This window comes from Pararge aegeria, chromosome 8 (assembly GCF_905163445.1).
Source record: "Pararge aegeria chromosome 8, ilParAegt1.1, whole genome shotgun sequence".
Classification (NCBI taxonomy): Eukaryota; Metazoa; Arthropoda; class Insecta; order Lepidoptera; family Nymphalidae; genus Pararge; species Pararge aegeria.
This window is the reverse complement of record NC_053187.1, coordinates 18,291,196-18,563,268: the sequence shown is the minus strand read 5'-3', so window position 1 is coordinate 18,563,268 and position 272,073 is coordinate 18,291,196. Positions and strand designations below refer to the sequence as shown.

General features: G+C 35.4%; 7 protein-coding genes across 11 annotated transcripts; 1 reads left to right on the top strand and 6 right to left on the bottom strand.

The window, feature by feature from the left end:
* Nucleotides 1–5,264: 5,264 nt before the first annotated feature.
* LOC120626041 lies at nucleotides 5,265–18,422 on the bottom strand. Its single transcript, XM_039893322.1, has 5 exons — nucleotides 18,306–18,422; nucleotides 12,395–12,447; nucleotides 7,507–7,918; nucleotides 6,689–6,773; nucleotides 5,265–5,452 (listed from the first exon to the last, which is right to left on the bottom strand). Exons 1-5 carry the CDS (start codon nucleotides 18,420–18,422, stop codon nucleotides 5,265–5,267), a joined length of 855 nt encoding a protein of 284 aa, XP_039749256.1.
* A 32,075-nt stretch (nucleotides 18,423–50,497) lies between these two features.
* On the bottom strand, nucleotides 50,498–51,418 carry LOC120625811. Its single transcript, XM_039893033.1, has one exon. It carries the CDS (start codon nucleotides 51,413–51,415, stop codon nucleotides 50,498–50,500), a length of 918 nt encoding a protein of 305 aa, XP_039748967.1. The 5' UTR covers nucleotides 51,416–51,418.
* Nucleotides 51,419–56,514: 5,096 nt separating this feature from the next.
* On the bottom strand, nucleotides 56,515–86,666 carry LOC120625532 (elongation of very long chain fatty acids protein 7-like). Of its 2 annotated transcripts, none has more exons than XM_039892577.1 (7): nucleotides 86,528–86,666; nucleotides 66,430–66,498; nucleotides 65,776–65,963; nucleotides 64,630–64,707; nucleotides 63,996–64,085; nucleotides 60,325–60,534; nucleotides 56,515–58,954 (listed from the first exon to the last, which is right to left on the bottom strand). In XM_039892577.1, exons 2-7 carry the CDS (start codon nucleotides 66,482–66,484, stop codon nucleotides 58,535–58,537), a joined length of 1,041 nt encoding a protein of 346 aa, XP_039748511.1. In that variant the 5' UTR covers nucleotides 66,485–66,498; nucleotides 86,528–86,666; the 3' UTR covers nucleotides 56,515–58,534. The 2 variants fall into 2 exon arrangements, with proteins under 2 accessions (XP_039748511.1, XP_039748512.1); XM_039892578.1 differs by having other exon boundaries at nucleotides 86,599–86,637.
* A 6,751-nt stretch (nucleotides 86,667–93,417) lies between these two features.
* On the bottom strand, nucleotides 93,418–110,698 carry LOC120625534 (elongation of very long chain fatty acids protein 7-like). The gene is made up of 6 exons (XM_039892580.1): nucleotides 110,518–110,698; nucleotides 109,169–109,359; nucleotides 108,111–108,254; nucleotides 101,457–101,562; nucleotides 99,599–99,735; nucleotides 93,418–93,729 (listed from the first exon to the last, which is right to left on the bottom strand). Exons 1-6 carry the CDS (start codon nucleotides 110,576–110,578, stop codon nucleotides 93,418–93,420), a joined length of 951 nt encoding a protein of 316 aa, XP_039748514.1. The 5' UTR covers nucleotides 110,579–110,698.
* An 8,626-nt stretch (nucleotides 110,699–119,324) lies between these two features.
* LOC120625533 (elongation of very long chain fatty acids protein 7-like) lies at nucleotides 119,325–131,091 on the bottom strand. Its single transcript, XM_039892579.1, has 6 exons — nucleotides 130,955–131,091; nucleotides 124,282–124,472; nucleotides 123,672–123,752; nucleotides 121,846–122,008; nucleotides 120,559–120,695; nucleotides 119,325–119,839 (listed from the first exon to the last, which is right to left on the bottom strand). The coding sequence occupies exons 1-6, from the start codon at nucleotides 131,013–131,015 to the stop codon at nucleotides 119,492–119,494; spliced, it is 981 nt and encodes a 326-aa protein (XP_039748513.1). The 5' UTR covers nucleotides 131,016–131,091; the 3' UTR covers nucleotides 119,325–119,491.
* Nucleotides 131,092–136,711: 5,620 nt separating this feature from the next.
* Nucleotides 136,712–158,010, top strand: LOC120625531 (nose resistant to fluoxetine protein 6-like). Of its 4 annotated transcripts, XM_039892572.1 has the most exons (13): nucleotides 136,712–136,931; nucleotides 138,640–138,779; nucleotides 146,533–146,893; nucleotides 149,281–149,392; nucleotides 151,077–151,161; nucleotides 151,910–152,076; nucleotides 152,663–152,741; nucleotides 153,180–153,283; nucleotides 153,608–153,781; nucleotides 154,126–154,273; nucleotides 155,113–155,299; nucleotides 155,909–156,051; nucleotides 157,393–158,010. In XM_039892572.1, the coding sequence occupies exons 1-13, from the start codon at nucleotides 136,859–136,861 to the stop codon at nucleotides 157,606–157,608; spliced, it is 1,989 nt and encodes a 662-aa protein (XP_039748506.1). In that variant the 5' UTR covers nucleotides 136,712–136,858; the 3' UTR covers nucleotides 157,609–158,010. The 4 variants fall into 4 exon arrangements, with proteins under 4 accessions (XP_039748506.1, XP_039748507.1, XP_039748510.1 ...); XM_039892573.1 differs by lacking the exons at nucleotides 136,712–136,931; nucleotides 138,640–138,779 and adding an exon at nucleotides 138,848–138,954; XM_039892576.1 differs by lacking the exons at nucleotides 136,712–136,931; nucleotides 138,640–138,779; nucleotides 146,533–146,893 and adding an exon at nucleotides 143,465–143,491.
* Nucleotides 158,011–158,062: 52 nt separating this feature from the next.
* LOC120625535 (elongation of very long chain fatty acids protein AAEL008004-like) lies at nucleotides 158,063–220,631 on the bottom strand. The gene is made up of 7 exons (XM_039892581.1): nucleotides 220,426–220,631; nucleotides 175,934–175,999; nucleotides 166,215–166,405; nucleotides 162,850–162,930; nucleotides 162,025–162,187; nucleotides 160,795–160,931; nucleotides 158,063–159,545 (listed from the first exon to the last, which is right to left on the bottom strand). The coding sequence occupies exons 1-7, from the start codon at nucleotides 220,430–220,432 to the stop codon at nucleotides 159,264–159,266; spliced, it is 927 nt and encodes a 308-aa protein (XP_039748515.1). The 5' UTR covers nucleotides 220,433–220,631; the 3' UTR covers nucleotides 158,063–159,263.
* Nucleotides 220,632–272,073: the final 51,442 nt, after the last annotated feature.

The following is a 272,073-nucleotide window of genomic DNA, read 5'->3' as shown; positions in this document are numbered from 1 at the left end:
AGTTACCACGCTACCGACAAAGACGTCCCGCTAAGCGATTTAGTTATCCCTACAGGTTAGCCCGCTACCAACTTAGATTGCATCATTACTTCCCACCAGGTGAGATTGCAGTCAATGGCTTACTTGTAGTGGAATAAAAAAAAACACACAAACATATAATTCTTGCAACGGGGGTTAAAAACAAATGTAAGGAATATATTATTTTATCCTCTATGACCATCCTCAACATCCGTGTAGTGAAGACAGAACAGAATACGGTTGTCACTACCCCTCCACTTCCTATCTTAACTACTCGTAAAACCCAAAACTGTTGGAACATTTTGGGCTTTCCGAGTACTTTAGATTAAAATATGTAATTATTTACATTTTGATTAGACTATAGTTATTACCTGTCTTATGTATAATAAATAAATAAATAAATAGAGCATGTTAGGGATTTTTTTTATGACTTTACTTTTCTATGTATTATTTATTATTGGGTGTAAATTATTGCTATATCTGACCAGGTTGCTTCTTTAATAGATTTAAATGACAATGTGAGATGGTGATAACAAAAAAAAACAACCGGCTAATTTTGTTTTGGGCTTCTTCTAAAACCAGGGCCCGTTTGGCACCTTCGTAGCGTTAGTTTTAAGTTGACAAATTTAGTTATCGCTATCAACTCACTTTTATGTCATATTTTACACGTAATGTACGCATCAAAAGTGCCATCTATGTGCCTATTTAAATAAATAAATATATGACTTTGACTTAACATAGAAGTAACTTAATTAATGTAATTGGTTTTCTATACAGAAGTTCTTTGTACTAGTACAGACGAAAAATACTAAGTAGAGGCTAGGTCGACGTGATACTTATATTCGCAGAGTTTAGTTTTAATAAAAGACTATCATTGCAAGTGCTCATACGGCACGATACAGAGGGTACTCCCTGGCGCCAACATTACGGGTTTACCCCGACCGGTTTGATAAGCGCATTAAAAATCTATTGGGAACGGATATCATCTCATAACATATAAATTAAAAATGTAAAAAAACCCCGACTATCAATAAAGTGTTGTAAAGTTGAACAAACAAGTTGCTGCACTTTATACCCATGTTGAGTGGTGAAAAATGTAATTCTCATTTTCTGGTGTCGGCCATTTTGGACCGATTTTCATCAAACATAGCTAAGAACTCCCGACTGATTCACCTTTCAAGCAAAACAAAATCAAAATCGGTTCATCCGTTCGGACGGCAGATCCGACACGAAGAGATTAGGCGCAGGATTGACATCTTCATGTGCTCTGCGAGGCACGGGGTTAATTCTATTTATTAACTTGATCCTGAGATCGTAACTAGGACCTCGTAATCTACAGTCGGACATCCTAACAGAGGCACACTCTAAAAAAAAATTTGTTATTCCTAACAAGATAGTGATTGTTGTGATCAAGCATCTTGATTCCATACGAGCCTAACAAGAACATAGATACATCAAATAAGATGATAATGATTGTTTATCATAATTCAATGGACTGGGCAACTGTATTGCTCCTATTATTATTACTTAACTAAGGCATATTCTTAACTGATTCAATTTACGTACTTGTTTAAGCTAAATAATTAAAAATGATTTAATCATACAAAGAAGTAAATAATAATAGAACAACAACGTATTTATTTGTTAGAATCAATGAACATACCTACATTGTTAGCTCAATCTATAATGAACTTGCTGCTATAACTAATCAGCTTTTGTTGTTATGTTTATTATCATAATTGTTATAATTTATATAACGTCAACTAAGAGAAAATCTCTCTTAGTTGGCTTTCTTTTTTTAGAGTGCAGTTAGAGATTTTATATGGAGTATAGAAGAACCTCACCGTCGTCCTAAATTCAACCGTTGGACGTCTCCGGACGTAGGTCTATTGTAAGGATTTCCACACAGCTCGATGCCACTCGTGTCCATCGACTCCCTGCATTTGATATCGAGGCCAGCTAGTGAGGGCTCTACCAACACTGCGCTTACCAGTGCAGGGTCACCACTTCAGCATCTTGAGACCCTAGCACCCATCAGTCCTCCGGTATTACTTGCTGAAGCCATCATCTTAGCTCCGCAACTTATTCAGCTATCAGGTGACTCTAGTTAGTCTGCGTATGTCCAAGTTTCTGATGGCATCTGAGTGATGGCTTTTTTATTAAGGATGAAACGAAGTACTGATAGTGCATCAGCTAAAATTTATGTTCGTAGTAAAAAGTTGAATCATGGAAACTACAAAACTGTTTTCCTGTAAGGTGATTAATTGTATGGCATTTCTAGCAACCGTGTGTCATTGACAGCGAAATAAAAAACTTCAAAGTTTGGAGGGAATCATCACGACGGGGTTTCCTACAGGATATATTTCGGAGTGTGTGCTCAAGAACTATTTGATCTAGTTCCTCATCTTCTCCACCCATTTTATTTAATCCCTACTAATGCTATAAATGCGATAGTGTGTTTGTTTATTTGTTTGTTTGTCTTTCACGCCCTTACCAATTAACTTGATTTGCGGCATAGAGTCAGTTAAAACAACGGAGAGTAACATAGGCTATTTTTTACTCTAGGAAAACAGACCATATATATATCATAATAAACTCTAGTGAAGAATGCGAGCAACGGCTTATTGTATATAAAATATATATTTTTTACTGGATATACTTCGGTGATTGTGCTCAGGAACGTCACAACCTTGTTCCTCCTTTCCCGTTCAACCACAGAACAGCGAGAAACCGTGAGCGGTAGCATCCTGATGTGGTTGATATTCCATTAACACGCATGAAACGTTTTTATTCACGTTTCTGATACGTACCGCCAGGAAGTGAATCGCCCTCCCGGAAACAAAGCAAGAGTGAATAGGCTTTTTCTAGGCAAGCGTGCTCCAATCTAGACCTCATCATTGCTTTCGGGCATGATTGCTGTCAAGCGGCCTATCAGTAATAAAAAAAACCTACGAATGTCAGAGCAGATTGCTTATAGTTTTGTCTTACATTTTAGTTAGATTCGAATAAAAATTCGAAGCATACTACTGAGTACAATATAATGAGTGGTTAGGCGATACAAATAATCATTTTAATAAAAATATGTACCACATCCAAGCCAACAAAGATATTCTATTCTATACATATAACGGTTGATATATTTGATATTCCCGCTTGCTCCTGGTCGTGCCACCAACTTTTTCTACCAGTCGTTCCTCATCGTACCAATGAGTCCGAATGATGCCCTACTTCACTTCGCTTTGGATATAACTCTTTAATACTATACTTTATAAATACTCGTGGTAGTGTTCTTTGTTGGTAAATTTATTGTAGTAGTTACACAAATCTCATTAGTTATACAGATGATATACTGCTGCCGGATCCCTCGGTGTGTGCGCTGTTGTGTGTGTGCGAAACCTATGCTGAAAGCACGGGCGTAGGTGCAATATAAAGAAAACCACGCTTATGGTATTTGCAGAAGGCATTTATTCCCCTAGTTATGTGCCCCCTGTCAGATTGTACGGTACAGAGCACTTAACAGGGTATTCAAGTTCATTCACCTGGTGCACATTGTAACAGAGGAACTAAAAGATGAGTGTGACATTTATAGGGAGCGTAGGGGTATAGCTCGCAGATTTACTCACTGTACAAAAGAGACAAAAGAGGTGAAGGTTACGTTGTTCCTTTTGTCAGTCCTTCTATACTCTTTGGGTTAATTAAATAAAATAAATATACTACTACAATATTTTAATGAATAATGTACATAAATACTTATAATATACAGATAAACACCCAGACATCACACAAACATGTTCGAGTTGTGGGAATCGAACCCACGGCCATGGACTCATAAAGCAGGGTCGCTGCCCACTGCTCCAGTCGTCCTTCAGTATTATACTGTAATAAAGGTCTCTGAATGCTCTTCGAGTCCAATATAATAATATCTTTAAGATATTACTGGTATTGGTCTGGTATTGCCGAGAACCGAGTTGATGACATCTTCGCAATTTTTAGGAAAAATCGGTATTTTTCGTCCCTAGTGTATTTAAAGCACACTGGATGTCGGCTGTAGTAAATAGTGACATTAATTATATTAACTAACATAGATGTTAAGTTTACTGTGAATAACTTACACTACGTAGTCTGAAATGAATGCAATACAATACTACTATAAAATTACTCGTATTTTTAACCGACTTATCGATTAAATACATATTGTTCAAATAATTTTGTTAGCTTTAAAAGAGTCATTATTTGCGAAATAACAGACAGACAGTTCGTTTTCTTAACGAATTTAGTCGTTTAAGCAGCAATATAATTTTAAAACATTATAATACTTACAAACACCTTACTATTATAATCACGTAACTAGATTGCCATATAATCACGGTTGGTATATGTCGCCCAGATCTGTATCTGTATCTGGCTCTACGCAATGTTATGTGGACGTACATACCTGTATTTAAGATACAGATGTGCTAGATAAACTTAAAATAAAAAAGACACGACTTTAAATATCGTGTAAATTATATAAAAGGCCCTTTTATTTGATTTATATGCTATTTTTATTTGTTATTATATTTGTTTGTATGCTACTTGTGAGAATTGCAAGAGTAAAATAATTGTAAGAGTTGTGAAAAAACATGCACATCGCCATTTTGTGGTGGCGGCCATCTTTGACAGATTTTTATAAAACAGCTATGGACACTGTTGTGTGTATGGCACTGTTCATACACACACCCAAATACACACACACACCCAAATACACACACACAGATACGTCAAACTTCTTACAAACCGTCGTTTTTGAGTCGGGGGTTAAAAAATTTGGCACAAAGATAAGTCATTTGTATTATAGGATCCTTTTTTCGCGGAAAAGATAAAAGTATCTTATATATGTGTCGAATTTCACTAAATAAGGGCTTAACTGAATATATGCAATAAACAAACGAACATACATTCATTTAAAATATTAATATGGTTAGGTTAGGGATTAAAAACTACCCCCATGTCCAGGGTAAGGTAGGTATCTTTGTACTTTATTCCATAAACATGAGTTCAACGGCCTAGCCGAATTAAGGCATCAACTAAAAAAACGAATAACGTCACTTTCGTTATAGTTTAGGTATACTTGGATAGTCTTGATAGTTGGTTGAAAGATGACTGATGGCTCTGGAGCTGACAATGAAGCCAGCATTCATAGTTCGTATTAAAAAGTATTAATATAATTAAACTAGTTATTCACTCTTTTTATTGTTAAATACATTTCAGTATGATTTTCCATTTATTTTGTGCGACTTTTGCTGATGGGCATTGTAGTTAATGCCGAGGTATGTGGGGTCATATCCGGCTATGGCTGTGCTGATCGGATTTGCGATGGCAACACCAGAACTGACCACAGCTGTCGCCATCGGACGGGACGCTGCCAAACCATTCTCTCCAACTACTGCTAGACCTGGAAAACAGTATACTTGTTGTGAACAATTTAAATATAAACCAGCATTTGCCGACTTCTTTTTTTCATTTTTATAGTTTGACAACCGTCCTGGCGCAACGATGAGCTCTGTGAATTTAAGTAGGAGAATCCTGGCTGGAGCAATTTCTGAATTTTCTCAGGTTTGGTCTGGTCTTTGGAGGAGGCTTTAGCAGTGGCTAGTTACCACCCTACCGACAAAGACGTGCCGGTAAGCGATTTAGTGTTCCGGTGTGCTGTCGCGTAGAAGCCGAGGGGTATAGCTACCATACTCCCTAACAGGTTATCCCGTTACCATCTTAGACTGCATCATCACGTACCACCATGTGAGTCAAGGGCTAACATGTAGTCGAATAAAAGAAAAAAAAAATAATTGACGGACCAAGCAGATAGCCCACCTGATGGTAAGTGGGCAACCATTGCTTATAAACAGAGCTTCAGAGACACTTCGCAGGGCATGACAGGAGCACTTTCTGCATCGCAACAATGCCGCTTAGCGGTAGAAATTAGCATGGTGGTACTTCCCCGGATGGGTTCTGTCACAAAAAGCTCTAGTACTACTAAAATCCCTAGCGCAGTAAGAGCTATTTTTATAACTAGGGTACAGGGCAATTTGGGCATTTACATTTCCTGGACTTTCTCTGGTCTTAAATCTTCGGCCGTGGACGTTACCCTACCGACAAAGGCTCGGTATAATAACGTTTAGAAACCTATTTAGAGTTTGGGTTTATTTCAACCGCCATACTCCTAAAATGTTAGCCCGCTACTATTTTTGAATATCACTATCAGATGAGATTAGTCACGGGTTTACTTGCAGTCATATCGACCCTTTATCGGCCCACTTCAGGGCACGGGTCTCCTCCCACAATGAGAAGGGGTTAAGGCCGTAGTCCACCACGCTGGCCCAGTGCGGATTGGTGGACTCCACACACCTTTGAGAACATTATGTAGAACCCTCAGGCATGCAGGTTTCCTCACGATGAATTCCTTAATGACAAGGTAGAATGGAAGCAGTCAGCCTCGCTCTCATCTCCCGCCAGATAGAAAAATGATTGTAAATGTTGATGTTGGAAAAGAGCAACTACTGAGTTTCTTCTCAGTAGAATCTGCCTTCCAAACCGGTGGTACAGACACTACAAACGGACAGACTTGACGTTTCAAAAGTTCATATTAGGCCTTGAATTTTGGTATTTAAAATACTTGATCCTTTCTACTAACCGACAGGATTGGCTTCAGCGATGAGACTGTGGTCATATGTTTCGCCAGAATCTGAAGAGTCAATGCTGATGCCTTCTTCGCCCACCTTTAATATAATAAATTAATCATTTTATAGTGGCCAATAGTAAATTATGGAGTGCACAATGATAAGGTTTAAAACTGCTTTTTTAGTGTCAATGATAATTTTACGCGAGCTTTGTAGCATTTTTTTTGAGAACAGCAAAGAAGTCTTCGTTCGCATCGTTTGCATCGTTTGCACCGCTTTTTATACCTTCTCGACTTTAAACAATACTTTAAAACTCATACAATACTTTAAACTATCGAGTTTACGTATTCTCATATTGTGTTGTGATATTAGTATAGTAGTATATAGTAGTATTTTAAATTATGAAAATAACGCTTAATTTGCTATACTCCGAGAACCGCAGGAGAATCTGTATGATGTAATTTATAATTTCTTCAATCCGTATACTCCACACCAAACAGATCCTCGGCAATGTACCCTCGACGCACGATTTGCTCCGAAACCGGAGCTTTCTCAGGGGATGTTGACTTTACAATGAATAATTGTTAAGCGCTTTAACGCGGATTGAAGAAATTATAAATAACACCATACAGAATCTCCTACTGTTCGCGGAGTATAGCAAATTAAGCTTAAATTTCATAATATATTATGGATTTCCGCAAAGTAACGCCTGCTTCTATCCAATTGTAGTATTTTAGTCCAATAGTGTAAATTATAAAATATTATTATTATAGACTTATTAAGTTCTAGACATAATAAGTGCATTTGTTACAGAAAATATAAACATACTTACGTCTTCTTCGTCGCTCCCACCATATTGTCTTAAAAGCGTAGCGTTTCTTTTAAATAATACATCAACGTCTTCACCAATTTCATCTATCAACTTAATTGTATTAGAAGCAGCTTCACCAAGTGAAAACAGTTGATTTTTGAATCTTAGCCTTTCCTGATTTCCTAACGTGCCAGTTTTTCTTCCTAAATTTTGTATTTTTAATAGATTGCTAGATAGTGATCTCAGATTCTGTAAATTAGCTGCTAGCACTTTAGAAAGTAGGTTTTCATCGGTATTTTTCAAAATGTTTTCGCTACTTATACTTTCTTCTGCTACGACTTTTTCGCTGAGAACAGCTCCTTTTGTATCTTTCTTAACTTCTAAATATTGTCCTTTTGCTCCACCGTAGAAGGGTATGTATTGAATCGCAGCGCTATTAAATTATAATGAATCATATTTAGTAATCGATCACTTTGCGCCTTATTGAAATTGTATTACAATAACATTGTTTTCAGTTATTGCTATTGTAAGTTTGCCTGAAATTTGCACTTAAGTCACGTACCACCATAATTGCCAAAGCTCGTTAATTCTACGTTCCATCATAGTTTCCAAAGCTCATTCAATCTAAATCATTAAACTGGGAGTCGAACCCGAAATATATAATTGCCAGGCGAACATTATCACCCATGATCACCATCATGCGAACAATATTTTAATCTTAATATTTTTAATATCATACTTTGTGAATAAAATGTTAAAGGAAAAATGGAATTTATCGAATGTATTGTATTGAAAAAAATTAAACAGCGTAATATTTTGGGTAAATAATATAATTTAGCAAATAACTTACATTATTGCAACAATTTAATCGATAACTACAAAACTATACTTTCTCGAATATTCGAAAAACACTTTCAAGTTTTGTCGAAAATGTTTTTTGAATTAAGCACTTCGTTTTCTAAAGTTTTTACAATTTTTTACACTGTAAGAATATTCTATACAAATAAATAATATTAGTTGGGGTCATATTCGTATACATTAAGTTCTGATTCTGCATGGGCTACACCACCCGCACCAACAACAGCAGTTGCTTTAGGGCTATGAATTACAGAGACAATTTCACCACGACGTATTACCACTCGTGATATAGGATTTGAGATAGCAATGCCTTTATCTCCACTGAGAGAAAAAGCCCTTGGATTTATATGAATCACGTAGGTTGGATCTTCATTAAGTTTCCTTACAAATTTCTCCCCATCATAGTTATAAACATCGGTATTTATTTCTCGGCCATTCTCACGAACATTCTTCTTCACGGACTCCAGGAATCTATTAGTCAAAAATAACTAAATGTTAGTAATGCTAAGCAATTTATAAGTAAAAGGGTAAGGATCATGTTTCTTCGGTGGGTGCTTCGGTAGGGTGGTAATAAATAACAGGACCGGTTGCTACTAGCTTCCCTTCTCTTATTGGTTCTGATGCTCGTCTATTATCGTCTAACTTAATTGCACGAGATACAAAGTCATTAAAATTATGATGTTCCGATAGAGCAACAACGCGTGCGTGAGGACCAGCAATAGCCAAACCACCTGGCTTAGTATAAGCTAGTCCACCTGGACCAACAATGGCTGTACCTCCTCTACCAGCCGTCGCAACGCCTCCTGGACCAGCAATAGCTACTCCTCCTTTACGAACTCTCAGTTTATTTATAAAGAAACCAGGACTGGGTGCTACTGGTTTTCTATCTCCGAACCAAGAAAAGTCACTACTGAAAGGGAAACGTAGAGATCCCTCGTAATCACTTTTTAAATCGTCGCTCTCATCAATATTTAACGGTTTTTTTGTTGTTTTACGTGTAATAGGTTTAGTCGTGTAAATCTTCCTGGCATTTTTACTCCCAGCTTCTTGTTCAGATGCACCATTAAGAGAAGTTGGCTTTCGAAGAGCACGTGACTCTCGAGAATTTTTATCAGAACGAACATCTTCGTTGCCTCGGTGATTATCAGATTTTACTGCATCATCATTTTGTTTCATCAGTTTTTTAATTATCTCAATATATTCATCATCTGAAGATTTTTGTTTTCTACTGCAAACGTCAGCGGTTTGTCCATATTCAATAAAATTGTCCCATCCACCCCCCTGAGTAAATGCAACAAAAGGATTTTTTATTAATACAGGAAATAGTTGACTGAATGGTCTAAATTGAAAGAGACTTTCCACAGAAAACGAAGGAAATGAAGGTAAACCAGGGAATATTGGTTGTTGTTCTTGCCTTGTTTGATATGGTTCATTCGAAACTACCGATTTTAAATTACTTGGTACGGTTGACTTTAGATTGTTATATGCGTATTTAGAACGTATTTCATTGGTATCGGGGGCTACAACAACTGGGTAATCTAATGCGTATGGATAATAATATGGCACAGGGATAGGAATCGTATTTGGATAACCCATGTTAGGCATTAGTCTGAAAGCTCTCGAATATGGATTTCTGTCATCGTTGTCTAAGTCACTGCTCTTTGGTTGATTTTTTGTTTTTGAATGCGGATGAAATTTCTCTGAAGCTATGATCTGCTTAATCTTTTCAAGTGTTTCCTCGTCTATTCCATTGAATTTTTCATTGTATTGTGTATTCAAATTTAGTTGTGGGCGACGCGGTTTATTCAAAATACTATTAATTTTTTTAATTTTCTCTACGATTTCTTTGGTACTGTCTTCTTGTTCGTTTATATCAGTATCTGCCTGATAGTAAATAGATCCATCTACTTGGTCTGCGATTGCTTTTGGCTCTTTACTAGAGATTTCTTCGGGAAGCACCGTCGACCTGAAATGAGATTCATTTAGTTTAAAGAGATATATTTAATTTCTATTTAGATTTCCTCAAGCAAAGCAGATTATTATTATAGCGTGTGTGATAAGCGGTGACTTCATTACAAAATACAGTGAACAGCATACCTGAACCTTTGCCCCGGCCCGGGTGAGTTTAAAGTAATTTCACTCTTGATTAGGTAATTATTATGTTAGTTATGTGCGCACATGTTTTCTTTTAAAAAATAAATATTCATATTTCTGTACAAATAATTACACATTTATTTTAATTTATACTTAAATAAATAAAATAGGCATGAAAAAACTATGCTACATTTAATTACATATGAAGTCAAAAAGTGCATTGAATTTATTATTAAATTAGTTGAACTTAATATAAAATTGTGTTATTTATTTTATTAAAAATAATTTTAATTAATATGTACATTTGGTCACCATTTTCACGATAATATTAAAAATTCTGTCGAAAAGACCCGAGATTTTTTTGTGTTTAAGATATTTGTAAATAATATATCTTTAATTTGAGCAATATTTCAAGTCTTTAGTTATCAATTTTATCTGTCTTTTTATATTGTCTGCCTTAAAGCTCTGTCCGTCCATTAATGTTAGATACATACATGCCTTTCATATTGGTTCTACATTAAGCTGTGATGATGAAAGATGATGAAAGTTTCTTTATTATTTTAGACATTTTGGTCAATGACTTATATTTTCAAGCTTTTTAAATAAATAATAGAAAAAAGGAACAATAGTATACAATAATACTTTATGGAAAAATATGTTTAAAAGGGACTCATTGTGGATTGTAATCAACAGAGGCGTACATACGGTGTCGACCAGGGTAGGCATTGAGCACGCACATTTTATCATCTTCATCATGATTGTAACCGATAGATGTCAGTGGCGTGCATAGAGGGTATGCACAGGGTATGCAAATGATACAAAATGAAGAATATTGCCAGTCGTGTAGCATGTATAATTCTTAGATGGGAATAATTTAATCAAAAAGGTAATGAAATATCAAAATCAAAATTCAAAAAATAAAATAATAATTCATTTATTTCAAATAGGCCTAATATAAGCACTTTGGAAAGTAAAGTCAGTCCGTTTGTAGTGACTCTAACACCGATTCGGAAGGCAGATTCTACAGAAGAAGCCGGCAAGAACCTCAGCAGTTACTGTTTTCCAACAAATATCAAATGTTTTGTATAATAAATTATTATCTGACCATACAGCATTAACATGCAACTATTAATTTCAAGTTTAATGGAAAGAATAACCGATAAAGATTAAACAAAATCTCATACCTTCTGTGGGCTGTTAAAATTATCATCCTGAATAAGACAAAGCTGAGTTATAAACATATTTGACATTATCATTATGTGTGAATGTTTAAGATGACAAGGATCGTATGCAAGTGAGCTTTTTGCCCGATTTCTCTAATGAATGTTTGTATTATCATATTTTTCAATTTCCGTATGGACATAGGGTTATTAAAAAAACCGAGTTTATACTTTTTTCATCGGGAAAGTTTCAGTTTAAGTGCCCTAAACTCTATGATCGTGCCGGACCTATGTGCCGGACGTCGTCGTGAAATGTTTTTCTAGGAATCACCTAAATCACTATGCCTCCTATTACGGAGGTTCCTAGGTTTAGTGAAAACGGGCATTAGTGACATATTTAACCAATAGATAAGGTAGGACTGTAATAACTACTTTTTAAATTACGAACACCTGTATGAACTATTATGCTTGCAACAGTCAAACGGCTTATAAATGATTAATTGAACCATTGATTGTGCTTTGAACTTGATTGATTTACAAGTTAAAATTGGAAAAATTACATGTGTTTCCAATTTCAACTTGGTACCCTTTGTGAATGAATGAATGAATGAATACACTATTATTGTACACCAAACAAAACAGGAGTTACAGAGATATAAAAATTAAGCAACAGAGTACGATTTGTGTTGTTGTTTTTTCATATATATCTGTCTGTTTCATGCCTTCCCTGGTAAAACATCCCATGCACGATACTGCTTCCCTTATGTAATAAAATAAAAACATTATTTGTAGCTTACTCTGTATTTGACGGTCGACATGAGATCTCTATCAAGCAGCTCGATAGCAGCACCTGGAATCGAAAGGTATTGCGAATAAGTATTATTGAATACAAGCGGTGATAGCCAACAGGTAAGAGCTGCTGCCTCTCATTTGGGTAAACCAGTTCGATTACCCGACCTCTAACTTTTCGGAAAATTTCAATATGCTTTTACTTTACTGAAGCGGTGATAGCCCAGTAGGTAGGACTTCGGCTTCACTTTCGGTGGGCCGAGTTCGAAGCCATTGAACATAAAAGATTTTACAAAGTAGCATATTTTTAACAAACTCCACGCAGAAGATAAGATCGATCGATTGCTCAGTTACTGAAAGAAGCACAATCCAACAGCCTAACATACTTTCGCTTTTATGATTACAACAACAATTTAATCGGGTCACGAGTATTTAAATAGCAACCTTACGCTTAAGCTTCTCCTATTTACCTCCTTTGGCAGGTGGTGACGTTAATTTTATCCCTTGTCAGGGGAAATAATTAGGGCGTATAATTTTTGTCTCCTATCGTGCATGAAAACAAATGGTTTCCACTTCAATTCAACTCGTATTAATATTAACGTGAGCATTCCGAGCTACTTTAGGAGCCGATAGCCCGAAGTCAGTTCGCCATCGAACAAAAAAGATTTTACAAAGTAGCATATTTTTAACAAACTCCACGCAGAAGATAAGATCGATCGATTGCTCAGTTACTGAAAGAAGGACGATCCAATCGCCTAACATACTTTCGCTTATGATATACCTACGACTTACAATAACAGAAAGGATTTCGATTTGACCGGGTCACGAGTATTTAAATAGCGCCAAAAAGTCAATACTTACACTGCTCTCACTTTGTAATAGGTGTGGTTATATTTTACAGTATATCGTGTACATACGAGTGAGTGAGTGCATAATGATATTAACAAAATTCTTTTTTCCTTTCTAAATTTCTGATTGTTTGGATGTATGTTATTCTTTCACGTCTCAATTCCTGAACTAAATTGGCTCAAATTTGAAATGATTTACAAGCCAGATTACAAGCTCGTGTCGCAGAAAACTCGTAAGAAGAACGCCTGCAAGAACTATAGCTAAATCAACAACTTGCGAATTTGCAACGAGCTAAGTCAAGATTCTGAATTAATTTAAGCTAGGTATTTTTTTATTTTATTTATTTATATTCTTATTCTAACAATATCATTACAGAATGCTTAAACCGAATGGGATAGTGTAGCTTTTTTTTAAAAATAATGTAAATATTATAATATTTAATTACCTATTCCTGTAACAAATAACCCACATTGCGATCCTTGTGAATTCACTCAGAGTGCAACAATACAAATCACATTGCTCTGATATGACATTGAGGATGCGGAGGGCGCGCGTCATTGGTGCCTCTTTTCATAAATTTGTCCGCCCAATCGGTACTTCCAGCAGTGACAGCCGTCGCCTCCGCCCCACATACCCCCTCGTATATTTTAAACGGTGATAGCCTAGTGAGTAAAGCTTCGCCTTTCCTTTTGTGGAGACTGAGTTCGAGCGCTACCACACCACTGACGGTTTGGAGTTATGTGCGTTTTTAATTCAAGCAATTAAAATATCACTTGCCTGAATCGGTGAAGGAAAACATCGTGAGGAAACGTGTGAAGTCTACCAATCCGCACTTGGAATGGTAGAATACGGCCTATACTCTTCTTACTCTGACAGGAGACTTGTGCCCAGTAGTGGGCCGGTAATGTAAATAAATCTATCATCATGGTCGATGACGATGATGATTTATTTTAACCAATCACCGTCTGAGCAATAGGCCCAGATGAAGAGACATGGGGTTGAGTCGGCTAGAGTAAGAGCTCTTCTTTTTCGGAAGGACACTTACCGAGCACTACCTGACGGGTTGCTACGGCTTCATCGGGAGAGAGGGGCGAGCCGAAAGCTCGCCATGAGCGAGAAATGGCGGGCGTCGAGTCGAGGCGAGGGTGTCTCCTTGGAGGACTCGGACCTCGCCTTGGTTCGACGTTTTTCGGACTTGGTGGACTTTTGAACTAATAGTGGTTCAGGCCGAACACCCCTACCTTACCCCTACTCCTACTTACCCTATGACCGTGGTAAGGGTCTACGTTCGAATGAAGTCAGAAATCAGGGCCCTCGTGTCCGCTGGCGAAGACGCTGTGTATACTGTAGAGGGAGCTCTTGACTCATCAAGGGGAGGGGGGATTATTTTCTCCCTGGCCGAGTTCTATATGCGTTGTACAAGGGAGGCACCGGTGTGGTTTTCAGAAATCCTGCAGCCTCCCAAATATGTGCCGGATGGCCGCCAGGTTTTAGCGGGTAAAAATCCCACTTAACCCGATTTCCACCCCGTAAATAGGTATATTTTATCCAAAAAATAAGAAGCACCAAAATAAAACAAACAATTATTTTTCAGTCGTATCAAATCGCATATTGTTTGCTTTGTTATTGGATATCGGTGATTCTACGATAATAACAAATCAATCAAAGAATTATAATTTTTTCCTTGTACTGAACGAAATAAGTAATTTATATTTTATTCTTTCGTTCTCAATGGATAAAAAATCTTTGAGCAGTCGTTGCAGCTACATAGGTAGTATAAATAATCAATGTTATGCGGTTGTTTTGTTGCGGTTAAAAAATAAAGAAATCAACATTTTTTCGATAAATATTCCAATTTTCAATAAATAAATCCCATTATTGACAACAATATGCAATTATGTAAATTTTATGACCATGCATAATGTGGTAGCGCCAAAAGCGAAATAATTCTTTTGTTATTTTCCTGTTTATAAATCAACTTAATACATAGCTACCGACTTACTTAAGGGCTATCGGAAGGTCAACTTATAAGAAGAGTTAAAAGAAGAAATTTCAAGGCCAGGCGGTTTTTTTTTTTTGAAATTAGAATAGAATAGAATAGAATAGAATTTGTTTATTTATCAGAACAACACAAACAGACTTACATACGGAGTAACTTAAACATTTAGGTAGTACTTATTTAATAATAGCTTAAGTCTAAGATTTGTGTCGTGCCAATAAAAAGGTTCTGACTCAGCTTAATGTTCCGGATACTAATGTACCCACAACGCTGGTGTTCTGTCAGTACCTATTTAGTTGAGGGAAGTCCGGTTATGAAATCACGTATAAAAAAAATAAAAAAATATATAAACTTGATAAAAGAAAGTAAACTTCATTATGGAAAGGAGATGAAAATTCATTTTTGTTTAAGTAGTAATGGAAAAGTATGTTAGTCAGATAATAATTTTTAGTTTTTTTTTTTTTAGTAGTTACTATTGTAAGATAGTGCCACATTAGATTTTTGAATGTTCAGTAGATAAAAGCGATATAATTTCTTAAAGCAAAACTTTGATTTGGCATTTCTAAAAGGCGGTGGGATGTCGTTCCAGCATTTGGTGGCAAGATATTTAAAACTGCCACGAAATGCTGCAGACCTGTGGCGTGGCATCGATAGTGGTGGCGCTGTAGTTCTTTTACCGTAGCTAGGGTCGCGCCAAACTAATTTCCTATACAGGTATGGTGGTTCTTTTGTTTTAACAACACCAAAAAGAAGAGTGCCTACTAGCAGATTATATCTATTTTTCATGTTTAGTAGGTCATGATCATTTAAAAAATGACTGATGTGAGATCTGGGCGGAATAGTAAAGCAAAATCGGGCGCAAGCATTTTGTATGCGCTGAATTAATCGCCACGATTTACCTAAAAGACATGGACCATAAACAGTAAAACAATAATTTAGTTTCGAAAGTACCAGCGTGTCACAAAGTTTCATTCGAAGATTGATGTTAATGTAAGGTCTAATCCTGTACAGTACTTTTAGTCTATAAAAACAGTTTCGTACTAGATCTACTACATGTTTTTCGAAACGTAAGTTTTCATCCATTCGAAGTCCTAGATTACGAGCATCACTTACATGTTCAAGGCATATTCCATTGATATTCAACTTTGGCTGGTAAGTTAAAATTTTACTAACTTGCTTTTTAGATCCTATTACCATAAATTTAGACTTAATAGGGTTCAGAATAAGAGCATTATGTTGACACCACAGTGAAATTTTATCAAGGACTTTATTCAATTGCCCGACTGCGTTATTAACGTCTTGGTGATTAACAGGAACATAAATTTGAAGGTCATCAGCGTATGAATGATATTGACAGTTTTCCATACAGTTAATTACATCGGCAGAGTACAAAATAAATAACAGAGGACCCAAAATTGACCCCTGAGGAACACCTCTACTAACAGGCTTTAGAGTTGAAACTAGGTCTTTTCCATCGGTTTTTCGTATAACAACTTGTTGCATTCTATTCTGAAGGTAACTAGCAAACCATTGCACAGTTGCTGAAGAAAACCCGTAGTAAGAAAGTTTAGCAAGCATTAGCTTAATATTAATAGAGTCAAACGCACGAGAAAAGTCTAGCAGAACAAGGATACTACCCTGGCCTGCATCTTGGGATGTGAGTAAATCATCTATGACGTCTGATAAAGCGGAAGATGTGCTACGATTTTTCCTGAACCCTGATTGAAAATATGGTAATAAATTATTTTTTTCACAATACTTTATGACTTGGTTGTAAATAACTTTTTCAAGAATCTTAGAAAGATATGGAAGAATACTTATTGGCCTTAAATCCTTGATTTCAGATGGGTTATTATTCTTGGGTAAAGGTAAGATTAAGGCTGTTCTCCAGCATGAAGGAAATTTCGTAGATAATATTGATTTATTAACTATAGCTGTGATGACGTTAAGAGTAGTCGGTAGTGTAAGAATAATCATATCCAAGTTTACTTCGTCTATTCCTCGTGCGTTAGATTTAATTCCTAGTATAATTTTTGCTACTTCATAATCATGTACAGTCTCCAGTTCAAAACTACTAACCGCGGAGAGAGTCTCGAAATAGTCTAAAACAGACGGTTCAATATCATTATCACCAGGTATATTTAAAAAATGGTCATTTATTACATCGGGATTATCAAAATGTTCTGGTAGGTCACTAGTGTTTTTAAAGCTTGGTAGGACATGTTTCTTGAGATTTTTCCAAAGATAAATCGAATTATGTAAATGTGCATTTATATTATAATCATAATAAGCTTTTTTTTCACTATTAGCACTGAACTCAGAAAGATATTTTAAATTTTTATAGTTGGTTTTATTTTCATAGTTTTTTAATTTTTTATATTTTGCATGTGCCTTATCACGCAATTTCATCATAAGACGAACATTACTAGTTATCCAAGGACTATATTTATCTTTAGCAATTAATGTTAATTCAGGGGCATGCTTATTATAGAGGTTAAGAATTTTTTCATTAAATAACTCCACCATACTATCAATGCATTGCTCGTTAATAATAGCACTCCAGTTTACGTTCTCAAGGTCTTTATTAAAATCTATAATATTAATGTTTTTAATTTGTCGATAGGTTATTCGTTTGGATGGAATTTTGGGTTTCTTTATTTTTACTTCTGCTAAAATCATTGCGTGGCCGCCAAGTTCAGGATTATGATTAACGCTAAGATTAATAATTGGAATATTTGAACATATTACATCTATGAGTGTACGGCTGTGTGATGTGAAGTGAGTTGGTTCAGCAACGTAGTTATTAAAATTACAGCAGGTTAAAAAATTTTTTAATTTTTGAAAACTGTTGCTGGAACTATTGAGCAGATTAATATTAAAATCACCAAGCAAAACAATCTCATCAAATTTGGAAAAGAATAAAACGGAGTCTGTTAGGGCATCAAAAAATTTGTCTATGTCGAGCCAAGGTGGTCTGTAAGCAGTGCCTATTAAAATATTATGTAAATTTATACTAAGTGATATCCACATCTGTTCAACTTCTGCCAGCCCCGAGGGGTGTGCACACTTACGGACTCTAAATCCTCGTTTAACATAGAATCCCACACCCCCACCACGGGAGCGGACTTCAGTTGGACGTGGCAGATGAATGAGTTTGTAGCCTTGTATATTGGGTGCACGAGCCTCATCGCCTGCTTTAAGCCAAGTTTCGTTTATAGCCAAGATATCAGGTGAATGAGATTGCAATGTGACAGCAAACTCATCATGCTTAGTAGTTAGCGACCCTGCATTGAATAAACCTAATTTTAAGAAATTAGACTTTTTGCCTTTTATTTTTAAGTATGACTTAAATAAGAAATAGGAACTACTAATTGAAAAAGATGACTAATAATTGAAATGAGAAAAAAAAAAAAAAATAAAAAAATAAATAAGCGAATAGAGATTCGGATTGCACGAACACTTTTTTTTGGCACGCAACGCAATAACAAAACGAAGTGTATGTACAGATAATTAAAAAAAAAAAAATAAATAAATTACAATACATCTATCCTGACGCATACCGACTATACAAATTCGATTAAAGTATTCTATATAAGTGCACAAAAATGAGACTATATATTCAATAACAAAAATAGTACATATATATTTACTCAGTTTATGAATTTCAGTAATTGTTTTATTCATACATGGTTTATAGGACAAATTATAAATATGAAATGCACTGTAAAAGTTAAGAAAATAAAAAAAATAGGTAAAGTTAATCTTCACTGTGTGTAACACTAGAACCAGTAAACAGATTTTCCACCTCAGCTTCTGTTTGCAATAAGTGTACTTCACTGGACTCCGAGCGTCGGGCATAAATTCTACCTTCTTTAGTCCAAACATATCTCCATTTCGAAGACCGAGCTGCATCGCGCGCCTTGATGAAGATTTGTCTGTTAACCTTGGTGAGTCTTTCATTGATAAAAAAACGTTTGGGCTCATGCAACGGCAAGCCCAAGTCACCGGTAGTTGAGCCACGTCGAATACGCGCGTTCTTGAGAAGCTCATTGCGAGTTGATCGACGCGTAAGTCTAACGACGATTGGCCTTGAGCGAAAGGAGTATGTGGCATTCGATGAGTCAACAGCACCTCGCTTCGGACCCATGCGGGCAGTACTAGCTATGTCTTGTTCTTCAATTTTTACTCCAATTTTAGCTGCCACTGTAGTTATGACATGGATTAACGATTCATTTTCAAATTCCGGTATTCCCGTTATTTGCACGTCGTTGGCCAAGTTGGCTTGCTCCTTGACATTCAGCTCGGTCTGAAGACTATTAATGGACTTCTGTAAACTTAGATTCACGGATTCCAAGTGATTGAATTTGTTTTTATAACTTGTTACCTCTTTTTTGAGATCACAAATTTGAGCGGATAGGAAGTCTGTTGTTGCAGAGAACTCAGACTTTAACTTTTCAAGGGTACTGCTTAACTCGTAACGGATGTCTTTAGCTAAAGAAGCTTTCATAGTCTCAAGCTTCGTGTCCAAAAGAACAGCAAATTCATGATAGGAAATAGCCCCCGGTGAGTTCGTGTCACTTTTTTTCGCATGAGACTCACCAACAGTCAGACAAGATCCGTCAAGTCCGCTGGACAAATCAAAAGTTGTTTCCGACGTAGCAAGCTGATGCCGGACAGGTGTGTCACTACCTTTACGTCTGGATGTGACATTTTCACAGGACGGACAACGCCATGATTTTTTGATGTTCAAAAAATGGTCTACAAAGTAGGCCGAGGTCATGTTTAAACATTTATAATGATAAGTCCCATTACAAGTAATGCATTTTATCATTTCGCCTTTGTTTAACTCGTAAGTACAGGCAAGGCACTTCATTGTTACACTTAGCGATAACTGACAGCTCACTACCGCGCACACAAATAATACTATAGCTAATTTATCACACTAAAATATCGCCACCACTCGCGATTCTTTATGATTTTATTGTTTATTTATCAGGTAAACACGATTTCATTACTTTTATGTACAGAAAATAACTATTTAATATGAAAATGATTAATATTTAACGTGCTTTTGTAAATACGTATTATTGACAGTAGTTTACGAACTACCCTCCTTAAATTAGCAAGAACTCTTTCCAGTCAAACTATAGTTTTATGCGATCCGGTGTTGAATAGAACCAGGCGTTATTTTCGGAATTCTGTTTAAGTATATAATGAACATTAAGCTAAATATTCTATAATTCGCGACAGCTAGGGAAATCTGCACCAGGTAGAGGGGATGAAAGTGTTTGACGATTTTACACCATAGCTCCGACAAATTATAACCGATTTAAATAATTATTTTTGTACTATGGAGGTTGTAATATGTGTTTAATTTTGCCCAAACTTTGTGTATATCTGATGAAAGTGGTAGGAAATAGAGGACAGAAATCCAGCGGACAGAAGCACACCCCTCATTTAAGACTTAGCAATACTGAATGCTTTAAATTATTTAGCACTACAACTAAATTGAATGCCACATCGAAAAACAAAATCAAACGCAGACGAAGTCGCGGGCAACAGCTAGTAGCTAATAAATTAATTGACTCTGAAATGGTGATAACAAAAAAATACTTAGACCAGGGCTCGTTTTGAACCACCCTAGCTTTTGTTATAAATTAACGAATTTGGTGGTAATGCTTCGCAATAATGGGGACATCTATGTATGAATAAGTGCCTGTGATAGGTTATTGCAGTTGATGGTTTACCCTTGCCTTGAAATCAAGTGCTTAAATTAAAAACGCCAAATTCCGGAAATTTAGTGTGCCGAAGATTAAATCGATGTTCTGAAAAGGAAGTTGATGCCTTACCTATAAGCCTATCACCGCTTCTTATAAAATTTAATTTATCAAAATCAGTCCTACGGATATTTAAGAGTTATAAATTAAATAAATAAATAAATATATGACAACAATACAAATAGCGCAATCTAGCCCCAAAGTAAGCGTAGCTTGTGTTATGGGTACTGAGACAACTAATGAATATTTACAAATCATATACATAAATACTTATAATATACAGATAAACACTCAGCACTGAAATATTGTTTACTACACAAACATTTTCCAGTTTTCGGAATCGAACCTAAAGCCTTTTACTCACAAAACAGGGTCACTGACCACTGTGCCAATCGGATCTTATGGTATATTTAAGTTAAATTTCCTCACGGGTAAAATCGCGGCCATAAACCAGTTTATAACATCTAGCTAAAGAATAACTGTTGTTATGCCATATTGTAGAGGGGCCAATACTGTATAGCTAAGCTGAGTGGATTAGGTATAGTGACATGTTAATTTTTACATTTCACAGTTTTTTTGTTCGTCTAGTTTCTGATATGTGACATTGATAAAAAACAGCTATTATAAAAGCAATAAAACCATATAGGAATAATGGAACAGTCACTTATAAAATTTAGTACAATAAATTATGAAAGGAATCCATTTAACTATTTTAATTTTATATGTCAAGGATTGAGGTAAGTATACCTACGAGAACAAAATAAAAACAGTTCAAGTACCATATTATTAGGAAGCTCACAAACAGTAAAAATTGTCAGCTCATTCAATCAGGATTTATTTTAAATAGAATACTGAAAAGCAGAGTTTCTAGCTGAAATGGCAATGAACAAAATTTTCTACTCTAAATTCTTGAAAAAAAAAACTATAATAAACTGATAACATAACCACGTAAAAGTACAGCTTAAAAATAAAATTTTAGTTGGAAATAATTGGCAGATAGGCCTTCGGATGATAAGTTCAAAACCATCGCCTGTAAACAGGGTAACATTTCGCAGGGCATGCGAGTAACACGTCCAGCAACGTGCTACCTTGTGTCAATCAACCTACACGGCAACCAAGCCCTTCAGTCACAATGCTGCTTAGCGGCAGAAATCCCTATTCCTACTAATATTATAAACGTCAATGTAAGTTTGTTTGTAACCCTTTCACGCAAAAACTACTTAACCGATCCTCATAAAACTTTGTACACATATTCTTGGAAGTGTTAGAAGTAATATAGGATACTTTTTATCTCGACATTAAGTTCGGTTCCTTTGGGAGAGGGGACGAAAGTGTTAGACGATTTAACACCATAACTCCGACAAATTATAACCGATTTATTTTAATAATTATTTTTGTACTATAGAGGTGTATATAATATGTGTTTAATTTTTCCCCAACTTTGTGTAGATCTGATGAATGTGGTTGGCGATAGAGGAAAGAACTCCTCAGCGGCAGCAGCAAACCCCTCATTTAAGGCTTAGCGATACTGAATACTTAAATTGAATGCCTCATCAAAAAACAAAATCAAACGCAGACGAAGTCGCGGGCAACAGCTAGTAATAAATAAATTAATAAATAACTATAAATCATTATCATCATCATATTAACTCATTATCGGCCCACTTCAGGACACGAGTCTTCTCACACAAAGAGAAGGATTTAAGGCCGTAGTCCACGAAAGTGAAGTGAAGTCGAAGTCCTATTCACTCGGGTCGGCGAGGTCAGGGATTTTTGATTGGCTGATTGGTAGTTTCTGCAAATGTTTCTCTTGACGATGTAAAGATAGTAACGTAAAACATGCTAAATATCTCGATTTAAATAACTCGTGGGGTCTGCTGTGTGCAGAACCGATAATTCGTTAGTACGGCAAATAATTAATTTAAAGTGTAAGTTTGCACATTTAAGGTCCTATTGTCAAAAACTACATACTTCTTTAATGAATTTTGAGAGAGATGTAACATTTGTTGCCGGACCAAGGCCGTTGGTTCGATTCCCATTACTGGAAAATGTAGTGTGTGACGAGCATGAATAGTTCCTGGGTGTTTATATGTATATTCTAAGTATTTATGTACATAATTCATAAAAATATTCATTAGGCATCTTAGCACCCATAACACAAGCTACGCTTACTTTAAGGCTAGATGGCGATGTGTGTTTTGTCGTGGTATATTTATTTATTTATTTTATTTATTAATCGCAGATTTCGCCAAGGCTACACTGTGAAATTGCCTGTTTTTTTAACAAATTATAATCCCAAAAAAATGATTAAAAAAGATTATTTATGCATGTATGTGTCAAAAACATGGTAATGTGTGCAATGTTTCTTTAATTGATTTCATGTTTGTTTTATGCATAAACTCCTTCTTCATATAAAACATCAGTGTAGGAAATTTCATACTACTCCGTCCACTTAATTTTCGTAATAAGGGTTTCAAAGATTTTTCCTCACGTATTCATATGTAGAAGATATACTTATTTTTTATAATTTGCGTATGTAAGCGCCCTTAGATAGTTTTAATTCCGAAATGGCAGTAGTCAATCAAGCTGAACAAGGATGTTTAAATGCTAGCTAGCACCAACTATTTAGCTCGAGGCACTTCTAGGAAGAAATTATGGGCGCTGAGCTTCTAGTATCTGATTTGGACATTATTGTCTTAGTCTAATGCGGCGGGACAGACTGGTTAGTTGGCATGGCGACGTACTTTTTGTGTAAAGTTAGTTTTCCTTAAGCATCATTATAATACCGCGTGTGGTGTGGTGACGGCAAATCAGAATACAGTTGTCACCATACCTCCTCTGCCCGTCGGTGTTGTACGAGGCGACTTAGGGAATATATCGGAGAATGGACAGCAGCGTCCTCTGGTCTACATCCAACCACTACCCGTCTACTTATAATGGTGATTATGGGAAAACCCTCCCTTTGAGAGAGTCCTTAAGGCCAGTATTGGACTGTCATAGGTTATTGATGCCTATTACTATTACTACAGGGCACTGGTCTACTCTCTAGACTGAGAAGGGTTTATGCCGTAGTTCATCACCACGCTGGCCAAGTGCAGATTGGTAGAGTTTATAAACCTTTATTATTTTATATATTAAGATAAGTGCAACTGCGGAGTTTCTTGCCTGCTTCTTCTCGGTAGAATCTGCCTTCCTAACCGGTGGTAGAGTCACTACAGACAGACATACTTGACGTTTCAAAAGTGCTTATATTAGGCCTACTTGAAATAAATGAATTTTGAATTTGAATTTATTACCTAGTATGAAATTTTATAATTTTTATAGTGTTTTTCTTTTTGCCTACGCTTGGAGGAAATATCAATATTAAAAATTTCAATATCAAAGTACACTTTGAAACAAGAGATTTTAAATTGATTTCATTGTCATATGGACCTTTGAAAAGTACACAAAACTAAAATGTTTCTACTAGATGGCGCTACAGTCGCTATAAGACTAATATTAAATGTATATTTTTAGCATGCTGTTATTAGTGTGAATATGGTTGTATTATTGCTTCCTCCCGCCTTTCAAGTGTCTCACTGGCTCCGTTCGAAAAGAGAACCTGGAAGAGATCAGGTCGCTTTTTGCTATTTAATTAGGTATATTTATTTTCTCTTGTACTTTTATTCCGTGTTTATGCAATCAAGTTATTTAAATAAATAAAAGCTGGTTTCCTCACGAATTTTTCCTTACCCATTGAAGGTAAGAGGTGCGTACTAGGGATTGAACTAGATCGCAAAAAGCCACCAAAGTGATTCCCACACATTGCCATTTTACAGGTACAGTTTCGACGAAGCCGAGCAATGTTATGAATAATCTATGGTTCAAAAACCTTCCAAGCTTTATATTATACAAGTAAATGAACTAGTTCTATCACCACTGTCGTTGGTGCAATAAAAAGCAAGTTTTATTGCGGACTGGCAAGTTGTAAAGTAATTTCCCTGATTACTCGATATTATATTGATTAATGGGAAATAATTTGCCAAGTGTGTGTGACTCGCGAGGTTACGGTTCCGCATATTATAATGACCCTAGACTAAAAGATCATCAACTATTATACAACAAATAAAGACCATCAGAAAGCGGGATTTGGTGAATTTATTTGGGAATTGGTGTCCGGGAAGTTGGGCTGGAAGAGTTTAACCTATGCCCCTTAAGATTCTTAATTTTAGTTAAAACTAGAATAGGTACTATTTTTATTGTTGCCATGTTGGTTGGTAAGTTTTTTGAAAGAGACATAAAAATAAGTATTACATTTTGTATAGTCTTTAAGCTTTGAATACCTTTCATTCTAAGAAGAAAAAAAACTTTATTGCTAGCAAAACATAAAATAATACAGATACCACAAAATAACAAGAATAAGAAGTAATTAAAAATTTAGGCATTAAAAGGCGGTTTTATAGCTGCAGACAATCTCTTAGAAAGTAACGTCTGGAAATTTTCCCAATAGGGAAATCATAAATTCTACGCAGACCAAGTTGCGGGCATCCGCTTATATACATTTATAATCATTAAAATGAAATATCGTTAATGTTATTTAAATGAAAATATCTTTTGCTTAGCACACGTAATACGTACGTATTTAAAATTAAATTCATGTAGTTTTTATAAGTGGTGCAATATTTTATTTTGAGTTTAACTGCAGTACCCTAAACATATATATTTTTTTTTCTTGAATTTTTTATAGATATGTCTTTTATTTTTTATTGGTATTCATATTTCTTAATAAATGTCATATTTCTTATTTAATAATCACCGTTAATAATAGAATGATATTATATTAAGAGTAAGATTTTAAAATTGATCTTTTAACTTAATATATCTTATTGTCGTATTTATGCATTATTCGTTATTTATTGATTACAGATTATTATAATTAGACAATGAAAAAAACGTTTATCGTTCTCTTTTAAATACAAAATATCAATTAAAATATTCTTTAATCCATATATTACTTTTGCATACATAATAATACATAATAATAGAGTCTAAAAAAATGGCTGTGATATAAAAGCTACAGAAGGACCAGAATATGACAAAAAGGATACTTGGTTTATTTAAACTGTGAAGGAAAGCATCGTTGGGAAACCTGCATGCCTGAGAGTTCTCTTTTATGCTTTCAAAGGCGTTGAGTCCACCAATCGGAACTGGTCTAGTGTGGTGGTAATTACGGCCTTAACCTTCTTATTATGGGACACCCGTGCAGTGGGCTGGTAATTTGTTGATATGAGTGATCATCCCTACTAATAGGTATTATAAAAGTCAATGTAAGTTTATTTGTTACGCTTTCACGCAAAAACTACTAAACCGATCCTCATGAAACTTTGTACACATATTCTCGGAAATGTTAGAAGTAATATAGGATACTTTTTATCCCGACGTTAAGCCAGGTTCCTTTGGGAAAGTGATTGACGATTTTATACCATAACTCCGACGAATTATAACCGATTTAAATAATTATTTTTGTACTATAGAGTTTATAATATGAAACACAAAGTTTGGGCAAAATAAGACTATTTTGCCCAAACTTTGTGTAGATCTGCTAAATTTGGTGGGAGATAGAGGACAGAACTCCTCAGCGGACAGCAGCAAACACCTCATTTAAGGCTTAGCGATATTGAATACTTTAATTTTTTTTAGAACACACATCAAGAAACAAAATCAAACGCAGACGAAGTCGTGGGCAACAGCTAGTTTGTTTATAAATCAGTTACTAGAGCTCTAAGACGCCGATGCGCCGATAGGAGTGTTTTTCTTCGTTAAATATTGTTAATAACATTTAATTTGGGAGTTGTCAAAACTTAACCTGTTTAGAAAATTCGTCTAGTTAAAGTTTGTAATTAGTAAGGTAATTCAATTTGTCAGAGATGTTAATAACAACAATTTTGATAAGATTTCCATAAGAGCTTCTAAATTGACGACCTTGGCCCAAAGTATATTTTGTTAAGAAACATGTTTTAGAATATTTTTAAAATAATTTCTATAGTATTACGATGCCCTGACGGAGCTTCATGTTCATATACCTATCTACCGACATACATTATTGTGTGCTATATATGTACTTATACATGAAAGCAATAAATAAAAACGGGAAAAAGCCAAAGGACTATCAATCCACTCTACTTCAAAATACATTCAAAATTAACATCCCACTTCTGAGAATAGGGCTCCTGCGTTTTAGAGCATATACCTACTCCGCGCATGTGGGTATCGTAAGTACAAGTTGACTAGGTACATGCACTTCCTTTTTCAACAATTCCAATGAATGCAAACACGGCAGAGCTGCTGTATTTAGCTGAGGAGTTCCTAGATGAAATCAGTGGTAAACCCAACGAACACACATACATACATACATCATGAATTTTATTAGTTCGTAAAGCCACCCTTCAAATCCATCATTAGTCAGAGAACATATAAACTTACGTCCTTTTAATAAACTATAAAAAATTGTACTAACTAATCGGAGCCACGATCCACTATGCTAAGCTATGTTTGATTAATCCAATCAAATCAACCGTTTGAGAATAGCTATTTAATACGATTACCGAGTAAAAGTATATCAGTCATTGCCCATTAATTAACATCAAAATAATTATAAGTTGTATCGCATTATACAGACTCGTGTTGATTTACACTAATCCGCAGTGAAGAGTTGAAGAGTGTCAAAAGGATAAAACGAAGACAACCAAAATAAAGATTTTGGATTAGATTTTATTCTATCATTTATTGATTTTAATTTTTTTTTAATTCAACAATGCTTACAAAAACAAAAAACACTATTACAAATATATAAGAAAAAAAAAATACACCCTCCGCTTGGCGGGGCTTTTGAATGCTTTTGAATTAGATTAATTATTAGTTATGGCCGTATGTTGACAAGTAAAAAACAATCATTCCACAGTCTATTAAGAAAACTTTTACGATCGATACCATTATCATCTTGCCACTGTAGCCTGTAGGGTACTGCGTCACTGGTCTCCTCTCAGAATACGAATATTGGTAAACTTCACACACCTTTGAGAACGTTATGGAGAACTCTTAGGCGTGCAGGTTTCCTCATAATTTGTTTTCTTCACCGTTAAAGCAAGTGATATTTAAACTGCTTAAATGAAACACCTTTAACCCCGTAAAGTAAGAGGTGCTTGCCGGGGATCGAACTCGGTAGGGAGGCAGAAGGTCTAACCACTATGCTATCACTGATTCATGCTTAGTATAGCACACTAGTATCGTAATGTACCATTAAAACATACTTTATACAAAATAAAATATTATGAAACGTACGTATATTATGAGTACGAGTCCCATTTGCATAATATTTTCATATCCCGTTTTTTCTTATATGTTTTCATAATATTTTCTTTTTGTATAAAGTATGTTTTAATGGTACATTATGATACTGGTGTTCTATAGTAGGCATGGCACTAGGCAACAGTTATGAGAAAATATTTTAATATTGCAAAAGGTCACTTAAGATCTAACCAAAACTTTTAACTGTACATAGCAAGTAGTAAGCTAAATGTTTGATGTGGTGCGTGATTAATATCTCTGCGGTACCGTTCTCTCAGCGCAAGAAAAAGAAGAGACAATGGTATAAATGAGTAACTAATTGCTTTCAACAATTTTATGTCTCGGATGCATCGTGTTGGCAATTAAAAAAATACATACGGTTATTTTAATACGATGTGAAGTTACTGGTTTAATATGTTTTAATGAAAGTAATTCGTGAATCGTTTGTGAGGTATGTTATTTTTTTTATTTTAAAGTCACTAGGACACATTTTTATAATGGGTTTTTTGCCATATAGCAATTATTATTGAGAATATTAAATAAATGGTCATATTTTGTTCGTATTTTGTCTGGATGGAGGCTTTCGTCGTGGCTAGTTACCACCCTACCGAAAAATATGTGAAGCTAAGCGATTTAACGTTCCGTTAAGATGTCATTTAAGGTTCCGTTAAGATGCTTTGTAGAAACGGATTAGGGGTATGGGTTTGAAATAAAAGCTTAACCCTGAAATTTAGCACAGAGATAAATTATTGTCTTGCATAGCATATAGGATCCTTTACCTACTGGAATAATGTACGGTTTTCGTGTGATAGATGGGTTTTTAATTTTCACAGAGCTATATAAATCATAATAAGCCTACTTCTAATAATTTGGTTGATTACATAGGTAGAGCAACACAATTTCTCGGAGTGAGCAGAGGCCCCCAACTGTGTTTGTTAACACTGTCTACCAAGAATATTTAAAACCTAAATTAAATATTCAAATTTCTGTTTCTACATTTTTAGTTCTTTAATGAATTAATAAAGATGAAAGATATTGAGGGTCAGAAACAGTTACAAAGAGTTCAGGGGTCTGAAGATGGCATACCTAGGAATAAACATCAAAACTACCAAGCGAATGAAGTCGCGGGCAGCAACTTGTACCTGATTCGTTATCTTCAAATGACAGAATTAATTAGGGAAAATTATCCGCAGTGAAGAGTTGGAAGAGTGTCAAAATGATAAAACGAAGACAACCAAAATAAAGATTTTGGATTAGATTTTATTCTATCACTTATTGATTTTCATTTTATTTTTAATTCTTAACAATGCTTACAAAAACAAACAACACTAATGAAAATTTATAAGAAAAAAAAAAAACACCCTCCGCTTGCGGGGCTTTTAAATGCTTTTGGATTAGATTGATTATTAGTTATGGCCGTATGTTGAATTAAAAAGAGCTTTTATAATTCCTGTTTGAATAAATATAATATATCAGTCAGTCACCTAGACCTTGAAATTGTATAATCTATAATATACAACACCATAAAAACGCTTTTATCTTTTTTGTCTCCGCTGGTTTTGTCTCCGTATGTCCACCTCGTTGGTTGTCGACCAACGCTGGAAACCAGTGCGGGGCTGCCATTACAGCACCTTGTGACCCTAACGTCATCCCTTTCTCCGAGCTATGTGTCCATTACCACATCAGCTTAAATAAATAAATAAACCAATAATTACGAGTACTTATTTATAATATTGTCGAAGGCACTGAAATCCCTATATAGGGGACCTATCCCTATCCCTACTAATATTATAAATGTCAATGTAAGTTTGTTTGTTACGCTTTCATGCAAAAACGACTTAACCGATCCTCATGAAACTATGTACACATATTCTTGGAAGTGTTAGAAGTAATATAGGATACTTCTTATCCCGACATTAAGCTCAGTTCCTTTGAAAGAGGGTATGAAAGTGTTTGACGATTTTACACAATAACTCCGACAAATTTATGTAGATCTGATGAATGTTGTTGGAGATAGAGGACGGAAATCTTCGGCGGACAGCAGCAAACCCCTAAATTTTTTTAGAACTACTACTAAATTGAATAGCAAATCAAAAAACAAAATCAACCGCAGACGAAGTCGCGGGCAACAGCTAGTTATAAATAAATAAATATACTACGACAATACGCACATCGCTATCTAGCCACAAAATAAGCATAGCTTGTGTTATGGGTACTAAGATAGCTGATTAATATTTTTTTATGAATATAATGCAAATAAATACTTATAATATAGGTACAGATAAACACCTAGACACTGAAAAACTTCATGTTCATCACCCAAACGATTTCCAGTTGTGGGAATCGAACACACGGCCTTGGACTCAGAAAGCAGGGTCGCTGCCAACTGCGCCAATTGGCTGTGAATTTTCTAAGCTAATGAGACGATAAAAAAGATATTTCCGCATCAGAAAACGTTCTTTACGTATTTTTTGTCTCCAATCCTTGACATATAGAAATAAGTGTTCTTTGATATAATTATTAGGGTCTGCTGTATTTAAAGTAAATTACCTAAGATCAAAATGGGATACTACTTCATTTAAGTAGGTAATGTAGGTATTTCAATCATTATCTTATATCTTCTTATATTAGCTTAAGTAACTATTGGCAGTTCATTTTGGTTAGCTTGTAAGTGAATAAGTATTTAAAATTAGTAGTAGAGCTTTTTGTTATAGATATCAAAATTCAAAAATTCAAATTCAAAATTCATTTATTTCAAGTAGGCCTAATATAAGCACTTTTGAAACGTCAAGTCTGTCTGTGTGTAGTGACTCTACCACCGGTTCGGAAGGCAGATTCTACCGAGAAGAAGCCGGCAAGAAATTCAGCAGTTGCTCTTTTCCAATATCAACAATTTACATTTGACATTTTAAAATTCATTTTTCTATCTTGTGAGAGATGAAAGCGGAGCCGGACGCTTCCAAGCAACCTTGTCATTAAGAAATTCATCAATTGTATAATAACTTCTCTGTAATAAATGTGTTTTAACACATTCTTTAAACTTATGCATTGGTAGGTCCAAAATTACCTTAGGATTCATATATATTATCGTCCGGGGAAGTACTATTACAGAGCTTATTTCTGCCGCTATACAGCATTGTAGCAATGCTGTATTCCAGTGTGAAGAGCATGGTTGCCGGTGTAATTAAGTCCAAGTCAAGTCAAATATTTCTTTATTCAAATAGTCACATAGATAGCACTTTTGATGCGTTGATTATATACAAAATGTGTACATAGCAGTAAGTAGTGATGACGATAACTACAAACGTAAACTTAAAACTAAAGCTACGAGGGTTCCAATCGCGCCCTGGCCTAAGAAGAAGCCCACAACAAACTTAGCCGGGTGTTCTTTTTGTTATCACCATCTCACATTGTCATTAGAAAATATTTAAGAAGCAGCCTGGTTTGAGCAATTGTTTACACCCAAGCTTTTTTATCGTTTACGTAATCCTTTATACTATAATAGGACTTTTCTATAAGCTTTCGCTTAAAACAAACTTTGAACTTCTTTAGTGACATCACCAAGATATCAACCGGTAATTTATTGTAAAATTGTATACAATTTCCTTTAAATGAATTGCTTATTTTGTGAAGTGTAGTGTACTGCACTGCAAGTTTATTTTTGCTTCTAACGTTCAAATTATTGCAGTCACATTTTCTTTTAAATTTTGATACATTTTTGTAATCATACATTACATTTTCAAATATGTATGGGCTAAATAGTGTCATTATTTTAACATCTTTAAATTTATCTCTCAATGACTCTCTCGGACCCATTTTAATTACTGGCAGTCTTAACACCTACGCCTCAAGTTGATGGGCACAGGATGGCATGTTATTAAGGTGAAGTGTTACTCTGTTCATAGGCAATGGTTTTCTACTTCACCATCAGGTGTTTCATCTGCTTGGTCCGTCATTTATTACTGTAAAATAAAGTAGAAGTAGTAGGTAGGAAACTACACTAGTTCCCTTTATTCTTAACCTTAACCAAATATACCCTGCGGCTTCGTCCGCGGGCAAAAATTTCGGGACGCAGCGTACTGCTACATAGTCTACACCTATAGTCATACATGAGATTTTCGACAAATATTTTTTTTCTTTCGTAAAATATACATATATATATATATTTTTTTTTTTTATTAAATATTATCCTATATTATTTCTGATACCTCTAAGAATTCGTGTACAATGTTTCATGATGATCGGTTAAGTAGTTTTCGCGCGTAACAAACAAACTTACATTCACATTTATAATATTAGGAACGATGTTGTGGTTGTGGTTTATTTTCTCAAAATAAATTAAAATTTCACTTAATGAGAATATTTACGACTTATTTTATGTAGGTAATATTAAAACCTGAAACAACGGCACGTACAAAACAATCAGAAATGATATAAAAAACTTGAGGGTAAATTTATAAATACTTCATACTGTCATACATCGCCAGGACCGCACTCAGATTTTGTCAATTACACAAGTTAGCTCTTGGCTGCAATCTCTCTTGGTGGTAAGTGATTATGAGGTAGGCCGGCTAAGGATACGTTAGGTATATGGATGTTTCCCTAATTGGTTTCTACGCGTAATCTTCCACATCATCCTTCCACAAGTGTCGCCCAGCACTGCGCGACGGAGATTATAAAAAGAAACTATGTGTATAAACTTAATTATCAATTAATTTGTTTTACACTAATACATTGCATTTTTATTTAAAAAAAAATACTTTCTAAATGTATTGGCCACTTATAGGTAAGCAATCCATTTGCAAAATCGTAACTAATAATAAAAACTAAAGTGAATCAGTGAAAAGTATACAATGAAAAGTTATAGAAAATAATACCTACTAAACTAAATGACATACCAAGGTAAGAACTCCTTATCCCGCAATTTAAAGAAAGAAAGAAATAAAATATCTTTATTACTAAAACAAGCTACACGTTATCATCATATAAACCCGTTATCGGCCCACTACGAGGCACGGGTCTCCTCCCACAATAACAACGGGTTAAGGCCATAGTCCACCACGCTGGCCCAGTGCGGATTGGTGGACTTCACACACCTTTGAGAACATTATCAAGAACTCTCAGGTCTGCAGGTTTCCTCACGATATTTTCCTTCACCGTTGAAGCCAGTGATATTTTAATTGCTTAAAACGCACATAACTCAGAAAAGTCAGTGGTGCGTGCCCGAGTTCGAACTCGGTCTATGAAATGAAAGCCGATACCTTACTCACTAGGCTATCACCGCTTGTATCCTATCTATACAACAATAATAACAATAATAAATAATATTTTTTTTCTCTATATCTAAAAAAAAAGCTAAAAATATAAAGGGTCTTAATAAATGTCAATGACGGTGTTATTGTAGTTAAGATTCTTAGATAGTCTTAATACAGTTCCACGGAACGGATCTAGAAAGTGGAGTAATAGCTTTCAGTGGGAAACGCACAGGAACCCTGTATTAAAAGCTGCTCAATAGTTGAGGATAGTCTTTATGCAAAAGCCTAAAAGGTCTGGGAATCTAACCTAGGACATCGTAGACCTGTAGTCAAGCACGCTAACAACTAAACCATTGAGATAGTGATCATACTTATATAGCGGTACCATCAACAAGTTGCCGATTGTTGAAAGAAATGCATTCTGTACTATCGAGGTCGGAATAGAGAAAGCTTTCGCTTTTATTGCCAGTGGACAATAGGTACATACTAGTTGGTAATTTAAGGGAAAACCGGTTTCTTTACTAGCAGTAAGACCGCATAAAAGCTTAGACAACCCACCTACATTGCGGTTTATTTTAACAAGACGATATGACCACCTCTCTAACTTAGCTAGATTCTATGCATCATCTAGTTATAAACAAAAAGTCGATATAAACAGTCGACTTACTAGAAACGGACATAAATAAGTGATATCTGCATATCGTCTGAGAAAACTACAGAAATCCTTTGTGGGGATGGGTATATGATTTTATAAAATGGTACCGAAGGTAATATTAGATGTACCTTTACCTAAGTTTAAACAATATATTGAACACATTTAAGAAATCGTGGTTACTACACGATTGATGAATTCCTTAACGACGAGGCTGCTTGGAAGCAGGCCACTCCGTTCTTATCTCTCACAAAACAGAAATATTCATAAGATTGTTAAACTATAAAATAATGTTGGAAAAGAGCAATCTGCTCAGTTTGTTGCCAGCTCTTCTCAGTGGAATCTGCCTTCCGAACCGGCGGTAGAGTCACTACAAACAGACTGACTTGGCGTTTCAAAGTGCTTATAAATTAGGCCTACTTGAAATAAATGAATTTTGAAATTAAATAAATAAATACATAGCGTCAATACACACATCGCCTTCTAGCCCCAAAGTAAGCGTAGCTTGTGTTATGTGTAAGAAGAAAAGAAGAAAGAAATTATACTTTTTGCAGACCGAGAAAATATACATCAGTTATCGTAGTATGCGACTACTAACGACCGTGTTGGTTTTTTATCTTCAATAAGGTTGTCATAATTAAACACTTAGAATGTTTTGGATTCGTTTGTATGGAAAAACAGATACGGTTCTTTTAAAATTATATTTTTACAGGGTGATTCCTTATGAAATATACTTATGCACCCTTCAACAGTATTTCGTTATTCCGTTACACATTGTATTTATTATTTTTTTCATTATATCAGTTTTCCTATACCTACTCAGCTTATTAAATATATTTCCACTTTTAATAATTTAAGTATAAATTCGTTTCGGCTAAACCAGTTAACGAAAAGCAAATGTTGTAAATCAATAAAAAATAATTGTAATATACGTTGGTACCTTATTCAATTTGACGCTAAATTAGACTTACGTTAAATAGGAATATTATTTTTGTAGTCTTTGAAGTGAACTAAGAGTTTAAATCGGACTGTAGGTATTCGATATCTATGTTTATATATTTATGCCACTAAGACAGAGTGCATTGCTCCAATACATATTTGAAAATATTATTGTACTATTTGTACCCTGCCACGCTTTGCCGTGGCACATTTTCATGGAATAGTTGAGAAATGAGAAACAAAATAAAGGATACATTACATATAAGTTTAAGTAGAGTAAGATATACAATATTTTTTGTTTTTCCACTGTCTGCGTAGATATAAAGACTCGCGGATACTGATGTAAAAAATAGATAAAAACAATCCTTGATGCGGACTATATTGAAGCGTACACAAAACAACATAAATTTTTTATAAATATAGATAATGTATGTTCACAAAAATGTATATAAATTTAAGAGAAAATGTGACTGCAATAATTTGAACAATAGAAGCAAAATATAAACTTGCAGTACGATATGCTAGGCTATATAAAATAAGTAATTCATTTAAAAGAAAGTGCATACAATTTTACACTAAACTACCAGTTGATATCTTTGAGATGTCTCTTAAAAAGTTCAAAGTTTGTATTAAACGTAAGCTTAAAGAAAAGTCCTTTTTTAGTATTAAGAACTACGCAACGATAACAATGCTTGGGTATTAATTAGCCAGGTTGCTTCTTTAATCGTTTTAAATGACACTGTGAGATGGTGATAACAAAAAAATAACCGGCTAAGTTTGTTGTGGGCTTCTTCTTAGAACAGGGTGCGTTTGGAATCTTGGTAGATTTAGTTTTAAGTTTACGAACTTAGTTATCGCCATCAACTCACTTCTATGTCATATTTTACGTAATATAATGTACGCATCAAAAGTGCCATCTATGTGCGTAATTGAATAAAGAAATATTTGACTTTGACTTTGCAACCTAGCCAAGTAAGTAGTGTTGCACTGTGAGATGGTAACGGGCTAATTTATTAGGGTTATGGCAGTTACATACCCATTCGTATAACGTATTTCTAATCGGTTTCTACGCGACATCGTACCGAAATTATTAAGCAACAAGTCTTTGTTGGTAGAGTGGTAACTAGCCTCGGCCAAAGCCTCCCACTAGACAGTCCAATGGAAAATCAGAAATGATTAATTTTCCTAATTGCCTAGCCGGGGACCGCACCCGGGGCCTCACACGTAAAAACTACAGCGCTCACCATTGCGCCGGCGAGGTCGTCAAAAATCGATTCATGCTAAATAGCATTGATTTATAATGTTACTATCGTAAGCTAACAGCTAGACAAAGGTATGTAAAATATGAATATTATTCTAAGAACAGACATATTATTTACTAGCGGCCCCGCGCGACTTCGTCCGCTTCAAAAAATAGTCGTATTTTGTCGCGGACTGTTTTATAGAACTTAAGAGAAACAAAAATTCCGACAATTCCGATATACTTACTACATACTTCCGTCGTTAACCGTTCACGCATCGCACGTGTTAGGAAATAGGGAATTACAGCACTTTATCTATGATAAACCCGATGATTATATTAAATATATCAACAAATCATAGTTTGTATACTCATTGATAATGAATTGAAAATAGAATAATGGACTTTAGTAGACTGTCAAATATAGTGAATATCTAAATACCATGGTCTTCCATTCTTTATATTTTTTTAGCACACGCATCAGAATCTCTCAAAAAGGACATTTTTTGCAGTTTTTGCAACATTTCAAATTAATCATAGTAGCTTGATGTTATATAGCCATAATTGTTACTACCAAACAGCTCTTTCTGAGATTAGCGCGCCCAACCAAACAAAATTTAAAAGCTTTATAATATTTCAACTCTGCCTATCAAAAAAAACCACGTCAATCTAAAACTCCGTTGCGCGGATTTTGAAAGACATGCGGAAAAAATAGCGATGCTCTCCTGTAGAAGCTGTTTGCTTTTCCGGGATAAAAAGAAGCCTATGAGCTATTCCAGACTATATTGTAGGTATCTCTGTCAGCCAAATCGTTTCATTCGTTGTGGCGTTAAGATATGAAGTAAAATTTTCCCGGAGTAATTTTCATTTCCCGGAGGAAACTAATTGTTAACAGGGATAAAAAATGTAATTAAAATCCGTTCAGTAATTTTCATGTGATGCCCGGACAGACAGACAGACAGACAAAAATTAAATAAAAATCTGTTTCGGACACAGTATCGATTATAAAGCATCCTCCGGTCAAAATTTTCAAAATATATTAATGTACAGAAATCTTCATGTTACAGTCTTATTATAAGTATAGAAGTTATCTTTGAAGTGAACTTAAGTGTTTTGATAGAACGGTAGGTTGTCAATATCTGTGGTCGGTGAACTCATGATGCAAATATTTACGATTCCAATCATGGCATCACAGGTTTGTTCGTAAAAAACGCAAGTTTATCGCTTTTATTAGAATAAGGTAGCGAGGTTATTGACATGCTTAGACCATTCCTTTGTTGTGAGATTACTTCGGATAATGTGATATATACTAAACCAATATAAACTGATTTAAATATTTCGACGATAAGCAATTATAATCAGATTTTTATTAAAGTTGAATGATATAATGGATAGAGACTTAAAGCAAACCCAAAATATAGGTAGCCAGACTTTGAATACTAGCATTTACATGCGACCTCGTCTCAGTTTTGTATGCTGTTCAAACCTATACTAATATTATAAAGCTGAAGTGTTCGTTTGCTTTGCGTTTGACTACTGTTTCGAATTGGAAAAACTTTTTGTGTTGGATAGGCCATTTATCGAGAAAAGTTATAGGCTATATAACATTGCATTTCGATCAAAATTAGCGGAGCATCTATTATAAACGTTGCAAAAACTGAAAATAATATTCTTTTTGTGAGCTTCCGACGCGAGCGATGCGTAAATAGTTACAGTTTCGCCAAAATAATTTATTACATAATAAATAATAATTGTTTCCCTTTAAAAGTCCCAAACAAAAATTCAGACACATACGCAGAAGCACTTCAAACTTATAACAAACAACCCGTTGTTTTGCGTCGGGGGTTAAAAAAAACATACAACAAAAAACATACATGTATTGCTTATTCCTAAGATTATACTTTAGTAAATATAAGCAGATGTTATAATAAATATTAATCAAATAAAATAAAAAAAGTTAAAACAAAACGTTTCTCTGAAATTAAAATATTCATAACGCAGAAGTCGCGACATTGACCTTTATAAGTAATCTACTACACAGGTGTTGAATAGAAAATGTATATTATGCAAATAAAAAGTACGCAAGGTAAGTCCATGTACTTGTCTAGTTATTGTAGAGAACTTTCACAGTGTCAGCGCGCAACGTTACCCCCATTTTACCACTTTACCAGGTCACTAAAGTCATAATTTGCTAGCAATCTCTCATCCTGATAACCACTACTTGCTATGTCCCTTGAGAAAGCTTACTTAACTAGTTACTACAAAAAATTACCGTTCGTCTAATGCGAATTGAACTTGTCCTTATAAATTATTTTTTCCATTGCCTGTGGTAATTAAGAGTCTTTTCGTTGCTATTTTCCTGTAAACTATACGAGTTTAACTCGTGCCTTACTTTATTTTTTTAATCGCGATAACTTTTGTTTAATTTTCGATTAATAACCTTTCAACTGATCACAATTTAATTATTAGTAATAATTATCATTTCGTCTGTTTGTTTATATGGATGAAACAAGTAAAATATACAACAAACAGAGATTTAGATGATCCATTTTTGAATAGATTTGGATTTCGGTTAAAAAAATTAAAAAAGGGACAGTTAACGATGCAGAATCGAGTGCAACCTTCGACAATCGATCTTCTTTAGTGATTTCATAGTTTTTAATGCATTTTTAATTTATCGTGTGAGTTATTTAACTAGTGCTAAACTAGCGTAACATGGCTTGTTCAAATATGTAAATGCTTTTAACATAGCCATATATATCTGGCGCCGACTCGAACGTAATATATATTAGGATCAATCTCGCATTGTGCATACTAAAACATTTTCAAAAGAGGAGCCATTGACTTATTACAATAAATATTGGGTACTTTTTAATCTAAAGTAAGTATGTTTTTAAAACAATTGTGATCAAATATTGGATAGAAGCAGGCGTTACTTAGCGGAAATCCATAATATATTATGAAAATTAAGCTTACTTAGCTATACTTCGCGAACAGCAGGAGAATCTGTATGGAGTATTTTATAACTTCTTCAACCATTCATTGTAAAGTCAACATTTCCTAAAGATGCTCCGGTTTTGGAGCGAAACGTGCGTAGAGGGTACATTGCCGAAGATCGATTTGCGGTGGAGTATAAGGATTGAAGAAATTATAAATTACACCACACAGAGTAGGTATAGCAAATCTAATGGTGTTAGCGGAGTAGGTATAGCAAATTAAGCTTCATTTTCATAATAAATTGTGATCATATAAATAAAACAAACAAAAAGGGAGGTTTTCTTTTTATATGTTTTTATTATTTTCAAAACATTACACTAAAAAGTAATGAAACAATTGTTGACATTATAAGATTTAAAAACACGAAGACGAAGATACGAAAAAAAAAAAAGTTTTTCGTCCGCATTTATTACGGAATATATACAAATCCGTGGAAACCGTCCTATCAACTACCTGTATAATATTGTTGATTACTTGCTTACTTAGGGCGTAAAGTAAAAACAAACAACTACCCTTACGCATTTATATTATTAAGGTTTTTGATAACACGAGCTCGGCAAACTTTTGCTTTATAATTGGAAACTTTTCATTTCGGAAAAACGAAAACAAGCAACGACCCGATAATCAAACCTATGACCTAGCGATCCTGAACATGTTAACCCCTAGACCAGTGTAGTCTAGAATTAGAACTAGTCTAAACCTCTTGACTATCCTCGATATCGATTTAATTGAGAAAAATCCAGTATGTTACAATGATCATCGTGGTGTCTTGAGCTACCGAATGAAAACACCAGAGCTGACGTTAGGATTGTCAGTTTCAATGAACGTGAAATTAAACACTGATTTGCTATTCTTTTGAGCAGTGTTCGAGAAGGGCGTCTATGGTAGCGCAACTGGTGGATTCCAGTTAGCTTCATACATATTATTGGTTGCGCCGCTAGGAAGTGATCCTAACCGCAGTCACCAAATTAGTTGCGTAAACATTTTTTTCATAGCGCTACTGGTTGCGCCGCAACTGGTGGACTCCAGTAAGCTTTATACATATAGTGGTTACGCCCCTAGCAAGTGATCCTAACCGCAGCCACCAAATGAGTGGTGTAAACTGGTCGCGCCGCCACTCGTGTCCAATTAAGATGGTGGCCTTAAATGTTCGTTGTGCGTTATAAATTGCGCATTAATTTAGAGTGCATACCAGTTCCGACAGTTGTTTGAATTGTCCATATATCGAACCAGTTACATGGAGCGTGATCACGAGATTAATTGGGTCGAAATATAGTTCGAAATAACAATGACTAAAGGACAGATAGACAGAAAAAATGACTACCGAGCTGGGGCAACGATTTCAAGCGAGATCTCTTGTTCGATCCTCGACAGGGGCATTTTGGGAATTTTTAATATATGATTTTTCTCTGGTCTGGTCTGGTGGGCAAAGACGCACATTTATGCGATTCATATGTACATTATTATTTGGTCCTGTTTTGATTTTATTAAAGTTAACCCTTGACTGATGTCCAGCAGTAGGAGTATGACTGTTATATTAAAACCGGTAATTACCCGGTTTATGTGTAATGAATAATCGGTTTCCATACGGCATCCCACTGGAACGCAAATGTTATAAAATCTGCGCTAGGGGAGTCGTCAAAAGCGGTGCAGAAGGGCTAGCACGGTCAGGAGATAATAATTTTACGTTACTTATCTTATATCCCTTGGGGATATGATTGAGGGGATCATATCCCCTAATAAGGGATATAAGTAACGTTCCATGTCCACTTGCTAAAGCACGGGAACATGGAATAGAAGAAGTTTATTACCCCCGTTTATTATTACACATATATTATTTGGATATTATTTCCACATGTACGCCAAAGCTCTGAGAGTTGTTAAAGCTGTGAGAGAAGATTTTTTTTTTTTTTTCTCCGGGGATATAATTGTCTCCTGTCCATGCTAGCCGTGCAGTTATAAGTTTATATTTTTAGTATCCCAATATAGAGAATAAATAAATCAAAGAACAGTATCATAAGTTATTAAGTACTGGCTTCGCACGGGTGGATGCTGATATTTGGGGCAGTTTAAATAATACAATTCCGTGGAACATTAATTTCATCTATCTCGTAAGGTTTGTACGTTATTTACGTTAGCGATGTACGATGGAGATGTCTCTTAGTTCAAAGTTTGTGTTAAACCTAAGCTTATAGAAAAGTCCTATCATAGTATTAAGGACTACGTCAACGATAAAAATGCTTGGATGTAAATTATTGCTCCAACCAGGTTACTTCTTTAATAGTTTTAAATGACAATGTGAGATAACAAAAAAAACAACTTTTTAGACCAAGGCCCGTTTGGAACCCTCGTAGCTCTAGTTTTAAGTTGACGAATTTAGTTATCGACATCAACTCACTTCTATGTCATATTCAACATGTAATGTACGCATCAGGAGTGCTATCTTTGTGCCTATTTAAATAAAGAAATATTTGAATATTGGACAGAAGCAGAAGCAGAAGGTTGCGGAAATCTATGATGTACTTATTATGAAAATTAAGCCAAGTTGTTGTGAGTTGCCTTAACAATTATTCATTGTAGTCAACATCTACTGAGGATGCTCCGGTTTCGGAGCGAAATGTGCGTAGAGGATACATTGCCGAAGATCTGTTTGGTGTGGAGTATAAGGATTGAAGAAATTATAAATTACACCATACAAATTCTCGCGGAATATAGCAAATTATGCTCAATTTTCGTAATAGAAATATTTGACTTTGATGTAAGCGCACTAAAATAAGTTGTTACGACTTATTAATATAAACCTTCCTCTTGAATCATTCTGTCCATTGCTGAAAATTGCACTGGAATTCCGAGCAACTATGTAAAGATATAGATAAAAATGTTTGTTTTTTTCGTATTATCTCTAACATCAGATTAGTTTTTGTACGATTTGTGTTCTCGCGGTGTTTAATTTCTGTTAATAGTAGAGCTAACTATTAAGTAATAAGGTACTCACCGTGATTCCTAAGAGATAATTCGGCGCCATAGTAGCCGGTGATTCTGAATGGGAAGCTGTGAACAACGCGTGCGCTCTCCGCAACTCAAGGCTGTTGTTTGGCGAGGCACACTCTCGGAAGCTTTTGCTAAATTTCGCGGTCACGGCCCTACCATGTGTATCGGGCGGACATTAAAATCGTCTTGACCATCTTAATGACACCTTATTTTCACACTGGCGTAATATAATCTTTAAATCACTTGTTGGTCATTTATATCTATATATATAAAAGAGAAAGTGTGTGGGTTTGTTCTGTAGAGGCTCCGAAACGGCTGGACCGATTTCAATGAAACTTTCAGGGAATCTCCGGATTGATTGATTTCGTGACGATCGGAGCACTCCTATTTTTGAACTGTCACACTGTCAAATACAGCTTTTATTTACTATGATGATATTCTATTGTTGGGTGTACATGGGTGTAGATAATGATCTTCACCCGCTCGAGAAGAGAATAAAAGAGAATGAATACGGAGAAAAATAAATAATTTAATATATTATGATTCTTAAATTAAAAATTTAATGAAGTAAGTTTATTGTATAAATAAAATAAAGCAAAATCTAGCCCGGCGAAGCGGGCTGGGTACGCTAGTTGAGTATAAATCTTACATATTGTTTGTATTAAAGTGGCATAGTGCCGTATAACCAGCGGCGAGCACAAAAGCACTGCCTACCACTAAACTTTTATATTACTCGTATAGGAGAACCAATTTATGCCATCTTTCTGATTTATGCCTACCCTGGTCAAAAGCCCTGTGCACGCCACTTCGTGTAACGGATATAAATACAGTTGTCACAACCCCTCGTCTTCCCGCGTGTCGTACGAGGCGACTGAGGGAGTATAATGGAGTACGGGCTGTTGCCATTACCAGCAGCGTCCTGTGTGCTACTACTACCTTTTAATGCGTTTACTAACAAGTGTGCTTGATTATGGCCGGCCTTTTGTCCAACAGCGGAATTTTACAGGCTACTGATGAAATATGCGTCGACTCACTTTTTGACATTGATAGTAGCTGATATGTGAGAAAAATGTGATGAGTAAAATCTACTGATGAATGACCTCGTTACGTTTTCGCTTTGTGACGTTGCATGCCCGGCAACTGGGATGCGCAAACATGCAACGTCGCTTTCATTTAATTAACTTATTTTTCCTATTTAAGTTACCAAGTAAACTGAATATTATCTAGGTAAAGAAACAAACACAATAATATATGGGACAGAGTGAGATAGAAAACATTATACATCTATTCTTGTTACCATATCAATCAATACCATGGAAACTAAATAATAAACATTACATTTATCCTAATAGTTATGATACTCTACATCCACCTCAATCTTCCGTAGGCTACTTTTAAGAAGTTACACTTCCGCCGTGTGCGAATAAATTGCACAGGATTTTTAATTTTCCCTTTCATATGGTACTAATCTTTATTCAGCTAAATAAACTCTTTTTGTTTATGTTTCGACAATCGTACTTATGGAGTACACTCTCGTCGTGCGTCGTAGCTGACACACACTTTGTTATTTAGACGCGGCTGTACTCAGATAAATAAATATACTACGACAATACACACATCGCCATCTAGCCCCAAAGTAAGCGAAGCTTGTGTTATGGGTACTAAGATAGCTGATAAATATTCTTTTATGAATATAATACACATAAATAATACTTATAATATACAGATAAACACCCAGACACTGGTAAACATTCATGCTCATCACACAAACGTTTAAACGTTTATAAGAGTAATACGAATGTTAGGTCATTTAATCAGTAGGTTGCTTCTCAAATACTTTCAAATGACAATATGAGATGGTGATAACAAGAAGAACACCCGGCTAAGTTTGTTGTGGGCTTCTTCTTAGACCAGGACGCGTTTAGAATCCTCGTAGCTTTAGTTAGTTATCGCCATCACTACTCACTGCTATGTAAACATTTTGTATATAATCAACGCATCAAAAGTGCCATCTATGTGCCTATTTGAATGAAGAAATATTTGACTCTGACTTTGACTTTAATAACATTGCAGAACCAAGGAAATTAATGATGAATACGCGCATATTATCTATGAACAAATAGCGATGTGTATAAAATTTCTGAATTTTAATTTATAACACAGTATACCTAGCTAAAATTATACGTCAACGTTACTTAACACGTTAATTAACAATTAAAAATATGAGTGCTATTTTCACGACTTTAAAGTGAATAACGTTCGAGTTACGCTAGTAGCAGAGCAGAGATGTCAAATGTGAAAGTCGAACTGACTTGCTAAATGGCATATTCTATTTTTTTTAATTACTACTACGTTTATAATTCAAAGGAAATCAAATAATTAAATGTATTAATCGATATTATTTATACCATAGTATGAATGTTATTTACCACCATCATTGCTGCAGTCATACAGTTTGGAATAATGAGAGATTTTTTTTTTTTTTTTTTTGCTGGCCTGTACTTTTTTCACGCAGCAACGGAGAAATTTATGTAAAGCTCTGAATAGAGATAGGTAAAAAGCCGAATTATGATATTCATATCCAGATGCTTTATCAAGTAATAAATAAATAAGAATTTTTGCTTCTTACCAGTTACTTGATGCTGTCGAAATCTTATTATCTTGGTAAATGTAGATGACATTCAATAGTTTATTTAGATAGTTATTGTTACTGTTACTGTTATTTTTTTTTACATAACGATAAGGTCGCCTTATTTTTTTTTTTTTTTTTCATTTTTGCTTTTCTATTCTTATTTTAGTTCCTTAATTATGAAGTGTTGCACAAATAAAGAGAATAAATAAATTATTAATTCTTGGTAGGTTTCGTAACCCTCAGTGTTGGAGACTGACTTACAGTAAACTGGTTTTTTTTTCTGTCTCTGTCTATCTGTTGAATATAATTAATACATTTTCCCACGAAGTGTCTGGGCGTGATGACTGCGTTGATAGGAGTTATTGAAGGATCGATTTGCATAATGTAATTACACAAAAAATGTTATTTATTAGTTCCATCTCATTAGGATAGGTTTAAAAAGCATATTATTCGTTTTTTATATTATTAGTTTTAAGGCCGATTGGCGCAGTTTGCAGCGACCCTGCTTTCTGAGTCCAAGGTCGGGGGTTCGATTTCCACTACTGGAAAAATGTTTGTATGATGAGCGTGAATATTTTCCAGTGCCTGGGAGTTTATATGTATATTCTAAGTATTTATATCTATTACTGATAAAAATATTCATCAGTCGTCTTAGTTCCCATAACACAAGCTAAGCTAACTTTGGGGCTAGATGGCGATGTGTGTATTGTCGTAGAATATTTATTTATTATTTATTATTTGCCTCTTCGGTCTAGTGGGATTTTGGGTTTTTCTGTCTTAGTAACACTTATTTATCATATCCTTATGTCTCGCAGAGCATATAAAACCGTCACACTCCGCTAGCATTACAAACATGTGGTAATGATTGTTAATGCCCACCAATCCACATTGTATCAACGTATTGGGTCCATGCTCTACTTTGGGGCTAGATAGAATAAATAAAATAAATAAATAAAATGCTCTATAGATGGAGGATGATAATAATGACAGATTAAGAAGAGACAAAAGCAAAAAGCGGCGATATTCTAGGCTTCGGCTTCGCTTTAGTGGGGTCAAAGTTTGAAACCCAGAACGCACTTTTAACATTTCATGAGTTATGTGCGTTTTTAATTTATACAAGGAAGTAAAATGAAATATCACATGCTTTACTGGCGAAGGAAAGTGTGAGAAAACCTACATGCCTGAGTGATGTTCTCAAAGGCGTGTGAAGTCTACCAACCCGTTCTTGGCCAGCGTGGTGGACTACGGCAAAACCATTCTCTATCTGAGAGGAGAACTGTGCTCTGTGGCCGATAATTGGTTGACGATAATGAAGAACAGATAGTGGTTAGGAACTCAACTTCATTTTTGTGGGGTTTTTTTTTTTTTTTTTTAAATATACTACGACAATACACACATCGCCATCTAGCCCCAAAGTAAGCGTAGCTTGTGTTATGGGTACTAAGATGACTGATGAATATTTATATGAATATTATACATAAATACTTAGAATATACATATAAATACCCAGACACTGAAAAACATTCATGCTCATCACACAAACATTTTCCAGTCGTGGGAATCGAACCCACGGCCTTTGACTCAGAAAGCAGGGTCGCTGCAAACTGCGCCAATCGGCCGTCACTTCACTTGCTTTAACAGTGAAGGGAATTTCTCGAATCAACCTGGATTCCGGAGAGCATTATGATTGCAATCTCAAAAGCGAGTGAAGCCCAGAAATCCTCACCTGGCTACACCGCGCCGATGAACCACGGCCTAAATACTCTTCCTGGGTTCTGGGAGGAGACCGGTATTGAGCCCGTAGCGAACCTTTAATGGGTTAATAACGATGAAGAAGAAATAGAACGTATACTTAACTGTTACTTTTCCATGAAGTTGTTTGAACTTTAAATCGATTCATAACAAAAAACGGTATAGGCGTGTTTAATGACTAGATTATTGTAACTAATCGTTATCTGATTTTTACTATGTGTAAGCGGTGTAGGAGGTAGGATTTCGACTTCTGGTTCGGGGGACAGAGTTCGAATCCCAGAACGCACCTCTAACTTGTATAAGTTATGTGCGTTTTAAGGAAATAAAATATCACATGCTTCAACGGTGAAGGGAAACATCGTGAGGAAACTTGCATGCTTAGTTCTGCATAATGTCCTCAAAGGTGTGTGGAGTCCACCGATCCGCACTGGGCCAGCGTGGTGGGCTCCGGCCTTAATCCCTTCTTATTGTGGGGGGCCGCTTGCCCAGTTGAGGGCCGGTAACGGGTTGATATGATGACTGCGTGTAATGGAGACTCTGGCCTATCGGCGCCGTTAGACGCCAGGTCACGGTTTCGACTTTTGATTGGGTCGGCTTTTGTAAACTTCTTCGGCTTTTGCAGTATATAAAAAAGTATTATGAAGGTAGACCTCCTTGGCGCAAAGGTGAGCTTTGTGAATTTAAGTAGGTGGTCTCGGGTTCGATTCCCGGCAGGGTAAATTTGAAAATTTCTCAATTTTCTCTGGTCTGGCTTTGACTTTGGTCTTGGCTTTGGCCGTGGCTAGTTACCACCCTACCGGCATAGATTATATATATGTATATGCCGCTTAGTGATTTAGTGTTCCGGTGTGATGTCGCCTGGTATCCGATTAGAGGTATGGCTTCCATACTACCTAACGGGTTAGCCCGCTACCATCTTAGACTGCATCATCACTTATCACCAGGTTAGATTGCACAAAGGGCTACCTTGTGGAGTGGAGTAGAGTAAAAAAAACTTTTAGATTGATCACATTCAATAATTTAAAATAAAATTCAGAAAATCATAAAATCTCGAATTGCCTCGACAGTAAATCGAATCCGGGGCCTCCGAGTAAAAAATAAATTGAATAGTCAGGAGATATCATATTACATAGAAAAAAAAAATACAGTCGAATTGATTAAAAAGAAATCCGTTACGGCGCCCATAAAACAATTTGATTAATCAAAACAAATAAGTATTTGGGCATTGTGCCATTAATTTACAGTTTCTGTGACATCAAAATAAAAGTGATATGTCTATAATCATGGCTACCAGTCAGCCATCTTGACTTTTAAGGACTTATATAACGGGATTAACTTTAAAGGAAAACCTAAAAGGTGAATCAAGTTTACTCACATAAATACCTATTACGTTTAAACTTACAAACTCCGTTTTATGACTATGATTTTTAGTTTCAATCCATTCTGATATTATTCAAGCAAATGTGTGTCTATCTGTCTGTTTAGCATTATTACTTTCCACCGTGTGATATTGCAGTCAAAGGCTAACTCGTGAAGGAAAAAATATATAATAGTAAAGTCACTATTTTGTGATTATGTCTGTCTTTCGAATTTGCTCACATTTAAATGCTTGCAGAAGCGACCGTGAAATTTTTAGTAGTTCCATTTAAAAAACATGTCAATCATGTAGTCACGTTACATAAATTTATTTATTTATTTTCCGTTTTACTTGTTTATCAAGCTTTTTGTTAGCATTGTATTATTACAGGTATTAAATAAAAATGTATCGACATACAGGTTAAACTTATGAGTACCCTGCTGCCCGCGGACTTGTTAATTTTTTTTTTTAACTATAATATAACGTAAAATCGGCCGAAATCATTCTTAAATTACAAGTGAAGTGCAAAAAGCAAGTTGCTTAAAGAAACTAAGTACTACTCGTATGTTTGCGCGCCGGGTTAACCAAAAGTATATCCCACTACATATTCTATAACTTTCGTATTTTATATTTTATTTAATAAATCAAAGTTATAAGCTAGCCTAGCCATTTAGTAGGCCAAATGTTGTCAAAGCTATGTAACCGATATGTATCATGTTTGGACGAGAAATACAACGTTTCTAGTATCACACTATTATAAAAAGATGACTTTCTATAAAGCACAATGGTTTATTTTGAGAAAGATGTAACATAAAAACATCTTTATTCTAAATTCTAACTTCTAATTGTTCTACGTAAAGGTACTACATATGTTTTCATATATCCACTTTGATGGATAGTGTTAACAATGGTCTTCACTTATTAACATTATCTTCAACAATGCGTTTTTCTTCTTCTTTTGTTTTTCAGATATTTAAAAGTTTCATAATTAAGTTATAAGTTTGCTGACAAATGTTAATGTATTCGTATAATTTTTAGCCGCTACTTAATTGGTGTATGTGTTTAATTAAGTATTAAGTAAACTGTTTGGGACTTAATAAATAAATCAATAATAAATAAATATAATACTAATTAATAATACTAAATATATAGACGGCCGACTGGCACAGTGGGCAGCGACCAACTGCTTTCTGAGTCCAAGGCTGTGAGTTCGATTCCCACAACTGGAAAATGTTTGTGCGATGAACGTGTGTGCCAGAGTCTGGGTGATTATCTGTATATTATAAGTATATATGTATAATGTATAATATTGCTAAAAATATTCATCAGTCATCTTTGTACCCATAACACAAGCTACGCTTACTTTGGGGCTAGATGGCGATGTGTGTATCACGACAATACACACATCGCCATCTAGCCCCAAATATATTTATATTTATATATTTATATTATATAATACAAAACGGAAACTATGTGGCTGCCCGTATTAATAAGAACGCCAGGGAACTAGCTTTGCTTTTATAATAATAATTGTGTTTCAGTCGACGATCAATGATTTTATAGTAAAAGAAATAAAAGAAATAAGTATTATTATCATTAAATATTTTTTTAACAATTAGCTCTTGCCTGTATTCTCCGTGACAGTTAATTACGGTTTAGAAAATTCTGTTTTGTTGGAACTGAGAAAGAGGTGCCGCTAAGTGACATAGTATTCCGGTACGATGTCGCGTAGAAACCTATTAGGGGTATGACTACCATATTCCCTAACAGGTTAGCCCGCTACCATGAGACTGCATTATTACTTAGCACCAGTGGCGTGCATAGAGGATATGAACAGGGTATGCAGATGATATTAATCACCAGTAGGTACGAGGTATAAATACTTAAGGGTAGGGTTTTATAACCCTTACAATGTCTTACTCTTACCATCCTTAATTTTTTTTATAACTCTTACTCGAGATTTTCTACATTTTATCTCATTTGCATACCCTATGCATACCCTCTATGCACGCCACTGCTTACCACCAGGCAAGGTCTAACTTGTAGTAGAATTAAAAAAAAACCGTTTGTTTTCTTGGAATAAATAGTAGCATATGTTACTCTCCGCCCTCCACTAACTCTATGCCAAAAAACAAGTTAATTGGTTGCTTAGTTGAGGCGTGAGAGAAGGATAAACAAACAAATCCAACTAAAATGGCAAAAGTTACCTTTAAATTATTAAGGGAATTATAATCAATTTGATATGCAGGTCTTTAATTCATATTTGTAACAAAAATTAACCATACGATTTTTTTTATCTTTATTTATCCAGAAAAATATCTAAATAAAAAATAATTATTATGCATTTAAATTGATACAAGTATTTGCAAAACATCATGCTTGCGATCCGAACGATCTTTACCTTCCTTTTCTTTCCAAGATGCGGTTTCACACATCATCATGTCTTCTTCAATTCTCGCCTTTACATTATTCGAAACAATATTTACGTGTTGCTTAACTTTTGGAGGTAACTTTTTTATATCTCCAATATCACTGAGTCCGTCACTTCTTTCAAGGTTTATCTCTTGTTTAATATTAAAAATGTTTTGAGGCATCAAAGTATCGTTCTTTGTTTTTCGCTTTTCTAGTTTTATATCACTTTCTCTATGCATTACTGAACCTCTAAAGTTAACAATCACTGTCGGTTTCACTACAGTCTGGGATTCACGGTTACCGATTTGACTTTGACCTCCCATCGTATTAACAAAGGGTTTGTCAGATGTATCTATTTCTGCTTCACTGTCATTTTCATCTGTATTTTTGATAACAACTTTATTCCTATCGACAGTTGGTCTGGGACGTTTCTGTTTCTTTGGCTTTTGGGTAGTTGTTTGAACATCATTATATTCCGTTGGCGTATTTATGTAAACTACTACTTCTTTTTTGGCACTTTCTGTATTTTCACTTTTGTTTATGGTGAGGCTTTTCGGAAATCTATATTTTAGGGTTGGCATTTCTATTCTATCATTTCTTCGAGGCATGAATTCAATGTCACTCGGTAACCGAAGAGGTTCATTGTTATAGCCGTATCTATCGTCACTTTGTCCTATATTATTTTCATCGTTCAAGTTTATATCTTCGGGTAGCTGTGATCTGATTCTTAGTGATTGAATAACATCGTTAAATATGGACCTTTTCTCGATTGATTTGAAAGCTTCTCGATGTTTCGGTGGGTGAGCGGTGGCTATGATCATCAGATATGTGAAACAAATGTAACAATGCATCTGGAATGAAAATAAAGTCAATGAGAACAAATTATCGGAATAAAAAACTTGAAGTTTGATCTATAGGAAGCTATCTATAACTTAAATAAAAATAAGGACGTCGGTAGACAGAATAATACAATATTTTGTATGCAAGTATGTCGGTTCACAAATAAAATGATGCGAAGTTGGATTGAGAGCAAACCAACTGGCCAAATATTACCTATCACTGCACATAACATAAGTCACTAATGTGAAGATATACAGTCCTTTAATCCAATCCTTGGGTGAAAAGCAAGAATAGTTTTGGGTTGTTGTTTTTTCAATTATAGTTATGAACTGTTTCCGCAATAAGAATATTTTAAACTTCTAATAGCTCACAAAGTTGTATGACAAAGTTGTATCACTATCACATCAAAGGTAATAACATTTTTTAAATCGTCTAATTTTATCATATTAGATAGGGTCTTAAACGTCAATTAGAACAGCATTATGGTGTGTGTTACGGCATTTGATATAAAACTAGAATAATTATATAACGTTGACAACTATTTCAAGTAAATTAAAGATCTTACCTTGCTTAAGTGCGACCGCCTGGAATAAGTCAACCGAGTGGTATGTGTAGCCGCATAGAGCTTGGTGGAAGGGTTGACTGAACCTGCGTGAACTAGGCAGGTGTTGCCAATATGTTTTAGCTTTTTTAAATGAAAAACTAAAGCTTACTTTTATTGAAGCTATACCGCTGAATGTTTTGCAAGATAAGTTTGATAAGTGATTGACTCATCCTACACATCTCTAGTATCGTTAATATGCTCTTAAGTTAATAGTGCTTTCATATTCCTGCTATGTCACGTACATAAAGATGTAACTAATTAATTCGATCTGCTATCTGAAGATTCTGGATTAGGTTGAGTACTTATTTGACTGCTGGGCATGAATCCTTGTCAAGTAATTGACTATGATCGCAACTGATGGCTAGTGATAGTTTAGTCGAATTGAAAGCGATTTAGCCTAGATGAGGTATTGCAGTTAAATAATGAATAACAAAATAATCTCGAAAGTCAGTTCCTACTCTCTTGTCCGAATCTCTTGCCGTATGCTTTTGCAATCACATTAGAGTCCTTCCAATCAGTTAATAAATAAGTATACTGAAAACGTTATGGAATCCAATGTATATTGGGTAGTATTTTTTTTGTCGGGAGTTTTATAAATTTTTAATCACGTTATTGGTTCAGAAGATTGAAACGTAATCAAAAGGTTTCGTACCCCTGAACAGAGTAAATAGCAACCTGTCTTGTCTGCCGTAGTCGGGAACTAAGTCAACCCGGAAACTGTTCCTGCACAACTTTCCTCTTGCAATGATATTTTCAACCGTATTTATATTTCACAATAAGGAAGGTATGGAAGGAAAAAATATTTGCAAATTTTTCAATGAATATTCAAGTTATATAAATTATAAACGAGCTTTTCCCGAGAAACTACTCGAGTGAATGTTTTAACACTTTTGTTAAAAAAATGGGTCATGTGTGAGTTAGATTTGCACTCGAAGGGTACAGTGCATTTTTAGAACCAGCAAAATACACCAAAAACACGTTATTTTTTGATTTTGGACTTTCTTTTATTTCAACTATATTTTAGCACGTTAAACTGTTACTCGTGGTCATAGTCACAAGCATAACTAATCATACGAATATTATATAATAGAAGTGAAAATTTGTAAGTATAGATTTATGGATCTTTTTTACTCTTTCACGCAAAAACTCCTGAATGGATTTGACTGAATTTTGGTATGGAAATAGATAATACCCTAGATTATCAAATAGGCTTTTTTGAGTACTTTTAGGAACTTTTTTAATAATGCAAATTATTTTAAAAAGATTACAGTTTACGTACTTAGTATGTCAGAAGTAGCAAGCGTAAGTAACTTAAATTTAATAATCCATCATTAAAAAGAAGGATAATATATATATTGTCTAGAGATCGAGCGATCTTTCTCGGTTCACGTTAAAGCAATTAAACATTGGTGTAATGTTGCTTATTTAAACAGATAGGCGTTTATACGAATTGAAATCGGTAGTAAAATTGATCTTAGTGAAACCCAAATGATAAGTGAATTCGTTGCTGTATTTTAACTTTATCTTTTAATTACTTGCTGTTTTTTCCATCGTTGAACAACTTCTCTGGGGAATCTATTGATCGATATTTACAATTATACAAACACAGTCAGATTTTTCATTAGTGCATTGAGGACCAACGCATTGTAGACACACCTGCGTTGCAACGACAAAACAATATTCGAAATTCTAAAATTGTAAAGTTCAAGAAACAAAAATTAAAAATTAAAAAATTGCAAAATTTAATCATTCAGAATTCAAATTGAATGGCGTAGTAGTAGAAGTTTAATAAAAATAATAAACAAATGCTTATAATTTAGAACGTATTTATTTATTTTCATTCTTAACAATAAATTGTTGATGTTATACAACTCCTTTTAAAAATTATTCCAAATTATTTGTTAATAATAATTAATTATTATTATTAAAACTGTCTTTACAAGATACTTGTGCGATTCGAATTAGGATTTATAATAATATATATTTAAATTATACATAATATACTTTTTGATAAACTAATTTTGTAAAGCGTATCATCTCACTGGATATTGAAGTACTTAGCTTTTAAACTACGATATGCCGTATTTCATAAGAACAAGCGATTTTTTTTTTATGGACAAGATTATTATTACTATGGAACTGTTTAGTTAAACTTCTTATAGTGTAAAACTTTATTAAGTTATTCAAAATGGAGGGGCACAAATAATTAACAGAATCGATCGACATAGTTAAATGTTGATAGTTAAAGGTTATTCCACAAATTATCTAGGTAATTAAACTATTGACAAATGAAGTGATTTTTATATCACGTACACTTCTAATAATATGATTGGACAATTCCCGTGTGTTTTAGCTCTGCACCGGCTGGTGAAACATTTCAGGGGGTTTTTCACAGCAAATTGAGATGCAGTATAAAAAAAAAATTGAAAAAGAAATGAGCTATTTATAATTTAACTTCATTTTTTGTTTCATAGCAAGCGCGACAAAAACGTTAAAAATATGAAATAAATCTTCAAAAGCAGATGGCCCACCTGATGCTAAGTGGAACACCGGCGCCTATAAAGAGCGCAACACTTCACAGCAAGTTGATTTTTGTTAAACCGTGGCGGGAATGAGCCTTGCGCGTACGAGATACGTCCTAGACACGGATCCTAAACGTCACTATAATTTTTCATGCTATTTCATTTCATAAGTGTGACTTCATTGATCGAACGAGGAAGTTTTGGAACCGTGTCTCGTCTGTATCGAGAGAGGATTCGTTCCCGCCATTCGTTTTAGAATAAATGATCATAAAAGAGTTGCTAGACCTGAAGGTGTGGAACACCAGACAACATGTTAATAATCCGCCTGCATTTTATCACTGACAAAGGCTTTTTACACAGTTTCCGTATAAAGGCAAAAAAATTGGCATGTTATTTGAACTAATAAAATATTTAATTGAATCTAACCTAACCTAACCTAACCTAACCTACCAGTAAATTAGCTCTTCTGTTCGTCTAAGCTTTCTGAAATCAATTACACTCCTCAATCTTTTCATAACTTTATAGTACCTAAAGCATATTCTAAAATATAAAAAAACAAGTGGTGTAAAATAAATAAAAATAAACAAAATAAAAAAAAGGTTATTTTTATGTAAGTGTGTTTTGATTATTTAATTAACAATTTAACTTTAAGCTAATGAGAAACGAAAAGATTGCTCACATTAGGTATAAGATAGGTCACTAAAAAACACGTTATGTACAACGTAGGAGTAATTTACCGTGCTGAAGTCTATTTTTTAATAACAGCAACAGGGCTGTTAAACATTTACGGAAGCAAAACAAAAACGCCCCATTTGCATTGAAATACATATATTTTTGAATTATTTACTTTGAAGATGTCGCATGAAGATCTACGCAATGAACGTGCGGTATGTGCCGGTTTGCATGATCACGTGGTCACTATTCCAGCACGGTCGCTTAATGTTCGAAAATTAAAGCCTTCATTATTGTTTATACGGAAACCGTGTGTGATAAAGGCCGTACTATACACCGCTATTTTTTTTTTTAACATAGATCGGATAGGGGCTGCTTCCCTTTAACATATTCGATTTACTATATGCCTCTATTTAATACAAGATTTTTATTGCAGTTTGGAACTTTATAATATAAACAAGTAGCGTGATTAAACAAAACATTAATTCACATTGTCGCCTTTTATCGTCGTTCAGACTAGATTATTAATAATTTTCTTATCTGTTATTCATATTATATATTTTTTTGCATTCTATTGACCAATTGAATTCTAGATAGACATTGGGTTGTTATTGTAAAACAAAAAAAAATCACCGAGTATATATCTGGGAATCTTCGCCCGGACAAATAGACTGTTGCAACAAGAGTCTGTCCTTCTGGACGGAGCCTTAACTAATTATTAATATATGTCTATTTCATAAACACATTAACAGTTCATGAATATATAAACAAACAATCATTTATAAAATAAACTTAAATTTCTACCCTTCCTTATAGATTTTGGAATAAGATTTCGTCAAAAATAACTTATTTCTTGCCTTTTCTCTAAAATTACACTCTAATAAGAGCCCTTACACAGGCTACCATTTTTGCGTGTAGTAAACGCTCATTGCGTTTCACGAACTACGCTTTAAACGAGTATTTTTTTTAATAAAAACCACGTTGAAGTATCGTGAATCCTGAAAGAAGCGATACATTACTCCTGAGTCCTAGTGTAAGGTTCAAGATATTGTTAATCTGCCAAATTTGTAATCTGTTGTAGTGAAGTCATGTGGTTTTGTTATCTATAATTTGAAATGACAGATTGAATTTAACAGAGAACATTTATAAACGAAAACATGTTTGTAAAAACTTCACATGCATACCTACTCAATAAAACTTATAAATACACCGAAACCTTGTACTAAATATTATTTCACTTATTATTTTTACAATTTAGTTTTTTTTTTGTCAGCGTAGAATTTAATTTTTTTAAAATGCATTAGGGCTTATTTTTAATTAATTATTTGAACCTTTAAAGCTTTAATTTAGTAGTCATATAAGGCTGAATCCATATTGATAGATAAACAAATACATTTGCGTTTCGGTCGTCTTGGAACTTGGCTTAATAGGATGTTGTTATAAAAAAATTAGAGTTTAACCGTCAATGCAGATGCGGCCTTAGCGTTTTGCTCGAGATAAGGCACAGTTTCATTAGGCATTTAATTAACGCTTGCGTAATAATTCTCAGCCAGGACTTTTCATTATGTACCCTAGTAGTTATTCGAATGTCAAAGTTTCATAAAGATTGGTATAAAAACTGCGTATTGACCAAAAAATTAACATTTTTGCCCGATGATTCCCTACGACACTAAATAACATTTTACTCGCATATCGTTAGTGTGTCAGTAAACCATCAATATCTGACTTGCGAATAGGAGGTTACGTTATGATGTGTTTTGTCAATCTGTGACCCGTTCGGTGTCGTTTTTTCCAGTAGTAAAGACTTTATGGCGCAGCATTTTCATTGTTCTATAAGTAAATAGAACATAGGGTATTTTATATATCTAGTAAATATTGATTTGATCACTGAGCTATTCCGCGCTCAAAACCTCCTCATTTTTCCTTTATAGTATTATATGCTAAATCGTTCAGATGTAATTTACACGCCTAGTGAGACTGTACCCTTAAATTACATTCGCTGTATTTTGCGACTACAATATATAATATCTATGCCAATAAAATTATTACCCTGCTTCTGCATGGTCGCAAATTAATCGAACTTACTAAACAAATGTGGTGTCATTCTTATAACATGTCACTCGATCTGATATCATGTGGAAACGACTTTGCGTTGAATAAAGTATCATTCTCAAAGAAAATATCATGATTTGATTTGGCTGAACACCCATCACGTTAGTGTTTCATGTTATAAGTATGTTTCCACCTTAATTATCTTAGGTGTTCTATTTACAATCCAACAATAGACTCCTAGTCTCCTAGCACACGTCATATAGTTATTTTAAAAATACCCAAGCGCCTAATAATTGCAGCCCTAATATTATATATACAGGGTGAGATTTTGGAAGCGGTCATTGACGCGAACACAAACTATTTGTATTACACAGATGAAGACCTTTTACGCGTAGTTCACGTCAAATCAAAGGAGAAACATTACAAAATATAATAATAGAAATTAATTTGTATCAACAGTAATTTCTGTCAGAAAGGTGCTTAAATTTCTAAAAACTGTAACTGATAATTCATTTGGTTGCAAACAGTGTAATTACAACCTGCTTAAAACATATTACATATTACAAATTATCTAATTTAAATTTGCCTACGTTTCGTTTCCACTTCGCAAAGCAAGCCAGAGTAAACGGATACCTACAGGAATAGACTTATCGGATTATGTAAAGATGACGTCATGGAACTAACACGACACCAGAATTTGTTCGTCTATTCCTGTACGTTTTCGCTTGACTACACTCCGTTTGTCAGCGCATTAGTCAAAACGCATCCCAAATAAATTGCTCTTACTATTTCCCTAAGCTTTGGGTACTAGGTTTTTAACCTCTATTTTGTGTATGTAATTATTTTAATGCAATAATAATTCAGTTTTCTCTAATATCGATACTTCAGTTCCCTTGTCTTTTTTTAGTTAATTCGGGAAAATGTTTTCAAAAATGTTTAAATAGGTTATTATTTTGTACGCACTCCTTTTAAACAGTTGGATCAATGTTATTTAATAAAATATTATGTGTATCCAAGTGGCTAAGATTTACAATATGACCTGTTCGATAGCACTGCGACCAGATTCCAGGTTTTTTTTTTCTTTCTGGGCAATGTCTGTTGGTATGCGTAGATACTAAACAATAATATTACCCCCACTGACCGCTCTCAAAATCTTACTCTGCTATACTTAGAAATAAATTCTTTTGTTAATTTGTAATTTAGGCTACCATAGAATATCCTTCATCATCATCACAAACATCAGTCTCAAATGAACAATCTAATTATTGCATTTAGGAGAATCATTTATTTGTTATGCTATCAAAATCGTATTCTGGACCATAAGCAGCTTTAGCTGTGCGCCTACTTAATAAGACTTTACCATCTTTAATATAATCACCACACGCTACAAACGGTGTATCTTCTATAATTGTTTTCCCATTGGTCTCTCGACATACTCCGTTCTCTTTGTTATCACATATCTCTGTGACTCCGTTTATTTTATGATTGTTAGTGGCGGAGTTCGAGAAACCGTTCTGTAATTTGCCATTCTCTTTCATCGCTTCCTTCCTAATCTTGTAGTTTTTCGAGTAGAAGTTCAAAAACAGCAGAAGGAATATTGTCACATTAATGGAAATGAAGTAAGTGAAGCCAGCTGCGTATTGACATCTTGGAGTGTAATGAGTCCATGCGCAATATGACAGCATCAGTGCGAACTGCATCTGGAAAATAAATACGAAACGTTTTATTAGTATGCAAATCTCCTTTCCAAACCGGTAGTGTAATCATAACAAACAGATAGACTTTCAAAAGTCTTTGCTTTAAATTATAAATTTTTAATTCGAATTTGTATAAAAATAAAAATAAAGTGTGTTTATTAGTCTGTACTTCCTTCCTTCCTAGCCCTAACCAATTAACTTGATTTCTGGCAAAGAATTAGTAGAAAGGGCAAAGAGTAACACAAGATACTTTTTATCCCAGCAAAAACACGATCTCCACGAGATTTGTAAAAAATCGTAATAAACGCGGGCAACAGCTAGCAGTCGTATAAATCATAGTTTATTTTTTAATTTAACGGCACTTTCGCAATTCAAAAGCATATTATCTCCGACCCACATAAACTGTGCCAAGTTTGATCACAATCAGCATGTCGAAATTCACGTGCAGATAAATCAGAAAAGTTAGCAATCCTATAATCAAATCATTGATTACTTTAAAGCATTTTAAGTTTTCAGCTAATCTTTGCTGTGATTGAATTAAAACTCTTTTGGCATTAGAATTGGGGCATCGCAATTTGCTATGGCTTCTCGATTTAACCGTGCTAATTATAATTGGATCAACACTTATACTGATGAAGATTTAAGTTACATAGTTACTGAACATGATACTTACATTGTTGTACCTAATCTAACAATGGTCCAAATAACTCTATTGTAAATAAATCTCTAAACTGAACTTAATAGGTTGCCTACCTATTAAGTTATTTTGTAAAAATTTTAATAAAATTCCATGAATTTTACTTAAAAGAGATGATACAATAGTGTTTAAATATTGCGTCCATAGATTATGATATCGCGCAAAGGGAAGATCTACTTTTAAATGTGTTAATTTAGTTTAGTTTACAGATGTGTACATACAATCGAGGAATACAATATTTATTTATTTATTTATTTATTCCCATCTTACATTTTTGTCATTACAGGAAAAAGTTATCCTAATACGACAATGCAGCATGTTATGTAAATTTTAATAATATATATAACTATAATGTATATGATAAAATCCAAATCGATTATACATTTTTACTTCACTAACCAAATTTATACATTTTTACTTCACTATTTTGTATATTAACCCATTACTGACGACTTATCTCGCGTAGAGGTTTAACATACTTTCGCATTTATAACATTAGTGGGGATAACATAGAGCTTGAATTCCAGTGCTTTATTTTTAGTCGAGGCGGTGCTGACGGTTTAGTCTATTTGGTGTGCGAACGCCATAGTTACAAATGAGTTCGGTACAGGCCTAAATTCGAATGACTAATGACTTGCCGTTGACATTAACTAGTATGCTCCAAATAACAGCTTACCAATTGCATCTTTGTAACATATTTCTTCCACCACAAATACTTCTGGAATCTTGGCCCCAAGCCAGACAGCAAATAGTACGTGTACATAACTACGTGGACGATGGAGTTCAGCAGTGCGAGTATAGCTCCCTCCCCGCCCGCTGCGAACTTCAGGTAGCTCCATGAGTAGAGCGCCATGATTACGTGGTGGTACACGTGGAGGAACGTGAGCTGGAAGTATTTATCAGTTAGTTAGTAAAAGTTCAGGCTGTGTCTAGATCATCTAAAAGTAAAATGACAAATAAGAATTCTATTATCATTATAAAATTTAAATTTCTCAATAAGCAAGGCAATTGCAGAGCAGTGAGCTCACCATCTCACCATCATTCCAAACGATAAACCTTCTCTGCTGGCATTTGACTCATTTTTCGCATTTTTGGATTCTAGTACTTTCACAATCCACGGTCTTGTGCCACATGGGCTCAGCAGCTCCTTGCGACTCGCTTTATGTCGCCTGTTTATCTAGTAGAGGTTTACCATCACTGCGCTATCCCGACTCCAGCACTAAGTAAAGCAGGCTAAGCAGTCAGCTCGATTAAAGCTAGGCTACCTTATTATGTTTTACAAGAAATGGTCATAAATTAGTGACATCTGCATATCGTCTGCGAAAGGTGCAGAAGTCATTTGTGGGATTGAGTATACGCTTTTATAATATGATTCCTAAGGTAATTTTGGACCTACCAAAGCATAAGTTTAAAGAATGTGCTAAAACACATTTATTACAGCGAGGTTATTATACAATTGATGAGTTTCTTAATGACAAGGTCGCTTGGAAGCATCCGGCTCCGCTTTCATCTCTCACAAGATAGAAAAATGAATGTTAAAATGTAAAATGTAAATTGTTGATATTGGAAAAGAGCAACTGCTGAGTTTCTTGCCGGCTTCTTCAGTTGAAATAAATGAAATTTGAATTTTGAACATGAATTTATGTGATATAGCTGGCATATTTAGTTCCATCACACGCGGATGGTGACACTTAGTCGCCTCGTACGACAACCGTGGGAAGAGGAGGAGTACCCTAATCTGCCGCCACTAAACGACATTGTATGAAAATAAAAAGTCCTTATTCGTGGATTTCATACCTAACCTTAGCAACTCACATCTGGTCTTAACACATTTCTGGCCACAGACCTATTTTGTCTTAGAGCTTAGACTCACTGTTGCCGCAATGTAAGTTGGGGAAATTTGGCCAATTCTTTGGGGACGTTAGGTCAGAGCATTTTATCTTTAACCAATGTAAATTTATGTTTGAAACAAGAACAATACATACTTTAGTGCTTACAGATAAATCCAAAGGCATGAAAAAGGAATTTCTCGAGTAGATCTCTGAACATTGGAATCTTTATGTTATTACCACTAGTTATGCATGATTTGGTCCTTGGCTTAAACCCGCCTCATTATGGAAAGAGACCCTGTAGTGGGCTGTAGTGGGCTGGTAATGGTTTACTATGATGATAATGATAAAGTATGATTTAAGGAGGATTGTAGGGAGACGCCAGTACTAGTAAGCCTCCTAAATTGGCAACCTCACCCGTGTTGCACCTTGCTGACTTACCAACAAGACTCTGACAACAGATCGATGGCAATACAACCATTCCTCATCGTTGGTTCAAAAAAGAGAGGCGACCAACACTGTGATCAACTACCCACATGCAAAACGTGGTGATTACTGGCATAACCTTATGGGAACTGAACAACAACCACAGCTGTCCTGAACGGCGCTGGAAACTAATGGCAGCGGACAGTGAATTTTAGCACTCCGTACAAAAGGTCCAGCAGTGAACAACACTCGGTTATTACGATGATGATGATCAAATTTAAAAGGGCTTTATCCTGTGGCCATTAGCAACATATCAAATGCTAGTCTTAAACAAATAATTATTATTCTCGGAGAAGATATTATATAAATAAGCATCGCCATAAATAGATAACCTACTGCCCGTTTCAGTAACAACAAGTTGCCAACCAGTAGTCTTGACATAATATATTTGAAAGCAACAGCTGCATATTCATCGCAAAGGGCTTTGAATTTTGGCTAACCTACTCATCCGCCATTTTTTTTTCCAAATGTGGCTGTGTATAAAATTTATATGAATAAATTGCTAGAAACAGTACCAATTTTTTTTTAAATGGCAAAATTAGATTTTGGAAATATAAACTTTATAACCGTTCTTAACAATTATTCATTGTAAAGGCAACATCTCCTGAGGATGCTCCAGTTTCGGAACGAAACGTGCGTAGAGGGTACATTGCCGGAGATCTGTTTGGTGTGGAGTATAACGATTGAATAAATTATAAATTACACTCCTGCTTTTCGCGGAGTTTAGCAAATTAAGCTTAATTTTCATAATATATCATGAAATTACGCAAAGTAACGCCTGCTTCTATCCACTATAAAGTATCAAAGTTACTGGTGGCGTCAGCAGTCAATATATATAAATGTTTTTTTTTATTCTACTATAAGTTAGCCCTTGACTATAATCTCACCTCACCAGTAATGTTGAACGGAAACGGGATTGTAGTTAATCTGTTAGGGGTATAGCAGTTACATTAAACCGTTCCCACCATAATCGCTTGGTGGAAAGTAACTGTAGGGAGGTAGCTAGCCACGGTCAAAGCCGCCCCACCAGACCAGACCAGAAAAATTTAGAAATTATTAATTCTCAAATCGCTCCTGTTGTTAGAACCCAAGCACTCCCACTTACAAGACCCCACAAATTATAAGTGCAAAGTGGGATTGATTTTTTATTTTTCTTTGTGTGTTACCTTTGTTAGGTTATTTACTGACCACCAATAAACGTTGATAGCTTATATCCCTGAAACCTGACCTGATAAAAGAATTTGTCTATTGATTAGGACGGCGTGGCCATTATTTTGGAAAAAAATAAGCCTCTCAAACAGCCTTAAGTATGCGAGACTCCATAATAAAATATTTAAACCCTTTAAGCATGAAAAAAAGGTATATTAAGGAATTAAATATGATTACTTCTTTTCAAGGTTTATCCTCATTATGAATTGGTTGGATAATAGTGGTGGGAGTGTCTAGATTAGTTGTAAAGTATCCGATAGGTTTTGCTGTCTCCTCCCACATCTTCCAGTGTCTTTGAGTTCAGGTAATATGATTCATAATGTTATTCAACCTTAAGTGGAAGATTGACCATATATTACATTGAATAATACCGTTTGTCAATATTTTTTTATGGATGTTTAATATTTCCACGTGTAAGCATATATTTTACAGCTCGGAAAATTGATAGACACTGTTATCATTTAGTGTCCTAAGGAATGCAGATCCCGAATTGGTAAATGCAACTTTTAAGTCCCCTGATAAAGTTGAGAGACGGCATCAAATGAAGGGTGCCGAACAGTACCGTGGTATATGGAACTTCCTGAAATAGTCAGTCGGTCAGTAGACATCCATTTGTTGCTATGATGATCATGATTTGTTTATTCATTTAATGGACAATCAATAGGTTACAATAACTCTTATAAAACTAAAGAAAAAATTAAAAAACATATATACGTAATATTGTAGACCCACTTAGAGACTGTCACAACTTGCGAATAAAAAAGAAATGAAAATATAAATGATGATGAAACATATTTTATTCATACTCAATATGAAACTTTACCTGTTTGTCTTTCTTCCGGAGCACAAAGAAGACAGTGTCGAGCAGTTCTGTAAATTTGGCAAAGAAATACCACCAGCCTAAGTCTAGTAACTGTAAAAAAACCAAATAAACAATGATTAGAAAAATGACTAACCAGAAACGAACATAAATTAGTGATATCTGCAAATTGTCTGCGAAGTGCAGATGTCCTTTGTGGGGTTGAGTATACGCTTTTACACCTTTATTCCAAAGGTAAGTCCGGACTTTCCAATGCATACATTTAATAAATGTGCAAAAACAGTTCTAATACAGCGAGGATACTATACATTTGATGAATTTCTTAGTGACAAGGTAGATTGGAAGCAAAATAGAAAAATTATTGTAAATGTTGAAAGCAGCAAATACTTACTGCCGGCTCTTCGCGGTAGAAACTTCATTACTAACCGCTGGTAGAGTCAGTACAAACAGACATAATTGACGTTTCAAAAGTGCTTATAAAGATGGCCTACTTGAAATAAATGAATTTTGAATTCTGAAGTTTTGAAAGGTTTATTCATGACATTTCCATTGTATGGTTGATTAAATATAATAGAATAAGGAGTTCATAAGAAGTAAAGAAAGGGATATAATTAAAATAATTGACAAATGTTCTTACCATTGGGTTTTGTGTATTGGACGGATATCGACACCCTGCATACAGTATGCCATCTCTGAATAGATTCAACTTAAATACCTGAAATATACAAATGATACTTTTCACCATGGACCTGAATGTGGTATTATCAGAATATGAATAATAGACACAGGGCGGCACGTTGCAGAGAAGTTTTGTTCTGTTTATAGTCGATGGATTTCCACTTGCCATCAGAAGAGCCATATGCTTGGTCTATCAATTATAACTTTTTAAAAAATACAATCATTTAAATGTCAAAATGTACCCACGAGCCACGTTAACTTCATGCCTTGGTATAAATCAAAAGGATATAGTTAAAGCAAGTCAAGTTAAAGAATTATAATTATCTCATCACAAGTATGTGTGATATATATAGAGTCTTCTGGAGCTACCAGCACTAGTCTCCTAATGGGGTTTTTGGTATCGCTAGAACAATTGTATAGACCTCCAAGCCCTCGAAATAGTCGAAGTCAATTATTGACTCATTATAAAAAATAGCTGCCACAATAATTTGCAGAGCGTAGTTTGTTAAAAAGAGAACCATTTACTGGTGAAGATCTGGAACAGCAAGAGAGAGATTTAAGAGGAGTGGAGTAAAACGGAGCACATTAAAGTGAAATACAATGAGAGTACTAGAGGGATTTAATTAAGATTATATATAGACTGATCTTGATTTGAATCTACTCGCACAACTACTTTAGTAAACAGTTAGCTTGGTCATGCTTTTTGGTAACCAAAAAAGTACTGGGAGACAGCCTGGGAGACTGAGGTAGAATATAGTCTAATGTATCAATCTTGTGGTGGGACCCACATTGCGCGAAATACACTTCGGCTATTCAGGATCTTTAAACTTCTACTCATATTGTTAACTTTTTTGACCCCATGAATTTCTTGGGAGTGCCTTATGTCCTTCTATTATGTCCCATTCTGCCGCCGATTATTTCTTAGCTTAATATGTTGATAGCGTCATGTTCACCACATGGAGCAAGCTCCTGTAAATCCTTCACATGGTTTACGAGCTATGAATCCATGTCCTAATCCCTTGCGTACTGTAGAATATAATAGAATGGAGTCACTTTAATACACTTAAAGTTTAAAAAAAAGGTTAGATGAGGATGTGAAAATTACCTTGATACAAATCATAGCTGCCAGCACAACTTGAGATGCGTTGTAGTAACTGATCAGCTTGGTGATGCGTAATGGAGATCGATTCTTCATCATGCGAGGGCCGATCCTGATGAACAGCAGGTACAGCACCACCACGGAGATGATTGGCGTGGGACTTGACATCATGAACCACGAGTCTACTAATGCACCTGAAATCAATTTCAATTCTATTTTTGGGGATCGGGAAAATTTCTAAGACTGAAAATCTTTTATCTTTAAAATTATCTTACTTCAACTTATCTTTTAAAATTTCTCTGAAGTTTTAAAAGATAAGTTGAAAAAAGATGATAAGGAGAGACAATGTCATGCTAACTTGTAATATTTACTATAGGAACTTTATACAGTTTAATTTGCGATGATTCGACGATTCTTTATGGTGTTATTTATCTATCTATAATTATAATAAATCTGTAACTGGAAAATTTCTGTACATTTAATATATTTTGAAAATTTTGAGTCCAAAACAGATTTTTATTTCATTTTTGTCTGTCTATCTCACTGTGTCTGTCTGTCCGGGCATCACATGAAAACTACTGAACGGATTTAAATAAATTTGGTATAGTTGTAGCTGATATTTCGGGTGATATCTTCTATTATGATATTTTTTTTACTTACTCTTGCCAATTTTCAATGAATCCAAGTAGCGGTCCATTTTTTCCAAATAACTCATTGTTGGTCCACAACCTGCAAATAAATTTTAATTAATAAAATTAATTAAACATAAACCTCATATGAATAAACGAACTTCTAGCATTTGTCAAGACACGTCTGTGTCAAATATTTTTTTATCCTTAGACAAAGGCGCTCGCAGCGTAGTTGAGTATAAATATATAAACTATTTATATACAATGGGGGAGATGTGGTGTGATATGTGTGCCTCGTGGTTAAAATTTAGCTTCCCTGTTTCGGGCGGACCGAGTTCGATCCTCAGCAAATTTTCGGAGTTGTATGCGTTTTAAGCAATTATATATCGCTGGCTTTATAGCTGAAGGTGCTCATGAAGAAACCTGCATGCCTGAAAGTTCTCCACAATATACTCTTAATGACGTTTTACATCTACTTATACGCACTTTGCCAGCTTAGTGAGGAAACCCGAGCCCTGTAGGCTGGTACTACCTACCTCCCTACTAACTACTTGGGTATTCATTCTAAATAATAGCGTCCTAAAGAGTTCCTATGTGTAACTTTAGGTTCCATCGACGTAACTGTCCTACTGTGAGATAATGTTTTTTTGACGTGACAACGTCTTATAATTCGATGGAGCCGGCTTCACGCACGAAAAAACATGACGTATGCGGCGTTACCTCGCTCTTTTCCAGGCGTTCCATTCCAGGCTTGAAGTGCAAGCGAGAGCGCGGAACGAGCGAAAAAGAGGCACAGTCGGCCTTTTTACCACAAGTAAAAAGTTGTTTTTAGTGACATCTATGTACAGTTCATGGAACTTAGTGGGTACATTGCTACAACGTAGACAGTGAGTCTATGCATTTTTAGTGGTATAGTTCTGTTATTTTATTCGACTTTATATTTCTTCAATAGATCAAGATTATACAAAAGTTACGAAATGGAACAATAAAGGTGCAATACTTGTAAAGTGCTGTAAAATTATATTATATAGTTTTATTAGAATAACTGAATTCAAGTTATATGAAAAATCATCGTTTTATTTAACCAATATTAAGATTGAATTCGTTACTAAATGGATTAAACTGTCCAGTTCACAGTGCTTAAAAATGCTTTTTTATTACAATCAAGTTTCCTGAGATATATTTTATTAAAGATTTTTTTTATTATACTACGACGCTACACACATCCATCATGTATTATGAAAATTAAGCTTCATTTGCTAAACTCCGCGAAAAGCAGGAGAATCTGAATGGTATAATTTATAATTTCTTCAATCCTTATAATCCACACCAAACAGATCTTCGGCAATGTACCCTCTACGCACGTTATGCTCCGAAACCGGAGCATCCTCAGGAGATTTTTACTTTATCTATCGCTAATAATTTAATTAAGGTGTTCCACATGCGTAACGGTCATTTTATCTGAAAACCACCCAAGTAAGGTATCTGGGTTAAATTTTGTATTCATAGTTCGTAAGTGGAGTGTAAGTTCTCCATTTTGACGTGATTTCCTTATGTTTTTATTCCATTATCCAAAGCGCTTCATTTCGATTTTACTTCATGGCAAGTGGCGAGTGCTATAACAAAGTAGGAGTTGTTTTAAAACTCATATCCTCATTCTTTCTTACGCAAAAAATAATAAAATAAAGCAAAACAAATCCTGGCGCATAGTAACCGCGGGCGACCTATTAACTTACTCTGAATCTGATCAACCGTCTGCGACCTGATTCAGGTTCGCAGAAAGACAGGCGGTCTATTTCTACGGCTTCGTTTGCACCAACTGCTACGAGTTAACTAGATCAAGGGTGAAGCAGTATCGCTTGTAAAATTGCCAACTGAACTAAATAACGAACGGGTGGAAATAAAGTTTTTAAGCGAAGGCGTTTGAATATTTTAGTATGGAGCCTAGCTTATATAGTTTACCAGCTGTTGCCCGTGGTTTCGTACGCGGTTTTTTGATTTTATGAACCCTGCTGGAACCGTACATTTACCCGGGATTAAAATCAGCCTTTGTGTTAATCCAGGGTACTACCTCCATTCCAAAATGTGGTCAAATTGTTCAATAGTTTTTGCCAGAAAGAATAATAAACATCCATCCACCCTTCCATCCATTCATCCATAAATTCGTCCATCCATACATCCATCGATACAAACTTTCGCATTTATAATATTTGTAGGATTATTAGTACTTTTAATTTTAAAACAATGGACTCTCATGAGCCTATACAAATCGATAGCTTCTTTATATTTCGGAAACCTGTGGCTCCATAAGTTTTGGTTTTTTTACTATTAATGTCTTATAATTGACTCGTTGGTCTATTGGTTCGCATGTTCGACTGCTGATCACGAGGTTTTGGGTTCGAGCTTCGGGCCGGGCCATTAAAAAGCATAGGTTTTTTGACAATGTGAGATGGTGATAACAAAAAAAACAACCTGGCTGGTTGTTGGTTGTGGGCTTCTTCTTAGACCAGGGCGCGTTTGGAACCCTCGTAGCTTTAGTTTTAAGTTGATGAATTTAGTAATCGCCATCAACTCTTCTTCTATGCCATATTTTACATGTAATGAACGCATTAAAAGTGCCATCTATGAGCCAAAGGAGGTGGAAATGCTGTGTTTCATCCCTATACCTCGAAGAGCATGTTAAGCTCGGTCCTGCGAATGATATCTATCCGGTTGTGTCGTACGAATTGCTGCCGTAGAGAGAGGGAATAGAGAGTCTTTGGCGATACTTGGCCACTATAATATGTCCCGTGTAGAATAAGAACCTTTGTGGAGATTTGGTGGCTAAATAGTTTTTTGTATCGATTGTAGCTATTGATTCCTATATGTTTATTGGTTTGGTAACAATCAGCATTCGGCCAGCGTGGTGGGCTATGGCCTTAAACCTTTCGTATTATAATAGGTTGTTATGATGATGATGATAATTCCCTTTATGGCGTGTTACAACCACCAATCCACACTTAGCAAACGTCCCAACGTCTTGACTACTGACTTCTTATTTATGTCTTCATCAGTGTAAACTTTTGCTCTAACCACATTGCTTCTTAAATAGTTTGAAATGACACTGTGAGATTCAACATCTCAACAAAAAAAAAACAACCTGCTTAGTTTGCTGTGGGCTTTTTCTTAGACCAAGCAGCGTTTGGAACCCACGTAGCGTTTGTTTTAAGTTCACTTCTATGCCATATTTAACATGTAATGTTCGCATCAAAAGTGCCATCCATGTGCCTGTTTGAATAAAGAAATATTTGACTTTGACTTTGAAAGTCCCAACTTGTGGATGTGCCGAGAAAATAGCGGGTATTAAAACACTTCCTCTAACAGGTAAGGCTACTAATATCTTAGACTTCATCACCACCTACTACCAGATGCTATTGTCGACTTGTAGTGGAATCATCATCATCATCATCACCATCAACCCATTATCGGCAATTCAGGGCACGGGTCTCCTCTCAGAATGAGAAGGGTTAAGGCCGTAGACCACGCTGGCCAAGTGCGGATTGGTAGACTGTTGTAGTGGAATAATAGTTTTACTTTTTTTGGTAAAGTAGCAGGCAGAAGAAGGCCTGGCCGAAGAACAATACCATGGCTCAAAAATCTACGACAATGGTTTGGAAAGAGCACCAAATCATTATTTAGAGCAGCGGTGTCCAAGGTAGAGATAGCCCTAATGATTGCCAACCTTCGTAAGGTGACGGCACCCTAAGAAGAAGAGTTTTTTTTTGAACTGTCAAAGACCACTTTCAAAGTAAACGTGAGTCTGAGGACCAATCGTCTGTAGTTGATCAACCATTTTGGACGAACCGTATTAGAAATTGTATTCAGGCCATCGATCGTATTAGCCAACTCTTTTGTCCATGCCACCATATTGTGACAATGGAACACGTATCGGAATAACATCTGACTTTTTTTAACGTTCTTCACACATCTTTTCTTCTTTTGTAAAGACTCAAACGAAAGCTCCACGCTTTATTAAGATGATGCCAATACCAAATAGGTAACAAACTAATCTTTTGAAATACTTTTCGAACTGAATGCTAAAATAAAAAGAAATTCACATTGTGTTCACATGAAAGAAACATTTGTTTAAAAATAATGTTTTTATTATATACCTACTAGCGTACCCAGCCCGCTTCGCCGGACTAGATTTTGCTTTATTTTATTTAAACAATAAACTTACATCAATAAATTTTTAATTTAAGTCTTATAATATATTAAATCATTTATTTCTCTCCGTATTCATTATCTTCTATTCTCTACTCGAGCGGGTGAAGATCATTATCTACACCCATGTACACCCAACAATAGAATATCATCATAGTAAATAAAAGCTGTATTGCTTGACAGTTCAAAAATAGGAGTGCTCCGATCGTCACCAAACTTTACAGGATTACTCGCCAAGTCAATCCGGAGATTCCCTGAAAGTGTCATTGAAATCGGTCCAGCCGTTTCGGAGCCCATACGGAACACACACACACTTTCTCTTTTATATATATAGATAGATAGATAGCTATCTACTTGTACAAATAAGGTCAGACTTCGATAATTAATATTTTTGGTTGCTTAATAACATAGACTTCCCTGGCGCATGGAGGAGTGGTGTGGTCTACATGGTCTTATAAATGGAGGTCCTAGATTCGATAATCGACGGGGGCAATTTGGGAATTTATAATTTGTAAACTTTAAATTCAAATTCAAGTTCAAAATTTCTTTATTCATGTAGGCCTATCACAGGCACTTATGAAGCGTTCATACGTATTTGTTTACATAATTGTAACGGGATGGTGATAACTTCGTTCGCCAACTTAAATCTAAAGCTACGAGGGTTCCAAACGCGCCCTGGTCTAAGAAGAGCCCACAAAAAACTTTCCCTGGTCTGATCGTGGCTATCGACAAAGACGTGCCACCAAGCGATCTAGTGTTGATGGCCGACTGGCGCAGTGGGCAGCGATCCTGCTTTCTGAATCAAAGCCTGTGGGTTCGATTCCCACAACTGGAAAAATGATTGTTGATGAACCAGAAAGTTTTTCAGTGGCTGGGTGTTTATTTTTATATTATAAGCATTTATGTATATTATTCATCAAAATATTCATCCGTCATCTTAGGACCCATAACATAAGCTACGCTCACTTTGGGACTAGATGGCGATGTGTGTATTGTCGTAGTTTATTTATTTATTAAGTGTTTCGGTATGAATTCGTGAGAAAGTGATTCGGGGTATGGATTAATTAAACTATTTGATAGAATATTGGAAAGAAGCCAGCGTTACGCGAGAAATTCCATGATATATTATAAAAATTAAGCTAATTTGCTATACTCCGCGGCCGCAAAAAGCAGGAGATTCAGTATGGTGTAATTTATAATTTCTTCGATCTTTATATTCCACACCAAACAGATCGCCGGCAATTTACTCACTACGCAAATTTCGCTCCGATACCGGAGCATCCTCAGGAGATACAATGAATAAGAAGAAGAAAAGTCTTTATCGCACATACAAATATAAAACCAGGTTAACAAAAAAAAAACGATGATAAACATATGCATAAAGGCGGCCTTATCGCTTGAAGCGATCACCTCCAGACAACCTTTGGTTGAAGAAACATATTAGAGAAAACGGGATAGTGCAATACCTAAATTATGCTAATTATAAACATTACATATACAACACATACTAATACTACATATATATATATAGTAAAACATATATTTATATATATGTATATAAATATCAATATATAAACTACAATTCATATTACAATTTCAAACATACACATAAAATACATAGATATTTTGCTACATACTAGAGCGGAAATAGTCTTTTAACCGCGATTTAAAGATATTTAATGATTTGGACTGTCTTATATCCCTCGGTAGGTCATCCAATAAATTAACCACCTTAACCGTAAAAGAATTTCCATACGCCAATGAACGACTAGCAGGAACGTGTAAAAATCTGTCATTATTAGCTCGCAGATTTAAGTGAACATTCTCTCTCGCTCTTTTAAATATGGCGGCGTTTGCGGATAATATAAAATGGAGTAAAGGAGAGAAAGAGCTTGTAAGTATAATATGTAATAAGTGTTGTTTACGGACTAAACCTTTTCAATTCTTAGAGGAAAGTAGTGCCATGTAGTCGACCGGTAATGGGTCTGCCCATGCATGGCAGCGAATGCCCATGATATTAAGGGTGACGTCATAAATATGTAACGCCTTCTAATATACACTCTTATGCTCCTGTCTCAGAAAATCTGCAGTGAGACTGCATCAATGCATTTTTTAATAGCAATAATTGAGGGACCAAGCAAATGGCCTACCTGATGGTAAGTTGAAAACCTTCGTCTATTAACAGATCATGCAAAGAGCACGTCCGGGAACATGACGCCCTGTGTCCATTAACTTGAGGCGTAGGCGTTAAACCTTATGTGCCAGTTAATACACCGGAACACAGCATTGCAACAATGCTTAGCGGCAGAAATAAGTATGACGATAGTGCTTCCCCGGACTAGTTTTGCCACAAAAAGCTATACTACTACTGGTCCGTTTAAGAGGCAAGAGGCTTCTGTAGTGGCTAATTACTAAACAACGACAAGCCGCCAAGTTATTAAAAGTTCCGATACGATGCAGTTTGGCAGAACCGGAGTCTATTAGTCGCCCTTCAGACCGTAACACAGCATTGCAACAATGCTGCTTAGCTTCAGAAATAAAAAGCTATATGCAGCATATCCCTATCCCTATCCCTACTAATATTATAAATGTAAATGTAAGTTTGTTTGTTACGCTTTCACGGAAAAACTGCTTAACCGATCCTCATGAAACTTTGTACACATATTCTTGGAAGTGTTAGAAGTAATATTGAATACTTTTTATTCCGACATTAAGCTCGGTTCCTTTGGGAGAGGGGATGAAAGTATTTGACGATTTTACACCATAACTCCGACAAATTATAACCGATTTAAATAATTATTTTTGTACTATAGAGGTATATAATATGTGTTTAATTTTGCCCAAGCATTGTGTAGATCTGATGAATGTGGTTGGAGATAGAGGACAGAACTCCTCAGCGGACAGCAGCAAATCCCTCATTTAAAACTTAGCGATACTGAATACTTTAATTTTTTTTAGAACTACAACTAAATTGAATGCCACGTCAAAAACAAAATCAAACGCAGACAAAGTGGCGGGCAACAGCTGGTAAAGCATAAAGTTGCCCCTTTCAAAAGCAAAACCGTGAACCGTTAAACAAACTATTATATTGCAATACCGTGCCCCACTGCCAATGACATTCGTCATGATTTATAATGCCCCATCATACATGATTGAGAGGTCATTTCCAGCGCGTAACAAAACGCGTAAAATTACGGGCACCATCTAGGCTATAGCTTAGGAGGTCTGCAAACCACATATCTGCATTCAAAATGTCACCTTATCTGTAAGTGAAATAGAGTTTATTTACTCTTGATATAGTTTAAACCACTTTGTCACTAGTTGCAATGGTCTTTCAGCAAGTACGGTGTTTGAAAACGAGTTGTTTTGCATACGAAATAAAGTTGAATTTTGTGGAGCCGAGTAATATAGTTGTTATTGTACTTCAAGTATAGCGTTCATACTATGTCAAGAGATTAGTTTTGGGTCACGATTTGCTAAGGTCCGAGGCGTCACACTTTATTGTATTTAGATTATTGTTAGGAAATTGTATAGAATAATGTATAGAAGTGTGGCCCACTAACACGATTATCCGTGTAGTTAATTAATTGATGCAATCTGTCTAACTTTTACGTAGGCAGGTTGGTTGAATGACTCTTTTGTTAATGGAAAGGTAGTGACTATATTAAATGTAAATTGATTTACTTAGCTACGCTTCATATCTTTTTATGTTTACGATGTTTAACATATTATTGTCACTACCATACCTACAACTTTTTTACTAAAGCACGCATCAAAAGTTCTATCTATGGGCCCATAGACCTCGAGTTTTAGTTTTCGCATATAATTCTTGTGTATGCCACTGAACTCATAAACGGCTGGACCGATTTCGAAGGTATTTTTTGCGTTTGTTTGAGTGGGCACTGGTTGTAGATTGACAATAGGGTGCGGTAGATAGTAATGCGATTAGATTATTTTAATAGCTTTCAGTAGAGGTATACGAGCTCGCTAGTTTAACATTCAATGTTTATAATGTTTACTCAGACTTCCAAAAAATTTGCACCTCTAGAACCGTGTTCATAGAAAGCACAGAATTCGTCAGCGGAGGTTGTGTTCACATAATTTAGCTTAGGTTATGTTTTTTACCCAATAAACAATATCTATCTGCTGGGAAAAAAAAGTCTTCTCTTATAGGTTAGGTAGATCTAAGAGGTTGGTCGAGTTTGATATATTTAAGCTTAGGATATACTTCTTGCTTGCGTGAGCGGTTGAATGCTTGTTATAAATAAAATATTAATCCCTTTGGGGAATCAAGCATCGATTTTGATTGACACAAAAATAGACAGACTAATGTATTAGAAACGTGCTTCATAGGATAAGAGCTGGTTAGCTGTTTATCAAACTTATACCTGCCTTGTTGGTTACGATGGATCACGAGGTTTTTTAAGGCTGTTAAGGCAGATTCAAGGCCAGGCCAAGAATTCTAAGGTATTGGATTTTTCTGTTAAAGATTCTCAGTAATAACATGGAATTTGGTAATTGGTGTTGTCTACCCACTGGTAGGTGATAACCCTTCTGTCCCGGCTATTGTCCGGATGATAATAAAATAAATATATAATTTTTTTTTTTATAATTTTCAATTTTTTTTTTAAATATACACTGTGCATTAATTCAAAAAACAATGAATAGTAGATTGCTAAGTCAAGCAATTCACTCGACTTAAATTGGCAACATTTAATTATATTGCATTTTTAAGATTATATTATAGTAAAATAATTATAATGTTTTTTTAAAAATATTAAGTAAATCCATTTATAAAAAAATATAAAATTAAAATAATTACAAATTGCATTCATCAAAGAAATACCTAACCTATGTCAGTATGTTTTTGGCATACCTTCCATTTACAGAGCACTGTAAAGTAAAGTATATGGTGGTTGGAAATTATCTATTCAATTTTATTTTTGCATTGTTGAAAAGTCACTATGAAAACAAAAGTAACGCAAAAATCTAACAAGCTCAAAATATTGAGCTTGTTAGATTTTTGCGTTATTTAAGGCATTTATACAATCTGTGTGCGGTCATGTGCGGTAAGCGTTCGGTACACTAGCTCTTATAGTATAGGTAGGCTATGGATGCCATTACGAAAATAGCATCAAAATTGTAGAGTCACTAACATTATATCATTTCACTTGGTTACTGCGCCGTTGGTCGTGTGGTTAGTATATCAGTATAGATCATGAGTCAGGCCGCGGTTTGATTCCTAAGTCGGGCTAAAAATTTGTAATTACAATAACAAAGTCAGTTTACAATCTCTAGGCTTGCACTTATAATATGATGGCTATGTTATATTGCACTTATAGTTTGAAGTCAACTGTTGTTTGAACCGAGGATTTTGAGATCCATAGTCGATCATAATAACGAGAAATTAGCTAATGTAAATCTACTGTAATACTTAAAATCTATTCGTTCACAATCTAATAAGGATGAGAAATAAAGAAAAATGATGATACATGAAGTAACGAACAAACAAAATTCAATATTGATTTTTTCAAGTACTTCTTTACTTGTACTTTATAAGCACTTTTGTGTTATGCACTAATGTAGCACATAAGAGGACAGTCTGTTTAATTAGACTCTACCACCGTTTCAAGGCAGATTCTACTGCGAAGAAGCCAAAAAGAAAACAAAGAAAGTTCATATTTGAAAATTTAAGGTACGTTCATAAAAATATTTCTAAATTTAAGAAAAAATGTGACTGCAATAATTTAAACATTAGAAGTAAGAATAAACTTACAGTGCAATATACTAAGTTACATAAAATTCATAATTCGTTTAAAGGATATTGCATACAATTCTACAATAAACTACCAATTGACATCTTGGAGATGTCTCTTAAAAAGTTCAAAGTTTGTATTAAACGTAAAGCTTTTAGAAAAGTCCTATTATAGTATAAAGGACTACGTAATCGATAAAAAAGCTTGGGTGTAAAATATTGCTTTGACCAGGTTGCTCTTCTAATAATTTAAAATGACATTTTGAGATGGTGATAACAAAAAAAAACACCCGGCCAAGTTTGTTGTGGGCTTCTTCTTAGACCAGGACGCGTTTGGAACCCTCGTAGCTTTAGTTTTAAGTTTACGAATGTGGTTATCGCCATCATCTCACTACCGTGTAATTCTTATGTACGCATTAAAAGTGCCACCTATGGGCCTACTTGAATAAAGATATTTTTGACTTTGACTTTGACTTCGAAACAACATAAACTACTAAAAAAAAAATGAAAGAAATAAATGTATTACAACATGTTGTAATAACTGCATTACAACATTTTTGAGTCGTCACAAAGTAAATAGGTATAACCGTCAGAAACAAAAAAAAAATCCCTAACAAACAAAAAAAAAAGTACAACCGAATTGAAAACCTTCTTTTGTAAAAAAAGTTTGTTAAAAATAACAACTTACAATCAGACGCAAACAGAAATTCGTTCAGCAAATATGCCACTTAGAACTCGTTAATTTTCATCATTGTGAGATGATGGTGATAACTACATTCGCAAACTTATCCCTCAAAACGTGTCCCCACAATAAACTTAGCAAGCCTTTATAGTTTTTTTTTCCACTACAAATTAGCTCTTGACAGACCCATCTGGAAATGGAAGGACTATGGTAACTGTATCAAAGACTATATGTCCCTTACGTTGGTTTCTACGCGGCATCGTACCGAGCTGCTAAATGACTTTGCGATTCATTGCTGTCGGAAGGATGCTACTTAAATAGCCACAGCTGAATCCTCCCACCAGTGAAAATCATAGTAATTCAGAAATTTTAAGTTCTTTAATTAGTGCTCACCACAGCGCCAGGTATCACAACAAAACACGGGTCTCCTCTCACTGTTGGAAGGGCCGTGGTCCATCACGCTTGCCCAGTGCGGATTAGTGGACTCTACACATTATTATTAAAATTAAGCTTAGTTTACTATACTCCGCGAAAAGCAGGAGAATTGGTATGGAATAATTTATAATTTCACTCTTCACTTTAACTCCACACCAAACAGATCTTCAGCAAATTACCCTCTACGCACGTTTCGCTCCGAAACCGTAGCATCCTCAGGAGATGTTGAATAATTGTTAAGTCTTAACAATTATTAATTGTTAAGTCAATTCCTGCTTCTTTCCAATGACTCTACACACTTCTGAAAAAATTATGTAGAACTCTCAGGTATACAGGTTTCCTCACGATATTTTCCTTCACATAACTTAGAAAAGTTAGAAGTGCGTGCTGGGATTCGAACTCGGTCCTCCGAAAGTGAAGTCGAGCTCCTACCCAGCGCCAGTATACCACAATTAAAAACATACAAAATCCAATCAAATGTAATCAAAACTTCTAACTCTGATATGCCGATATCGGGCATTTACAAAGCGTTCATAAATATTTTTTTTCGATATTGTGATAACTATGCACTTACTTAGCTCGTGAAATATTAACAAACTTAGTAAGAAAAGGGTTTTCGTATGCGCAACCGTTAAGTAGTAGAAAGAGTTTTATTTTTACTTTTTGCGTCCTATCTGAGGAGATTTCAATAGATTCTCAGAAGCACGCCGTAAATCGGATTGCGCTCGCAAGACGACGGAAGGCCGAGGTCACCTGGCGCAAATGGAATAGAGTTCGGAGAAACACCGCACGTACCGCACTGCGGCAACTGCTGGACTTTGTTTTCAAAACGGGCAATATTTACCTACTAGCTGCAGCCTGCGGCGGCGCCCGAATTTTTTTTATATTCCACTACAAGTTAGCCCTTGACTGCAAATTACCTGATGGTGAGTGATGATGCAGTCTAAGATGGAAGCGGGCTAACCTGTTAGGGAGTATGGCAGTCATACCCCTAATCGGTTTCTACGCGACATCGCACCGGAACACTAAATCGCTTAGTGGCACGTCTTTGTCTGTAGGGTGGTAACCACGGCTAAAGCCTCCCACCAAACCAGATCAGAGAAAATGCAGAAATAATAAATTCCCAAATTACCTCCAAATTAAATTCACAGCGCTCATCTTTGCGCCAGGGAGGACGATCACGATTTTCAAAAAACTCGTGCTAACCGTCTGCTGTCATGGGATAGTAGCGGAAAGTAGAAGTCATTTTATTAACGCTGTTTTTTTTTTATTTCGTATTAATTTTGCCAATTTGAAATGTATCACTCTCAATGATATTTGCACACTATTAATTTAGTACAATGTGATTCCCTTTTAAACTGACTCTATTTTAAACTAACCTCTTGATATTGTACAAACATTCTTGCAAATAAATGATTATATTATTATCGTTTCCATACACCACACACAAGCATCATCATCAATTCAACCAATTGAAGTCCACTGCTGGACATAGGTCTTTTGTACGGACCAATCCACGATCCTGGGCCGCTATTATCCAGCGTCACCACCGACCCGCTTGATGTGGTCTGTCCACCTAGTTCACATATACTTCCTAATATCACACATACTCTGCTATTATTGACCAATCGTCTCACTCACTCTCCTGTTCTCACTACAAAGCACAGGTTTCCCCTCATCATCATCATCATCACATCAACCGATAGACGTCCACTGCTGGACATAGGTCTTTTGTAGGGAGTTCCAAGTTCCACGATTCTGAGCCGCTTGGATCCAACGGCTACCTGCGACGCGCTTAATGTCGTCTGTCCACCTCGTTGGGGGTCGACCAACGCTGCGCTTACCAGTACGGGGCTGCCATTCCAGCACCTTGGGACCCCAACGTCCATCCTTTCTCCGAACTATGTGCCCGGCCCATTGCCACTTAAGCTTCGCGACTCGTTGAGCTATGTCGGTAACTTTGGTTCTTCTACGAATCTCCACATTTCTGATTCGATCGCGTAGAGATACTCCGAGCATAGCTCTCTCCATCGCCCGCTGAGTGACTCTAAGCCTTCTTATGAGGCCCATAGTTAACGACCATGTTTCAGAGCCATAGGTCATCACTGGCAACACGCACTGTTCGAAGACTTTAGTCTTCAGGCACTGAGGGATTTCTGACGAAAAGATGCCACGGAGTTTCCCGAACGCTGCCCATCCGAGTTGGATTCGGCGGTTCACCTCCTTCTCGAAATTGGACCTACCTAACTGGATCGTGTGTCCTAGGTATACGTATTCGTCAACAATTTCGAGTGCAGTGTTCTCAACGATTACTGGTTGAAGCGGAACATGAGCATTAGACATAATCTTCGTCTTGCTCATGTTCATTCGTAGGCCAACCTGTTGAGAAGCTCTGCTGAGGCCATCGAGCATCGTATTTAGGTCTCCCAGAGTCTCTGCCATTATGACTACATCGTCGGCAAACCGAAGTTGAGTGATGTACTCGCCGTTAATGTTGATGCCAAGTCCGTTCCATTCCAGAAGCTTAAAGACGTCCTCCAACGCAGCGGTAAATAGTTTCGGGGAGATAACATCTCCCTGTCGCACGCCTCGCTGCAATTGGATTGGTCTCGTAGTCTGATCCTGTATACGAACTGACATAGTGGCGTTTTTGTACAAACACTGCAACACTTGGATATACCGGTAGTCAATTCGGCATCTCTGCAGTGACCTAAACACAGCCCAAGTTTCCACCGAATCAAAGGCTTTTTCATAGTCCACAAACGCTTAGCAAAGTGGCCGGTTATACTCTTCAGTCTTCTGTATAACCTGCCGCAGCGTATGAATGTGGTCTATGGTACTAAAGCCCTTACGGAAACCGGCTTGTTCGGGAGGCTGGAAGTCATCAAACCTACGAGCGAGACGATTCGTAATGACTCTCGAAAACAGCTTGTAGATATGACTCAGCAGCGAGATGGGTCTGTAATTCTTCAACAAGGTATTATCACCTTTTTTGAAGAACAGAACCACCACACTCCTGTGCCATGCCTCTGGCGTTGTGCCTTGGTGAATAACGGAATCAAACAATCGCTGAAGGACTTTCAGTATCGGTTTTCCACCTGCCTTCAGGAGTTCTGCCGTTATTCCGTCATCACCCGGCGCCTTGCCATTTTTAAGCTGCTTGAGAGCCACACTAATCTCGTATAGGCTGACGTCTGGGATATCTTCGGTATAATGTCGAGTTAATTTGGCTCTAGGATCCTTAGCCAAATCTTCAACAGGCGTCTGTACTGTGGTGTACAACTGTCCATAAAAGTTCTCAACCTCACCCAAGATCTCAGGTTTGGAAGAGACAAGACTACCATTATTGGTCTTCAGTCGCATCAACTGGCTCTGACCGATAGACAGATCTCTAGCGAACACTTTAGAGCCTCTGTTTTGCTCGATGGCATTTTTAATACGCTCTGTATTGAAGTGCCGCATATCACGAGTCTGTGATTTAGAGATCTGCCTATTAATCCGCCGGTAAGCGGACGCGTCTGCTATAGACTGTAGTCTCATCTCTAGCCTCTCCGTCATAAGCTTGAGTGTATTGGTTGAGAACCTATTGGCCTTGTTTCTACGGTGGGCCTTGTAGAATTTGGACCCGACTGTTTGGACAGTTTCCACCAGCCTGTTGTTCAAATCGTCCACAGTGTCGCAATCTGCTAGGCAACCGAACCGGTTCTGTAGTTCTAGTTGAAAGCTCTCGGGGTTTTGAATATGGGCACGAGTAGGCCGGAGTGTAGACTTCACCAGTCTGACTCTTTCAAGTTGAACGTTTATACTCAATGTGCCTCTTACCATACGGTGATCACTTCCGGTTTTAACCCTGTTGATCACAGAGACATCATTGAATACATGCCGTTTGGTCGACATGATGAAGTCGATCTCGTTTCTCGTGGAACCATCGGGGCTTATCCAGGTCCATTTCCTGTGTGGCCGCTTCTTGAAGAAGGAGTTCATCATATAAAGGCCCTCCTTCTCCATGAAGTCAGCCAACATTTGACCCCTGTGGTTCCGTTGCCCATACCCAAATTGCCCCACCCTCAACTCTGAACCAGTTCGCTCGCCAAGCTTCGCGTTGAAATCCCCCATCACAATATTGTAGTAGGTATTCGAGGCATGTATGGCTTTTGAAATGTCCTCATACAAAACCTCTACATCCTCGTCTGGGTGTGCCGAAGTCGGCGCGTATACCTGTATGACCTTCAACGAATACCGTTTGGTAATTCTGAGTATAAGGTATGCTACCCTGCTCGACACACTTTCGACTTTTACAACATTGTTGACGAGAGACTTGTGGACGATAAACCCGACACCACCCTGTGACTGTTGGTCACCCTCCCGGTAGTAAAACAAGTTGCCGGATTCCAAGATTATCGAGTCCTCCCCCTCTCGCCGGACTTCAGACAATCCTATAATATCCCAGCGCAACTTGCTCACCACTTCTTCCAGCTCAATCACCTTTCCATCGGTCCTCAACGTGCGTGCGTTGTATGTTGCCAGGTCAAGTCGTCGGGGTTGGCAGCGGAATCTCTGCCGGAGATTCTTAACACCCCTTGCCCCGCCGTTACCATAACCGCTGCCAGAGCCAGGAATAGCGGGGCCGCCGGGAACTAGGGGCTGTGGTTTTTTTCTCCTTCCCATTAAAGATATGCCCGATAATGACCACGCTGGGCAGGCGGGTTGGTCATCGCAGGGCTAGACTGATCGCCCCGGCGTCGCTGCTGCCCGACACCGGTCTGTGCCATTTGTTCAGCCTAGCCAATTCGAAGTGGTTATACCGCCACTTGTCGGTCGATACCGCCACTTGTCGGTGGTTTCCCCTACGAGAAGGGTTTAGGTTACATCGCACAACGCTGGCCAAATGGGAGTTGGTGTAAATAACTTGCTTTTAAGAACAGCATGGAAAAATCTTAGGTATGCAGGTTTCATGTTTTCCTTTTCCGATGAAACTAGTGATATTAAATTCCTTAAAACGCAAATAACTTCGAAAATAAGAGGTACGTGCCGGGAATCGAATTCGGTCCCACTAAATGTGAGGCAGAGTCCTAACCACAAGGCTTCGCTAATTTGTGTGTCCAACCAGTTAGTGATTGTCACCAAAGTTACTGAATACGGCTGGTCTGGCCGAGTTACGCACCGCTACGCGCTACGCTGGAGGTTGTTAAACTCTACGTGTTTTTTTATCTCAAATAGCTTTGCTTATCGCTCTTGCAATACATATTTCAGTTTCATAAAAAGTAGTGCCTACTTATTTTCTTAAATAACTTCCAAATGAAGTGGAATTTCGTTTTTGTTGTATTTTTAATGTATCTACTTACTACTAGTATCTTTTACTATCATTAACGTGAATTTAATTTTATTCGATAGGAGATGCTTTTGAACAGTTTCTATTATAATAAAGAGCCTACTACAATGGCATAAAGCGGTATTGTTTTATTATATGTAAAGCTTTAGTTTTATCATTGTTTCAGTATTTTTAATTCTTATTTCAAGGATATCGGAGCTTGACAAAACTGTCACTTTACAATTATTTGTTAGTGCATTAAAAAGTTACACTCAACCGTTATACCCGATAACTTTCGGTGTATAACGGTTATAGTTAGCCTATCTGTGAGCAATAATCTCAAAAAGTACGAAAGGGACTTTTATTCAGTTTTCACTTTCTATTTTCTATTTGTAAAGGCTTCGGTGTAACTGTACATTCTGTTAAGGTTAAGATTGCTAGTAAATATAGCATTAAGGTATTTTAAATATAGCTTAGTGCCGGCGTAGAAATTATCAATTTAAGTTCACTTCATACTTTGACACAATAACCTTTATAGAATTAATGCTTCATTGGTGAAACTGTAATGAAAATATCAATGTGATGAGAAAGATATACTCGCTGAAGAATGAAATTCAAGCTTTTAGTTTTACGATTATCTATGTACCTACTTAATTATCTACGAAGGAGCTCACTCCGCTAAACCTACAAAACATTAAAGCATATTAAAAGCAGTTTGTTTTTACTTATGTAAAGCAGGGGTAAGTCACCAGAATATAAGCTTGAAAACCTCATTATAATCATTAACTCATTACTGGTCCACTACAGAGTCCGGGAGTCCTCGAAGAATGGTCATAATCCACCATGCGGACCAAGTTTAGTAGACACACCTTCGAGAACATTACGAAAAACTATCAGGCTATCAGGTTTAATCCCGACCATTTCCTTCACTGTTAAACCAAGTGATAAAAACGACAATAATGCAGAAAGTTAGCGGTTGATCGGTCCCCCTGCAAGGTAGGATGAAGTCTTAACCACTAATTATCTCATAATCATGTGTTTTTAGGAGAAGAAAACAAGATGAAAATCAGTAAACACAAACTCAAGTTTAGTGTCCCTCTCCATAACCGTCACATCAGCTCTCATATATATTCCTTATTGTAATCATCTAAATTGTCATCAAAACCACAGTGTGTCTCTCAAATTTCAACCTAATCCAAAACTAGGAAGTGGCTGCCAAATCAATAACCAGAAGAATAACGCATGTAAAACATAAGCTTGGAATAATAACATTTATTAACGTAGTGTCACAAAAATGGTGACCGAAGAGCTGGCGTTTTAGCTTAAAAGATAAACCTTGTAATCAATATAATCATCATCTCAACCACAGGACGTTGACTGCTGAACAAAGATCTATTGTAGGGATTTCCACACGCTACGGTTCTGTAGCCTTGTAATACAAAATGGTAATATTGCTAGCGTTGGATATTTGCTTATGGATAACTAAACGATGTCCATAAAAATATAACAAAATTTAAAAAGAAAATGGTCTGTAACAATATTAATATTAGAAGCAAAAATAAACTCGTTGTGCAGAAAAATTGCACACTCATTTAAGGGCAATTGTATATTATTTTATAACAAATTACCAAATGAAATCCTTGAGATGTCTCTCAATAAGTTCATAGTTTATATAAAAACGAAAGCTTACAAAAAAATCCTATTATAATAATAAGGATTACTTAAACGATAAAAAAGCTTGGGTGTGAATTTCTTTAGCTCCATAGCTTCATATAAATTTACTGTGAGATGGTGATAACAAAAAAAAAACCCGGCTAAGATTCTTGTGGGCTCTTCTTAGAGCAGGGCGCATTTGGAACCCTCGTAGCTTTAGGTTTAAGTTAGCAAACGAAGTTATCACCCTTTATGTAAATTTATGTAAACAATCTTTATATGTATGAAAGCTTCATAAGCGCCTGTGATAGGCCTACATGAATAAAGAAATTTTGAATTTGAATTTGATGTAAAATTATGTGGTACACGTACATAATATTCTTTGTGAATATCTTTGTAGCAGGTTTACTTATTAATCGGGGCTAACTAATATTGTAAAGAAAATGTGTTTTTGTGTGTTAGAACGCTTTAGTTTCAAACGAAATCATGCATAAACAGTTGTCAGGGGGTCAGAAAGTGATTACTGTTATCAAGAAAAACAGAACTGTTCCCGAAGGATAAAATAAATGAATAAATAAATATACTACGACAATACACACATCGCCATCTAGCCCCAAAATAAGCGTAGCTTGTGTTATGGGTACTGAGATTACTGATGCATATTTTTATAAATAATATACACAAATACTTAGCATATACATATGAACACCCAGACACTGAAAAACATTCACGCTCAACACACAAATTTTTTCCAGTAGTGGGAATCGAATCCACGGCCTTGGACTCAGAAAGCATGGTCACTGCAAACTGCGCCAATCGGCTGTCAAATACTACTTTAACACTTGTTACTATCGTGTACGGAAATTGGTTTCATTCGTGTTAATAATTTGCGAGATCCCTAGTATCTATTTACTTTGTATGCAAGATAATACTTTCAAATAGGTTCAATTTAATGTAATCTAAAAGTATTTTTTTATTATTATTAAGTCGTAACATCAGTTATCTCAGCCATCATCGGACGATCACTGAAAACTAGCGCTGCAGCTTGCTGCAACTGATACTGAGTAGGCGACCATTATTTGGTCAATATCGTTGTACATAACAATTAATAAAAAAAAGTATATGTATTGGCATAAAAAATGATTAAAAAAAGACAACAATAGATTTAAAAAACATAGCTAAACTCTAACGAAACAGCGGTAAAAATGTAGTGTATATTTTCAAAAGTACATAATTTATTATTGTTTTGGAAACATTACACAACACAAGTACGCTCAATACATGATATCCTGAAGACTTTTGGCTTTGTTTCCAAACAGCTCGGGTTACGTAAGCTTATACGTACACTATGCTTGCGAATAGTATTTTTTTATTTTATTTAAAGAAAATTTGACTAATGTTATCCATTGCTTCCAATAAAACAAGATTTATAGAACCAAAATTTCTACGAGTTTATAAAAATTATACTGTGACGTAACGTTAAAAAAATTATATAGTATAAGTTTGATAAACTTAATATGGTCAAAGTAATCCAAATAATATAAGAAAACTGTTTCAGAACGTTTGAAGTAGTATAAACCTTTGCAGTTACATAAACATTTTAACAGATTTTCTTTAAGAAAACTTCACCGCTGGTTTCATAATCACATCATGCTTTTTACATTACGAGTTTTCAGTTTTCAGAATGTTTGCGCCGTTTGTATGAAATCACACACAGCCCTTCTGTGTGAGCTTTTAGGTGTAAATCCTTTATACCCTTTATGGGGTTCTCCACTGCATCACTAATGCTGGTGGGGTGATAGCTAACCGTAGCTGCTAGATTTGGGCTTCACAAGTTTAGATCTGAGACAATTTGGCAATTTCCTCAAGACTCTGTGAGGCATCAGGGAATATTTGTCGGAATAAAATAAATGTAAAACTATTTTTTCGATGTATTTGAATATTACATAGAAAATCTATACCTTAAGGGTATTTTTTCATATCCTGGCCGGCATATTTCACTCAGATTATTTATTTTTCATTTACTTATGTAAATTGAGTTGTTTTTAGGTTCTTAATTTAAAAAGGAAATGTTTTTCATTCATACTTACAACAGTCATTTACGTGCACTTCCAACGAGGGTTGAAGCCGGGAAAGTATCGACAAAACACGGAACACTTACCGGTACTAGGCAAACGGTACTGTGTACCGTACCGCACTGTAAGAGGGTTTGATGAGCACTGCGCAACTATCGACCGGCAACGGGGCGAAACATGTACACGCGATCCGTAGGTTTGAGACAACTGGGGCAAGTCGACTAATAAAATTAATTAGGTGCCGCGAGCCGGTATGCTGTTTTACAACCACCGGGAATTGCCGAGTACTCTTTCTTTTGTATATTATTAGCGGGAAAATAAGAAGGCACGCGGTGTGACGGCCCAGAATACAATTTACACCACCCCACCTCCTCCGGGTGTCGTACGAGCCGACTGCGGGAATGACGACCTTCCTGGCGTATCGGTGAGCGTTGTAGCTTCAAATGGGAGGTCCCGGATTCGATATCCGGTAGGGTCAGTTTAGCAATATAGAACGCGTAAATGAAAATCGAAATAATACTTTAGAGGCTTTAGGGGTACATTATTTACTGTCTCTGCAACCGAAACGCTTATAGTTTTTAAGTAAACCATTGCCATAGTTTTTACTGAATAAATCAAATACAATCACATGCAAAAGTAAAATCAAGTGACTTGACTTGTGACATTTTAGATACGCGTCACTTAGCGTAGGTACTATACACGTGTCGGTCTTTTATCTTCAGTAGGGTTGTCATAAGTAAACACCTAGAATGTTTTTAATTAGTTTGTATGGAAAAATAAATATGCTTCTTTTGATTTAATATTATTACAGGATGATTCCTTATGAAATATACTTATACACCCTTCAACAGTATTTCGTAATTACGTTACACGATGTATGAGATCTGAGTTTTGTCTGGTTTTCTCCGCATCGCCCGTGGCTAGTTACCGACAAAGACGTGCCGCTTAGTGTTTTGCGTTCAGGTACGATGTCGCGTAGAAACTGATTGGTATGGGTTTAATATAACTGCTATGCCCCTAACAGGTTAGCCCGTTACTATCTACTATTATTTAACCTTGATGGCACAGGAAGCTGGCTATTAATCATAACTCCAGACGTGTCTCTATCACTTATTAACATAAGTCTATGAGGAGGTGATATCATCAAAAAGGATATGTTTTCACGGGAGCGAGTGAATATCGACCATATCCAGTGATGTATCATATTAATGAGTTCTTTCTGTTTGAGTCGCGGTGGTGCAGTAAGTAACCAATGAACTGCATCGGTTCTTTCTATTGCAGCCAATAGAAGCCACTCAAAACGAAACAAGCCCAATGAACGAAAAATATCAAAAAAAGAACAATCCTCCAAATTGTGTTAGCCGAAAACAAGAGAGAGAACAAAAAAAAAATTACCTCTGATCCTGTATGTAACTAAGGGAATATAAAGGAGAACAGCAGCGTGCTCTGTGCTGCTACTACTATCATAAACTGTGATAACCAACCCATTTGCCCAATGAGGTGATATAGGTGAATGGAGAGGCCTTTAGTCCAGCATGGGATTGTTTTAGGCTATTGAAACAAGAAACCATGTTAAGTGATAACCACCCATGTATTTGTACTGACTTTTAATTCAAATTCAAATTCAAAAATGTTTTATTCATGTAGATCTTATTACAGGCACTTATGAAGCGTTCATACATTTAACATGTTACACTAATGTCAGTGATGGTGATAACTGCATTCGTCAACTTAAAACTAAAGCTTGTAGGGTTCCAAACGCGCCCTGGTCTAAGAAGAGCCCACAACTAACTTAGCCAGGTTATTTGTTGAATTGACTTTGAAACTATATCAGTTTAAACAGTTAGCCTTCTTCTTCATTACTGGAGGTCGTGTCCGGATTCAAGGTAAGAGACACCGAAATTCGTATTTAGGTTAGTTAACTATACATATAATAAAATTGGAGTATCTATTTGTAATATTGAAATAACCGTTTTTTACCACATGTATATATATATATATATATATATACGTATGTATGCACTTATATATGAATATATGTACGGTAAGGCACAACTTTTGTCCGCCTGACTGTTTGTTCCGGCTTATATCTGAAATGGCTTTACCGATTTTATCTATGTTTATTTTAGAAAAAATCTCTTATTAAGCAAAATAAAAAAATCTTTGAGTGTTTGATTGCTCAGCTATCGAGAAAGGCTGTAGGCTTTATAGCATCACGCTAAGACCAATACGAGACCGAGACCGCTAGTTAAATAACAAAAAAACTTTAAGATACGTGTTTTAAGATATCACCTTTTATGGGTGGTAAAATAGGGGATGAAGGTTTCTACGTATTTTTTTTTATTAGTTGATATGATGATGATGATAAAGATGAGTCCGTCCGTTCCGTCTTGCGAGAGATGATGAGCAGTCGCTCATGATCTCTCGCTAGACGGAATATTTATTCTAAATACGTAAAAAACTAAATGTGGTTGAAAAAGAGCAACTGCTGAGTTTCTTGCCGGATTTTTCTCTATAGAATAAGACATCCAAATCAATGTTAGTCTGTAGAGTACAAAGAGACATATGAAAAACGATTCACAAGTGTTTAAAATTAGGTTTATGTCGGGAGAGTCGTAACTAGGTGTGGCGTCAGCCTCCCACAAGACTAGCCTGGAGAAAATTCTAAAATTAAATGCCTCTGCTGGGGATCGAACCTGGGTCCTCTTCGTTAAACTCTTTAGAGAGTGAACAATTCTTATTAGTTTTTAGTAAGCTAGTTACTACTATAATTAGTTTTATGAGAGCTTATTGTGTCATGTGGCACGAATAATTTTTCAAGTGTGATTCGGACCCTAAATAGGAACGGATGAACCGATTTTGATTTTGTTTTTTGTTTAAAAGCTGAATTTTCGAGATAGGGAGGTTGAGAGTGTTCTTAGCTATATTTGATGAAAGTCCGCTCAATATGGCCGCCACCACAACATTATAATTTATTTTTTTACAACTCCCTCGATGTGGGTATCAAGAGATAGAGCTTGACTAGTAGAACAATATTGAAAAAGGGGGTTTTTAAATTTCAAATTTATGTACTTTTTCATTCATTTATTCAAAACATACCGATGCTGATAGCAATAATTGGAGCGTAAAGAGTCGAAGGTCACTCCATAAACAAAGCCTCTTTACCATGCCTCTCCGGCGCATTGGTGCGCGCTGTGATTCTATGAGTGGAGGTCCCGGGTTCCGACAGTATTTAATTCTGGGGTTCCGACAATATTTAATTCCGTAATTTCTGAATTTTCTCTGGTCTAGTCTTGTCCCCGGGCTTCAGGCATGGCTAGTTAACCTACCGACCAATAAGTTCCCGCAAGCGATTTAGCGTTTCGGTACGATACCTCGTAGATACCGATTTGGCTGACATGCCCCCGTTTACTTCTGTTCTTATTGTAAACGCCAAGTTTGAGATTGACCGCCAAGTATTACCACTTCAACCCAAAGCTCGCTTCAAAATTGGCAGTCAGTAAGTATTTTACAGGTGCGATGGTTGGGTGTGATACCAGATGATCAGTTACATGAGCTGTTTCAACGCCTTCCATAAAACAGGGGGCGGTGTGGTCCCATATCACAAATGGGCCCTGTAGAAACCCAGATTCACAGGACCTCGGTTTCTCAGTTAAGCGATGCCGTCAAAACGGCGGTCATCTGATTGAAACTTACCCAGTTCATGTGAGAACCTCTCAGAACGAGGCCTGGTACGCGTTTGAAGACATGGGCCACGTCTTCGAACGCGTACCAGGCCTAGGTAAACCAAGGAAGTCTTTCATCTCCCTAGCGGAAGAGATCGTACATGTCCTCGTTTGGGCGCATTCTGGGAGTCCCAGTCTACCTGCAACCAACTGGACGAGCTCGGCGTGCGTCCCGTATTGACTATGTTTCGCCTGATGGGCTTCGTCCAGCGACCGCTGGCCCGTGACCTCTTGTGCGTCCCATATGAAGCCAGCCCTATCGGCTATGATGTCGGGTTTCCGTACGCCCAGTGAGGTGACAAAATAAAGAGTTAGTCATCTACCGCAAGTCGCACGATCGCTTACTACTATAGATATCGCATCAATAATGAGAAAGGATGGTGCTAATAAAAGCACTGCGCGGCTGGGCAGAAGACAATTATATCCTCGGGGAAAGGATAAAAATTGATCTTCCACAGCTTTATCAACTCTCAGAGCACCGGCGTATAAGTGGAAATAATATCCAAATAATATATGTGTTATAATAAACGGGAGTTAGCTTCTCCTATTCCACGTTCCCGTGCTTTAGCAGGTGGACACGTTAATAATGTTAGGATATAATTTTTGTCCCCTGCCCGTGTCAGTCCTGATGATGGTAAGCGACGATGGAGACTAAAATGGGCACGGTTCAACTTGTTACTTATATCCCTTGGGATATAATCGGGTGATATAATTTTTGTCCCCTGCCCGTGCAAGCCCTGCTGATGGTAAGCGACGATGCAGACTAAAATGGGCACGGTTCAACTTGTTACTTATATCCCTTGGGATATAATCGGGTGATATAATTTTTTGTCCCCTGCCCGTGCAAGCCCTGCTGATGGTAAGCGACGATGCAGACTAAAATGGGCACGGTTTAACTTGTTACTTATATCCCTTGGGATATAATCGGGTGATATAATTTTTGTCTCCTGCCCGTGCTAGCTCTGCTAAGCTAGTTTAGTCATACAGAGTTCGACGAAGCCATCTAGACATTGCAGTCTTTCCTCACCCTGTCATAATATCGCGACACTGTCTAGACGATATCGACATTTACCACTAGATTAAAGGCGTCTTACTACTGTATCCTTTCTTTATACTAAACCGTCCTAATAGGCTAAGGATAGTGATAATCGGAGACTGCGACGTAATTAGTATCAGGTTACATCGCTGGTGTCCTGTACTTAAAACGAATTACGTACGCTTACGCCAGGCTATTCAACCAGTTACTTGCATTAACTTTTGTTTTGACCATGTGTCAAAGTTAACACATTTTTTATCTGAATAAGCCAGTGCCCAGTAGTCACTGTTGAACCCTACGTACACAGTACACTGGACCTACCTAAATTTTTTTCGCGGCATGCGTTGCATTTTTACCTTTTTTGTAATAACATTTTAAAATGTATCGAATTTCTTTATTAGATTCACTCATCTTCACAGTACGAAAAACAAATAGAAATTACACATTTTCCAAATTTGAATTTTAAATTATCTTCAAATACAAATAGTATAGCCAAAGAGATTTTATTTCAAGTTCATGCATACTATAATGCGAAAAGACTTTTTCCCCAACCTATTATTTTTGTAAATTTATTTATTTATTTATTTATTTATACACTTTATTTGTAAACTACAAATAGTAAAAAAAAAAAACAATGCACACAACAAAAATAAACTTAAAAAGGGCGGCCTTATCGCTTAGTAGCAAATTTAGTAGTAAATTTAGTTCACTAAGGAAAAGTTTATCGCTGTAATGGAGATAACTATTCTTTTCTTTATGACTAGTGAAATTTTTACTCACTTTTGCTTCGTCAATATGCGTAAGCGCAAAAGAATCACCAGCTTATGAAAACCGAAATAATACTTCAAAGGCTTTAGAAGAACACGATTTACTGTCTCTGAGACTTATCCGTGAAACCGAAAAGCTAATCGTTTTTGAGTAAACAATTGCCATAATTTTTACTAAAATAAATCAGACACAGCCCTAACTTCACGTGCAAATTAAAATCAAGATACTCCTGTCACTTTATTAGGTACGCGACGCGTAGCGTAAGTGCTATGCTCGTGTCGGTATTTTATCTTCAATAGGGCTGTGATAAGTAAACACTTAGAATGTTTCGAATTAGTTTGTATGGAAAAATAAATATGCTTTTCTGGATTAAATTTTTTTACAGGGTGATTCCTTATGATATATATTTATGCTCCCTTCAACAGTATTTCGTAATTCCGCTACACGTTGTATATAGCCTCTTATTATTAACATTCTAAATTCGTTTCTTTTATCACGTATTCGCTAAGAATTAGTGTGTACACGTGCAATAAAATAAGAAGGATTTGCAGGACTTACTCTATTCCTTACTATATACCCTCAAAATCCTTTTTATTTAAATATGTAATAACCTATGCTACTCTCCGTCCTTTCAAATATCTATAGCCCAAAAATAAAGACGTGAACAAAGGCCGATTTTTCTTGTAAACATACGAATGTTCCTGTAAACGAAACTTGGTACTCTTGGTATTTTCCATGTTTTCCTGGATCAAAATTGGGATATGCTACCATTTATGCCAAACATCATGTTGATTGGTTTTGCTAGAACGTGAATGAAGTGTTTGTGTAATAATACGAATATTCCTGTAAAACACCCTTGGTAATTTGATGATTTTCTGGATCAATAGTAGCCAATCTCCGTGTCAATGCCAAAATCAAGTGCAATGGTAGCTTTGCTAGGTCGTGAATGAAGGAAGAAGTTTCGTGTTATAATACGAATGTTCTTGTAAACCCTCCTTGGTAATTTGATGTTTTCCTTGATGTAATGTTTGGTGTAATAATAAGAATGTTACTGTAAACCACCCTTGCTAATTTGATGATTTCCTGGATCATAAGTAGCCCATGGTAACGTTAGTCTACGGCAAAAATCAAGTCGACTAGTTACTTTGCTAGGTCGTTAAGGAATGGCAAAAAAACAAACATACTTTCGCATTTATAATATTGGTAAGAATTATGTACATACAATGGTTCATTTTGCAAGGTGTCGAAGTTTAAGTCACATAATTTACATGAAAAAAAGTCAAACGAAAAAACTCACTAGCATTTTATATTATAAAAACAATTAAAATTAATATAACAGAAAATATAATTATATAATAAACTAAATATATGGTACTTTAACACTTTTTCTCATTTCTCCGACTGTTGTCTATATGCCGCAAACTTCCCTGCATATCGCTGTTAATATTTGATCTCTTCTGAATTATATGATCACCTTCAATTATTCTGGATTCTTCTGTTTCTTCGAGGTCAGCTTTTTTATCCTTTTGCTTTGGTTTTCTCACGTAGTTTTTAATGTAAAAGTCCATGAATAGGACGAGCATAAACATATTTTGTGGCAGGAACACTGCTGCCGTCCATCTTGGATAATCGCAGTCGCGCTTGAAACATATTGTGCTGAAGTGAACCGTGCATAACAAGAATTGGAGCTGAAACAAATATATTTTTTTTTATTTCCGCAACGATTAACTTATAAGTAACTTATAAGTAGCAAGCGGTGATAGCGCATTGGGTAAGAGCAAGACTTCACTTTCGGGGGCCGAGTTTGAATCCCTCTAACTTTTGTAAGTTATGTGCATTTTAAGTAATTAAAATGTCACTTGCTTCAACGTTGAAGGAAAACACCGTGAAGAAACCTGCATGCTTGAGAGATCTACATAATGTTCTCAAAGATGTGTGGAGTCCACCTATCCGCACTGGGCCAGCGTGGTGGACTACGGCCTTAACCTCTTCTCCTTGTGGGAGGAGACTCGTGCTCTGCAGTGGCGTGCATAGAGGGTAAGCTCAGGGTATGCAGATGATATAAAATGAAGAAAATCTCCAGTACGAGTTATAAAAAAACTTAAGGATATGCTTTGTAAGAGTTATGAAAAACCTACCCTCAAGAATTTATAACTCGTACTGGATATTTTCTTCATTTTATATCATCTGTATACCCTGTGTATACCCTGTGTATACCCTCTATGCACGCTACTGCCCGTAATGGGATGATGGTGGTGATGGTGATGACGATGATGATAAACTTATTACTTATACTTACTTAATATATAGTATTTATACTATATATACCCCCTTCCCCCCGGATCTCGTTGTCGAGCAGTCGTGTTTAAAGATCGTATTTAATTGCTTTAAATAAATTAAAATACAAAAATTATAGTTTCATAAATTTGCGTCGAGTACTAGGAGTGCATAATACTTCAGGAGTCATAAACTACGATGTTCGCGGACGTCATCTAGTTATCCGCCTATTCTCGTAGTACGCAAACCACGCCTCCCAAGGCTACAGACCGCTTGAACACACTACGGCATCAACTGCGGCAGGCGTAGAGTGATAAGACCCTGGTACCCGTGCGGCGAAACTGTGGCGGCTTAGTTGGCATTCAGGTAACATTGCAGCTCTAAACAGCCGAGATCATGTCGCTGCAGCGCAGTCTGAGCACATCTTCAGATCCGCTGCACGGCTCTTCGGAGTCGGTCAAAGCTGCAGCACAGGATAATGAAACAAATATGTCTGTTGCATCCAATAACGCCGGGTTGCGCTCCAGACGCAGGTTGCGAGACACAGAAGATGTAATTTTGACAAACAAAGAGTTTAAAGCTCTCATCACAAGGTGGCAAGTCGAACAAGACACAAAATTCTCGGCATTACTAGAGTCTTTAAACGAACTTAAGGAACAAAACTTAGAAATTAAACAGTCAGTCGAATTTATGTCTCTTAAATACGATGAGATGTTGGAAAGACTTTCATTTTTAGAAGCGGAAAGAAAAGATTATAGAAAAAATATAAATGGCTTGGAAAATAAAATAGAGGCTCTTGAACGAAACACCCGCATTACAAGTGTGGAAATTAGAAATATTCCTCAGAAACCGAAGGAATCTAAGGTGGCTTTAACTGAAATTACCTTGAAAATTGGTAGTACTTTGAATATACCGGTACAAACATCAGATATTAAGAATATTTTTAGAATTAATACAAAATCCACTACAAAACCGATAATAGCTGATTTTACCACTGTTGCAATGAAAGATAAATTTATCAGCTGTTTTAAAAAGTATAACCAACAAAACACAAAAGAAAAATTTAACACAACAAAACTTCGAAGGGCCCCCGAAACGCATCTACATCTCGGAAAACCTAACAGAAAAGACACGGAAGTTATTTTTCCAAGCCCGGGAATTTGGCCGTAATAATGCCTTTACTTTTTGTTGGACATCCTTCGGTAAAGTATATTTAAGAAGATCTGAAGGATCACCACAAATACTTGTAAACAGTGAACATGATTTCGAGAAAATATTACTCAGTCAATGACTACATAAATTCAAATTTAGTCGTCCTCCATGTTCAAGTAAAAAAAGGATCTTTAATCTAACTTTAATTAAGTTTTTGCATGTTTTCTATATTTTTTTGCTGTTAATGTATAGAACCTATTTCTTGATTACATTAACAAAATTTTTATACACATATACACTCTACACAAATCCGTCTACTTTATACTATCCATACAAGATATCGCCTCAAAATATTATAACCCTACTAAAAAAAATCATGTTAATGTTCCTACGCAAATTCTACGACAGGTTCTTTATCGATTACATAAACGTACAAAGCAATGTTCAACCCAGCCACAGGTCGTTTAACTGGGAAGAGTACTCTGTTTTTATTTGCGATACATTATCTGACTACCCTCAGATTCAAATTTCTGGATCAAATCTACTTTTTTTAAATTCACAGTGACTAGTATAGATTCAAAGCATATTCTACTCGATCTTGACAATAGCTTAACGACGTTCTGTTCATATTGTGATGATCCATCGTATTGCACCCGGTTTCTAAAAAACTACAAACAAAACGACGCAAATACTTTAGCTATACTTACTATAAATATCAGAAGCATAAACAGTAATCTAGACTTACTCTTAGCTTTTGTCAGTAGTTTAAATCTGACCCTAGACATTCTTGTTTTGACCGAATGTTGGACTAACAAATATTTTAATCCGTCAACAATTAATAATTATACTTCATATTACACCAAAAATAGTATTAATCAAAATGATGGGATTGTTGCCTATGTGAAGAATAATCTTGCGGTAAACGCATTCGAACCATTTATATTAGACGGTAATTGTTTAATACTCGAGGTTAGTGAATTTTATTCAATTATATGTACATACCGCCCTCCCTGTTTTACAAACCCGACTAACTACATAAATTCTTTGGACAATATTATACATAATTTAAAATTCAAACAAAATATTATTCTTACTGGTGATGTTAATATCGATATTTTGCCTTGTAATGTGAAAGGATACCCGTCCGAATACCTAAATTTGATGGCATCCTATGGCCTAGAACAAGGTATAAATATACCGACTAGAATAAACACTTCCATAGACCACTTCATGGTCAAAACAATAGGAAAATGGCAGACTTTGGTATTTGAGCAGCTTACTGATCACTCGCCAATATTACTTTATATTGTAAATACCAAAATTCATAAAAAAAAGTACACAACTCCACAAATCGATTACAAATAAAAATGCTATTATAAAGTGCTTGATTGATATATCTTGGGATGAGCTATATACAATAACTGACGTCAATTCCACAACGGAAACATTTATTTGTACTTTGCAAGAACTGATCCAGAATAATAAAGTCACTAGGAAAGTACCTAGTAATAAGCTGCCCCTCAAACCTTGGATAACAGTCAGTGTTGTGCGGTGCATACGGAAACGAAACAAGATGCATAGGCAACATAAGTCTTTACCCAACAATTTCGAGCTTAAAACGAAGTACTTAAAGTACAGAAACATATGTAATAGAATTATAAAATCACTAAAAATAAATTATTATAAATCGAAATTATCATGTAGTAACGGCAACATGTTAAAAACTTGGAACATTATTAAAGAACTGTGTTATAGTAATAATAGAATTTCCTCCGATCCTCTACTTAAAACTAAACCGACATGTGCAGAGTCGCATAACGAAGTGAATAACTACTTTACATCTGTAGGAGGTGAGGTAGCTGGAAATATAATTAATAATCTAAAAATGTCAGAATCTGATCTAGCAAACAGGGCTGCTAACCTTTCAGTCTCCCCATGTTACTCATTCTCACTATACTTAACAGATTATTTAGAAATTAAAAACATAATATCTGGTCTTAAGAGTAATAGTGCACCAGGTTGGGATAGTATCACTGCTGACATCATCAAGCTATGTGGCAGCTCACTAGCGCATCCCATTGCTTATTTATGCAACCAAAGTCTTAGTACCGGCATCTTTCCCAAACCATTTAAAAAGGCAATCGTAACTCCAATTTTTAAAACAGGTGATAAAAATGTACCATCTAATTATAGACCTATCTCCCTTCTGCCAGTTGTGGCAAAGATTCTAGAAAAATTAGTAAACAAAAGGTTAATGCTGTATCTCGAAAAGAACCAACTGCTTTCAATAAATCAATACGGATTTCGAACAAATAAATCAACCGAAGATGCTGTGTTAAAATTAACTTCTTCCATCACGCAACATTTAGATCGAAACAAAAAGGTAGTAGGCGTATTCCTGGATATACAGAAAGCCTTTGATACTGTTTCTATTTCAATTTTGCTGTCTCGTTTGGAGAGCTGTGGAATAAGAGGTTTGTCACATAATTGGTTTTCAGACTACTTGACCAATAGAACTCAACAAGTGAGAGTTGAAGGATCCATAAGCGATACATATTATTGCTCCTATGGAGTCCCACAGGGTAGCACCTTAGGACCTACACTGTTTCTAATTTACATTAACGAACTGTGTAATAAACAAATTAGTAATTGTGATATTATAATGTTCGCTGATGATACAGTTCTCTTGTTTCATGGCTCTACGTGGGAAGAGGTTAATAGACATGCTGATGCGGGTCTTAGAATTATTATTTCATGGTTAGAACATAGTCTCCTTGCACTCAACACTGGTAAAACTAAATATCTATGCTTCAGCAAAACAAAAAGTGGAAGACCCCAAACTGACTTTGGAATACGAGCACATTGCTACCCATGTAATCAGACTCTGAACGTTCCTTGTGATTGCAGTTCATTAATGCAAGCGAACACAGTTAAATACCTTGGCGTAACAATTGACGACAACATGACTTGGGCTTCACATATATCTAACACCAGTATGCGTATTAGGAGACTCATATACATATTTAAAACCTTACGTACCGTTTGCAATACTGATATGCTAATTAAACTTTATAAAACCCTCGGTGAATGTATTCTTAGTTACTGTATCTGCGCATGGGGTTGTGCCTCTAAAACTTTAATGCTGGAGGTTGAGCGGGCTCAACGCGCTTTACTTAAAGTTATTATGTGCTATCCATTTACCTTTCCTACGACTCGCTTATATGAAAAATGTGATGTGCTGTCAGTAAGGAAATTGTATATATTTCAAACATTGCGAAGATACCATAGCAAAACGGTTCCCTTTCTACCCACCTGTTCAAAGAGAATTGATAGATGCCCAATTCCTATTATAAAAAGTAGTTTTGCACGTAAGCACTATAACTTCCTTGCACCCTGCCTATACAACCTTTTAAAAAAAGGTACCTTAAAAGACATGACCAATAGAGAAATTAAGACATACATCAAATCTTGGCTAAAAGATTACGACTATGAGGGTACAGAGAAAATATTTCATAAGAATATCTAATTTAAATAAAACAAATTACAAATTAAACACAAACACACACGCACACACACGCATATAAACACGCACACACACACGCATACAAACACGCTCACACACACGCATACAAACACGCGCACAGCCACAAACAAATCAAATGTACCTACCTAAGCACCCGCCTCAAAAATTTACATAATTCTCTTTTATTTTATTTTTTTTTCATTTATTTATTTCTTTCCTTTCCTTTATATAATTTTCCCTGTAAATTGTCAAACGTTTGTTAATAAGACCATAGATATAGGGAAGACACTGTCTCCTGTAACACAGTTTTAACTACCGCAGGAGACAGGGCTTCACACTCATGAAATGTATACGTTTATTTTGATAAAATAAAGATATTATTATTATTATTATTATATAGTATATATACTATAAATACTATATATTTATAGTATATATACTATATATACTATAAATACTATATATTCTAGTGATTTAAATTGCTAAATAACTCGGAGATAGAGCGGTGCGTGCTGGGAGTGAGACCTAAGTCCTAATTACTTTACGATTTCCTTTAATGAATAGATCCATAAAAGGCTGGTTTTTCAAACTCAAATAACACTTACAATTTGTATTTGTGTGACGAACTTCTTTAAAGTCACACTCTGCTTGACCGCTGGGTAGGCAACTGTTAGTAAGTAGTAGGAATACATCACACAGTGCACGAATGAGTTGATAACTCCAACCAAAGATCCATGGCCGCCTGGAAATATAAGTATAGCATTATATATTTGACCGAGCATTAGCGACGCTTTTTAATGCTGAGGTCCTAGTACCTAATAATGGGACTTAATATCTATCTTGGGACGCACTTTGACTCTCTCTTTCTCTTTTCCGTCTTCTTCTTTCCACCCTTAATCTTTTATCTTTAAACGAGCAAATCTTGTATATATATAATTGGAATCTCTCAATCTTCATTTATATTGGAATCTAGGGAAAAAATGGCAAAAAATATCTTTTTTGAGAGATTCTGATGCGTGCGATGCGTGAACGGTAAACGTTACGCCAAACGACGGAAGTATGTAGTAAGTATATCGGAATTGTCGGAATTGTTATTTCTTTAAAGTTCTATAAAACGGTCCGCGAATATTTTTTTAAGTCGGCTCATTCGCGGACGAAGTCGCGCGGGTCCGCTAGTATCTTATAATACCTAAGAATGCCGCCTTTGTGTTTATATTTTTATTTTATTTTTTAAGGTAGTCGTATGTAAACAAAGGGTATAAATGGCATAAAATAAAAGTTTTATTTACTTTTTATCTAGCTTCTATAGCATTCAAATGTGATGTAGTTTGCATGTTAACCGCATTAGACTGTATGGTAAATGTCCAATTATGGAACACATGGTCCTGGAACTGGGTTCCGGTTCTCGCCAAAAATGATAACGTAATGGATTTTCCTGTCAGAACATTCTCAGCCAGTAAATGATGTAGTTCACCTTCTTGTTATACAAAAAGTCCGTCGTGAAATTAGTGGAAGAACAGACAGATTTTAGAAGTCCTATCCTTATTTACAGGGAAGATTTAGAATTTGTGCTGTGTTTGTTATTTATAGACTTTGTCCTTTATTTGTTATAAGACTTTGTCCAGTATTTGTGACATTATTATTTTGTATGTACTCAGGAAAATTAGACAGCTTACAGACGTTGATACTGCTAAGCTTATCTATTTTGCGTGCTTTCTTAGTGTTATGTTCTACGGGATCTTGCTATGGGGCAAAGCGGCGGATATGGCTACTATATTAATATTACAGAAAAGAGCTGTCCGTTGATTTATACAAATAACCAACTTAGAATTCGCAAATCCATGCGAAATTCGCTATGTATTTATAATATTACTAGCGGTCCCTTCCGACTTTGTCCGCGTATAAGTCAACCTTAAAAGATACACATATTCTGTCGCGGGCTTTTTAAAGGGCAACACCTCTGTGACATTTTTCATTGGTGCTATGCTCTTACTGGTCTTAGCGTATAGCGTAGCGTGGCCCAGTAGTTCCTAAGATCACCGCGTTTAAGTTAACAGGCAAACAAACTCTTCAGTTTTATTATTAGTAAATAAGATAATCTGTGTAAAACAAAACATTATTCTTAATTAATTTAAATTTTAACCCTATTTATATTTCCCTCGCGCTTTTGCACAAGCTACTTTTGCGTCTTAATCGCACAGTTAACGCCGTCATGTAGGGATTCCGATTCACTTGATAATACTCGCCGCTTTGATCTGTATTTTTGGGGTGTTGTCTACATACCCTGCGAATTGTGACTCTGTTTACACGTCATGCAAAGTTTCGTCGTGTGTCCAGCAACCCGAGGCGTGGTTTTTAAGTCTCGTGCCTGTAATAACTCCGGCAACCACGCCAATCAGGCCGGAATAAAGTGCTGCATCAATGCTGTTTAGCGGCAGAGATAAACATGGTGGTGGTGCTAACCTGCAAGGTAAGTTGTGGCCCCCCAAATGATCATGACCATGCCAGTGTGGTGGTAGATATGTAAGAATGTCAGTTGGTTGGTCTTTTTGCGAAGTACGAAGAATATCTGAAATTGCAAGCAGAATAAATGTGTAGGCAACACATATATATCAGTTTATTTTATTTATTTATTCACACACCGCAATACACTTTAATAATATATATCATAGTTATTATAAGTATTCGTATTACATACATCACACTACGTACACATTCACACCAACTCATCCACATAACATAAATATATAATAATTTACACACAAAATTTAATCCACAAGCATACCCGGGCGAAAGCGTATGCGAAAATAAACTAGGTCGCGCGGCCGGCAGTTTGCGCCGGCGCGGCGAATTTCCCACCGCGATCGTCGCCTACGCGCCGGGCGCTGGAGTGCAGACCAAACCTTCCGCGCGACCAGACTGTATGCGCATTCTACCTATCATTAGACTTTTTATGTGCGCACCTTCTTTTATATTATTATTTCGTGACGTCTTTAATTTGCTGTGTCATGTACTCTTCTTGTTATATTTAAATGTTATACTTCTGATTGTCTTGAAGTCTTTGCGCGTGTTAATTCAATCAAACCTAGCGCGCCCCCTTAAAATGTATATAACTTTTGGAACACAGACAGCACAGACAACAGTTTCCCTGACTGACGGCCAGTGGTGTGCACTTCATACATGCACAAAAGTCCCAAATTATTTTTTATAACTCGTATTGAAAGGAGAATTTTTTCATTTTATGTCATCTTCCTGCTTTATGCATACCCTAGTCGAAAACCCTGTGCACGCCACTGCTGACGGCCACGTTTGTCAATCTCTGGAAAGATTTTCCAACTACGTGGGCGATATTATAATGTCCAACTGTGTGCGCCAACATAGATGCAATCTCTAGTTCGCAATTGTTTCTACAGACTAAAGATCCTCTATGAGGTCCGTTAGTATCTTTCAGTAGAAGTGCGCTTACAGCTTGTAGAGGCTTTGGTGCTGTCTAAACTAAACTACGCGTATATTGTGTTCGGTTCTCGATTGCTGCGCCGTACGAAACATCTCATCCAGAGTATATGAGTAAGTATATAACTTTTGCTTAGTTTATTATTAAATTAAAATATTTAAATGTAGTCAGTGGATGGCTACGTATTTCCGTGGTGTTACCTGGTACAAGGTGCCAACTGAGAATCACCGCTGTATGCTCCCATTGGCGCATGCAGCACAATGCTGGGCTGGCACCTTTTTTCTAGGTTGTGCCACACATAACATATGTGGTGTGGTGAATATTGTAATGTGTGGCGCAATGTAAAAAAATATTTTTTCTTTCTTTCTATTTCTTCACTGGCAGAGTCCGATGGAAAGGCAGATCCGACACCACTGGAAAGAGATCTGGCGCAGAACGGAAAATTTAACCTTCTCTCCGGAGCACGGGGTTGACCGCTAATTTCCAAACTCCCGACTGGTACTAAGAATTATATATATTCCTCCTGGCCGTATCCAACCATAGCGACTCCTTGTAAATAACATTATGAGCATACCTGATGTGCTCTCAAGAGACTGGCACAACCACTTTTTTGACGACATTGACAGCACGTCAGTACGAGACCAATTATATTGTAATTTAAAGAATTACATGACAGAAAAACGCAATTAATTGGCTCGAATCGACGGATGGATGGTCACTCCTAGGCCAAAGAGTCAGTTAATTTTAAGATTAAACTTTAGGAACACAATTCGAATCCAGGATTCTTTTTTTAAATTAGTATCATACTGTAATGTAAGTTTATTTTTTGATTATGAATTATATGAACGTGCTAGTCTCTGGAACACGTCGAATATGATTGGCGCATATTATGATTGTTTTTTTTTTTAAAATGGTTGAGTTGAGGAACCGATCAAATGTAGTAAAAGCGCAGGCAGCTAAGTCGACGCGGTAGGGCATATTGTGTAAATTAATGGAAAAAATTAATATGAGTTCAATTTGAATATGAATTAACGATACACTGAAGTCTGAAATCTAGCTAGGAAAACATTTTGTATCTCAGCTGAATAATAAAGATTTGCTTTGAAAAGTGTTAGCTGTGCGGAAATCGGTTGCAATTTGGCGCAGTGCAGTATATCAAATAATTGAATTGATTCTAAACGGACTAAAGTTCTCTACGAATCTAGTCGGGCGTACTCCGACGAAAATCCATTTACGAGTTAGCTGTTGTTTGCATATCATACGAACGGTCTAAATTCTTCTTCAACTCATTTATGAGAGGTGTGGCGAAGTTAAGCAACGTATTTTGTTTAATTTTATATTAGGTTTAAATTTATATATTGAGGGCCGCCAGTATAAACAAAATTATCAATTTATAAAAAAATAGCTGACCCGCGCAACTTCATCTGAATCAAATCTGTTTTTATCGGTATTTTAATCTTGAAAAAACCAAGAACCTAATTGCAACGCCACCTACCGGTTCCAGTTTTATTTCCAATCTATATAATACGCGGCCGGGCGGCCCTTGGCAATTTTCTTGCTTTGAGCATTTCTATACCCGTCGTAACTTCTAAACGATCCAATTTGAATAATTAAAAGAGGAATTTGCAGGTACATAATGAATTTTAATTATAAAACTATTAGTTTGGATAACGATTAATCATCCATCCTGATAAACTATCGCATTAATAATATTAGTAGGATGGTACGCATGCTGTCCCATATACCTTGCGACTTGCTGTTGAATCTGTGAAGAGTTAAGTCCTTTATCTCCGACAATATTTATCAGATCTTTATTAAAATTAGACAATACATGATTGATAGTATACACTTTCAAACAAAAAGAATTATTAAAATCGGTTCAAATTTAACGGAGCTATAAAGTAAAATAGGTAAAAAATTTCACCCCATTTCCCGGAGGAAACTTATTGTTAATCGGGATAAAAAGTATCCTATATGTTGATCCGAAATACCAGCTACTACTTTATTAAATTTTTTTTACACGTGATGCCCGGACAGACAGACAAAAATTAAAAACAATAATCTGTTTTGGTCTTACTATCGATTACAAACAATTCCCCGGTCAAAATTTTCAAAATATATTAAATGTTCAGAAATCTTCCAGTTACAGTTTTATTATAAGTGCATACAATATATATAATAAATAATATAATAAATAATAAATAAATATACTACGATATTACACACATCGCCATCTAGCCCCAAGTAAGCGTAGCTAGTGTTATGGGTACTAAGATAGCTGATGAATATTTCTATGAATATAATACACAGAATTACTTATAATATTCAGATAAACACCCAGACACTGAAAAACATTCAAGTTCATCACACGAACATTTTCCAGTTGTGGGAATCGAACCCACGGCCACTACTCAGAAAGCAGGTTCGCTGCCCACTGCGCCAGTCGGCCGTCATATAGATTGGAGATAAGAAAATTGCATTGATGCAACCCAAAGTAGTAACATAATTCCCATAAAATTCTAAGGACTGGGAGAGATCACTACTAAGTGATAAGCCGCCTTTGGTATCCAACTTTTTAAGTATATTATTTTCCTGTCCATGTCTTTTTCTTTTTGTTGTGTGCAAATAAAGTGTATTAACAATTAAAATAATATAAATTACGAGGCATGCGCTGAGAAAACTATTGATTGTACATACAAATTATGTAATAATTAAAGTACTCATTATTACCTACAAAAAAGGGTACTAAATAGCAGTAAAAATAATATTTATTAATTAATTCCAATCGGACATTTGAAGTTATCGCAAGTTTAAAAAATTTAAAGGCTACAAACAACTACATGCAATACAAAACCTCAAAAATCACGCGCAATAATTGTAAATAATTTGACTTTTAGTAATATTTAACTCTTTGTTAATAATTCTCCACTTAGTTTTTAAATCTGCATAATTAACATCGTTCGGAATCGGAATTGAACCCACGGCCTTTGATTCAGAAAGCAGGGTCACTGCAAACTGCGCCAATGGGCCGTCAAAGTGTCAGTAGGCGGGGCACATAGCTCGGAGAACCGATGGACGTTGGAGTCCCAAGGTGGTAATGACATCAAATGAGCCGCAGGGAGCCACTGGTCCCACGCGGCACAAGACTGTGGTATTTGGAACTCAAACAAAAGAATACCTATGTTCAGCAGCGGACGTCCATTGGTTGACATGATGACCTTTTTTGCTACTATACAATAGTATTTAAATTTTTGATACCGACCTAAAAATAACTCTTTTTTTTTGACCGAATGAAAACAGGTTTTTTTTTAATCGGTTAGTGAATGACGCAGTTTTAAGGTAATAAGCAAATGTTAAAATTAATTCATCAATAGCCTGTAATGGAAGGATTGGACAGTCAATGGGAGGATTTGCCCATAATAACCACGCTGGGCCGACGGGTTGGCGATCGCAGTAGATTGCAGTAGTAGCACTGAGAAACTACTGCCGGTTCTCCGTTATATAAAATTAATCATTTACTATGAATTCCAATTGACATTCTTAATTTAACTAAGTCAATTATTCACTTTTGCAGGTAACAATATTCTAGTTAATACATTGTAGCGAGATAGTCTAGTGGTGAGGACTTTGTTTTCCAATGCGGGGTGACCGAGTTCGAGATCCGGCACGCACTTTTGACTTTTTAGAGTAATGTGCCTTCTAGCAATTAAATATCGGTTGCATTAAAGATGGAGGAAAACATCCTGAGGAAACCTGTAAGCCTGAGAATCCTTCCATTTGACCAGCAGTGTGGTGGAATACAATCTTAACCCTGCTAAGGACCAATTTCAACTCGCAACAAGGCATCCAGCGGGGCATTAAAAACAACAGGGAAGTTAACATAATTTATGTTTTATGACATACATTAGACAGACCATCAATAAATCAAGCACCAGGCAAAAGAAACACTCTCATATTACTCTCGATAAATCAATCAATCGGTAAAGACCATCAAACTGCTTTGAAAAAGCATGGTGGGTCGATGTACTTAAAAAATCGCGATATATGTCGTTTTTATCAATAGGTATATTCCAAATTTTTTTTTCAAAAATTGTGTCTATCGTCATAAATAAATGGGCATTAATCGTCTGTATTTAATAGTCTATATATTTAACGGCAGAATAGGAAGATGGAAAGGAGTATACTAGTAATTAGAATAAAGGATCGAGTGAGCACAAGAAATATTAGAAAGAGAACAAAAATATATGTATAATATAAAAGAGTTAGGCTACTGAAATGGAAATGGGCTGGTCACGTTTGTAGAATGGATGACTCAAGGTGGGCTAAACGACTAACTACATGGATACCTAGAGACAAGAAAAGGAAAAAAGGTCGTCAAAAGAAAAGGTGGAGATGATTTGTGCAGAAAATTGGCACAGACTGGATGACTAAGTGTAGGGATCGGGATCTTTGGAAAAACTTGGGGGAGGCCTACGATGAGGCGACTTCTACCTAATTAGACCTAAGAAAAGACATAACAAAATTAACTTTATATAATTTTTATCAAATAAATTCAAGTTTGTAATAATGATTACTTAGTAAAAATTTTATAAAAGAAAAATGTAATAATGTAATAATTGGTAGTAGAATAAAGGCTTCTTATTTTATTTTTATTTTAGTTATATTTAACGGACCGATACACCAGCAATTAACTTTAACGGCCCGTCGTGAAAGACAATCACTTGTTGGCGCGTGGTGGGACACTCGTTTTTACCAACAGTCCGTTAAAGCACTTAACGGGTCGCTAAAGTAACAAACATTGGTTGGTGAAATCTTTAAGCCCTAAGCCCTAACTCTAAGAAAGACCCGTGCCCTGCAGTGGACCTGTTATAGTTTGATAATAATGAAGGTTTTTTTTACAACCAATTAATGCGCATGCTACGCCTAGCATTTAAACCATTATATCGACACTAATATTATGAATGCTGGATTGTTTGATTGTCTGTATTTCCTATGTTCAGCTCAACCAGAACGACGATCTCAATTATCTTCGGCAAGTATACAACGTGTTATTGAATTACGAAATACTGTTGAAGGGTGCATAAGTATATTTCATAAGGAATTAGCCTGTAAAAATATTAAATCCAAAGAAGCATATTTACTTTTCCATTGTATAATTCAAAACATTTTAAGTGTTTACTTATGACAACCCTATTAAAGGTAAAAGACCGATACGCACATAGTTCCTACGCTACGCGACGCGTACCTTTATAATAGGTTAAATAAGTGACATAAGTCACTTGATTCTAATTTTGCATGTATGTATATATTTTATGTTTTTCAGTAAAAAACTATGGCAATGGCTTAATCAAAGCGTAACTTGTTTCACAGAGACAGTAAATTATTATTTTGCTATGTATATTTCTGAACGATTCTAGTAATAGTTGTGGTTTTTCCGACAGAGTTCATACACACTTCTGATCTGAAGAACGTTGTGGCCGGTATAGTTACAGGCACATGAGGGCCTACGCCTCAGGGTGATGGACAGAGAGCGCGGCACGTTGAGCGTATTCCTTGCATGCCCAGAGAATTGTTTTTCTGTTTAAGAGCGATAGTTTTCCATTTACATTCGATTATTACTAAAAAAAAATGTGTAAGAAAATGTATCCATAGGTAATACTTACAGTATCCGCGAGATCTGCAATCTTTAGTAGATAATAAATATAGACGGTCTTCCTTACTAGCTTAGCGTGCTCCGAGTTTGAGTAGTCCACAGGTTCGCACACCCATCTGTATCCCTGACCCCATCCCCAACCTATAGTAATGCCCTGTAATTTTCCAGCAGTATTATTTTATTGTATTGTTATTTATTGTTGTTGTTGAATTGTTGTTGTTGTTGTTGCAATGTTGTTGTTGTTGCATTGTTTCTTCGTACAGTGAGTGATGATTTACGTTTCTTAAATGTAAAAAGGCTCAGAAACACTCAGCGGGCGATAGAAAGAGCTAAGTTAGGAGTATATCTACGTGATAAAATGAGAAATGAGGAGATCCGTAGAAGAACTAGAGTTACCGATATAGCCCAACGAGTCGCAAAGCTGATGTGGACATGGATGGCGCACATAGCTCGGAGAACCGATGAACGTTGGGGTCCCAAGGTATTGGAATGGCGACCCCGCTCTAGTTAACGCAGCGTTTGTCGATTCTAAACGAGGTGGACTGACGACATCAGACGAGTCGCTGGGAGCTGCTGGAAACAAGCGGCCACATGTCTGTCAGCTAAACCCTGTAGAACAATATTAGATGCTTTCGACCCAACATTTAAGAGAGGCGATATTTTGATATATATCATTTGTATTTTTTAAATTAACGACAACCATCATATCGGTTAGAAAACAATGATTAGGCCTGGGTTGGAGCACGTTTGCTTAGAAAAAGCCTATTCACTTTTGCCTTGAAAGTACCCAAGTTATACGTGGTGGGAAACACAGTTGCCAGGAGGGCATTCCACATCCTAGCAGTACGTATCAGAAACATGGATAAAAACGTTTCCATGTTTCTGATACGTAATAATATCAACCGCATAAGGATGACACCGCTCAAGGCGTTTCGCTGTTCTGTGGTAGAACGGGGACGGGGGAACAAGTTTAGTCTTCTTAACCTTAAAAATTAATAGTTCTACCAGTCAAAGAAATCTTCAATTTCATAGAGTACGTCAGTAAGTATAATTATTTGACGAACTTACTACAAGAAATACATGTGTGCAGCAAATGACTTGCACAGCGTTATACACAATCATTACTTTCTCCAAATTCATTGGCTTTCGATTCTTCATGAAATTCGGGCCCCATTTTAACACGAACATCAAGTATAAAGCCAAAATGGTGAGCCCCTGGTATGGTTTCGCTACGAAAAGCCACGATTTTGTATTAGGATCTGAAACGGAAAAATATCTTAAACTAGGACTCAAGATCTTGTTAATTAGTCTTACCAATAAAGGTGTTATTATTTGAGAGTGAGCGGTAATAGCCAAGTGGCTTTCGAATCCCTTTAACTTTTCTAAGTTACGTGCGTTTTAAGCAATTAAAATGTCACTTGTTTCAGCGGTGAAGGAATACATCGTGAGGAAACCTACATACCTGAGAGTTCTCCACAATGTTCTCAAAGGTCAGTGGCGTGCATAGCCCTTGGACCCAGGGTATGCACAATGTGTTTAGCTCAAACATAAAGTAAAATTAAAATTGAGATACCGATATTATCTTTTAGTGAAATTGCTTCACCAAAAGTGATTTTTGGTTGATTTAATACTATCGTTTATCTAATGCAAATTGAATAAAAGTATATACCTTGACTTAGAAGTGTGGCCGCTCACAACCAGATGGCGCTTTCGTATATTTTTTTAGCGTATTTATTACTACAAAACTTTAATGTTCCTATCTGAAGGCTCTGTAAGACTCTGAGGGTAGGGTATGCACTGCTTATTTGCATATAAGCAATGCACGCCACTGTCAAAGGTGTGTCAAGTCCACAAATCCACAATGGGCCAGCGTGGGGGACGGCGGCCCTAACAACTTCTCATCGTGGGAGGAGACCCTTGCATTGTAGTAGGCCGATAAAGGGTTAATATAATGATAAGCAATCTTATATTGCTATCGAATTTAAAAAAATAGCACCATTTTTTTAATTCCCTAGCAAGTTAGCCCTGCACTGCAATCTCACCTTGTCACAAACTAAGATGGTAAGAAGCTTACCTGTTAGGGATCTGGCAGTTATATTAATCCATAAGTAATCTGGATTTATGCGATATCGTAACGGAACGCTCAATCGCTTGGCGGCGTGTTCGTTTCAGTACTGTTACTGGCCAAGGCCGAAACATCTACCCGACCATTAAAAAATTATAAATTACCAAATTGTCCCGCTAGTCTTAGATGGTAGAAATAGCACAGAGGAAGCTGCTGCATGTTCTTCTTTAAATTCCCTTAGTCACCTCGTGGTGACAATTGTATTCTGAACTGACATCACCACAAGACACGGAACGGCAAGGTTGAAAATATATTCAGCTCGTGAATAAAATTTAAGAATATAATAAATTACCTGCCCATTCATCGAAGACAAGCTGGTAGAAATATATGGCTTTTCTAATAATCTCCACCATTTTTTATGTTAAATTATAAACACCGATATTAAACTAAAAATATGTAATTATTTAATAGTTTGCGTTGCTAATTTTCACTCAATCTTATTTCGATCATCTACTAATTTCTCGAAATAAAAGTAAACCATCGCTGTATAAAACTAAATGGAAACTAAACAGTAAAGATCAAGTGAAGGGTTCAAAATATACGATATATTTGCATTTCTATTATTTATGTCACAAATTCCTTTCTATGACATATTCAAGTTTAAACGCATATGTAAATTTATTTATTCTAAGAAGTGTTTCCTTTTTGTGTTGGCGCTAATAGAATACTTAAGTTTTAACGTAACAAGTAACAGTTACGTTCGTAAGCTTATAGATAAGTCATATTGCAGTATAAAGGACTACGTAATCTCACAGTAATTTTTAACATCTTTTAATGACTAAACTGGCTGTGCAATTATTTAATACTAGCTGTTGCCCGCGACTTTGTCTGTTGTTGCTGTTTAATTTTGTTTTTTGATGTGGCATTAAACTTAGTTGTAGTTCTAAAAATAATTAAAGTATTCAGTATCGCTAAGCCTTAAATGAGCTGTTTGCTGCTGTCGGCTGAGGAGTTCTGTCCTGTATTTCCAACCACATTCATAAGATCTACACAAAGTTTGGGCAAAATTAAACACATATTATAACCCCTATAGTACAAAAATAATTATTTAAATCGGTTATAATATGTCGGAGTTATGGTGTAAAATCGTCAAACACTTTCATCCCCAAAGGAACCGAGCTTAATGTCGGGATATAAAGTATCCTATATTACTTCTAACACTTTCAAGGATATGTGTACATAGTTAAGTAGGGATAGATGATGATGATGACGATGATGAATTTAAGGGTCAAACTGTTGCTTAATGCTACGCCCTGACAGCGCCTCATGACTATGTTAAGGCATGGATGCATGTAAATAAATAAATAAATAATCGATAAAAAAGCTTGAGTGTGAGTTATTGCTCTAACCAGGTTCCTCTTCTAATGATTTTAAATGAGAGATGGTGAAAACAAAAAAAACACCCGGCCAAGTTTGATATAGTACTTCTTCGTAGACCAGGACGCGTTTTGAACCCTCCTTCTCGCTTTAGTTTTAATTTTACGAATATGGTTATCGCCATTATCTCACTACCGTGTACTTCTCATGTAATGCACGTCTCAAAATTATATATTTTTGACTTTCACTTTGGTAGGAGTGTCCTCCTAAACAGCTATGAATTTGGAAACACGCTACCCAACCGCTAGTCAATAATCTGAAAGTCTACATTAACAAGTGGTGTGAATCATGTTCGGTACATTTTGACCTTAAACAAATTCCAAAACTCTGGGCCTTTGCCAAGGAAACTACTACTCTTGACTAAATTCGTCGTAGGAAGTGGAACTGGATAGGCCACGCTTTACGCCCAACATCTGGTGTCAAACAACAAGCATTGTAATGATAGCTTAGATGGAGGGAAATGAAGGCGTTGCAGGATAAAAGCAACGGGTAGCGGTCTCTGGAAGAAAAAATAAAGGCTAACAATTTATCTTGGATCACGCTTGAGTCTGCAGTTTGGGATAGTTCTGGCTGAAAAAGTAGTCTTTAAACTATGTGTAAGGACATAAAGAAGGAGAAGAGTAGGACAAAATTTTACTGTCATCTCAAGTTTATTTTTTATGCCAGCCCGGTTCTAATTCACCCCCGTGCCTCAAAGAGCACGTTGTCGATCATGCGCCTGATCGGTTTCCGGTTGTCTCGGATCTGGCATCCCATTGGACTACGAGAACAAGTGTTGGACTGTGTTTGCGCAGACACTCATGCACTTGTTTATTCACCTGCGTAGTAAGACAATCTCTCTGGACCACCGTGGCCCGAATCGATCAGAGGAATCGTTTGCGTGTTTATTATAAATAAAATATCACTTACTCAATAATCACAAATTCTTACGAACGATTTATTTGTGAGCCAGTCATTATGACATTCATCTTTTTTTATTTTATTACACTACAAGTTAAGCCTTGACTGCAATATCACCATCATCATGTCATCATATCAACCGATTACCGACCCACTGGTCTTCCTCAATGAGAAGGGATTAAAACCATAGTCCACCATTCTGGCCCAAATGGTATTGGTGGACTTCACACTCCTTTGAGAACATTTTGGAGAATTCTCGGGCATGAAAGCTTTCTATCTTTATTTTCCTACACCGTTAAAGCATGCGATGTTTTAATTACTTAAAACGTACGTAATTTTAAAAGTAAGAGTTGCGTGCTTGGATTTGAACTCGGCTCCCCGAAAGTGAAGTCCTAACCACTTTGCTATCATCGCTTTCTTTGTACACAACTACAAAAGTCTAACATTGTGCCTTTGGGGGTAAGTTAAGCTATCGATTTCGGTTATTATAACCAGCAGTTGTAATGGTAATCGTTAAAGCCCATCAACCCGCATCGGAGCATCGTGGTGGGAATATGTTGTAAAACCGTTTCTTATGAGAGAGTTCGCAAGTGCCTAACAGTGGGCTAATGATAATATTGAATTTTATTTATCTGGAATCTGGAATATATAAGAGAGGCTCATCAGGGGCTAATGAGGTATTGAATAACTATCGACTACTGACTTATACTTTACCTGAGATCTAAGAGCTATCTCTGAATTTTCTTAGTATTTATTCCTAACATATTACCTACTAGTAACTTATCTGGTATTTGAGATTCTCAGGTCGTAATTATCTAGAAGAACACAAATCTCGTAGGTACTTTTAAATCCAAGCTATTAAATTAAATAGCATGATGCAGAACGTTTTCATCTAATTGATGGGACGACATTGGAATAAAAACTCAGTTTCATTACTTTTTACTAGCTGTTGCCCGCGACTTCGTCTGCGTTTGATTTTGATTTTTGATGTGGCATTCAATTTAGTTGTAGTTCTAAAAAAATTAAAGAAAAATTAAAGTTAAATTAGGGGTTTGCTGCTGTCCGCTGAGGAGTTCTGTCCTCTATCTCCAAACACATTCATCAGATCTACACAAAGTTTAGGCAAAATTAAACACATATTACAACGTTTATAGTACAAAAATAATTATTTAAATCGGTTATAATTTGTAGGAGTTATGGTTTAAAATCGTCAAACACTTTCATACCCTCTCCCAAAGGAACCGAGCTTAATATCGGGATAAAAAGTATCTCATGTTACTTCTAACACTTATATGTGTACGAAGTTTCATGAGGATCAGTTAAGTAGTTTTTGCGTGAAAGCGTAACAAACAAACTTACATTGACATTTATAATATTAGTAGGGATAGGGATAGGGATAGGGATGTATCTGAAGTTAAAATTAAATGCATGAATTCTGTGTTGAAGTGATATTGCTATTAAAATTTTTATTAAAATTTGAAGTGAAAATTTAGGTATTTTTTTTTAATAATTCATTGAATTCGAGATGGCCTACTTTATAATACTATTAAGTAGGCACTTTGGAAACGACACGTCTATCGTTTCCAAAGTCTGTAAAAACAGTGACTCTATCATGGTTTCTTTTTGGAAGCTGGCAAGAAACTTAGGTGTTCCTTTTTTCCAACAGACATTTTACTATCTTGCACGGGATCTGAGCTGACTGCTTCCAAGCCATCTTAGAGCCGTCATTAGATATTTATCTATTGTGGATAAAAAATTAGTCTCCACATGTGTTTAGAACCAGAATTACCTTCGGAATCACTTTACAAAAGCGTACCTGACTAATATAACCAGATATACCTACTTTATACTAGGTATCAAAAAATTTAGTAATTGTATTTATTTATTTATTTATTTATTTATTTAAGAGCACTAACAACATGCATATTACACGTTTTTTAAACATAGCACACACACGAACACATGGACTGATATGCACGTCAATGACAAGTGCACATAGCATTGACAAAGCGTCATATAAACTTAATTTGCAAAAAAAAAAAAAAAATTTAACACAAAATCGTAAATTTTAAATTATTCATTGTGGAGCTTTTTGTGACAGAGCTTGCCCGGGGAAGTACTATTGCCATGCTTATTTCTGCCGCTAATCAGCACTGTTGCAATGCTGTGTTCCGGTTATGTTATGATACTTAACATCTACTCCTCAAATTGATGGACACGGGGCGACATGTTTCAAGACGTGCTCCTTGCATGCCCTGTGAAGTGATGCTCTGTTTATATTATGCTCTGTTTTCCACTTATCAGAAGATGAAGAAGAAGAAGAAGAAGAAGAAACACTTTATTGCTCGTATAACATACAGGAAAAGAAACAGTAAGGAGTATACAGTACACAATGTAGACATGCAAAGGCGGTCTTATTGCTGCAAGCAATCTGTTAGAGGCAACCTTTGTAGATAGGACTTACAGCAAGAGAACGGGATATTGCCAAGAGTGTTGATAGATACATAAATACCAAAATGTAAAGATACAAATACACATGATTTAAATAAATATACGTAATATATTAATATAAAATATACATCAGGTGGGTCATCTGTTTGGTCTATCAATTATTATTATTAAAAAATATATTACAGTTCTAACAACCTGAATTAGTCCAAACAACAGCCCAATCATATTTTTTTAAATTCTTATGTACGTCTACGTGGATTCGATTGAAAATTTCACTTCATTTATTGTTTATAGTAATAAGTAGTGTAGGTACTAAAATCACATTTGTCGATTTGGCAACCTACTAACATTTTCATAAGGCTATACCTACGCCCTATTGAAATTTTATTTAACAATTATGTTTTTATTATACTTATGGACAAATTTTGTTGATAATAATGCAGGATAGTTTTTACCGAAAGGAAATGTAAAATAAGAAAGAAAGAAAAAACGTCTTTATTGTCACACATTTGTGTAAAATGTTACATTTGTGTCATAAATTGTAAAAGAATAAAAAAAAAATGTGTGACAAAGGAGCTGGCTCAGTATAGCTGCATACTAAAACGCGCAGCACTGGTTTTCAGCCAGCCCCATTATCTTCGTCGTCACTGAATGCTCGCGACTAAACAATAACAAAAAAAAAACATAAAAAAGGACAATAACATAGAATATAATATAAAAACACTGAAGGACATCGTGAAATACAAAATCATCAAAGAGGTAAATAATAAACAAAATCAAAAATTATGAAATTAATAAACATGAAAAACTAATAAGCATATTGTACATTCAATAGTTATAAGTAGACAGATATAAAAATAACACTAATATATTATTTTATAGGTTATTTTCTTTAGGATCGATTACATGGTAAAGCTGATTAATAAACAAAAAAACAATATTTAATAATAAACATAATAAATATATTACGACAAAACACATCGCCATATATGGCACAAACTACGCTTTTTGGGGCTATAGCCCCAAAAAGCGTAGTTTGTGTTATGGGTACTGAAATAACTGATGAATATTTTGATCAATAATATACATAAATACTTATAATATTCAGATAAACACACAGACACTGAAAACACTCATGTTTGTCACACAAACATTTTCCAGTTGTGGGCATCGAACCCACGCTAGACCGCTGTCTAAACAAAACAATAACGTTTGGTTGACATCTTAAACATTGAAAATCAATAAGTTGTTGTTCTTATATTATTACAGAATAATAGAATTTTGTAATGTTTATACTTCTTTTGGCACGTTAGGGAAAAATGATGAGAGTAAATCTTTACGATGCGCGCGCACACCGTCACAAAAAACCGACACCCTGTAGTTAGCTATAAGGTGTGACAGATTTTTTTTTTTTAATAGTTTAGGTACTCATTGATCCTCATTGGTATGTTTTTGTGTAGCGTGTATTCTATATTTTAACTCCTGTGTTGTTTTTTTCCCAAATAAAGATTTATTATTAAGTATTATTAATTACTAATCTTCTCCTATGAACAAAGACATGCTTTGTGGTATGTCCAAACAAAGAACAACTACTTGCTTACTGTTGCATAATTTCCATAATATATCCGTATGTATAAACGCTCAAGACAGTCTGTAGATTATGTTCTGATATACAACTGGGCATGACTTTCAACAAAATATTAAATCATAACCCAGTTTCGTTTTCCTAACTTTTTAATATTATTCCTATTTTTATGGGTCCCTGCATATAAATAATGAATGAAATGTAGTTCCACAGAATTAAGAACGTACAGAAACCACACGAGTAATATTGATTCATCAACCACTCCACTTTAGTAGTGTTTTTCGAACAGGCAGTCTCTTCATTCTATTTGACAGTTGACAGTTATTATTTTACTTTGTGCTAATCTTTTACCATAAGATGGAAAAAATGGGAAAAGTTTCTAAGATAGCAACATTCCGTGGGTGTTAAGTGAGATGTGCGCGGGGCGTTTTCCTGTTTTGTGGAGACAATGTACTGCATTAAATAATGGCTGAATGAGGGTTCTTTAAGTTCTTAGTTCTGTGTGTAGTTCATTATATACATGAATGTTTATTTTACTTTTATTTTGTGTACCTTCCACTGTTCGACTTATTACGATAAGGTGTATGTTCACCCAATTCAAATAAATTTTGAAGCACTTTTGAAACGTCAAGTCAGTCTGTTTGTAGTGACTCTACTACCGGTTCGGAAGGCAGATTCCACTGAAAAGAGCCGGAAAGAAACTAAGCAGATTGCTCTTTTCCAACATCATTTTATAGTATAACCATCTTTAGAATTATTCTGTTTTGCAAAGTGGCCTGCTTCCAAGCAGCCTTGTCGTTAAGGAATTCATCAATCGTGTGGTAACCACGATATGTTAAATGTGTTTAACACCTAAACATGTGGGTGTAGCGAAAGTAAGATAAAATTAAATGATTATTATTTTTATTATCATAACTCTCGGTTAACTTACTTTTCCTGGATCACAACACACGTTGAGCTCACTTTGGCATTTTAAAAATATAGTAGGTTTCTCGGTACAACTACCAGATCCAAAATATTACCCTGATACTAAATTTCATAAAAATACATTCAGCCATTTTAGCATCAGGTATTAAAAATATAGCAGTTAGTTTGGATCTGTCCTAAAGGAAACAAAAACTACATCGTGCAAAATATTACGGTCTTTTTCCACGGGATTACAAGGACAAAAGTAGAAATACACACTCAAATATATAAGGAACAAGCGTACCCAGCCCGCTTCGCCGGGCTAGATTATGCTTTATTTTATTTAAACAATAAACTTACATCATTAAAATTTTAATTTAAGTGTCATAATATATCAAATCATTTATTTCTCTCCGTATTCATTATCTTCTATTCTCTTCTCGAGCGGGTGAAGGTCATTATCTACACCCATATATAGAAGAAAGATAGATATTAGAACGATAAGTAATAAATTAGGAAGATGATTGAGTCCTATGCTACTACTACTATCTAATAGGGTAACTTTCCCTTATGCGTATGATAGTGGGCAAACCCTCCCACTCGGAGACGCCATTAGTTTTTTTTTTATTCCACTATAAGTAAGCCGCCTGCAATATCACCTGGTGGTAAGTGATAATGCAGTCTTAGATGGTAGCGGGCTAACCTATCAGGGAGTATGGTAGTCATACCCCTAATCGGTTTCTACGCGACATCGCACCGGAACACTAAATCGCTTAACGGCACGTCATTCTGTAGGGTAACCAGCTACGGCCAAAGCCTCTCATCAGACTAGACCAGAGGAAATTCAGAATAATAAATTCCTGAATTTCCCTCCTAATTAAATTCACAGCGCTCACTGTTGCGAGGTCGTCAAGAAATGGACAGCTATAAGCTTTTGATGATGCACATTTGACGGCCGATTGGCGCAGTTGGCAGCGACTCTGCTTTGTCCTAGGCCGTGGGTTCGATTCCCACAACTGGAAAATGTCTGTGTGATGAACATGTATGTTTTTCAGTGTCTGGGTGTTTATATGTATATTATAAGTATTTATATGTATTATATTCATAAAAATATTCAACAGCTGTCTTAGTACCCATAACACAAGCTACGCTTACTTTGAGACTAGATGGCAATGTGTGTATTGTCGTAGAATATTTATTATTATTTATTCAAGAGGTAACATTTATTCTTCGAGCACGTTTCGAGGCGAAACTAATATACAGTTTAACCACCATCCACAGCCTGTTAACATCCCACTGTTGGGCACAAGCCTCATCTCTTATAGGATACCTGGTTAAAGAACCAAAACCCACCATGCTGCTCTAATTCGGGTCAGACTTTAACGAATGTTATCACAAGTTGGTGATAATGACCGGGACCAACGACGGCTTAACGTGCTGCCTGAGGCATGGGGGTTGACACCGTAAATATCCTAACTCCAGGCTGGTAATGAAAATTTAGACTACCTAATTTTTAACCCGACCCAGGTTTCAAGCCCAAGAGCCCGCGATCCATAGTTTTTTTTTTCAGCCCTTGACTGCAATCTCACCTGGTTGTAAGTGATAATGCAGTCTAAGATGGTAGCGGGCTAACTTGATAAGGAATATGGTAGTCATTCCGATTAGGGGAATCGGTTTCCACGCGAAATCGCACCGGAACACTAAATAGCTTAGCGGCACCTTTTTGTAGGTAGGGTGGTAACTAGCCACGGCCAAAGCCTCCCATCAGACCAGACCAGAGAAAATTCAGAAATTATGAATTCCCCAATTTGCCCCAGCTGGGAATCGAACCCGGTAACTCCTACTTGAATTCACAGCGCTCACCGTTTCGCCTCGCGGTCGTTAAAATCGTAGTGTTATAGCTTGCAAGATAATTATTTCGATTGTCTTTTCTGTAGAGCGAATTCTTAAAATGTAATAAAGTAATATTTTTATGCACGAGCCTTAAAATAGAAATAATATTGCCACACCAATATTCATTATCAATACAGATTATAATACAGCTACTTTATTGAGTTTTTAAATTTTTTTTGAGTCCATTGTTGCTTTTGGCGTCTGTGTCGTATCCTTTCTTATATATATTTTTTATCGTCTCGTCGTCGGATTCCTTTTTACTCCTCAGTCCATTACTTTTTTCAGTTGATAATCCATTTTTATTACTTTCTCTAGATGCTGTATTGTTGGCGTCTTTCCCACCAGATCTGTTTCTTGATATGTAGCATGCGTAGTAAAAGTTTCCAAACATATTAATAAATATAAGTGCGTAAATAATCATTCCGATTTTAATCCATGTTGGGTACCCGCACTCGTAGAATACACTGTTCAATGCGTGTAGACCAACGACGATGAATTGGAACTGAAACAAAATAATGCTTTCAACATCATCATCATATCAAACATCATACCGGGCACGGGTCTCCCCCCACAATGAAAAGGGGTTAAGGCCGGAGTCCACCACGCTGGTCCAGTGCGGATTGATGGACTCCACACACTTATGAGAACATTATGTAGAACTCTCAGGCATGCAGGTTTCCTCACGGTGTTTTCCTTCACCGTTGAAGCAAGTGATATTTTAATTAATTAAAACACACATAGCTTAGAAAAGTTGGAGGTGCGTGCTAGGATTCGAACTCTGCCCCACGTATAGCTTTAATAACATGTAAATTAAAAATTAAAAAATAACACTTCTTGAGAAACATCTGCAGGATTCCAACCAGTTAATTTTGTTATAAAATAATATCCTAATAATAAAATTCGGAATACTAATAGACTTATTATCGGACAACCAAGTTTCACTCAACATTGATTGTATAAGTCCGCAGACTGACAACTGAAAGTGTACACTGTCAAACCTTATAGCTAGCTTCATTGTGTCGGTGTGCGCGAGCTTCGTAAAATTTTACTCTCATATTTTTTCCGTTACACGCCAAAAGTATAACTTCAAAAAACAGCTATGAAAATCAACTGTTATAAAGAAGCAGTATTTAAATACGACCAATAAGGTTCGTGGATACATAGAACGAAGAACAGCTTAAGCCTATGATTTAAAGAACCTGAAAAGTGATAAAGTATTACCAGTTGGAGTTCAGTGACGTGCCTCTTCCACCACAAGTATTTCTTATACTTGTCCCCAAATGCTGCCAAGTAATAATAAGTGTACATGACGGCGTGCACAAACGAGTTCAATGTTGCCATTATAGATGCTTGCCCGCCTGAAATTAAGAAAATTGTGTGATTTTATTTGGTGTAGTGGACTAAAAACAAAATATTAGGTGGAAGCAGAAATACTTTGCAGAATTTAATGAGAGTATATAATAAATATTAAGCTTTATTTGCTATATTCTCTGAGATAAGCAGCAGAATATGCGGTGTGGTTTAAAATTTCTTTCAATCTTTATACTCCACACCAAACAGATCTTCGGTAATGTTATCTTTACGCTCTTTTTGCTCCAGACCGAAGCATCCTCAGGCGATGTTGACTTTACAATGAATAATTGCTAAGCGCAACTAGCGTTCATTGTAAAGTTAAAATTAGAGTTTACTATAAATTTTGTGATGTTTACATTGAATAGGGCTTTGGGGTATTTCGAGGACAGTTCGAAGTAAACATATAGATACAGTGTATAGCTCTTCTCGTTACTCTCTACGTTATATATATTAAGCGCAAAACCCTAAGTGTAATGTGACGATGCTTATAATTTTTTTATTTATAATTATTGATAATTAATTATTGAATTATAATAATAATGAATTCGTTATTTTATTAGTTATTGTATTCGTTATTCTATTAGTTTAGTTTTAGTTATTGAATTATTGAATTATTACAAATGACACCTATAAAATCAGAAAACTGTCGCCTATAAAATCAGAGCAATATCTCGCAGGGAATGCAAGAAACGTCCCAACGTTCCAACGTGCCACATGTGTCCTTCAAGGTGTAGGTGTTAAGCCTCAAGTGGCTGTCATAAACAAGATTTTTACTTTACGCAGAGTATAGCAAATTAAGCTTAACTTTCATTGCATATCACGGAATTCCGCAGAGTAACGCTTGCTTCTATCCACTATTGAGGCGTAGGTAAGTAGCCTTATGTAACACATGATATGACTGGAATACAACATTGTAACAATGCTGCTTAGCGGCAAAATAAGCATGACAGTAGTAGTTCCCCGAACGAGCTCTGTCACGACGCTCTGCTACTACTAGATTATGCAACCAATAAGTTTATTTAAGCGTTTCACTTCTCCGACTTCAAGGCGCCGCGCCGCGCTGCTTCCGCATGTTTTTAGGTTTCCGAAACCGTAAGCCGTTGTCCGTTTTTTTGAATTTTGAAGTTGAATAATGTGGCATGCTATTGCAAGTACCTGGGAAGTATGTTATTCCCACCCAGCTCGCTAACGGCATCAGTGTATGATGGTGCAAATGTAGCGATGTTATCTGTCTGTCTGACTTCCTCAGCACGAAGAACACGGTGTCGAGTAGATCCACTACTTTTATCATGAAGTAATACCACGCTGATACCGCTATCTGTAATCAAGAGAAAGTTATATTTTTATTGAAAAACTTGCTAATCATAAAAAAAAAACATAATAAAAGTGCATGTCTTTGATAATTGTATTAATTGTACCACAGAAAAAAGAATATACAGAACCCTCATTCAGCCATTATTGTATGCAGTGAATTGTGTCCAAAAACAGTGAAAACGCCTCGCGCACGTCTCACTTTACACAAGCTCTTTCTCATTTTCCCATTTTTATGATAAACGTTAAGAACATTGCAAGTCAAATAATTACTTTCAACTGCTAAATGGTATGAAGTGATTAACCGTTTGTTCGAGAAACAACTCTAAGGTGGAGTGGTTTTTGATGCTTCAATTATTAGTCGTTTTCACGGTTTCTGTATGTTCTTAATTCTGTAAATAGATTATGAAACAAGTGTGGAAATTATTTCATATCTTTAATAGTCCTGGTTTGTTTACCCAAGCCAAAGAAGCGAGCTTTCAGTCAGGTAAAAGGAGGTTTTTTTAAGGGGATTTTAGTTGCCTCGGTAATATCGCTCTAATGTAGTACACTCTAGTTTGGCTCGATTTTAATTTAAACTCAAAAAAATTAGATTAAATCTACGAATGATAATCTCATTTTGTACATATTTTATTAAAATTATCATTATATAAATGCTCTTCTAATTGATAATGTATGGTTTGGTGTACGAAAACGTGTTACTACATAAACAAAAAGTGTGTGAGTGTAACCTTTACGCGCGATTGAAGTAAAAGATTTATTATTATTTATTGATGAAATAATAAATGTTCCTAAGAGTCCGCCATTTCATTTAATATTCACTATTTCATGTTATTTTCTATTTAAACTACATTAATATCACTTTCACATTTAAAAAAAAAAAAAGCAATTTAAAATATATTTTTTAAAACTGTTGATTTTTTATTCACTTTGCAGTTCACAATTGAACCGTTTGAAAATATTGGAAATAAATAATCCTAATTGATTATGATATTTGCCACTAGCCGGCGTATAAGTCGAGAAGCGTGAAGTATATGACATATACTTACGACCAATCCAAATTATTATTTTTAAATAGCGGAAACTACACAGACGTCTGACGTAAGGTAAGCTTTAATTCTGTGAAAAAAAAATCTGATTTCATCCCTTGTCGCGCCTAAAGAAGTTTTACTTCAAAAATAACACATTAAATAGAATAATAAATTCAGTAATTCGAGTAAATTATCCTCCTAAAATAGTCGACTGTTCACCAATGAAAATGTGTTATACGAGCAATTTCAGGGGTTTTACTTCCATCGTTTAAAAAACTTTAACATTGTTGACGCTCTTGTTTGAGAATTATTCTCATTGTACCCTAAAATAAATACCAAGCTACTGAAGGAGGCGCCACTGACGCGCGCACTCCGTACCCTCAATGTGATAGCCGAGAAGACGGATTTATTTTGTTGCACTCTGAGTGAACACTACACTATAGTTATATATATTATTAAAATTTACATAACATGCTGCTTTGTCGTATTTGGATAACTTTTTCCTGTAATGACAAAAATTTAAGATGGGAATAAATAAATAAATAAATAAAAATAATACTTCTGTGACGGTAGTAAGCCCATTATACAAAGTAGTAGTTGCTCTTGTGTATGCATTCATGTGAATATTTAAATATTTACGTTATATGCCCTTGGTGTTTTCGGATCATCCACGTTTTGGCACAGGATAGAATACTCTTTTGACAAAACGTACGCCGATCCCTGAAAACATAATAGAACGAACATAAGCCATAAAATATTATTGAAACGAACATAATATAAAATTTATATCAATTAAAATATAAACACTTTATTTAAGCAATTTAAATGTCACTGTCACGCGGTGAAGGAAAACATCGTGAGGAGCCTGAGAGTTTTCCATAAATTTTTCGAGGGCTTGTGAAGTCTTCCTATCCGCACTAGGCCAGCGTGGAGCACGTCTCAGCACGGCTATACTCGTCTCATGTTAATAGGAAACCCATGCTCTGTAGTAGGCTGGATTCTGGAATGGTTATGATAACGACGATGATGATGATTCAAAGATATCTGTACGAAATTTTTCTGCTATGCATAATAATCTCAAACCATCTCAAATATCAAAATGTTTTGGGCTTTATTTTAAAAGTGCCCCAAGGGAGCCTTCAACCGATAGCATATTTAGGAGGGCTCTTGTCCCTGATGTATGACGGACCCACAGAGACTAGACAGACTTATAAAGTCAAGAACTTAACTTTAGAAACGTACATCTTACCTGATAAAAAAGGTATAAACTGGCAACAACTTGAAATAAGTTGTAATATTTGATCACAGTTCTCAGGTCGTAAGGCTTCTTGTTTCTCATGTACCAGGGGCCCAGTCGTGTTGAGAAGAATAAATAAAAGGATAACACACCGATCATCTGGAATGGTCTGGCAACTAGGAACCAGTTCTTAGTGATTGGATCTGGAAGGTAAGTATATAACAATTAACTAGCAGCCCTAGTTGACAATATTTAACAGTCAGCAGTACAAAAGGACTTATTTCTGGGCATAAACTTCCTCTATCGTTGGAGAAAAGGGATTTACGTCCTTGTTTGGAACCAAGGTCGTAAATCCCATTTTTCCTGCAGATATGAAGAGTATATTTCCCATTAATTATGAGCTTTTAATGCGGCACTTTTTCTAACCTGTCATTAAGTGTAAAAAATATTTAAAAACCTTTTTTCGTGTCAATTGGGAACTTAAGAAATTTAAGAAAAACTAAGTGTGTTAAAATAAATAACAACTAATAAATTGTTATACTATGTTTTTATTTTCTATAAATAGATTCATTTAAAAAAAACGTTACACATACAGTAACGATAATATTATAGTAAGACACTTCAAAATTAAATAAATTGGTCGTCAGGGTCGCTCAGAGATGTTAAATATCAACACAAAGAAGTCGAGAGCGATAGCCTTGGTATAAGAAACCGTCATGCCGATTTCCGTGACGGCATTTAGGTGACATTGGGCGCGATTAAATGTATCACAAAAAAAAATGGAGTAAACAACTATGAGTATTGCCCGTAAAATAACTGTACGGCCCAATCAATTTGCACCATTATAGCTACTTTTCATATTCATTCATTCATTACTGCGCAAAAAAAAAGATATTACACTAATTCTTACTTTCTTTAATAATACTATCTTAAATCAATTGACCTTAATAATTTTGATAGTATCTCCTAAGAATTTCATCAATTTTAAAGGTGATTATCGTCCGTACCGTACCGTCAATAAATAAATAAGTGATAGATATACATCTATCACTTATTTATTTATTGACGGCCGATTTGCGCAGTGGGCAACGGCCCTGCTATTTAAGTCAAGGCTGTGGGTTCGATTCCCACAACGGGAAAATGTTTGTGTGATGAACATGAATATTTTCCAGTGTCTGGGTGTTTATCTTTATATTTTAAGTATTTATGTATATTATTCATAAAAAATATTTATCAGTTATCTTAGTACCCATAACACAATCTAAGCTTACTTTGGGTCTAAATGGCGATGTGTATTGTCGTAGTTATTATTATTTTTAATTTCTGATTTTCATATTTTTTTAATTCTTCTTAAATATTATTATTTACAGGTAAATTCCTATGTAACACAATTTGAATTTGCCAGGCAGAAATACCTAAAAGTGACTGGTGGTTTTAAATAAAGACATCACAACTTTGTTTGTAACACACCACTAATCATTAAAAATGCTCTCCCTAAAAATCTTCATCCATAAACTTTACAGGCATTATATTTTTTCATCCGCTGATTGTAACGAAATTAATCGAAACAATTTCCTTACACAATCCCCTTTGACCCATATACAATTTAAATGGGGGCGATTAGGGGTTAAGCCCGTATAAACTTAAAAAAAAAAAACTGGTTAGCAGTAAGAGTCGGTTTCGCGCACAAAAGGTTCCGCATAAAATTGTAGGTATGTATTATATTTGAGAAAGCGAAGCAACGTCCTCTTTGCTACTTCTACCATTTAGTACAGGAGTACCATTAGTTTTAGACTATTATTGGCGATGATGATAATTACAACGTGTAAATGAAAACCGAAATGTTACTTCACAGGGTTTAGAGGTATATTATTAACTGAAAAAAATCAGATACGGGCTTCAACACTTAGAATGTTTTGAACTAGTTTGTATGGAAAAATGAATATGCTCTTTTATAGGTGTACCTAATGAGATATACTTATGATCCTTCGACGGTATTTCGTAATAAGGTTACACGTTATATATTGCTTCTTGCCAAATATCATGGTTCTAGGTCAAGCTAGGCCAGCAGTTTCGATTTTCTTGCTCTAACGAATCTAGGCTGTTAGTTTCAGGAATTAATGTACTCGACACCACGCGTTCAAGAGAAGAAGAGAATTAGAGAGCTATACATACAGACACATAACGAAAAGATCCTGGCTCATTTATTTCCTCTTTATATAAGGAACCCTAAAAATTTTAAAATTTGTTCTGATTTGTAGGAGACTAACTATACATCATATTGAAATTCACAGATGCTTTATACATGTGGGCCTACCACAGGCACTTATGAAGTGTTACATAAATCTTTCCATTATTTTGAGGTGCATACGTAAACTCAAAACTAAAGCTTTCATACGATATTTGTTTATAAAATGCTGTACAATGTCCCTTAAATAGATTACCAATTTGCTGTTGCTTTACTGCACTACTAAGATTATCGTTACTTTTAATATATACATTGTTACAGTCCATTTTCTTGTAAAACTTTTTATTATGGTCAAGAATTAAACTATCCGACATGTATTAGCATGAATATTCGTTGGTTGAAAACAAACTGAACGCTAATGACCCCTCAGTGACGTTGCTTTTTTAACAGTCACGGAATTAAAGAATACGTAAATTCATATAATTTTGTTGCGTAGTTAGTGAGCATAGTAAGTGCACGTATATGTTTATCATATACCAACCTTAACCATATGTAACAAACTGTGTTCGCGTGTGACATTTTGTGAGTATAACAATTGTTATCTATTACTTTTTATGAGATAAAGCCCGGTGACAGACGGACATATAAAGTCAAAGTCAAAGTCAAATATTTCTTTATTCAAATACGCACATACATGGCACTTTTGATGCGTACATTACATGTAAAATATGACATAGGAGTGAGTTGATGGCGATAAATAAATTCGTCAACTTAAAACTAAAGCTACGAGGGTTCCAAACGCGCCCTGGTCTAATAAGAAGCCCACAACAAGATTAGTCGGTTGTCATTTTTTTTTGTTATCACCATCTCACATTGTCCTTTAAAAACTTATTAAATAGGCGGAAAGATATAATATAAACGGGCAGCAGTTAGTATTATTAACAGGAATAGGGTCCCGTTAGCACCCTTTGTGAACGGAACCCTAAATAACTAAACACATCACACACTCTTGTAACGATATTGAAATTTTCAGGCGTTTTTGTATGACGTCATTTCTTTTAAGCCGAGGGTCAGCATTGGCGTCAGAATGATTAATTACGACTAGCAGATCACCTGCAATCGTTTCAAAAATTCATTTATTTCAAGTAGGCCAGTAGAGCACTTTTGGAACGTCATGTCAGTCTGTTTGTAGTGACTCTACCACAAAGTCTGATTTATTAAATTTTCAGCGGTTCTTTTGGGATTTCATTCACTACGTATTACAGAATAAAGTCTCAGTGTTGGATAGATGCAGGCGTTACTTTGCGGAATTTCATGATATATTATGAAAATCAGGCTTTAATTGCTGTTGTTATGCGTGCAGGTATACGTCAGAAGCACCTTGTATTTCATAATTTTGCAAGGTAATTAAGAAATGAAATGAAATGAAAATGAAATGAAAATTTATTTGTTCACATATAACAATAGCAGATAAGGCGGAGAACTTCTGTTAAGTTTAAAACCTGTGCCAGAAGATCTCGCTCTTCCCTTACAAAACACATTTTTATTTCAATTTTTTTTTTGACATGCAAATAAAAAATGCATGTTTATTATGTGAAATGTAGAAGTACAACGAAACTTAAGCGTAGCTTGCTATACTCCGCGAAAAACAGGAAAATGTTATGTGTAATTTATAATTTCTTTAATCTTTATACTCCACACCAAACAGATCTTCGGCAATGTACCCTGTACGCACGTTTTCCTCCGAATCCGGAGCATCCTCAGGAGATGTTAACTTTACAATGAATAATTGTTAAGTCAACTGCACTACTGAGATTATCGTTTATAATTTCTGAATTTTCTGTGGTCTGGTCTGGTGGGAGACTTAGCGATTAAACGTTCCGGTACGATGTCGCATAGAAACCAATTAGGAGTAAATATATCTTCAACACTCCAACATAACGTATAATTATGTTGATGGCTAATACCCTAACTTGTCCTCACTGCGCTCGATCTTTCAGTGCAAAGATAGGGTACATAATTCATATTAGGGCACACGAGCAAAGCCCTTTTAACAATGAAACAAGTGTGCAGTGACCGTAGCCAAAACGGCTAAGGATTATTATAAAATATATCTACCAAACTCTGTAACGGTGATCCCGCTACCTTCTTAGACTGCCACAGGTAAGATTGCAGTCAAGAGCTAACATTTTGTCTGGTGGGAGCCTTGGCCGTGGCAGGTTACAACCCTACTGACAAAAACGTGTTGCTAAGCGATTTAGTGTTCCGATGCGATGTCGCGTAGAAACCGATTAGGGGTGTGCCTGGACCTGCTAGGGAGTACCCTAGCAGGTTAGCCCGCTACCATCTTAAATTGCCACAGGTAAGATTGCAGTCAAGAGCTAACATTTTGCCTGGTGGGAGGCTTTTACCGTGGCTGGTTATCACCCTACAGACAAAGACGTGCCGCTAAGCGATTTAGTGTTCCGGTGCGATGTCGCGTGGAAACCGATTAGGGGTATGACTACCATACTCCCTAACAGGTTAGCCCGCTACTATCTTAGACTTCTTCTAGAGCTAACTTGTAGTGGAATAAAATTAAACTCGGTTTAAACTACATTTGTAACGAACAGCATATAGGACGACCTATCGACTCGGTGCTGTAGCGGTGACACAGGTCATTCACACTCACGAATAATTTTATTTGTCTTGCTAAAACTAAATAGAACCAACTCTTCCTGAACTGCTTTTGTTATTTTATCACTCATTACTATAAACTTGAATGCTTGTATTTTTGTCTTTCCTTTAGCTGCTGACTAAGTAGGTAATCGAATTGATTGGTGGCAAAGAGTTAGTTAAAATATCGGAGAGTAAAATAGACTACTTTTGCTCCTGGAGAAATATCGAATTCCTAAATGTGGTGTACAGGAACATTCGTATTTTTACACCCAATATCGTCCTTCTGTAACGTCCTAACGAAACAACCAAAAGACATTTTCACCAGGGGTATACTACTGGGCGCAGTTAACCCTTATCGTCATCATATCAACCCATTACCAGCTCACAACATGACACGGGTCTCCTCACACAAAGGGAAGGGTTTAGGCCATAGTCCACCACGCTAGCTAATTGCGGATTGGTGGACTTAGTTGCTTGCTTTTTAATTACTTGTGTATTCTAGCATGAATAAAAAAATAAGCTCAAGAATTCAACAGGGTACCCATAAGAGGACAACGCTCCACACAAATACGCTCTTAGCATGCTAGCCCGTTACCATCTTAGAAAAGTGCTAACTTGTAGTGGAATACAAGAAATATCTATTGCCGATATTCAGGATACACGTGTATATATAATATATATATTTAGGATATACGAGCTACACGTGTGGCAAATTTCATCAAGTTCAGTTGTATGATTGATCAAAGGTTGTATGGTGATCAAAGGTAACATACAAACAAACGGACGAACGTTCGCTTTTATCATGAAACGCTCACTGTGCGTCGCAACGCGAACACTCCATTTCGTTTCACCGAATAAGATGTAATCCATAAACAAACACACTAAACACAAAAAAATCGTAATCCTTTTTTTGTAAGTAGGCCTAATACTCGTTGGATAGATACGGTGAAATCGTTGACCCAGACAACTGTGGTAGAATGTTTTCGACATGCTGCCAACCGCCAAAAGTGGAGAAGACTCGCGCGTGAAGCCGTGCAATCCAGTGATGTCTAGCCCCATGAAATTCATCTCAGCAGCCACGACCACTCTGCCAAGAGTGCACGACTAAGAAGAAGAAGGCCTAATACAAGCACTTATAAAACGTCAACTTGTCTGTATATAGTAACCACCGGTTCGGAAGGCAGAACCCATCAAGAAACTCAGCAGTTGCTCTTTTCAAACATCATTTTACAATTTAACAATCATTGTTCTATATTGTGTGAGATGAAAGCGGGCTATATAAAATAACAGAAAGTATCCTTTCAAACTCGGAATGATCTAGACTGACTGATTTAGTTACTGATGATAACAAGTATATAAGTTAAGTTTTGACTTATATTATATATAATATAAGTCAAAACTTATATTATATATAATTTAAATTAATTACGAGTATGGTCGACCACTAAGCAACCATTAGGTATTATTATTAAGGCGAGGCATTCGAAATTTTGGCAGCATATATATATTAGGCTTGCTTCCAAGCAACCGTGTCATAAAAAAAAATGCATCAATAGTATTGTAACCTCGTTGTAAAGGTTAATCTAAGATTCATGTTATAAAAGCATATACTCAGCCCCACAAAGGCTTTATGCACTTTTCTTAGACGATATTCTGATATCACTAATTTACGAATTTACGACTATACACATTTACATTTAAGAAAAATTAAGAATATGTCAAATATTAAATTTTTACCCTGTAGTTCCCTAAACATTTATGAAGATCACGATTACGCAAAAAAGAGTCGTAAACAGAAAGTTTATTTTCAAAAAAAACATTAATTTTAAAAATACTCACGAGCAAAGTCATCAAACATATAATTGTATCCATTTAGTATACTTTCCACTAAGCCCGCCATTTTTAATCGCGGACCCACTGATACAGTTTTCGCGATTCGTCCACACTGCCACACGACGTGAACAGTTTTGCTTTGAAACAGATATTTAGATATGACGATATGAATTGAATGTGCAAATTTGGGTTCAACTTATTTACATTTGTTCATACATTGTACGACAAAGGTTCCAAAGGTTGGGCTGAATGACCAGTGTAACAAATTAAAATTTAAAAAAGACGGCCATCATTGGACGCCTGTTTTGGCATTTAAGTTTATAGTAGAATTTATAATTATTAAAAGTAACAATGAGTAAACATTAAACATGAATTCCATGTTTAATGTTAAATAGTTAGTTGATAAATATACGAGTACATATAATTTATCAACTTAACTCATTCTACAGAAGATAATTACAACATAATTAAAAATGGCTTCGTCTAACTTACACTGCTAGGTAGCTTTATGACATAATAGCGTCTTACCGCTTGGCGTGACGGCACATGGGTCAATTAGTACAATAGATGCTTTATATCAACAATTTAAATATATACGCTAATAGATAGTTAAGATGGTTCACATCAAAAGTCAATTAGGTATATTATTGAAGAGACTCGTGGACTCGGTGCGCCGTATTCTAGGTTCGCGGTAAGTTTATATTTTTATTATTAAGTCTTTATTTTCTGTATACCTTCTTATTAATGTCCTTAGACATTAAATTTATGTGTTAAAAAAGCCTGAATTTAGAAGTTTGTAAAAGATATTTTCCAACCCTACATAACGCGAGCAAATGAAGATTCAGTACGATAAAAGAATGTCATACTAGTTGTTGACCGTGGCTTCTCACAAGGTTTTTCGGATTTCATGAATTCTTCAGGAACCTTACATTTTCCTGGGATAAAAGTCAGCCTTTGTGTTAATTCAGGGCATAATCTATTTTCATTTCAAAATTCAATCAGATTGGTTCAGTAGATTTGGCGTGAAAGAGTAACAAACATCCATTCATCCAAACTTTCGCATTTAGAATATTAGTAGGATATTTTAGTTGACTGTAATAGCGCTGTGTTCTTATATATGGGAGGTCCTGGTTTCGATTCCCGAAAGAGGAAATTTGCGAATTTATACTTTTTGAATTTTCTCTGGTCTTATTTATCTAAGGCGTCAGCGGCGGCGCTTTACCAACCTACCGACTAATCTTAGTATCTTTCTGTACCTAAAGAGCTTCATAAAGAAGGGCTTCCGTTAATTAAGAGCTAATCTAAACCACGCTGCGTAATGGTCTGTTTAGGTTATTATCTCGTCGTCTGCGTACAATTTATGATAAGTAAGTTAACTATTAATTAAACAGATTCTTATGTTTCAACTTAATAAACATAATCCCCAAATTAATTTCATTGCATTTGGTGCTGATTTTAGAAAAACTCTTTCTTAGCGAAAAACAACACAAGAAAATAACCTGATTCAAACACATATTAAATAAGTTTGGTTTCAAATATATACCTAACATATATTGACTGATTAAACCTAACTTATTAGTATATTTAACTCTGTTTTTTTTTAAATTTTATTATTATAACTCACTAACGACTTTGACCGCGTATAAGTTAACGTAAAAGTTATAGTGAGCCAACCTTAAAATATAGACATATGCTGTCGCGCACTTTTCTTTAGAACTTTTAAAGGTAAACAACCTTGACTTATATTATTTTATAGAAATAATATCGAAAATCGAATAGACGCTTTCAAAAAGAAAAAAAACACCGATTTTAAAACAGTATTTGTTGGATCTATGCGCCTCCTAATAAACAAACAAACAAACCAACAAACTCTTCACGTTTATATATTTGTATAAGATTGTAACCTAATAATAAGTAATATTACTTTTGTTGTGGTAATTGTATTGAATTTCAATTAATTATTCATATATTTTTTTATATTAAACGCAGCACTAAACCTTACTAAATACATCATGCAAAGGAAGAAAGAGAAAATCGATCAGAAGGTAGAGACATTACGAGGTGAAAACTTCTTTCAACGCGATACGTATATTTTTAGATGAGATAAAATCTCTGGACTTGCAACACCGTTACGAGTCGCAGCTATTTGAATTTTTAATAGAGGATTTGATTTACTATGTCCATTCAACGCAGTATTAGAACAAATAGATATAAAAGTACAATCGATGCGGTATTCACGAGATATTTAAATAAGTTATTTAATCAAAATTGTTCATTTAGTTGCCATGAACCTACAGTTTCTATTTTAGATTGAAATAATTTTAATGATGATGATACAAGAGTTGTCAAAATTCTTAACGATGATACATAATATTAAATGTATTTTAAAGTTTCTTATAATAAGTAAAATACAATTTATAACCCAATAACCCTAGTACCCATCTAAAAAATATCTAATGCGCCAAATTAAGTTTTCACTTTTGACGGCACTCCCGGGGGCTACCCGTATTTCTGAAGTTATACTTCTTTTGGCGCGATGGAGAAAAATGATGAGAGTGAATTTTTACGATGCGCGCGCACACCGACACCTGAATTCTACATCGTAAAGTTAGTTCTGGTTGGCATGAAAATCGATAAGTATGCTCAAGTTGTATATTCTAGTATTTTTATATTTAGAACACGTGTTTCGTAACAGTATAAACAGTGTGAATAAATAAATATTATTACGTTAATAAAACCTTTTTTATTTAAATAAAATCTTTGTGATTAATTTTAATATTTATCATTAATCTCTACTGCATTTGAGTTATTTTTTTCCAGAAGCCAAAGAAGTATAACTTCTAACGCGTATATACATAAGTACACACACTCTTTTCTATTTTTCCTACACAGGGTTGTGGCGTAGTTAAATTATTGTCATTAAAGTCAGAACATTGGGATGCTTGGAAATATGTTAAGCTAGATAGTAGAGCTTTTTGTAGCAGAACTCGTCCGGGAAGTACTAACACCTTGCTTATTTCTGCTGCCAAATAGTGTTACGGCGTTCCAGTCTGATGGGTGCGGAAACTGGTGTAAATACGGTCACATGTGGCCAGTGGCGTGCATAGAGGGTATGCACAGGGTATGCAGATGATATAAAATGGAAAAAATCTGCCGTACTAGTTATAAAAAACTTAAGGATAGGCATTGTAAGAGTTATAAAAATCCTATCCTTAAGTATTTATAACTCATATTGGAGATTTTATTCATCTGCATTCCTGTGCATACCCTCCATGCACGCCACTGCATGTGGCTTTACACCTACTCCTCAGGTTTATAGATACAGGGCGGAAATTTATAGGACTCACACTGCGAATTGTTGCTCTATTTATAGGCAATAGTTTACCATTTACAATCAGGTGAACCAATAGCTTGGTCCTAAAATAAAAAAAAATAGTAAAATAATTACTTTAAAAAAACCAAAAGGTAGAAACCTCTTGGAAAGAAAAGGTAGAGTGGTAGAGTCAGAGGTGAAACTAATAAAAAAATTAATTTCAATATAAATTAGTTTTAAGTAATTAGCAGTTAATAGCTCCTCCATACATAAAGCATAATCTCAAGCAAAGATTAATAATAAAAAAAATTAACTTTTATTGTCTTACTCATTACTCTTACTATTGCCCAAGTTGTTTTTCTCTTGCCCAATCGAATCCATGAACTCGTGATGCAGTCGAATAATAACCACAAGACCAACGAGGTAGACGGGTAAAAAAATACAATATTGTGACTATGAATATATTTGCCATGTTTACGTGATGCGCAAGTCAATTTCCCCGTTGTATCAAAGTTGTTTGTTAACATTTTATATTATCAACCAACTAGTAATTGCGCGTGATTACTTATGTAGGTTGAGTAGTATGTAGGTTACGCGCAAAGTTTTTTTTTTGTGCTAATATAGCTCTCCCTTACGGCCTGATATTGGCACGAATGTGATCAACATAGCACATTAGTATCAGAAACAAATTATGATGTAAATAAATAGTAGAGTAGAGTAGTAGAGTCTGCCTTCCAAACCGGTGGTAGAGTCATTACCAACAATAAACTTGAGGTTTCAAAAGTGCGTTTATATTATGCTTCATTATTATTATTATCAACCCATCACCGGCCAACTTCAGGCAGGTCTCCTATTATAACGAGAAGGGTTTAGGTAGCAGACCACCATCGCGGATTGGTAGACTTCACACGCCTTTGAGAATACTATGAAGAATTTTCAGTCATACTGTATCCCTCATTACCTACTTGAAATAAAAAAAAATTGAATTCCTGTCCCGATAAAACCTACTAGTTATGCAAATGGAAGAGTGAGTATATATATATATAATCCTGACACACTTCTAAATAAAAGGTCGGACAAAGTTTGCCAGATCAAACCCGGTAGAACCAAACTTGCGAGAAGGCATTTCTATTATGCTAGTCCAATATTGTACAACAAAATAAATCACTTCTTAAAAATATACCCGATGAATCACAGAAATTGTAAATACTATACTACCAAGTGGCTTAAGACGCTGTCCTATACTGATACGGAAAATATCGTCACTTCAAATTAAAGGCACTAACTTTGCAGATCTTGCTTGCAAAACATACTCAAAACCACGGAACCCTCACACGTACATACACGCACGAACACTCATACACACACACACACACACACACGCATGCACACACACATACATACACAAACGCACTGTCGCACACATACGCATACACGAACACGTACATTATAAAATTGTAAATTGTATTGTTTTAGTTGTAATATATTAATTTTTCTTTGTTTTAGTCTTTTTGTATTTAAGCAAACCCGGAGGTGGGCGTTAATAGCTGTAACACAGTTTCTAACTAACACAGTTGTTACCGTTCCTTAGATTATAAGAATCCATTGTAAATGAGACACAATAAAGACAATTATTATTAATTATTATTATTATTTATTTACTCGTATATATGTATATGTTACATTTCACCATTCCTTTTTCTGTAACTAAATTTAAGGTATTGCAGATACAATAACATATGAATTTTTCTTTATTGTAATTATAATAATTATGTAAAACGATAGTAGACGTAACATATTATATCAAATAAATATTTTTATACAAAATTCAGTAGTTTTTAACACTAAGTCAGGGTATAAATTTAATTGTTTTTTGTATATTAGTAGGTAAAATATTATAATTAATATATTTTTGCGTTCAGATTATGGTTATAATTTATTTTTTAATGTTTAATTTTTATCTCTTATTATGAGTTGCAAGCCAAACTAATGGTAATATACGGTTTCAATAAAAAAAGATAAATTGTAACATCTGATTATCTACATGTATGTATGGAATAAATCTTATGAAAACTATAGTGTTAATCGATTTAATGCAAGTCTACTCTAGTCAAACATACTGCAACAAAAATGTATGTGTAGCAAGCTGATGATATTTATATTTTACTCACGAGAGTACAAACTATAAAATCATATTATGAACATAATCAGAGTCATTTAATTTGATATCGCATGCAAGCACTCAATTGCTTTTATTTGTGTAGACGTATAAACAAGTAATAACGAGATAAAGTTGTCACAGTACTAAAGATCGCGTCCTAGCGTAGACCTTACTTATTTTTTTTACGCGTTTGTATAGTTTTATTACGTATACTACATTAGTTTTATTTTTATAATAAATTGGTTAGATTTTCCATGCTAATATATTACAACAAATGAAATGAGTGAATAAACGTTTTCGAGGATTTAAAAATCAGGTGTTACTATTTTACTTTAGACAACCAATAATTTACATACATTGAGTTATAGTGTGATGTGACTTATGAATAGAGTTGTTATATTCATCAAATATAATAGTAATTTTTTTTATTGCAAAAATGAAAGCGATTAGTCTCATATTACTACATTTATTGGTTTGCCAGTGTTCCGGGGTGATTTATAAACTAAATGGTAAGTTACTTACACTTTTTTTACGAACTTCCTACCACCGCTTAAAGCATTTTTTTTTTAAACGACATCTTTAAATGACACCTTGACGTCTGTAAATAAGCTTATCAACTTTTTGGCATAGAGTTAGTTCAAAGGACGGAGAGTATCATAGGCAACTTTTTATCCCGGAAAAAAACGGTTCTCACAAATTCCGTGGGAACTATAATATAAAAAAAAAATAAAGGCGGACGAAGAACGGCAACAGAGACTCAGTTTGTGGGCATACACATGCCTCTTTCAGACGAGAGGTATTTACAGCATACAAGATTGAAGAGCTGAAATTCTAGTTAAAGATTACTGAAAGGTGACTTAACGTACTTTCCTACGTAATTACGAAGAAAGGTAAAAGCCGTATTATAATCTTAACCAATTTTTCATCATATGATGATTATGTTTACCCAACAATATCTGTTCACTTTAAATGTCAAAGGTTATGTTACTATCGTAAAGTAGGGCAAATAATAGATATGTTTGTTCGATTAACAATAAGATTGCGATTACAAAATCCAATCAACCGTCAATTTTGGTGACCTTCCATTCAATGTATTTGAATCTTTGACCTGTTTCTAACATTGATAAGGTCCCTGGCAAATCTGTCTGCCACAAAATGCATAGGTACAGAAGGCCAATGAGCCAACACGTACAATGAGCGCAACGATAATAGGCGCACGTACATATAGATTACAAGTAAAATGTAAAATTACTAAGTTTACTTTGTATGCGGTCTCTTTTTTTTATACTACAAGGAAAGTAACTAGTCATTTTCTGCACTTGACTTGGCATAATAAAAATGTTGTAGAAAATATTATTTCTTGCTTTTATAGTTGTTAAACAACTCGGGTTTTTCTTTGTAAATTTTTTTTACGTTTTAGTGGGTAGTTTTGCAAGTATTAAGTTATATTAGCCAGTTGTCAACTCCTCATAGGCCATAATAAGATATTGCATTTCCCGAGGCTGCGGTGTTAAAGGTTGAGGAGTTCTCCCAGCACTTCACCATCAGCTTTATTATTGTGACGAGCCTAAATTGTTTCGTACCAAGAATTTTCATTTCCACGACAGGTTCTGACGTTCTCCCTGGAGCAACGGTGAGCGCTGTGAATTTATTTACGAGGTCCCGGGTTCGATTCCCGGTAGGGGCATTTTTAATCAATAATTTTTGAATTTTCTCTGGCCTGGTCTGGTAGGAGGCTTTGGCCAGGGCTAGTTACCACCATACCGACAAAAACGTGTCGCTAAGCGATTTATTGAGTTTATGTGACCCGCTAGCTTGTTAGCTCGCTATATTTATATCAATATCATCAATATTATCGACATATTACCGACCCACTCCAGGACTAGGGTCTCTTCTCAAAATGAGAAGGGTTTAGGGCATCAACAACGCTGGCCAAGTGCGGATTGGTAGACTTCGTTTCTTTGAGAACCTTATGAAGAACTCTCACGCATGCAGATTTCCTCACGATGTTTTTCTTCACTGTTATTAATGTAGTAGTAATATTATTGCTTAAATTAATTTGTTTTAAAATAAATAAAATTTTTCTCGGATCTGTTTGCTATCCCAATGTTAAAGCGTTTGGTACGATACATATACGACAAATATGGTCTTCGTACCTTTACTTTACGCGAGCTTTCTCAAAAGGTGAGTTATGAATAAATTATATTTCGCTTCCAGATTCGGACTTCTCTCGAATGCCGCCGGTGTTTCATCTCGACGATTACGACCACTGTATCACGAATCCCGATGGACTATACTGTTCAGTTGATATCGACGTGGTGTCAGACACTGGGAGTGAGCTATATAGCATGATGAAAGTAAGTGGCTCTCTCTTCCACTACACGTTGGGCAAGACTGTGATCTCACCAGCAGGGCTAGCTGTTTCATCTCGACGATTACGACCACTGTATCACGAATCCCGATGGACTATACTGTTCAGTTGATATCGACGTGGTGTCAGACACTGGGAGTGAGCTATATAGCATGATGAAAGTAAGTGGCTCTCTCTTCCACTACACGTTGGGCAAGACTGTGATCTCACCAGCAGGGCTAGCACAGGCAGGAGACAAAAATTATATCCCCCGATTATTTTATCCCCTGACAGGGGATATAATTAACGTGTCCACCTGCTAAAGCACGGGAACATGGAATACGAGACGTTTATCTCTGTTTATGTGTACTTTTTTTGTGTCTCTGTTTACTTGTGCTCTCTGAGAGTTGATAAAGCTGTGGTTGAAGAAAAAATGTATATCCTTTCCCCGCGAAGATTATTGTCTCCTGCCTCCTCTTGGGTTTATCCGTTATCCGTAATCTGTAGCCTCAATCGGTTTCATCGTACCAGATCGCTAAATCGCTTAGCGGTACGTCTTTGTCGGTTGGGTTGTAACTGCCAAAGCCTCCTACTAAACCTGATCGGAAAAAATTTAAAAATGAATATTCTAGAGATTAGGGGAGCGAACCTGGGACCTCAAATGGGCATCACAGCGCTCACTACTGCGCTACGAAGATCGTAAAATCTGTCTGGCCGTCTGGTCACCAAATTCTCGTTGCACAGTGTTTGTAACAAAACTCCTACGAAAAAATAGATTGTCATGAAATTTTGTGTATATATTCAGCAGGCCGTAAACTATTTTTCACAAATTTTTACTTTAATAATTGTTTTATGATTAAGAGTACCAAAATTTTTATAGAAGCCCCAAATAAACGCTTATAGCGGTAACAAAAAGTCAACGTAATTTTTTTACAATCACCGATAAAAAAATACGAGTTCAGAAATTTTAACATACTAAAATTCGGGCATTGGAAAAAGAAAAAACCAATATACAAGGTCATCGACCGTTATATTCAAATTAAACTGTCCTTTGAATGGTGACCTAAAACCTGTGGTTTGAAAACAGGAGTGATATAATAGTGTGTCGCCCCGAACTAAGGGCTCTGCTACGAGTATAAGTAACAACTTTTGCATTTATTTATTATTTATTTATATTCTTACTAGCTGTTGCCCGCGACTTCGTCTGCGTGTGATTTTGTTTTTTGATGTGGCGTTCCATTTAGTTGGAGTTCTAAAAAAAATTAAAGTATTCAGTATAGCTGAGCCTTAAATGAGGGGTTTTCTGCCGTCCGCTGAGGAGTTCTGTCCTCTATGTCCAACCACATTCAGATCTTCACAAAGTTTGGGCTTGGCAAAATTACACACATATTATAACCTCTATAGTACAAAAATAATTATTTAAATCGGTTATAATTTGTCGGAGTTATGGTGTAAAATCGTCAAACACTTTCATCCCCTCTCCCAAAGGAACCGAGCTTAATGTAGGGATAAAAAGTATCCTATTTTACTTCTAACACTTCCAAGAATAAGTGTACAAAATTTCATGAGGATCGGTTAGGTAGTTTTTGTGTGAAAGCGTAACAAACAAACTTACATTGACATTTATAATATTATAGTAGGAATAGTAGGGATAGGGATTCTAAGAATCTATCGATTTAAGTTTAAGTATTCTCTCTTATCATGACGAAATACTTAAAGTTAATGCGATAGTGTAGTTTTAAAAATCTTAATATTCTAAAACTACAATCCTTTCCTGCTTCCTTTAAGAAGGCTCAAAGTCACTCAGCGGACGATGGAGAGAGCTATGCTCGGAGTTTCTCTACGCGATTGAATCAGAAATGTGGAGATTCGTAGAAGAACCAGAGTTACCGACATAGCTCAACGAGTCGCGAAGCTGAAGTGGCAATTTGGGGGGCACATAGTTCGGAGAAAGGATGGACGTTGGGGTCCCAACGTGCTAGAGTGGCAGCCCCGAACTGATAAGCGCAGCATTGGTCGACCGCCAACAAGGTGGAAAGACGACATTAAGCGGCACAAAACTGGGGAATTTGTAACTCTCTACAAAAGACCTATGTCCAGCAGTGGACGTCCATCGGTTGATATGGTTATGATGATGATAATTCTTTCCACGGGGAGATAGTTGTCACCTGCCCATGCTAGCCTTGCTGCAGGTAAGATTGCACTAAAAGTCTAACTTGTTATCGAATAATTACAATAAAACTTTTATGAGTAGTACATAAGACGTCATCATTATGACAGAGCTCATCCGGGGAAATCTCTACTACCGTCATGCTTATTTCTGCCGCTAAGCAGCAGCGGTCTGAAGGGCGTGGTTTCTGATATAATCACAGGTATATGTGGCTAATCACCTAGGTCTCAGATTGACGGACATATGGCGGCACTTATCGGGACGTGTTGTTTGCCTGCCCTGCTTTGTTTTTAGGCAATGGTTTTCCACTTACCATCAAAAGGGCTATCTGCTTTGTCCGTTAATTAATAAAATAAATGCAAATAAACGTACATGTTATCAGTCTTTTATTGAGCTTGATGAACTTACTAGTTTAAGTAATACAAATACTTTAAAAAGTCCATGAAAAACTTAGCCGGGTATTATTTTTGTTATCACTCTCTCATAGTGATATTTAAAAATTACATAGTTAGGTAATTTCATAGCCAAGCTAGTTTAAAACCGTTGATTATGACATTGCTGTGTAAAGAACACAAGGGACACAATTACATTAAATATTGATTTATTAAAATGAAAGGCGTTCAACTTTATGTAGGTACACCTTATGGCAGGACCACACTGAGTTAGGCGACTACGACCGTGCGCCGTAATCGTAATAATATTTGTTGTGTGTATGTAAAGACACGAATCTTGCCTTGGAGATCCGATAAAAAGCTCCGTGCCGACCTGAATGATTGATAAAAACTGAACAAACACGCCAATCTACACTGCAGGGGACTTCGTACTTGTATGCCGAATATAAAAAATAAAAAAAGATATACTACGACAATACACACAACCATCTAACCCTGAAGTAAGCGTAGCTTGTGGTATGGGTACTAAGGTGACTGATGAATACTTTTATGAATGATTTACATTATTACTTATAATATAAATCATTCATAAAAGTTATATATATTAAACACCCAGACACTTAAATCAATTCACGTTCATCATACAAACATTGTCACACACAAAAATTCCCCCGATTATATCGCCTGACAGGGGAATATTTTGTGTAGCCTACAGCCCGTCTAGCCGGTCAAAAATTATATTCCCCGATTATATCCCGATTACATATAGGGGACAAAGGAGCGTTTGTGTAAAAAAAGTTACTACACCGTAGAGGATTATATATGTGACAGGAGCGCTTGGATGGCTGCTATTTCTAAAACACATTTCTAAATTGAAAAGTATCTACGTAGTTGGTATTTCTAAAAATGTTTTAATAGCTAGATTTAAATTATTATTATTATTATTTTTGTATAATTTACTCGGTAATTTATTTTAGTAATTATAAACTTTGGTCATGTATTATTTTTGTACCATCGTAAAATTGTAAATTTAATTTAAAGATGGTTGAATCAATTGATTATTACAATCAAAATTATTATTGAAATAATGACAGATTTGTATGACATTCAGAAAGTGTACAGTTAGGTACCTACTTTGAAATAAAATATTTGATTTGATTTGATTTGATATATTTACTGTGTCCACCTGCTAAAGTACGAGAACATGGAATAGGATAAATTTACTCCAGTTCGCATTTATATCTATCATTTATTATTATTATTTTTTTTTTTTAAATTATTAACAAAAAACACTATTAAAAATGTATAATAAAAAACTTCCACCCTCCGCTTGCGGTGCTTTTGAATACCCAAGCAACCGGTGGTCAGGGCTCCAGAGTGAGGAACCTCCTCACAATACGCGCCGTTTCAAGGACTACTGCCTTCTGTAACCGACCCTTGATCCAACAACCAAGCGAAAGCTTCTTGAGATGTTGGTCGAAGCTTTTCGCGAGAAGACCATTGACTGAAACGACGATCGGAACAACAACGGTCGACTCAACATTCCACATGGCGGTAATCTCGTGAGCAAGGTCCAAGTATTTAGATACTTTTTCCTTTTCAGCTTTCACCAGATTATCGTCATGTGGAATAGTTATGTCAACAATTATTACACATATATTATTTCGATATTATTTCCACTTGTGCACCAATGCTCTGAGAGTTGATGAAGCTGTGGGAGAAGATACATTTTTATCCTTTCCTCGGGGAGATAATTGTCTTATGCTAGCCGTGCAGGGGGTAAATCTGTTTGGCTCGTTAAATATTATTATAAAAAAGGGAAAATAAACTCTGCACACTTAGCTGTATGTTCGCTAATAATCCGCGTAACGTATAGCGCTTTTTCCAGTGTGGTACAGCCATTACATATTTCTTGTATTTCAGTAGGGTCGGTACTTTTTGCATGTCATGCACTGACAGCGTAATATTTACATATCTCGATAATTTATAACAATAATTCATACATACATAATGCGCACAATGAATGTTAAAATGTAACTGTTGTGGAAAAGAGCGACTGCTGAGTTTCTTGCCGGCTTTTTCTTGGTAGAACGTGCCTTCCGAACCGGTGGTAGAGTCAATACAAACAGAGACCATACATTTCGAAAATGCTTAAGAGTAAGCCTAATTTTAGTAAATGAATTTTGATTTTTTTGTAGCAATAAATGTAGTTGCCCTATTTTTGTAGTAATTCAAACTTAAACAATCAAACTGCTGCTCTTTGGGTTAGTGGTTAGAATATTCGATTGAGATCTTGAGGTTTTGGGTCGAATCCCAGGTCGGGACACTGCATGGAAGTTTGTCATTCGACTATCGACAGGCTTAAGAAAGCGGCCTGTAGCGTGCGCCTACGTGGAGGATTCGGCAGTGACCAGGCCATCGATGATGAAACCCGCCATGCATTGGGGTCAAAACCTTGTTGAGAGTGGGGTGAATACGCATGAGAACCCCCCTGAAGTCCCTCATAACAACTCCGTTTCCCCTAGCAGAGTTGCATTCAGGCATTTTCTGTCAAGTCATTAAAAAAAAGGGTCAGGACACTGCATTCTATTCTTTGTGACATAATTTAATAACCACTGAGATATACAATAGGCCTGCATAGATTTAATTGGCATAAACATATGAAGCAGTTATGTTATAAACTAAGGACATTTCTAGAAACATTTTTATAATTAGAAAGCGATGTAATTAAAGGTCGACACAGCGTAATATTGCTCTTCAGCATTATCATCATCATCATCACTTTAACCTATTGAAGTCCACTGCTTACATAGGTCTTTTGTAGGGAGTTCCAAAATCCACGGTCCTGGACCGCTCCAGCATCTCCCAGCGACTCGTTTGATGTCGTCTGTCCACCTCGTTGGGGGTGCCCCAGTGCGGTGTCGCCATTCCAGCACCTTGGAACACCAACGTCCATCGGTTCTCCGAGCTATGTGCACCACCTATTTCCACGCGACACTGATTGCGACTCGCCGAGCTATGTTAGTGACTCTGGTTCTTCTACGGATCTCCTCATTTCTGATTTTATCACGTAGAGATACTCACAACATTGCTCTCTCCATCGCCAGCTGAGTGACTTTGAGCCTTCTTATGAGGCCACTATTGATCTTGCTGACTCAGTAATAATTTTAGCTAGGGATTATGTCACAAAATTTTTGTGGCATTATGGATAGCCTAGTGGTGAGAACTTCGGTTTCCCTTTTGAAATGACAGAGTTTGATCCAGACATCTCTTACTTTTCAGAGTTATGCGACTTTTGTAATTTAAGGAATAACCTAAATATCACCTGCTTTAATGTTGAAGGAAAACATCGTGAGGAAAACTGAATGAATGAATACATTTGTATTGTACACGAAAAACAGAAAATTCACAGTACAAATATTAGCGTTAATGTATCGCTATATAGCGATCTCATCCAGGCAACCAAAAGTGTAGAAGAAAATATATACGATTGTTCTTAAAGGTGTGTGATGTCTGCCAATCCGCTTTTGGCAAGCGTGCAGCATGGTAAATGGCTTAAACCCTTCTCATTTTGATAGGAGACTTTAGTAGACTAGTAATTTATTAATTAGATTGAATATTTCGTGTTTTGGAAAGAAAATATATATATTCCAGCAACAAAACAAATGTAAAACAGATAAATAATTTATGATAATTACGTTCACTCCAATTGAAATTTGCAAGCGCGTACGTAAATTGTGAAAGATTATGTTTCTCCTGCGTTCAAATGCGTACATTTAAATTTTTGTTTTTTCGTTAATACTTCATGGTTGTTTTTTACGGTTACGATAAGTACGCGCTACCTATTAATTACGGTGAACGCCATTGAATTAGTTTAAAAACCCGGTTGGCATTCATGGTCACCCGATTAAATAAGGAAGAAACGGTTATAGCGAATTGGGTAGGAGCTCGACTTCACTTTCGGGGGGCCGAGTTCGTATCCCAGCACGCACCTCGAACATTTTAAGTTATGTACGTTTTAAGTGATTAAAATATCACTTGCTTCAACGGTGAAAGAAAACATCGTGAGGAAACCTGCATGCCTGAGAGTTCTATATAATGTTCTCAAGGGTGTGTGGAGTCCACCAATCCGCACTAGGCCAGCGATTACGGCCTTAACCCCTTCTCATTGTGGGAGGAGACCCGTGCCCTGTAGTGGGCCGGTAATGGGTTGATGTGATGATGATGATGATGATCTGTGAAGTTGTGATTGCCTAGTGGGCTACTTCGGTTCCCCTTTCGGAGGAGCTGAGTGACCCTTTGCCCAAAACGACGCGGCGTTCTATTATAAGCCAAAAGTTTTGATTAAACCAAGCCAGCAGAAGGTTCTGAGTTTACTTGGGTGTATATGCTTTGTCCATCAATTCATCTGTCAGAACCCCGTAACTTCTGAATTACGGAACAATAACTTCATTAGGGTGAACGAAATAAGTTTAATCTAGGATTCTTTTTATACTAAGGTGCTTTTCAACACTGAACAACATATACATACAATTAAAAGGATGTACCTAGATGAACTTTTCATAGTGTATGAAAGAATTTTTAAACATGAATCTTTCTTCTTTATTTTATTGAACCATATTCACTTCTTGCCTTGCCTGCCTATGCCTAGCCATTTCTTGAAATAGTCTTTTTCAAAATTATCAAAAACAAAAGAGTTTCGGTATTAGTAGTTTTCATAGCTTCATTCTATTAACTCTAGATCGCAATGAATCAAAATTAAACACCCAATAAGTTAATATAAAATAATATATATAAATACTAAATATATTTTTAAAGCATTCATAATGGCATTTGACGGCCGACTGGCGCATTCGGCAGCAACCCTGCTTTCTGAGTCCAAGGCCGTGGGTTCGATTCCCACAACTGGAAAATGTTTGTGTGATTAACATTAGTGTTTTTCAGTGTATGTGTGTTTACCTGTATATTATAAGTATTTATGTACATTATTCATAAAAATATTATTTATTATCTTAGTATAAAAAATATAAATATTATTTATTATATTATCTTAGTACCCATAACACAAGCTACGCTTACTTTGGGGCTAGATTGCGATGTGTGTATTGTCGTAGTATATTTATTTATTTATAATATTACGGGTTGAATTTAAGTTTTTAGTTTTACTTTAAACCTTTTAAAAAAATGTTTTTTTGCAGACTTATTCGGATTATAATAGGAAACATTTCAACCACACCTCACTCCACTATGGCATCTGTGTTACGCATACATGCAAGAAATTCTTACCAATTAACGCAATGAGCAAAACTTTGAATAACACAGGTGATCTAAGTAACACAGATCTGCAACTAGTTCTTGAAACATGCCTCAATGAGTCCCTATGGAATCACTATGAATTGAAAACTAAAATAGCAGCACCTATATACTGTAATAATATAGAAGAACAGGTAAAAGATGGTGGACACTTAGCTGTGGGTGTTTTCTTGCTAGTTTTACTAACAATGAATGTGATTGGAACTCTCTACGATGCCGTTTTTGTTAGAGGACAGAATAGAGCAGGCAGGTAAACGTTTATAGTTTGTATATCTATAGCTATTCGATATATTTGTCTATATTTGTATGTAATATATAGTCGTAGTAGAGCTTTTTGTGACAGAGCTCGTACGGGGAATAAATAAAACATACAATATATACAATAATAATTCATGCAATAATAATACTACAGCAATACACACATCGCCATCATTATATAAGTAATAGTTATGGGTACTAGACTAGACTAGATGACTGATAAATATTTTTATAAATAATATACATAAATACTTATAATATACAGATAAACACTCTCAAACTTTTTCACATTTTCACATTTCATGGTAAACGTTTTGGACATTACAGGTAAAATAATTACTGCCAACTGCTAAATGAAATGAAGTGACTAACCGCTTGTTGGAGAAACTCTACTAAATTGGAGTGGTTTTTGATACTTCAATATTACTCGTGTACACGGTTTCTGTACGTTTTTAATTCTGTAGAAAACTGTTTTTGTGTTGTTATGCAATCATAGATCATCTGCATCTATACCTACCCGACTAACTTAAATCAAGCTACAGATGAATCATCGATGCGTCAAATATGCGTCATGGATCGTTTAGGTGTAAAAACTCCCTCAGTAGATCTAACAAAGGAAAATACTCTCACGAATGATACAAGTAAACTGAATTAAAAACCGCTACTGAAAAATTATCGCACTGACTTTTTTACTTCTTTAACGTTGGCGGCATTGACTTAATAAACACTTTTGTTCGATACCAAAGAAAGAAGTATTAAAAATCAAAATTAATTTATTTCAAGTAGGCCAAGTTAATAATCACTTTTGAAACGTCAACCGACTCTACCACCGGTTGGAAAGGCAAATTCCACTGAGAAGAAACTCAGTAGATGGCTCTTTTCCAACATCATTTTGTAGTTTAACAATCTTTAGAATATTTCTGTTTTGTGATAGATAAGAGCGGAGTGACCTGCTTCCAAGCAGCCTTTTTGTTAAGGAATTCATCAATCGTGTAGTAACTACGATTGGTTAAATGTGTGTTTATATATTGTTTAAACTTAGATAAAGGTAGATCAAACATTTCCTTCGATATCACGGTATGAAAGCAAATACCCATCACTACACAGTATTTCTGTGCTTTTCTCAGACGATATGCAGATATTATTTATGCCCGTTTCTATTTAGTCAATTGTCTAAATAGACTTTTTGTTTAAAATTATTTAAGTTTTGTTCAATAGAGATACGTTTAAGAAGAGGTACCTAACTAAAATAAATCAAGGTCTGGCACTGGTCATCGAGGACTGCGTTTTTACTTAGTATGTATTTTATGGGATAAAATGTAACTTTGACCGGCTAGCCTTGTTAATACTATAACGTAGGTAACTCGTTATATAAAATACCTAGGCCATTATTTCCAATGTTACCTACCTTGATCTTTGATCTTGGGGTTTCATATCTTAGTTTAGTACCTGCTTATTACTTAAATTTTGCGTACCAACAGATTATTTCTAGGTAGATTGTTCCTTTTCTGACCAAGGTTAACATTGAACAAGAAGATGGCATAAAATATAAGTACATTGTCCACGTTCACACATATGCATCGACCGATGGGCGATGAGGCAATGACCCTGCTTTCTTAGTCTAATACTGTGAGTTCCATCCCAACAACTGGATAATGTTTGTGTGATGAACATGAATGTTTTTCAGTGTTCGGATGTTTATCTGTATGTTACAAGTATTTTTGTATATTATATATAAATATTCATCAGTTTTCTTAGTACCTTTGAATTGTGATAGCTTTCAAACTGTTAAATTTGATTCACTTACTGTGTTATTAGCTTAAGTTGTGATGTGCTATCTGCGTTGATAACTGGCAGTTTTTATTCATATCTTCAATTGCGCGTTAAGTGTGACTTCCTAAAATCGTGTTTGTTGTGGTTTTCCCAACTTTTAAAGATAAATAACGCGAGTGATTTTACAACACTTGTTAGTCCGTAGACAACCGGAACCGGAAGAAAAAAACCCTATAACAGTACCCATAACACAAGCTACGCTTACTTTGGGGCGATCTGTGTATTGTCGTAAAATATTTATTTATTTATTTACATTGTTTTTCAAAAAGTGACACTTTATTTTTTGTCACTAAAATAAAAAAAATATAAAATTACACAATATTTAATTTATTGTAAAGTGTATAACTGCCCTAGTGCGTAGTTTTTATTACTCAATGCAAAAAACGCTATCTTTCAGCCCCTAGGTCAACATGTCGCATTAACACGCTTAGGCGAGACATTAATGGGGCTTTTGTATGGTTATTCCATGTTTATGTTATTTTTTTATACAACTGTGTGACAATATATATTACAGCATCATAATTAGATGTAATTATTTCCAGGTAACAACCTGTTATTATGTTTTTCTGTGCCGCATAATTTCTCGAGACTAATCAACCCGTATGCGAAACTCGGGCCGCGAGAAGAGCGATTAAAAGTCTTCCATGGGTTAAGGTAAGCGTCATAATCTTCATAACTACTTACAACTCCAGTTTCTCAAAGTATGATCAAATCAACGTTTAACCTGAAACAGAATAAATAAGTAGTCTGTAGGCTTCAGATGCGGCCAGTTACCGATAGTCACATACTGTGTTGTACCATTGATTATTGCTGCAATTGGTATTACCTGAATTTGTGGAGCTCTCTTTCAAAATGTATATTATAATCAATAGTGCAATGGCTTTGGTGACCACTGTAGAATCTAGATGATATATTTGAGTGCGCAGTGCGACAGTTATCTGTCACGCGATTTAAAAGGTAATTTAATAGTGTGAAAGTTAACTTCGATGTGTATGGAATCGAAATACACAAAACTGTTTTCCAGCTTTATAGGTAAAATAATACTGGAAAACAGTTTTGTTACTAAATGGCGGTCTTTCGATTTGATACAAATACAAATAATTCACGCGATCGAATAGGTAAACGAAGCTAGAATATCTTACAACAGGCACGTTGATCTAGTCTGATCGGGGATTATGGCTATTTCCCGCTCCGCAATTTCCCCTGCAATGCCAAGTAGATATCAATTCGAGTATAAACTGTATCGTTTGGAACTCCATTGCCACTTATCATAAGGTTGTATTGTAATTATGAGCTATTTTTCAAACTCCTAACCTAACATTGCCATTTTGCAAGAGGCATACGACATATGCCGCTTGCAAAATATATTGTAAGAAAGTTTTGTAATTTAATTTTGCCTCAACGTTTAATACTACTATTGCGCCAATTGGGTTGTTGATCAGCTTTTCAGGAACTGGGGGTTAGTTATTATATACTACTGAGACCAACTTAGGAGCTCTAATTAAGTAGGACAAAGTTAACTATAGCGAAGACCTTTAGTATAACCATATGGTAAGGTGGACTATCAAAACCTGCTTTATGGTATCATAAAATTCAAAATTCAAAATTCATTTATTTCAAGTAGGCCTAATATAAGCACTTTTGAAACGTCAAGTCTGTCTGTTTGTAGTGATTCTACCACCGGTTCGGAAGACAGATTCTACCGAGAAGAAGCCGGCAAGAAACTCAGCAGTTGCTCTTTTCCAACATCAACAATTACTACAATATACATTTTGCATTTTAACATTCATTTTTCTATCTTGTGAGAGCTGAAAGCGGAGCCGGATGCTTCCAAGCAACCTTGTCATTAAAAAATTCATCACTTGTATAGTAACCTCGCTGTAATAAGTGTGTTTTAACAAATTCTTTAAACTTGTGCATTGGCAGGTTAATAGTTAATAGATAGTGCAGTAATATAGGCATATTACTGCACTATCATCGAATAATACCGTTATTTCAGGTTAAACGGAAGCTAGTAAGAGTAAAAAAAGTTTTTCGAATTTTAAACTGAATTACAAACAAAGTAAAGAATTTTCATGTTATTTTTATTTCAAAAAAATTATTACAGGATTTATAAAATAATTTATTTTATAAATCCTGTAATAATTTTTGTGGATAGTAAATAAACTATTTACGAGCATTACAAACTAAAACATACGTTAAGCCAAAGGATATTTTTATTGGTTCGTTTTTTGGTTCTCCCACTTATTTTTAACTTCCTTTATTATATTGTAATACAGTACCTCGCACAACTATTCACCTATAGCGAAAGTAGTGTCATAAAACCTTTTTGTTTCAGAACGCTAACAATAATGTCAGTGATATTTTGCCACTCTCTCCTACCATTCGCACTTGCACCGGAGAACGTGCATTACGTTGAATCGGTAATAAGAACAAATACCCATATTTACACAATTTAAACCACACAGCACATATGCATTACAGGGCAGGTCACACAAGAGAAGCTTTGACTTCCAGTTTCAAATTGACCAAATTCACTTTTGTTTAATTTTAGTTATAAATTAATTTGATCAACTACTCCGAAACTGGAGGCTAAACTGCTAATTGGCAATTACTTTATCTTTAACCGATTGTTATAGTTATTATCACCTAAAACACAGCGATCATCAAATATTATGTTATTGGATTAATTTATAGCTATTTTGAGGGTATTATAGACATGCTATCATGACGGAAGTAAGAATGCGGGCTGGTTAATGCTCACTTGCCTAGTAAATGTCTATATACCTTTTTTTGAAGGTACCTACTCAAGCAAATGTGTGGGAGAAAACGCAGACGTAAAACATTCTTTCACAAACTTAGCGGACTATATAGGAAACGTGGGTAAATTTTGTTTCTTGAAACAATCCTGCACCATTCTATAAAGCAGAGGTCAAACAGTTTGTAAAATGCCAATGAAAATACACGAAAACAGGGTTAGAAATATTTAGAAATATTCTGCCCTTGATATCCATCTTGTCGTCTCACACCTGCAGCCCCGTTGTAACTACGACCCATGTAACTAGATCAATATTATGATCATTATTACGAGTATATCAAATTGTTATAGTGATGTGTTTCCATTACTAATTATAAAAAATATCTTAGTCTTTATTATTTCTCTCATTTCAGCTTTACGACAATATAATGCACTTCATATTTTTAAATGGCACCGTTGTTGTGCAAACATTCTTTATCATCTCGGGATGCCTGCTGGCTTACAAGTTGGAATTGTATGCGGAAAACCACGAAATCAATTGGACTCTCCTACCGAAAATACTTATTAACACTTGGGTAAAGTAAGTAGATAAGGTGAAGTTTATATCTTAAAACCAGCTAACGTGTTTAAAAATCCACGTGAAGAAATCTAGCTGTTTATATGAGTTTAGGTAAAATGTGAGTAGATCCCCGGGATGGTAATTTGCGATTGCAATGTTTACGTGATTGAAAATTCCAAATAGTGGGTGATTGATGCTGTAAAAGCAAGTATAGATATATTATTAGTAATTTTTTTAATATGCTGAAAGAAATCGTATGGATCTTTACTATCGGTCACAAAGCTGAGCAATTCGTTTGTATATTTGGAAGTATAAATACCAATCCATCACACCAATACCATCCCAATATGTTAATGATACCCATACAGATGACTCTCCGAGGAATAAAGGTAGTTACTTTTTTCTACAAAAGAACTAATCCTTATTCTCTGCCTATCAAACTCACGAACTCGTTATGCATAGTTAAAGGCAGTTATTGATGATACATCAGACATTTGTCTCCACATTTTATTAAATTATGTGATTTTAACCACCCACCCAGCAACTAAGTTACTTATCCGCAATATATTGGAAATTCTTTAGAATTTAAAGTACCTTTTACTTCTAGACTGACTCCATCTTATATGGTGGTACTGGCAGTGACAGCTACGTGGCTAGGATATGCAGGTTCTGGACCATTTTGGAAGGTAAATTCACTATTCTCTTAGGCTTACGATGCAAGTAATAACACATTTTAGTGCATAATCATTATTATCAAGGACATACAAATGTTCACTGCTGAAAATAAGCCTTGAGGCTGAGCCTGAGCTCTGTTTTGCCTTTCTTATCTGGCTGCTTTCAGCCACCATCTTAATCGTCTGCTGCTTCGAGGTCTTCACTTTGGGCAGCTGCCATTGCTGCCCTTTTTGAGCTTGCCGTTGTCTATACGGATTACGTTCCAGAATTCGTCAGTGTCTTATATTGTCAGTGTCGTTATAGAAAACACTGATTAAAGATCATTCTTAGGTTTAAGGGTATACACGAATTGAAAACATGAATCAATTTTCCAAATGCTGCTCTGTTCGGTAAAGGAAATTACGAAAATTCTAACCTCAAAAATTCTGATATATTTCTTATTTGCGTAGATAGCAGTAATGAGAGAAGTTGACGACTGCCGCATTGACGGATGGGCGAATATGTTGTATATCAACAATTACTTTGACCATACGCAGTGCATGGTACAAACTTGGTAATCTCATTTATAATTTTTTTTTTGTGAAAATTCTTTAGGTCCTTTTTTTCTTTTGTTTCTTTTCTCTTGTCATCTTTTGTCATTAAATTCGCAATATCTACTCATATCGCTTCCTCGGCCCAAACCACAGTTCCTTTAATATTTTAGTCCAAAAGTCATTCTGCATCTTACACCTCTAGCTCTTCTCGTTTATTTGGTAAATTATATGTTTCTTAAAGTCCGTTATATGATTTCCTTCCTTTCATTTAACTCAATGTACTTATATCTTTGTAAATGCTATTCAAATTATAAACATCACAATGTATATTATCTCTGTTACAGGTATCTCGCATCTAATATGCAACTCTACATCCTTGGATACGTCACATGTATATTAATAAAACGCGGTAGATGTCGAAAGGCTGCGCTAATACTTCTATTTATAGTTGGTATTATCACACCAATCGCACACACTTATTTCCAAAATTTGGATGCTGTACTTATGATAACTCCAGAGTAAGTATTAAAAATTATTCATCAATTTCCTCAAACTAAATGTTTGTCGTTATTTTTGTTTTAATTTTGTAGAATATGATTACTTGTTGATTTGTCTAGAAAGTGGTATATAATTAAGTTCCCTTTTTTTTTAACTCCAGGTTTTCTTACAAAGGTTTAAATACAACAAAGAGCGTCTGACAACTTTTAAAGATGAATAATTAGCACATGAGCTTTATACAGAATTCTAGGACCTCAAAATCCTGGTTGATCTTTTCGTCCACCAGTTTTCACATCTTACAATTAATCGCCAACTTTCTTTTATTACTGTAATTCATACTATGTGTTTTCATAACTTTTTTCAGAACAGCGAGATCATTTATGGACAACCCAACATTCAACCATGTCTACAAAAGAGGTCATACGAATATATTTAATTTTGTATTGGGAATAGCCTTAGGGTTTCTTATCTATCGATTACAGACAAATGAAGTTAACATGCAGAAATATAAGGTAATATTTTTCAAATAATGTATGACACATCGCTATTTCTTAGCGCAAACCATTTTTGAACCATGAGGGTTCAACTTCCTTCCCTCTTTCCTGTAACTGCAATTTTTATTTTCATGTTGTATAATTAGAAAAACAATTTACTAAGGAAATTCATGATTTCAATGTAGCAGTGATAGCCTAATGGTTATAATGTCAGCTTCACTTATGAGCGGAATTTGAACCCCGGCTCGCACCTTTTAACTTCTTAGTAGTTTATCGTCATTATCATATCAACCCATTACCTGCCCACTACAAGGCAAAGGTCTCCCCCCACAATGAGAAGGAACTAAGGCCGTAGTCCACCACGCTGGCCCAGTGCGGATTGGTAGACTCATCTTTGAAAACATTATGGAAAGCTCTCAGGCATTTTCTCACGCAAATGCTTAAAACGCACGTAACTTAGAAAAGTTAGAGGTGCGTGCTGGGATTCAAACTCGCCTCCTACCCAATGGATTATCGCCGCTTCGCTTTTATCAGTTATGTGCGTTTCATTCAGTTAAATATCACTGGCTTTAAAAGTGTAGGAAAATATCGCGAGGAAACCTGCATTCATGAGAGCTCTTTATAATATAATGTATAGCCATTAGCCGTGTCTACTCCACCAATCCAAACATGTCAGAGTGGTGGACTACGGTCTACACCTTTCCCATTCTGGGAGCAGAGCCGTTCCCTATAGTGGACTCTTGATAGACTGATAATGATGATCTTTAATTATTAGTTACATTTGGTGAAGAAATAAATTAAATGCTTTCGATGCAACTCTTTCCGTTTTAATTATTATATTTCTTTATTTCTTACAGAAATATCGTTATCTATTCCTGCTGACTTTTCCTGCTATCGCCGGATCAATGTTTATCGGAAGTGTCTTCTATTTGGATGGCACTTCTACGAGTATTTATACTAAGGCTATTTACGCAGGTCTGATCAAACCGTTATTTGGAATCATATTAGCAATTCTGATTATTGGATGCGTTTTTAAAATTGAAAGTAAGCATTAACCTCAGTAATACATAGTATAATACGTTTATGATACACCTTATTAGTCTAATTTCAATAAATTTGATGCCATTCTATTCGTTTTTTTACTAGAATGTAACGAGATTAGACACGACAAATTCAATATGATAAAAACCATTGATTTAATAAACTGATACAAACTATAGTATTCTGGAAATGTAAATGGTATTCGAATGGCAGTAATTTAAAAAAAAATTGACTACCTAGTTGTATTACAAATTGTTTTATTTTTAACTTTGTATTCCGATCTACGGTTAAATAATGTTTCGTCATTTGAAAAATCTCTCAATATAAAATCACGCTCCGTATATTTTAGTCAAATTGAGAAAATACTCGAGGATCGTTCAAATATTCTATGTAGTATACAAGCACTATTGTTTAACCATGATATTTGGTTAGAATACAAGCCCTTATTCACGATGACAATGAGAAGTTATTTACAGTAAATCATTAGGTTTCAAATATCTGGTATATTTTATTTATCATATCAATGATGGCAGTAAAGTCAAGTTCTAAATTGTCGATTAAATGTAATTATTTTTATGCAAGCCAGTTGTTAATTTATTATGATTATTTTAGATGTATACCGAACCATATTGGAATGGAATGGATGGAAGATTCCAGGGAAATTGTCGTATTGTGCCTTCTTGCTACATATTGCTTTGGTTCGAATCGCCACTGGGAGTCTTAGGACCCTGGTCCCATTGACTAACCTACGGATGGTAAGTTCTATCTGATTCTTCCTTAACTTGAATTTAACTTAACACGTTCACTTTCCATTTCAACACGTTCAACACGTTAGACTTTACAAATAAGTTGTAACAATGAGCTTACAAATTAGCATATATAACATAATATAAAACAGAACATGCTGCGGCTGCACTGATTTTAACCCCCGGCGTGTAAACGACGAGGTTTGATAAGTTTGATATGCCTGTTGTGTGTATGTCTGTTAATGTAATTATATTTATTGTGTATTTTCTGCACGAAGAGAGGATACATTTTTTGGAGGGGATAAACACTTTGTTATTACTCTGTGGAGGAAATGTGTCGTGTCTATGCTGGTCGAGTTGTGAGGTGTTAATAAGCATGTTTATAATAATGATAGAAAGTAACGTAAGCTTTTGAAAATATATTTTATCCTAGATATATAGGCATTTCTGTAAAAAGTAAAGTGTATCAAAATATTTGAATAAAAATTGTGAAGACGAAGAATTGGGTTAGACGTAAGTACCAGGAAACCATAAAAAAGGAGTAGTTAGACAAAACCCCATAGGCTTGCGGGGCTGTTTTGTTTAGGACAGCGAACGTGTTAAAAGTAATTAAATAGAATGGCATTTTATAGAATCATCTTCCGCTGACTTAATATTACATCTTTTATTTTTTTTTAATTAGGAGGGGAAAATCCTCGTGGACATCCCTATGGATAGTGTCGAACTGCTACCGACTAATATCCCTTCCCGCCTTTTACACGTTGGTGTACCTGCCTTTTGGCCTACCACTAACGTCGTTGTCTTTTTACCTTCCCTCTCTTTTGTCACTTTTCTTTACTTTTATTATCTCTTCCATGTATATTTTTATACATTCCCATTTCTCTAATGCCTCTAGCATTATGAAGGTTAGGTTTTCTGTCTATATTTCACTTCCTATTTCCTTCTTCACAATCTCCCTTTCTTTTTTAAATAGTGGGTAGTGAAACAGGGTATGTTCTGCATCATCACATGGGGGTTCACAATACATGCAATCACTACTCACTCTTTTCTTTATGCCTGCTATGTATTGCATAAAAACCCCTTAATATTACACCTGCAGCACGGCTAGCATGGACTGGGGACTATTATATCTTCGGGGGAAGGATATTAAGTTATCTTATCCTACAGCTTTATCGACCACTGACGCACAAGTGGAAATAATTTCCAAGTAATAATAAACGGGAGTTAACTTCTCGTTGTGGGAGGAGACCCGATGCTCTGTAGTGGGCCATAAATGGGTTGATGTGATGATGATGATGATGGTGACGAGTGAAAATGATTTTAACTCATGATCGTATTTTTATTTTATAGATAGAAATCACAATCGCATTTATAGTGATGTCTTATCTGGTAGCGATACCTTTTTGGCTGTTAGTAGATGCACCTATGACGGAGTTTCTACAAAAGCTTCTGACCGGAAGCCTGTGTCAAAGAACAGAAGAAACAAAAGAAGTCCCTGACAATAATATAGCCTTAATGAATAATTTGAAAATGATTGATACTGAGAAAGGCAATTCAAGGTTGTAATAATAATAAATATATTTAAGATAAAAAAAACAAAATTTAATTTTTAAAATGTATTATATTTATATCCTTATATTCATAACAAGTCTTATAAAGGTATTGTCTGTACAGACAAACAAATTTGTTTCCAAAACTTCTGTGTTTGTGTCTACCAGTAACGGAGATTTGGGCTTGTTTATTCAAAATATTGAAGGTACTCCAATAGCTATAGTTTTGTATTTTACGGAATAATAATGTGCTCGTTAAAACTAATAACTATGTTACAATACAAATAGAAATTTTAAATATTTCTTGATTATTCTAATGGAAGAAATGATTTTTTGTTTATTCATTGGAGCATGATTCAGAACATATTTTAAAATTATTTTATAATGCAGCAATTTCATTGTCAATTTAAACCAGATTTGTTTTTATTTAATTATAATATAAATATAAAATATAATATTATGTTTGGCATTTAATTCAAATAAACTGTATTTATATTATACTTTAACTTGTCCCCTTAAAATATCTTAAAACTATCTTATGATAACGAAAAGATAACAGACGTATCAAGATATGTAGATTTGTAAAATGTAAGTTACCTATTCAACATCGAGTAAACCAAAAAGTTCTACATACTTTGCGTATCTACAAATTTCGATATGTATTTTACCTTAACTTCTTTGAAGAAATAATATCGAAAGACTGTATAAGTACTAAACTAGCATCGCATTAAATCGTTGTTGTCCCATCTCACCATCATCTGTCCCATGTATTTAGTCAGAATTAGTAGCCAGGTTCATACAGGCTTCATATTTAAAAAGAAAATGTTGTTGCAAGATATAACAACTAATTTTGGCTAAAATATGACAGTTTCACAACTTTCTTTCTTATTTCTTTTGTTTTTGTTATTTCTTGTGTTCTCTTTTAATAAGTGCAATGAAGACTTTATCTATTATCTATGACTTTATGTAACATTTAAAGTTATAATTTTATCATAATTTTAATCAAAATTATTCCGAGGAAACAAAGCGAGCAATGTTAGTGAAACTGAATAGTCGATATTGATTTTCTAATTCTTATATTTTGATTCAAGTGTTTGACCACTTGTATGAAATGTCAAATATATTTTGTATTTTTTTTCCGTTTTAATTTCATATATTTATTTCAAAGTTATTACAACAGTTTATAGCCAAATTATCCAAGGTCTATGCATTCTAGTGTATTTTTGTGAAAAGCTAGTAGTTTTGACAGACGATTCATACAGTATGAAAAAAAACATGCAATATTTGATAGTATCATGTCGTTGATTATTTTAATTCGTACACCAGATAACTAAGATAGAATTGTACAAGATGTTGTAGTTAAACTATATAATAAATATAAATAAAATAGTTAAGCTTATATTAAACTAAAACAAATGCTTAGACTTGATGAAACAGAAATGATGTACACAAGTAGCCTTAAAGTATTGAAGACAACATCAGGTTCATTTATAGTAAAGTTAAGAAGACCAGATAACCACCCGTCTTGAACACCATTTACTTGAAGCTAATTTAAACACGAATGTCAATACATCTACTTATAAACACAAGCACACACCTGCATCTTTATATCACGTTAAATGTCATATCAGTATCACAATTAAAATCTTATTAAGTAACTTGAGCAATTCACTAGCATTCTTTCGCTTTACCGTTGGCTATTATCGTGGAACCAACACCACTGGCTAAAGATGAGGTACCATTTGTTACCACTGACTTTCCATTGGCTATCGTGTTATTTGGCCTGTCTACTTTCTTAGTATCACTCTTCACGTAACTTCTGTAGTAGAAATTTCCAAACATGTAAAGGAACAAGCCAGCATTCAGAGACAGCAAGAAGTTGATGAATTTAGGGTAGTTGCAATCACAGAACATAACGGTGAAGTTATGGTAAAAGATTATGAGAAACTGGATCTGAAAAAAAAGACGGTTTTAATTAATATTTAAAAATATTTGATACAATGATTAATCTAAACTCTATTAGCCTTAATCAATTTATAATCATTGTAATAATATGTTATGCGAAGTAATTGTTTATGAAGACAACATAAAGAGGAACGACTGACGCTTTATCGTGACTATGTACTTGATATGCAAATTGATATATGCAAATTTATAATTGATCATTAAACTTACGCTGTCTTTAATCATTGTACAGAAAAGTGCAATAGCGAAATAAAGAATCAATCTTGAGTAGTTATAGCATCATAATCACATAATAGTATAATATAATCAGAATAATAATTAATAATGAAATATATTATTACTTTTTTATTGTACTACTTTATCTGCTGGTAAGTGCTAAACTGAGCACGCCTTTGATGCAAACTTGCTTAACCTATACTACCCAAAAATAAAAAGTTTAAGATTTGTTGACTAAATAATAAATTTTTAGGTATAATAAATTCAAATCATTATCATCATCTCCTAAACTACTGACGTCTACTGCTGGACGTAGATCTTTTGTAGGGACTTCCAGAATCCATGGAGCTTGTTTCCAGGCACTTTCAGCAGACGTCTTTATTTTTGCGGGTCGACACCAATGCTGTGTTTGTCGGTCGAGTTCGTCCTACTTTAGCTTCTCAACTCGTTGAGCTATGTCGGTAAATCTACTTCGGATGTCCTCATTCTTAATTTGATCACGTCGATGCTCTCCATTGCCCAATGAGTGACAATGAGCTTTCTTGTGAGGCCAATAGTAATCAACCACGTTAAGGATCCGTAATCCATCACTGGTAAAAAAGCTCAGGGTCACTCAGTGGGCGATGGCAAGAACTATGCTCGCAGTATCTTTACGTAATAAAATGAGTTACATGAACACAGAAATGATGAGATCCGCAGAAGAACCAGTCGCGAAGTTTAAATGGCATTGGGCGGGGCACATAGGAGAACCTACGAACGTTAGTCTCCAAAGTTGCTGAATTGGCGACCTCTTACTGATAAACGCAGCGTTGGTAGACTCCCCAATGAGGTGGAAGCATGACATCAAGCGAGTCGCAAGAAGCCGCTGGATCTAAGAGGTTCAAGACCGTTGTATATGGAACTCTCTACCAGAGACATATATCAAGATTCAAGGACGTCCATTGGTTGACATGATAAAGATGATGAATTAAAACCAGCCCTATGTTACTTCAAAAATGACATTTTATTTGCTATGACTTACCAATTGCATGGTGGTAAGATGCTTCTTCCACCAAATGTACTTTTGGTACTGCGGACCAAGACCCGAGATCAAGTAGTACGTGTACATGATGATGTGGATGAAAGAGTTAATAACGCCTAGCAATGTACCGTGACCACCTGAAAAAGGAAGCATTAAGAAAAACTTAATAACAATTAATAATTAAGTACAAACTAGAGTAGGTGAAAAGATAAATATAATTTTAAGAAGTATAGAAATCAGAAGAAGGAAAATGATTGACCACCTACTAAAAAATGATAAATTTAACACGAATATAATTGAGGGAAAAGTAGATGGAAAGAGGGTAAGACAAATAAAACGAAAGGTTGGGGTGGGGACTTACAAAATTTAATAAAATATTGTTCTTGGAACATTGTACATAAACATTTTAATTTAATTCACGCAATTATAATATCACTTGGGTTAGCGGCGAAAGAAAATATCGTTAGGAATCCTGCAATCCTGAGAGTTCTTCCATTCTACAAATCTGCATTGGTCAGAGTAAACGGTCTAAACCCTTCTTATTCTGAGGGTAGACCCATGCTCTATAGTGGGCCAGTAATGGGTTGATAGTGTAATGATGATAATCATTTTATTTAAAACCAAAACATATAATTATTATTTACCGTAAAGATGTAAATAAATTACAGATAGTGATAAGACTTATTTTGGAACCCATATGTTTTCCATTTCACGAATAAAAAATGACTATGTTGTTTGCCTTGGAATAATATATTAGTATTGCATACCATATTTCCGTTTATTATTAATTTACTTTGCAAATGTTGTCAATAATATTGTCACTTAATATTCTATTTAAATGAAGCAAGGGGATATATTTGGAATACATGAAGTTCCGCTATATAATAAATAAACAGCTTCAAAGTAATGGAAGAGATACATCTAAAAGCAGTTCTGAGTCTGAATATAATATGTTTTTCAAGGATGACTTCTGATAAGTGGCAGTGATCGAAGACGTAATAATTAGGATAAGTGTTGTCATTGCTTAAAAAAATATGTCAAACAGTTCATGAATATTCGTCGACGATAATTAATATAGAATATTGACGATTGGCTTTCAAAACTGTGAAAAATCATGTTTTTTTTTTTTTTTAAATAAAAACTCGTTATAAATCGCAAGGAAGTAACTTATTTGTAAGAAAACAACATCTTCTGGGTATTATATTAAAAGCATTAGGATTAAAAACATACCTGGTAAGAATTTGGTGCCGATCCAAGCGCAAATAGGCATCATGGTGTGATGGTAGAGATGAAGGAATGAGATCTGTCTATTCTTCTTTCGAAGAACAAAGAAGACTGTGTCCAGCAACTCGACGATCTTTGCAAAAAAGTACCACCAAACTGCAGCAGCCATCTATAATATTAAAAAAAATATCGTCATAGGACGCCCTGCAGATATGAAATATTAACACAGAAGAGAGTCGAGAAGGGTGGCGGAAAAGGGGCATGATGGTATAAGGGAGCGTCCTGCCGTTTATCGTGACGGCATCTGTGTCGACTACACTGCCAATGCGTGCTAATTGATTTTTCACATCAAAATTATAGTACATATTCTATTTATATATTATATTTCAATAAAAAATTAAATATTTTATTGTAGAGTTAAAATATACTGTTTAAGAAAAGCATAATAGAATTATCTTTCAATAGAGGGCGTAATATATAGTAAGAAGTTTGGCCTCACTTTTGGGAGTGAACTAAGTTCGATTTCCAGCACGCTTTTCTAAGGAATGTAAGCTTTAAGCGATCAATAGTAGGTTTTGCTTAGAGTCTCCATGATGTTATTGAAGGCGGGCGACGTCTACTTATCCGCATTTGGCTTCTAACTTTTCTAAGTTGTATGCGGTAAACCTGCGTGCCTGAGAGTTCTTCATGTTCTCAAAGTCGTGTGAAGTCCACCAATCCGTACTAGGCCAGCGTGGTGGACTATGGCCTAAACCCCCAGGAGACCCATGCCTGTAATGTGCCGGTAATGGACTGATAATGATTATGGCTATACAATTAATAATTTCTTACCCGATTGGCTTTTGGGTCGTCCGAATAATCCACTGGTTGACAAGAAAAATTGTAGTCGCTCCACCATCCCGAAACTAAGCCCTGGAACAGAAAAAGCATTGGTTTTATCCTTTATATTATTTTTGAAGTGGTGATAGCCTAGTGGTAAAGGCATCGGTGTTCGAATCCCAGCACGCATACAAATTTTTTAAAGTTATGTGGGTTGTAGGTGTACGTTAAAGAAAAACATCGTGTGGAAACCAGCATGCCTTAGAGCTCTCCATAATGTTCTTAAACGTGTGGAGTTCACCAAATCCGTGCCCAGTAGTGGGCCGGAAATGGGTTGATATGATGAAGATGAAGATGATGGTTTTTATTTATAAAGCTTCTTTAAGGACACATTTAAACTACTAGATCAGTCAGTTTGTAGTTACTAAACAACTTCTTCGAAGAACATATTCTACAGATGAGAAGTGTCCTTACGATGTCACCTTCCTTACATTGTCATATTATGAAAATTAAGCTTAATTCTCTATAGTCCGCGAAAAGCAGGAGAATCTGTATGGTGTAATTTATAATTTCTTCAATCCTTATACTCCACACCAAACAGATCTTCGGCAATGTACCCTCTACGCACGTTTCGCCCCGAAACCGAGCATCCTCAGGAGATGTTGACTTTACAATGAAAAAAAATTCCCCATAACGTTCTTAAAGTTGTGCGAAGTATCATAAGTCAGTATAATCAGCACTTGTCCAGCCTGATGGATTACGGCCTAAGCTCTTTCATTCTGAGAAGAGACCCGTGTCTCGTAGTAGGCCGGTAATTATTATGGAGTTGGAACTGAAGAAAAATTTTTGCTTTATCTGAAGGTGGGTAAAAAGGCTATTTAACTAGCTAAATTGCCTTACTTACACTAATTGTGCTTACAAGTAATGGAATAAATTAAAAAAAGAACATTACGAGCCACTTTCCATAGTAGGATAAATAAAAATTAAAATAAACTTATGTTTTTACTTGGAATTAGAACTCTAGAGAAACCTTTGCTATATCTGAAGAAGGGTAATATTTATAGCGCTCTTACATTGTATAAAATAACTAGTTTTTTTGCTGGGTTATTATAATTTATTTTCCGTCGAGTTATATTATTATCTTCATAATTTAAATCTCTATGTCTTTATTTTTTCTTTTACAGCATATCGTATAATTATTTTGTTTGGAATTAGTACTTTAAATAAAACTACTCTTTAAAATTACCTGTTATTAACATGCAGGTTCAAATCTTGATGGATCTTTTTAAATGAATTTAAAATGTATGTATTAGGTATAATTATAAAATTTAATTTATTATGTAAATATTAACTTTGTTTTTTTAGGGGGAAATTTGATGCAGTACGACAAATAAACAGATTTCTGTAATAATATAATATAGAGATATACGATACCTATTTAATTGCGTGAAACAAAATAAATAAAATTTAGTTATAATGCCTTAGTATATTGCAAATTATGCGAACTAATCCAGTCACTTTCAGACAGTTTTATGTCTTTATAATTAATTAGCTTTTGCCCGCGTCTTCGTCTGCCTGGACTTCAGAATTGGGTCTAAAGCTTCGCTCGTTAACATCTTTCAAATTTTCCTCGGTAACTACTTAAGGAATCGGGATAAAAGGTGTTCTTTTCCATTTTGTAACAAACATCAACATTTTCACATATTATAAGGATTAATGAAAAAAATGAGCTAGTTCGGAAATAACATGATAACTTTGAAAAGACCCATTCCGGAAAATAAATATGAAGATAAACCTAAACATACATATTTTAAAACAGGCATAATATAATTAAATGCCTGATTCAAAATGGGGGACCTGAACCGGACAATAAAATGAACGTATTACCATAATTTGTATATCAATGATGTAAAAGGATAAGGCTGCCTATCCACTTCAAGTTGATGTGGCAGCTGGGCAGTGACCAAAAGTCCTTATTTATATTAATTTTGCTGGGAAGTCCCGAACTTTCTATACTCCATATTATAATAATTTCACAAAGTTTTTAGCAAAATCAATTTAATTTATTTTGCGTGAATTCAAGCTTATTGACTTGATCTTACAATTGTAAGATATAATAATTGTGAGCTACTAATAGTAGTACAGTTTTCGAGTCCGAGTTTTGAGCCCGCCATTCTTATTTCCTCCGTCAAACAGTGGAAAACCACCGCCTATAAACCATCGTCCATAAATGTATCACAGTCATGTAAGACACTGTAAGTCCATAAAAGTGAGGCGAAAGATAACCCTCATGTGCCTATAGGCATATGTTATATTGCCGATGTTATATATAACTTCGGCAAAAACCCTTCAGGCCAGAACAAAATTTATACCTTAGCTTACAAATTGAAGCAGCGAGATTTGTCTATGCAAAATGAGTACTGTTTGGAATAATTATGTATTTATTTTTTGTTTTTTCTACAATTTCATTTTATTTTCTTTAATTACTTTTATTTACCTACTTGTTTAATTTAAGTTTGTGTTAGTTTTAGTTTTATTGGCTCTCTTTTACAGTTTATTTGGATTTTTTTTTTAATTAAAATTTCTTTCTTAAATTTACTCGGGCGTCGCGGTTGTTTGCTCAGTCTGATACTGGTGCAGACTGAAAATCAGCGCTGAGCATTGTTGCTAATGCACAGCATAAGGCTGAGTTTGCGGCCATTTGCCATATTGTTAATATTAATTGATGATTCTTTTAGTTATTAATCTTGTATTAACAATAGTGTATGGCAATAAAGGATTTTTATTATTAATTATTATTATTATTAACGTAGCATAGCAACATAACTATGCTGCTTGGCGGCGGAAATATGTTACAAAAAGCTTTACTACCACGTACTGTTCCGTGGTAAATGTGACGGAGGTACAGGATAGCGAAGTTCTTAACCCACTTGCCACAAACCGAATAGCAGGCACCGTTTTGCCGCCGGTACTGAAAACTCGCCCAGTTCTAGTGTATAGCTGGCCTTATCATTTTTGGTAAAACCGAGCGCACATTTTATTTTTTTTATTTCATTTGAGATGATGATATATGAGAGAAGGTATACGAAAAAACAATCGTGACGCAAATCAATTTAAAGAAAATAACAAGTTTTTGAACCGGATATGCTAAAATATTACAATTTCAAAAGATTAATCGATTAACGGCACCTACAAAACGCACGAGATATATAGTTTAAGAACACTTTGCAAAATATATCTATGTTTATATATATTTATAAAGCCATCGTCCCCTGTTATTTTAGTGGCATTTAATTTGTAAGCGGGGAAAGTGGACAAGACTTCAGCCTCCCTTTTAGGGGGGAAGAGTTCAATCCCCAAAAAAAAATATATCTCACCTCATATACTAAGAATATGCTCATGAGTATCTGTGATATGTTGTAGGCAATAATGGTATTTTTCAAGCAGAACGGTTTCCGGTCCCTCATGTACCGCGGCCCAACGGACGTGCAGAAGTACAGGTACGACACCAGGAGTGTGAGGAGAGGACCGGGTCCTGACATGAGCCACCAGTTCTCTGTCCTAGGATCTGTAATATACAAAACATGTGCGTTAGAATAATATAGCAGCCCAAAAAACAACACCCGACGATCACTTGTAGTTAATTATTTCACGTAAATAGTTACTATTTTAAAGCGATAGTTAGGAGAAGGAAATTTGCAACCGATATTTTCATCATCATATCGACCCATTAACTGATCCACTACTGGGCACGGGTCTCCTCCTACAATAAGAAAGCCTTAGTCCACAACGCTGGCCCAGTGCGGATTGTTACCTTTGGGAACAGTATATGGAACTCTCAGGCATGCAGGTTTCCTCACGATGTTTTCCTTCACCGTCGAAGCAAGTGATATTGTTATATAACTTGAAACGCAACTTAAACAAGTTAGAGGAGGAGCTCCTAACCACTGCACCATGACCGCTTGGCCGATATTTTTCAAATGGGGTTTGACGGCCGACTGGCGCAGTGGGCAGCGAACCTGCTTTCTGAGTCGTGGCCGTGGGTTCGATTCCCACAACTGGAAAATGTTTGTGTTGTGATGAACATGAATGTTTTATTTAATAATTGCAGGATCAAGCAGTTGGCGCAACTAGTGGTAAGCGGAAAGCCATCTTCTAGAAACATAGCAACCCTTCGCAGGCAAGGAACACATCCTCCATAGGGCCGCACTGGGTTCATTACCCTGAGGCAGGCACCGTCGACCATGCCTTTCAGACCTCAACTATATAAAAAGTCGACTTACAAGAAACGGTCATAAATTAGTGACATCTGCATATCGTCTGCGAAAAGTGCAGAAGGTGCGGAAACTTTGGACCTACCAATGCATAAGTTTAAAGAATATGTTAAAATACTATATTACAGCGAGGTTACTATACAATTGATGAATTTCTTAATGACAAGGTTGCTTGGAAGCATCCGGCTCCGCTTTCATCTCTCACAAGATAGAAAAATGAATTTTGAAATGTAAAATGTAAATTGTTAATGTTGGAAAAGAGCAACTGCTGAGTTACTTGCCGGCTTCTTCTCGGTAGAATCTGCTTTCCGAACCGGTGGTAGAGTCACTACACACAGACAGACTTGACGTTTCAAAAGTGCTTATATTAGGCCTACTTGAAATAAATGAATTTTTGAATTTAAAACACAGAAATCTGCTTAGCGGCAGAAATAAACATGGCAATAGTACTTCCCCAGATGAGCTCTGTCACAAAAAGCTCTACTACCTAAAAATCTACACAAAACAAAAAAAAAAGGTTATGTGCATTCACATATTCTGAATGCCTCAAGCGAAATGACTGTACAAAGTGTTTATAGTAAAGCAGCGTCAAACATTAAGTTGTCACTGCTTTTTTTCGCATGCTAATATTACCAGGTGATAACATTTAAGATCAAATGAGGTCACGGATTAAAATGAAGATATAAAAAGTTTATGGTCCTGAATATTAAAAACATAATTACTACTACTACTACTACACAAGACGTTGTCAGACGTGACGTAAGCGTTACTTCCGTCAGAAAAAAATCTGAGTTACTCCCACTACAGGGCACGGGGCTCCTCCCACAATGAGAAGGGGTTAAGGCTGTAGTCCACAACGCTGGCCCAGTGTGGATTGATGGACTCCACACACCTTATAATATTATGAAGGACTCTCAGGCATGCAGGTTTCCTCACGATGTTTTCCTTCACCGTTGAAGCGAGTGATATTTTAATTAGTTAAAACACACATAACTTAGAAAAGTTGGAGGCGCGTGCTGGGATTCGAACTCGGCCCCCCGGAAGTGAGGTCGAGCTCCCACTGAGCTATGATCACCTCAATCGAGACATGTACACTACTGGACATAAGTCTTTTGTATTGACTTTCAAAACTAACGATCCTAGGCCGCTGGTTTCTCGTTGTTGACCACTTGATTACGTTCCTCCTGGTGGGTCCTGCGAGGTCTCCATTTGCCCCCCCTTGGGACCCCACAGTGCGTCCATACGTACTTATTCCTAAACGCTGAATACACATTCATCGTATTTCCGTCGCAAACAAGTTGAATAGCAACGTGAACGCGCTTGCTAACTGTGGAATTAAAATGACAGCTTGCGAAACGCATCCGTTTCACAGAGATAAATTAACCAAATTAAGAATGCAATCGCTTGCCCCCGCCGTGTGAATATATTGTATAGACTGTAATGACAGTTTGCGTAACACGTGAAACAATCATTTGTAATTCGTATATGCTCGATATATTTACACACTTTACACTTTTTACACGAACTGCTAATTCTTTACATCAATGTCTGCGTCTCAATATCCTACTATTTAGGTCCCTCCATTCTGCTTCAAGGCTCTTAATATTACTTTATTATATTTACAATGATAAAAACAAAAGGTAGAACAGAAAATAATAGAATAACTGTTCTTCGGCAGTAAATACTTTTTTGATTTTTATTTTTCTTCATAATTTAAGAATCAAAAGCCTTTTTTGGATTTATTTGAACAGTGAGCTTATATGTTAATATATTCATGCCTACAGTGCGTTTCATACATATCAGTTCAGTACTCAGGAAGAAGTAACATATTAAATCAATGAACTCGTATTTGAATTAAGAAATATTCAACTTTGATTTTGAAATAAATATATAAGTAGGTATATTAAAAAGTAGGTAATTAATTGATTGATAATTGCTTTAATTGTGGAAACAATGGCTTAAACTACGCTTAAATCTGTGACTGAATGTCGGTGACGTATTATCACAAGATTATACCCATCAAAAGAGTCAAATATACACAATGTATTAGTGTAAACAAGCAGATCTCACTCGTCACTAGTCTGGCGCAATATGTCACGAGCATGGTCATCGGTGACCCATAAGTCTTTCCGCTACCTAAAATCGCTAAAGGCTGCTAAAGAAGTTTTCACTTCAATCAAGACCACGGTTTATTATGCTCTTATAGGTAAGCCAGTTAGCAGCTGTTATCCTGGTACTAGTACTGGGGATTTCTTAAAGAAGTACTGAAGAAAACACAACATACACAACACTACCTAAGATGTTTCGGATTATCTCTATTAAATTAGAAATTCATTCCTTTCAAGTAGACCTAATATATACATGACAGTAATTTTATAAAGTGGCTAAATAATTAAACCTCTGATAACTATAAATTAATATTTCCAGATATTTTAGTTAATTGATTAGGATTTTTACTTTAATAATTATTATTTCTTTAATAAAAAGTTTTGAAGAAGTAATTCAAATTATATATGATTCAGAACCAATGCTCATGACGTTGAGTGCATTTTCGATACACTTCAGTGTTGTATGGATTCGAGAGATGCAATGATACCTCCCGGTGTCTTAGTCGTTATCAATGAGCCATTTTGAAGTGTCAAATCTGTCTACTCTACGGCAGATTCTACTGAGAAGAAGCCGGCAAGAAACTAAGGAGTTGTTTTTTTCCAACATCAACAATATACATTTTGAACACTATATAATATAAATTACAATTTAAATTTTACGTAGCACACTGCTCACCACTTATAGAATAACGGGGCATTTATTTTCGTTACTGTTTATTTTGCATTGCAAATATGTCTACAAGCAGATAAGGAAGTACTCGAATAACTTTGGTTTAGTGGTGAGCGACTTCAAGTCTCGAATCTCGAAATCCAAGGCTCAATTCGTGGGTCAAATAGTTAGGAAATTGCCAGTTTTCACGCGTGCCTCGTAGAGCCATTGATCTCGGTTTTTATGACCAACATGACGGCATTATAACCGTTAAAGCCCAACAACTCGTATTGAAACAGCGTGGTGAGTGTTTTTTTTTTTTTTTTTATTAACGATAGGCCAGCGTTTGACGACAATCATGCCCGTTAGAAAGCAATGCTCTTCAAACTCAGCAGTTGTTCTTTTCCAACATCAATATTTTACATTCTTTGCAAATAGTTTCCGCAGGATTTGGAAATCCGAAAGAAAACTCGGTCGAAATCGCGGGCGACAGCTAGTCAATACTAGCTGTTGTATATTCCAATAATTATCATAGAATAAAATAGAATAAAATTAAAATAGGTTTTATAAATAGAATAAATCTTTACGAAGTAAACAAACCATTCTGAAAATGAGCAACGTCATAAACGCGGAAGGACCAAATGGCTGTTTTAATAAATAATATAATATGTATGCGTAAAGCGCGTAGAAATAAAGCTAATCGCATACAGAATACGCTGCCGCAACCGCACTGCAAGATATATTGCACTAGTCTATACTTTTAACATTAGAAGATAGTCTTGACAGCCGGTTGGCGCAGTGGGCAGCGACCCTGCTTTCTACATCTAAGGCCATGGGTTCGATTCCCACAACTTGAAAAATTATTGAGAGATGAGCGTGAATGTTTTTCAATGTCTGGGTGTTTATTTGTATATTATAAGTATTTATGTGTATTATATACATAAACATATTCATCAGCTATATTAGTACCCAAAACACAAGCTACGCTTACTTTAGCGCTAGATGGTGATGTATTTATTATCCTAGTATATTTATATTAAGTAAATTTATTTAGTCTTCTTATTACTTGGGTTCTTTACGTCACTGGCGTTGCCTGAAAGAATTCTCCATGTTGTTTTTTTCTGTTTTTTTATGTACTTTTGATTCGTGTGCTATTTAAAAGTGTATTCTATTATTTCGAGTTTGCGCATTGAAATGCAGATAGAATCCGCAACCGCATGCCTGACAGTGCTCCGTTGGCACCATATACAACCAAATTTTTGTTATTCATATTAGTTTTGTTAGGTTAATGCCCTGCTTAAAAGTTCTCGGAGTATCTTTTTTGATGCGTTTTGTGTGAATTTCGCTTAAGTATGTTTGAAGTTATCTATATTTTTATGGCTGACTGGCTACATTCAATATCATATACCTATCATAATTTTGTTACTGGAATCTGACTCATAGTATGGCAACTCTGACTAAATGTATGTATCTGTCTTCGTTATTTATATTGTTTTTGTTGCATTAAAATAAACTTACCTACAGCCATTTATATCGGATATGTTAATAAATATATAAAGACTGTTGATGCGTTAAATGTGAATTTAAATTAGGAGTTTAGTATGTTTTTGCACGCAGACAATATTTTTTATCTGTGATACATTCAATAAAATTATGTCATAACTTGCCACTAGACATAGACACCATGTGACTAATAGCATTGTAAGTCTGTCTGACTAAACCTACTGCAACTGGAGTTGTTTTTGTTGCATTGATATAAACTTACCTACAATTGCATCGTTTTATGTACATCTTATGTACATCTGTGCGGAATTTATATCGAATGTGTTCGTAAATATATCTTATATCTTTAAACGAGCAATTCTTGTATATATATAATTGGAATCACGGAATCGATTTCATGAAATTTAGTATACAGGGGGTTCCGGGGCGATTAATCGATCTAGCTTGGATTCATTTTCAGAATCTTATATCTTTGAACGAGGAATTCCTGTGTATATATATAATTGGAATCTTGGAATCGGCTCCATCGATTTTCATGAAATTTAGTATAGGGGTTTCGGGGGCGATAAATCGATCTAGGATTAATTTCTTGAAAATGTCATTTTATGCGTGTATTTTCGGTAAGTTATTACCGGAAAACACGAATATTTCCGGTAGTAACTTACCGGAAATATTCGTGTTTTCGCGTTTTTATTCGATTTGGTGCAACGAAGTTGCACGGGTCAGCTAGTACCTACTTATGCGATGTATATTATATAAAGCGGTATCTTTCTAAATTCTATGAGTCTATTTAAGTTGATGCGTTACATGTGAATTTAGCTTTAGGGTATAGTATGCTGTTTGTACTCAGACTGTATTCTGTATGTTTAATAAATTTAATAAAACTATGTCATAAGTTTGTCGCTGTAGACACCATCTGACTAATAGCATAGCTACGCTGACCGGATGAATCGCACCTGGGTATTAGAGTTGTTTTTTTTATATATCTCTCACAGCGTTATTTGTATCGGTTGTGTTAGATTAATATAATGCGTAAATGTTATGCGAATTTGTATTTATATAACACTAGCTGTTGCCCGCGACTTCGTCTGCGTTTGATTTTGGTTTTTGATGGGGCATTCAATTTAGTTGTAGTTCTCGTATATATCTCGTATATATCTCGTATATAGTAATCGCTAAGCCTTAAATGAGGGGTTTGCTGCTGTCCGCTGAGGAGTTCTGTCCTCTATCCCCAACCACAGTTTGGGCAAAATTAAACACATATTATAACCTCTATAGTACTTAAATGTGGTGGACTCCTATTTTTGAACTGTCAAACTGTCAAATAAAGCTTTTATTTACTATGATGATATTCTATTGTTGGGTGTACATGGGTGTAGATAATGATCTTCACCCGATCGAGAAGAGAATAGAAGAGAATAAATAAGGAGATAAATAAATGATTTAATATATTATGAGACTTAAATTACAAATTTAATGATGTAAGTTTATTGTTTAAATAAAATAAAGCAAAATCTAGCCTGGCGTAGCGGGCTGGGTACGCTAGTAAATAATAAAAAAAATGCAAAACTTCGGCTGTGCTTTAAAATTATACGTACACGCTTTGTTCTAGGATGCCAACTAGCCATCTCATAAAAACGAAAGACGCTTTGTGTGGCGATGACAGGTCACTATCGGAAAAGATGTTTAAAACAACTCGAACATAATCAGTTTAGGCCCCTGAACCCAACCTGATTAGGAAGGTTCGAGTGTTTTCATCTCGACGCTTGGCAAACAGGCCGGTGATCGCAGTAGCTGGTAATAGCGCAGAGGGCGTTTAGGCGTTTTCCGATATATTCCCTTAGTCGCCTCGTACGAGACCCGTGCTGAATGAGTGGCGGTGACAACCGTGTTGTTTTGTCGTCGCCACACGACACTAAAGATAAAGCCATAAATTTAAGAAAACACTTCGAGTTAAAGAGTTAGTAGACCTACCGCGTTGATTACAAATCGTTTATATAATAATCACGATTCTTGCAAATGTGAAGTTCAACACATACTGAATAATAATAACGTAGGTATTTACACATTATCCATCCTATATATTTTACTAATATATAAAGTTCAAGTGTTTGTTTGTTTGTTTACTTGAAGGCGATGATCTCAGGAATTACCTACTGGTGCGATTTGAAAACTTCTTTTAGTGTTCAAAATCCCATTTATGGAGGAAGGATATAGGCTATAATTTTATTTGGATATTGCATGCTAAGACTAATAGAAGCATAGCACCAATGAAGACTGTTTCAAAATCCGGGGTTTCCCTTTTGAGACAGCTGCGTTAACGGTTAATGTTTCGGCAAAATCGTGAACATATTTGTTCCCTTTTAAATATAAAAAAAATATGTCTGCGACAGCAGTATGTCTTTCTTTTAAGGTTGACTTATAATCGGACGTAGTCGCGAGGGACCGCTAGGTATATTATAAATGCGCAAGTGTGTTTGTCTGTTCTTATTTGACGCCGTAACTAAATAACCAATCGACTATATAGAGTTACTTGAAAGGAGGGTTTAATTCATTAAAGGGTTATAGTATAACAAATTACCACATAAATTCCTTGAGATGTCTCTTAATAAGTTCCAAGTTTATATAAAACGTAAGCTTATAAAAAAACATGCTTATTTTACAACAAATATCCTCCTTCCTTAACGCCCCAAACCACCCCAGACGACTTATTCTTCGGGGGCAAAACCACGGGGCGCAGCTAGTATTTCTTTTTTTTTGTATGTTCGATTGTTTGTTTATCCATCTTTCACGCCCGAAATAAACAAACAATCTTCTTGGCTTTTGAAATAAAGTTAGTCAAAAGGGCGGAACGTAACATAGGTAACAGGTTCTTGTAAAGGCAAACAAAATTAGCGTCCTTCAATAGTCCACTGTTCTGTATCTTATTATTCTTAGCAAAGCGTTTTAAAAACAACCATGCGAACGAAGCTGCGTGTAAGAGCTAGTTCTTCTCGTATTTGCATTTTTTCCATGGCGATGGACGAGATAATGGGTAGACATAGTTTTCGTGTGATTGGCATGCCACAGGACGTTTAAACCTCTTGTAGCTTTAGTTTTAAGTTTATGAATGTATTTAAAAAAATATACGCATCATAAGTTCCATCTATTGTCTATTTAATACGGAAATAATTGACTGTGTCAATACAATATAGATATTATATTCTTTAATTTGTTTTTTATTGTACAAGTTAGCCCATGAGTGCAAATTCACCTGGTGGTAAGTGATGATGCAGTCTGAGATGGTAGCGGCCTAACCTGTTAAGGAGTATGGTAGTCATACCCCTAATCTGTATCTACGCGGCATCGCACCGGAACACTTCGAAGCACACAATCCTTTAGAGGTACGTACGTCTTTGTCGGTAGGGTGGTAACTAGCCACGGGCAAAGCCCATCAGACCAGCAGTGGACGTCTATTGGTTGATATGATCATCATCCATATCAACCCATTATCGGCCCACTACAGAGCACGGATCTCCCACAATGAGAAAGGATTAAGACCGTAGTTCATATCGCTTGGCTATTACTCCGCACACCTTTGAGAACATTATGTAGAACTCTCAGGCATGCAGGTTTCCTCACGATGTTTTCCTTTACCGTTGAAGATATATTAATTACTCAAAACGCACATAACTTAGAATAGTAAAAGTGCGTGCTGGGATTCGATCTCGACCCCCCGAAAGAGAAGTCGAGCTTCTTCCCAATGCGTCAATTCTTCTATCACCGCTTCTTTAATGATGATGATGTAACATAAATAAAAGCTCGTTAAAATAAATATGCCTACCTACAGTTTTTTTTACAGGGAATCCTATTAACATATTGTTTACATAATGTTGGCGACGTCTAGGCTGTCTCATTTTATTTTTATTACATTTTAGCTGCTAATGTTATGAGATGAGCCGTGCCACAGAGCTATTGAATTAATGAAACTCTCATTTAGAGCACGAGCGAGACGAATTAAAATTGCAAAATTCGCTCTGTTAAGGCCATACCCTTACAGTAACAGAACATTGTGGCACAAGGGCGGTAAGTAGGCTATTGGCCTTCGCACACAATATCAACTCAACACCGACTCGACTAAAATTATTGCACTGAAACTTGATCTTTATAATATTGGATATAGAGCGTTATTTCTCGTGTTTGTAGCGTGACCGTCGCGTGGTAATCATGTGAACTAGTCAGGCACAAAAAAAAAAATATGCTACTAAATTCAATGCTAGTACTAACAGCTGTAGCACATGCAGAAATTAAGAAACAAAGCTTTAAATAATCCGTACGAGTACGTGTGGGTGTTTTTCGTCGACGACATTCGCCCTAGCCAATTATAAATATTTGACTAGAGACAAAAATTTAATGAATGAATAATTTTTGTTTTATAAATAAAAATATCTTATCCCTTTCATTCATTACCTAAAATTTTTCAGAAATACTAATAAATTAAGAGCAATCAGCTTATAAAATATAAAATTAGTTTTCCATTCGAGAAATAAAAGCTAACATTAGGTTACAAAAATTCGACTCACCACTGTTCCTCTCCATAAAATTTTTGTAGGAATCCACGATTGACATGTTGTAGCTTGAGGAGGCACCTGAAACAATAAAAAGACAATACTTTTAGGTAATTTTAGGTATAAATATAGCGTAACACAGAACTGATTTAATTGCGAGCGACTCTATAAAGCCTTTGCCCACGGTCCGAGCAATGATTAAAAATCATTAGCAAAATAAAATCATTAAAAGTTTTACTATTAAAATTTTCTGCATTCAAAACTGTTCTATAAGCTTTTAAAAATTATTGAACCTACTTACACTAATAGTTAGAAAATAATTTAAATATGATTAGGTTTTCTTATCTCTTTAAAAACGATTTAATACAAAAACAGAACATTATTTATAAGAATTTATAATAATCATCAATCATCATCAAGGAAACTCAAGAAAACAAAAAACGGAAATTAATTAAAAAGAAGTAAAGTACCTATTCGTGTAAAAATGCCAAGACAAAAAATACTATAATTACTCGTTTGTATTTACCATAAATATATAAGTTTTTAACAATTTACAGAAATGTTTACAAACAAATATAACCTTTAGGTATTAAAAATAGTTGAGTACAAGAATGAATGAATATAAATTTATTGTACACAAAGGAGAAAAAAAAGGAAAATACAAAGGAGGGAAGGTACAATTTGGCGGTGTTATCGCTACATAGCGATCTCCTCCAAAACAACCAAAGGTGTGATAAGAAAAAGCTGTAGAAAATATATATATTGTATTATTATTTTCCAAATGGGCAATGCTGCCAGCATCTTAGGAACTGTGCCTCGCTGCGGTGATTTCGAGGACGTTTTAGATTTTATTTAGTTTTAAATAGTTTATTTTAGGTTATATTTATAAAACAATTATTTTATTGTATTGTATATACAATACAATAAAATAATTGTTTTAAATAAATAAAATAAATAAATTTAAATAAATAAAAGCACCCGCAATATATATTGCGGGTGCTTTTATTTATTTCATGCGTTATTTTATTTCACAAGTGAGCCATAGATTGCAATACCACCTGGACTTAAGTGATGATACGGTCTTAGATGGTAGCGGCTCAACCTTTTAGAGGTATGGCAGTTATGTCACACCCACACTGCTAATAGATTTCTTCGTGACAACGTACCGGAACGCTAAATCACTTTGCGGTCTACGTCGGTAGGGTTTTAACTACCCACGGCTGTACCAGAGAAAATTCAGAAATTCCCCAATTGCTTATGCCGTGGATAGAACACACTTGACACTACGCTAGGGAAGTTTTTAAAACATCACAAGATAAGTTAAAAAATACATTATATAATAATGGTTTATCTTTTGTTTTTTCTTAAAAATTTGAATAATATGCACTACATGGTTACATTGTTTATACGTTAGGTAGGTATACAAAAAAAATTGTGATTTTGACAATTAATTTCTTTAATATATATAAAAACATGAATTTAAAATGTTACAATAAAAAAGACAAATTTAATTAACGCAGCCCCAAATAATATCCAATGGGAAAAGAAAGCCGAAATATTACTTCATAGGTTTTACAGGTACATTATATACTGTCTCTGAGACTTATCAGTGGAATCGAAAACACTGCCATAGTTTTTATTGAAATAAATCAGGTACAGCCCTAACATCACATGCAAAATTAAAATCAAGTGAGTCCTAGAACTTTATTAGGTACGTGTCGCGTAGCGTAGGTAATATGCGCGTGTCGTTCTTTTATCTTCAATAGGGTTGTAACAAACACTTGGAATATTTTGAATTAGTTTGTATGGAACAATAAATATGGTTCTGTTGATTCAATATTTTTATAGGGTGATTCTTTATAAAATATATCCTTCAACAGATGTATAGTTATTATATTGTTTAAAGTAACATTTATCATCTGTAATTTTATATCAAAACTAAATAATTAAACCTATCTCTTTTAAATTTTAACAATTTTCAATGCACCACCTGATTATTTTGTAAACACATGCGTTGTTAAAAATTTATGGAAAGAATAATAATTGAGCCATCATTATTTAAATAAATATTAATGCAAGAGATTAAAATGTTAAGGCAAAAAATAAAATGAACAAATTTTATTAATGTTTTAATTTAAATAATATATAATTATTACCTTATTTTAAGTTAACGCACTAAAAACACAAAGGCAAACACGAATGACCTTTGATATTACGCATCTACTCTCGTCAACGCACCATAAGTTGTTATTTTAAGAAATAAGCCTTGAACTTTATATTTATCACCGAAAACCTAAATCGATTAATTTTTTACCAATAGTTTCTAAAAATAACATTAAAATAGCGACCAGGCGCAAACATTTTAATTTTTTATATCTTTATATTAGATTCTCATAATAAATAAATCTCTAATAATTTTATGATACGATAAATCCATAAACTGCGCCAAAATAGCGCGCTATATGTAATTCCATATAGCTAGCACAATATAAACTTGTAACAGAAAACGTGTAAAACCGTTGTAAAAAAAAAAATTGAGCCACTTACGTTTACACAAAGAAAGAGTACGAGTTATGTCAAGGACATTGAAACCTTTTAAGACATTGGCTTTCTCAATCGAAAGGTGAGACAAATTTACGCGGCTGCCGTCATAAGGGAACTGGCATTAAAAAAACATATTGATATTAAAGTTAATTAAAGTGAATTAGTGAATTGCGAAAAAAATATATAATTATCCTTCAGATTCGCGCGACTTAAATTGCTTTCTCTTTTGTGCAACGGCCGCAAGATTCCCGCCATTTATCTAATGAGTCGTTAGTAATTGCGACAGACGCTGTCGTGATTTTTCAGAAGGTTATGGCATTAACATTAAAACTGGCTTCATTTAGTTAATTGGTTCTTTTTAATGTAATGTAACTTTTATATTTTGATTATTACTGTATTTTAATTATTCTGTTAAATTATAATTTAGATGGGTAAAAGTTACCATATAAATACATTGATAAAAAAATAAACAGTACCTGATCCCGTGTTTGGTAGGTTTATTTATTTAATAAAAATAAAAATACCGAGCGTAAAAACGGGGAAAAAATAATCATCTCGACTCAAACCGGGGTCTTCTGGTTTCGGAACCGTCTGATATCCCACCTGAGCTACTAAAACTTATGGTGGTGAAATATACTTTCGTATTCTATATTTGTATGATATCGCTGCAGTTTTAATTTCCTTAAAACACGGATAAAACGACGTTTTAGTTTAACAAGTATTCATTAGTTTGATCACCATCTCCTAAGGATGCTCCGGTTTCGGAGCGAAACGTACGTAGAGGGTACATTGTCGAAGATCTGCATGGTTATACATTCTGTGGCTTATAAATTCTTGAACAATTATTCATTGGTTGTATAAACATCTCCTGAGGATGCTTCGGTTTCAGAGTGAAACGTGCGTGTAGGGTACATTGCCGAAGATCTGTTTGGTGTGGAATATAAGGATTGAAGAAATTATAAATTACACCATACAGATTCTCCTGCTTTTCGCGGAGTAGGTATAGCAAATTAAGCTTAATTTTTATAAAAGATCATGGAATTCCGCAAAGTGACGCCTGCTTCTATCCAATACCTACTTGAATAAATAAATTTTTGACTTTGACTATGACTTTGGTACGAGGTCGCTGCTTAATGGTTCTCAACAAATCGATTATCTACTGCATTCTGGGATAAACTTCAGCAGCAGCAGCTGCAGTTTATGCAGACTTTAATTTTGTAAAAAAAACGTTATATCGTACAATGTGTTGCATTCACATGTAGGTAGGTAGAGGATATGCTAATAAATAAACCGTGTTAAAAGGTGCTAATGTTCGTAGTGCAATTAACAACTCCATAAACAAATCCTTTATTTTGTTTCTGATTTTATACATTTTATGACATTAATATTATATGGTTTTCCAGAGAGTAATATAGGCTAACTGGGATCTTGGAATGCGGAGAATGCGGAGCGCTGAGTGCCTTGCCGGCTTCTTCTCGGTAGAAACTGCCTTCCGAACCGGTGGTAAAGTCAGAACAAAGAGAACAGAAGAAGAACAGAAGTCAAACAGACATACTTGACGTTTCAAAAGTTCTTATATTAGGTGAAACGAAAAAAAAGTGTTATTATTGGGTGAAACCGCGGGGAACAGATAGTGTTTCATAAATTAGGTGTCGTATCTTTGCATCCGCAATTTTATATGGCTTTGGCAACAAACTCTAAACAAAGGTTTGCACTACCAAACTCAAGGACATATGTATAAACACCTACGTTTGCTTTGGCGTATACCAACATATACACAAAATTAGGACATTTCAAGGCGACTTTAAAGTTTTAATTTTTGTTGAATCGACGTGTTTAGGTTTTATTCACGTGTATTGGATAGAAGCAGGCGTTACTTTGCGTAAATCCATGATGTATTATAAAAATGAAGCTTAGTTTTCTATACATCGCGAAAGGCAGGAGAATCTGTATGGTGTAATTTATAATTTCTTCAATCCTTATATTCCACACCAAACAGATCTTTGGAAATGTACGCTCTACGCACGTTTCGCTCCGATACCGGAGCATCCTCAAGAGATTTTGACTTTAAGATTTATATTGTTAAGTATAATTGTTAGGTGACAATTATTTTTAACAATATAATATATTTACTGTATAGCAAATTAAGCTTAATTTTTTTTAAATAGGTATATCATGTACTTTATCCCTATTTATTTACTTCTGCAGTGAGCTCATAGAATCATTAGCTTATAAGCGACCATTGTTGAACATAGTCCTCCGCTTTTCTCATCCAACCGTTCCAGCTTCCTTTTAAAATCTATTCAACGGGCTGGAGGTCGTCCCATACTGTGCCTTATTGTCCGCGGTCTCCACTCCAGAACATGTCTGCCCCAACTACCATCGGTTCTACAGACATTGCCCGCCCACTGGCATTCAACCTTCTTATTCTTTGGGCTATGTCGGTCACTATAGTTCTCCCACACATATAATCAAAGTACATTTTTAATACTTTTTATACTAATAATTGATGGATCAAATAGATGGTCCACCTGATGGTAAGTGGAAAACAAACAAAACAACAATCCGCAGGGCATGCACACGTCAAACAATGGGCCGCTGTGTGTCCATCAACTTGTAGCTGTAACGCCTCATGTAGCTGTTACTATACTGGTACCCAAGCTTGTATGACCGGAATAGCTTAGCAGCTGAAATTTACATGGCTTCCGGGGAAGAATCCCCGGACGAGCTCTGTCACAAAAAGCTCTACTATTACTGATTTAACTGCTGCTACTTAAAGCTATGTTTAAGCGCTCGGAAACTTGTGATAGTTTAAACTTAAATTCATACACACAAGATATACGAATCATAAGAGAAAGACTTGAGGGTAATAGAGAAAGGATTAGATCCCACTTCTGACACTTTTTACGTTTTTGCTATGAAAAACATTTTTTTTTCGGAACACCTTTGTTTCTAAATATGTTTAACTCAATGCCATTGAGATGCATTTACAAAAAGTTATCACTAGTAATTATTACCAGGATGTAAGATTAAGATAAGAGTTATAACAAAAACTTTACTTTAAAATCCCTTTTGAAGCAACTAACAAGAAAACAATGGAATTCTTGTATTTTTAGTGCAAGTCTATTTTTATGATGATTTTTTTGTAGACATTGTTCGAGCGAATAATAAATAATTACCTCAAAATCGGCCATAAAATGGCAAATAAATCGGTGTGCATTCATACAAGTAGCAAGATGACTTTCAAACCGGAACGTTATTTCAAAAAGAGATATTATAAATTGAACGAATAAAAAATATATGGGAACCACAAATGAAGTACTGCAATACTTAATGAAGCTGAAAATTGTTTGCAAAAATTAACAAAGCGCGAGAATTTCATACCAAAGTTATGTCCATGCCTTACTGTTACTAATATATAGAATAAGGTGAGTTTTTTTGATATTATAGAAAGGGGAAGATTTTGGGCCCCTAGAAATAGTTAACAGATATCATTATGGGGCTTGTGAAATGGGGTAGCCGCACGTCCCTCCGACGCGTTGGCCCGTCTAGGTATAGGACTGGCGGGCTGGGATGTCCGGCGAACATTCAAAGGCTGGAGACGGGAGGGCGTTTATCTTCCACCCATATTGCACCCTTCTGGTACCAGGAACCTTTGGAGGACTTGTGGGTTGTTAAAACGGGGAACGCCAGCCAACTAGAGGACTGTACGGTGATGGCCAACAGTACAGTATTCTAGTTGACTGGCATGCTGTTGTTCCGGCATGGCTCTGACTGGTGAAAATGGGCAAGTCGTGTCCAGTATGAGTTTGCCATAACCGCGAAAGGGCGACCTTTTCGGAGCGCTTTAGTACATAATATGAAGACTACCGAACCATAAAATAGGTTTTTATACAATTTTTACCTTGGTTTTATTGGGGACGAAAGAAAAAGCGGCCGTTTTCAAGATTTTTAGTCGTCACAATACACTAGGGAGTGTACTCTTAGTACGCCATATTCTGTAATTGAATGTATATTCGTGTATTTTACTAGTGGACCAGGCAGACGCCGTCTTGGCAGACGCTGTCTGGCCAAATCGCCGTCTGGTTTCCCATTGTATTCCAACTATACACATAAAATGACATAAAAATCGGTTCAGCTGTTTAGGAGGAGGTAGGTGAAAAACACACCTTCATAAAATATATATACTACCTACTAATTTTTTGTATTTTTCTCACCGTTAAAAAAAAAACTTCCCTAGACTTCCACGAATATATCAAGATCGAAGTTAGCCACATCGGTCCAGCCGTTCTCGAGTCTTAGTGAGACTAACGAAAATAAATTCATTTTATACAGATAGATTGGCTCAGCACAATAATATTAGGTACTCTTTGGAAAATATGAATGATATATAAAATAATGAATTAGTACAATAATTAAACATGATACGCAATTGACCGAGTAATTAAAAACTCCATTCATAAATTATTTTTCACACGGTAAGAAATAGAAAAAAAGAAAACTATTCAAAAGCATTCCAAACTAAACTGATATCTGAAGCGTGAAACATAAGTGCTATTATTCAATGTTTGTTACTACAAGTTTATATTTAGTAACTATGGTGGTATTGCACATTGTTAACTCGAACATACATTATGTGGCTAATTAATTCAGTACGGCATTACTTAAGTTCCGTTTTATCACACAAGTGAGTAAACATTATAAAAATGTATTACCAAATTTTAAATAAAAGACTGGGCGAAGGCCTCTGAACTGTTTAATTAAAGGTAGTATTTGAACGAGAGAATTTGAATGAATTCTAAAGGTATCGTAATTACTGAATATTATATACTCATAAAACCCAAACAAGTTTTTTTAATATATTTCAACCATCTGTGAAATCTTATCTTATCGATGGTGAAGTCTGACCGTATCAAAATCCGTTCCTTAGTTTTGAAGAAGTTAGCGGGTAAACAGACAGAAGCGGCAAGCGTCTTTGTTATAATACTGTGTTGAGAAGAGATATCATCGTCATCATTATCAAACTATTACGGGCCCCCTGCAGTGCAAAGGTCTCGGAATGAGAAGGCTTTAGGCCGTAGTCCACCACTCTAGTGCAGATTGGTGGACTCACTCGCCAAGTGCAGATTGGTCGACTTAACACGCCTTTGAGAACTTTATAGGCAACCTTACGATGTTTTTGTTTACCGTTAAAGCAAATTCCGGAAAGTTGAGTTCCTGCGATGGAAGGCCGAAGCCCTAACCAGAAGTCTTTTACCGAAAAGAGAAGAAATATATAGTAAATTTTTATAGTACCTACTGATTATTATCGACAGTAATATTTATTGTTACATTTTTTAAAACATACCTATATCTGATATTTTTTTTTTGCACATAAGTTTTAACTTCATTATTTATTTAGCGAGACCACTAACTCATTGTATTTCCTAAAACTAAAGATAAATATGGCGACATCTCATTAATTATAATATATCAATCTGTTTAGGCTGTAGGCCGTGCCAAAGGAATACTTGTTTTCGGTATATCCGTGATTTTTTTGTGAAGTCTAACTTTAGTATCACTTAATAACCAGATTTAGTTCCAATTTGGGAACTAAATCTGAAGACAAAAATAGACTGTGTGTGTTAGAGTTAATGATCGTGAGTATTTATGTATTTATGTGTGTCTGAACAGATTGAAATGTATCGTCGGAATCCATAAACATTTCTTAGAAAAGTTCAAATTAAAAAAAGATCGAAATATCGACAAATTTCAAAATATTATCGTGGGATTTAGGATATTTTGACCCAGTTACATGGATCGTCAAAATAATATCGTGTTAGGTTTGGCGTGACCCGTTTGACTATTTTTAAGAAATGTTGTTTAACCACGAAAATCTTAGTTTGAAATCTTTAAGCAATTTCCATTTGCACTACATATAATTTTCTTTTCAACAATGTATTAATACCTCGAGAAATCGTTATTTTAATTGTGTTAATTACGTCATTGTATAGATTTATCAATTTTTGTATTATTTCATTCCTCATTATTCGAAAACAAATACACTTTATGATTGAATAAAAAAATAGTGCATTATGATACTAGTGTGATAGTGTTGTCATTACACTCGATGTAGAGATACTCGCGCTGCAGTGAATTCGATAAGAGAACGTGTATGAGCGATGAGAATGCATACGACATTTTAAAACACTACACAATACTGGCGTAGAAATAATATGAAGAATAGAATATGCGTATAATGCCACTAACTTTTAATATTGAAACATTTACTAAATTATTAGTTGGCATAAATTTTCTTGATTAATAAGTACTACCTCTTTGTCTTAAAATAAATAAACACTTCATAAATTTTGCAATTTTTATATGAAGAATAAGCTTTGTTAGCTAGAGTTATATAGTTATAATTGAAAGAGTTAGATATAGAGATATTTTTTTATAGAGTTATAATTATATCTCAATTGGGATATCATCAAACACAAGTACGGTAATGTGAAAAAAAAAATCCCGTGTTCAATACTTTAGATTATGAGCTAATACGAATATTAGCAAGTGTGATGGAAATACTAAATTATGAAATACACTTGGGCAAAATTTCACATTGGAGGCACTGAAAATATTTCGTGAGTCACATATCTGTATGCGCTGGCCAGGCGTTGCGTAACATGTTCGTACATCGATATTATTACGAGGTGCGGTAGGTCATGGCCATCTTAATGCAATAACGGCTTATAATTATTGGTATATAGTATACTAGCTGCTGCCCGCGACTTTGCTCGCGTTAAATAAAATTATTTTTTAAATTTTATCCCACAACAAATAAGTCCTTGATTGCATTCTCACCTGGTGGTAACTGATGATGTAGTTTGAAATGGTAACGGGCTAACCTGTTAAGAGTTTGGTAGTTATATTAAACTCATACCCCTAAACTGTTTCTACGCGGACGTTTGTCAGAGAGAACCCAAATTGCTCCTACCGGGGATTGAATCTGGTACCTCTCACTTAAAACCATAGCGCTGAACGCTGCGCCAGGAAGGATTTCAAAAATCCATCAAAACTCCGGCCCGGGATGAAATGTATCCTATGGCTGAATTAGTCAGTCAGTCAGGTGTATTTAATTAACCATGGGTCATGGTTCAAATTGCTGCAATAATTGCTGTAAAAACAAGCTTATAAATAAACATTTTAGCTGCGTTCAAACACAAACGTACAAACAATCTCTTAATAATGTTAACAATAGAGGCCAGAGATCTATAAAATTATAGTACATTTTTCGTGACCAAGCAAATTCGATCTCAAGTCAGTGACGGTCTTTGACCTTATACAAAAAAAAAACATCGTGATTTACTCGCAGTCATTATTTAATGACTGAATGTCAATGAAATTCTATACTAAAAATATAAATGCGGGAGTATGTCTGTTTGTTTATTTGTTACCTATTTTTGGCTCAACCGCTGCACTGATCAAGAATGAAATTTGGCAAATAGAGCTTGAATCCTGGAGATAGGCATTGGAAATCTATTACAGAAAAGTATCCGGATAACAATCCCGGGGGATTTAAAAATGTAGCTTTTGTTACTGGCTTCACAGTTAACAGATTTTGGGGAAATTTTGAACCGTACTCTACATCCTGGAGACAGATATATAATTTTCTTATCCAGGGACCAAAAACGGTTAGCAAGAAGTTTTAAAATAATCACAATTATTATATAAATATTTGACAGCCAATTCCCGCAGTGTCCAAAGATACCTAGGAATTTAGAGTACGGCTCAATGAAATAATAAAATCTTTTCGCATTTTTTTATACCACTTCAAGTAAGCTGTTGATAACTTAAAAATAAGCATAATAATTCAGACGTTTTTTTTTTTTTTTTATATTTATAGACGAGCGCTTGACTGCAATCACACCTGATGGTAAGCGATGATGCAGCCTAAGGTGGAGCGCGTTTGCCTAGAAGATGCCTATTCACTCTTGATTTGAAGGTACTAATGTTGTAAGAACTGGGGAAAATGGAAGCTGGAAGAGCATTCCAGATCCTAGCAGTGCGAATTAGAAACGAAGATGCGAAGCGCTTCGTACGCGTCCGCGGTATATCGACCACGTAGAGATGCAGATCCTTCCGGTGCCTCGCGGTTCGATGGTAAAAAGGCGAGGGGGGAACTAGATCAAATAGTTCTTGAGCACACTCAAATATATCCTATAGAATACCGAAAGGCAGGCAACCTTGCGACGATGTTCCAAACTCTTAAGTTTTTTATTTCCACAAAATGTAAATGATTCTTCGTAAAATGACAGCAATATGCGTCAGGTTTCTATGAGGCATCGTACAGGAACGCAAAAGAAGGTGGTAGAATGGTAAATAACCACGGTCGAAGGTTCCCACCAGAAAAATTATCGTACTTTCAACGACTTTTCGTTTAAACCTATCTATAAGAGGCTAAATATTTATATCATGCATATTTTGTAGTTTATTTTTATATCATAATATTGCTGTATTTTTTTATTTTAATTTAAAGCAAACAATTAAACTTTATTTTTGCGTGGTATGTTACCTAATTATCGACTTCCGCTATTAAAATATGTTTTATATGTTACTTTATAAATATTTAAAAACTCTGCAGCTTTGTGATATCAGTTAATGTACCCGTAAACACTTGAAAATAAAATAATAAATATATAAAATAAATTGCTCATTGTACTGTATGCAAAAAAATGTAAATTTCATGAACAAAAATGCCGATGAAATAATAAAAATCATAATTTTACGAGCCTGATTACGAAAGAATGATCATTATCTGTTTATAGTACAAATAATGTAATAGGCTCGATGAATAAATACAAAGCGTGCAGATTTTGACGTTCTGAATGGCGCAGTGGTAACCGGTCTCATAAGTTTTGAGGTCACAAGTTTGATCATCAACAGGAAAAAGCAATTTGGGATTATGTAATTTCCAAATTTTCTCAGGCGTTTGGTGGGAAGTTTTATTGACTAGTTACCACAATTACCTACCGCCCAGCGATTTGACGTTCCGGTACGGTGCGTAGAAACCGTTTAGAAATAATTCGCACAATCTATTCCATGATTTATAGGGGGGTTTCAATATTACAAATAACTTTTTATCTTGTGTGTGCAATGCTTTTAACAACAAATATTGTGAGACGGACATTTTTCATGTCAAAATTGGCACTTTTAGGAAATTTATTATGACAAAATAAGTATTATAAGCTTTAAAGTTTTTGTTTTTCATTTTCGTTTTATAATTGCTTGCTACTTATTCCTAAGCAATTGTGGTTAATGTTATCGTATTATATGTATACCCAAGTTGTGGAAACTTCATTGGATTATTTGATACAAAAATACGGCATTACTTTTATGTGTAATAATACTGTTTGTTTCCCATGAAAAGCTAATAAATAAATGAAGCTAATAATTAAATTACTGCTAATAATTAAATTACTGCCATCTGAAACTATGATGGTCACAAAAGTAGATAATTAGTGAATAATTTAAAAACTAAAAGATCATTTAAATCGACATAATGAAGGCATACTGTTTAGTTTCAAGACAATATTATGTAGATATACAACGTGTAACGGATATTCGAAACACTGTTGAAGGCCGCATAAGTACATTTCTTAAAGAATCACCCTGTAAAAATAATTAATTAAAAAAAGCATATTAATTTTACATACAAAGTAATTCAAAACATTCTAAATGTTCACTTACGACAACCCTATTGAAGATCAAAGACAGACACTTTCATACTACACTAGGCACTTGATTTTAATTTTGTATAATATAAAAACCGAAATAATACTTCAGAGGCTTTAGAGGTACATTATTTACTGTCTCTGAGACTTATCTGTGAAACCGAAACGCTAATAGAGTTTGAGTAAAACCTTGCCATAATCTTTTCCGAAAGAAATCAGATGCAGCCCTAACATCACATGCAGAAGTAAAATCAAGTTATTCCTGTCACTTTATTAGGTACTCGTTGCGTATCGTAGGTAATATACGCGTGTAGGTCTTTTATCTTCAATAGGGTTGTCATAAGTAAACACTTAGAATGTTTTGAATTAGTTTGTATGGAAAAATAAATATGCTCCTTTTTATTTAACAGGGTGTACAGGGTGACTCCTTATTAAGTATACTTATGCGCCCTTCAACACAAATTTGGTAATTCCTGTCCACGTTGTGTAAAAGAATATGCATATACGGGAGATAGTGGTGACTTCAGAGAGAATAATTAAAAAAAAAACAGAGGACAAAAATACCAAATTAAGATGCCATAAAAAACTTCCCATACAATGCTAGAAATAAGGCTTTGGGAATATCGATAGTGAAAAACAAAATATTGCGTTCACGTGGGTATAACGCGTGGAATTGCTATTTAACTATATTATGATAACAATCACAATGTATCCGGTTAATTATGAAAGTACGTTGATAATATGTAATTATATTAACATTTAATTCGTGTCAAAGGCGCACAGGTGATTATGCTAGTCCAAAAAAGCAATACGATGTGTTTCAAGCCTACTTGGTCGACGACCTTTAGAGTAGCCTTTAAATGTACAGCCTAGCGATCGTATCCATTACACTTCGCATGTACTGCGGTAGTGATAAAGGTGTCATATAAAATGTGGTAGACTGTATGTATCCGAACCTCAAGGACGCTACAGTAAACAACGTTTTATTTTTATTTTACAAAAAGGGGCAGTCTTTGCTGATAGAAGTGAAAACGAAATCTATGTCAAGTAGCCTTGCATGCATTCTGGCACTCACACACTTAGAGTAATGTAATACAATTTGTTCAACTTGTAAGCATGAGTAGCATCCATATTTTCACGAGTAACAGTAATGAGTTCCGTAGCGTAGTGCGGGGTTACCCGCACTTCGGTTCACTCAATGTACTCGTATGTATGCGGTCTAGATGAAGGTTCAAACTCTCATATACTCTTTTCCTGCCCTATACTTAATGATGTTCTCAAACATCCTCCGTCTTATAAGTGTTTAATGTCTATTAATACTTGTATGGAAGTCGTTATGCTAAATTCTTATGTAGATACATTAAACGTAACAATATTAATCTGTAAATACACTAGTCGATTACATAATTTTCAAGCAATCTCTTACAGTAGTAGTAAGTAGTTTATCAAATCATTGGTATTCAGAAATGTGTAAGAACTGGCTTTTTATTAAGTGGCCTTGCATTGTCACACTATCTGTAATTACGGTATATTTAGCTCGCCCGTTCATTTATTTGGGCCGCTTTGAGAGCTGCAGCTGCAGTCGGATCATTTTTTTCACTACTATTTAACCCTTGACTTCCTGGTGGTTATTGTTGATAAATCATCACTTTCTACATGCACTGTTCGAAGACTTTGGTCTGGAGGAACTGAAGTAATTTGGACAGCTACCCTGCTTACTGAGTCTATGGCCTTGGGTTAGATTCCCACAACTGGAACATGTTTGTGTTATTAACATGATTTTTTTTTTTAAGTATTTATGTAAGTACATATTATTCAAAAAAATATTCATCAGTCATCTTAGTACCCATAACACAAGCTACGCTTACTTTGGAGTTAGATGTGTGGCGATGTGTGTATTGTCGTGGTATATTTATTTATTTATTTGTGGTTAAGTTTTGCAGAGTTGTTACTGGTATTTCTCCAATCCAACTAATTTACTTAATATTAATTATTTACTAATTTATAATATTAGAAATAAAAAAAAAACCTTAAAAATAAGCTAAATCATTCTATAAATATACTTTTGAAAATGTCAATGTGTGTGTGTGCTCACTTCTTTTAATATTTTAAAAATCTTTCTCTATCTCCCCTTTTAGCGATTAGTTTACGCTTTTATAATATGATTCCTAAGGTAATTTTGGACCTACCAATGCATAAGTTTAAAGAATGTGTTAAAAAACATTTATTACAGCGAGGTTATTATACTATTGATGAATTTCTTAATAAAGAGGTTACTTGGAAGGATCCGGCTACGCTTTCATCTCTCACAAGATAGAAAAATGAATTTTGAAATGTAAAATGTAATTTGTTAATGTTGGAAAAGAGCAACTGCTGAGTTTCTTGCCGGCTTCTTCTCGGTAGAATCTGCCTTCTGGTAGAGTCACTACACACAGACAGACTTGACGTTTCAAAAGTGCTTATATTAGGCCTACTTGAAATAAATGAATTTTGAATTTTTTTGAATTTTTTTTTAGTAGATTCAAACAAACAAAACAAAAAAAAAAACAGCTGTATTATTAGTATAGACAATAAATAATAGGATTTATTAATGCACTTTATAACAACACTATTATAGAAGCAGTAATAGAACAAACTAAGTAATTAGAATAGTAATATTTTTAAAACGAATTAGGCAAATTAGGCAAAAAAATTCCTCGCTTATATGGCAAAAATATATTATTAGGATCAAAAACCACATATTTTCGTGAAAATATTTCCTTGGATCATAATTTACATAGATTTATCATCACTCGTTAGTAAAAAACGATCAATTAATTCTATTCGGCCATAATTCATAATACGAATGATCCTCATCCAAATGCAACATTTTTAGGGGTTCCGTACTCAAGGGTAAAACGGGACCCTATTACCAAAAGACTCAAATACCCTTCCGTCCGTCAGTTAAAATTTCCACAGATTATGTATTTATGTTTCCACTATAACAACAAATACTAAAGAATATAATAAAATAAATATTTAAGGGGGCTATACAAATTTTTTGCTCGTTTTTACTCGATATTGATAAAGGCAATAGGAAGACGCTTGAAATATTCACTTCAATAAATAATTATCTTAAAATAAAACAAATATTTAAGCATACAACAGACATGATTTTTTTGTTGTCTTTATATGGTACGGAACCTATTTTTAGTTTTTGAGATATGTTTATTTTTTCGTGATTTTACGCCATGTTGACTTCTGCGCCGCAATCTGCTCCCAATTTTTTCAAGGTATATTTCATGATAATAAGTTTCCTTTTAGGATATCCTTTGAAGACCTCCCTAGCGCATTAGCGAGAGCTTTGGTTTTAAGTGGAAGGTCCCGGGCTCGATCTCCAGCAGGGGCAATTTAGCAATTTATAATTTCTGTATCTTCTCTGGTCTGATCTGATTGGAGGCTTCGGCCGTAGCTGGGCTTCCACCCTACCGACAAAGACGTGCCGCTAAGCTATTTAGCGTTTGGTATGATGTCGCGTAGGCCGATTAGGGGTACCTATAGGTTTAATATTTTATATAACTGGCATATAGCAGGTTAGCCCGTTACAATATCATACTTACCATCAGGTGAGATTGCACCCAATAAAAAATTCTTTTAAATTTACTACCATTTTAAAGTGCAACTGCTTAAACTTTTGGTAGATTCTGCAGTTTTAACGTTCGTTGACGTAACTACATTGTAAGAGTATCTACATCTAAGACCATGTATTACCAACAATTGTTTAGAAGATGGGTACACAAACTGCACATTATTTACGTACTGACCGCATGCCACAATACTAATAAGTACCGAGTAATTAGTGGAAGATTAATCGTAATATCATTTGTAAGTAAGTAGGTTTTTTACGAAGGTGTATTCAGAGATTTTAACAATTTGCGTACGTGATTAAAATTTTTCCTAACAGCAAGAAAAAGCACTAACGTTAATCTTGAAGAATGTTTACGATTGGTGCAGTGGGCAGCGACACTGCTTTCTGAGTCCAAGGCCGTGGATTCGATTCCCACAACTGGAAAATGTTTGCATGACGAACATTAATTTCAACGTCATCATATCAACCCGTTATCGGCCCACTACAGGGCACATGTCTCCTCCCACAATGAGAAGGGGTTAAGGCCGTAGTCCACAACGCTGGCCCAGTGCGGATTGAAGAATCTTCCTTCTAAACCGCATTTCCAACTCATCTTGTTGCCTGGCTAAAAGTTCCACCTGCAGCTGCAGATTTTCTAAAGCAGTCATAACAAATGATCGGAAGGCCACAAACTGCGATTTTATGTTCGAAGATGGACTTGTGGCTGGGATGCTGTGCTGTGCCCTTCAACTCCTTCTGAAATTCTGCCATCGTGGCATTGAAGTGGTCATTGATCTCATAAAGGCTTCTTTTAAGTGACTCCATTGTTGACAAGTAACAGTGATTGTGAAAGTGAAAAAGTAAGGTTATATTAGCACACAATCAAAGCTAAAGATAGGTTCTGTGCAAATCAGTTTTAGCAAGCTGGCTGGATTAGGCTATTCACAGGTACATAATATATAATAATAAAACACTTTATATGATTTAAATAAATTTAAGAATCAGAGCAGTAAAATTTGTGACTTGTTTCTTTTATGCCTACCCACCAAAAAAAAAGGTATGCAGGTTTCCTTACGATGTTTTCCTTCACCGTTGAAGCAAGTAATATTTGAATTGCATAAGTTAGAAAATAAGAGGTGCTGGCTGGGAATCGATCTCGGCCTCCGAAAGTGAAGTCGAAGTCCTACCCAGTGGGCTGGGGATTTTCAGTGCATGGTATGAATGAATGAATACACTATTATTGTACACCAAAGAAATAAGTAGTTACAGAGATATAAATACACATCAAGAGAGTACAATTTGGTGGCCTTATCGCTACATAGCGATTTCTTCCAGGCAACCAATGGCGTAAAAGGAAATAACAAAGAAAAGAGGTAGGTTGTGCAATAAATATGATTTAAAATTATACAATATATATATATATAGGTGTTTATTTGTAGAGGAAAAATGTGAATTAAAAAGGAAAAAAGTGTTTATGTATATTATTCATAATTAATATTCATCAGTCATCTTAATAACACAAGCTACGCTTACAATGTGGCTAGGTGGTGATGTGTGTATTGTCGTAGTACCTATATTGTGGCTAGGTGGCGATGTGTGTATTGCCGTAGTACCTATATTGTGGCTAGGTGGCGATGTGTGTATTGTCGTAGTACCTATATTGTGGCTAGGTGGCAATGTGTGTATTGTCGTAGTACCTATATTGTGGCTAGGTGGCGATATTGTGTGTATTGTCGTATTACCTATATTGTGGCTAGGTGGCGATGTGTGTATTGTCGTAGTACCTATATTGTGGCTAGGTGGCGATGTGTGTATTGTCGTAGTACCTATATTGTGGCTAGGTGGCGATGTGTGTATTGTCGTAGTACCTATATTAATTTATTTCATCATCATCATCAGCACATCAACCCATTGCCGGCCCACTACAGAGCAAGGGTCCCACAATGAGAAGGAGTTACTTTATTTATTTATTATCTTTAAACTCTCACGCGCAGCAAAAAATATTGTTAGTTTCAAAGCGAACTCTTATACTCATACCCAATGGCTTTTAACTTTTTTTATAGGCCCAAACTAATACCGTCACTTTAGTATAAAAAAAGACACAAAGTAAAGTTGTAGGCAAATATAAATAAAAAACAAGTAGGTATATAGAAAAAGCATTTAATGAATTCCAACAGAAAATACATTTACTAATGACTTTCATTCATAACTATTCATTTGAAGGGTTCATTAGCTAAACGTGAGCATGAATTGACTTAATTAATTGATTTCAATTGAAACTAAAAGTTAGCTGCCAGTTTATTAATAAATATAATAAATATAGGTTAATTAGGTTTATGAAAGTTTTTTGCAATCTGTGAAAAAAATATTATTTATCCTCCGATTTAAATAAAATATTGGCGTGCGGTGTCTGATCAGATTGCAGATTGTCACCACCTTGTCCAGTTTTCATTTTCCCACGGAGTGAAACAGAAAAACGAAAGTGCTACTTGCATGCCTTTCGAAGTATAAAATAAAAATATAAATATATATTGCTTCGTCGTACCTCTGTATGGCTTTTCCTACTATATTCTGAAATATGCTTGTCCACGTTTATTATAATTTGGAGCGTCATTTGCTTTCCTTTCTTAATAGTTTAAGGTCTAAAGATATTTATCTTAAATGCTTGCTGCCAAACCGCGTTACTTCTCTTATCTTTCATCTCTGCAACCACTCGATGTGTTTGTCAGATTTTCCGCAGATATCAATACGTCTTTCACTAAAGCGCGTATCATTTCGCTTTTGAAATAGATTCAGGTTAATGGACTTAGCAAAGAAAATATGAAATCTAGGCCACTTGGAATTCAAGTGGTGCCTTTATACCATAAGCAGGTAAGTTTTTAGCTAAATAAACCTTTTAATAGTGTTTTCACCATAGTGTTAGTAACTGAGTTAAGTCATGGGACTTTATCTTAGTTGTGATAAAAATATAATTAGAGACCTGATGGTATTGCGCTCATTCCTTTGAGGCAGGGAAGGTCACTTGTGTGGGATGCTACTTGTGTCGATACCCTAGCTACATCACACATCCAGGCCACATTGTCAATGGTGGATGCGGCTGCTACCAGTGCCGAGCAGGACAAGAGGCGTAAATATGAAAACCTGGATAGCAGTTTCATTTTTGTACCTTTTGGAGTAGAGACTTTGGAACCGAGGGGTCCGGAGGCACGAGCTCTTTTCAATGAATTATCGAAAAGGGTTATCGAGTCTACCGGTGATCGTAGAGCGGACAGTTACCTTGGCCAACGAATTAGTTTGGCCATTCAAAGGGGCAATGCTGCAACCAATATATTAAAAGTTAACATTAGGTTACTTATTAGCCATGTAAATAGGCTAGATCGTAATCTATACTTATAATAAAACTGTAACTGGAAGATTTCTGTACATTTAATATATTTTGAAAATTTTGACCGGGGCATGCTTTATAATCGACACTGAGTCCAAAACAGATTTTTATTTAATTTTTGTCTGTCTGTCTGTCTGTCCGGGCATCACGTAAAAACTACTAAACGGATTTAAATAAAATTTGGGAAAGTGGTAGCTGATATACTTGGTCAACATATAAGGTAAGAAGTACCTTTGTGTGACGTGAAGTGACAGTAACGAGGTCGAGTCGCTCATCCTTGGACTTAAAAATAACTGTGCTGTGGGCTGGGATGGTATATCGACATCAATCTTAAAATCAGCTAGACACGTACTCTTACCTATTATATCATCAGTTTGGTTTTAGATCAAATAAATCGACCGAGGATGCAGTTCCGAGTTTAATGGATACCACAATACAGAACATAGACCAAAAGAAAAAGACTATTGGCATCTTTTTAGACCTCTCTAAAGCCTTCGACACAGTCTCTATTCCGAAACTTTTAAATAAATTAGAAAGGTTAGGTGTGCGTGGATTGCCCTTATCTCTATTTAAAAGTTACCTTACTGAGAGAACACAAAGTGTTTCCGTAAACGATGTAACCAGCCATGACAAGAATCTTAATTTTGGGGTGCCACAAGGAAGCGTACTTGGGCCCACTCTTTTTTTGGTATACATTAATGAGCTCTGTCAGTTCACCCTACCAAATTGCAAGATAATAAGTTATACTGATGACACGGCTCTTCTTGTTCATGGCTTAACATGGGAGAAAGCACGTGGTAATGCTGAATTAGCTTTGGCTAATGTTATAAACTGGCTGTCTTGCAACTTACTAACAGTCAATGTTTCAAAGACAAAATTTGTAACATTTGGATCAAGGCGTTCCTTGCCGCCTGCCTCATTCTCAATCTGTGCTCATCGATGTTCTGTCCCACTTGATAAAAGTTGTGACTGTAGCCGGATTGCGCGTACGCAAAGCATCAAATACCTTGGTGTGGTTATTGATGAGTGCCTCACATGGAATGATCACATTGAATCTGTTATCTCCAGAGTTAGAAAGACAATGTATATTTTCAGAAATCTCAGAAATACAGCCAAAATAGACACTTTAAAATCTATATACTTTGCTTTCGTGCAATCTGTTCTTGGTTACTGCATAACAGTTTGGGGAGGTGCCGGCAAAACTATAATGCTTCGGTTGGAAAGGGCCCAAAGGTCTGTATTGAAAGTGATGATGCTGAAACCGATACGTTTTCCCACCACTGAATTATATAAGCAGGGCAGGGTTCTTTCGGTACGCAAACTATACGTGCTGTTAATTACTCTTCGTAAGCACGGCAATACTACCTATGATTCAGAGTTTGTTAAAAATAAGCGTAGGTTTGATAGGATTTGTCAAGTTGAACCACGCAGAACCGCTTTAGCTGGTCGCCACTCTTACTTCATAAGTTCAATGCTTTATAACAAAATTAATAAAAAAATATCCATTTACTCATTAACATCACGAAAATGTAAAATTGAATTAACGAATTGGCTTCTTAACCTAACTTATGATGAGACTGAAAACCTTATTCAATAATACATACAATCACACCCTCACCCTCACCCACACTCACATACACATACACATACACATAAACACACGCGCACGCACACACTCATATTTAGTTTTTTAAGTACAATTAATTATATTTATAAAAAAAAAAAAAAAAATTATGGATGTATTTATGTAAATGTAGAAAAAAAAAATTGAGTTTATCAATGCTTTCAATTGAATTTAATTCAAAAAGTTTTTCGGTTTTTATTTTTATTAATCTCACTAGATTTAATTTAAGTGTATGGTTCTCGCTCCAGAGACGGGCGATAATAACTGCGACTCAGTCTTGCACTATAGCAGTATTATCGAATTTGGGTTTCATGATACACATTACCTTATGTTTGCCTTATTTTGTACTATTTTTAATTTGCTGTGTAACTGTTAATTGAAATAAACTTATTAAACTTATTATTACCTTTATCACGATAAATAATAAGTTACCTCCGAGAAATGGGATGAAATTTTTTATCAATTTTACATCATACCTCCGTTAAATTTCGACCGATTTTTATAATTCTTTTTTTATTTGGATGTGTATACTACTAAGCATGTTCTGTCTAATTTTAATGAAGATCTGATAAATATTGTATTAGATAAAGGACATAATTCTTCACAGATAACAGCAAGGTGCGAGGCATACGGAACAACGATCGAATGCATGCGTATCATCCTACTAAATACTAATATTATAAATGCGAAAGAAATAAAGTAATATAAATATAAAGTTTGATTATATACCTGCAAATTTAGTTTTAAAATGTTCGAATTGAACCTATCGCTTAGAAGTTGCGACGGGTATAGAATAACACGTACGGCTGCGAATAACATAGTTTGGAAATAAAACAGGTCCACCTGGTAGGTAGCGCTGCAATTAGTTTCTAGGTTTTTTTCTAGGTGGAGACGAAGTTGCGCGGGCCAGCTAGTAGTTAATAAAGCATCATATAGAAGCTTTATAACAGAAATACAAAAAAAACTGGCCCATTGAATGGCAAAACTTTTCTTAAATAGCTCTTTGCAACAAGAGGTTATCGAAAAAGATTCTCTAAAATGTAAAAACGGGTGAAACTGGTTTCCAAACATTATTGGTACAAACCAAGGCTTATGTTTGTTGTATAAAATAAATAAACTAGATTTATTTATGCAACTAGTGTCAAAATATTGGTCATATGCAATCTGAAATATAAAAAATTAAAAATAATAAGTTGTATTAAGTAGCTTGCATTATATGTTTAATGTTTTGTATATAAATTATTAATTTTTATAATAACTTAACTTTCTTTTTCAAATTTTGTGTAGCCCTTTTTATTCAATATAAGTTTAGTAATTTGTGGACAATGATGTGGGTCTTCATATTTCGAAGAAAGGGGTCCGCACGGTTAAGCGCAGCGTTGGTCGACCCCCAACAAGGTGGACAGACGACATTAAGTGCGTGGCAGGTAGCTGCTGGACCCAAGCGGCGCAAAACCGTGGAATTTGGAACTCCCTACAAAAGAACTTTGTCCAGCTGTGGGCGTCTATAGGTTGAAATGATGATGGTGATGATGATGATGTGGTCTGATGATCTTGTGCTAGTGCAATTTTTTTTTTAATGTTTCTCTGTTGTCCCTAGTAAATAAAATAAATAAAGAAATAAATAGATAGGTATTACAGTTTCAGTCGTGCTTTTTCTTTATAACCTTGGAAAAGTCTAATTTTTTTTTTATTTCTTCTAGGTATGTACTCATTGTTGCTAAGTCCGTAATTAAGCATTGGGTCTGCTAACGCGTAGTAAACTAAGCAGAGCTTTTTGTGCCAGAGTTCGTCCGGGGATGTACTAGCACCATGCTTATTTCTGCCGCTTTACTGTGTTCTGGTCTGATGGTCTGGTTGCTGGTGTCATTACAGACGCATGAAGGTTGACACCTACGCCTTAAACTAATGGGCACAAGGCACCAATTTGTAGGACCCCTTTCATGCATGCCCCGATGTTTATTGGCGGTGGTTTTCCATTCACCATCATTTGTTTTATATAAATTGCATTTATTTTCAAACAAAAACAATAGACGATTACAATAAGGTCAACGTCTTCAGTACCCATTGTTTTATCTCAATGTATTTCGGCTTTATTAAATTCAACTGCAACACTATCATTGAGATCTATAAAACTAAGAGGTTTTATAGTATAAGAGTCAGTCGACTCATCGATGTCTGTATTCAAAACCCTCCGCTGAGACCAGGCATTCTATTTCGATGGATATAGCACTTTGAGCCAACACGTTGCTCTATTGCGAACTGGCTGGTTTAATTTATCGAATACATTATAATTCGAACAAAGTTTTTCGGTACTTTACTGAAATTTCACCCTTTAAAATAAAGTTTGTTTGTTTTTCCTTTCTTCACGCCCTAACTAAGCAACCAATCAAATTTATTTTCGGCAAAGAATTAGTGGAAAGGACGGAGAGCATAAGCCAACGTTGGAGAAAAAGGTGCGCAGAACGTACTTCTGTGAATTTGTTCGGTACTTAGTATTTAATTCGCAGGAAAACAAAACACCTGATGAAGTCGCGGGTATGGGCTAGTATTCAACATTTGAAAAAAAAAACTGTATACTTAACCCCTCTAGCTGCTATAGAGATCCCTCTCCAAAATACAAAGCACGAAAAACCTTGACCAAACGGCAAGTAACTCAAGGTCAATAGTAATTACTAGTAATTTTATAGAGTGGTATGCTTGTCAAATTAATTAAATACACACCCACGTTGACATTTGGATTAGTTTGAAACAGTAATTTAATCAAATTAAAAGTAGGAAGTTTACAGTTCTGACGTCTATTTCTGTTTTATTTGTTAAATTTAAGTGGAACTTTAATTAGACTAATATGGTAATGATAATTTTATTTTTAGAAGCAGTTTTAAGACGCTAGTTCGATTGCAAGGTTATAAATACGAAGATAGCGAAGGTATAATAGCGAAGCCAATCGCATTATTACATCAGCTGTCATTTAAATTCTATATTTAAAAAGGGATACTTAATCATTTATCTTTGTTTTATTAAGGATCTGAGAACTAAAGTTGCAAAATTTCCTGCTTCATTTTATTATATATATTAGAAGAAAGGTTTAGAAAAAGCAAATCACTTCGTAAATAAGTGATCTTGTAGATTTTAACTATTTTTGGGCTTCATCAGAATATAGGTTAATATTTTTTTGGAAGTTAAGGAAGCTTCTTTCACAAACGTTGTTCAAATTTTGATCTGACCCGTTCGAGATATTATTCGAATTGATAATAAATGATCGCTTAACATATAAAAGCAGAGAGGTCGGTGTATAATATTATCATTTATTGGAAGTTAGAAAAAAATTGTTATTCTTATCTGACTTGCAAAAACGACAAAAAAACAAACTAAGGTATTAGTTTACCACCGGTTCTCGGTCTATAACATTTAACAAAATACCATATCTTTGTAATACTCCGCGAACAACAATCCCGATTGCCAAATCTCATAATAAAGAAGTTCCTATCTGGGTAGTTAAGTGTATTTTGTTTAAATTAAGCAATTTAGTATTACACTCTGAACCACGGGTAGTATGTGTGAGGTTGGGTAAGAGGTCAAGGATCTGCTTGTGAACCCTGAGGCCAAAAAGATGATTGCAGCACGAATTAATAGCGCCTATTGTATTATAGAGAAATTACTGAACAAAACTAAATTGACAGGTCTTAAAATAGTGCTGTCCTTTTCTGCCGTGAACATTGTGAAATGAATTAAGCAGTACTTAGATCTGTTAATTTATTCTAGAACACCATGTGCAACAAAACTAGCAACAATTCCGTTGTACACAAATGACCCAACTAAACTTAATTGAGAAGTCCAAAACAGATCTTGTCTTCGCGACGGGAAACATTGTAAAAGATAACTTTAACATTGTCAATTTAGTGTAATGCATTTTGTGCGACAAAAGTAGAACCCATAGTGCCTCTTTTGTTGCACACAATGTCTAAACAAAAGGCAGGGCTGAAAATATTGTTATCCTTTTCTACAGAGAAAATTGTGATAACAATAGCATTACTTTTAGACCAGTCAATTTATTTTAGAACATCTTGTGTATTAGCATAAATCCTAGTGCCCATTCTATTCTACACAAATCGCTGAACTAAACTAAGATGACATGTTTAAAAGTCATGTCTAAAATTCCTTTGTAAATAAATTAACAATTAATATTATAATTTTCTATTTATTTTAGAACTGTTAATTTACTTTATTTTATTTATTTTTGAACAATAAATTAGGCGCAATTATCCATTTATTTTTCTAAATGTCCTCTGTAGAGCTAATGTCGTAGATTATTTCTAAACAAATTACAAGCGTAATTAAGCATAGGTAACTATAAAACCAATAAAATTGAACGATATCGATATGTTGTCCCATTTATCTTAATAACTTTTGTCCGTTCATTTTGTTTTCCAAAAAAGTTTTCCAATATATTTTTTTTCTCTGTATTGCCCACCATAAAACAGTTAACAAAAGGCGGACTTCATGCTAAATCACTTTCTACTAGCCAAGCGAATGTGCGAAAAAAAAATTTAATCAAAATTGAAAAATAAAATTCTAATTACGAAATACTGTTGAAGGCTGCATAAGAATATTTCATAAGGAATCACTTTAGGAATGTTAAATCGAAATAAGCATATATCCATACAAACTAATTCAAAACATTGTAAGTGTCTTCTTACGACAGCCCTATTGAAGATATAAGACCGACACGTAGGTGCATACTAACCTGACCTGACAAATAAACAGGAGTCACTTGATTTCACTTTTGCATGTGATGTTAGGGCTGTATCTGATTTTTTTCAGTAAAAACAATGGCAATGGTTTACTCAAAAACTATTAGCGGTTTTTCGGTAAAACTAAACTATAAACGGTAACTTAAAACTATAACTTACCGTTACGTAACTTAAAACTATAAACGGTATTTCGGTTTTCCCAGATAAGTCTCAGAGACAGTAAATAATGTACCTCTAAAGCCTCCAAAAAGTATTAATTCTCTTTTCATTTACACATTGTTTATGTGCGAAATTTCATCACAATCGTTGCAGTGGTTGACGCTTATTTAAATAACAAACAAACAAACTAACGTATGTATTATTTTTTATATTAGATTTGTATGGATTTAATTTTGCTCATAATATACTGTTAATTCTCATCTGAATGTATTTGCCAATTTCAACCAGATCGGCAACTGGCCTCCACCGAGGTGCATGAACTCAGGAGACAAGGTTTTTTTAATTATTACATAAGTTGCTCTCAGACAACCATTCGCGCTTGATGAAAAATTTCTGGGAGATAAGTAATTTTTTTTAATAATAATTATCGGATCAGGCCGATGGCCAACCGGATAGTTAGTGGAACCATAGTTTATAAACAGAGTAACACTTCGCAGGGAATGCAAAATACGTCCTACAAAGGACCCAGTGTCCATTAACCTGAGTCGTAGGTGTTTTGCCGCTAATAACATCAATTACACATTAAGATGTAACAGCAAAGGAAAACCATATTAAATCATTGAAAGGAATTAATGGATTATCCGGCCAAGTTCAAACGCTACTTGCTCGTTTACATCACAACATCACGTCAGTGATAATGACATTGTCTTATGTAAGTCAAACAGCTGTCTGTGGTTGCAACACGCTAAGTCACTATTTATTGTGCGCGAGCGCAAGTGAAGTAAATTCAAATCTAAAAAATCGTAGATTGAGATAAATAAATAAAATACAGCAATTTCTATAACTAGAACGGTTGTGTAAAAGTCACTAAGGAATGAAAAATTCACTAATTGTCTCGAAGAGTTTGCCTTAGCAATAAAACCACCTTTGCATATCTATATTTTTGAAAATATTATTTCGCTTTATTTGTGTTGTTTTCAATGTATTTGAATGCAATAAAGAGTATCTATTTATCTGTCTATCAGATAAGGAACAACATAGAAAAAGTTGGTTATTTATAAACAACAAATAAATCTGTGACAAATATAAAATACATATATAAATATACTAAGACAATACACACATCGCCATCTAGCCCCAAAGTAAGCGTAGCTTGTGTTATGGGTACTAAGATATTTTTTTTATGAATTATATGTACATAAATACTTATAAACACCCATACACTGGAAAACAATCCTGTTCATTATACAAACATTGTGGGAATCGAACCCACGGCCTTGGACTCAGAAAGTAGCGTCGCTGCCCACTGCGCCAATCGGCAAAAAAAGATATGTAAAAACTTTTTTTTATCGTATTAATTGACGGACGAAGCAGTTGGCCCACTTTATGGTAAGTGGAAAACCGTCGCCTATAAACAGAGCAACACTTCACAGGGCATGCAAGGAGCACGTCCTGCAACATGCCGCATGGTGTCCATCAATTTGAGGCGTAAGTCTAAATATTGGATAGAAGCAGGCATTACTTTGCGGAATTATATATTATGAAAATATATCATGGATATAATTTGCTATACTCCGCAAAAGTCTTTTCGTGGAGTATAGCAAATAAAGCTTAATTTTCATAATACGTAAGTCTAAAGTTAAGCCTAATGTGCTATGTACGTGTGTGTGCTATATACTATGTATAATTACAACGACAAATTTGATGAAATTAGCCACACATATAACTTGGACCTGGTTATAGAATTATTTATATCCGGAGAAGAATAGCGGCTTCCGAGGGATTAGTAAGCTAATAATCCCTCGGAAGCCGCTCAGTTTTTTGATTGTTTTAGAAGTTACGGAACCCTCCGAATGCTAGTTTTAATTTCACTTGGCCGTTTATTATTTTTAGCAGTTGAATAATTCATGCAAATAAATAATAAAATACGTTAACTTGCTGCATTTTTGAGTTTTGCGTAAATAAAATGTATGTCATAATTCACGCTTTTTGAATTTATAACCGGGATTATTAAATTCACTTGCCAAGAGAGTCTAAAATTGCAAATGGAACGAGGCAATGCTTTGCGTAAGTTCATAATATACAACGAAATTTTAGCTTACAGATTCTTATTATGTACTAGTAATAATTTACGGACAAATGTATACCTAAAAATAGATATCCAAACTTTTTAAAATTCACGTAATCCTTTAAACTATAATATGGTTTTAAAAATTAAAGTATTGTGTAACATATCGTCGTTAAAATATCCCTACTAATATCATAAATGTGAATGTAAGTTTTTTTGTTACGCTGTCACGCAAAAACTACTAAACCGATCATCACGAAACTTTTAACACATATTCCTAAAGATATAAGAAGTAATATAAAATACTTCTTATCCCGAAATTAAGCTCAGTTCTCTCGGGAGAGGGGGCGAAAGTGTTTGACGATTTTACACCAGGCTTAGCTATCCTAAATACATAAAGTGCTCCCACATTTATGAGGCACATGTCTTTCGAAAAACAAAAACAAAAGCGGACGAAGTCGCGGGCAGCAGCTAGTAGATTATAAATCCTGAAACAAAACCGGTAGTATAGTCACTACAAACAAAGACGACTAGACGTTTCAAAAGTGCTTGTATTAGGCCTACTTAAAATAAATGAATTTTGAATTAAACAGTAAATAATTAATGAGCCAATCTAATAGCCCACTTGATGGTAAGTGGAAAATCGCCTATAAGCAGAGTAACACTACGCAGGGCATGAAAAGACATCTTGCGAAAAGATGTCCTGAGTCCATCGACCTGAAACGTGAATTCTCATGTGCCTGTCGAAAAAAAGCTTCAAAGGGTTAAGATGATCAAGACTTGTTCTGTATTGATTAAAAAAAAATATATATAAAAATCTTTGTAGTAGATTTGCCTGAATCTCGCGAATCGTAGCAGATAAGGCTAAATATAGATTGTAGATAAAAATGTATAACACACAGTTATAATTGCCTTAACAAGAGGAAGTTCATACGAGTACTAACCATATAACGTCTATAACAATGACATTGCAGCACTTATGTAAATCAGAAACGAAGTCAAACATCTGTTATGTAAACAAGCCAACCCATTAGAATGTTAATGTAAACAGTACACACATATAAGTATGACATAGAGGGAAAAATATTTAACGATCCAGCTTGCTCTACCTACCTTCAGTTATTAGTATAAGAATATTCCGCGCCATTAAAGAATATCTAGAATCGAAAATCAAGCTATGTCATGCTATCTCATTCGCACAATTTTTGCAATCATAAGTATATAGAAGATAATATAATATAATATCTAGGTAAAATTATAAAACTTGGTAGAAAGAACTTCGACAAGAAAGCTGGCAGCTTTTGGTAAACTGAGTCAAGTCTTCGAATCGCCGATACCCCAATGCCTAAAGACGAAAGTTTTTATTAACGAGTAAGTTAACAAATCGTGGTTACTACACGATTGATGAATTCCTTAACGACAAGGCTGCTTGGAAGCAGGCCACTCACTGCGCTCTCATCTCTCACAAAACAGATAAATTCTAAAGATTGTTTAACTTTAAAATGATGTTGGAAAAGAGCATCTGCGGAGTTTCTTGCCGGCTCTTCTCAGTGGAATCTGCCTTCCGAACCGGTGGTAGAGTCACTACAAACAGACTGATTTGACGTTTCAAAAGTGCTTATTAATTAGGCCTATTTGAAATAAATGAATTTGAATTTAAATTTGGAATTTGAATTTGAGTGTGTCCTGCCTGTAATGAAATATGGAGCGGAGACGTGGACACTGACAGTTGACCTGATCTACATATTTAAAGTTACACACTTCGTTGCGCGCTTTTGGAAAGGCCTATGTTCAGCAGTGGACGCTTGTGGGCTGTTGATGATGATGATAATATAGCCCGCGCAATTAAATAATAGATTTATAAAAGAAGACCGAAGAACGAGATAGCACGACTTCGGTCGTCTTTTATAAAGCTATGGCTTGTTACCATCCTAGCAACATAGACAGACGATTTAGAGTTCCGGTGCGATGCCGCGTAGTACCTGACCGATTTGGGATATGGGTTAATTATAACTGCCATTATCCCTGACAGGTTAGCCCGCTAACATCTTAGACTGCATCATCTGTATTTTACCACCAGTTGAATGAATGAATGAATACACTTTTATTGTACACCGAAGGAAAAAAGTAGTTACAGATATATAAACATAGAGCAAGAGAGTACAATTTGGTGGCTTTATCGCTACATAGCGACTTCTTCCTGGGAAACAAAGGCGTAAAAGTTCAGGTGAGATTGCTGTCAAGGGCTAACTTGCAGTTAAAATAAAAATATATTACTTGGATTGTCTTTCCCATACGTTAATTTATCAGGAAGTTATCTTTATTTACGCAATGAAATTAACTTAACATTTTAGCACTGTATTAAGATAGCTTCCTCTTGACACAGGGTGAACAACTTACAATCGACGCCTTTTTTGCCGCCTTTTTATGTTCCTTATATTTGTTTTTTTTTTGTTAAGAAATATCTTTGGGTTCCGTAAATATTGTTTTTTTTTATTCAACTTATGTTGAATATCTTTCCGCGTCACGGAAGCGGACGCAAAAGGAATAGCAAAAGTAAAGTCAACCACTTGTTATGATTAAAATATTAACAATAATATTAAGAATACGAAAGTATGTGTGTGTGTTTGACCTTTTATCTCGGAAAAGTATAATGTTACCACATGGTTAAAAAAATCTTTTGAAGTTAGGTATACTTCTTTTAGCGCGTTAGGGAAAAATGATGAGAGTAATTTTTTACGATGCGCGCGCACACCGTCACAAAAAACCGACACCCTGAAGTTAGCTATAAAGTTTTACAGTGGCACTTTCAATTGTCAAAGTCTGCAGGCGCATTCTGGTGATTCAAATGATTCAATTGTACATAAATCTCAAATTTTAATGTTGATTGTCCGATAATGATTAGTATTCCAAATTTATTTATGTTTATTATGTCCATTTCTTTGATTATATAGAAATATATTTTTTGTGATATTTAAATAAACATTATTCAACTAACCAAATAATTTAATGATGCGTTATAATAAAACTTTCAATGTATTAATAAAACATTTCTAAAAACGTAGAATAAGGCGAAAGATGTAACATTTTATTTTATTAACTTACTTGTTCTGAACCATCGTGTAAAATACTAAATAACAGAATTAAATTATTCTTTCATTTCATTTATAATTTCATCATCATCAACCCATTAAAAAATCGTAAGTCATGGGGTTAAACCGTAGTCCACCACACTGGCCCAGTAAGGATTGGTGGACTCCACACACCTTTGAGAACATTATGTAGGACTCTCAAGCATGAAGGTTTCCTCACGACGTTTTCCTTCACCGTTGAAACAAGTAATATTTTAATTACTTAAAACGCATATAACTTAATAAAGTTAGAGATGCGTGCTGGGATTCGAACTCGCCCCCCCGGAAGAGAAGTCGAGCTTTTACCCAATGCGCTATCACCGCTTCATTTTTATAGTTAAGTAAGTCCTATTTAAATTTGATTATAATCTGAAGAAGAACAGCGAAGATAAAAGACGCGCAACGGACCAAATTAAAACCTTCAACTGTAAACAACGACGGTAGGAATATTTTGATTTTTTGTAACCTGTATTCTTCAGTCCATCTTGTTTATTTTTATCAATGTCTACTGTAAGATCTGGCGATATACTGATTTAAAAAAAATATTTATATCATAATAACCGCATTTATTTCTCGGTTTGAATTTTAAATAAGGTCGTTCTTGAAATACTTCGTTAATAATATATATTTACTAGCGTACCCAGCCCGCTTCGCCTGGCTAGATTATGCTTTATTTTATTTACACAATAAACTTACATCATTAAATTTTTAATTTAAGTCTCATAATACATTAAATCATTTATTTCTCTCCATTCAGTATTCATTCTTTTCTATTCTCTTCTCGAGCGGGTAAAAACATTATCTATAACCATGTACACCCAACAATAGAATATCATCATAGTAAATAAAAGCTGTATTTGACTGTTCAAAAATAGGAGTGCTCCGATCGTCACCAAACTTTACAGGATTACTCGCCAGGTCAATCCGGAGATACCCTGAAAGTTTCATTGAAATCGGTCTAACCGTTTCGGAGCCTATACGGAACATACCCCCTCTTTTATATATATAGATATACTTATTTCTCAGAGTGAAACATCAACGTCATGATTATTAGCTTGTTAGAATCCCACTGGTGCGCCTGTGCTCTCAAAGGAGAGATGGTTTTAGAGCAGAGATCCGTCACGCAGTTTCAACGCGGGTTGGTGGGTGACTAATCTTCTATAAATTGCTGTAGCCGAGCTCGAGTGCGGATCGAACTTGTACTTTTGCCCTCGGCTTCGTAAGTTCGTGGTTTTTGATTTTTCATGAATCCTGCGGGAACCGTACATTTTCCCGGGATAAAAAGCAGCCTATGTGTTAATCCATGGTGTCCCAAATCACTTTCCAAAATTCAGTCTAATTGTTTCTGTAGTTGTTGTGTGACAGAGTAACAAACACAAATCCACAAACTTTCGCATTATAATTATAAAGTAGGACAAGATCTTGCTTAAAGTGGAAAAAAAGAGAGTTTAAAGATCGAAAAATCTGCTTTAACAAAAAACTTACTAGCTTAAAAGTTATGATTGAATAACGGGTATTTTAGGATTAAATTAAATTGGCTTACCGAGATAAAAAAAAAGGAAGGTCTCTTCTCTCTAGGAGAGAAGGTTTTTGAGCATGAACCCACTATGCTGCTTTAATATTGGTTGGTGGACTTTATTATATTAGTAGGATCTACATGATCAAATAAGGAATTTGGACATCCGTAGAAGAACCAAAGTGACCGAAATAGCTCAACGAGTCTTGAAGCTAAAGAGGCTATGTACTGGGTATCCAGGGTCCCAAAGTGAATGGCGACACCATACTATTGCTAGACCCCTACTTGGTTGACAGACGACATGAAACGAGTTCCGTAGAATTTGGATTACCTTACAAAAGATCAATGTCCAGCGGTGGACGTCCATTAGGTTTTTCCATTCATAAGTAACCGGTAATATATTCATGGACATTATTTACACATATTTTTTTATTTGCTGGAATGACGTAAGTTTGTGGTTTTGTTGTAAATAATTATTTTCGTCTACGATTCATGAAATTAATTACGTACCTACTTTTAAATATTAAATTATACTCTAACAATTCCTTTAAAGGTATTTCACGTCATTATTTTTCATACATAATATGACAACAATTTCACAATAACTAAATAAAAATTTTTTTTTTTTTATTTATCTTCCAAGCCATGAGAATTTTTTGGAAGGATTAATATTTTATACCTCAGATTGATTATTGAATTTTTTTATAAAGTCACTTTTTTCTGATTTTTCTGATTCTTTTGATGTCAGTTTCATATTTTTGTAGAACATTTTTGTCCAATTTTTGGCAAATATAGTCTTTGCTTTATGTGCATAAAGTATTTGCTTACGTGGAATTATCTAGTCAGGAAGTCATGGGTTTCAAATTAAAAGACGACATAGTTACATTGACGGCCGATTGGCGCAGTTTGCGGCAACCCTGCTTTCTGAGCCCAGGGTCGTGGGTTCGATTCCCACATCTGGAAAATGGTTTTGTGATGAACATGAATGTTTGTCAGTGTCTGGGTGTTTATATGAATATTCTAAGTATTTGTGTATACTATTCATAAAAATATTCATCAGTCGTCTCAGTACGCATAACACAAGCTACGCTTACTTTGGGGCTAGGTGGCGGTGTGTGTATTGTCGTAGTATATTTATTTATTGAAAGTTATATCGAATATTTATAAAACGTTCAGTATCCGTTTAGTGACCCTGAAGTTATATTTCCTCTCATTTGAATTAATGACATATTCTGTGTCAGTTGTGATGAAATTATCTGCGACAACGACAATAAATCATTTTCTTATGCAAATTTGTATAAATATTTAAATTTTGGTTAAGTACTCAAATGAATGCGCCTGCTGTTAAGGCGATGAGTGCTGCTAAATGGGGCTAAAAGAGTTAAAAACTTTTAGTAATCTATGTACTTCTTTACAGGGGATATTTTACAGGGGAATCAGGGGATATAGTTAATATGATATTTTCGATCATATTTCTGAGTTTAAAACGATTCCTATGATGACTAAAAGAGCTAAAAGAGGACTAGGAGAACCCGTAGATAAACAGGTGGTATCTCTTAATGCTCTTTTACCTTGGGCTTTTTAAATTGGGTCTCCCATAATACCTTCTCATTTAACCGGTCATTCGTAATACTAAATAACCTTTAAAGAAACTGTTTTGAAGAATTTTTTATAACTCATTAAGTCAAGTAGGTATGTAATTTATATATATTTAATATATGCACTTTTTAATATATTTTATACTTAGTTTCAATGCTAAATTACGTTACAAAATAATAAATAAAACGGTTAAACGCAAACTGTTTGGTTGGATGTATAACTCGGAACAATAGTAAATTAAACAAAATGGAAAACTAAAAGCACTCGTGCGAAATATTATACTTTCCGCACGATAATCGTACAACTAGTATTATATTTGGGGAAAGTTTCGTTATCATAAAGTATTTTTCATACTATGCCTCTATTATCATGCCGCCGGTTATGGGTCGATAACCTATTTCCAGCCGCAGGGTACGGGTCTTTAGTCTTAATGAGGAGTGTGTAGGCCGTAGTTCACCACGGTGAAGGAAAACATCGTAAGGAATACCGGCGTGCCAGAGAGTTCCCAATAAAGTTCTCAAAAGTGTGTAAGTTTACCATTTTTTTATAACAGCACTTTGCCAGCGTGGTGGACTACTCAACAATTATCGTTCTTAGAGGAGACCTGTGCTGGGAAAGACGGAAAGCACTCTGTACATAGGCAACCAAGAAATAAAATGGCAAACATTCTGATTCATAATATGAACACAACCACCTTCGATCGAAAGCTTTCGCAACGTAAAGTTTCGAAATAAGCAAGGTCGCTCGAACGTGTATTGGACTCGTATGGTAATCATATCAATGTGTCCGGAGAACATAATTTATTTAATATTCCTTAATGACGCAGACAGATAACAAATACGTTTTTTGAGTTCAAAGTCAAAATTAATTTATGCTTTACCAACATGCCTTTGGGTGCTATTAAGGTGATTAGGTGTTAACCTCTGGTGTAAAATTAAAGCCTGTTTGGATTTCATAATAGGGAAAGAAGTAATAAAGTGAGAGACAAAAGGATTATGCAATAAAATTCGTCAGTCGTTTAAAAAAATATTATTTATCTACGGAGTCATAAACTAATATATTTGCTCTGTATGTATTTGTGTATATATATATATATATATATATATATGTGTATGTATTTTTTTCTGTATTATTTGTATTTGTATTAGCTGTTTATGTATTATTGTTATATATAGTAGATGTAGTTTATGTTGTATATTTTTAAAATTGCACTATCCCGTTTCCATACTCCTGTTCTTCTTTCATTAAGGATTGTCTGGAGGAGATCGCTTAAAGCGATAAGACCGCCTTTGCGCATTGTTATTCTTCTTATAATTGTGTTTTCAATTTATATTATAAATTGTGTGCAATAAAGAATTTATCTATCTATCTTAAATATTTTTGTTTCAGTTATTAATCTATCTATCTATCTATCTATATATATAAAAGAGAAAGTGTGTGGGTATGTTCCGTATAGGCTCCGAAACGGCTGGACCGATTTCAATGAAACTTTCAGGGAATCTCCGGATCTGGCGAGTAATCCTGTAAAGTTTAGTGACGATCGGAGCGCTCCTATTTTTGAACTGTCAAACTGTCAAATATAGCTTTTATTTACTATGATAATATTCTATTGTTGGGTGTACATGGGTGTAGATAATGATCTTCACCCGCTCGAGAAGAGAATAGAAGAGAATGAATACGGAGAGAAATAAATGATTCAATATATTATGAGACTTCAATTAAAAATTGAATGATGTAAGTATATTGTTTAAATAAAATAAAGCAAAATCTAGCCCGGCGAAGCGGGCTGGGTACGCTTTTTATTATATAAGTTTATCGTAAGTATGTTAATTTTGGAAATTGAATAAATAATTTAAAAAAAAAAGTTTTAGGTGTAGTGTATCCACCTATATGGTGTATTTCTGCGGGAACTTTTAAATCTTTCAAGATAAAAGATGTAGCCTAATATCCCACTTTTCTGCCAAATCGTGATCTCTTTTATATTACATTGTTACCAATTATATAAGACTATCCTATCTTAAGCCTAGCACGCACATCTAACTATTCTAAGTTATGTGCGTTTAAAGTAATTAAAATATCACTTGCTTCAGCGGTGTCGGAAAACATCGTGAGGAAACCTGCATGTCTGAGAGTTCTACATAATTATCTCAAAGGTGTGTGGAGTCCACCAATCCGCACTGAGCCAGCGTGATGGACTACTGCCTTAATCCTTACTGATAGTGGGAGGAGACCCGTGCTCTGTAGTGGGCCGGTAACGGGTTTATGAAATCCTATCTTAACACATACTTATCACCTACATATACTTATATCAGCATTTTTAGCGAAACTTCAAGTCAAGACAAATCTTTACAATAATTGTCCGTAGTGATTTAAAGGCCTCTCCAATCTCGATGATGACAATGAGTCAAATTTGTACGGTGTAATTTATAAATTCTTAAATCTCCATAAATAACCCACAATACACCGTAAATAACATATTAAGTCACACCAATAGATTTAAATTCTTACTAACTCCCAGATATTTAACAAAACATAAAATCTCTCTATACTGTTATATAAGTAGGTACAGATGGAATTCTGCGTAAGTTGGGTACGATTCCACGTAAATGTATCTCGGGCGATATTTTTACAGTAGTTAAAATATTTTTATACCTATCTAGGTAGTTAGATGACCCGTTGTAACTACCTTAGGAAAGCCATCTATTCAATTTAATCTCAAATAGAAGTTCATAAACAAAAGTGGTTTTTTTAGCTGTTCTTTTTTCTTGCTCCTTGGAAGATTTTGACTTTACAATGCTGCTAAAATCATAGCATTGACTATAGCAAATTAAGCTATATGTTCATTGTATATCCTGTAATTCAGCAAGACACACGCACACAATTTATTTATATATACACAGATTTAATCAATATTGATGTTTAGCCTAAGCAAGCCAAGAGTTTAACAACCTCACCTCTACAGTAAGCATGCATTAAGCTTAATTACACAGAGAGGTTATATCCAACCTCTTTAAAGCTTACTTGAATTCACACAATAAAAAAATCAGAGAACGCAGTATTTTTGAATTCATCATCATCACCAACCCTTTACCGGCCCACTACAGAGCACGGGTCTCATCTCAGAATGAGGGTTTAGGCCGTTGTCTTCCACGCTAGCCGAATGTGGATTAGTAGACTTTTTTAGAGACAACAACCACATGCCCTGTAGTGGGCAAAATCTCGAAATAAAAAAGATTTTGCGAATTTAAGCAGCATTTTTTTTATTACACTACAACTTAGCCCATGACTGCAATCTCACCTGGTGGTGAGCGAAGATACAGTCTGAGGTGGTAGCAGGTTAACCTGTTAGGGAGAATGGTAGACATATCCCTAATTGTCATATCATTGGAAAAGTTTAGGTTTAGTAAGGTTTCTTTTGTTATGGAAGTCCCAGCCGAAGCACTGTCACCTTCCTCCAACTCATCCGATAGCCTTGGTTACCATCAAGTTAAAAAGGGTCACTCTCTCTCACACAAAAAAAATGTTCCGTACCCAGAAGTGGGACATTAGCTGGCCAAGAAAGTTAAGTAAAAAGAACATAAAAATCACTGTCAAAAATCAATACATACTCAAATACGCTCTAATCATTATTATCCATAAAAGAAACGTGTTTTGCCGCCATCACTTACATGTACCTGCTTATAATCTAGTTTAGCGAGTTATAACGAGCGTTTTTGAATTTTAAAATTCATACATGAATTATAAACTTGATATAGGCTTTGTTTGGGTTTTTGTTAATCCCCGTATTTACGTCATGCGATATCTTAGCAAGAAACGTAACGTTTTATTATCGTAATAATTCACGGAGCAAGCCGATGACCCACCAACACGGCTAACATGGGCAAGAGACAATTTTCTATAGTAGTATAGTATAGTAGGAAAAGGATAAAAATGTATCTTCTCTCACAGCTTTATCAACTCTCAGAGCACTGGCGCACAAGTGAAAATAATATCCAAATAACATATGTGCAGTGGCGTGCATAGACGGTATGCATAGGATATGCAGATGATACGGCCCACTACATGGCACGGGTCTCCTCGCAAACTAAATTAAAAAAAAAAAATTAAACCTGTACCCCTATTCGATTTCTATACATCTTTGTCGGTAGGATGGTAACGGCGGAAGCGTCTCACCAGACCAGACAAGATAACATTCTGAAATTATAAATTCATTGCCCCTTGTCCGTCAAACAATCACAATATTAGTGCTCAAAACCCAGACGCGGTTTGGTCTCGGCCTAAAGACAATAGTGTAAATATTTTACAAATATTTAAATATTATGTTATTATGACAAAAAAAACTGGTAAACAGAGTGTTAAAGAAGTCAACGATTAAATATATATCAAAGGGTCATTATAGATTGCGTCATACTCATCTTGTGTATAATTAAAATGGCGGATCATGGAAAACAGAGGTACCTACCTACATCCGCTCGGCCGCTTGGAAAATTATAACGAGTTTCCGCGGCTAATGAAAACACTATGTTATGCAGTGAGATGTTACTACCGCTGGAGGGACATACCCAAAACATCGAACTTAATAAGCGGATCTACTGGATGGTTTCCCTTTTTTACCCCCGATGCGAAAGCAATGGGTCTTATATCTATAAGTCTGACGTATCTGTATATGTGTGTGTGTGTATGTGTGTGTGTGTGTGTGTGTGTGTGTGTGTGTGTGTGTGTATGTGTGTGTGTGTGTGTGTGTGTATGTGTGTGTATGTGTTCCATCGTATATATATTTTTTTCTTTGTAAGGTGAATAAATCGGGAGTGTTTTAGATACGTTTGATGAAAATCGGTCCAAGATGGCCGCCGCCACAAGATGCCACATTTTTAAGCAAGTAGAATACTATACACTTAATAATGTTTCGAATTCAAGTAGCCATCCAAGTACCGTAAATAGCGAATTACAGAAAATGAAGTATTATTTTTCCCAACTCCCTCAACATATTAAACGAAAAATCCCCCCTCAATTTTTTTATTCAAATTTATTTATTATTTCAACCACGTCAGAGCGCGGTTAATGTGTTTAGCATTAGAGGATGTTTTGCACGTTCCTTTGTTACTGTTTATCTTAAAACCATCATTCCACTGATTTCGAAGGATCGTGTAATCGTGTTTTGTTTGTATTGAGAACATTATGGAGAACTTTCAGGCATCCAGGTTTCATCACGATGTTTTCCTTTACCGTTAACGCAAGTGGTATATTAATTGCTAAAATTAATAAAAAACCCCCTTAACTTTGAAAAACTCTGAACTCAGTACCTTCGAAAAGGAGGCTGAAACTCTAATCACTAGACTATCACCGCTTATAAAAACAAGAAAAATATCTTTGTTCTACGAAAAACTAGAAATTACAGGGCATCGAAGTTGCGGTCAGTATCATTAACGTTAAAAAATGGTCGTCATAGGAATCCAAGATATTTATTAAAGATACGGATATTTCCACATTACTTTGTTATTCAAGAAAATAAAAACTATTGCGGGAACCACAGTTAGCACTTAGCGCAGAAGAATTTCCAGTGACTTATTTAAAAACCGCAAAAATCTTGGCTCTTTATACTGTAGTGCCAACTCGTACTGCGATTAACTGGAATTTTTTTATGTGATGAAGGTGAACCTTTTTCAGTGTCTGGGTGTTTATATGTAAATTATAAGTATTCATCTTACATATTATTCATCAAAATATTCATCGGTCATCTTAGTACCCATAACACAAGCTACGCTTACTTTAGGATTAGATGGCGATGTCTGCATTGTAGTAGTATATACATAAAAACAAAGTTTATTAATAACTAACACCCGCAGTTTTACCCGCTTAGAAGAGTTGTAACGTACATAATAGTTCAAAAACTTCGTACTCAAAGACGTAAACTGACATCTCGACCCGTGCAGTGACATCTACAAACCGCGCGATCAAGCACCACATAATATCTTTTAAGAACTTATTTTAATTTCTGAAATAACATACTGTAAAGGGCAAAGTTTATATCCATAAGATTTTCTTGATAATAATCGATGATAATATAAATAACATCCCAATGCAATAAAATAATTTGAGAAGAAAACACTATCGAACCAATCTGAGTTTTGCGTCACCAAAGACAATAATTGAAGGGCACGGGGGCAAAAATATAAAATGTCAACAAGTCAAAATCTTGAGTAATTAAATTTTTATTACCTACTACCAGGTTTATTTCTAGTATTATATACAGCTAACAGGAACTTATGTATATTGCAACACGTCCTTATTCTTACTACTCCGCACTTATTGATAGATTGACTTGGCTAGCAAAGTGCGATTGTAAAGGACTAGTTAGTATAAATAGTTAAAATCTTTCCTGATTTTTTTTCTCGATATGAGCTTGTACAGAGTTTGTAGGTTAAACGCGTAGGTGTCTTTAAAACAAAATTTATTTATCGCAAAATCATATCAAATATCAACACAGTTAACCTAAGCAATATTCCGAATAATTTAAGCTTACACCAGTGAGAGAAAATTAAAATGAGTAAATAATATACCTACAATGCCGCACAAAACGGCCGCATTGATTGGATTGATACCAAAGCGCTCCGCATCGCTTGCACTCGATAAAAAATGTTGTTTTTAAAAACAAACTATTAATTTAAATTTCTTAAAAAATGTTTCTTAAAAAAAAAAATTCTTTCGTCCGATCATTTCTCGTCCCGTCCCTTTAATGCCTCTAGTAATTTTTTCGTAATTAGAAATTTGCATGTAAATATATAAAATCAAAACCTACAAAGAAGGTATGCTCCACATCCAAATTGTTCAGCTTGCAATGAAAAGAGCGATGTTAGGATGGTCTCTATTAGATAGGGTTCCCGAGCCGACATTGTTCAAGGAGCTTTGGCCCTTGAATGGACCTGGGCGGGTCACATATGCCGTAGCACCCCCTACGGCAGCGGAGTCAAGTGATTCTGGATTGGGAACGGCGCACTGGTCACAGAAGCTTCGGCCGACCACCAGCTCGATAGGATGACTTACAATTCCACAATAAACTACCCATTGACAATACCTTGGATATGTCTCTTAAAAAGTTCAAAGTTTGTATTAAAATTAAGCTTATAGAAAAGTCCTATTATAGTATAATGATAGGACTTTTATAGTTAATAATCGTAATCGATAAAAAAATCCAGCAGTGACCTGAAATAGGCTGATGATGATGACGATGAAAGAAAAACAGTTATAAATATTGTATCATCTATCTGTGACTTGTCATGATCGATCTGTCAACGCAAAACCTAACTTGGGTTAGGAATTTGCAATTTTGCAAATGTGTTTTTGGTGAGGAAAATAACCATTTTTTTTTGTACTTACTCCTTTATTTTTCAAGTTATATTAACGTAACTCTGAATCGCATTTATAATGATGTACGTGTATGAATTTTATACTCTAAGTAGGTACCTTTTTGCGTATAGGTACTATTCGCGTGTACCCTACTATTGGGTTTTTTATAAGTACTTATATTTGATGACAGACCAATTTGATGGTTCACCTAATAGTAAGTGAAAAACTATCGCCTTTAAACAAAACAACACGACATTTTATGAGTTAGTAGTTTGTTATAATTATTTTCTTTATATATAATTTATATTTTTAAACTTAAGTTGCTGGACCTACCCGTTCCTTCGTTTTTTCCTAACGTCAAAGGTTGTCTGGAAGAAATCGCTTTAGTGATAAGACCGCCTTGGCACGCTCTATTTTATTTTCTAAGTTTCTTCTGTATTTGTGTTTCATTTGTATAAAATGTATGTGTGCAATAAAGACTTCAAACAAACAACACTTCGCAGGGCATGCAAGGAACACGTTATACACCGGCAACCATGACCTTTAGACCGCAGAACAGCATTGCAACAATTCTACCTAGCGGCAGAAATAAGCATGGCAGTAGATCTTCCCCAACGGCTATGTCACAAAAGGCTCTGCCACTCTTATGACCGTTTTCACTAACTAAGCGATGCCTAAATAAGTATCATAATAAGGAGATTCCTTAGCATACATCAACAGTTCACCAAAAGTTACACCTAAGAGTTGGTGAAACGTGTTTTTTATATATTACTAGCCGTCCCTAAACTTCGTTACGCAGATTATTTTATTTTTTATGAATGTTATATTTTAATTCTTTTTATCCTATTCCGGTCTAAGAGAAATCCAAAAAATCAAATATAAAAATTGGTCTAGCTGTTCTTGAGTTATAAATGGTGTAACTAACACAACTTTCTTTTATATACATAGATTATCATATCATCCTATCACCAGCCTACTACTCCTCAAGGGTCAAAGGTCTCCTTCCATAATGAGAAGGGGTTAAGGCCGGAGCCCACCACGCTGCCTCTCGACACACCTTTGAGAACATTATGGAAAACTCACAGGCATGCAGGTTTCCTCGCGATGTTTTCTTTCACCGTTGAAGCAAGTGATATTTTAATTGCTTAAAACGCACATAACTTAAATAGTTAGAGCCTAGAGGTTCGTGCTGGGATTCGAACTCGGACCCCCGAAAGTGAAGTCGAAGTCCTACCCACTGGGCTCTTTCCGCTTTTTGTATATACATCACCTAAAGTGGAAACGGGCATTAATTTGTAAATTTATGTTTTTTGCAGAGTCCTTCTTAGCGCAGTGGTAAGAGCTGCGATCTTATACTCGTAAGTAGTCGTTGAGTCGATCCCGGCCATGATGAATTCTCTTTTATCTGATCCGATGAAAGGCTCTTGTTGCAGCGGCCAAAGAGATAATCAAGCGATAAATATAAAATAGAATTCTTTGGCTGCTATGTTACATTAAGCGTTCCGGTACGACGCCGCTTAAAAAGCTATATACCTGGGTTTAACAAAACCATTCCCCTAACAAGTGTGCCCGCCTTCATCATAAACTGCATCCATAGAATAAAAAACATACAGAACCCTCAGTCACTAGTGCATGAAGTGAAATGGCCAAAAACAGTGAAAAGGCCCTGCACCCGTCCCGCCGAGTATTGTTAGCTCACAAACGTTTTCTTATTTTACCAATTACGGTAGGAACATTAGAGGTAAAATAATTACTTTCAACTGCTAAATGGAATGAACTAACCGCCTGTTTGAGAAAGATAACTAACAGTACAAGTGGAGTGGTTTTTTATGCTTGAATATTAGTCGTGTACACGGTTTCCATATGTTCTTAATTCTGTGACTGCATCATCACTTACCTACCACCAATTAAAATAGCAGGCAAGGTTTTGTAATGAATTAAAAAAAAGTTATAAATACGAAAATCCCGCGTAAAAGGACAAACCAACAAACACACTACTTTATAATTTTATAATTTGAGTAGAAATATTGTAAATTTTATATTTCAAGTCTGAATATATTATAAGTGGCGTATTAAAATAAAGTAAGTAGAATGAAACAGTGTTAAAAAGAACAGTGCAGGAATTAATTGTTTATGTTACTTAGGATTTTTAATGATGTGGTAAGTCGACAAGGCTTAGAAATGCAAAGATCCTATACCTTACGCAATGTATTAATTAAAAAATATAAAGAAAAAGATATTCTAGAGTGAAGAATTCAATTTAAACTTTGGTATGGCAGATCTTGACGTCCCTAAAATAAGGATTCTTATTTTGAATCCAGAGCTTCAAGAATATTAAAAAAAATAACACTGCATTAGGCGATCCAAGGATTATTTAAGAAAACGAAGTTGTCAAATTTTATTAAGTTGCTAAAGAATTAAAGTTTTGATTAATGTTAAAACGTCGTTTTTGACCTTAATACATTCTAATAACAGCATTCTTGGATTTTCTTTCTTTTAAAATAGTTTACTATTCATCGATTCAATCGTTTTTCCATTATCTTCAGTAATTAAGTTATAATGACTCCCATAAATAAAAAGTGCCAGGTAGAGTAAACAAAGATTTTTATTTTCCAGTACGGGTTAAGAAAGAAAAATAATGTACCCACCTACATCAATGTTTTGTTTTTTTTATTTCATACGATACCGATATTCTACAGGTAAAAATATAGGTTTTGGCCTTAACAAATTAATATTACTAATTCCGGCCTGACTCAAAAATAGTCTTCATAAAAAAAAAATCTCACTTTGTAATTTAGTAAGTAATGTTATGAACATGAGGTAATTCTTTTAATTTATAATTTTTAGGTAACCCAGTAAACAATTTTGAAATCTAACTCTAGAGGAAATTGTTAACGATGATTATACTTTTTGCGATATAATAAAAATATTTCTAATTAATAAATATATTATTTCTGCGATATATTAAAATACGTCTTAAAAATATTTTACCCGTCCTTTTTAGAATTGCTACTGAAATATTGATAATAACCATAATAACGAATAAGGTACTTAAAAACTCACCGTTCATTTTGAAATACTCGTTAATTCCACACACACTATCACAAATATTTTTTAAAGAATAAAAATATTAATCACAATGCTCGAGTTCCAAATCACTAATTTACGATACGCGTACGAAAATTATTTGAATTTGGAATCGCATTCGACCCGCCACCCTATTGGCAGGTCTCGAGATAGCGCGCGCGACGATCAAATACGGAATGAGGTTGTGCGGCGCACGCGCAGGCATAATAAAGAAACTATGATAAAGGTTCGTATAAATCTCACGGACGATAATACGTTTCGTAATGTCGATCAATATGGGTGCGCTGTGAACCTGTGAGCGAGAACCTTAACCCTTTGTTTACAAGCTTGTCAATTGTTTTTTTATCCCAAAGGAGGCTTAAGGTTTTCGGGTATAATGACGCTTTTTTTTTCTTTACGTATCTGTTTAAAAGGTTCCGAATTGTACATCCAGTGGCTACAAAAAATAAAAAAGTATGGGATGGTTTCCTATATTCAAATTAAAAATTATATTCTGGTTCGGTGGAAATTGATTTCGTTGCTGAGGTTGCCTTTTTCTATTCCTAAAATTTTGCAATTTAAAAATCATTGTGCTATCTAGTGAGATATGAGAGTGGACACGAATAAACACGAAAAATCAATATCACTAGCATTAACGGTGAAGGAAAGCCTTATTATCTCACCTATGATAAAAGTAAAGTAAACCTGCGTTACCTGCGAATTTAAATTTTTTTTTCTTAACTAGCATGAATGAATGATTGAATGAATGAAAAAGAAGGAGAATGAATAAAGATATCTATACTATCACGAAAGCAATTTGCAAGAAATTTGTAAATTGCAGAATTGCTACAATAAATAAATAAAACAAAAGTTACAGAATTGTCACTGAACTTTGGACTTCATGTGGGTGATGTTAAAAAAGTGACAGAAGTTTAGGAGGTTGCAGGCGAGAACATCAGCAAACAACATTCTTAAGATTATTTTGTGGGGTATTTCCACGGCTCGGGTGCCCTTTAGCAATATTTACGTCGTTATTCTTTTTAGTGTAGGTATAAAAAATAATATTAATTACAGGTTTTGAGGACCTTGGTGAAACAGGTGGATTACTTTTTTTAAGTTCAAATAGCGTTTTAACAATGTTCACACAAATCTTTTTTAGAGAGAGAGACTAGTACAAGTCATCCTCCCACATTGCCAACCTACGCTCGAGCTTGGCAAGACTGATCAAATGGCACAGACCGGTGCGATCAGTCTAGCCCTGCGCTGGCCAGCGTGGTCATTATTGTACATAGCTTTGATGGAAAGCACAATAATTAGTTTGTCGTGGGCTTCTTCTTAGACCAGGGTGCGTTTGGAACCCTCGTAGCTTTAGTTTTAAGTTTACGAATGTATTAATCGCCATCACTACTATGTACACAGTATGGATGTAATCAACGCACCAAAAGTGCCATCTATGTAGTTATTTGAATAAAGAAATATTTGACATTGGCTTTGACTTTGGAAAAAGCCACATACCTTAGTTCCCGGCAGACCCACTATTACAGGCTCTTGAAGCGGTTTATATGTTTAGGTAACACCGCTATGTGTGTATATGATACGAACACGGCAGTGAGGCTGCGGAAATAAGCATGCCAGTGGCAGTTCCCTGGACGAGCTCTGCACTGTCTAGTAAGCTGCTTAATTAGTCTAGTGTTTACATGATCAATTATGGATCATGAGGGGTTTCATCCGAGTCAGCTATAGAATTATTTTGTGTTGTGTTTTTCGTTTTATCTGCACAACGTGAGGAATAAAAAAATATCGTTCACAGAAAACTTGAAGAAAAACATTAAAACTGGATTGATACAAATGATGTTCGGTACTGAGTCGATTTAATTTATATATACCTATACGTAAAAAACATAATATACACAAGGTTTATTGGAAATGGGTTACAAAAAGTTTAAAAATTTTGTTCAAATATTTTTGCAGATAAATAGCACACTTGCAAAAAAAAAGGTGAATACTTTTTCTGATGTTTTATTAAATCAATTATTTATGTCTAAAAATAATTATAAATAAACCATTTCCTGTAAAAAAATGTTGACGCTTACGCTAAGACGGACGTAAAGGCTTGAAACTGTCGCTTGGCAATCTGTCGCAAGCGATATCGTTAGTGTCAGAGTGCACGTATATATCGAGCCATTAACACAGACTTAGCCTAACATACAAAAAATTAACGTTTTTATTAAAATAATTTGAGAGATAAATTAATATTTAACATAAAAGTTAAATTAAAATCTACAGCTCATTTATTTCTGAAAATATTTTATATGTTTCTTATTTTTCTTTCTTAAAATAAATTAATAAATATATTACTACAATACACACATCGCCATCTAGCCCCATAGTAAGCATAGCTTGTGTTATGGGTAATAAGATGACTGATGAATATTTTTGTATGAATAATATACATAAATACTTTCACGTTCATCACACCAACATTTTCCAGAAGTGGGAATGGAACCCACGGCCTTGGACTCAGAAAGCAGGATCGCTACAAACTGCGCCAATCGGCCGTCAAAATAAAACTTCTTATATAAATTATATTATTCATTTAAATAAAACTTCTGTGAAATTTGTGTTTTGTCGGTTACGCTAGCTCGGCGGTAATGACTCGATGCAATTTCGGAGATCGCATGCAATCTGGTGCGTTTCCACATGGACTTGCACTCGCGTAAGCCTTCCCGAGTTTCTTGCTGTACCTACCAACTGTCTACTTATTGTCTATTAACATATTGCACATTTAACTGGTGCAAGCTTTTTGCACTAGTAACTGACAGGGGCATTCTACTTGCACGAGTTCTTTGTGTTGCCACGTCTCGATGCAAACGAGTCATAGCGATCGATTACACGTGTGTGGACGGCAGTTCGGAAGCGATGGTGCGAGCACCAAGATTTATACCACCCCACTGATAAACACGAAACGACCGAAGTGTTGATTGCCCAATAATTAATACTTCGGCTTCACTTTCTGGGTCCAAGTTCGAATCCCTCTAACTTTTAAGTAATTAGAATAACGCTTGCTTTAACAGTGAAGGAAACCTCCATGGCTGAGAGTACTCCATAATGTTCTCAAAGGCGTGTGAAGACCCAAACCCCTCCCGTTGTGTTAAGAGACCTGTGCACTGTATTGGACCGGCAAGAGATTGGTGTAATGATGATGACTGATAAACATTTATCCTACACTTATTAGTTGTATCGGGCGGACAGTTCATATTTAGTTTGTTGTGTGTTTAAAATGAAAGAACTTTCTCCGATTAACTGACACAAGAATACTCGAAAGGCTGCCAGCCGAATCCTGGAAATATATGTTTAATTAAACCTTTAGATCTTGTACTGTCAGGCCCAGGTATGTTAACATCCAGACTGATTACTATTAAAAAGTGCCACAGACTTGATGTTTCTGACCAATCACAGTCTCGAAAAATCTACCATTTAGAACATTTTTTTAAGAATTTGTTGTCTGTCACCGCGTGTGTGTGTAGAATCCTAGCTGGTATCCGACCATTGTTGGCAGACAATTGGACGTAGTTAAACGAAAAGGATCAAACCTAAATTGCTGTAGTTTAGAAACAATAGGATTTAAAAAGAAATGTGGCAAAACGTTGGCATTATTATGCAGTCTTACGTCACACTACAACTGACATACCTTAAAATGCAATTGCAAAAAACCATTATCAATGGCTTTTTGTTATGCCAATTTATTTGTAAGACCTGAATGAATGTCTCAAAACTACTGCAATGTGGTTTGGATCGTTCTTGTTTAACAACGTCCTATTGTCGGTGTAGTGAGCGGGCAATGTAGTTATTAGAAGGTAGGTAGGCCCAGTAGGACTGCATGTGAACTGTTAATAAGTGGGGCCACTTTAATTTGTGGTCTTCTGCGATTAACTTACAGATTGTTATCTGCAGGCAAACTGTTAATCAGTGGGGCCCTTAAGAATGCAGTCAAAGGCTAACTTTTAGAGTAATGAAAAAAATATAAAAATTTTCCTATTACTATAACTCATATTTGTTGTCTATTTTCTTGTGTTATATGCGGCTTAGGAACGCGCATAAATTAATTCTGAACTTTGCCTTAGATATTATCCTTCCATATATAGTGATGGCTACTTATCAATTTTATGACTTCCTAAGCTTGTATTTATTGCTTCAGTATTAGAATATTACCATGGGTGCATATTTAAGTATGAGATTTTTTTTTTGTTTTGTTTTCCTTCCTATGTCCCTCCGACATGACGGTCGGAGAATGTTTTAGGTCGGTACTTACAATTTCGCTCAGTTATCGTATTTGCTCTGTTTTGTGTATTCTCATATACATTGAGGTGCAGATTTGTCATTCGGTGTAATATCTTATCTATTACGCTGATTATAAGTATGAGAAGGTTAGAATAGAATTTTTGTATTTTTTGTGTTTTTGTCTTTAGTTTCTTTCTTACCTTATTTTGATGCCTATTGGCACGGTGTGTAGCGATCCTGCTTTCTGAGTCTAAGGCCGTGGGTTCGATTAACACAACTGGACAATGTTTGTGTGATGAACACGAATCTTTTTCAGTGTAGTTTATATGTATATTATAAGTATTTATGTATATTATTCATAAAATTATTCATCGGTTATCTTAGTATACATAACACAAGCTACGCTTACTTGGGGACTAGATGGCGGTGTGTATTGTTGTAGTATATTTATTTATTTATTTAATTTTTTATTTAGGCTTTAATTCTGGGGGTTTTTATATTAGCTGGTGTTTATATAATTAAGTTATAATGTTATAATAAATTAATAAAAATTAAATTAATAAATTACCGGGCAAGCCTCAAGAAGCCTTCTCAGGTGGAGAAGGTTTAGCTTCCGATAGAGCTCAAAGTAAGAATACTCCACTGGAAAGGAATTCTTTTACCCGTGCAACTTTTCTTTAGCTTTTAATATTAAATATGGATAATGATTCGCAGTCACCAAACGGCATAATGCTGTAATATTATGGGGAAATCTCAATTAGGTTTTGATTAACAGAATTTTTAGGTAGGACCCTAAAGTTGAATATAAATTATATAACCGAAATTTCCTGTTTTCTAGAACTTCGTATTTTTGCAAATTAGCTACCATTAATATCATGATATTAATGTATTGGTTACATAACTCAGCGATCCCGTTATTTTAAATTTTATGCGTATCTATATAATATTTGGCTCCGGCTTCTTGGTGGTAGTTTTGGGTGTATTTTTAAAATTGTGTGTTATATAGGGCGTGGTTCCGGTGTATTTACAGACACATGGGGACAACCAACCAACAACTATCGCCAAAGGTTGTCTGGGAGAGATCGCTTTAGCGATAAGACCGCCTTTGCACACCTAAACTAGTTTTTTTTTTATTATTTTTGTAAATGTGTTTATTTGTATTTTGTTTTTGTGTGTGCAATAAAGAATTTATTATTATTATTAACAACTACGCCTCAGGTTGATGGACACAGGACAACACTTTGTGGGATGAAATCAAACATATATCCTATAACGTATACCTGGCATTGAATACCTTAGCGTTATACATAAAAAACTAGCAAACTTATGTAGTAAATGTACCTACGATAGAAAATTGTATGTGTGTGTGTGTGTGTGTGCGTGTATGTGTGCGGGTGTGTGTTGGTGTGTTCGGGTGTAGTTCAATGCATGATTAATTATGTATCAGAATACATAATTGTTCAGCCAAAGCCAGTCAAGGCATTAATTGGTATATGCGTGTGTTAAAGTGTTTCGCCCAAAAGCCTGATGACGCAATGCATGTCTATTTTTGTCTACATATATTATAATAAGATTTTTGAGCGAGTGTTTGTTATTGTTGTGTGTGTCTGTGTGTTTTGTAATTGTCTGAGACAAATAGATAACACATTTTTGCACTCACTCACAGATTTAGAGACTGAGAATGTTGTTAACTATTAAATTCAGAAAACCGGCCACAAATCTATTTAATTCAATACCTTTAGGTTTCGGTTCATCATATGGTATCGGTGGCCAAACCAGTCTAATAAATTAATTTATTATAAAGTATTTTGAATTGGATTTGACCAGTATTATAATAAGTATTGGTAATTTTCCCGCTTTAGTTTGATCTCCTCTTCCGTCATTTTTATTCTTAAACTAGGTTTGCCCGCAGACTTGCCGCCATGTTTTTTAATTTTCCATTCCACTACAAGTTAGCCCTTGACTGTAATCTCTCCGGGTGGTAAGTGTTAGTGCAGTCTAAGATGGTAGTGGGCTAATCTGTTAGGGAGTATGGTAGTCACACCCGTATTTGGTTTCTACGCGAAATAGCAGCGGAACACTAAATCGTTTAGCGGCACGTCTTTGTTGGTAAAGTGGTAACCACGGCCACAGCTTTCAACCAGAACAGACCAGAGAAAATTCAGAAATTATAAATTCCCATATTTCTCCTGGCGGGAATCGGGCCTGGGACCTACTACTTAAATTCACAGCGCTCACCGCTGCGCCCGGAGAGTCGTCAAAATACTATAATACAAAAAAATATAAATCATAAATAAATTAATATATGACGACAATATACACATCTTTATCTAGGCCTAAATTAAGGGAAGCTTGTGTTATGATTGCTAAGATAACTGATGAATAATATACAGATAAACTCCCAAGAAATGAGAAACATTCATGTTCATCACACAGACATTTTACTGTTGTGGGAATCGAACCCACGGCCATGGACTCAGAAAGCAGGGTTGCTGCCCACCAGTGGCGTGCACAGGGTTTGCGACCAGGGTATGCATAAAGCAGGTAAATGGTATAAAATGGAAAAAATTCCCCTTCAATACTAGTTATATAAAATAATTTGGGTATGCAGTGCTTTTGTGCATGTATGAAGTGCACGCCACTGCTGCCCACTGCTCCAATCGGCCTCCAATCCTATGTGAAAACGCTTCTCATTCGCCTGAGATAAGTGTAATGGCATAACTATGTGGTATTTGATTTATTATAGCCATGCTTTTTATTAGTGATCGATGTAGCCATGACAATAAATTTGTTATTTTTATGATTGTACCTTTTATAATTAATGAACTTTTTTTTTTAATTTCTACAGCTCGTTTAACATATACCTATATAACAAACTCGTCTGTTATATTGGTATATGTTTATAGCATTCGGATAATTAAGACAAGTATTTGCGGCGAATATAATGATAATTTTTAGTTTCTTGTTACCAAAATGCAACAGTTATTTTTCAGCATAGTCAATTCGAATCCAGTATTGGTTTCCTGTCTCACTAACAGCTAATGCTTGCTTAGTATTTGTCCAGTGGTTAGTACCACCCGTACAACCCGGAGTTTGTAAATTGGCAGTGATTCACAATCGTGCTTCGGAGAGCACGTAAAGCTGTCGGTTCTTCGCCTGATCTCTTTACGATCGTGTCGGATCTCACTATGAGAGTGAGGATATAGAAAGTTCTGCGTTTGCGTTTATTTGATATCCCGCGTACTTAGTTGGAAAATCTCTCTGGCCGAAATCCGCCGGGGAAATTGTGTTTAATGGCCTCTTATAAAGTTTTTATATCAAGCCAGCTCTGGACGCCAGCGGGAACAGACTTTGACTTTTCGAAGTGTTTCTGTTACTCCCATCTACGTACGATTCATGAGAGGTTTGATAGATTGGCCTACTATATGTATAATATCAACTAAGAACCATAGAAAAAAACATACAGAATCCTCATTCAGCCATGATTGCATAAAGCATTGTTGTTCATAAACAGTAAAAACACCCCACGCAAGTCTGTCTTCAAACCCGCGGAATGTTGCTCGCTTACAAGCTTTTTTAATTTTCCCTATTTTATGTTAAACGTGTGATAGCGCAGTTGGTAAGAGCTCAAATCTCAGCACGCACCTCTAACTCTTCTAAGTTATGTGCGTTTGAAGTAATTAAAAACATCACTTCCTTCGATGGTGTAGGAAAACATCGTGAGGAAACCAGCATGCCGGAGAGTTCTACATAATGTTCTCAAAGGTATTTGAAGTCCACCAATCTGCTCTGGGCCAGCGTAAGAAGTGCTAAAGGTCCACCTACAGCCTTAACCAATTCTCATTGTAGGAGGAGACACGTACGTGCCAAAAAAATAATGAGTTTTTGAATCTGCACATTTTTCTCAAACAAATTTCACTAGAAAGTAATTTTCTCAAGAGGTTAAGAGGCTAGTTTCGTCAACGGTATTAAAAACGTTTTATTTATTTATTTAAGTCAAATTTTTATTGTATACCAAAGAAATAAGTAGTAACAGAGGTATAAACACGGAGTAATAGAGTCGGTAAGGGAAACAAACATAGGTGTGAGGTAGGTGGTGCAATAAATAAGATATTATGTATAAAAAATAGATACATATGTATATTAGTAGTTCCTGTTTAAAAATTTATAAAAAAAGGTTTTTTTTTCTATAGAATATGCTTACGTCTAATTGTAGAATCCGGAAGAATTCTTGATAGCCTTTTAACGCATTTAACCGCAGAGCAGATAAATTTGTGGTTTCAGTGCATTTAAATCGATCAGTGGAATTTTATCTAATAGCTTTATATGTTATTATAGACATTGTTTAAATATTAATGCCTACTTAATAGATTCAAAAATTATTTACATATTATGTATCTACGCGAATAAACAACAAAACAGTATCGACCTCATTCCAAAATGCTAAATCCTTACTAATATTTTAAATGCGAAAGTGTGTTTGTCAGTTGGTTTGTCTTTTCTCCACACCATAACTAAGAAAGCTACCTAACCTGATTTTTGGCTAAGTAATATAATTTACTTTTTACTACTTAATGTAGTTTGGACGGCTTGGCGCAGTGGGCAGCAACCCTGCTTTCTGATTCTAAGGCCGTGGGTTCGATTCCCACAACAGTATGTTAGTATGATGAACATGATTGTTTTTCAGTGTCTGATTGTTTATCTGTCTTTTATAAGTATTTATGTATATAATTAATTAAAATATTATTCAGTCATCTTAGTACCCATAACACAAGCTACGCTTACTTTGGGGCTAGATGGCAATTTGTGTATTTTCGTAGTATATTTATTTATTCATTTATTTATTTTTATCCCAGGAAACTGACTGTTTTTACAGGATTTTGTAAGGAACCGTGAGCTACCGCTAGCTTTAAATAAAATATATAATTGTAGATTATCTTTTAATTTTTATAATTCCTAACAATGATTTCTCACATAATTAAAAAATATTCGTAAAAAAAAAAACAGCTGCACTTCACACGACAAGTTCTTCACGATCTTTTACTTCACAATTGCAATAAGTGATATAATTGCTTAAAACGCAGATAACTTCTATATATATAGATATAGATAGAAAAGTTAGACATGCGTGCCGGAAACTGAACTCGGCCCCGCAGAAAGGGAAGCAAAATCCTTAAATACAAGGCTATCACCACTTCAAAAAGAAAAAAAAATATATATTTATAAACACAATTAAATCGTATTATTCTTATCTTTCGTAGTTTATTTGTATATTTATAATTACAGCGTAATTCAGTATAACACTCAACGTCGTAAAATTATAATAAAATTCTTACATTTTCTTCAATTCAAGCTAATTATTTCCGCATCCGTGTGGTGACGGCAGGTCAGAGTACAGTTGTCACCACCCTTCTTCCCGCGGTTGTCAGGCAACTAATAAATAATCCCTACTTCCTAATAATATTATAAATGTCAATGTAAGTTTGTTTGTTACGCTTTCACGCAAAAACTACTTAACCGATCCTCATGAAACTTTGTACACATATTCTTAGGAGTGTAAGACGTAATATAGGATACTTTTTATCCCGACATTAAGCTCGGTTAGTTTGGGAAATGGGATGAAAGTGCTTTGATATTTTACACCATAACTCGGACAAATTATAATCGATTTAAATAATTATTTTTGTTCTTTAGAGGTGAGATATATGTGTTTAATTTTGCCCAAACTTAAACACTATGGTTGGAGACAGAGAACAGAACTCCTCAGCGGACAGCGGCAAACCCCTCATTTAAGGCTTAGCAATACTTGGCTTTTTAGAACTGCAACTAAATTTAATGCCACATGAAAAAACAAAATCGAACGCAAACGAAGTCGCGGGAAACAGCTAGTTAATAAATAAATATACTACGACAATACACATGTGTGTATTGTCGTAGTATGGCGATGTCGCCATCTAGCCCCAAAGTAAGCGTAGCTTGTGTTATGGGTACTAAGATGACTGCTAAATATTTTAATGAATGATATATATATATATAAATACTTATTATATACTGATACACATCCATACACTGAAAAACATTGTTTCCAGTTGTGGTAAGCGAACCCACGGCCTTGGGCTCAGAAAGCAGGGCAGCGTCCTCTGTGCTACTACTACCAATTCAATATCAATTGCGATCACCAACCCGTCTGCCCAGCGTGGTGATTAGGCGAAAATCCTGCCTTTGGGAGAGACCTTTAGTATGTATTTTTTTATATTAATAGCGCGAAAACGAGCACGTGGGCCACCTGATGTTAAGTGATCACCGCCGCCCATAAACACATGCAGCACCAGAGAAGCCACGGATGCGTTCCCGGCTTTTAAGGAATTTGTTTATCCGCCCCTTGAATAACCCTAGATTGTATTTTTGAGGAAACACATCAGATGGGAGATTGTTCCATAATTTGCAAGTGCGCGGTAGAAGTGATCTGGTATGTCAAAAAGTAGAAGAATACCAGGCATCCAGATGATGAGGGTGGAATTTATTACTACGGCGTGCGGTCAGAGAACAGGGAAGGAGGTATCAATGCAAACAACTCTTCAGAACACTCTCCATTATTTCAATAGGCGGTTTTAATGATAAGGACGATATACAGATACTTTTTAAAATGTTTGATTAGGTTTCTTTAACTGTATTTGACGGCCGACTGGCGCAGTGGGCAGCGACCCTGCTTTCTGAGTCCAAGGCCGTGGGTTCGATTCCCACAACTGGAAAATGTTTGTGTGATGAACTTGAATGTTTTTCAGTCTGGGTGTTTATCAGTATATATGTTAGCAGTCATCTTAGAACCAAAACACAAACTACGCTTACTTTGGGGCTAGATGGCGGTGTGTGTATTGTCGTAGTATATATTTTTTTAAATGCTTAGCAGCCACGCGTATTCATTCAGATATCCATCAGCTATCTAAGTACCCACAACACAAGCTATGCATACTTTGGGGCTAGATGGCGATGTGTGTATTGTTGTAGTATATTTATTTATTTATTTTCTATCTTAAACTGTATTTCTAATATATATTTTCCAACTAATATAACCATTAGTTTATAATAATTTATTTAAACATGAGAATGAATAAAGAATGTATAATTCAGGTGTGGCCCAAACTATACAAAATATTAAATTCAAGGTGAACACTCCGACAAGGACAATTTCGAAAGAAAACTTTGACCGCTAAGAGAACACACCTTTTTGGAACACATGAAGGTATATCGGATTTGAATTTGCATCGGTTTCGACACCGAGTGAAATGAGACGAGTTTCCAGGGCTAACCGGTCAACTTGGTGATAGCTGTAACTTTAGCACGAGATTTGCTCGCTCGCAATCGAGAAGTCGTTTTCGAATATTAAAATCGTTTTAAATCGAAGTAAAATCTATCTTTTGCTTTTGAAAACGTTTGTAAACAAATTTAATTTAGGTATCAGACAGTAAACGACGAAAACGTTTAATATAAGAATAGGTCTATGCGATGTATTTGAGAGGGGCCTGTAAATGCTATTAAAGTAACCATTTGCAGCTCTTTCATAAAAATTTCCATAAAACATTATTTGTTTATTTCTATGTACTACTAAGTATCTACTCACTTAGAATTTTTTTAGTATACTAATAATTAATTGCTACGTTACATTATAAGAAGGCAAACCGTGAACAAACTGTTCTACAGTTTGACGGAATATTTGTAATTTATCTTACTGTGTTAATTGTTACTGAAAATAGAATTAAATATTAAAAAAATCAGATGTACAGGATTTGAGACTCTATAACTAGTAACATTTGGTAAATTTTTGACGATACAGAGTTTAATCCTCGAGAACGACTTCTCGATTGTAAGCGAGCTTGTAAACTTACTGCTCAGTTGCCTTAGTACAAGTTTTGCTCGCTCGTAATCGAGGATTCGTTTTTGCATATCAAACTCGGTGTTGCCAAAGTAAAATGAACCTAACCTTGCTTGTTATCAAGTCGCGAATCCTGTGCTTCTGAATTTTGATTCACAAAAAATATTTCTAAAGCCCGAACTAAGTGCGTAATTGTAGGCAAATATGAGCCTTTATAGAATGCAAATAAGATCAATTTTACATCGATGTTCGAATATTTCCATACTCGACTCCTCTTTTGCTAGCGCGTAAATTTTGTACTAGGGCTACAGGCTGATTGGTTGATCGTGACCCAGATTGCACTCTGGTCCAGAAGACAGTTGAGTAGCCGAATTTGCTAGTTGCTAGTTAAGCCAATACACCAGATACAGAAAACATCTAACGATCGCGCTTTTGGCGACCTCCATTGCGCAGCGGTCAGCGCTGTGGTTTTAAGTGGGATGTCCCGGGATCAATCCCTAGCCGGGGCAATTTGTAATTTCTCTGGTCTGGGCTGGTGGGAGGTTTCAGTCGTGGCTAGTTTGTGTGTAGTTCTGTCTGTGGTAACGTTTTTCCCAAACGGATGTTGAACGGTGTTTTTAGCTTTGTTTATTAAAAATCTTTCCAAGATGGCCGCCGCCACAAAATGGCGAATTAAATCTTTTTTCACAATCGTTCAATATGAGTATCAAATGAAAGCGTTTGACTAGTAGAATTATGTACACTATATTGAAAGTGGGGGGCAAAAAAATAGTAGAGAGTATCTTTCGAAATGCCACGCTTATTTGTGCATTAAAAAACATTTATTACTATGCGAAATATTTACCAAAATAGCTTTTTATGCCGTCTAAGTTTCAACTAATATACTTGTATATATGTGTGTAATTAAAATTAAGTAGGTATGTGCTAGCCTAGTGGTTAGGACTTCGGTTCCATTTAACGGGGTTGTCGAGTTCGAACCCCGGCGTGCACGTATAACTTTTCTAGGTTATGTGCGTTTCAATAGCTTAGAACACAGCTATAATAGCTTTAAACGAGTTCGAACCCCGGCGTGCACGTATAACTTTTCTAGGTGGTTGCGTGCCTACAATTCTTTAGGTAAGGGATATCCCTTTACCTGATGTTAAGTGGAAAATCATCGCCTTACTTTCTACAAAGTGTCATCCTGTGTCCATTGACCTGAGGCGAAGAAGTTAAGCCTCATGTACCTATAATTAAACTTGCTTTAACGGAAAAGGAAAACATCGTCACCTGCATGCCTGAGAGTTCTCCATTATGTTCTCAAAGTTGGCCAGTGAGGTGGAGGCTTAATCTTTCTATGCTTTATTCAGTTGTACTAGAGCTTTCCTGCCGCCAAGCCAATTAATAAAAAAAAAGTAAAAATATTACGATGTGAAAAAAAAAGTTTCGGAAGAGACCTGTGCTCAGTAATAGACCGATGATAATGTAAAGTAAATAAAGTTAAACGACAGTGACAGTGACAGATGCCACAGACAAAATATTATAACCAACAAAACATCATCATCACAGATAATAGAATAAAATTGTAACCGATTCTCTTTGTTTGTTATTACGACGTTTATTATACGTACCTAATTGGAAACACGTGTATTTGTTAACACTTCTTAGTTGTTAAAGGGGGAAAAAGTTAACACAGCACAATTTATTTCGGAAATTCTGAAATGTGTTGTCTGTTGTGAGGCCCCGACCGTGGCTAGCTACCACTTTACAGACTAAGAAGTGCCACTAAGCGATTCAGTACTCCGATACTACGAGTACCTATGTCGCGTGGTATAGGTTTTATATAACTGACATGCTTGTTATCAGCGGTGATAACCCAGTGGGTAGGATTTCGACTTTCGGGTGGCCGAGTTTGAATCCCAGCACACACCTCTAACTTTTCTAAGTTATGTGCGTTTTAAGCAATAAAAATATCACTTGCTGCAACGGTGAAAACATCGTGAGGAAACCTGCATACTTGGAGAGTTCCACATAATATTCTCAAAGGTGTGCTAGGTCCACCAATCCGCACAGGGCCAGCGTGTTGGACTTGACCGCTACTCATTGTGTAAGGATGGGGTGTTATGTTGTGATGATTGTGTTGCTGATAATGGATTGATATGATGAAGATGATGAGTGTATGAGTGCGTATACACAGACGGCTATTCTATTCTACGTTTGTTTGGCTCAATACGTCACGAGCTTGGTCATCGGTGACGTAAAACTATGAGTTTACTCCTATTAAAACCGTTCGGTTCGTTCTTTCGTTTTGAAGACCTCCCTGGCGCAACGGCGTGCTGTTAATTAGGTAGGATGGCCCGGGTTCGATTCCCGGTAGGGGCGGTTTGTGAATTTATAATTTCTGAATTTTCTCTAGTCAGGTCTAGTGGGAGTCTTTTGCCGTTACCACTAGATTTGCTAGTTACCACTAGATTTGGTATTCCGGTGTGATGTCGCGTAGAAACCGATTAGGGGTATGACTACCATACTCCCTAACAGGTTAACCCGCTACAATCTTAGACTGCATCATCACATAGCAACAGGTGAGATTGCAATCAAGGGCTAACTAACTTGTAGTGGAATAAATCAAGCTGACCCCAGTGCCATCTGTCGGGCTTATTTGTGAATATAAACCTTCCAGGGAGCCACCCAAACCCATACCGAAAAATTCATTCAAATCGGTCCAGCCGTCTAGGAGGAGTTCAGTGACAGTGAGAAATTATATATTTCTTGTGTGCGATATATAATCGCTCAGGCTTAAGTATTCTTCAAAAAATTGCAAGTCTATAAATAGAATTTTAGTATGTCAAGAATTATTATTTATTACACACTAACAACAAACCGCGGTTTATTTAAGTGCGTTTAAACGGCATTTGCTATCGTAAACGGGAGGCCGGGCGATCTTTGAAAACGTGTGCGTAACCTCAAAAATGTGAAGTACAAGTAGAAGGCCTACTTATAATATATTTAAATTGGAATTCACTCATAATTTACTTAAAAATAACAGTCAAGGTGCGATGTCGCAAATCTTTGCTACAATAATTTGTGTTATCACTAACTATTATCTTTATATTGTATTATATATTTCGTATAATATTATATCATTATTACTTTTAGTCCCGTACTCGAAGGACGCTTAAGACAAGTTTAGTAAAAACGTTCATTCACCCGTTTGTAAGTCGGGTTGCAGTGTGTTGTATCTCATGAACCATACTAGCTTAGAGATTTGAAATTTTCACAGAAGAGAGAAGAAGAATTCATAAACAGAAAAACCCGATACCTATAAATGTTTTGCCCGACACGGGATTCGAGTCCATGCTAACCAGTGATCCGTAATTAACCGTGCTGACCACGGAACCAACCAACCACGGAGGCAGTTATGTAGTTAGTTACGAGTTAGTTTGTATTTGGTACACCAAAAAAAGCTATAAATTAAGTTTTGTCATATCGCGTAATATTTCTGTTTAATTATCCACAAACATAATATAAGCTTATACCGCCATCTATAAAAATATTGTTGAACTGCTTGATGAAGTGGCAGCTATCGCCATCTATACAAATTCTTCTGCACTGTATAAAAATTATGTAAACCCGTAGAGCTAGCCGTATAGGTGAGCCGCATAACCTGTTTATATAGAAGTACCCTCAGTTTCCCATAGGTGGCGCTATAATATAGTGCGATTATATTTCGTTTTACTAGCCAACTTTTAAACTGACTTATTATATAATTATGTTACAAAACATTTTAAGACTAGCAAATTAATCTCTCTTAGGTCAACTTTAAGCCAATTCCTACTTTTCCTTAGTTGAAAGAACAACAGAAATTAACTTGTAAAAAGCACTAACCTTAAGTGCAACTCATTCGAAACTGTATAATAATATACACTCCTAACTATAGTTATTTGAATTTCAAATTACATACCTAAGTACAAATTACACATAATTAATTATAAATAATTAATTAGTTTTTATTTAAAAATAGTCCTTCCATTATAAATAAGCGGACGTTTTAATTAACTTAATAATTACAATTATAATAATAATAATTTAATTTATAAAAATGTTTTGTCCATCTTCTGGTACATTAATTTTTAGAAAATATGCATAGCATTCTAATTCAACGCGTTTTTAAAATACAAAATAAAATATATTGACGACCTGTCTGGCGCAGCAGTAAGGGCTGTGGTTTGAAATTGCAGGTCCCGGGTTCGAATCCCGACAGTAGCAATTCGGTTTTTTTTTCAATTTTCTCTGGTCTGGTCTAATAGTCTTCGGTCTTCTAGTTACCACCCTACCGACGAAGACGTGCCGCTAAACGATTTGCCTTGAGATTGCAGTCAAAGGAACTTCTAACTTGAAGTGGAATAGTTTCCTTTTTCGCTATAATTACGCCGCCATTACTTGGCTGATATACGTAATTTATTTATTAAAGTTTGTGTTCTATTCATAGATGTTATTACGTATTAGTTTATCACGTTTATAATATTCTCCTCCCGAATAAGAAATACATAGGAATAACAACAAGCAAAAAGTCAAATTTAAATAGGAATTATGCTGATTATGTATTTTAACAGGCATTACAAAATTAAATTAACTACAAAAAATTATTATAATAGACATGGGTGATTAAAAATTATTTTGGCACATTAAATAAACTCAACAAAATTGCAATTTACATTGTTTTTAAGTGTTTTTATTTTTATTTTGAAGCGGTGATAGCCCAGTTGGTTCGAGTTCGGATTTCACTTTCGGGGGACCCAGTTCGAATCCTAGCACGCACCTCTAGCTTTTTCTTTTAAGTTAACTGCGTTTTAAGTAATTAAAAGATCACTTGCTTCAACGGTGAAGGAAAACCTCGTGAGGAAACTTGCATGGCTGAGTTCTCCATAATGTTCTCAAAGGTGTGTGGAAACCACCAATCCGCACTGGGCCAGCGTGGTGAACTACGGCCTTAATCCCCCTTGTGGGAGGAGACCCGAGCCCTGCAGTGGACTGGTAATGGGTTGATATGATGATGATGATGATTTCATTTTAAATTTGTATCACTATCGACCTGGGCCTAGTAGCTTCGATCAAATAAGTGGGAGGTCAGTTTGGGATTTGGGGTTCGAAGCGGGGCAATTTGGAATTTTTAAAAACCCCTAATCTGATCCGGCGATTAAAATTTGCTCTAGTAAAGGTAAAATAAAAGAAAAACACATATATTTCAGAGCAACTTCTTCTCATATTTTTTTAACAAAAGACAGTAATCTAAGGCTTTGGTGGTGCGACAACATTTCTTAAAAATGGCATGGAATAGAATAAACATTTTTTTTAACAGTTAATTCTATTTGAATAACTGACACGTAGCGTAGCAACTCGACGTTTTATTTTAAGCAATGTACCAATTCCCATCACTCAAAGCGATTTAAATTAATTTCTCGCCATCAGTATTCGATACGATAAATTCTGAATTCTCGTCCACCCGAACTGAATACCTCGGGATCACGAAACGCAGAAATGAATAATTATTATAGCCCTTCGCAAATGAACCGAGCTAGTATCGACTCTCTGATACAAATGGGAGGTCGGGGGGCTCTGTGTAGTTAATAAATTGCTGAAAGCGATGAAAATGATGAAACCCTTGAGGTTTTGCCGACATACAAAGACCCTATACTGAAAGCGTTAAATTTTCAGTATAATACTAAAGACGCGAACGTTTACCAATTTTAGACTTTATCTATAAGGCTTTATGGGGAAGGTTTATTAAGCCGAAAGGCTATTATTGAATACAGTAATTACATTATGACGATCGTGTTTTCGTAAGTTTACCAATGCTTAGTTGTGGCCAAGTACTTTACCCAAATAAAGCGCGGAAATTAAAAGTAAGCGTAGCTGTTATGGGTACTCAGATGACTGATGACTAATGAATAATATACACAAATACTAATAATATACAGATAAACACCCATTCACTGAAAATCATTAATGTTCATCACACAAACAATTTCGGAATTCGAACCTTGTGGGTTCGAATTCCGAAATTGACCTTTAAAAGGCTGTACTTTTTATTTAAAAATAAAATTACTTTTTAATATCAAAGACTAACACCAATATTTATTTCCACGTTAGTGTTCTATTTACAAGCCTGTACGAAATATTAAAACCTTTGATAAGTCACCTCCTTGCTTACCATTCTTCGGAGTAAAAATCGTTCTATTTTCAAATTACATGACTGATGACAGATGTTTATAAGGATACTATGTAATTTATTTGGCCGCTTAAACACCACTAATATCGATTTTCATACAAATTTTTCCGGCTGCTCGCATGTATTTGGCCAGTACAGCAGTTTCAATTTATATTATTTCAAATATCATGGAGGTTCTCAAAATAATGCTTAAAACAAACAACCATGTTTGAGAAAATAATTAAATACTTTAGTTCCACAGCTTTTTGCTGAGAATTTTTTTTTGGAAACAACTTTTTCTTATTTTATTAAACTACGAGTTAGCCTTTGACTGGAACATCAATTAGTGATGCCGCAGTCTAAGATAGTATACGTGCTCATCTGTAAGACGGTATGGCAGTTAGGTATTGTAATTTTATAACGTGGGTAAATAATTTAAATAATATTTAAATAAATAAATATACTACGACAACGTCAGCTAAGAAAGCGAAGCTTGTGTTACTAAGATAACTGATGAACAATTTATGAATAATATACATATAATAAACATATAAACACCCAGACACATTCATGTTCATCATACAAACATTTTCCAGTTGTGTCCACGGCCTCGGACTCAGAAAGCAGGGTCGCTGCCCACTGCGCCAATCGGCCGTCAAATTTTCGTCAAATTAAACTTTAGATAACTATAAATTCATATTGGCCAGATATTTTATTGAATTGATTAAGATTTTGACAAATTCTAATTATTCAAATTCAAAATTTCTTCATTCATGTAGGCCTATCACAGGCACTTATGAAGCGTTCATACATATTTGTTAACATAATTGTAATGGTGATGGGGATGGTGATAACTTCGTTCGCCAACTTAAATCTAAAGCTACGAGGGTTCCAAACGCGCCCTGGTCTAAGAAGAGCCCACAACAAACTTAGCCGGGTATTTTATTTTTTGTTATCACCATCTTCCAGTAAATTTATATTAAGCTATGAAGCTTAATATATAGCATACCCAAGCTTTTTATCATTTAAGTAATCCTTAATATTATAATAGGATTTTTCTGTAAGCTTACGTTTTATATAAACTTTGAACTGATTTCATTTGGTAATTTGTTATAAAATAATATACAATTGCCGTTGAATGAATTTGCAATTTTGTGTAGCCTAGTAAACTGCACAACGAGTTTATTTTTGCAATTTTCATATATGTACTGACTATGCACCGTCATTATTTTAACTTCTTTAAATTTATCCCTTAATGACTCTCTTGAGTCTTGGGCCCATTTTATTTATCGCACGAACAGCCCTTTTCTGCAGGACGAAAGTAGAATCTATATCAGCAGCATTACCCCATAATAAAATGCCATAGGACATAATATATAATATAATATTATATATTATGTCATAATGCTGTGAAAATAACCAAAATACACAAGCCTAGCAGTTTCTATATTTGTCATATGACGAATCTTTTTTACCGCGTATGCTGCAGAACTAAGTATGTTCGCTAAATTATTTATATGTTAGGCAGGCACTTATGAAGCGTCCATACATATTTGTTAACATAATTGTAAGGGGATGGTGATAACTACGTTCGCCAACTTAAACCTAAAGCTACGAGGGTTCCAAACGCGTCCTGGTCTAAGAAGAATCCCACAACAAACTTAGCTGGGTGTTTTTTTTTTGTTATCACCATCTCACACTGTCATTTAAAATTATTAGAAGAACAACCTGGTTAGAGCAATCATTCACACCCAAGTTTTTATCGATTTCGTAGTCCTTTATAAAAGAAAAAGTTAAAAATAAATTAGGTACCTAATGATAAATTCTCAGAGGCTAATAAAACAATAATTTATCTAATTTCCCCCAGTTACCGTAGCAATGGAAGAAAGGGCCAATTTGCATAGATTAAAATAAATTTACGGAGTTGTTCGCGATTTTATTCTATTAAGGAATAAACTGAGACATTCTTTTACTTGTCTTTTAGTGACAGAAGTATTTTTTTCCAGTACTTTTGTACCTACTTTAAAGGCTTTGCAGTCAAGACCAGTACATTTTCCAAAGTTATTTTGTAATTATCGAAAAGGGACATATAAATGTGGACGCTTAAAATTATAGGAACTAAACTATACTAATAAATATAGAAATTTCCTTACATAACAAAAAATATACGCTTACTGAGATTTCCTGTCAAGAAATTGTTAGGTACCTACCCAGATTATAAAAATTGCTCTTAGACGAAACCCATCAAACCACTTTTGAGCAGCGTGGTGAGTCTTAAGCTTTAAATTCCCCCTTGTCATTAGGTCAGCCTTTTAATGTCCCATGAGAATGTTGTCTCACTTTTGATAGTCATCATTATATCAACCAATTACCGGGTCTCCCCCGAAAATGACAAGGGGTTAATACCGTAGTCCCCTACGCAGGCCCTTTAGCATTGGTGGACTTCACACACCTTTGAGAACATTATGTAGAACTCTCAGACATGCAGGCCTCACTATGTTTTCCTTCACTCAATTCGAACTCGGCCTCCCGAAAGTTAAGTCTAGCTCCTACCCACTGGGCTATCACCGCTCACCACTTTTGATAGTTTATCTAAGGATTTAATCTGCTTAGCTGATATACTACGAAAAACAGGCAAATCTGTATAGAGTCATTAATAATTTCTTCAATCTTTATACTAAACACAAAACAATTAAGCTTCATTCTTATAGTATATCATGGAATTCCGCAAAACAACGCTGGAAAGTGTTTGTGTGATGAACATGAATGTTTTTCAGTGTCTGGGTGTTTATCTGTATATTATAAGTATTTATGTATATTATATTCATAATAAAAAAAATGTATGTGTATTGTCGTAGTATATTTATTTATTATTTATTTAATGCTTGACTGGTAGTTTAATGTGCTATTTTTCATACAATAGTTTTGAAGGGTTACAAAAACACCAAATTGGTGATAATACCATATCACGCGGCTTAACGTTATCGTTTGAATAATTCAGAACTGGAATGATCAAATAATCGGATTTAATGCTCGTAAAATTAAGCGACCCACAAAAACAGGGTACGAAATACAAAATACGACCCATTATATACTGTATACATGCAAAAAAAGCAAACCCCATGCAAAGGGAGTTGCTTTAAACAAAGTTGCCCGCTTGGTCAAGTACAACGAGCAGAATAAGGTACCAAGTATACCTAAAGTAAGAAAAAAGAAAAAATTGTGAGCCGTCACGGGACGCCTGGCCAATGTGAAACATCGAAATTATTTTGTACGAGTAATAGGCACAAAAGTACAGATTATGACAGGAACTAAATATGACATGATAAAAAAATACAATATTACGAATATCCTCCAGAAAATGATGACTGTTTATTTAATATACATTTATTTCGTTCATATAAAAAATGTTTTAACTCAAAAATTTCTTTAAAAAGGTGACAACTCAAGTATTCTAATCAATGTATAGTACAAATATTGTATCATACAGCTTGGCGATGCGTCGCCACGCAAAAATAGGTTTACCCTCCGCTTATATGTTAATAGATGTTTCACATCAAAAAGAAGCGGTGATAGCGCATTGGCCCGACTTCGAATTCCAGCAAGCACCTGTAACTTTTCTAAGCTACGAGTATGTGCGATTTAATAAATTAACATATCCCTTGCTTCAACGGTGAAGGAAAACATCGTGAGGAAACCTGCATGCATGAGAGATCTACATAATGTTCTCAAAATGGACTATGCCCTTAACCTTAACTCTTTCTCATTGTCGGATGAGACCCGTGCTCTGTAGTAGGCCGGAAATGGGTGGATGAAAATTGGGAGCTACGTGTCGGAATTATATAATATACTAATGCATAACCTTGAATATTATATAATTCCGCCACGTAGCTCCCAATTTAAGTGCTGTTCTATTTCCCATTGTTTTCAATAGAGTTTATTCATAATTATTAATTCAAAATACTTTAATAATATATAAATAAATATACTACGGCAATACACACATCGCCATCTAGCCCCAAAGTAAGCATAGCTTGTGTTATGTGTACTAAGATGACTGATGAATAATTATATGAATAATATACATAAACATTTATAATATATAGATAAACACCCAGACACTAAAAAACATTAATGTTCATCACACAAACATTGTTCAGTTGTGGGAATCGAACCCACGGCCTTGGCTCAGAAAGCAGGGTCGCTGCACACTACGCCAATCGGCCGTCAAAATTTTAAAAGCGATATCAAAAGATTTTTTTTTTCTAGCGGAACATAAGAAAAAATATGATTTGCTAAATTCATAACAGCCCAATATTTCAGTATCAGTGAGCCTTCTCCTGCACGTGTTTCTTGATGATATCCATGATCGTAGTAGGTTCCCGAACATTAATAATGTACCGTGGTTTGTTTATGGTTTTAATCCACTAAAGGTTTTTTGGCAACTACGCAATACAATATGTCGTATTTATGATATCCTTCTACCCATACTTTATATTAAAAAAATAAACATATTTGTTGTATATTATGAATAAACCGATACCTAATTACCCGTTTTCAAATTTTTTTTCCTGTGCCGTAATTGAAAAACTGTCTGTCTGTGTATTTTCAACTCTCTATATATGTTCATGAGATACAGCTCACTGGTAAAAGAATGGAAGAACACCGGAGGCGTATACTCCATTTTTTCTTTCAAGCCAACCAAGTACGCAGACTGGCCCAGGAAAAGAATGAGAAGATGCACTACCAGGGTTGAAGGACTCAAAGAAGAAGAAGATTGAATACGAGTGGTGAAAGGTACGCCTAGGAATCTTCTTTGATAAGCAAAAAGGGTTATTTACCATTTAGCATTCTGATTAGCGAATTAAAGCGCATGCGGAGAACACTTCATGAGCAACTCGCACCGAGGGTATGTTTTCGTTAGGCACCATTTTTAGCAGTAGTAATGCTTCTATGACTTTTTCGTTTTCTGCTGCAGGCTATATTACATCACGCTACGACAAATAGGGGCGGAACATCAATAAAAAGTTGCAAAATCGGGAAACAATATCCCTTTTGGGAGATTCCGATACGTGCGGTAAAGGTACGCCAAATCAATGTATGACGGAATTGTTCCTCTTTAAAAGTACTCAAAATATCCGCAACAGCATATGTCTATCTTTAAAGTAATTCATTAAACTACCAGTTGATATCTTGGAGATGTCTCTGAAAAAGTTCAAAGTTTGCTTTAAACGTAAGCTTATAGAAAAGTCCTATTATAGTATTAAGGACTACGTCAACAATAAAGGTTGGGTGTCAATTATTGATCTAACCAGAAGGCTTCTTTAATAGCTTTAAATGACAATGTGAGATGGTGATAACAAAAAAAAATCGGCTAAGTTTGTTGTGGGCTTCTTCTTAGACCAGGGCGCGTTTGGAACCCTCGTTGCTTTAGTTTAGAGTTGACGAATTTAGTAACCGCCATCAACTCACTTCTATATCATATTTTACATGTAATGTATTCGTCAGAAGTGCCATCTATGTGCCTATTTGAATAAAGAAATATTTGACTTTGACTTAAGGCTTTAAAGGTTGCCTTATACGCGGACGAAGTCGCGGGCGACCCCTCGGTGGTGAAAAATGATGATAGTTACCCCACGGAATGTCCGCGGAACACATTTTAAAGGTAGCATACTAAGAATATACCTAATAATGAAGCACGGAGCCGCATTGTGAGGATTGAAATTAAGCAACTTAACGGAGCATTTTAATCGAATTTAGAATTTAGTTCAAATTACAAAGCGAACTCTGAATTTCAAGTACATTCAGTGGAATAAGCAGCTCGAGCGAAATATATTATAACCTAAAGCTTGTCACTCACGGTGCGTGATTATACGAGCTTGGTAACCTCTTGGTCCTGAGAAAATTCACAAATCATCATTATCAGGCCTCGTCTCTCTTATGAGAGACGGTTTAAGAGCATAACCCACCCCGCTGCTCCAAAACGGGATGGTGGGCTATAAAGACTATTATCACAAGTGAATAGTGATAACATCCTGCACGGCTTAACATGTTCTCCGAGGCACGGGGTTTGACATCGCCAATTTCGTGACACCGGGCTGATACCGATTTTTTGTTTTTCAAAATACATTTTTGGCCCGATCGTCGATTTGAATATGACGAGCTCTTGGTGCCAATATCAATATTTGACTCATTTTATTTTATATAGTTAATAATTAATAGACCAAGCAAATAGCTCACGAGATAGTAAGTGGAAAACCATTGCCTATAAACAGAGCAATACTTTGCAGGCTATGACCGAAACACATCCTGCGAAGTGTTGTCCTGTGCCCATCTGTCTGTCCAATGCTGCTTAGCGGCAGAAATAAGCATGGTGGTAGTACTTCCTTGTACGAGTTCTGTCGCAAAAAGCTCTACTACTACTAGAATTGGCGCAGTACTACTACTACTACTAGAACTGGATGGCCGATTGGCGCAGTTTGCAGCCACCCTGCTTCTGGCCGTGGGTTCGATTCCCACTACTGGAAAATGTTTGTGTGATGAGCATGAATGTTTTTCAGTGTCTGGCTGTATATGTATATAATAAGTATTTATGTATATTATTCATAAAAATATTCATCGGTTCAACTTTGGGGCTAGATGGCGATATGTGTGTTATCGTAGTATATAAATTATTTATTTATTTATTTTATTAATGAGCTTTTACTTGTGATTTTATTGGATTTTACTGTTTTTACACCACTGTTCTGGAGTGCAAAAAGGAGTGTAATGTTTTCTGTTCCTCTAAGTACGTTTATATGTGTGTGAGTTTCTTTAATCCGTCTTAACTTGTAAATGCTGGAACAGCTAAGCTGTATGAGATATCGTTAAAATTCATACGTCAACCATCAATACAGGTTACCCAGTTTATATACTTCAAGTCCCTTAGTGTTACCCGCGGTGATAATGTTTTTTTCCGGAATAAAACGTAAGTTATTGGTAAAATATAGTAGTTTAGTTAGTGCATAAAGAGTAACAAACATACATACATCCATAGATCCTCATCAATTTTCTCGTCTGTTATATTAGTAGGGCCGGCGAAATGGGTAATATTCTAAGTAAAATATAAATATTTCGATCAATTTTTTTTTCTTTGTTTATAATTTAAGATTTGTAGTTGTAGAAAAACCTTACACCAGCTGCTGTACTGCACTTTATATTTCAAAACATAAAACATAATACTTATACACACTACATATACAAAAATTCATGTAATCCTACTTACCGAAACATGGATCAGTAACGAAACACAAGCACTGGCATTGCAACTACCTAACTATACTCACTACTATAATTATAGGCCAGAAAAAAAGGGCGGAGGAGTCTCTGCATACATACACAACAACCTGAAACATTCCATGTCCGATTCAGAATACCTAGACGGAAATAATTACTTATGGATTCGACTAGAAAATTACTCAGTAGAAATTGGCATTATATACAACCCAGGTCACACAAATTACCAAAATTTTCTTGAAACTTTTAGCAACCAATTACAAAAAAGAAACAGAGCGATAGTATTTGGGGATTTTAACATAGATCTATTAACAACTAACAAACAGACTAAACAATATAAGTCACTATTAAATGAAGCTGGATTTACAATACTAAATAAAATCACAAAGAAGTACTGCACAAGAGAGTCTTCAACGCGAAAATCGATTATAGATCACGTAAGTACCAATCTAAAGAATGATTATTTCCACATGGCAATAATTGAATCCGCTATGTCGGACCATAAGCAAATTTGTATCGAACTAAAAAAAATCAGACAACCACCAAAAATCAGAACCCAATTTGAAGCAATAGACTATGATAAGTTGCAATCCACGGCTAAGGTAATTAGATTAAATAACAGTGATGATAACTACATGCTTCTCGAAAATAGTATCAAACATCATATAAATAAAAGTAAAATAATAAAGACTAAAATACTAAACCCACCTCAAAAAGACTGGATATGTAAGGATATAATTGATGGAATACAGCAAAGGAATCTACTATGGAAAGAACTCAAGTGCAACCCGTTAGATAGAACACTGGAAAAAAAATTTGAAACATACAAGACGGACTTAGCTAATTCAATTAAAAATACTAAAGACATATACTATTACAATAAATTTACTCAATTAACTAAAAAACCAAAGAAAATGTGGAAATTAGTTAATAATCTAGCCTGTTACACAATTAAAGAAAGCCCTGCACCTTCAAAACTTATAATACAATCCAAACATATCACTAATGCTAAAGAAATTTGTGAAGAATTTAATAAATATTTTGCAACAATTGGACCTCTGTTAGCAAATGAAATACCAAAACATTATCACGATGATTACGAACAAGCTTTACCTCAAACAATGACAAATTCAAAATTATTAACTCTAGATCCTTGCAGTTCCGACGAAATCCTAAAAATCATAAATAGCCTTGATTCGACCTCTAGTACCGGCCTTGATGGAATATCTACTAAATCAATAAAATGTATAAAAAACCTCATTAGTGATAGGCTTACAAACTGTCTCAATAAATTGTTAAAACTGGGTAAATTTCCGGATTCCTTAAAAATTGCTAAAGTTACACCAATTTTCAAATCAGGGGCTACAACAGACCCAGGAAATTACAGACCGATCTCTGTATTGCCTACTATTTCCAAAATTTTTGAGAAAATTATAAATAGCCGTTTGGAACAGTATCTTAAAAGCATTGATTTCATTTTTGAACGCCAGTATGGTTTCAGACCCAAAAGCAATACGTTAACGGCAACAGTGGACCTGGTAACAAAAATTAAATCTAACATTGACAACAAAAACATAGTTCTTGGCGTGTTCATTGATTTAAAAAAAGCTTTCGATACTGTTAGCCACAGTCTCCTCATAAAAAAGTTAAAACACATTGGTGTCGATGGCACAGCGCTCCAAATGTTTCAATCTTACCTCACTAATAGATTTCAAATAGTCAAAATTAATAACGCCCAAAGTACAAAACGTCCAATCACATGTGGGATTCCACAAGGCTCCATAACAGGACCTTTGCTATTCTTGACTTATATAAATAATATCCGCGATATAGGCTTACATGGGCATGTGTCTTTGTACGCGGATGACACATGTCTGTTTTACTTTGGCTCCTCAATACAACAAATAGTAGCCCATGCTCAAGAAGATTTAAACAAATTATTCTCTTGGTTCCAATATAATCTTCTTACAATAAATATATCAAAAACATGCTACGTTATTTTCAAATCAAGAAACAAAGTAATTCCTTCTCATGACGCACTAAAAATTAATAATATAATAATTCAGGAGAAAGCTTGCGAAAAATACCTAGGCCTTAGAATGGATAGTGGTCTGACGTGGAATGCCCAGATTGAACATATACGAACAAAATTGTCATCTCTTACTGGCTCGCTTAGACGAATTGTCCGGTGTATTCCACGCCAGATACGCTACACCATTTATAATTCTCTAGTCAAACCGCACCTACTTTATCTAATACAAATATGGGGCAGCGCTGCTAAAACTAAATTAGCTGATCTCCAAATACAACAAAACAAAATTATCAAAGTTCTATTCCACTACAACTTTTTAACCCCCACTTCACAAATATATAAAGAAACCAAGCTAATGACCATAAAACAGCTATACATTTATAATACATGCATTCTTCTTAGAAAAATTATAAAACGCTCACTCCATACTAGCCTATCGTTCATAACGTTGAAGCAACTGACAGCACGTCCCCTTCGCACGCGCCGTGCAAGTCTTTTAGTTCTACCTAGGACTAGAACAAATACTGGGAAAAAAATGTTCACGTATGAGGGTGCACAGCTTTACAACAACTTGCCGTCTACTTTAAAACATGTAAACTCATTTCATGTATTTAAAACTAAGCTATCGGAACATATTATCCAGAACTACCCACCTTAAACTCAAATACATGAAATGAGTAATACAACTTTTTGTAATTACACATTGCGATCGACACCTAGATATTTTAATTATGTTACTGTTAATTGCTGTTTCCATGTAAGTGACTTGTGTCTTTTATGGAAATAAATATCTTTAAACCTATATACATACATAATATTTACATATAAATATACACTACATATACATACATACTTATACATACATAATATTCGCAAATATTGGAAGGTTGAGTTGTTCGTAATGCTTTGCTTCGTGAGAAGGCATCTTTAAGTACTTCAATGGAAATTTCCAAGGCTTAGGCATTGAAATCTTTCATTGCTTATACCTTGTTGAATTAAATACCCCTACAGCTAGATTTGTATTCTAAAAAAAGAATATAACCTTTTTTCATTCATTCTCTATTTTATTCATTTAAAAAAAATCATACAATCTTGTTTTTTTATAATACTATAAGGATCTTTTATAGTTTTCATGAAAATGTGTATTTTTTAAAATTTCATAAAGTAGGTATAAGTGAAAGCATGTTCTGAAGTGGCAGAAAACTTACTAGTTATTCTAAAGTAAACCTCTCACCCTCACCCACACCCATCCACACACGCACCCACACACACACACACACACACACACACACCAAATTATTTCATGTGAGGGGAGAGCGCTGATGACTATACTACGAGTATATATTAATACTTCGTTCAGGAATCAGTGGTCAAACCTACTTTAAATGTTGTAATTATGAAACACTAAAATTATTTTTATATTTGTTACTAGCTTCTGTCCGTGGCTTGGCTCGTAAACAATGGTCTATTTTCCCTCGGGAACTACTAAAGGAATCGGGATAAAAGGAAGCCTATATTCTTTTCCATGTCAGCTTTTTTTGCTTGATTGAGTAACAAACATCTACACTTTCACATTTAACACTTGACGATAGTATAGCAAGAGTTTGAAGTTTACCAATCCGCATATTAGAAGCGTACTGGTTTTAAATATATCTGTTTTTGACCGTTTCTGTAACTCTCGGCTAGTCATAACGACTAAGACACCATGAGGCATCTTTGTATCGCCTGAGTCTCTTGCAAGACTGGACTGAATTCTTTATCGAAAATACACCCGTATTTACTACTTATCAATAAACCGACACAGTAGCTTGAACATGGCCTGTGAATCAAATATGATTTTGATTATAACTCGAAAACTATATTAGTTAAGTAAGAATTATTTGCACATTTGTTTAAATCTAATAAAATATCTGGCACATCTCAAGTTCTACTTATTAAAAAATTAATTACTTACCCATTTTACAAAATAACTGTTATACAAGGTTCATTGTGGCTCGTAAAATCAATAAATTTGGAACCTTATTAGCATTAATTCTTAGTTAGCGAGTGTAATTATCACCATCTGCTCACAATAAAAAAAATGTATGAACGATTCGTAAGCGGCCATGGTAGGACTATTTGAATAAAGAGTTTTTGGGTTTAATTTTACTGGAGTTTACGAGCTCAAGTAATTCTTTTTGAATGTATTTTTATAATGAATACATTAATTTTACTTGTAAACCGACTCAAAAATAAGGAGGATCTTAAATTTACTGGCACTTGTATCATGAAAATTAAGCCTAATTTGCTATACTTCGCGCAAAGCAGGAGAATCTGTATGGTGTCATTTATAATTTCTCATTCCTCATACTCCACACCAAACAGATCTTTGGCAATGTACCCTCTACGCACGTTTCGCTCCGCAATCGGAGTAGCCTCAGGAGATGTTAACTTTACAATGAATAATTTTTAACACTTATTAATTTAATTTTCATGATATATCATGGATTTCCGCAAAGAAACGCCTGTTTCTATCCAATATGGTAAACTTGTTACTCGAATACTCCGCCAATGATGAACCGATTTTGATGACTCTTTTTTTGTTTGGTGCGTTATACCTCAGAGGTTTGGACCTCTGTTTGGATCAGAGGACCTTTGTCCCATTTTAACTTGGTGAAGAATTCTTGGTCTCTCAAAAAAAACTCATAATGTTCTATGTCGGTTTCTTCAAGATGAATTCATAACATAAATATAACGATATAATAAATAATAATAATATACTACGACAATACACACATCGCCATCTAGCCCCAAAGTAAGCGTACCTTGTGTTATGGGTACTTAGATAGTTGTTGAATATTTTTATGAATATAATACACATAAATAGTTATAATATACAGATAAACGTTTTTTATCCACGTTTCTGATACGTGCCGCTAAGATGTGGAACGCCCTCCCGGTAACTGTGTTTCCTGCCACGTATAATTTAAGTACCTTCAAGGCTAGAGTGAATAGGCTTTTTCTAGGCAAGCGTGCTCCAACCTAGACCTCATCATTGCTTTCTAACGGGCATGATTGTCGTCAAACGCTGGCCTATCGTTAATAAAAAAAAAAAAAAAAAATAAACACCCAGACACTGAAAAACAATCATGTTCATCACACAAACATTTTCAAGTTGAGGGAATCGAACTCGAAACCAATCCACTGCGCCAGTCGGCCAGGGCCCAGTGGCGTGCATAGCCCTTGGACCCAGGGTATGCATAAGGTGTTCAGCACAAACATAAAGTAAAATTTAAATTTAAATATATGTCGGTTTATAATCAAATTACTTTACGAAAGTTATATTTTTGATTGATTTAATACTATCGTCTATCTACTGCTAATTGAATAAAAGTACATACCTACCCTGATTTACGTCACAAAATTATGACACACTATTCGGCAGCATTTTCTGAAGACACTGAAGATGATAATATTTTTTTCCAACATGTTTTTAGCGTCTTGATGAAAATTATTAATATCACAATATCTTTAATCATTCCACACTTTACGTATATTGGACAATAAAACAAAAGGAAAGCAAAATAATCGATTGGTGTGTACAAAGCCGCTTAGTCAAGAATAGTTTTCGTAATATTTATTATTTAACTTACGTTTTACTTTATCACCTTTTTTGCGGATATTTGTAACATTGGTACACACCTTCCTTTGCGAATGATTTCTAATTTTACGATATAGGGATAGAAATTAAAGTTGTCTCTAAGTACTTTTTCCAGGCACACTGAACCCAAACAAAGACCGCACGAATATGCTTTCATTATAAAATGAATGAATAAACTATAAAATAACGTTAACACATTAAACTATCACTACTCAAACTTTTATAAGTTGCTGAATTTATGCACTTTAACCGTTTATTTATCACCAACGCCATAGAGCATTGTTCGAAGGTAAACAATAATGGCGATTGAATATGCTAATGATAATATTGCAATCGAAATTAGTCAAAATATGTCTTTAATTTTTTTGTAAGTTTGGGTACGAACGCTATTTTATTTTGATATGTCAACAATAAATAGAAACAATATTTATTGTTAACTTTCTCACTTTCCAATAATTTCTGGAATACTTTTCATAAAAAAATCAAACACGTAATTGATTATCCACTTCCGTAAGCAGTGCTTATAGAAACCCATACTTAAAGAATTTATGAATGAAACTGTTCTTGTGTGAACCGATGCTAATCTTGTAAGTACAAGCGCACGATTATAACATTACACGACACACACTACTAACTTGCACGCACACATCTAGCAGAACGATTCTTTCTTTGGGCGTGCTTATTTTATTTGATATTTCTATGCAACAGTAGAGGGCGTCATATGTCGATTGATTCATAATAATTGATTTACCCTGCAATCGATAAAATGAGATTTAAATAATAATATAGGTATTTTTACGTGTTTTAAAAGGTAAATGTTTAGCATTTACGGTTAATAATTAAAATACGAAGTAGAAGATTTTATTTTGTAAGCTATACCTACGCCTCGCGCGCGTTGGTTGCGCTGTCGCCTGTCTAGCGACAATTGACCTAGAAGTTTGGCCGCTCATTACTAGATGGCGCTTTCATATATTTTTTACTTAGTGTTTTTTAATTACAAAACTTTAATGGTCCTATCTGAAGGTTCTTTAAGACCCTGAGGGTAGGGTATGCACTGCTTATTTGTATATATGCAATGCACGCCACTGGGCCAGGCTACTTTAAATCCCGGAATAATGCACAGTTAATGTGGAAAGATACGCTTACGCTCACATTCCCGCTTGCTTGCTTGCTTTCTTTCTTGCTTTCTTGCTCGCTTGCTCGATTGCATGCATTTTTCCGGAAATAGTTGGAAGGACGCAGAATAAAGGAAACACAAGCGTTCTGAAATAGTGCACGGTTCTGTATTCATGATCAATATCCTATTCCTCCTGGCAAAGTTTTTCAAATTACCATGCGAGCGAAGCCGCGGGTAAAAGCTAGTTATTCATAAAAATATTCATAAGACATCTTAGTTCCTATAACACAAGCTACGCTTACTTTGTGGTTAGTTGGCGATTCTGTTTTATATATATATATATATCTATTTACTTAAAGTTTTTTTGATTCCCGCAGGAACTCTCTTATTTCCCGGGATAAAAGGTAGCCTATGTTCTTTTTCATGTCGATGGCTACATGCATGCCAAATCTCATCCAAAACCGTTCAGCCGTTTTTGCGTGATTGTGTAACAAACATCCACACTTTCACATCTATATATATATATATATAGATGATATATATATATATATATATATATATATTCATATATATATATATATATATATATATAAGAAAGTTGTGTTAGTTGCACCATTTATAACCCAAGAACGGCTGGACCAATTTTATGATAATTTGATTTTTTGGATTCCTCTTAGACCGGAATAGGATAATAAGTATTGAAATATAACATTCATAAAATAAAATTATCCGCGGTACGAAGTTCGCCGGGACAGCTAGTTTATAATATTAGTAGGATATATTGAATATCTCTGAAAGAGAGAAGAGAGAAGAGAGATATTAAATACGCTCATTATGGTGATAAGCCTGCGATGCATATTTTTCTTCAATTTCACGAACCAAGGACTCCAGATCCATTCTGGGAAGATAGGTACAATCGATCCTTTACGCTAAAGCTATCACTTACAACTCGGTAAAGCACTAACTTGAGCCTCCAATAGATTAATAACTTCGTCGAGACCTTTCGACCTTCGCCTTCATTTGTATCAGCTACTCGATACGTCTCCGGTTAATTTATAAAGGCACTCCATTATTCATTCCCAAATTTCGTGATCTAAGGTATCTGGGGGGCTTGAGATGGGTTTGAATTTAAAGTTTATAGCGGCCATGTTGGATATTGATGTGTTGTTTAGTGAAGATCATTTATGATTTCAGGGAGTTACAGAAATTATGGTAACATCGAAAATATAAAACAGTCTGTTGTTGTACTGTTGTGTTTTCTCATATATACCATATAAAATAACGTATAGATGCTATTTATAATAAATTCCATGTTTGGTATTATTAAATTCAGTGAAAAAAAACCATGCTGGTTCCATCAATTATTATTATAAAAAAGGTACCATGCCTTATTTGACATATTATAACGCTTCATAAAATCATCTTACTCACATCTTATGGCTAAATGAGATTTATAATAGAGGATATTTCCGTTGTGTACCCCATAGATAAAAATAGGGGCATAAATAATAAAAATAAGTTCATTAAAATAAAACAAAATCCGTCAAATATTTTTTCTAATTTCTCTAAAACATAAAATACATGGAACATGGAACATGGAAAATGGATGGATTTTTTCGACTGAGTTATACACCAAAGCGCGTTCTGCAGTCTCTAATTAATTCTCTAAACTTGTAACATCATGCTGGGAGCACTAAATTAGACTGGCGGCCAACTAACTCGAAGCCGTTTCAGATAAGTTAGCGAGTGCCGCTCCAACTTGATGATAGCAACGGTTGTTGTCCCGGAATCTATCGTTTACATTTCACAACTTTACTACTGGGGACATATCCAGCAACAAGGTTCTATTAGAGCTGTATATAAGCTATAATTCCTACTACAGTTTATTGTGGCCTCTTCTTAGACCAGGGCGCGTTACGAACCCTCGTAGCTTTAGGTTTTAGTTGGCGAATGAAGTTATAACCATACCTTTACAATTGTGTAAACATATATGTATGAACGCTTGATAAGTGCCTGTGATGAATAAAGAAATTTTGAAAATATAATTTGAATTTACAAGCTCACATCTATACTTTCACACTCAGTGGCATGCATTTTACTTCTTACCAAGGTGTACCGTACAGTGGGAGGATTGCCAAAATGCCAAAATCCTTCTACTATACGAGATATATATCAATTTTAGGATAGGCAGTGCTTTTGTGAAGGTACGAAGTGCACGCAACTGTCTATATACTATTATGTAAAGGTGAAGAGTTTGTTTAGGTTTAGTTTATTCCCATAAAAATACCTATTCACTTACATAGGAAACTTAATTTTCTATTATAAATTACACTTCGTCATTAGACTAAACTAAATTCAATTTTATTATTATCTACTCATTCAATGTATTCGTCTTTAAATTTATTGGTATACATAATATATAAGAATTTTTAATCGTTTGTTTACTTGGACGCGATGATCTCAGGAAATACTGGTCCGATTTGAAAAATTCTTTCAGTTATATCATCACGTTAAGACCAAGGCATAGCACCATTGAAGAATGTTTCAAAATCGGTGGTTTTTTTTCCTTTTGAGAGCTTCCGCTACGTGTGATGCGTAAACGATTAAAGTTTCGATAAAATCATGTATCACAAAGTTGCTCCCCTTTAAAAGTTCTAAAAAAAGTCTTGGTCAGTATGTGTCTATCTTTTAAGATATTATAAGCGGGCGAAGTCGCGAGGGACCGCTAGTATAAATTATAAAGAGTAAAGGTTAAAGTTTGTAATATATAGATCTATTGTTACGATTTTAAACATTCTTTTATCAATAGTAAACTACATTATGGAACTACATATAGTAGTGTTTGATAATGTCTACAAGCATATGTCTTTTATAGTTAAGTCACAGAAACTGGTTTTTGCTACTATACCTCGTCATCCTCGGCGTGACATAGGAGGGAATATATTAAAGGATGGGCAGCAGCGTTCTCTGTGCTACTACTACCACAAATATCTGCGTTCACCAACCTGTCTGCTGGAGTTTCGAACAAGTTTCTTTAACGCAGCTTGAGGTAGGAGTAAACTAGCAGAAATCGTCACATGATCTGTAACGTAAAAGTCTTATGCCCAAGCACGGATGAAGTCGTCAAACGTTTGTGTTTGTTTTGTGTGTTCTTGTAACAAAAATCTGATGTAATTTTTTAAAAGAACTTTTTAAATTTAAAACAATTTACCAATGTAATTAAATTGATATTCAATAGCAAAGTGTAGCAAAGTTAACAGACTTTAGATCAAATTTAAATATCGCTTATTATTTCAATTCAGAACTTCAATAGAAAGGTTATGAAGAATCAGCACTTGCAAGCGTGAAGGGCATGTACCTACCTGCCTATATTTTTACCTTCCACGCAAAAACGACGGGTTGTTATAAGTTTGACGTTTGCCTGACGTGTGTTTGTGTGTGTGAGTGTGTGTGTGCGCGCGTGAGAGCGTGTGTGCGTATGTGTGAGTTGGTGTGTGCGCGCGTGAGAGCGTGTGTGCGTATGTGTGTGTGTGGCTGTGGCGTCGTATTACCCGAACGGATTAACCGATTTTGATTTTGTTTTTTTTTAAGATTTAAAGGTAAATAATGGAGTGTTCTTAGCTATGTTTAATAAAAATTGGTCCGAGATAGCCGCCGCCGCCCTCAATATGGGTATTAAATGACTTAACTAGTAGAATCATTTAAACTAAAGACGGTTTTTTTTAAATTTATATATCATGTTTTTATTATTACAAGTGCCAGTTTATTTTTTCAAATCTGAAATGAGGACATTCGCCGGCCCACCGTGCTCACCGGCGCACGGGGTGGCAGTACCGCGGTATTACGTTTAATTATATTGCAAATTAACCCATTCGACTCCGCGCCGCAACCAATAACCCGGTAATGTGATAATAATCAGCGCAGTCAATACACAATCAGTATTAACATGAGCATTATGTATTATTCATGTGCGGCTGTGTATGTTTGTGCCGAACTGTGTGTAAATATTTATATACTTATAGCGCTTTAAAGAAATCTAGATAGAGCCCAGTGGGTAAGACTTCAACTTCACTTTCGGGGGGCCGAGTTAAATCCGAGATTTCTTTTATCATCATCATCATATCTACCCATTAACGGACCACTACATGGCACGGGTCTCCTCCCACATTGAGAAGGGGTTAAGGCCGTCACCAGTCCACTCACCATTGAGAACTTATAAAGAACTCTCATACGTGCAGGTTTCCTCACAATGTTTTTCTTTACCGCTTAAAAAGGGTTATTTTTTGCTTAAAACGCATATAACTAGGAAAAGTTACAGGTGCGTGCCGGGTTTCAAACTTAGCCCACTAAAAGTGAAGCCGAAGTTCTAACCACTAGGCTACACACAGCTACAGCTCAGCTTTTGAATAATAAAAAAAAAATTAAAAAACAAAAAGAAGAAAGTTTAAAATAGAACAAAAAACCTCTTCTATACTCTGTCAATGCAATTTGTATCATTAAGGAATTAACTGATTTTAGAAGAAAAAAAAAATTGAAGTAGACATTCCATCTGATTTTTTTTTTATGAAAGTATTAACCACACGTTGTATTCATGTGTTTGGGTAAACAATTTGGCTGACTTCTGTTATGAAATACAGTACCTGTTAAAACAGCAAGCAGTTTTCGTTTGATCTAATGCTAAAAACCAATTTAGGAGCCTGTAAATAAATGTCACAAACACAGATTTTTTTTTCAGTAAGTTACATTTTATTTGTTATCAAAGGCAAAAAATAATTTCGTTAATTTTCCGGATTTGCTCCGGGGAGAATTTGATTATTTTTTAATACGCTACGCTTGTGTATTGTTTTATATCGCACTCATTTTTAGTGATAACTAGCTGTGGACTGCGATTTCACCCGCGTCAACTACGGATCGCAGTATAATGCTACATAGTGTACCATTTCCTCTATAACCTTCCAGTGCAATACACTAGACTACATAAAACAAGCAATTCATTTAAAGGAGTAAACAATTTCACAATAAATTACCTGTTGATATCTTGGGGATGTCTCTAAAAAGTTCCAAGTTTGTTTTAAGCGAAAGCTTATATTGACAATGTGAGATGGTGATAAATAAAAGAATACCCGGCAAAGTTTGTTGTCGGTTTCTTCTTAAACCAGGGCGCGTTACGAACCTGTGGTTTAAGAAGCCCACAACAAATTTTGCCGGGTATTCTTTTAGTGGTTTTTGATGCTTCAATATTAGTCGTGCACACAGTTTCTGTATGCTCTTAAGTTAAGTTTCGTTAAACATGTCCAATGTACCAGATACCCCTCCAAATAAGCTAAGAGATGTTTTTAAACCCAAACACAATTTATTGCGTACTCAAAACTTAGTTTTCGAATTCAAAAAGTTTTAAATTGAGTCATTTCGTTCCCCACTTGAAAGCTTTTCTTTGTAGAGCTTTTATATTTGATTAATACCTCTCTACCCATGTTCACTCGTGGAGGACTCCCAAGTATGGGTGAATCCATGACAAAATAGAAATGGAATCCTGATAAAATCCCAGATGAGAAAAACATGATATAATTTACTTTTTATATTCTTCCTCCTCCTTTCTATTTATATACCTACTCGTATCTAAAGTAAATCTATTCAGTTATTATTTTTAAATTATTATTCAATTATTTTACAAAGTAATATTTATATTGTAAGATTATATTTTACTTATTGTAGCTCTTTTTTCACGGAAACTGGCGCAGTGGGCAGCGACCCTGCTTTATGAGTCCAAGGCCGTGACTTCGATTCCCACAGCCGGAAAATGTTTGTGTGATGAACATGAATGTTTTCAGTGTCTGGGTGTTTATCTGTATATTATAAGTATTTATGTGTATTATATTCATAAAAAAATATTCATCAGCTATCTCAGTACCCATAACACAAGCTACGATTACTTTGGGGCTAGATGGCGATGTGTGTGTATTGTCCTAGTATATTTATTATTATTATAAGTATTTATGTATATTATTCATATAATATTCATCACAAGATACGCTACGATTACTTTGGGGCTAGATGGCGACGTGTGTATTGCCGTAGTATATATACAATATAATATACATATAATATATATATATATTTTAAATGCGCGACTGTAGGAATGTTTTATATCACGTCAAGTGAATTTATATCTACGTGTAAACAGTAAGCAGTAAAAATAGTGTTATAATATTGCCCGTATGATGTATGCCTAGGAATCTCCTTTAATTACGCGTTACTTATTAAGGCATTCATCGTTAGTGAAAAGGGAAATATATCTAACAATACTAATAATGAAGTTAAAGAGTTTAGGTTTTGAAAGTTTGTTTTTTATTCGAACAGCTATGGGCTTAATTACTTTTTTAAATTTCATCCCTAAGGGTCTAAATAGAGGACTTAAAGTTTCTGCGAAAGTAGGTACGTACTATTGCATAGAACCAGGCGGTATTACGCGGAATTCCATGATATACTATAAAAATTAAGCTTAATTTGCTATACTCAGCGAAAAGCTTAAGAATCTGTATGGTGTAATTTATAACTTCTTAAATCCTTATACACCACACCAAAGAGATCATCGGCATTGTACCCTGTATGTAATAACTGACGAAACTGAATGACAAAATTCTCCTGAGGATGCTTCGGTTTCAGGGCGAAACGTGCGTAGAGGGTACATTGTCAAAGATCTTGTGACATATAAGTATTGAATATAAGCAATATTTCAATCAATGAAAAGCAATATCGATGAAAATTGGTAACATATATGTTCAAGGTTTTATGTAACTTCCAACAAATTTTCAAATTCAAATTCAAAATTTCTTTATTCATGTAGGCCTATCACAGGCACTTATGAAGCGTTCATAAATATTTGTTTACATAATTGTAACGGGATGGTGATAACTTCGTTCGCCAACTTAAATCTAAAGCTACGAGGGTTCCAAACGCGCCCTGGTCTAAGAAGAGCCCACAACAAACTTAGCCGGGTAAATTTATTTTTTTGTTATTACCATCTTCCAGTAAATTTAAATTAAGCTATGATGCTAGAGCAATTCACACCCAAGCTTTTTTATCGTTTAAATAATCCTTAATGTTATAATAGGATTTTTCTGTAAGCTTACGTTTTATATAAACTTTGAACTTATTGAGAGACAACTCAAAGATTTCATTTGGTAATTTGTTACGTTAGGTACAATGCGATGCGTTAGGTCGAAAAATTTTACTGTTTATCAGAAGTTGAGCACGCACAAAGCTGCGGGAAACAGCGTAAAGCATCAAATAAATGTGAAAAATCGATAACTAATATAACTCAAGCTGCAATCATCTGTCCCGAAATTCGACAGCAGATATTGAAGGAAGTGGAAGTAGGTACCTTCTGAAGATGAAACAAATTGTACATTTCCGGATATCAAACGTTAGCTCGTATCTGTTCCTCGCAGTCTCCGAACACTTTGTGTATTCGCACTTTAATCTTTTAGTGACAGCTCACTGAAACGAAAATTCAAATAGACAGTGTCTAAGATAATTACTTAGATACATTTGCCAGAGACACTATGCTAGACGAACTGCGATGCAAGTATGCAGCTTTAGTACTTCAGTGATTACATCACAAAGTACTAAGTTTTAGAAGCAGTAACAACTAGATTGTGGAATGCATTTCCGATGAATGTCATCATCATCAACTCAGGGTATGGTTGACTTCGTTGACTTCCTGGTTTACTTCCTCCTTCCACGGTTGTCTCAGACTTTCTCAGTCAATTCGTAATGGACTACGGCCTAAACCGTGTTTAGGCCGTAGTCCATTACGCTAGCCAAGTGCAGAGCACGTACTAAAATCTTACGTCATGTTTAACGTCATGTAGCAAGTCTGTCGGAATTCTATAGGAGACATATTCAGGAGAAGACACTTTGGAGAGTGTGCCCAGGAAATATTAGATCTACTTCTCTCTTCACCACGTGGCGTGCATAGAGGGTATGCACAGGGTATGCAGATGATATAAAATGAAGAAAATCGCTAGTACGAGTAATAAATATTTAAGGGTAGTCTTTTTATAACTCTTACAATGCCTATCCTTACGTTTAAACTGCTGTCTGCAAGACACCGGGCAGGTTTCAACACTATGTGGTCAATATCCCAAAAATAGAACGACACGCGTGGCGCTATTTCGAGTTCTTCCTAATTCCTACAACTAGGGTATCTTTAAAAAAGAATGAATAGGCATCTCCTAGACAAGCGCATCCCATCGCGTCCCATCGCGCGCGAGATTATGGGCAAGCGCTAGTTTAATAAAATTAAAAAAAATGTCTTTAAACATTTTGGTTAACTCTCAAGCGATATAAATTAAAAACGCCCATAATTTTGAAAAGTGAGAAGTGTGTGTCTGATCCCCCTGATCAAACTTGGCCCCTCCGGAATTGAAGCCGAAGCTTTAATCATTAGGCTATAGCCAATAGGCCTCCGAATGAATATACGATACTCACATAAATAAATATACTACGATAATACACACATCGCCACCTAGCCCGATGTCAGCGTAGCTTGTGTTATCTATACTTATAATAAAACTGGAAGATTTCTGTACATTTCATATATTTTGAAAATTTTGACCAGGGGATGCTTTATAATCGATACTGAGTCCAAAACAGAATCTTATTTAATTTTTGTCTGTCTGTCTGTCTGTCTGTCTGACTGTCTGTCTGACTGTCTGTCTGTCCGGGCATCACGTGAAAACTACTGAACAGATTCAAATAAATCTTGGTATAGTGGTAGCTGATATTCCGGGCTACTTTTTATCCCGATAAACAATAAGCTTCTCCCGGGAAATGAGATGAAAATTTTTATCAATTTTACTTCATAACTCCGTTATTTTTTTATTTGAAAGTGTATATTATCAAGCATGTATTGTGTAATTTTAATGAAGATCGGATAAATATTGTCGGAGATAAAGGACATAACTATTCACAGATAACAGCGAGTCGCAAAGCATATGGGACAGCGATCGAATGCATGCGTACCATCCTACTTATATTATAAATTCGAAAGTTTGTGAGTAAGGGTGTATGGATGGATGCATGTATATATGTAGGGATGGATGGATTGACATGTTTAAAGTAATCATGTATAAAGTAATTAACTACAAAAAAGTCTGGGAGGCTAAATGCCTAATTTATAGGACACAACAATAACCGCTTTTTGTTATAATTTGTCAATCAAAACACGGGTACAATCTTAAGATGGTGCCGTTCCTATCAGATCCAAATAAAAAATAATTCCTCTTAAAATTATTCAAATTGGACCTATCGTTTAGACGTTACTACGGGTATAGAAATGCTAAAAGATATAAAATCCGATAATAACCGATTTGACGCAGATGAAGTTGCGCGGGTCAGATAGTCGGTACTAATATGGCTGATGAATATTTTTTTGAATAATATACATAAGTATTAGACACTGAAAAACATTCATGTTCATCACACAAATATTTTCCAGTAGTGGGAATCGAACCCACAGCCTTGACTCAGAAAGCGGGCGGCGACTGCGGCTGTCAAACAAAACAGCAATGTTTAGTGTAGTTATATTGTTTAAAAATGATTGCTAATAGTTGTGGAGATAAAATGGTAAAGATACCTTAGATTTAATCGGGTATTGAACTCATAGGGTAACAGAATTCATTTATTCGTATAATTCCATTTTAAACTGTTTCTTTATAGATATTTATGATATTAAAGCTGGAAAGTTTGTTTTTTGTTTGTTTAAAAGCCCTTATATTTTTGAAAGTTAGATTTCTGAGTTAGTACTTTTCCAAATCACCCCTGCACGGCTAGCATAGGCACAATTATCTTCCCGGGGAAAGGATAAAATTTATCTTCTCCCACAGCTTTATCAACTCTCAGAGCACTGGTGGATACGTGGAAATATTATACAAATAATATATATGTAATAATAGCTGTTGCCCGCGACTTCGTCTGCGTTTGATTTTGTTTTTTATGTGGCATTAAATTTAGTTGTAGATCTAAAAAAAATTAAAGTATGTAGTATCGCTAAGCCTTAAATGAGGGATTTGCTGCCGTCCGCTGAGGAGTTCTGTCCTCTATCTCCAACCACAGTTTGAGCTAAATTAAACACATATCCTCAAATTATAATATTAGTAGGATAGGGATAGGGATAGGGATAGTTTACGTACTAAGCAAATTACCCACCTGACTGTAATTGAAATACCAACACCTTAAAACATCGCAACACCATGCAGGGCATGCTAGGAAATAGTTCTAGAGAATATAAAAATATGAAGGATTCCCATGAATGAAGTTGTGAAACCTACTAGTTCACAAAGAGAACCTGGTCTTTTGTTACTGCAGCGACCGAAGCGCCGTTAATATTAAAACTAGATGCGCCCAGGAAATTGCTATCATACTTGATCTAAAACTGTCAATGGATGCAGTTTGCACACAGTCATACGCTGAGCGGTCGGCGTAGCGGGCCAGTTAGCCATCATTATTCTAAACCTAATCCCATTGCTGGACCCCTGAGAACTCATAGGAGCAGGGAATTAGGTCACACCAACCAGGCTGCTTCAATGCCGGATTATCATCATTATCATAAAGTACCTATTATTTAATGTTGAACTTGGAGAGCACTGCCTCCAAGGTTACAGGTTAAATCCTAGTGTAGGGCAGAAGTTTTTCCTACTATATATAGATAAAAAATTTATCAAAATTCAAATTCAAAATTCGAAATTCATTTATTACAAGTAGGCCTAATTTAAGCACTTTTGAAACGTCAAGTCTGTCTGCAGTGACTCTACCACCGGTTCGGAAGGCAGATTCTACCGAGAAGAAGCCGGCAAAAAACTCAGTAGTTGGTCTTTTCCAAAATCAACATCCACAATCATTTTTCTATCTTGCGGGAGATGAGAGCAAAGCTGGCTGCTTCCAATATACATTGTCATTAAGAAATTCATCAAATGTATAGAAACCTCGCTGTATTAGCTTATAGCCTCGCTATTAGCTCGTGTTTTTATACATTTTTTAAATGTATGCAACGGTAGATCCAGAATTACCTGAGGAATCATGTTGTCATAAAATGCACATAACTCCGAAAAGTTAGAGCTGCATACCGGGGTTTAAACTAGTCCAGGCTATCACTAGGCTATCACTGGGCTTTTAAAACATAGATATTTTAAATAAAGACGGGCGATTGGCGCAGTGAGCAGCGACCCAGCTTCCTGAGTCCAAGGCCGTGAGTCCCTTTTCCCACAACTGGAAAATGTTTGTGTGAAAACATGAATGCTTTTCAGTGTCTTGGTGATTATATGTAAAATATAAGTATTTATGTATATTATTCATAACAATATTTATCAGTCATCTTAGTACCCAAAGCACAAGCTACGCTTACTTTGGGGCTAGATAGCGATGTGTGTATTGTCATAGTATATTCATTATCATTATATTTTAAATATTTTAATTATTTATTTAAGATGCTCATGATGTTTTTAAAATAAGAGACATTGAAATATCAATTATGCTATAAAGTAATAAGCGGTAATAGCCTACCTCGCAAAAATTTCCTTAATCATAATCTTACGGGAAATGAGAATAATCTGTTTACCCGCTAATCGCTGCGCTAGGCACTCAAACAATATTTACATGGCCCCTTCCTTTCTCTTGCCGTAGAATTTTTTATTTAAAGCAAATGCAATACGGTACATTTTAGAATGGAGTACGCACGTTAAAGAGGTGTTAATGAAATAGAAATGAGTGGCACGCTTCCTTTAAAGGAATCGTAGGCAACGGAAAGCCTTTGTGTTCGGATGATAATAAACATTTCACACGTTATCGTAACGGACAGATGGGATATATGGATTTAAGATTGTGTCATGATCGATTCGATTTCGGAACTTAAGATAAAATTAAACGCCGCCTAAAATGCTACGCGATCTCCGCTCCTTAAACTTTTTCGCTTCCACTTTTGCTGTTGCTTAATACTTCACCCATCAACATCTTCAGCATATTAGCGTCCCGGGATGGTAGCGTAGCGGAGCGGGATGGTTTTATAGCAAACACCCACCACGCTGCTTCAATGCGGGTTGGTGGGCTTAATTTCCATTTAAATTAAATTTTAAATTCTAATTCTAATTCAAAATTCATTTATTTACAGTAGATCTAATAAAAGCGCTTTTGAAACGTCAAGTATGTCTGTTTGTAGTGCTATATAAAAACCCATACTAGGGGTATGGGTTCGGTCCTTTTCGGCAGGGTGGTAACTAGCCACGGCCGAAGCCTCCCACCAGACAATAGAGGGAAAGGGTTTAAATAGTAGATTATCCATAGTGCTCCAATGCGAGAAGGTTTAAGAGCATAGACCCTTGGGTGTGGCTCAAGATTTCCGACGACTTAGGATGCTCTCTGGGGCAAAGTGTTGAGCCCCAGCGGTTCACAACTTGGGGCTTGTACTCAACCTATTGAGAAGAACATTATAATCACTTACAAATCTTGGACCAACCCGGGAATCGAATGCAGGATGTTTTACTGCGCAAGTATTAAGTTCTAGATTCTTCTCTCGTACGAGATCGGATACGTGTGTCCAGCTAAATCATTGCCAAGCAATGATAGTACTAAACTGAGGATGACGACAAAAGTGTCTGGGAGCAAGCATAGGTATATAAACTAAATGCATTTTTAGCTTGTAATGTAAGATCAGAGAACAACCAAAATGATGACCATCTTAAGAATAAATGCAGTCTTGTATAAATCAAGGTTTATTGGCAACGAGAGAGCCATATCATTTCGCAAGATATCCATTCAGGAGCTATGCCAGCCGTGCGTGGTTTGAATATGGACCAGTCAAATACAAACTTAACTTTGCACTCAATAAACTGTGCTAAATATAATTCCATCTCAATTACTTAGACGTAAAGTTGAGGTTTCTGTGGCAAGAGTTTTAAAGTTACAAATTATTTTAGTCCGATTTTCACGTTGCGCCGCACACTATCTGTCAAACCACATAATAAAGTGGGAATGAGTTGGCTATTTTTTTCAGAGACACTCTAAATATTGCAGTGTTTTAATGACATCCTTATTTGTGTACTGTCATGCGATTGGAATTTATGTGCTTAACGGCGCTCCTGTATAAGCGGTGATAGCCTAGTGGCTCGACTTCACTTCCGGGGGGGCGATATCGAATCCCAGCACGCACCTCTAACTTTCATGTGCGTTTTAAGTGATTAAATATCACTTGCTTCAACTGTGGAGGAAAACATCGTGAGGAAACCTGCATGCCTGAGAGTGCTACATAATGTTCTCAAACGTGTGTGAAGTCCACCAATTCGCACTGGGCCAGCGTGGGCGGCCTTAACCCTTTCTCATTGTGGAGGAGACCCGTGCTCTGTAGTGGGCCGGTAATGGTGATATTATGACGGCGATCCTGAATATAAGAAGTACGATATTGCTAGCTAATGTATACGTTCTTCGCGTTTATTAAGGAGTTTTATAAACCCTGTGGGAACTGTTTGATTTTCTGGGACAAAAAGTAGGCTACGTTACTCTCCGTCCTTACAACAAACTCTAAGCCAAAAATTTAGTTGATTGGTTGCTAAGTTATGGCTTAAGGTAAAGACAAACAAACACACATTTGGATTTATAATACTAGTAAGGATCAAGAAATCAACACCTCAACTGGAGCAGTGATAGCCCAGTGGTTAATACCTCTTCCTTGCGGGGAGACAGAAATCGATCCCCAGCACGCATCTCTATCCTTTCGGAGTTACATGCATTCCAAGTTGTTAAATATTACTACAGAAAACACGGCGAGGATGCCTAAGAGTTCTCAAAGGCCTGTGAAGTCTGCCAATCCGCACTTGGCTCGATGGTGACCTCGTAGTTTCGTACATCATTAATTTAACATTGAACCCTGTGTTTCGACAAGATGTAAGTTAAATCAAGGCAGCGATGTTAATAATTCATAACAAATTGATTAACTTACTCGGCGGCCTAGAACGATAGTTAAAGTCTGCATACATGGTTAGGCGGCGCAGTGGCGGCTTCTGTATCGTTGTCTATACTCTAAGGTCAAAGTAACTAAAAAACAGCATATTAGTAACAAATGAATTACATTTTGGTTTTAGTTTACAAATACATTGCTGACAATACATACAACGTAGGTATGTTAGAAGACGATTGGGCAAAATCCTTGCTTCCTTTTAAAAGTTGTTTGAGAAATGGCTTTTTATGTATGTGACATTATAAAATGTTGTTTATTTTCACTTCGATCACCCACGCGTTGGACAGACATAATTAAAGCTACAACACAAGCCTCAATAGTCCAATGTTCCAGAAACGCTGGAGATCGTAACAAGTGGAGGCGCATCGCGGGGGCTGCTGTAGCCAAAGAAAACGTACCACCGTCAACCACGACCACTCTGTCAAGAGTGATCGACTAAGGAGGAGGAGGATAAGTGCCCTGCGGCTTCGCCCGCGTAATTTTGGGAGGCAGCGTTCTGCTACTGTATACACACACATATAGTCATATATGAGATTTTTAGATTTTTTCGCAAACATTTTTTTTATCTTACGTAATTAATTTTTTTCAATGATAAGTATAATATATTATTTCTAATACCTCCAAGAAAATGTATAAAGAGGTTAATGTGAAGATCGGTTAGGTAGTTTTCGCGTGAAAGCGTAACAAACAAACTTCCATTCACATTTATAATATTAGTAGGAATTATCACTATGTAGTATATTTTGTACTATTTTATTTAGCATTTTATTTACTTTCACTAAAGGTTCTCTTGCTCTAGGGATAGGACCGCCTTTAAACACCGAATTAGAGACTTATGTTAATAAGTCATCACCGTCAACACGCACTGGTTGAACGAAAACTCATGAGATCACTATTGCTATGAGTAAAATCGTCCCCTGACTCTTTGCTCTAGTAATTTTGAAGACCTGGGTTCAAGTCGAACCAAAAGTTGTCAGGTATTTTGTTTAAGCGGTGATAGCCCAGTAGGTAGGACTTCGACTTCACTGTTAGGGAGTTCTTCATAATGTTCTCAGAGGTATGTGGAGTCCACCAATCTGTGTCGGTAACTAGCCACGGCCAAAGCCTCCCACCAGCAAGAGAAAATTTAGAAATTATAAACACACACATACACATAACTATCAGTTGCGAAAGTGATATCGTGATTGCATTATTAGCTATTTCAGCCTCTCGTGATTTATTTAGAAATTTCAGGATGCAAGCGGGTGATGAATTTCGTAAGAGAATTCACACGTATGACTTTTTAACGTGGACAAGCTTTAGTAAATAAAGTTTAGAAACCATAACGTTATATCTTTGGCTGCCTGTTATTGGTGACAAAAACAAATAAAAGTGGCTTAATTTTTAAGCCAGTCGTTAGCATTAATTTATCGCCTATTGTTGGGCAGAAATATTTTCCCGAACCGTCAATTCGTAACATTTTCATTTTCTAGGGGAAATTTATGTCTGTTATTCTCCGTTATGCTATCAAAATAATAATACGCGGCTTTAGCAGCTATTTTAAATGAATAAATAAATATACTACGACAATACATACACCGCCATATAGCCCCAAAGTAAGCGTAGCTTGTGTTATGGGTACTAAGATACTGCTAAATATATTTATGAATAATATAGAGATAAACACCCAGGCACTGAAAAACATTCATGTTCATCACAGAAACATTTTCCAGTTGTGGGAATCGAACCCACGGCCTTGGACTCAGAAAGCACGGTCGCTGCCCAGTGCGGTCGGCCGTCGCAATTGAGGTGAAGCTAATGTTTTTTTTAATGATTATACTACAAGACAGCCCTTGACTGCAATCTCACGTCCTGTTAAGTGACGATGCAGTCTAAGATGTTAGCGGGCTCACCTTATAGGGAGTATAGCGGTTATAATTAACCCATATCCCCTTTTTTAACGCTGGGAAATGCATTACGACAGGAAAGAAATTTTCTTACCTGTTTCCGGAAGGGTATGTCGGACTCGCCACGAAATCCCAGCGAAACAGACTAAGCCATACAGATACGCCACAAGATCGCTTTTGCATGCTACTGTGGCATCCCTAGGTTTAACCTGCATCTGTGGCATACCGGTTAAGGATAACCCTTCCTTCAATTTTTATTACGGGCTCCTGCACACATTTTCTTAAATATTTCTTTTTCGATTCCTTGCCGCCATTTTCGGTGTAACTAGCCGTAGCCTCCCACCCGACTAGAAAAAAATTCGGAAAAAACTAATTCCCAAAGTGCCCTTTCCGGGAATCGAAACCGGGACCTCATACTTCAAACCCCAGCGATCAGCGCTGCGGTGATAGTTACAAGGTGGGGTAAGAAAACCAAAAGAGAACCATAATAGCAAATGGTGCGTACAAAGCGAACCCATATCTCAAGTTTATCGTCCGTAGTATGATTTTAGGTGCAGATAACAGTTTTGTATTCGCTGATTTTATTCCAATGTTTTACCTCAGACTATAAAAAAATATTAGGGTATATTGAAACATGCCCGAGTCAGGGCATCCCAGAACTACTGGAATCGTTTATTGCAAATACTATCTCCAAAGTAAGCAATAAAGATACAATTTATTCAAGCGATCTACTGGTTTTCATCATAACGATCCTCAGTATATTAAATTCCTAGGCACAGGCATAATATTGAAGGATTCCATGAGAAGAAAGGTTTTAAGCTATAACTCTTCATGCTGCTCCAACAGACAGACAATATGTTAAATATTTGAGAACCATAGATTAGCGTGCTCTTCAAGATATGGTTAGAACAATGCCAATTTCATAACTCTGGGTCGATACAGAGAATTTCTTAACACAAAATGACAGAGAATTTCTAAACCTTACGATTTTTACATAACGACTGACTGGGAATACAAATAGATCATCGCCGGTCATCAAACTTGCTTACGGCTAGAAAAATTTAAAATTTTCTAGAAACAACATTTATTATATTAGCGTTCGACTTCATACTCGTAATAATAATAATAAATATACTACGACAATACACAAATCGCCATCTAGCCCCAAAATAAGCGTAGCTTGTGTTATGGGTACTAAGATGACTGATGAATAATATTCATAAATACTTATAATATACACATAAACACCCAAGCACTGAAAAACATTCATGTTCATCACACAAAAAAAAAAAACCACTTGTGGGAATCGATCCCACGGCTTTGGACTCAAAAAGCAGGGTCGCTGCCCACTGCGCCAATCAATCTTAATATTTGGCCCATGTTTTAATAACACTGCTGGACCATAATATGCTTCGATATTGTTTGAATCCCAATGAAACTGATACGGATAGTTGTGAACGAGTTATAACAAATTATAAGCAAATAAGCAAGCAGTTTTCTCAACATGCCTGACTCACTGAAAGGGTTCTGACATTCATATGTCTAGATATTCCATAAATATAAATAATCAAAAAGAAGATTTTTCACACAATCCATAAAACTCTTATAAAATTATCATAACACCCTTCTCTTACTGAGGGTGAAAAAATAAATGTAAAGCGATTAGTTACGCATCTAATGGTTTTGATTTATAACTCTCTTATCTCTTTACGATGTGTTATAAATTTGGGGTGATTTTCCATTAAATTTCTTAATATTGTTAAAGTTAACACTTATTTACATAGCGCATTGGGTAGGAGCTCGACTTCAGTTTCGGGTGACCGAGTTCGAATCCCAGCTCCCACCTCTAACTTTTCTGAGTTATGTGCGTTTTAAGTAATTAAAATAACACTTGCTTCCACGGTGAAGGAAAACATTGTGAGGAAACCTGCATGCCTGAAAGTTTTATATAATGTTCTCAAAGGCGTCTGGAGTCCATCAATAGTGTAACAATTTAATATTTTTTAGCAATAAACAAACGACCTAATTTCTAAGTCAAGGCCGTGGGTTCGATTCCCACTACTGAAAAATGTTTCTGTGATGAACATTAATGTTTTTCAGTGTCTGGGTGTTTATTTGCACGAAAGTATTTGTGTATATTATTCATAAAAATATTCATCAGTTATCTTAGTACCCATAACACAAGCTACGCTTACTTTGGGGTTACATGGCGATTTGTGTATTGTCGTAGTATATTTATTGAAAACAAATCTTGTTCGCTATAACATTAGTGTAGATTTACATAGCTTATCTCCCAAAGACACAGCATATTCTCATGAACCGTGGGTCATGGTTAATTACAAATTAAAAACCCATACATGTGACGAGTGATTAACTTAAAAAACCAATTATTCAGTGCCACCACATGGTTTGAAGCAAAGAGAACGCACACACAAGCGACTTTGCACTAGATAAATAGTTCCTGTGTCGTATCACATCACTTCAGAATATTTTATCTCCAAAAGGGTAAGGCTTTCAACGTATGTCTGTTCTAAAGCGGTAATCTCAAAAATTCGTTTTTTTTAACTTCTTAAGCTTAAAGAGGCGTTGGGTCGTATCTGTATTGTTAGCGGTACTTATCGGATGATTTAAATATTTTTTTTTTTTATTTAAAAGAGTGCTTAAACGCGATTGTTTTTTTGTTGAAGTTGATAAACTAATTTTAGAGAATTATCAGTAATTTCCTCAGCTTTTGCGTGCCGGGGATAGAACTCACTCCCGTCAAAAGAGAGTCTGAAGTCGTAACCAATAGGCTATCGCCGCTTCATATTATCATTTCTTTTACATTTACAACGTAAAATAATTATATTAATATTCTATTGACAGGTTATAAAAAAAAGCAGTGTACATTTAAAGGAGCACACCAATCGAGCTTTTGAAGTTTTTTTGGCAGGAGGAAAGCAGAAAATTTAATTTGAAAATTTCGAGGTGAGGCAGAGTTGATCGCATTAAACTTTGAAATAAGAAGGCACAAAAAGTTTGAGACGGAGGAAACAAAAAGTCTCTGTTGTGACCACAAGCCAAATGAAGCCGAATTAATATGTTTTCAAAGGAAACAGGCGACGGCGGCGTATCAAAACACATTTAAGTTTTTATTCCATGTTTACTTTGTCTCCACGAGTCTACGGGACGAGGATTAACATTTTGACAGTTGAGAAATGAAACAAACACAAAAGCAAATGATCACGGCATTCCCTGCAATATGAAAACATGACGCGGTTTCCAACAGAAAACGTTGGTTTTTTTTTTTATAGAAAGTAGCCTAGCGCTGTAGCAGTGATCATAAAACCACTGCTACAGCATA

What these genes read in the sequence shown, in the direction of transcription:
- LOC120626041 (XM_039893322.1), bottom strand. Translation starts at nt 18,422, where the DNA reads ATGAGGCTCGTGCACCCAATATACAAGGCTACAAACTCATTCATCTGC. An exon ending in TAAACGAGGATTTAGAGTCC is followed by an intron (nt 12,448 to 18,305) that starts GTAAGTGTGCAC and finishes TTTCGATTCCAG; the next exon opens with GTGCTGCTATCGAGCTGCTT. An exon ending in TGTCGACCGTCAAATACAGA is followed by an intron (nt 7,919 to 12,394) that starts GTAAGCTACAAA and finishes ATAATTTAATAG; the next exon opens with CGCTGCGATTCAATACATAC.
- LOC120625811 (XM_039893033.1), bottom strand. Translation starts at nt 51,415, where the DNA reads ATGCATTGTTACATTTGTTTCACATATCTGATGATCATAGCCACCGCT.
- LOC120625532 (XM_039892577.1), bottom strand. Translation starts at nt 66,484, where the DNA reads ATGAGTTATTTGGAAAAAATGGACCGCTACTTGGATTCATTGAAAATT. An exon ending in CAGCTATGATTTGTATCAAG is followed by an intron (nt 64,708 to 65,775) that starts GTAATTTTCACA and finishes TGTATATTTCAG; the next exon opens with GTATTTAAGTTGAATCTATT. An exon ending in ATGTTACAAAGATGCAATTG is followed by an intron (nt 58,955 to 60,324) that starts GTAAGCTGTTAT and finishes TTTATTTTCCAG; the next exon opens with ATGCAGTTCGCACTGATGCT.
- LOC120625534 (XM_039892580.1), bottom strand. Translation starts at nt 110,578, where the DNA reads ATGGTGGAGATTATTAGAAAAGCCATATATTTCTACCAGCTTGTCTTC. An exon ending in TGTCTTCGATGAATGGGCAG is followed by an intron (nt 109,360 to 110,517) that starts GTAATTTATTAT and finishes TTTCCGTTTCAG; the next exon opens with ATCCTAATACAAAATCGTGG. An exon ending in GGCCACAACTTACCTTGCAG is followed by an intron (nt 99,736 to 101,456) that starts GTTAGCACCACC and finishes TTATATTTCCAG; the next exon opens with GCGGCCATGGATCTTTGGTT.
- LOC120625533 (XM_039892579.1), bottom strand. Translation starts at nt 131,015, where the DNA reads ATGGCGGGCTTAGTGGAAAGTATACTAAATGGATACAATTATATGTTT. An exon ending in GGGAATAACATACTTCCCAG is followed by an intron (nt 120,696 to 121,845) that starts GTACTTGCAATA and finishes TCTTAATTTCAG; the next exon opens with GCGGGCAAGCATCTATAATG. An exon ending in ACGTCACTGAACTCCAACTG is followed by an intron (nt 119,840 to 120,558) that starts GTAATACTTTAT and finishes ATTTTGTTTCAG; the next exon opens with TTCCAATTCATCGTCGTTGG.
- LOC120625531 (XM_039892572.1), top strand. Translation starts at nt 136,859, where the DNA reads ATGAAAGCGATTAGTCTCATATTACTACATTTATTGGTTTGCCAGTGT. An exon ending in ACGTGCATTACGTTGAATCG is followed by an intron (nt 151,162 to 151,909) that starts GTAATAAGAACA and finishes CTCTCATTTCAG; the next exon opens with CTTTACGACAATATAATGCA. An exon ending in CTTATTAACACTTGGGTAAA is followed by an intron (nt 152,077 to 152,662) that starts GTAAGTAGATAA and finishes TTTTACTTCTAG; the next exon opens with ACTGACTCCATCTTATATGG.
- LOC120625535 (XM_039892581.1), bottom strand. An exon ending in CGGCACCAAATTCTTACCAG is followed by an intron (nt 160,932 to 162,024) that starts GTATGTTTTTAA and finishes TTCCTTTTTCAG; the next exon opens with GTGGTCACGGTACATTGCTA. An exon ending in ATCTTACCACCATGCAATTG is followed by an intron (nt 159,546 to 160,794) that starts GTAAGTCATAGC and finishes CTTTTTTTTCAG; the next exon opens with ATCCAGTTTCTCATAATCTT.